The 285,283-nt window shown below is 44.3% G+C and overlaps 3 protein-coding genes and 1 pseudogene across 4 annotated transcripts; 1 reads left to right on the top strand and 3 right to left on the bottom strand.

Annotated features, from left to right (window-relative positions):
- Positions 1-133,018: 133,018 nt before the first annotated feature.
- LOC311223480 (alpha-protein kinase 3-like) lies at positions 133,019-175,753 on the bottom strand (the record flags this gene model as incomplete). The annotated part of the gene is made up of 15 exons (XM_084308266.1): positions 133,019-133,406; positions 134,186-134,234; positions 135,411-135,628; positions 135,963-136,051; positions 136,448-136,722; positions 138,061-138,096; positions 138,206-138,333; positions 139,240-139,387; positions 141,611-142,109; positions 143,727-143,849; positions 154,472-154,836; positions 157,369-158,033; positions 158,678-158,795; positions 159,122-159,243; positions 175,620-175,753. The coding sequence occupies 15 exons, from the start codon at positions 175,751-175,753 to the stop codon at positions 133,019-133,021; spliced, it is 3,357 nt and encodes a 1,118-aa protein (XP_084164392.1).
- A 22,937-nt stretch (positions 175,754-198,690) lies between these two features.
- psmb1 (proteasome 20S subunit beta 1) lies at positions 198,691-216,111 on the bottom strand. The gene is made up of 6 exons (XM_084307927.1): positions 215,918-216,111; positions 215,424-215,531; positions 211,098-211,179; positions 203,415-203,544; positions 202,680-202,786; positions 198,691-199,266 (listed from the first exon to the last, which is right to left on the bottom strand). Exons 1-6 carry the CDS (start codon positions 216,016-216,018, stop codon positions 199,081-199,083), a joined length of 714 nt encoding a protein of 237 aa, XP_084164053.1. The 5' UTR covers positions 216,019-216,111; the 3' UTR covers positions 198,691-199,080.
- LOC311248969 (large ribosomal subunit protein eL18-like) lies at positions 212,846-213,284 on the top strand (annotated as a pseudogene). Its single transcript has one exon. The product of its transcript is annotated as a large ribosomal subunit protein eL18-like (transcript).
- Positions 216,112-216,665: 554 nt separating the features above from the next.
- phf10 (PHD finger protein 10) lies at positions 216,666-260,642 on the bottom strand. Its single transcript, XM_084307704.1, has 12 exons — positions 260,523-260,642; positions 259,639-259,748; positions 245,200-245,336; positions 237,759-237,842; positions 237,450-237,574; positions 235,520-235,669; positions 234,360-234,469; positions 233,990-234,134; positions 231,442-231,576; positions 222,448-222,556; positions 219,824-220,012; positions 216,666-218,773 (listed from the first exon to the last, which is right to left on the bottom strand). Exons 1-12 carry the CDS (start codon positions 260,592-260,594, stop codon positions 218,673-218,675), a joined length of 1,467 nt encoding a protein of 488 aa, XP_084163830.1. The 5' UTR covers positions 260,595-260,642; the 3' UTR covers positions 216,666-218,672.
- Between the last annotated feature and the right edge of the window lie 24,641 nt (positions 260,643-285,283).

Genomic DNA, 285,283 nt, shown 5'->3' with positions numbered 1-285,283 from the left:
TGTCTCCTAAAAATTCCACCCGCTGACTGGGAAGAGAGAGACGCACTCTTTTTCCACCTCACAGTGAACCCCAGACACCGTGTTTTATCCATTTGGTGTGACGCATGACCATCTACTCCGACTGAGAAACAAAATATCGACCAGATAGAATAATATTCGTATTCCCAATAAATCCCTGGCGGTGCATTGGTTCTAAAGCTGCTTCCAAGCACATGGTGAAAGTACGAAGGGCTAGAGAATAACCGAAAGGCTTTCTCCAAGGCATTTTTTTCCCCCATTCCAATGCTATATGACATCATGTTGAAGAGCATGGCGTATATCTTGATTTGATTTGTAGTAGCAGGATAATTAGTCAACAACAATGTCTACATTAAATCTTCATACATTTTATAGGCCTACATGGTGCCAACCACAGAAAATGTCTGACCTCAAAATGAGGTCACCTACCATAAATGGTTGAGAATCCCTGGTCTAAATGTTGCAGTTTCATGTCAGGTTTATGTCTGGTGCTGAGCGGCACTCTATAGTCCTATTGTCATACTATGATTACCTACATCAGGGAAAGCGAGAAGGTTAGGACTACCAATTAGGCTGTGGATAAACAGATTTTTATTGTGTGCCAGGTCTAATATCCTGTAGAAAGTGTATTTGACGGAGAAACTAATCAGTGACCACACGCACAATGAACCTGCCAGAAACATGTGCGTGTTGACTTAGCATACAGTGATTGTTATTCACAGTGCACCTGTCACTCTCCTGTTAGACCATTATTACAGTAGTATATAGAGTCATAATTAATTCTGTTTGTATTTCCTTTCCTCTGACATATGGCGTCTGGGTTTGCACCATGTGCTTTGTTGTCCTACACTCATACAGTGTGTTGCTGCAATATGTTTGTCTCTCCTAGGCGACAACACTGGCACACAAGCCTCTCACATTTGCCACCAGGTTACATGTAGATCATCTCTACAGCATGCACACCACCCTGTTTAGGACAAATCTAATTTAGCCTGAGCTTCCTAAAACATGGAACTGATTTTATACAGACTGTTTTAGCTGTCTGTATAAAATTTAGCTGAATAGGTACAATACAGTACAGCTCAATACACACAATTGTTAAGGGGATGCAGACCAGAGAAAGACTTTCGTCTTGTTTACATCAGGGTCCCCCATTTTCAATTAATCATAACATATATGACATACATGACATACAGATAGACAGTACTCTTAAATTTAGACATTTATGACATACCAGATCTAGAAATATACAGTACTGTTTATGAGTACAAAAATAGTCTAAAAAGAGAGTATACATTTAATTAAAAAGGGAGAAGGGAAGGGGGTGGAAAGTCCTTTTATACTCCCCTCTTCTCTCTCTGTTTCCCTACCTCTCTTTCTGTAGGTGTTTTTTTCCCATCCTCTTTTTTTTTTTCAAACTCCATGCTCCATGTATTATGGCAACTGGGGTTAATATAAATACCACGGTAGTGACCAAGAATAATTTGTCTGGTATCTTGATAAAGCATGGTACTGTAGGTTGCCTGCACTGCAATAAGGATATACCATTTTCTTTTGTATTATTGTTGTTTGCTTAGCTATGGGTTGGCTTAGGTTAGCCAGAAAAAACCCTAGCTAGTTGGGCCAATTGCCCTGGGGACTATGCACTTCGAATGGGGTAGTGCTGGAGGGTGGGGGGTTAATGTGGGTTTTGTGTTAAATGTTGTATTTTTGCTTTTTCTGTCTTACCCTTTCACACCATCTATTAATACTAGTTTGAATTTTTTCTTTGTAGTTTGTATTTATCAAAGTCTCAGAGTCCACTTGAAATTACACTTGATAGGAGCCATGTTCCATCACCTACAGATGTTCCATCCGTTTAGCATAAACTCATTGGGCTGTTATGGCTAATTATACGGGGATAAGGTGTTTGACTAATTTTACTAACTGGAACGTGAAGGGACTGAACAACCCTATTAAACGCACTAGGGTACAGTAATGCTGGGGTCGGATGCTGCCCATATAAGGGTGTGGAAGCAGGAGGGAAGAACTGTTGTGCTTTTGGCTCATATAAAACACAACACTTTTCTCCACATTGGTCCGACCTCAACAATGGACGCCAAACATCAGCCAAGACACTGTTAGCTTTTCTATTCAGTAAAATGCGTCAAACCACACAGTGGTCTTTAATGGTGATACGTTTTATTGGGACACAGTGACACATGGCAGACGTCAAGTCATCCATTAGAAGGCGTGGCTAATTCCACTAATACATGATGGATTCCATGTTCTCATTATGATGCAAGTCTGTTATCCCGTGATGCAAACCAGTCTTTCCTGATAAGAGCTGTGTGTGTTTTAGAACAGTAGTAATTTCCCCATCCCAAGTGGTCAGCAGGCTAATGACGCAAGCTAAGCTATGTCCACAAAGGCCTTCGAACTAGGAGCAGCATACCCCTAAAGCCAAAGTCACACACATGCACGCACGCACACACGCACACACACACACACACACACACACACACACACACACACACACACACACACACACACACACACACACACACACACACACACACACACACACACACACACACACACACACACACACACACACACACTAGAGTTGTAGACATTCAAACATGAGAGATGTGGTCTTATACCTGTTGACCATAAGTTGGAGTGCCTATCCTCAAGGCTACCTGCCTGCACACATTATCTATTGGATCTTGTTGGATCTCTCTAGTTTCAATTGACTATACAAACACTATTTGGTTCCCAAAAGATTACCTTTTAATAATGTGCAATTATTATAGTCCAGACATTCTCACTTGCAATGCCTTATTTCCCCTGGGGCCATGAATGTACACTTCAAATTTGAAAAACTGTAAAACAACAGATCAGGGGATATGTTCATTTGAAAATATTGGCCTAATAGTGGTGGTAGAGGAAAGGTCATGGGGTCCTCTTTTTCAATTTCCTTTATGGTGACATGTTTAAGAAGGTATCCTTGCACAGACAAAGCACAAAGCACAAAGCACAATGTACAGACCACTAATGGGGTTACATAAATAATTTACCTCAAATGTCACGCATAAATTAATTAAAAATGTATTAACACCAAGCTCTGGAATTGTAATAAAGGAGTGTATTGCCGAAATTATTCCGGAGGATGTGACCAAAGGAAGGCTTTTTTTTTACATCCTTGAAGTGCATTAACATACAATTAAGACAGTATTTATATTATTCCAGCTGATTTAGCCTATCAGAATGCCATCATGTCCTAGTCAGCAAAAGTAGATTATACCGCGGCATTGATAGTCACCTCACCAATGGCGTGGAGACCAGTGGCCGCCTGCGACTTTTGGTGGGTCAGAGATAAAACTTTTTCCAAATGCCAGCTCCCCTGTGGCATTTAAGAATGTGTGATGCTTTTCATACGACCTCACTGCGGCCACCAACATTGTAATTGAGTATGTCACAGCCTGAAACACACTATTACACAGAGCTGCCTCTATGCCTGTACGTCACAGTCTGAAACACACTATTACACAGAGCTGCCAGTGCCTCTATGCCTGTACGTCACAGTCTGAAACACACTCCTCCACAGAGCTGCCTCTACGCCTGTACGTCACAGTCTGAAACACACTCCTCCACAGAGCTGCCTCTACGCCTGTACGTCACAGCCTGAAACACATTACTACACAGAGCTGCCTCTACGCCTGTACGTCACAGCCTGAAACACATTACTACAGAGCTGCCTCTATGCCTGTACGTCACAGCCTGAAACACACTACTACACAGAGCTGCCTCTATGCCTGTACGTAACAGTCTGCTAAATGCACTACTACACAGAGCTGCCTCTACGCCTGTATGTCACAGTCTGCAAAATGCACTACTACACACAGGGGTGTAGCTCCAGATTCTGGGCCCCATGAAAGAATGTACTTGTAGGCCCCCAGTGAATGCGATCGCGCGTCAGCGCGCGAGCGGAAATTTCTTTGGCCATTTTTTTATTGATGAAAACGCAGAATATGGTTTTTACCTATACATTCAGCACCTGCACTGTTGGTGGGTGAGCCTAGTAAAGGATGTCGCATTGCGTTCATCTTCAATGAATGGACCAATGCAATAGTCTACCAAAGCCCCCCCTCTCTCTCTATATATCTCACACACACACACACACACACACACACACACACACACACACACACACACACACACACACACACACACACACACACACACACACACACACACACACCCACACACACTTCAGAAACAAACATAGTATCAATGAGAGCATCAATAATACACCTGAGTGATGTCTAGTAAAAAAAAAAAAAAAGGGTTTTTGGGGCCCCCTTCCAGTGCTGGGCCCTTGGAATCATCCTCAGCTACGCCCCCTACACACCTGCCTCGCCCTCTTCACCTGTACGTCACAGCCTGCAAAACACATTACTACACAGAGCTGCCTCTACGCCTGTATGTCATAGCCTGCAAACCAGTGGAATGTTGTCCTACTCTACGTAGGATGATGTGAAGTCACACAATCAACCCAACCTACCCAGATGGATTTGTCCTTAGATATCACGCTTCAACAGTCTTTTACTTTCGTTTTTTCTTTTTTATTAGTATTGACAATATGATCTCTTGTTCCTATTTGCCTTCCCTAGTATAACCTATAGTTCTCACATAAAGACTTGCTAATAATTATGCCTTTTTTCAGCTATATTTCCTGATATATATATATATAATAAATATATTCCTGATATATACACTCTGACTGCAAGAATGAATTGGTGCAAAATGTTGCTTAATGTGCAGGAAGCCCTTCACATTAACTTGAATGTAGGTTATGTCTTATTTAAGAAGATGGGTAATTAGCCCTAAATGTACATGTAATATCTCTGTATTAAGCGACTCATTCCCTCATTCGTCTGTGCCTTGCCATGGGTCTTTATTCCCAGATTAGCCTAATAGAGTTGATCCAATGCCCTTTACTGCATCCCATCAGAAGCACTCAGTGTGCAGTGTGAGGAGCTATGCCAGTGCATAATGTTTTTATTCCGTTATTTCCTGCAGGAATCTAATTTAGGAATGTCTTATTTTCTGTGTGGGTAGTCTTTTCTGTAATTTAAGCAACATGATGACTGATGATAAAAACAAGGGGAAGATCACAATGTTCTAGATAACTAGTAATACAAATATTACTCTGGGTTAAAACCTCTACATGAACCCATGGACATCACCACATTGACTACTCTGCTTTGCTAACTGGACATATTTTGTTTCATTCATGACAAAATACAGCTTAAAGCTGCTGGTGCCTCTGGGAGTCTATGGCAAACCTTTGTTGCACATGCATAGCACACAGTGCTGGGTCACTCTTGCTCGTTTCTCTGAAATTGCCTACCCCACCTTTAATTTCCTGAAAGCTCCATTGTGCCTAAAGGACCACACTGGTGTAATTGTGATAAAAAAAATTCTCTCATCCCACAATATCTAATCATATCGAACAGCCCTACCTCTGTGTGTGTGTACCGTCTGTCCCTCTCTCTGTAGCCTATCTCTCTCCCCCTGTATCTCTTTATCTAACTAAAGCGTTATAGTGCTTTAGTAAGCTACACCATGAGTCTATACAGTTAGCATGATGCTAGCTCAAAACAGCTGGGGGATGCATTTTTTTCAAAATGGTAGGCTTGGGGTGATTTGTGCCAAAGGGCATGGGTTAAGTTGTGCCAGGTGTTCTGTTTGTTAAGTTGCCCCAACTTATAATTAACTATAATATATATTACTTTATTGTTATTGTACATTGTATTCTTACATTTGATAACTAAAACTATGTGATATTCTTAATTTTAGACCAAAATCCATCATGCCACGCAGATATACAAACGGAAGACAGACAGGGTTTCAACTCCTGAGAAGTTGGAAAGAGCAGTGAAAGAGGTGCAACAGGGGAAAACTATACGTCAGGTTGGAAAGGAGATGAAGATCTGCAGGATGCTTTTACCGCTTTTGAGATTAAAATGATCTGTTTTACGTAAAATTATCAATGGCACAATTTACCCCAGTGTATTCTCTCTAATGTCACAACTTACCCCGCACCGGGGGCAAGTTGTGCCACAAAACCACTTTGTTTTCTAAAGCTATATTTCTTAAACAGTTTATTTAAAATCCAAAGTGATTGTCCCCAGGGATGCACAACATCCTAAACTATATGTACATATTTTAGTTGGGGGGCATTACTGTAATCCCCTTGCTTTAAAGGCACTTTAAGTAAAGATTGGCACTACTCACCCCACTCTCCCCTACTCTCAGTTGTAGCCTGGCTATATTTATATTTTCATGCTTCATCTACTATCGCTCTAGTGTTTCTGATAATAAAAGAACACAATATTTGAGAAGAGCAACACCATCTCCGCCTCCTTCTTAGGGCTGTCGCGGTAACCGCATCACCGCAATCCTGCGGTGTGTCAAGTCATCCGCGGATGCAGAACAGACAACCGCATCAACCGTGTACCAAAAAAAAGGGGCGTCATCATTTTTAACTCAGTTAATTTAATGACGAGGCGTCCGTTTTCCAGTAGCATGAGCTAACTTCACGTTTCCATACAGTTTACAACTCACAGATGAAATCGGGATTTATTTTCATATCCCGGACTCGAGCCCCCAATGTATACCTTTTCCTGTATTAATCTGAACCGTCCGATTTTTTTGATGTCACTGTTGGGTGGGGGATTCATCTCAAACAAGCACGGGCATTAGTTGATTCAGGGGCAGCGGGTAATTTAATTCATGTGGGGTTAGCGCAGGAGTGGGGGGTCCCTCTAGAGACGTTGGAGGACCCCATTCCTGTTCAGTCCAATACTATCCACCTGCAGAACCCCAGAGCCCCGCAGGCTGAGGTCCCGCAGGCTGAGCTCCCGCAGGCTGAGGTCCCGGACGCTTCCATTGGCTGATTTGGGTCACGTGACCGTCCCACCCAATGGCTGAATTGGAGTGTTGCACTGCGGGCATTGGCTGATTTGGGTCATGTTGCACTGCGGGATTGATTGATTGATTGATTGATTGATTGAAAACTTTATTAACAGATTGCAGAATGGGTACAGTGACGTCACAGGCCCGGAATGATTGATTGAAAACTTTATTAACAGATTGCAGAATGCAGTACAGCTCAATACACACTATTGTTAAGGGGATGCAGACCATGCAGTACTGTTACATTTGTGACATACAGTAAATATATACAAGGGAGAGGGAACTGTACATTTATGATGAATTGAAAATGGAAGTCTTCTTTCTCTGGTCTGCATCCCCTTAACAATTGTGTGTATTGAGCTGTACTGCAGATATATTTCAATTGCCTTACTTATTTACATAAGTATTATAGGCCTACAGCAGTATTGTACAGACAGTAACTATAGAGAGTGTGCTGACCTACGGTGTGTCTGTGTGGTTCTCCAGCTGCACAAAGGCAGAGCAAGAGGCTCTACAGAGGGTGGTGAAGGCGGCAGGCAGGATCGTCGGGACTCCTCTACCAAACATCACCTCCGTCTTCACCTCCTGCTGCCTCCACCGCTCCAAGTGTATCATCAAGGACCAGTCTCACCCAGCACATCACCTCTTTCAGCTCCTTCCCCCAGGGAGGAGATACCGGTCCATACATGCCAAGAGTTCAAGATTTAAGAACAGCTTTTTCCCCCAAGCAGTCAGACTGTTAAACGCTCATTGACTGTCCCCTCACGTGCACCATGCACTTACCTGGACTTGATAATCACTGTTACCACTCATCATGCACTTTATTTAAAATATTCTGTTATGTACAGTGTTAAATGTGTTGTTCATGTATGTATATATTGTATTATATATAAAGTCACAGAAGATTACAGACTGTATTAAGCCCAAACTGAGTAAAAGATCACGTTCTGACATTGAAGATGCAGAGGAAGCTTCATTGGAGGAAGCGCTGACAATAAGAGAGGTTGACATGAATCTAACATTACAGGCCATCAATAAGAGACTTGATAAACTGGATATGTTGGACTTGATGATACAGGAAATTAAGAGCCTCAAAGAAAGCTTGGAGTTCAGTCAGAGACAAATTGATGAGCTGGTCAAGGATAATGCTGAGCTGAAAGGAAAGGTGGAATACATGGGAAACAAAGTAGACATAATTGAGATAGACAACAGGAAGTTGAAGGAATCTCTTCTGGATGTACAGTGTAGGTCTATGCAAGACAATCTGGTTTTTACAGGGATAGCAGAGAAGGAGAGCAAAGACTGTGAAACAGTCATAAGGGAGTTTATGTCAGACCAGCTAAGACTGCCTAGGGACACTGTTCAGAACATCACATTCTCTAGAGTACACAGAATGGGAAAACCCTCAGGGGACAGACCACGGGCAATAGTGGCTCGTTTTGAGCATCACCAGCAGAAGGAGCTTGTCAAGGGTAGGGGCAGGGAGTTAAAGAACACCACCTTTGGCATGAACAACCAATTTCCTCCCGAGATCAATGGAAGATGTAAGCTATTATATCCTATCATGAAAGAACATCGAAGCCTAAACAAACGTGTCGGTGGATAGACTATTATATCAACAACCAACTGTTTAGGGACTCCAGTATCACTCCCTGGTTATTCTGAAACCCATTGAGACTATTGCTTTATGGTCGGTAGGCCTACTGATACTTCCTGTATTAAGCTAGGCTTGCATAAAGGTTTGGTTATATAGCTCGTATCAATGTGTGTAGCCTGAGAAATAAGATACAATAACTTCCTTACAATAACCATATAATATATAAATAGCCAACTAATAGGAAATAGGAGTAATTCCAGATATTGATACATACATTGATGAATACAAAAACACATGATGTATTCTTAATCTTACTAATAGGCTACATAAAAGCCTAAGAACAGTTTAATAAACCAATCATATGGCGAATCGACATGGGTTTAATGCGTACACCCCCCTCCCCCCCAGTATCGCTGCAGCATACGATGAATCACGATGGTGTTTATTCTTTGAAAACAAAACAAAGTTTCATCCATTATTAGGGATGTCCGATATTATCGGCCGACCAATATTATCGGCCGATATCGGCAGTAAAATGTGATATCGGAAAATATCGGTATCGGTTTAAAAAAAGAAAAAAACAATAACAATATTTGTTATATATATCCAGTGAAATTATTATTTACCTGAAATTATTCAGTTTTTTGGGGGGGGGAAACCCTGCATATATCGGTATCGGTTGATATCGGTTGATATCGGTATCGGAAATTAAGAGTTGGACAATATCGGAATATCGGTATCTGTAACTGAGGGGTACAATTCCCTGACTGTATTGATAAGTATGGTATCATTAAACCACTACCGCTTTATGTACTTTAATTACTGGCCATACAGTACACGATATCTAAGTATGATGAACACTTTCCCACATATGAAATCAGGTCCACACAAAGGTAATAGTCAAATATTTAATATATAGCAAAGGGTACATATAATAGTTACTTATTACATTCATGATTTGAATGCACTTGTAAGGCAAATGAGTATTCGTAGGCAAATCAACACTGAATGTCCAATCTCTGGTTACACAGGAAGCAAGTATACAACCTGGCTCTTAAGGAATTATAACGATGGCACTTAATGATTATAGCGGGATATACTGTAAAGGGTCCTGCCGGTTGTAAGCCAGTAGGGGGGGTAGGAGAGCCGTCGGCTGTATCCCGTCTGGTCAACGATTTCTAGGGAGAATTCAGGTACAGAACACAGTGCCCGTAGAATCTTGATCCACAGATGAATACACTTGGGCTCTCTTGTAGACGATAGCTGTAGCTGTAGCTGTAGGTCCACAACGAAGAAGAAGCGAGGCGACCTCAGTCTGGTCTGAGCGCCGTCTCACCTTGGCTCCTCTCGGGGTAAATCCAACACTCACCGGTGTTGGCGATTATCCGCTCCACAAATCAAAGCACCAAAGCAAATAGATATTCCATGCCGTATAGGGCTCAGCAGTCGTCGGGGTAGGTAATCCAATGTGCAGGTCCACTCGGTCCTCGCCTAGAACTCCTCGGATGAAAGCACCACGTGTGGTCTGCCCAACCTGGTTAAGACTCTAGATAACACGAGGAAGCGATGGGGGTGCTGCTCACTTTAGAACTCTAACCGTACGATGCACCATACATAATAGACTATTATTACTTAATAGAAATACGGTGCCAAACTCTGGCAATTCAGCTATTAATTCGCACGAGGTCTCACTGCTATTCTAAGGCCAAACAGGCCGTACTACACCGCACGCGGTATCGTGGGGTGAGGCTTCACGTCTTGTTACTTAGTTGGGAGAAGGGTAAAGGACTAAGAGGAATTCTACATTTCTTGCGCCATATTTATATGCACGGTGGACAAATAGGGCCACTCTGCTTTCGGTAGCCGTATTCCTGCGCGGAGCCGGGACTAGTAAGGGCATGTCTCGTCGGTACCTTTGAACTTGAACGCCAGGGGCTGGTCCCTGGCGCCTGGTCCTTTTGTCCAATAAGAGAATGAACTATTATGGGCTGTAGTAGAATAAAGGGATATTCCGTGTATATGTACAAGGAATATACAAGGGATATCAAACGATATACAAATACTATTAAATATATATCCATAAATAAATATATATATTCGGTTTAATCTGATCCTTCACAACAGCCGCGCCCTAATTAGTCCCACCTAATTAGCTAAGCAGAGACAGATTAACCGCACTGTCCACTACTCAATGTCCGCTGTAAGGGTCAGTCAACTCACAAAGTCATAGGGTCATGGTCGTCATCAATAGTATCAGGGAGCCTTGGCAGTTCTATTAGCCTCGCCACGGGTCGGGTGTAGGTCCGCCCTTGGACGAGCACTTCAGCTGCTCGGACCTTTCCATCGGCACCGGTGATCACTTTGCTTACGCGGCCAGCCGGCCACATAGCTCGGGGTAGTGACTGGTCGATAATCATGACGACTGTTCCTTCTGTCAAATTGTCTCCCTCTTTTACCCACTTCTGGCGGGTCTGTAGAGACGGTAGGTAGTGGAGTAGGAAGCTGTTCCAAAACTTGTCAGCCAGTACTTGACTGTACCTCCACATTCTTCGGCCGTTCGCTTCTTCAGGCCTGTACATTGTCTGTGGTAGCGCGGGGTCCAGCCGCACCATCAAGAGGGTGTTGGGGGTGACTGGGTCGACATCTGCTACATCACTTGAAACGTAACCGAGGGGCTTTGAGTTCAATACTCCCTCGATCTCCGTGAGGACTGTCATTAGGACTTCTTCCGCCACAGTCTGGGCCCCAAGCACGGCGTACAGGGCTGTCTTTATGGAACGTACTTCTCGTTCCCAGGTTCCACCGAAGTGAGGTGCGTTCGGGGGATTAAACTGGAAGTCAATCTGGGATGGAGCGAGGTGGGTCTTAAGTTCTGGTCCCATAGCTTGGAAGCTCTCTCTCAGCTCTCTTTCTCCGCCTTTGAAGTTTGTCCCGTGATCAGACAACAATGTAGACGGTTTTCCTTTCCGTGATGTGAATCTTCGGAAGGCCATAAGGAATGAGTCTGTGCTCATGGTTGGGAGGAGTTCGATATGTATCGCTCTGGTGGTCATGCATTTGAATACAATACCCCACCGCTTCTCGGTTCCTCTTCCTCTCTTTATATACAGCGGGCCAAAACAGTCCATACCGGTGGAGTGAAAGGGCTTGTCGCCGAGTCGGAGGCGACAGGGAGGTAGGTCAGCCATCCGGGGTATACTGGGCTGCGCGCGCCACTTACGGCAGTCTAGACAGGTTCGCTGGAAGCGCCGCACTGCTTCTCTCCCTTGCAGTATCCAATAACGACGTCTGATCTCCGCAAAGACTCTCTCTGCCCCTGCGTGGTGCACATCCTCGTCGTATTTCTTTATGATCAGCTCCGTGACCTTGTGTCGGCTGTTCAAGACTATCGGGTACTTAACGTCATCCGGTAGGTCTGGGGCTCTCCGCAGACGACCACCCACTCTGATGAGATTATGGGCGTCGCTCTCGGGGGCTAGGTGGAGCAGTCTGCTGTCTGATGGGACGGGCTTTGCTCCCTGTAGACAGGCTAGCTCATCGGGGAACAAGTCTCTCTTGGCTCGTTGTAGTAGAAGGAGTTCTGCTTCTTCGTAGTCAGCTGCTGAAATGTCAGTTGTGGGCTGAACCTCTGGGTGGTGCCACAGAAATGTCTTTAGCTGCGCACTCTCTAGGGTGAGGCAATCGTCTAGAACCGGGTCTGTGGGGACGAGTGTGTGTGTCAACCCACAGAACATAGGTTTCTTGTTCTCTGCCTCCTCTTTACTCGCCTCCCGTGGGGTGGGTGTAGGCCACTCTTCTTCGGGGAGCTTGAGGAACTCTGGCCCGTCACTGTAGAGGTTGTGACGGGTGAGGTCATCCAGGGACATTCCCCGGGTGATGACGTCAGCTGGGTTGTGTTTGGTGTCCACATACCTCCAGCTGGTTACTTCTGTTAACTCTTGAATCTCGGTGACTCTGACTCCCACGAAGACCTTGTATCTGCACGAATCAGACCGGATCCATGTGAGTACGGTCGTGGAGTCTGACCACAAGATTGTTCTTTGCACCGGGATGGTGAGTTCACGTTGGATTAACGTGGCGAGCTGCGCTCCTGCTAGGGCTGCGCAGAGCTCTAGGCGCGGGATAGATTGTTGCTTGCGTGGGGCTATTCTTGAGCGAGCCAGGATGAAAGCAGTATGTATTTCTCCTCCCTCCTCTCGGGCACGCAAGTAAGCCACCGAACCGTAGGCTACTTCGGAGGCGTCGCTGAATACGTGCAGGTCGATCTTGCATGTCTCTGGCCTCACTGTGGGTGGGAAGTAGCTGCGGCGTATATTAACACCTGGGAGTGAGCGGAGTTCCGTCTCCCACTCTCTCCATGTGGATGCAAGGTGTTCGGGTATGGGATCGTCCCAGCCCTGGTCTTTGTCCCATAGCGCTCTTACAATCATCTTTGCCCTGGTGGTGTAAGGTAGAATACATCCCAACGGGTCATATTGTCTGTCATATTGTTCTGTATACACTCCGTCTGGTGGTCGGTATTGCCGTCGACCTTCCCTGCTCCTTGATCAGGGGTTTGTGTCTATAATGGAGCGAGTCTGTTTTGAAGCGCCAGACTAGTCCTAGTGTCATTTCTTGGGCTTCTCCTGGGATGGTCGCCATCCAGGTGTCGCTGCTCGCGGCCTTATCATCGGGGGAGAGGCTGCGCAGTACTTGCGGGTCGCTGCTGGCCCACTGCCTGAGATCAAAGCCGCCTTTGATCAGGGAGGCGCGGAGCTTGAGTAGGAGAGCCTCGGCTTCTTCTGGCGTCGAGACGCTTTGTAAACAGTTGTCCACGTAGAAACTATTTGTCACACTTTGTTGGACCTCTTCATCTGCTGCTGGGTCCTCTGCGACATGTTTTTGTAGTACTGGGGGGTCGCTGCTGGCCCGCTGCCGGAGATCAAAGCCGTCTTTGATCAGGGAGGCGCGGAGCAGCGCACGACGTCGCCAGTCAATTTTCTTTATGTGCCCCGCTGTGATTCGCTTGTTAATCTCAGCGCGGTACACAGCTTCTTGAGCGGGGTCTTTGGCTAGGCGCCGCTCTGTGTTCAATAGATACCGCTCCGTCGCCTCTTTTGTGGCGTGAAAGGTGGGCATTCCCTCCCGCCTCAGGAGTGGAGTTGCGTATCTCATCACTCCGTTGACGTTGACTCTCTTTGTCCCGTGCTCGAGGAGGGCTATAGCGTAGATATCTTCCTTAGAACGAATGTCTTTCTTTTCGTTCTTAAAGGGCATTGTCTCTAGTGTCCATAGCCTCTCGACATGCTGCAGGAGTGTGGTGTCTCCTTCTGTCGCTCTGGAGTGGAGGCAGCTAGTGGCTGCTGTTCGGTTAAGAGACTTGGCGAGGGGGCCTTGTAATGTCCATCCTAGGCGGGTCTCGACTGCTGCAGGACAACCTCTGGGTCCTGTATGGACCCGGTCTATCGGGACTATGAGGTCTGCATGGTCGGAGCCTATCAGCAGGGTCGGGGTGGCACCGTCTATGAGCGGGATGGGGAGTTGACGCAGGTGCACATATTTCTCCATCATCTTGGCGATGGGGTAGGTGTACTGCGATAGTCCTATTTCTTGGCTGGTGAAAGCATTGGTAATCCTGTACCGTCTCTCGGGCTGCCCGCTTGCTGCGATAGTGAAGGAGACATTCTCGCCCTTTATCGTCTTTAGATCTCGTCTTATTGTCCGAATAGTCATCTGGTTCTCGCTCCCCCGTAGCCCCAGCTGGGCCGCAGCGGACGCGAGGAGAAGGGTCTTCTCTGACCCGTCATCAAGGACGGCGTAAGTGTCCATGATCTTATCTTGGTAACTTAGTGTTACACGGACCACCTTTAAGAGCACCTGGGCGCCGCTGCTGCTAGCGGGGTCAATGTACATAACACTTGCCTTTGTGCTGCTGGATGGTGCAGGCTTTCTTTTGTTACTGTCGTGTAGGACATCCAGATGGGCTCCGTCACACCGACTACACCTCTTCTTTAGGCGGCACTCGGCTGCCATGTGACTGCGCGCACATCGGTAACAGCGCCTGTTGGACTTTATCCAGTGACTCACTTCTTCAGCGGTCATCTTCTTGAACTGGTCACATTGTGACAACCAGTGTTCCTTCTCGCAGTACGGGCACACCATCTTCCACTTCTCTTTCATCGAGGGGGTACTGTGGTTCTTGCTGCTCGGTACTGATTCTGATTGGTGCATGACAGTCACCGATCTTCGGCCATCGTTTACTCTCCTAGGTCCCTCTCTGGAGCTTGGTGTGCTCCGCACGAACGTATCCAGCCGTAGGCTGCTGACTTCTCTCGCCAGGAAGTCGGCTAAGTCTAGGAGGGATGGCTCGGGACCGTTAGGATCACGGTGGTCTCTTTGCCGCCTGAAGCGCTCCTGTCGGGCGGGCGGCAGCTTCTCTAAGATCCTCTCGACGTTCGAGTTTGCGTATAGTTCGTGCATACCCTTTTCTCGTTGCGCCCCCAGCATCCCTACCAGGGATTGTACTTTTATAGACAGGTTGTCTAGTGAGCGATTGTCTGTTGCTGGGGGTAGACGGTCAATATGCCTTATCTCCTGTATTACGTAATCCCATATACGTCCATATCTCTGGTCCAGCGCTGCTAGAGCCGCGGTGTATGGGGTCGTAGAGGTGGCATAGGCTAGCGCTATGTTGTGCGCTCGGGGCACCTTCAGGTGCTTCAATAATATTGCATACTTGTGGCGTTCATCAGCGACATCCACCATCATTGTCTCTAAGCACATCCGGAGCTCCGTGTACTGTGCTCGATTCTCATGGGTGAAGTCTGGAAACGTCGGTGTGCCAATGTATGACGCCATGGATGGCTGGCACATCGGTGAGCGTTGGAAGAGAGGCCTCCTGGGCGAGTCTCTTCTTACGCCTCTCGGTGGGCTGGTACTGGCAGGGTACCATGGCCCGCTGGTCCAGGTGCTATTCCTCGGGACTGGTCGTGCGTCATGCTCACCCGTGAATCGAGTCGGGGGTCTGTAGCACAGAGCCGCGGGGGTATAGCCTGGGCTGTACTGGACCTCCTGGTCCTGTGGAGTAATGTGCTGCTGTCGGGCTTGACTCTCCTCTTCTCCCTCTTCTTCTTCTGCCAGGTCATCTAGATCCTGTAGTCGTTTATTTAGCCTCTCCGCGGTGTCCGCCGTTCCTTCCTTGTAGCTGGGTCTCACTTGGACCGGTCGGGGAAGGAGTTCGGAGGGGGGTGTAGACTCTCTCTGGTGGTCGAGTTCAAGGTCGCCTGCTCGGTCAGGGGAGGGTGCCCTTGACACGTGTCTTGACGAGGCCCTGGAACCCCTTGTGGAGGGAGGGGGTGTTGCCCTGGTGATCAGCTGCTCCATTAGCTGCGCTTGTAGTCTGTCGCGCTCGGCTTGTAGTCTGTCGCGCTCGGCGTCGCGCTTGGTGAGATCTGCTTCTCTTTGGGCACCGGCAGCGGCACGCTGGGTGTCGGCCCGGTCTCTTGCCATATTCTCTTCCGTCTGAAGGCGTCTCAGCTCCAGACGTATGTGCTCTTCTTCGCTCCGTTGCTGCGCTTGGAGTTGTTCGCGCTCGCTAAGCGTCTGTGCTTGGAGTCGATCGCGTTCACCCTGAAGTCGATCGCGTTCACCCTGAAGTCGATCGCGTTCGGTAGAGGCTGTCAGGCTGGCGAAGAACGCCTGTGACAGCATCCTCTCCGCCTCGCTGGGGGAAGACGCTTGTAGAGGTGAGCCGCTCCTGGCTGTACTCGTTGGGGATGCGTTCCCCTGCGGGGAGTCCTGGAGCTCTATCTCCTCGGCGCTCTCCTCATCTTGTTCCGTGCAGAGTTCCATCTCTGGAGGGTTGTCTTCCTCCCGGAGCTCTGGGGGGACTACTTCTTCGGTCTTGGCGGGGGGTAAAGTCGTGTCAGTTCCCTCCTGGTCCCCACCGTGAGCTTGGTCAGTTACATTAGAACCCACTAGGGCCTCTGTGGTCGGGGTATCCTGGTTGATAGGGTCGGACATAATTTTACTTTCTACTTTTACCGCGTTTACCGTTTGTAGAAGACTAGGTAGTATACTGGCAGCGTAATCCTCTAAGTACTGAGGTGGCTGTCGTCTACGCTGCGGGCGTTCTACTTTAGGAGGACCGTTTCGTGGAGTGTTCATCATAGGCCATTTCAATATTAATACCACTATATTAATATTACACTAATTACCCTCCGGCTCAAGTTCAAGTTCAAGTTCTCAAGTTCTTTAATAGTTGTCATACAGAAGTACAGAATACTTTCATACAAAATGCTTCTTACTGTTACACTCCAGAGACTGTGCTAGACAAGATAGTATCAAATAACATAATAACATAATATAGCATGAATTTAGAAGAAGAAAATGAGGTCACAGTGTTCGGTATAGACATATGTACAATGTTCTGAGTTACCATATAATATACAATACACAATACTATGCAGTGTACTAATGTACAGTACTATCTAGTGCAAAGCAGAAATGGGATGAGGTACAATTTTAGGTACAATTTACAGTAAGGTGTACGAGTTGTAGTGCAATCCTTCATCCATAAATATAAAGTGTGGGGAGTGGGTGCTACAGTGTGTTTGTTTAAAGTGGGTGTGTGCTATAAGTGTGTGGAGTGGGTGCTACAGTGTGTTTGTTTAAAGTGAGTGTGTGCGTGTGGATGTGTGTGCTATGTGCGTTTGGTGGTTGTTGTTGTGTAGTGTTCATTCATTGTTCGTTTAGCAGCCTGATGGCCTGGGGATAGAAGCTTCTTCTGAGTCTTTCTGTGCTCGCCTTGAGACTCCTGTATCGCTTGCCTGACCGCAGCAGTTCAAAGAGGCAGTTGTTCGGGTGACTGGAGTCTTTAATGATTCTCTTAGCCTTGCCCTTGCAACGCTTGTAGTAAATGTTCTGGAGGGTGGGGAGCCCCCCTCCAATTGTGCGTTCGGCTGAACGTGTCACTCTTTGTAGTCTGCTTTGGTCTTGTGCAGTGCTATTCCCAAACCAGGAGGTGATGTTGCCGGTCAAGATGCTCTCTATTGTACATGAGTAGAAGTTCTTAAGGATCTTCTGGCTGACTTGGAACTTCCTTAGGCGCCTGAGGAAGTAGAGGCGTTGTCGTGCCTTCTTCACAACACTGTTAATGTGTGTGGTCCATGTCAAGTCCTCGGATATGTAGGCTCCGAGGTACTTAAAGCTGTTGACTCTCTCAACCGGTGCCCCGTCAATGCTGAGGGGGCTGTAGTCCTTGACCCCCGACCTCCTGAAGTCCACAATCATCTCCTTTGTTTTGCTGACGTTCAGGGAGAGGCTGTTTTGCTGGCACCATCCCGCCAGGACCTTGACCTCTTCCAGGTAGGCCCTCTCGTCGTTGGCAGAGATCAGGCCCACCACCACTGTGTCGTCAGCAAATTTGACGATTGTATTGCTACTCCGCTGAGCCACACAGTCGTGTGTGTACAGGGAGTAGAGGAGGGGACTCAGAACACAGCCCTGGGGGGCCCCTATGTTGAGGGTGATGGATGAGGAGGTGCAGTTGCCTGCTCTCACCACCTGGGGTCTGCCAGTCAGGAAGTCCAAGACCCACTGGCAGAGGTCATAGCCCAAGCCCAGGTCCCTGAGCTTGGCTATGAGTATGGAGGGGACTATGGTATTGAATGCCGAGCTGTAGTCGATGAATAGCATTCTCACATAGTTCCCCTGCCTCTTGTCCAGGTGTGATGCTGCTGTGTGCAGCACATGGGATATGGCGTCCTCCGTGGACCTGTTGGGGCGGTATGCAAATTGCAGAGGGTCCATGTTGATGGGGAGGGAGGAGCAGATGTAGCCCTTTACTAGCTTCTCGAAGCACTTCATGGCTATGGAGGTGAGAGCTACAGGGCGGTAGTCGTTGAGGCAAGCAGGCTTGGATTTTTTGGGTACAGGGATAATAGTGGACTTCTTCAGGCAGGTGGGGATGACAGCCTGTTCTAAGGACAGGTTAAATATGTCAGTGAATACTGGGGCCAGTTGGTCGGCACAGACTTTTAGGACGCGGCCGGGGATGCCGTCTGGACCTGCTGCCTTCCTGATATTCACTTTTTTAAAGGTCCGCCTCACCTCATGCTCTGTTACCCTGAACACTGCGCCTCCATCAGCAGCCGACCCCCCCCCCCCCCCCATTGCCGAGGCTTGTGAGCTGGTGTTGTTATTACCAGCATCAAACCTCGCATAGAAGGTATTGAGGTCATTTGCTAAGGAGATGTCACTGTTCAGTTTGAGGGAGGCGCCTTTGTAGTCTGTCATCGTTTTGAGCCCCTGCCACATAGCTCTAGAGTCAGCTTGTTCAAACTGGAGTTCAATTTTATCCCTGTAGCGTCGTTTGGCCTCTGACACTGTCCTCCTTACGTTGTATCGCGCCACCTTGTGGTCATTCATGTTGCCTGCCTCTAGGCCGTCGTTGTATTGTAACTGAGGGGTACAATTCCCTGACTGTATTGATAAGTATGGTATCATTAAACCACTACCGCTTTATGTACTTTAATTACTGGCCATACAGTACACGATATCTAAGTATGATGAACACTTTCCCACATATGAAATCAGGTCCACACAAAGGTAATAGTCAAATATTTAATATATAGCAAAGGGTACATATAATAGTTACTTATTACATTTATGATTTGAATGCACTTGTAAGGCAAATGAGTATTCGTAGGCAAATCAACACTGAATGTCCAATCTCTGGTTACACAGGAAGCAAGTATACAACCTGGCTCTTAAGGAATTATAACGATGGCACTTAATGATTATAGCGGGATATACTGTAAAGGGTCCTGCCGGTTGTAAGCCAGTAGGGGGGGTAGGAGAGCCGTCGGCTGTATCCCGTCTGGTCAACGATTTCTAGGGAGAATTCAGGTACAGAACACAGTGCCCGTAGAATCTTGATCCACAGATGAATACACTTGGGCTCTCTTGTAGACGATAGCTGTAGCTGTAGCTGTAGGTCCACAACGAAGAAGAAGCGAGGCGACCTCAGTCTGGTCTGAGCGCCGTCTCACCTTGGCTCCTCTCGGGGTAAATCCAACACTCACCGGTGTTGGCGATTATCCGCTCCACAAATCAAAGCACCAAAGCAAATAGATATTCCATGCCGTATAGGGCTCAGCAGTCGTCGGGGTAGGTAATCCAATGTGCAGGTCCACTCGGTCCTCGCCTAGAACTCCTCGGATGAAAGCACCACGTGTGGTCTGCCCAACCTGGTTAAGACTCTAGATAACACGAGGAAGCGATGGGGGTGCTGCTCACTTTAGAACTCTAACCGTACGATGCACCATACATAATAGACTATTATTACTTAATAGAAATACGGTGCCAAACTCTGGCAATTCAGCTATTAATTCGCACGAGGTCTCACTGCTATTCTAAGGCCAAACAGGCCGTACTACACCGCACGCGGTATCGTGGGGTGAGGCTTCACGTCTTGTTACTTAGTTGGGAGAAGGGTAAAGGACTAAGAGGAATTCTACATTTCTTGCGCCATATTTATATGCACGGTGGACAAATAGGGCCACTCTGCTTTCGGTAGCCGTATTCCTGCGCGGAGCCGGGACTAGTAAGGGCATGTCTCGTCGGTACCTTTGAACTTGAACGCCAGGGGCTGGTCCCTGGCGCCTGGTCCTTTTGTCCAATAAGAGAATGAACTATTATGGGCTGTAGTAGAATAAAGGGATATTCCGTGTATATGTACAAGGAATATACAAGGGATATCAAACGATATAGAAATACTATTAAATATATATCCATAAATAAATATATATATTCGGTTTAATCTGATCCTTCACAACAGTATCGGTAAAAAAGCCAATATCGAGCATCCCTATCCATTATTATTACACAGTAATTAAGATAAATAATTTAATCCAAGCGGCGTGTAATCCTCTTCCGTTCACATCGCACTTTCCCCTCGAAGAGGGCAGCAGGAGGTCACAGAGGTCAAGAGAGACGGATCGGTTCTCCGTCGCCGTGGTCCAGAGAGGAAGGGAAGGTGTGCGATGTGGACGGAGGGGTTCAGTCCTGCGTCAGAACAAGCAGCTGAGTGCGTGTAGAGTAGAGGACAGGGCCTGCAGTGCTACCAATTCAGTTTAGTAATATAGGCCATATTCCTGGTGTTCCTCTGTCCAGCGATGGCCTTCTTGGTCATCATCCCCCGATATTCCATCACACATCAGCTGTTCTCTCTGAAACCTTAAAGAGGAAAACAAAAAAAACATTTAGTTTGAAGGTAGAATCTGTAACGTCGCCAAACAGTGACCTCTTCAAGTTCAAGTTTCAAGTTTGTTTATTAGTTGTCATAGTAAAACACAGAATACTTTATCATGAAATGCTTTTTCCTGTATGAGCCCCTGGGAGTGTGCTAGATAAAAATAGATAAAAAGTATCAAATAGAAAAAGTCAAAAGTACATGAAATAAAGTGTTCAGTCAATATATACAATATACAATACAGAGTAAAAAGAGTAACAGTGAGGTACAATGCAGAAATGGGATGAGGTAAAACTTAGGGTAAGGTGCAATGAGGTATGAATTGTAGTGCAAATCTCTTTGTTAATAAATATAAATTAAATTGTGTTAAAGTGTCTAAAGTGGGTGTTAATGTTACAGGTACCAGGATATGGCACCTGATAGCAGATATATGTTTAACCTATGAAACAGGTTGTAGTTAATCATTTGACAAAGGAAGGTGCAGACACGATGTATTGACTCTGGTTCCTCCCGGTTGTCTATTTCAACAACGTTTATTCATTCAACAGAATAATCAATCAATCATCATCATCATTGTATCATCATTGTATCATCATTGTATAATCATTGTATCATCATTGTATAATCATCCAGTTCAATTAGTTACATTACTTTAATACATTCAATTATAATCCCATACTTGTTATTAATTCAAAAGCATATTCATCATTGCAACACACATTCTACCCTTTTAGGATACCCTGGTTCACTTCAATAGCATTTTCCTTTTAAATGTAGTTATCCAGTATTATATACTGTACATTGTGATTACTTATGTCTTTATACATATTTGGCGTCTTAAATATAAGCACGTGAGAAGAGAAACATTATCCTGTTAACCTCTGTCTAGACATGTCTAGGCATGTTGGAAGGGACCATCGTATGTCTTTTAACCAACACTGTCATTCTCATTGTCTGTCAAACAATTCCTTAAAATCACCAATAAGTGTTACCTTTATCATCAGTCACTTATCATCAGTCATATCCACTATTCTCTAGTATACCGAAATACCTCCACACCTCAGTGTTATCCATAGTTGTGTTCCGGTCTCAAGTTCTATTGAAACTCAAATGTGCACTGAAAGTACATTTATATATATATGTATCGGGCCGTTCTCAACCCTACTAGGAATTTGCTAAACCGTGACCATGGTATAACTCAAGGGAATAGATTTATATTTACATTTAACGGAGGGCGCAATAGAGAGAGAGAGAGAGAGAGAGAGAGAGAGAGAGAGAGAGAGAGAGAGAGAAGAGAGAGAGAGAGAGAGAGAGAGAGAGAGAGAGGGAGAGAGAGAGAGAGGAGAGAGAGAGAGAGAGAGAGAGAGAGAGAGAGAGAGAGGAGAGAGAGAGAGAGAGAGAGAGAGAGAGAGAGAGAGAGAGAGAGAGAGAGAGAGAGAGAGAGAGAGAGAGAGAGCATGTGGTACAGCTCCGGTGTTTAGCTACCTTCTAGGTAGGGTAAGCTAAAGTAATTTCCCTCTAACCATCTTGTACACAATATACACATTTACTACACAGCAATTCAACCCAACACAGTATGTATTTCAAAACATAAACCTTTATAATCCCCTTGGAGATACTTAACTTCGACACGTTAGTGCTTAAATGGACAATTGTGTTCCAACACTATTTAAATGTACCAACGAAACGTGGCGCCATCAATAGACGGTCTGCTTCTCAACCACGTTACTTGTCGTCTTAAACTTCTTAAACTTGACTCAAACATCGACAATAGTTACTTAATTTGAACCCTCGACATTGCATGTATCCTTGTTAACCTTTATGTGTGTTTTGTAGTATATTACCCACCTATGAAACAGGTTGTAGTTAATCATTTGACAAAGGAAGGTGCAGACACGATGTTATTGACTCTGGTTCCTCCCGGTTGTGAGGCTGAGATCGCCTCGTGCGTTCCTAAGCACACAGTACGGTTCCCTGGAAGGCGAAGCCACTAAACACCAGTCCTATACCGCCACCTATTGACCAGATTATGTTAATGTCTCCCATTACATATAAATGACTGTTCTAACTTGTTTCTGATGGAGGTAATCCTGTACCAATATGTTTACACTGTTTTGACACATAATCTAAAGATATTAACATGATACCACTTCTAGTGGGCATCACACACTCCCTGACCTTAAAAAAATGGCTCCTGACATTTCCGAAAATCACTAAATACACCCATCCAATATCACCCTCAGGCGTGAACCCCTAACAAACTCCCCATGGGTGGACCGTGGGTGACGGCTGGACGGTAAGCATACTGGCCATGTTGTGGAAGGCTGTAAAAAATTGAATGCAACCATGGCATTACGAAGGGTATCAATTGATGTGGTAGTGGACTGTGGTGTGGTGCGGGCACCATCGGTGGCCACTGTACTACTGAATTCACGGTCACCTTGTTCTGCACTGACGGTTCACCTAGCATATCATACGTGAGACATTGTTTAGGCCTTCTGTCACGGGCAGACCTCCTAACCTCTGACTGGACCTGTTCTACCGGCGAGAGTGGAGGGGTTCGGAGATTGAGCTGGGCTACGGGGGAGTGAGCTTGGGGTTGGGGTTGGGCTATTGGAGAGTGAGCCTGGAAGTGGGGTTGGGGTATTGGAGAGTGAGCTTGGGGATGGGGTTGGGGTATTGGAGAGTGAGCTCGGGGATGGGGTTGGGGTATTGGAGAGTGAGCTCGGGGGGTCTCCCTTTCTTCTTCTTCCCCTGATTCACTAACATCTCCCTCCGGTCTGGCAAAGACAGGCAAATTTCCATCCGTGTTTCCTCCCCTGTCGTCCTCACTCTCAGGGCGCAGGCCTGGCATGACTTCAGGTCATCGTTCACGGTGTCCAAGTGATCTTTCCTCTGTCCTTTCAACAGGTATCCTTAGCCAGTATCCTCTGTCACTGTCATCATCCGAATCACTGTCATTGCTGTCCCTTGTCTCTACTTGTCTTTGTGTGTCTGACATTCTTCCTTGTCTTGGTCTGTCATTCGTTTTCTTCGCAGGGACAGTTCTGGCTGGTGGTGGAGTCATTTCCACGGGCAAATCATTTACCAGCAGTAAGAGATTTCGGTGTAGTGTTCTGGTCTTTTTCTGGTCTCCATGTTCAGGGCAGACAATGTATACTGGACTCTCAGCGAGCTGGCTTTTGACCACGTAGATCGCCTTCTCCCAGTACGATCTCAACTTGCCTGGTCCTCCACGCTGATTGAGGTTTCTCACCAGAACTCTGTCTCCTGACTGCAGTACTACTCCTTTTGTTTTCTTGTCATAAGTTACTTTTCCTCTTGCACTGGACTTTTTGCTATGTTCGCAAGCAATCCGATAGGCTTCAGACATCTTCTCAGCCCATTGCTCCGCGTATCCTCTGGGTGAGTACGGTTCCTCTTTCTTCGTTAACCCAAACAACAGGTCAACGGGGAGGTGTGGATGACGACCGTAGAGGAGGAAAAAGGGTGAATAACCTGTTGATTCATGTTTGGTACAGTTGTACGCGTGTAACACATGCGGGAGGTGGTCCTTCCACCGCAATTTCTCATTTTCAGTCAATGTCCTCAACATCTGTAGTATGGTCCGATTGAGCCGCTCCGCTGGGTTGCTCTGTGGATGGTAGGGTGATGTTCTAGAGTGGCCGACCCCAGACAGCCGTTGCAGTGCTTGGAACAGTTTATTCTCAAATTCTCGACCCTGGTCGTGATGTAATTTCGAGGGATAACCGAATTTGGGTATAAAGTCATTAAAGATACGCTCTGCAGCTGTTTTCCCACTCTTGTTCTTGGTGGGGTATGCCTGGGCGAACCTAGTGAAATGGTCGATCACCACTAGGATATATTCATACCCTCCACGACAGATGTAGATAGTCGATACACACAAGTTCTAATGGGAAGTTGGAGGTAATGCTGCCCATGGGAGCTCGGACATGGGTGACCGGCTTCTTAGACTTGATACAAGGACATCTTCGGGTCACATATTCTTCAATCTCTCTGGACATGAAAGGCCAGTAGAATCTTTCTCTTGCGAGGTGGATCACTCTTTCTGTTCCAACATGACCCATCTCATTATGTAGATGTTTCAGGGCAAGTGTTCTATACTTTACAGGGAGGACCAACTGTTGGTATTGATTGGTCTTTCTGTAAAGGAGATCATTTTCAATATGTAATCTGCTCCATTCATGAAGTAGCTTTCGGGTTGCTGCGCTTACGGTTCTTCGTACGTCGTCTGACAATTTCGTGTTCGACTCTTTCAACTCCCTGATCGTGTTGATGGCTTGGTCCTCTTTTTGGGCCTTCACCAGTTCATCGTGACTGATTGTTTGTAGGTGTGGGTGAGACTGCTGGTTTGAGTCTGGGGACGCGATGTTGAGCGCCGCAACCCATGCCAAGTCTTTCCTTTCAGCTGCTTGGCTTCCTTCCCACGTTGCTCGTACTGCTTCATTAGAGAGCTCTTCTGTGCAGGTCCTTTCATATCTCTCCATATCCAGGGGAAGGCGGGAAAGTGTGTCTGCATCTATGTTGGACTTTCCGGGTCTGTATTTGATGTCAAACCGGAAGTCTGCCAGTTCTCCAACCCACCGATGACCGACTGCATTGAGCTTGGCAGTACTCATTACATAGGTCAACGGGTTGTTGTCGGTGTAGATAGTAAAGTGTGGGGCATAATACAGGTAGTCACGGAATTTCACACACACAGCCCATTTCAATGCAAGGAACTCCAGTTTCCCACTGTGCATATGGTAATTTCGTTCGGCTGGTGACAATGTTCTTGACCCGTACCCGATGACTCTCAGTTTTCCATCTTGATGTTGATACAGAACAGCTCCCAGGCCTTGGTCGGAGGCATCCGTGTGCAACCTGAAGGGTAGGTTGAAATCAGGATATGCCAAGACAGGGGGGTTTGTGAAAGGTCAATCAGTTGTTCAAGTGCTCTCTGCTGTTCCGTGGTCCACTCTATGGGCTCTCTGGAGGGCAACTGGGGGCGTTTGATGTTCTTACTCCGCGCTGGGGCTGGGGTCTTTCCTGGCTTGATTTGGAGTAGCTCGTAGATGGGTCTGGCAATTCGGGAAAAATCCTGAATGTATGAACGGAAATATCCCAGGAATCCTGTTATTTTCCTCACTTCGCCGACAGTTCTGGGTGTCTTACTTGACAGGGCTTTCACGGCTTCAATGTCTCGTGGGTCTATCTTGACCCCTTCTGCTGACACAAGGCGACCCACGTATCTGACTTCTTGCTTGAAGAGGTCACACTTCTCAGGTCTCAATTTCACTCCGTGACGTTGAAGGGCTTGGAGAACCTTGCGGAGGGTCTCTACATGTTCTTCAAATGTCTTTGCGTAACAGAGTACGTCGTCAAGATACGGGATACAGCATTCGTCCCTGAGGGGACCTAGCATCTCCTCCATGCTCCGTTGGAACGTTGCAGGGGCATTCGAGAGTCCAAATGGGATGCGCACCCACTCGTAAAGACCCCATGGAGTGATGAAGGCGGTGAAGGGTCGTGAACCCTCAGCGACGAAGCCCTGGTGGTAGGCTTTCCCTTGGTCTAGGATACTAAACCAGGTATAGCCTCCAAGCGTGTCAGTCAGGTCTTGTATTCTAGGTAGTGGATGACGATCGGGCACAGTCTTTTTGTTCAGGAGGCGGTAGTCGATGCATAGCCGTAGGCTGCCGTCCTTCTTTCTGACGCAGACTACTGGGGCAGAATATGGAGACTTTGACTTGACTATCCAACCTTTCCTTAACAGTTCCTGTATGTACTCTTTTACTTCTTTAAACAGTGGCTTTGGTACTGATGAGTACGTCTTCTGGACCGGGACAGTATCATGGAGAGCGATTGTCATCTGCAGGCTCGGGATGCACCCAATGTCACCACTGTCTTGTGCAAAGGACCCAGCCTCTTCACAAAGCATCCGGTTGACTATTGTCTGTTGTTCGTCGTCGAGGTGACTGAGATCGACGGGGGGTTTGAACAGGATGGAGCTGGGCACAGCCGACGTTGTAGCAGCACGGTTGGGGGGTACCGTAGGCTGGGAGATTTCAGGTGAGTAGGTTGGGATGGGGGTTTGCCGTGGGGAGTCTGTCGTGATGACTTTCCCAACACAATGGATGCTGCCCAGAGCTGTCTTCCTGGAGAGAGTGACGTTATGCCTTGTGTTGTTTCCCACAGGCACGGTGACATACGGCTTCCTGGGGTTTTGCGCTTGCAGCAGGCCTTCTCCAACATCCAGTTCTGCCAGCGCTAAACTGCTGTCATCTGGTTCGAACAGGAAGGTGGGGTCAGACAGGTCCACGTGGGGGGGGATTTGGCACTTGACCCAGGCCACTTGACCGGCGGGGATGACAGTGGCTTGTTTACCTGTTCGTAGGCGACCAACCTGGACAGGGGGTCTGTCAGTCTGGATATAACTCACCAGGAGTTCTGCCTTCTCGGCTGGTATCACCATGGCGTTACAGAGCAGGCTGGTGAGAGTTGGGATCAGTCTTCCAGGTTGTGCCTGTATCATCACTTCCAGCACATTAAAACCCAGTAGGGGTCTCTCAAGGACAAGGCTGCTTACAAGGAAAGGCACAGTGATTGACAGGTTAGGATCTTCATTCCCCTTTAAGTTCACTGTAAGGGCCACCCAACCATCAAATGGGAGGACCTCACCGTTTACCGCATAGACTTTCAACTCCTCTTCTTCTTCGATGATTTCGCTAAGGGGTCTGACTGGCATGTCAGGTAAGTATCTATTCTTCCAAGTTCTGTCAATCATGCTTACTTGGGCCCCTGTATCAAGCAGGGCTTGGACCGCTAAACCGTTTAGGTTACAATGGGTGAGAGCTCTTCTCCCTACGAGCTTGGCGAGGCATTCACTCCTAGTGTTTGGTAAATTAGGGGGGTCTGTGTGCTTCTGTATCTGGTTTACCGTCTTGGTTCCTGTTCTAGGTGCAGTCTTCTCCTCTCTTACTCTTTCCTTCTCAGGCTCACTAGTACGACGGTTGTCAGTTTGGGACAGTAAAGGGGAACCGGTCAATGGTTGTCCTCTTGCAGTGACCGGCCTCAGTTTCCCTGACGTGGTGGTCTCTTTTGGCAGCCTAACGCTCTATGGCCTTCTTCGCCACAATGGAAACAGTGAGGGCAATTAGGTAAATTCTGTGCTACACATTTGCTACAGCCATATGGCCTGTCCCTCTGCCTATTTATCCTCCCTGTTCTGACCTGGGGCTGTTGTTGCAGGAGATCCACTAGATTGGTAAGTTTCTCTACTTTCTCTGTTAACTGCTGGATCGGGTCTAGTTTAAGTTTCTTTCCTCTATTTTCTTCCCTAGTGGGGGGGGGACACTGTGCTCCCTTCACCTCAGCACCTGCACTATGTACATGGGGGGGTCTATTGCGATTGGTAGGCCCTAACCGTCGCTGTCTTTCACTCTCGTCGCTCATGACCTTTTTCATCTGTCTGAGAATGGCATCATCAGGTACTCTGTCTTCAAGTAAGGGTTTGAGTTCCCTACGAATGTCATCATGTTTGTGTCCTAAACCTTGATATACAGTGTGGAGAAAGACATCCTGAACGGTTCGTTCGTTGTACTTAACGTCAGTAGCAGCATATTTTGATGCTAGTAAAATCTTCTGCTTGAGTCCTATGACTCTATACAAAAACTGCTGTGGTGTTTCACTATCCTTTTGCTTTGTACACATGAGTTCTTGAAACAACTCGGTATTACTTTGTTCACCGAGGTGAGAATGGAGAAAACCCTTCAGCTCATCGATAGTCAAATCGTCTTTTACCATTAACATATCCTTAAAGCTGCCAGCTTTGATCACTCTCAAGACTGCTCTAACAACCTCTGCATCGCTGAATTGCTCCTTCAGACCTTCGTCCATCTGTTTGCAGACACTGTTGTAACTAATGTCTGATCCCTGGTCTCCTATCTGACCTCCCTGGAGCTTAAACTCCCTGCGGTGAAGGTACGACAGTTCTCTTAAAGATATTAGTTTATCTGGCGACACACCAGGGGTTTCCTGTTTACTTTCGGTGTCTGGTACACTCTTATTCAATGGCACAGCCTGAGCTGTGGGTGGTAGTACACTGGGCAGGCACTGTAAAACCTGGTTGCTTACTTTTGGAGTGGGCACACCCTCAATGGTTTCACTTACATCATAAAAGACGCTAATGGGGTCGACTGGTACTGCATCACTTTGACTGGTGGACCGTAGGCCCTCGGTTTTACCCTCTTCTAGACCCACCACCTCACTCTGCATAAGTCCATCAGTCACATCTTTTATCTGTAATAAATAAGACAACCCTGTATCCTCTAACTCCAGTAAAACCTTACTGTACAGGTAGTCGTTGATAAAGTTGAAGCACCCCTCCACGTCGTCTACGGTAAGGTGGGTTCGGTCAGACGTCTCCAGTCCTGGTATCAGTTCCAATGCCTCGGCAATGCGAAACAGTTCATCCGCAGGTAGAGTGAGCAGGCTCTTCTTGATGTCCCACACCAAGCTTTTCCTCTCGCTGTCTCCCATGGCTGCTTCCCGATTCCTCGCACTTGGCTCTCAGTTCAGGATCACTGTGACGACTTTCCGTGGTGGGTGGATCTCCTCTACACGACACCGGTCTTCCTTCTCGTCAGTTAGAGTAGTGGACGCAGCTCTCGTTGTCGTCTGGCATCAGATGAGGCACTTCACTGCTGTCGATACTGCGCAGATCAATCCCTCATTCGCCGACCTTTACACCGGGCGTTGCTTCCTGGTTCATCGGGTCGCGGTTGGTCCAGGTGTCAAGATCTCTGGATCAGCTCCCATCCAGCAGGTGGCGTAAATCCCGGACGAGCCCCCAATAAACTGTTACAGGTACCAGGATATGGCACCTGATAGCAGATATATGTTTAACCTATGAAACAGGTTGTAGTTAATCATTTGACAAAGGAAGGTGCAGACACGATGTTATTGACTCTGGTTCCTCCCGGTTGTCTATTTCAACAACGTTTATTCATTCAACAGAATAATCAATCAATCATCATCATCATTGTATCATCATTGTATCATCATTGTATAATCATTGTATCATCATTGTATAATCATCCAGTTCAATTAGTTACATTACTTTAATACATTCAATTATAATCCCATACTTGTTATTAATTCAAAAGCATATTCATCATTGCAACACACATTCTACCCTTTTAGGATACCCTGGTTCACTTCAATAGCATTTTCCTTTTAAATGTAGTTATCCAGTATTATATACTGTACATTGTGATTACTTATGTCTTTATACATATTTGGCGTCTTAAATATAAGCACGTGAGAAGAGAAACATTATCCTGTTAACCTCTGTCTAGACATGTCTAGGCATGTTGGAAGGGACCATTGTATGTCTTTTAACCAACACTGTCATTCTCATTGTCTGTCAAACAATTCCTTAAATCACCAATAAGTGTTACCTTTATCATCAGTCACTTATCATCAGTCATATCCACTATTCTCTAGTATACCGAAATACCTCCACACCTCAGTGTTATCCATAGTTGTGTTCCGGTCTCAAGTTCTATTGAAACTCAAATGTGCACTGAAAGTACATTTATATATATATGTGTATCGGGCCGTTCTCAACCCTACTAGGAATTTGCTAAACCGTGACCATGGTATAACTCAAGGGAATAGATTTATATTTACATTTAACGGAGGGCGCAATAGAGAGAGAGAGAGAGAGAGAGAGAGAGAGAGAGAGAGAGAGAGAGAGAGAGAGAGAGAGAGAGAGAGAGGAGAAGAGAGAGAGAGAGAGAGAGAGAGAGAGAGAGAGAGAGAGAGAGAGAGAGAGAGAGAGAGAGAGAGAGAGAGAGAGAGAGAGAGAGAGAGAGAGAGAGAGAGAGAGTGGTGTTTAGCTACCTTCTAGGTAGGGTAAGCTAAAGTAATTTCCCTCTAACCATCTTGTACACAATATACACATTTACTACACAGCAATTCAACCCAACACAGTATGTATTTCAAAACATAAACCTTTATAATCCCCTTGGAGATACTTAACTTCGACACGTTAGTGCTTAAATGGACAATTGTGTTCCAACACTATTTAAATGTACCAACGAAACGTGGCGCCATCAATAGACGGTCTGCTTCTCAACCACGTTACTTGTCGTCTTAAACTTCTTAAACTTGACTCAAACATCGACAATAGTTACTTAATTTGAACCCTCGACATTGCATGTATCCTTGTTAACCTTTATGTGTGTTTTGTAGTATATTACCGACCTATGAAACAGGTTGTAGTTAATCATTTGACAAAGGAAGGTGCAGACACGATGTTATTGACTCTGGTTCCTCCCGGTTGTGAGGCTGAGATCGCCTCGTGCGTTCCTAAGCACACAGTACGGTTCCCTGGAAAGCGAAGCCACTAAACACCAGTCCTATACCGCCACCTATTGACCAGATTATGTTAATGTCTCCCATTACATATAAATTACTGTTCTAACTTGTTTCTGATGGAGGTAATCCTGTACCAATATGTTCACACTGTTTTGACACATAATCTAAAGATATTAACATGATACCACTTCTAGTGGGCATCACATTAAGGTGAGTGTTTATTTAATTTTTTTTAATTATGTTTTTGGTAGGTTTTTATTTGTTTGTTCCACCGGGCAGTCCGGCAGAGGGAGAGAGAGAGGAAGAACGGGAGACAGAGCGGGGGGAAGACATTCGGCAAAGGACGCCGGGTCCGGGAATCGAACCCGGGTCGGCCGCTTCGCGACGCAGTGCGTTAGATGGGTTGCCACTTGGGTGCCCAAGGTGAGTGTTTATTTAAAGTGAGTGTGTGCATGTGGATGTGTGTGCTGTGAGTGTAGTCATGATGGGTTGTTAAAGAGTGTCATTGTCGTTGAGCATCCTGATGGCCTGGGGATAGAAGCTCCTTCTGAGTCTCTCTGTACTGGCCATGAGACTCCGGTAGCGCTTGCCTCTACTGTATCGTATTGCAAGGTGAATTTCTCCAGACCTCTCTTGGCAGAGCCTGAAGTGAGGCCAGCAATGGGAACCCCCCCCCCCCCCCCCCACCAGTCAACTCCAATCCACTCATACAGAACCAAGCATTTCACTGTAATGTACATGTCAGTGTTGTAGTCGAGTCACAAAATCTTGAGTCAGAGTCGAGAGTCCCCAGTGTTCGAGCACGAGTCCAAGTCCCGAGTCACCAAAGAAGAGCCCGAGTCGAGTTCGAGTCGAGTCCCCATTACCCTAGTCCGAGTCCGAGTCATCGAGGTTGAGTCCACTCCACTCTGGCAGTCAAAGAGCTGACATGCAAATAAAAAAAGGTCTACGTTAAACATAAATGACACAGCGGTCACCGTTTCAAAGGGAGTTTATTTACTTTGTGACACAATAGCCAAACAAAATGCACTAGCCATCAATATCTTATGGAAAATGATTAGGGCCTATTACAATAATTTTTTTAATATAAATAACTGTATTTATCAATTAACCAGTCAGAGTCCTCGTCTGCACCTTCCGAGTCCGAATGCAGTCGATGCTCGAGTCCAAGTCCATGTCTGAGTCATCAGTGCTCAAGTCGAGTCACGAGTCCTGAAAATCAGTCCAGTACTACAACACTGGTATGTACCTTATATATGTGTGACAAATCAAACAAAACTTGATTTCTGATTCCTGACCCCTGACCTGCATGCTGCTGTAGAGGACGAGACGTGCGGTGACCGGAAGCCCGCTCTTCGTCAGCGCGTCGTAGCCGCCCCCCTCCACAACCAGGAGTCTGAGGGGCGACACGCTCCTCTTCATCATCGCCACCACCTCCTCGAAGAACTCCCTCTCCACGTTGCGTCCGTTCACCTACACCACTTCTGGCCCGAGCCCGCTGGCACCACCTGGTGGACGGAACACAGAGCTGCACTCAGAGCTGATTGATTGATTGATTGATTGAAAATGTTATTAACAGGTTGCAGAATGGGTACAAATACAATACAGTACGGCTCAATACACACAATTGTTAAGGGGATGCAGACCAGAGAAAGACTTTCGCCTTGTTTACATCAGGGTCCCCCATTTTCAATTCATAGTGACATTTATGACATACACGACATACAGATATACAGGAGATATATATCATGACATACATGACATACAGGTATATAGTACTGTTACATTTGACACACAAGATATGCAAATATACAGTACTTTAAACAGAGATCCTAACAGAGAATATATACACCGCTCATTTACATTTAGTCATTTAGCTGAACGTTTTTATCCAAGTCAGCAGGAAGGAAGGGTACAACTCTTACAGCTGAGTAACAATGTTCATCAAACAGTGCTGAAACTTGGGTGCTGCAGTGTTGAGTGCATAGTAGTAAACGTAGCAGAAAAGACTCACACACATGCATCCCAAGTATAGTCACGGGTGCTCGACTCAAATAGATATGTAAAGTTGTGGAAAAAAAAGTCAGCACACCGTCTGCCGTGTTCCCAAGTTTAATATACTATAACACAACGTTTCGGCCTGTGGCCTTTGTCAAGTCAAATAATTGATGGCAATGAAAACCTGACTTGTGTACTGTAAAACCCAATACAAATATTGTTTAAAATAAAAAAAACAAGAGCAAGACGCTTAACCCCTAACTGCTCCCGATGAGCAGGTTGGCACCTTGCGTGGTCGCCTCTGCCGTCGGTGTGTGAATGTGGAGGAAGAAAAATTGTAAAGCGCTTTGGATAAAAGCTGCTATATAAATGCACCATTTACGATTTAATGTATATATTCATTATGACGTTAGATCATTCTTGGTATAAAAGTAGTGATGCACGATATATCGGCCGATATATCGTCGACACACTTCTTACATGTTTTGGCCTTAAATAGTTTCAAAATATCAGTCATTTCTGAAAATAAGTTACAAAAGTAAAAAAATTATGCGTTTTGGAAAATAGCTCTTTATTTGATTATCATAAAAAAGTGTTTTCTATACAGAGATATCGACATCGGTAAATATCGGTATCGGCCAGAACAGCTATATTAATATCGGTTATCGGTATCGGCCACAATTTTCACATCGGTGCATCACTATATAAAAGACATCCATTATAGATCCAGTATAACAGTATGGAGTAGGGATGCACCGATCCGATATTGATATCGGATATCGGCCCCGAAAATAGCTAGATCGGGTATCGGAGACACTTTAAATATATATATTTGTATTGTTTTTTATATGTTTATATTTAATTTAATAATAAATAACAATTCAGTACATTTATATCTATGTCAAGCCTGATGTTGCCTTGCACAAAAGAATGATCCCAGTCTCTTCCACACAGTGAGGCATACAGTTTATTAATTGAACAATGGGTATCGGATCGGTACTCGGTATCGGCCGATACCCAAAGCCCAGGTATATCGGTATCAGTATCGGGACTGAAAGAGTCGGATCGGTGCATCCCTATAGTATGGAGTACCTGGCTAATGAATGTCCCGGGCTCATCCTGAACACAGCCCAGGTGGAACCCGAACCCGGTCTCCTCTCAGTCCAGGACACAGAGTAGGGGACAGGGGAGGGAGACGTCCTCTCTGCCTCCGTGTCCGTTCTGGTCGTCCAGGCGGCGGGACACGGTCTTTACCCCGTCCTCTCTGCCTCCGTGTCCCTTCTGGTCGTCCAGGCGGTGGGACACGGTCTTTACCCCGTCCTCTCTGCCTCCGTGTCCCTTCTGGTCGTCCAGGCGGTGGGACACGGTCTTTACCCCGTCCTCTCTGCCCCGTCGTCCTTCTTTGGCAGGTAGACCTCATGGAACAACAGTGGAGATATGCCCAGCTATACAAGAGGAAGACAGGCGATCAGAGATGAGTTAGACATGTCCTGTTACTTAAACTACTACAGTAGGTAGAGATGTAATGTTATATAATATATTAGACATGTAATGTTATAATACTACAGTATGTTAGAGATGTAATGTTATACAATATATTAGAGATGTAATGTTATAAACGGGGCTACCGTGGACAGGGTGAGCAGCTTCAAGTACCTGGGGGTCCACATCTCAGAGGACCTGACATGGACAACACACATAGAGGATAGCGGCACGGTGGTGTAGTGGTTAACACTGTCGCCTCACAGCAAGAAGGTCCAGGGTTCGATTCCCGCTTGGGGACCAGGTTTCCATGATGCCAGTTACCCAGGTGGGGTATCTCCCGGGCCTTTCTGTGTGGAGTTTGCATGTTTGCATGTTTGCATGTGCTCGCAAGGGTTTCCCCCCCGATAAGATAAACCCAATGGAAAAACATGCACAACAACAGATCGCTAACGCTGTGGCGTCCTTGACGAAGACGGACAGGAGCACTTGGATTGGTCCCCTGGCGCGGCTCACGTTGACGCCCGTCTGCTCCCGGCTGCCCTTGGGGGGGAAGGACGATGGGATGGGTTAATCGCAGATACGAATTGCATGCATGCATCGCATGTGTGCCGATTGATGACCTCTGAGCAGGTCCTAAATTATTATTATTATTATTAGACTCAGTCGTAAAGAAGGTGAAGCAGCGCCTCTACCACCTGAGACAGTTAAGGAAGTATGTATGTATATACACTCTTTTTCTGGACACTTTTTGTAGCACAAACAGTACTGTATTTGCAAATCTGGTATGTCATAAATGTATAGATGTAGCAGTACTGTCTATCTGTATGTCGTGTATGTCATATATGTTATGATGAATTGAAAATGGGGGACCCTGATGTAAACAAGACGAAAGTGTATTGTTGAGCTGTACTGTACTGTACCCATTCTGCAATCTGTTAATAAACTTTTCAATCAATCAATCAATGGGTACAGTACAGTACAGCTCAATACACAATTGTTAAGGGGATGCAGCCCAGAGAAATACTTTCGTCTTGTTTACAGGGTCCCCCATTTTCAATTCATTCATCAGTCTTTCTCAGGTCTGCATCCTCTTAACAATTGTATGTATTGAGCTGTACTGTACTGTACCCATTCTGCAATCTGTTAATAAACTTTTCAATCAATCAATCAATCAATCAATCAATCAATCAATCAATCAATCTTGTACGAGGTGTTGCACCGCCACTCGGGACAATAAAACGGACCGGTCGCGAAGTCACTCCAGAAGTCTCCAATACAGCGCTTGCAGAAACGATGCTTGCACTTCAACGTGATCGGGTCCCGATATGCATAACTACACAAAGGACAAGCCGCAGGAGTGTCCAAAGATGCCCCCATTTTGCTTACGTCTGTTCAGTGTTTATTATTATTATTTTTTGGTTCCTTTCCGCCGCTCCAAATCACGTGACCCAAATCAGCCAATGGAAGCGAGCGTCCTCAGCCTGCGGGTCCCCTCAGCCATTGGGTGCAACACTCCAATTCAGCCATTGGGTGGGACGGTCACGTGACCCAAATCAGCCAATGGAAGCGTCCGGGACCTCAGCCTGCGGGAGCTCAGCCTGCGGGACCTCAGCCTGCGGGGTTCCGTGGTTCTGCAGGTGGAAGCATCTCGTTCAGTCTCTGAACGGTCAACCTCTGGGTGATGGGCTCATCACCCAGCGCACGGCGCTGCTGTGCCTCCAGGTGGCCGGGGGTGAGTGGGAATTGTTCCAATTCTATGTTGTTGTGTCCCCCCCATTCACCCATTGTTTTGGGCCATCCTTGGCTATCAGATAACAACCCCTGTATTAATTGGTCTACGGGTGAACTTTTGCTGGAGAGGGGCGTTAAGCCAGTATCCAGTGAGGGTTCACCCACTCTTTTTTTCTTCTTTTTTGTCTCCCTCCAGGATGGTGGTAGGAGTTGCAGACTCTATCCCATCTCCTAATCCCGATTTAGCAGGGGTCCCTGATATTTATTGGGACCTGGTGGAGGTTAGCAAGACTTGTGCTAAAGCACTACCACCTCATAGACCCTACGACTGCACCATAGATCTTCTACCTGGTACCTCTCCACCCCGCGGTCGTATGTTTTCTCTCTCTCGCCCCGAGACGCTGTCTATGAATACCTATATTCAGGAAGCACTGGCCGCGGGCCACATACGTCCTTCCACCTCCCCTGCAGGCACTTTTTTTTTTTTTTTTGCAGCGAAGATGGATGGTAGCCAGCATCCTTGCATTGATTATTGGCGGTTGAACGACGTTTCCATCAAAAACGTTACCCCCTGCCTCTCATGGACACCGCCTTTGAGTGTCTACAGGGGCCGCAGGTCTTTTCTAACCTTGATTTACGTAATGCCTACAACTTAATCAGGATTAGAGAGGGAGACGAGTGGAAGACTGCATTTAATACACCTAACGGGCATTATGAGTATTTGGTCATGCCTTTTGGCTTAGCTAATGCCCCATGCAGTCTTTCAAGCTCTAGTCAACGACGTGCTGCGGGATTTAATTGGAGTGTCAGTCTTCGTCTATTTAGATGACATTCTAATTTTTTCTCACGGGATTTAATTGGAGTGTCAGTCTTCGTCTATTTAGATGACATTCAAATTTTTTCTCGCGATATGGTGCAACACCAACAGCACGTTCTCCAGCGTCTCCTCCACCATCGGCTATTTGTTAAAGCAGAAAAGTGTGTGTTTCATACTGACACTGTTTCTTTCCTGGGGTTTGTATTGACTAGGGGCGATCTACGTATGGATCCGGCCAAGGTGAGTGCAGTACTAGACTGGCCACGCCCTTCGTTGCTCAAGGAATTGCAAAGTTTTTTGGGGTTTTGCAAATTGTTCCCGTTCAGGTCATTTGCATACAAAACAACGCCTCCAGAGCTCCTTATAAGGCAACTAGTGACGCAGCTGTGTGCAAATGGAATGGCGGAAGTGCTTTGCGAGTCTTGGGAGCCGCGTGATTACGAAACCTAGGGTCAGTCAGTGCCAATCAGAGAGCGTCTCCGAGAAATGCGGCTAGGTTTCGTAATCACGCTTGCGCGCCATCAAAACTAGATTAGATTAATGTATTGGCATCATATAAAGCTTGCGGTACACCTGCCGCAGCGCGCGCTCGCACACACACATGCACACACGCGTGCGCAGTACTGTATATGAATGAATTAATGAAATATAATATATATATAGCCTACGGCGGGCGTAATGAATGAACGCAGTGTAGAATGATCGTCTGGAGGCTATGACTTGGTGCAAGCTCGTTTATTGACAACTTCAGTATGTAGTAACAGACAGACTCCTTCACGTTCCGTGTAACAATATATATAACTCCAGATCAATGCGCATGCCTTAGAACTACCCCTGCATCTCTTATATACTTCCGTATATGACATCTCCCCTTTTCAGCATGTTATCTCTAACATCATAGGAACATTCCAAATGAAAAGTACTATAGGCTGAACATACCTTAACTTAAATCTGAGACATCATCACACATTCTGGTCTCTGTCTAAAACAATGAACTGTTTAAGCTTTCAAGTGTTATTATTATTAAATCACCAACCAACATTTCAACATCCAATACAACATTCCTTTCTTTTTTTTTTTTTTTTAACATTGTACCCAAAACTCTGCACAGTCCATTTTACCCGACCGATCTACAGGTCAAGTCTCTTGACTGGCTTACTCAGTCGTCCCGATCGGGTCACCGTTTGACCAGACAACGGGGTTGTAGGTGTAGCTGTAGCCACACTCTGACTGGCAGGAACAGTCTCTAACAAGGTGTGTCTGTCAGAGTGGGAGTCTGTCCCTGCGCACTCACCAGGTGTTGCTGGGGTTGGCTGCATCGCAGGCACTGGTTGGAGGTGGCGGCGGTTACGCCGCAGCTCTGTTCCTTGCTGTGTCTGGATGACGAAGGATCTCGGGGTGCTGCTCTCGCTGGAGATCACTGCTGGCAAGGACCACTTCTTGTCATGGTCCAGCTTGGAGAGTACAACGTCTCCTGGTCGCAGGGCGGGTAGGGCCCTGGCCCCATGACGGCGGTTGAAGTAGAAGGCCTGTTTAGCTTTTTCCTTCTGATCCTTCTCTCGCACAGCTGCCTTGCTGGGCCATTTTGGGGTGAGGTTTTTCTCAAGAGTGGGGAGGGTGGTTCTGAGTTTCCTCCCCATCAAGAGCTCCGCTGGGCTGTAGTCTGTGGAGGAGCACGGAGTAGACCTGTAGCTCAGTAGAGCCATAGCTGGGTCATCTTGCTTGAGGATTTTCTTTGCCGTCTGCACGGCTCTCTCTGCGTGCCCGTTGCCTTGCGGGTGATGAGGGCTGGACGTGTAGTGTTTGAAGTCCAGTTGCCTAGCCAGCTCCTTGAACTCCATACTTGCAAACTGGGGTCCATTGTCGCTCACCGCTTCCTCAGGAATTCCGAATCTCGCGAACACGGCCTTCAGCCTCTGAATGACTTGTGTACTGGTTGTGGAAGACAGGTGGAGTATCTCGATGAACCTAGAGTAATAATCTGATATTACTAGGTAGTTGTTGTGCTTGTACTCACAGAGGTCCATGGCGATCCTCTTCCAGGGTCGCTCTGGGAGTGGCGTGGAGAGGAGAGGCTCTTTTTGTTGAGTTCTTTTCAGTTCACAGCACACCTGGCACGACGCCACGAGCTGGCTTAACTCTGTGGAGAGACCAGGCCACCATACTGAGGAACTCGCTCTCTCCCTACATTTCACTAGGCCCTGGTGCCCTTCATGGATTCTCTGAAGGATCTCTACTCTCATCTGTCTCGGCATGACAATCCTGTTCCCTCTTAGGACAAGTCCATTTAGCTCTGACAGCTCTGATTTCACTGGGCCATAGGGTCTCGCCTCGATAGGCACCTCGGCCAGGTGTTCAGGCCATCCCTTTTTTATGAGTCTGGCGACTGACAACAGTTCGGCGTCAGCTGCTGTGGCCGCTCTGATCTCGTCCATCTTGCTTGTGGACGCTGGGATCCCCTCCATTACACTAGCCACATAGCATGCCACCTCACGCTGTGTGTCCAAGTCTGCATCTGTGTTGGCCATTGGGCTGCGTGACAGAGTATCTGCGACAACCAGAGTCTTTCCAGGAGCATACTCTGCCACCGCGTTGAACCTCATGAGCCTCATGAGGAGTCGCTGGCATCGGAGAGGCACATTGTCCAGGCTGCGAGTGTTAATGAGAGGTACAAGGGGCTTGTGGTCAGTTATTAGCTTGAACTGGCCCAGTCCACTGAGGTACCGGTCGAACCTCTCGCACGCCCACACGCCCGCCAGACCTTCTTTTTCAATCTGGGCGTAGCGCGTTTCTGCTTCGGTGAGGCGTCTTGAGCAGTACGCCACAGGTTTCCACTGTTCGCCATGAAGTTGAAGTAGCACGCCCCCTAACCCGTAACTGCTTGCGTCGGCAGACACGGCGGTGGGCTTGCTCACGTCGTAGAAGGCGAGTACTGGTGCTGTGGTCAACAGCTCTTTGATCCTCTGAAAAGCTGTTTGCTGGGCATGGTTCCATGTCCATGCATTCTTGTGCTTCAGGAGCTCATACAGCGGTTGTCCTACTGTTGAGAGGTCTGGGACGTACCTGCCGAGATAATTCACCATTCCCAGCACCCTCCTCAGCTCCTGCACATCTGTTGGCGGCGCCAGCTGCCGGATAGCCTCCACCTTTGCTGGGTCAGGCCGGATACCGGACTGGTCGATGATGTGCCCGAGAAACCGTAGCTGACTTTGCTTGATGGAGCACTTTTCTCTATTCAGCTTCAGGCCAGCCGTCTCTATGCGCTGCATCACCTTCTCCAGGCGACTGTCATGCTCTTTTTCTGTGGCCCCATAGACGAGAATGTTGTCCATGAAGATCTCGACGCCCTCTAACCCGTCCAGGGTCTCCATCATCTTCCTCTGGAAGATTTCCGGCGCGCTTGTGATCCCGCTTGAAGTTGAACCTGCCAAACGGCGTGATGAAGGTGGTGAGCTTACAGCTGTCTGGGTGCAACGGGATTTGGAAGAATCCACTGGCGGCATCGAGTGACGTGAAGACTGTGGCCCCGCTTAGCTTTGCTGTGATCTCGTCGGTAGTGGGCAGGGTGTACTGTTCTCTTTTAACAGCCTCGTTCAGCCTATTGAGATCCACACAGATGCGGGCTTTGCCTGTGCTCTTCAGGACCGGCACCATGGGTGCACACCAATCGGTAGGCTGTGTCACCTTCTCAATGATGCCATTCCTCTCCATCCTTTGGAGCTTCTCCTTGACCTTCTGCAGCATAGGGAGAGGTACACGTCGCGCTGTGTATACCGCGTACGGCTGGGCGCCATCTTTCAGCAGTATTCTTACTGGTTCAGTTTGTAATGTCCCATGCTCCCCGTATGCCTGCAAATGTTCATTTTTCCCGCTGCTGCTCACCGTTTCCTCCACTCTTCTCACTAAATTCATTTTCACTGACATTGGCCTGCTGAGTAGGTTGTTTACTGTAGGCCCCCGGATGACATAAGCTGTGAGTGGGTGTGTCTTACCCTTGTAGGTCACAGTGCTCTGGATCTGTCGTATGCAATGCAGCTCGCCACCTGGGCTGTCCAGTGGTATTTCCGCAGGCTCCAGCGGTCTGTTTGGCATGAGTGAGTGGTAGGTCTCCTTGCGAATGATGCTCACATCCGCCCCAGTGTCGATTTTAAACTCGACCGGTGTGGAGCCCATCAACACCTTGACGGCCCACCTCTTTGGCGACCCACCTGCTTTACTCACTTCCCCCATGTAGTACCCATCTTCTGACCCAGAGTCCTGCTGTTGTTGCTGCACTTCTTTTTGTTCTCTGACCTCACGTACTGCTTTCCTATTTCTACACACTTTACTCCAGTGCCCTACTTTGTCGCAGGTATTACATGTGGACTTTTTAGCTGGACAGTTCTCATCTCTACTGTGCCACGCTCTCCCACATTGTCTACATTGTCCTCTGTCGCCCCCTTGTGGCTTACCCTGGCGGCCATTTCCTTTGTAGCGCTTGTTGTGAGTCACCTCGTGTATCGCCCCGCCTCCGGCTGTCTCTCCTTGCATGCTGATCTGCACGGCAACCTCTTCAGACTGCCTGACAGTCTCTATGGTCAGCGCGAGTGTCAGGTCTCTCGTCATCTGCAACTTACGGGAGACTTCTTTGTCGAGGACTCCAACGACGATTCTGTCACGGATGTTCTCATCCTTGCTCGCGCCGAAATCACAATGCACAGCCAGTTCATACAAAGCCCTAATAAAAGTCTCTGCTTTTTCTCCTGCTCTCTGTACCCGTTGATGGAAACATGCCCGTTCGTGTATGACGTTCCGTCGCGGTACAAAGTAGTCATCGAACTTCACTAGCACTCTTCCAAAGTCATTTTGATGTGCTACTTCTTCAAATTCAAACGAACGGAATATATTCTCCGACTCGTTTCCCATAGCGTATATCAGACTGCTAACCTGCACGGCACCCTCTTCCTTATCCAACTTGGTAGCCGTTCTGAATCTCACAAAACGCTGCTTCCATTCGGGCCATTCTCCTGGTTTGTCGAAAGGAAAACTCGCCGGCGGTTGAAATTTTGCCATTTTTTGTCTACTTTGCTTCTGACACCATGTAGAATGATCGTCTGGAGGCTATGACTTGGTGCAAGCTCGTTTATTGACAACTTCAGTATGTAGTAACAGACAGACTCCTTCACGTTCCGTGTAACAATATATATAACTCCAGATCAATGCGCATGCCTTAGAACTACCCCTGCATCTCTTATATACTTCCGTATATGACACGCAGTATGGCTTATTATTCCATAATTAAGCCTATAGGCTACTGTTCATTCGTAGGCGCACACAAGACTTGTTATGGAATATTAATGCAGTCTATTTCCACCGATTAGCTTTAGTTCTTATTTATTTATCCACTGTCATTTCAGTGTTGGTGTATAGGCTATATAGTGTATTTCAATATAAGTTTAATTGATTAATGATATATTCGAAGGAATGCAGGTTTATAGCTATATCAACCCCTTCCAATGTACAGTAAATGACCAAGTATGGTTTTATCAATATTCCAATGTACAGTTTTGCTTGTACAGTGTCCCCCACCCACCCCTCCTACCCAACCTCCTCCAACAGTTTCTACGTCAAATGTACTCTCTTTTCTGGACAAACAGTACTGTATTTGCAAATCTGGTATGTCATAAATGTATAGATGTAGCAGTACTGTCTGTGTAATCTGAGTAATTAAAGTAATTATACATTTGTCCAAAATAGCTGGTTCAGATATGGTTAAGCAGCTGCCCTGTGATCAGATGAATCCATATTATTTATTTTTCCGACATCAAATGCGTAATTTCAAATGCGTAATTTCTTATCGTGCAAATATTGTCATATTTATTTAAATTATGATTAAGTAATTAATTCCAAGGAGGCCTGTAGCGTTGACGTGAAGGAATCACTATGAGAACACAGTCTGTCAAGTTATAATGACATTTTAAAGTAGTCAATCAATCATGAGATTTGATCGTGGCTGAGAGCAGATTTAAGAGTGCTGAGGAGCACTCTTAAATCTGCTCTCAGCCACGATCAAATCTGATCTCAGGAAAATTTGGGGACTCCCACTCCCAGCCACAATATGTCTTAAATGGGCCAAAATCTGGCTAAAACGAAATTTTTTGTCGTAACTTTGTTCGGGAATGAGACCCATTGATCTAAGTTAAAAGTTATTATCAAATGTTATTAGGTACAATCATTATCAATATAGAATATTGAGTATGAAGTCTGATGGCTAATACCTTTTGAGTACAGTTTATCGGTTCCGAGGAGGCTTAAGGGTCTATAACTACCGCACTCGGTGGGGTCTTTGTCTTTTTTAAGGAGGACTGTTATGAGTGCAATATTGTCGTTCTTATGGAAGTTCCCCTCCTTGACTGAGTATAAAATCATATTTAGTAATAAGGGTCCAATTATGTCCCAACAAGAGAGGTACATTTCTGGTGGGATACCGTCTCTTCCAGGAGCCTTACCACTTTGCATTTCGGATATGGCCTTCTTGAGTTCCTCTAGTGTGATCGGTGTTTCTAACTGTTTAGCGTCATCCTCTGAAAGTTTAGGGAGGTTAATTTGATTAAGATATGAGTCCATTTTGTTTTGATCAAAGGTCGTTTCTGATTTATACAAGTTGGAGTAGAATTCTTTGAATGTCGCGTTTATTTTTTTAGGGTCTGTAACAAGTCCTTGTTGTGCTTTAATGGTAGTTATATCTGCAGATTTTGCGTTAACTCTTAATCGCATAGGTGACTTGGTTTGGAACCTTGAGAGTACTGCTGTTGTCTTGCGCTACGTATTTGTATTTCAGATTGTTGTCTGTATATGGCGTTAATCTCTTTTTTTAGTACATTAACTTGAGTTTCCAGTCGAACCGAGTTGTTGTATTGTAAAGAATTAAATAACTAAGGTATTAGCCATCAGACTACAAAAGCATATGACGTCTTTAGTTCATCCGGACCAAACTGGCTTCATAAGAGGCCGCTTGATCACTGATAACATAAGACGATTACTACACGTACTAGATGCTAACAAGGACAACACCACACCTAAGGCGATGCTGTCCCTGGATGCAATGAAAGCTTTTGACAGGTTGGAATGGTCGTATCTATGGGCAGTATTAGAAAGGATGGGGTTAGGAAAAGGTTTCATTGATATGATTAAAGTATTATACAAAGACCCATCGGCCATGATTACAACAGGTATAATCACCTCTGGAATCTTTCCGGTATCACGCTCATCTAGACAGGGTTGCCCTCTTAGTCCCGGACTATTCAATCTATCATTAGAGCCTTTAGCACAATATATAAGACAATCCCAATCCATAGAACCAATCGTAATCAAGGGCACACAACATAAAATTAGTTTATATGCGGACGACGTAATACTGTTCATGCAAAACCCCAACACCACATTGCCTCATCTGCTCAAGTTGATTGAGGACTTTGGAGATTTATCGGGATTTAAGATAAATTGGCCGAAGTCGGCTTTCCTTCCTCTTAACGCCCCTGCAAAAAAAAAATATCCCTCCCAGAAGAGATACCTATGGTAAAACACTTTAGATGGTTGGGAGTTGAAATATTCCCTACCATAAGCCAAACGGTGAAGCACAATTATATAAAAATCCAAAACAAAATCAAAGACGACCTTGATAGGTGGTCAAAACTTAAAAACTCAGTACAGGCACGGGTATCAATAGTTAAGATGGACGTCCTACCTAGAATCAACTTCTTCAGCTCAATGCTACCGTTACCCCCTCCAGAGGGTTACTGGAAAAAATTACACTCCTACACATACAAATTTATTTGGAATAACAAACCACCACGTATAAAAAGATCCACCGCACAGAGAAACAAAGCAGACGGTGGTATGGCATTTCCAGATTTTTTCCACTATTTTAAGGCGTACACTTTAAGACCACTGACAACATGGTTCGATCCCCAAGCACTAGTATCCTGGAGAAATTTAGAAGAAAATATAGTAGCTCCACATAGACTGAAGGACATAGCATACACCAAATGATCAATTAAGCAATGCGAACGGAAATTTGGCCCCAATTACTCATGCGATCCGGATATGGCGTGAAACACAAAATACATATTCTAACCCACATAAATGGCATAATCATACTCCCTTATTCAATAACAATGCACTCTTGATTGGAAAACGACCTATAAGATTCCCTATATGGGAAAAGCAAGGCATACACTCATTAGGAGATGTTTTCAACAAACAGGGTTTTTGTAGTTATGATGAAATACGCAAAAAATGTAATCTTACCGATTCCACATATTATTTTTACGCACAGTTATTGTTATGTTTGAAGGCTCACGGTGTTCCATTAAGGATACCAATTGTACACCACAGATACCACAATTTTTTCTATGAAAGAGAGACATCGAGAGGTTTTGTTTCAGATTTTTATCATCAATTACTAATGTCCTCGTATGAAACCCTCCACCTAGACTCAGTCTGGAGGAGGGATATACCAGACCTGGAAAAAGATTTTGATTGGCAAGAAGCCTGGGCAAATGTTCGATTTACATCAAGGAACCCAGACCATCAACAAATCAATCTTAACTATATTCACAGGACATACTTGACTCCTATAAGACTGAACAGAATGGGTCTTAAATAAGACTCCAAATGCTCTTTATGTATAAATGGGGACGAGGGGACATTTATGCACATGTACTGGGACTGCCCACCAGTTAAGATATTCTGGAAATAAGTGACCCAGCAATTATCAAATCTCTTAACTCTGAATATACCTGTACACCCCTCTGTATTACTGCTGAATGATGTTTTTGAGTGTGCAGTATATCCACAGCTAAAGAGATTGGTTTTATCGGGTATCACAGTGGCTAAAAAGCTGATAGCATCACGATGGTTTCAACCGGAAAAAATGTGCCGGAAGCAGTGGCGGCTCTGCCACTAGGGGCGCAAGGGCGCCGCCCCCCCTTCAGGCCCTGCCTGGTTATATGAGAGTAGAACAAGAAAAAGTATCTTTTTGTTTTTTGTTTTATAGCCCTATAAATAATATAAACATGTTTAAAATGAATAATATTTACTCATTTTAAGTATGTTTGTATTTCCAATGCACAATATAACGTTATTATCTCAAATAAAAAAACACTCGTTTTCCTGAGCAGGAAGTGACATCACGTTTTTTTTATTTTTTTTATTTTTTCGTATTTCTCGGCCCGGGCTAGACACGATAGCGCTCTGAGTGCGCGTCACAGTTTGATCGCTGTATCCGTCACAGCCAATCAGTGCATAACGCGTTGTGCGTTGAAATATGACTATTATGTTGGAATCCGGGCGCGATTTGAAGCGGTCTAGCCAGTAGCGTCAAGAATGTCTGTAGCCGCATTTCGCGGAGACGCTCTCTGATTGGCCGACGCCAGTATTTTTTTCCGTAGCAGAATTTCACAGAGACGATCTCTGATTGGCCGAATCCAATTTCTAATGTTCCAATTCTAGCTTATTCCAATTCTAGCTTATTCCTAGGTTGGTGATGCAGGCAGCTGTTTGTCTTAGAGCGTGCCGTGCCCGTGACTGCAAGTTCTTTAGACTGTTAAGCTTAGGCACTCTTTCAAAGTTGGTTAAGGTTAGAGTTTGTCTTAGAGCATGGCGATAGAACGCCAGGTAGTTTGCAGGCTGTTCGAGCGGAAATGGACAAAGGAATGAAGTACTTGTGTTGTGTGGTGCTTCTGCTAACAAGCTAACACTTGGCTAACAAGCTATATGGCGGATGCAGTCTGGACACAGTGGACAGTGGTCTGGAATTAAACATCAACAGTGGATTATACACTTTATCAAGGCAAGCCCTGGACGTGTCAACTAAACAGTGAGTCTCTCTCTCTCTCGCTCTCTCGCTCTCTCTCTCTCTCTCTCTCTCTCTCTCTCTCTCTCTCTCTCTCTCTCTCTCTCTCTCTCTCTCTCTCTCTCTCTCTCTCTCTCTCTCTCTCTCTCTCTCTCTCTCTCTCTCTCTCTCTCTCTCTCTCTCTCTCTCTCTCTCTGTGGTTAACGTTAACGCTTGTAAATAGTTTTTTTTAGGAGCAGTACTGTTAGGCTACTGCTGGCCATTCATGAAGCGAGACATTGCTGATTGTTTATTTATTTTATAACACAAGACTATGACTACCAACTGCCTAGCCAGCCGTGTATCAATCTTGGATGCAATAATAACGTTACCACCACACTGACTGTGTCGATGGCTCATTGATTTAACTACTGCAGCTCTCTCGGATTGAAAATACGTGGATTATGGCTTGTTCAATATCGTCTATGTTTGAATGAATGAATGAATGAAAACTTTATTAACAGATTGCAGAATGGGTACAATACAGTACGGCTCAATACACACAATTGTTAAGGGGATGCAGACCAGAGAAAGACGTTTGTCTTGTTTACATCAGGGTCCAAGATTTTCGATTCATATCGATAGTTTAATAGCTAGCCTTGGCTCGTTTAACAATATGCAAAATATGTGTACAGCCCTGTACTCATACTGAAGTTATTCTTGGTATATAATAGGTCTGATTGTGTAACGAATCGATTCCACGTCGCGCTGTGTGTGAGAGAGATAAGGAGAGAGGGAGAGATCTGCCTGTGTTTGGAGACGGGCGAGTTTTGTTTCTAACTTTTCTATTTATATATTGTGTTTCAAGTTGTGAATTAGAGTCTAGACTATACTTTATTTGACTGGTTGTGTGTTGTTGTAGTAACAGCTGAGCGACTCGTTCATAAGAGCCGATTCATTGCCGTGAGCGCGAGTCGAATCGCTCACGTCTTGCCATGAGTCTGTTGCGTGGTACTGTACATATTTGCAAAATGTTTGGTATAGCGCCCCTAGTGGCGAAGCACCCACCGGCCGCCACTGGCCGGAAGGTCTGGATTCTTACATATCTCGATGTGATTTATCAAGAAATATCTACAGCAAGAATTTTGGGTCTCAATGAATCCAAAATGACAATGTGGTTAGAAGTGGTGGAGAGAATAAAAGCTAGCATATAATGGTAGTGTCTGGTTAGGAGCGAGGGATAATGGATGGATTATCCAAATGGGGGGTCCGGGGGGTACGAGCTAGAGCATAATATGTGTGTAGGGTATTAGATAGCAGGTATTAGGGGTATATCCTGTATAAGACATTTAACTAATTGGTGATTTCATTGGATGTGCACTGTTAATTAATGCTTGTATATCTTATCGTGTGTTGTCATGTTTGTTTATATGTTTGTTTAAAAAATAATAAAAAAATTAAATACAGAATATTGAGTATGAGTTATGACATTATGTAAGTTCATTCTCCCCTTAGTTCAGTGGTATATCTGTGTCAAAGCTGTACATTTGTACAGCTGTACCGGTTATCTCTGGGCCAGTGTTGGATTGGCCACCGACCACATACGCCTATGGACAGAGCAGAGCATATGAAGGAGGGCGATGGCATTAGCTCGCTCTCTCTTTCCGGTGTCCCCTTTCTGGTGGGACTCCACTCTCTTGATCTGGAATCACACGTCCTCTATCTGTTTTTCTGGACTTCTATCTTTAAATCTCTAATTTCTCCATCTATTCTCTTATTTCCTACTATACTTCTCTATCCCCTTCCTGGTTATTCTTTTGTCATATCTTCTGTCATGTCATTAATGTCTGTTCAAGTGTTCCATGGACCACCCTACTGTACCCAAATATGATGTCATTCTAATGATCATTTCAATAAAATACAAGACATATTGTTGAACTCATTGTCCTGTGTCTAATATTCTATATCCTTTTGTCCTGATTTGAGGAGCAAACAAATTGACCCACACTCCCCTGACGGCTCTCACTAAGCTCTCTCTCCCTGGTTTTGATTGGTCACCTCGGCAGAGTCAGCCTTTCGCGGCCTCAAACGTCGATTTACCTCCACCCCTGTACTGATCCGCCACGATTCGGAGGCTCCATTTATAGTGGAGGTGGATGCTTCCGATATCGCGGTGGGAGGGGTTGCTGTTGCTCTCTCAGAGATGCTTAAAGGACGGGAAGGTTCATCCTTGCACCTTTTTTTCCGCGTCGGCTGTCCTCGGCTTATTAGAAATCAAGCTCACACTGGAGGAGTGGAGACATTGGTTGGAGGGGGGTGCACATCCTTTCGTTGTTTGGACCGATCATAAGAACCTGGCTTACATCCAGAGAGAGAGAGAGAGAGAGGTATCTGTAAAGCATTCCTGGTAACTGGAGAAAGGTATTCCCGTAGCGGCGTAACCTATGGGTAACCGAGAATACCTTTAGGTACCAGGAATACCATGCCTAGGTATTCTTGGTTACCTAAATAGGTATTCCCGTAACCTGATAGGTATTCACGGTAACTTTAGATATTGATATGTATTCCGGTGACTTGTGAAAAGGAGAGGTTACCAGGAATACTATTACCATATAGGTATTCACGGTAACTTATATGTATTCCGGTAATTAATTAATTGAAGCTAACACATCATGGAGGCCCAGGCCGTTAGCTACAAGCTACAAGCTAACAACACTTCATGGAGGCCCAGGCCGTTAGCTACACGCTACAAGCTAACAACACAACATGGAGGCCCAGGCCGTTAGCTACAAGCTAACACATTAATTAAATGTATTAATATTATCAGGGGTAGGCTAGCATATATAATAGAATAGTGGCATGGTGGTGTAGACTGACTAGGGGCATGGTGGTGGTGGTGTAGACTGACTAGGAGCATGGTGGTGGTGTAGACTGACTAGGGGCATGGTGGTGGTGTAGACTGACTAGGGGCATGGTGGTGGTGTAGACTGACTAGGGGCAGGTTGGTGTAGACTTGACTAGGGGCATGGTGGTGGTGTAGACTTGACTAGGGGCATGGTGGTGGTGTAGACTGACTAGGGGCATGGTGGTGTATACTGACTAGGGGCATGGTGGTGTAGACTGACTAGGGGCATGGTGGTGTAGACTGACTAGGGGCATGGTGGTGTAGACTGACTAGGGGCATGGTGGTGTAGACTGACTAGGAGCATGGTGGTGGTGTAGACTGACTAGGGGCATGGTGGTGGTGTAGACTGACTAGGGGCATGGTGGTGGTGTAGACTGACTAGGGGCATGGTGGTGGTGTAGACTGACTAGGGGCATGGTGGTGGTGTAGACTGACTAGGGGCATGGTGGTGGTGTAGACTGACTAGGGGCATGGTGGTCATGTAGACTGACTAGGGGCATGGTGGTGGTGTAGACTGACTAGGGGCATGGTGGTGGTGTAGACTGACTAGGGGCATGGTGGTGGTGTAGACTGACTAGGGGCATGGTGGTGGTGTAGACTGACTAGGGGCATTGTGGTGGTGTAGACTGACTAGGGGCATGGTGGTGGTGTAGACTGACTAGGAGCATGGTGGTGGTGTAGACTGACTAGGGGCATGGTGGTGTAGACTGACTAGGGGCAGGTTGGTGTAGACTGACTAGGGGCATGGTGGTGTAGACTGACTAGGGGCATGGTGGTGTAGACTGACTAGGGGCATGGTGGTGTAGACTGACTAGGGGCATGGTGGTGGTGTAAACTGACTAGGGGCATGGTGGTGGTGTAGACTGACTAGGGGCATGGTGGTGGTGTAGACTGACTAGGGGCATGGTGATGGTGTAGACTGACTAGGAGCATGGTGGTGGTGTAGACTGACTAGGGGCATGGTGGTGGTGTGGACTGACTAGGGGCATGGTGGTGGTGTAGACTGACTAGGGGCATGGTGGTGGTGTAGACTGACTAGGGGCAGGTTGGTGTAGACTTGACTAGGGGCATGGTGGTGGTGTAGACTGACTAGGGGCATGGTGGTGTAGACTGACTAGGGGCATGGTGGTGTAGACTGACTAGGGGCATGGTGGTGTAGACTGACTAGGGGCATGGTGGTGTAGACTGACTAGGGAAATGGTGGTGGTGTAGACTGACTAGGGGCATGGTGGTGGTGTAGACTGACTAGGAGCATGGTGGTGGTGTAGACTGACTAGGGGCATGGTGGTGGTGTAGACTGACTAGGGGCATGGTGGTGGTGTAGACTGACTAGGGGCATGGTGGTGGTGTAGACTGACTAGGGGCATGGTGGTGGTGTAGACTGACTAGGGGCATGGTGGTGGTGTAGACTGACTAGGGGCATGGTGGTGATGTAGACTGACTAGGGGCATTGTGGTGGTGTAGACTGACTAGGGGCATGGTGGTGGTGTAGACTGACTAGGAGCATGGTGGTGGTGTAGACTGACTAGGGGCATGGTGGTGTAGACTGACTAGGGGCAGGTTGGTGTAGACTGACTAGGGGCATGGTGGTGGTGTAGACTGACTAGGGGCATGGTGGTGGTGTAGACTGACTAGGGGCATGGTGGTGGTGTATACTGACTAGGGGCATGGTGGTGGTGTAGACTGACTAGGGGCATGGTGGTGGTGTAGACTGACTAGGGGCATGGTGGTGGTGTAGACTGACTAGGGGCATGGTGGTGTATACTGACTAGGGGCATGGTGGTGGTGTAGACTGACTAGGGGCATGGTGGTGGTGTAGACTGACTAGGGGTATGGTGGTGGTGTAGACTGACTAGGGGCATGGTGGTGGTGTAGACTGACTAGGGGCATGGTGGTGGTGTAGACTGACTAGGGGCATGGTGGTGTAGACTGACTAGGGGCATGGTGGTGGTGTATACTGACTAGGGGCATGGTGGTGGTGTAGACTGACTAGGGGCATGGTGGTGGTGTAGACTGACTAGGGGCATGGTGGTGGTGTAGACTGACTAGGGGCATGGTGGTGGTGTAGACTGACTAGGGGCATGGTGGTGTAGACTGACTAGGGGTATGGTGGTGGTGTATACTGACTAGGGGCATGGTGGTGGTGTAGACTGACTAGGGGCATGGTGATGGTGTAGACTGACTAGGGGCATGGTGGTGGTGTAGACTGACTAGGGGCATGGTGGTGGTGTAGACTGACTAGGGGCATGGTGGTGGTGTAGACTGACTAGGGGCATGGTGGTGGTGTAGACTGACTAGGGGCATGGTGGTGGTGTAGACTGACTAGGGTCATGGTGGTGGTGTAGACTGACTAGGGGCATGGTGGTGGTGTAGACTGACTAGGGGCATGGTGGTGTAGACTGACTAGGGGCATGGTGGTGTAGACTGACTAGGGGCATGGTGGTGGTGTAGACTGACTAGGGGCATGGTGGTGTAGACTGACTAGGGGCATGGTGGTGTAGACTGACTAGGGGCATGGTGGTGTAGACTGACTAGGGGCATGGTGGTGTAGACTGACTAGGGGCATGGTGGTGTAGACTGACTAGGGGCATGGTGGTGGTGTAGACTGACTAAGAGCATGGTGGTGGTGTAGACTGACTAGGCGCAGGTTGGTGTAGACTGACTAGGGGCATGGTGGTGGTGTAGACTGACTAGGGGCATGGTGGTGGTGTAGACTGACTAGGGGCATGGTGGTGTAGACAGACTAGGGGCATGGTGGTGAACCCTAACTCAGGTGACCATGAATACCTGTTTTTTCCAAAATTCTGTTCAAATGCCATCTTGGAATAACAAAACAACAACTGTGTGCAGACAATTGAAAATGTTGGGTTCCTTTCCACTTTCTTGAATATAGAAAAAATTTAAATACTTGTTCTAGAACTGTATTTTTTGCACTTGTTTGTTAAGTTACTGGGAATACCCTTTCCTTGTTTTGGCTCATTTTAACAGACGAAACACAACACATTCTAGTAATTCTGGTTTACACCTAACCCTTATTATTGCTGTTATGATTTCCAAAAATAAAATCTCACCAATCTTTAGTAAAATAGGAGATTTAAGTGTTTATCTGGAATTGTGAGGATAGGTATTCGCGGTAACCTGGGATCAATATGTGAAACGTAATTATCTCCTAAAATAATTGGCCACAAAAGACGAAACTCATTTTGGTTGTTCATTGGGGTGCCAAGATCATGCCCAAAACATATCATGCATCTGCCATGAAAATTAAGCCTTTTATGTTTGTTATCAATTGAAGGCCATGAACTATGTTGACTCATATCCCATACCTGGATTTTTCCTTCAGATTCAGCTAAATTTGAATTCTCTTGAGATAACTCGGGGAGAACTATGGTATTATGTTACATGATGATGATATCCCTACAAAACAACCAAAACATTTGAATTCTCTCTTAAATTGGAGGAGATAGTGAATTGGTATTCCCGGTAACTTAGGTCAACTTTAGAGGTCCGCCATCCCTCATTACATGATGTTTTTTTTTAAAGGTGAATTATTTGGCATCTATAACAATCATTCTTGACATGAGAAAAGATTTTAATGTTGTTCGTATAACGTCCTGGGTTATATGGCTTAGAAATGGGGCAGGTTACCGGGAATACATGCGTTACCGAGAGAGAGAGAGAGAGAGAGAGAGAGAGAGAGAGAGAGAGAGAGAGAGAGAGAGAGAGAGAGAGAGAGAGAGAGAGAGAGGGGGGGGTTAAGTTGAAACGCACAGTGGTCCAGCAGGGCAGAAGGGCTTGATAAGTATATCCACTCCACAGACTGTGTTGATGTCCATTGTCCATGCATGTCCAGTTGTCCACACTGCATCCATATAGCTTGTTGTTAACCAACAAGTACTGTGAAGAGCTGTGTCTTTGCCCATTTCCTCGTCAAACAGCCTGCAAACTACCTGGCGTTCTATCGCCCTGCTCTAAGACAAACTCTAACCTTAACCAACTTTGAAAGAGTGCCTAAGCTTAACCGTCGAAAGAACTTGCCTTCACGCTCTAAGACAAATAGCTGCATCACAACAACACAGTCTACCAACCTAGGAACCAACCTAGAACCTAGAAACTGGCGCTGGCCAATCAGAGAGAGCGTCTCTGCGAAATGCGGCTACGGAAAAAAATGCTGCTACGGAAAAAAATTATAGACGCTGCTTAGACCGCTTCAAATCGCGCCCGGCTTCCATCATAAACATCATATTTCAACGCACAGCGCGTTACGCACTGATTGGCTGCGACGGATACAGCGATGAAACAGTGACGCGCACTCAGAGCGCTAGTGCGTCTAGCTCGGGCCGAGAAATATGGCTAGGAGAAATGCGGCAGGAGAAATGCGGCAGGAGTGAGTCACTTCCTGTTCAGGAAAACAAGTATTTTTTATTTTATATATTAACGTTATATTGTGCATTGGAAACACAAACATACTTAAAATGAGTAAATATTATTCATTTTAAACATGTTTATATTATTTATAGGGCTATAAAACAAACAAAAAATATTTCTTCTTCCTCTCTCTATTAACCAGGGTTAACCACAGGGGGGTCGGCGCCCGAGCGCCCCTAGTGGCCAGCCGCCACTGCGTTTCACATGTCTTTTTTGAAGCCCTTCCTCTCATCGCCCTTGTCCCCGCCACTCCCCGTGGTTCCTCCGCCCAGCATCCTAAACGGTCAGTGGTTCTCAACCTGTGGTAAGCGTACCACTAGTCGTACTTGGGCCCCCTGCTGGTGGTACTCGGAGGGATCCCTGGATTATCAATGTTTTTCAAAATGTTTATAAAACCAACTTTAAAATCAAAATACTAATACTACAATGAATGAAAATAAGCTTGAGATCATTGAAATTGGGGTTTAAAATAAGTTGTACATTTATTTGGTTGTTTTTAGATTTAGAAACAAAATAAATGTTTGTTTCCATGACGTTGTTTCTGATGGACACTACTACCTGTGGCGCAGGCACGATTAGCTAATGTTACAAGCAAGCTAGTGATGACTAGCCGAGGGATGTCGCAAAAGTGGCTCAAAACGGGAGATATTCAAAAGAGAATAGTGGAGGAGAATTCTTTTTAACCAGAAGTGACGTCCACAATTCAATCCTGCTGTACAACCACAGCCAAGCCTTGTATCGTGCCAGGTAAGTAACACTATACCGAGTGACTGAACACTCGTTTCTCAAAGCCTTCCGTCTCTTCCAGTGGCGGCTCTGCCACTAGGGGCGCAAGCCGCAAGGGCGCCGCCCCCCCTTCAGGCCCTGCCTGGTTATATGAGAGTAGAACAAGAAAAAGTATCTTTTTGTTTTTTGTTTTATAGCCCTATAAATAATATAAACATGTTTAAAATGAATAATATTTACTCATTTTAAGTATGTTTGTATTTCCAATGCACAATATAACGTTATTATCTCAAATAAAAAAACACTCGTTTTCCAGAGCAGGAAGTGACATTTTTTTTTTTTTTTTTTTTTTTTTTTTTCGTATTTCTCGGCCCGGGCTAGACACGATAGCGCTCTGAGTGCGCGTCACAGTTTGATCGCAGTATCCGTCACAGCCAATCAGTGCATAACGCGTTGTGCGTTGAAATATGACTATTATGTTGGAATCCGGGCGCGATTTGAAGTGGTCTAGCCAGTAGCGTCAAGAATGTCTGTAGCCGCATTTCGCGGAGACGCTCTCTGATTGGCCGACGCCAGTATTTTTTTCCGTAGCAGAATTTCACAGAGACGATCTCTGATTGGCCGAATCCAATTTCTAATGTTCCAATTCTAGCTTATTCCAATTCTAGCTTATTCCTAGGTTGGTGATGCAGGCAGCTGTTTGTCTTAGAGCGTGCCGTGCCCGTGACTGCAAGTTCTTTAGACTGTTAAGCTTAGGCACTCTTTCAAAGTTGGTTAAGGTTAGAGTTTGTCTTAGAGCATGGCGATAGAACGCCAGGTAGTTTGCAGTCTGTTCGAGCGGAAATGGACAAAGGAATGAAGTACTTGTGTTGTGTGGTGCTTCTGCTAACAAGCTAACACTTGGCTAACAAGCTATATGGCGGATGCAGTCTGGACACAGTGGACAGTGGTCTGGAATTAAACATCAACAGTGGATTATACACTTTATCAAGGCAAGCCCTGGACGTGTCAACTAAACAGTGAGTCTCTCTCTCTCTCTCTCTCTCTCTCTCTCTCTCTCTCTCTCTCTCTCTCTCTCTCTCTCTCTCTCTCTGTGGTTAACGTTAACGTTTGTAAATAGTTTTTTTTAGGAGCAGTACTGTTAGGCTACTGCTGGCCATTCATGAAGCGAGACATTGCTGATTGTTTATTTATTTTATAACACAAGACTATGACTACCAACTGCCTAGCCAGCCGTGTATCAATCTTGGATGCAATAATAACGTTACCACCACACTGACTGTGTCGATGGCTCATTGATTTAACTACTGCAGCTCTCTCGGATTGAAAATACGTGGATTATGGCTTGTTCAATATCGTCTATGTTTGAATGAATGAAAACTTTATTAACAGATTGCAGAATGGGTACAATACAGTACGGCTCAATACACACAATTGTTAAGGGGATGCAGACCAGAGAAAGACGTTTGTCTTGTTTACATCAGGGTTCCAGATTTTCGATTCATATCGATAGTTTAATAGCTAGCCTTGGCTCGTTTAACAATATGCAAAATATGTGTACAGCCCTGTACTCATACTGAAGTTATTCTTGGTATATAATAGGTCTGATTGTGTAACGAATCGATTCCACGTCGCGCTGTGTGTGAGAGAGAGAAGGAGAGAGGGAGAGATCTGCCTGTGTTTGGAGACGGGGCGAGTTTTGTTTCTAACTTTTCTATTTATATATTGTGTTTCAAGTTGTGAATTAGAGTCTAGACTATACTTTATTTGACTGGTTGTGTGTTGTTGTAGTAACAGCTGAGCGACTCGTTCATAAAAGCCGATTCATTGCCGTGAGCGTGAGTCGAATCGCTCACGTCTTGCCATGAGTCTGTTGCGTGGTACTGTACATATTTGCAAAATGTTTGGTATAGCGCCCCTAGTGGCCGCCACTGGTCTCTTCTAAAATGTAAAACTGTTTTGTTGATTTACATCCACATCACTATTCATTCATCATTATGCTGTTACTGTAGTCGGATTAGACTTTATTTGATTGGACTCGGGAAACAGTCGGGATTTGATGCAGGATATCGGCGATATTATGCTAAAATAAAAAAATTATTTGAACTAACCCAGCCGCAAATGAACCGCAAACAATAAAAATATTTTAGTTTGACTCGCGACTCTGGATCAGCCCACGCAAAACTAGTGTGTGTGTGTGTGTGTGTGTTTTCATTAGGGCTGTCAAAATGTATGCTTTAACTTTGGAGATTCATTTTAATTATTTAAAGCATTAAAATAAATTAATCTAGATTAATCTATGGAGTGAAAAATCTTCAATCTTAGCGCAGCGGTTATAAGAAAGAGGTCTAGCTGAATCAATGTTGATGGTTTTGTTGAACATTTGTATTTCACAGGAGAGAAACTGTATTCAAAGAAAGCTATTAAATTAGTCTTTGAATCTAAATTTACTTTCTTTGTGTTGATTTTACATTAATTCCATGATTTTACTCAAGTAAATATCTGTTACAAGCTTCGGTCTTAAGTAGAAAAATGCTATTTTTATTCTAGATTAATCTAGATTAATTACAGAAAATTGTGAGATTAATTAGTTCATTTTTTTAAATCTATTGACAGCACTAGTTTTCATGCTTTATCTACTATCGCTCTAGTGGTTCTTTTTTTTATCCACTTTTTCTCCCCATTTTTCTATTTTTCTCCCATCCCAATTTCGTATATCCAATTCTTCCCTCCCCTGTCTTGAACGTTGCTAGACTATGCCTCCCACAGGTCGGTTGTAGTGAGGACATAAGCCTTCCATCACGTGTCCCCTCCGGTACACAAAGAGGCAGCCTATCGCAGAGAGCAGCTCGAACTCTCAGTGGCGAGGAGTAACACGTGGGAGGCTCACGCTGCCCCCGTCACTTCCTGCTTCCGTTGCACCGGCGTCACCAAACCGACCTGTAGGAGTCGCTGTCCACAACGTCAAATCCCCACCCACCGGCTTTCCCACCCTCTATAACACTTGCGACTGGCCAGCCGGTAGTAACGTCGAGAGCTGGGCTCGAATCCAGCATCTCCTGCGTTAGAGGCGAGCGCCTTGACCACTGCGCCAATCAGCCGCCCTCGGTCTAGTGTTTCTGATAATAAAATAACACAATATTTGAGAACAGCAACACCATCTCCGCCTCCTTCCATTCTACAATTGGACTCAACATTCTTACCTTGTTTTTCTCCCCTCTCTCTGTCTCTCCCTCCTCCTATACTTCAATTTCTTTGCTCTGAACCAGTTGCTCTACGGCGACGCTTATATCGCGGGCACGATAGAATGACGTCAATTGTTTGACGTGGTCTGCCTGGGAATTGTAGTCTTTTTCCAGGTTTTTTTTTGACGTAGGAAGTTACTCTAGACCGGAAGTTACACGCTACTTTTTATTTGGTGTTGATAAAACAATAAATAACTGAACCAGGATAATTTCAATTCGATGCTAAATAAACGTTTACGCATGCGTAAAATGTGCCAGATAAAAACTGGACGGAAGTGCCGAGAGAGGCGGAAGTTGACTGCGAGAAAAGAAGAGTAGAAGAAGAAGGAAAGTGAGAGAGAATCCGTTCACAAGATAATTTCTGAGGAACACACGTTTTTCCAGCCAGCAAAACTTTAGCTTTAGTAGTTCGACTTATAACAGTAGTAGTAGCAGTCATAGACGACTGCGTAATGGAGCATTCGGAGCATCTGCTCTCCCACTATTGAACTTGGGGGAGCAAAGGTATGCTCTTGCTCCACCACTTTTTGATCATATGAAAAATATGATATATTCCCCCCCAATATATATTTCTAACCATATCTACGTAATTTCAATCAAATTAATAATACGCAATGACACTTAATAGCAAGTTTTTAAGTTTCCAAAGATTGCGACACCCCCCCCCTGCCCCCCCATATGGTTTGATCCAGTGCCTCTCCCACCCCCAGCAGAGCAGACAGTGGCGCACGGCGCTGGCGCTGCAGGTAGGCTGAGTGTAAATATCAAAGGCCACAGAAGTGTGTCATTTGGTGGCAGGCAGGATTTTCCAGTAAGTAGTTCAAAAAAAAGATTATTTATGTTAGACATGTCTTTACTATTGAGTGGTAGAACTTCTACCATGCAACAATAAAAGTGTTTCACGTCCTGAAATGCCATCTGGTCATACCGTAAATCCTCTAATAATAATAATAACAAAGTTTCCCTCTGGTTGGCGTTAGCTTTAGTGCTAGCCGCTAGCTAACGTTGTCATATTATCTAGATATGTGGTGTCAGCTGGATAACGTTGACTTCGTTTGCAAATTTTAACGTTCGCTATCTATAGGCAGACGAGCAGGGCCGGATTAACGACGGCCGCGGCCCGTGGGCCTGTAGTGACGAGGGCCCCCCAACATTTTTTTTTTTTTTTTTTTTTATAATAATAATAATGCAATAAAAGTGTGAAAATGAAGGGATTATGTCCATGAGTGTCATTTTTAGAAATTAAGGCCTGCCTCTTATATAAGCCTCTCTAATAAAGGCCTGGTGCTCTTTGCAGCTGAGGTAAATAGAAGACCCGTCCTATATTTGAGGATTTACGGTAAATCAAGATGTTCAATTATCTTAAGGTACAATACCTGAAATGAAAATGTGTGTGTGTGTGTCCAGCCAACCAGGTAACATGGCAGAAAAAAGAAAGAATACAGACATCAGAGCATTTTTCAGTACACCAAAACGCAAAGTAAGAACCCTAGTAGCCTAATAGCTCAAAGACTTAAAGGGCGGGCTCCACAAATAATGGATTGCACGGTGTTAATTGCACCCTTACTTATAATTCATTATGAATTGTAAATGAAGGACCCTGATGTAAACAAAACAAAAGTCTTTCTCTGGTCTGCATCCCCTTAACAATTGTGTGTATTGAGCCGTACTATATTGTACCCATTCTGCAATATGTTAATAACATTTTTAATCAATCAATAACAGATTGCAGAATGGGTACAGTACAGTACGGCTCAATACACACAATTGTTAAGGGGATGCAGACCAGAGAGAGACTTTCGTCTTGTTTACATCAGGGTCCCCCATTTTCAATTCATAATGAATTGTAAGGGTGCAATAGAAATGTTTCATAATGATGTTCAGTGTATTCATAAGTGTATTGCTCTCCTTAATGTAGAATGATATGGTGACTGTACAGACTCAGGAAGGAGAGAAAGAGACCCAAGAGTTACAGGTAATGGAAATATCAGACAGTCAGCTTAAAGTGTAGGATAACATAACAAATTAAGACACAAATACTTGGATTATATATCCCCCCTCTCTCCCTTTCTTTACAGAGTAGCATAAAGATTGTGTATTCAAACCGGTTCAGTGTATTCATAAGTGTATTGCTCTCCTTAATGTAGAATGATATGGTGACTATGCAGACTCAGGGAGGAGGCAGAGAAGGAGAGAAAGAGACCCAAGAGTTACAGGTAATGGAAATATCAGACAGCTTAAAGTGTAGGATAACATAACAAATTAAGACACAAAATAAGCTATATTTACAGCAGACCCTGTTATTGTTCCTTGTTGGTATTTTTTCTCTTTCTTATTAAAAACTTGGCCTATTTGAAAGGAGATTGATTTAATAAAAATAAAAGAGAGAAAAATCAATATACAGTATATATATATATATATATATATATATATATATATATATATATTATAGTAATTGGCTATCATACTGCAATATAAACTGAGTTTTATAGTGAAAAGAGCAGCTTTATTGGTCAAGATTGAAATAATAATAATAATAATAATAATAATAATAATAATAATAATAATAATAATAATAATAATAATAATAATAATAATAATAATAATAATAATAATAATAGATCAAATTTATATAGCGCCTTTCATAGAACCCCCTTTCATAGAACCCAAGGTTGCTTCACAATCAGGACAAAAAATAGGGCAAGGAAAATAGGGGGGGGGGGGGGGGAAGAGGGGATGAGGAAGGGATAATGGACCTAATTTAATCTAAACTAACTGATGAAATTGCACGTACAGGTTCTGTTGTAAATTCCCCACTATTTGTTATGCTGTGTATTGTTATTTCCATGCAGGCACTTCTTTGATGGCCCAGGGGCTCTATTATTTATAGTCGAGCATCTCTCTGGACAGCCCAGGGGTCCTAATGGGTTTAAATACAGCGGCCATCTTGCCGCCCATGTGTTCCATTTGTTGTCTGCTTTCCCATTGAGAGAGTGCGTTCATGAAATAAGTAAGTCACCAATAGCCTACAAATATAGTGCCTATGGTAATGATAGATACATGTCATATGTAGCCTGCCTTGTGTGTTGAGATGCTGTGACATGCATGTGTGACTATGATTTGGTTTGCTACGTTGTGTTGATTCATGCTGCTAAGTGAGCTATGCTAATGCTAATAATGCTATAGCATCTCTTCAGTTGTGTGTATTCTGGATGCCATTGCATTCTGCCAATTACTTGTGTTATGTTTGGTCCATGCGGCCAATGCTAATATGCTAGATAGCATCTTTAGTTGTGTGTGTTCAGGTTATGATTAGTAAGTATGTACCTCTGTTAATTATTGTATGTTCTGCTTATCTGTTGCAGAATACCACTCACTCAATCTTTCATTGTTCCATCCAGCCTTACGACCTGGATGGAAAGCACTCTTGAGATATCACTCAACAACAGAATCCTTAATAAAATACGAAAGGACTGTTCTCTGTGTCTGCGTCCGCTCTCTGACCGGGGTGTGCCGTTCTGGATGAAGTGGCTCCAGCAAACCTTGCAAACAAGTTCAAGTTCAAGTTTCAAGTTTCTTTAATAGTTGTCATACAGAAGTACAGAATACTTTCATACAAAATGCTTCTTACTGTTACGCTCCAGAGACTGTGCTAGACAAGATGGTATCAAATAACATAGTATAGCATGTAATTTAGAAGTAGAAAATGAGGTCACAGTGTTCAGTATAGACATATGTACAATGTTCGATGCAGAATAGACGTAACTGAGTTACCATATAATATACAATACTATGCAGTGTACTAATGTACAATACTATATAGTGCAAAGCAGAAATGGGATGAGGTACAATTTAGGTACAATTTACAGTAAGGTGTACGAGTTGCAGTGCAATCCTTCATCAATAAATATAAAGTGTGGGGAGTGGGTGCTACAGTGTGTTTGTTTAAAGTGAGTGTGTGCGTGTGGATGTGTGTGCTATGTGCGTTTTTTTGCACCCCCACTTTCAACTATAACTAGGCGGCCATGGTTAGCAGTAGCAGTAATAGTAGCAGTAGTAGTAGCAGTAGTAGCAGCAGTAGTAGTATTAGTAGTAGTTTTAGTAGTAGCTATCCGGTGCTAACATGAGGCGAGGTGAGCGTGTCTGCTCTGTGCCAATGTGGAGCTCTCTCTATGCTGGAGAAGAGGACATGAGAGAACTGCTAGCGGAGGATACATCATCTGAAGAATCTTCAGATGATTCAGATGTTGACGATCCATCTTTTGTAGATGACATCAACGAGAGGTAAAGACACTTATTTTGGACATTTATTGCTTTTGTTTAGTCAGTCACACTCTTACTGTACTTGTTGGGTTTGCAAAGAAAGGCTTGCACATGATAAGTGTACATGATGAATGCACATGATAAGTGTATTGATTGATTGAATTGATTGATTGATTGAAAAGTTTATTAACAGATTGCAGAATGGGTACAGTACAGTACAGCTCAATACATACAATTGTTAAGAGGATGCAGACCTGAGAAAGACTTTCGTCTTGTTTCCATCAGGGTCCCCCATTTTCAATTCATCATGACACACACGACATACAGAGACAGTACTGCTACATCTATACATTTATGACATCCCAGATTTGCAAATACAGTACTGTTTGTGATACTAAAAGGTAGGGGGGGGGCACTGTACATTGGAATACTGACATACTGACAAAGCCATGCTTGGTCTTTATTGTACAACTGGGTTAGGACATTTGTAGGGGCCAGTTTCGAATTGCAGTCTCCCGTAGGTGTTCTTTGAGAGTGTTTTTGAAGGTGGGTAGTGATTCACATTCCTTTACAGCTTTGGGTAGGGCGTTCCACATTGATGTGGCATAATTGCGAAACGTGTTTAGTCCCTTGTTTGAGCCGAATCTGGGTTTTACATGATTTGTGGAGCTCCCTCTGGTGTTGTGATCGTGGTATTCACTGACCTTTGGGAAGTATTTTGACATGTACATGGGTACCTTGGTCGTGTAGTGTATCTTGTAGACCAGGCCCATTGAAAGTTGCTGTACTCTGTCTTCTATTCTAAGCCATCCTAGGTTGGCAAAGTGTGCAGGGGTGAGGTGGGTTCTAGGAGTCGGGTCAAGCAGTAGTCTGACTAGTTTGTTTTGAGATGTTTGTAATTTGGTTTTTAGTGCCTTTGAGGTGCTTTGGTACCATGAGGTGCAAGCATAGTCGTAGTACCCTTGAATGAGTGCTCCTGCCAGCTGGTGCCACTTCTCGTGGGCGTTGAGTCCGATCCTTGAGCCGCACACCCGTCCACAGATGGCGCAAGGGAAGCCAGATACCTGGGGGATGCCAGCCGCCCGCTGGTGTCGTTGCGTGCGCCTCTCAGATCTTCGGTCTTGGTTCGTTTGGTGTATTTGGGAAACTGCAGTGGCACAAGTGACTTGCCAGGCTGATCTGTCGAGTGCCAGAGTTTCAAGCTGCATGATGTTTGCACACTTTAGGAGGTCCCTGGTGTAGTCCTTAAAGCATCTCTTTTGGCCTCCAGCAGCCCGCTTTGCTCCTCTCAGTTGGCCATAGAGGACTTGGCGGGGCAGGCGGTGGTCAGGCATACGTATGGTGTGCCCTATCCAACGAAGATGTTTTTTGGCCACAGCTGCGGCCATACAGATTGAGTTGGTGTTGTTGAGGATGTCTGTGTGCGGGACTCGATCTTCCCAGGTCAGGCCGAGGATCCTTTGGAGGCAACGGATGTAGAAAGCGTCCAGGTTGGTGATGTGCCGGCGGTATGGGGTCCAGGATTCTGCTCCATAGAGCAGAGTGGAGAGACATACTGCGTTGTAAACGGCAACCTTGCTGCTGATCTTTTTCAAAAACCCTGCTGCGTAGGCGTCCAAAGGATGATGCCGCTTTATTGATACGTGTGTGTATCTCCGCGTCAAGGGAGCAGCATGAGGACAGAGTGGAGCCGAGGTAGGTGAAATGATCCACTGTTTTGAGTGGAACACCGTTTATGTGAAAACTGGGAGGTGTAGAGGTTCGGGAAGTGAGTTGGGACATGACTTCAGTTTTTTGTATGTTGACACACACACACACACACACGTACGTACACACGTGTGTAGTGTATTTTAATTTTTTGGATCCGCCTCAGGCATCCTGCACTCTATATGACTGCACTCTAGTCATATGTGTACTGTATATATGTATATTGAATATCCCACTTTACTTATTTTTTACTTTTTTACTGTAAAACCCTTTTCTTTTACTTTTCTTTGTAAAAAACGTACTTTTACTGACTTTTTGTATAAAAAAAAGCATGCTGGTGATAATTTCCAGTTGAGAATCAAAATCGTCTGTTTATTACCTGTGTATGGAGAAAATAATGCTTTGTAAATTGAATTCTGTTCTGTTTTCTTTTGTTTATGTAAATATGCTACCTGAGGGTGCATTTCCACTGTTTTATATGCTTGATTGAATATGTTTGCATTGGTTCATAGTAAAAAGAACACTTTCTCTCCGATTTTGTGTTTTGTGTTGTACATTATGCAGTATACAGTATTATACAGTATGAAAACTAACTGTCAGGTCATATATGTGAGGCTGTGCTGAAAAAAAGTATACCAAACATACCATGGTAAAACATTTTAAAATGGGAATTGTACAATTTAAATCAAAATTTGCTAAAACATTGAAAATATCCCACAACTCCGAAGAGTTGTAAAAAAGCTTGTTTACATTGTCAGATGACAGGGTATGTTATGATTATTTGCAGCATATTTATTTGATGCTAAATGCAGTACCTTTGTTTTTCTGGACAATATTTGTCATTCTGATTCTTTATTTAATTTAATCAACATACATTTGCATAAAGCTAGCATATCTGTCCACTCCCATGTTGATAAGAGCATTAAACACTTGAAGGATATCCCTTTAACACATTGACTGCCAGCTATTAGCCTCATCCTGTAGTAGCTACCGCCACCACTGTAAACAATGGGAGTCGCTCACCTTGTTTGCAGGGCTATAACTATTTAAATATTATAGCTATGGATGCAATAATATGGCCCATCTGACATCAAGTATCTATCGTGTGAAAAAGGAATCTTTTTTCCATCCATACATCCCCGTTTTATACCGTGGTGAATATAAGTATGGTTTTAGAGCGGCTTAGGGTAATTCCTGGGAGGCTAGTATTAGGCCGAGATGCATATTATACTTAATCCATTGGCATTTCGTCCCTATACACGCTACAACAAAAAATTCAAATGCATATGATCAGTATATTATGTTCCATCATGCATGCATGAAAGGGGGGGGGGTCGTTTCTGATTAATTGATTGTCAATAACGGCATTCGTTAGTACAACAGCATACGCTGATCAGGGCGATGGCTATGAAAACAAGGCACAACCAAGCTGAAATTTACGTTAAATTGCTCTTACCTGAGGCCGATGAGATTCCAAAAAGAATATTCCAATTATTTGATTGCCATCTGCTAGATCGTATGTCCATTTGGGCCACGACATAACCCCCCACAGCATAATGAGTCGGGCGTCCCAAAAGCGATTCAATGTGATCGGGTAGACCCCTCGGTCCAGGCAACTAGAAAACTCCGCCCGGAGGAATTTCAATGACACTGTTACATATGGGTGTGTTTGTACCCTGATCAGGTGTTCCCCAGTGTGATGTGTAATGTCTGATTGTAGTCCCCTGTCCTTGTCTTGTAGTTCTTTTGTCGTTTCCCTCCTAGGTGTACCCATTTGTAATCAGCCCAGGTGTTTCTTGTCTCGTCATCCCCTTGTGCATATGTGCTCTGTTCTCCCCTATGTGTGAGGCTGATCCTGTCTGTGCAGTCCTGTCCTTTGTTTGTTACACTTTTTATGTTATTCCTTCACCTTCACCAAATGGTAAATATAATTAAACATATTTTTGTTACTTTGGCTACCGTTTCATATTATGTTTCATTGACAGGACAACGAGCACTTTAGAATAGTCAATGGTAATGTAATATGGGGGCTCGTGCCAAACAAATTTGAACAATTTGGTATTTACAACTGAGCGTAATGTGTGAATGATCTTGCAAATGCATCCAGTTTATTGTCACCTATATTATTCACTGATGACACAAATCTCTTTGTTTTGATTCAAATTTTTATTCCCTTATTGATAAAGCAAATGTTGGACTCATTCATTTTTCCTATTGGTTTCAGTTAAACAAGTTATCACTCAATGTCAAAAAATCTAACTTCATTATTTTTTGAAATAAGAACAAAAACATTTCAGACGGAACCAAGATTTGTATCAATAACAATGAACTTGCACAAGTTTCATCAGTGAAGTTCTTAGGTGTCAATATCGATGAGAAACTCTGCTTTAAGAATCATTGTAAAACTGTTTGCAAGAAGGTTTCAAAATCGTTGGCATTATAAAAGGGTTAAAAACCAATAAAAAAATAGCACATTACTAACTTTGTATTACAGTTTAATTTATCCTCACATCTCTTACTGCAATATAATTTGGGCCAGCACTTACACCATCTTACTTACAAACAATCCACAGAGCTCAGAAATCCTTTGTAAGAATTGCAACCAACTCTTCTTATTTAGCCCCAACCAAACCATTATTTATTTTAAACAACTGCAACTACTCACAATTTATGAGGTCAACAAGTACCAAACAGGGATTCTTATGTACAAAGTGATTGTTCTTCCTTTATCTTTGCCTAATTTTAGCCCATGTGTTAGACCCTTCTTGTTAAAAAGGTAGTCTCCAATATGGAGTGTTTCCAACCAGCGAGGGCAGCTGGGCTATTTTTTTATGGACCCTTCCTTCGCCCGGTAGGCACACCAGATGCTGGTCGGGGTGTTAGGAGACCCAGACTGAATAGGACCGAACGGAGGCACTCAACCATGGACTGAAGCCAGAAGCCAACAAGTGGATTTGCGGTTTTCACATTGCGAAGGAATTTTCAGTCGGCGGTGATTTGAGACTGGGAAAATACAGTTTTCTCAGTTTTCTTACATTTACATTTACATTTACATTTAGTCATTTAGCTGACGCTTTTATCCAAAGCGACTTACAAGTTCTGTGCGACAAGACAGCAAGAAGGGTATAACTCTATCAGCTGAGTAACAATGTTCATCAAAGTGTTGCGTGTTACAGTGTAGGTTAGTTTATTAGGACAAGTGCATGACATTAAGGTTAGTCGGGGTTAGATTTTTTTTTTTTTTTTTTTTTTTTTTATCATTTCAGATAATGGTTGAAGAAGTGAGTCTTTAGTCGACGGCGAAAGATTGGACGGGATTCGGCTGTCCTAACTGGGATGGGTAGTTCATTCCACCATTGTGGGGCAAGGACTGAGAATAGGCGGCTTCTCTTTGATGACCCTCCGGGAGCTTGGATAGGAGTAGATCTGAGGCGGCCAGAAGACGCAGAGCGTAGGGGTCTTGAGGGTGTGTAGTTAGAGACCATTGACCGGAGGTAGGCGGGAGCGGTTCCCTTTGCCGCACGGTATGCTAGGTCGAGGGCCTTGAAGCGGATACGTGCAGCAATGGGGAGCCAGTGCAGGTCCCTAAGAAGTGGGGTGACATGGGCTGACTTCGGTAGGTTTGAGATCAGGCGGGCCGCTGCATTTTGAATGAGTTGAAGAGGCTTGGTGGCAGTGGCCGGGAGGCCAGCTAGCAGTGCGTTGCAGTAGTCGAGGCGGGAGATGACTGTTGATTGGACGAGGAGTTGGGTGGCTTCTTTTGTCAGGAAGGGGCGTATCCTTCTGACGTTGCTCAGGAGGAATCTGCAGGTTCTGGTTGTCGCTGCGATGTGAGCAGAGAAGTTCAACTGGTCGTCGAGGACAACACCAAGGTTCTTGGCGGTCGGCGACGCGGTCACAGCTGCATTCTCGACTGTGATGGAGAGGTCGGTCAGGGGGGAGGATTTGGCCGGCAGGTGGAGCAATTCTGTTTTGCTTAGGTTCAGTTTGAGGTGGTTGGTCGTCATCCAGGCGGAGATGTCGGACAGACAGGCCGAGATCCGCTCAGAGACGTGGATATCTGAGGGAGGGAAGGAGAGGAAGAGTTGAGTATCATCGGCATAACAATGATATGAGAAGCCATGAGATGTGATAATGTTACCCAGTGATTTAGTGTAGAGGGAGAAGAGAAGGGGTCCTAGGACCGAGCCCTGGGGGACACCCGTCCGGAGGGGGCGGGTGGCCGACAGAGTCCCTCTCCATGACACTTGGTAGGAGCGGTCATTGAGGTATGATGTCAGCCATGTCAGCGCAGATCCAGCCACTCCCATTCCTGCGAGGGCCGCGAGGAGGATCTGATGGTTGACTGTGTCGAAGGCTGCAGATAGATCTAGGAGAATCAGGACAGAGGAGAGGCCTTTCGCTTTTGCTAAGTGAAGTGCCTCTGTGACCGCAATGAGGGCCGTTTCTGTGGAGTGGCCAGTCCGGAAGCCAGACTGATTGGGGTCTAGGAGGTCATTCTGTAAGAGATAAGCAGTAAGTTGGTTGGATACAGCACGTTCAAGTGTTTTAGAAAGGAAGGAGAGAAGAGAGACAGGGCGATAGTTGGCTATGACGGTGGGGTTCAGGGTTGGTTTTTTTATGAGGGGCGTGACTCTGGCTTGTTTTAGGGAGGTGGGGACCACCCCCGAGTTGAGTGAGGAGTTGATGGTTGCAGTTAGGAATGGGAGGATGTCCGGTGCTATGGTCTGGAGGAGTGGGGAGGGTAGCTGGTCCAGCTGGCATGTAGTCGGACGGTTCGACGTTACCAGTGTCAGGGTCTCGGCTTCTGTAATGGGAGAGAAAGATGACAGAGTGAAGGATGAGGTTCTCGATTCAGCGTTTGGAATGGGTGGGGGTTGGGAGAAGGAGCTGCGGATGTTCTCCACTTTTTCCTCAAAGAAGATCGCAAAGTCTTCGGCAGAAAAAGATGAGGGAGGAGGAGGTGGGGGGGGAGTGAGGAGGGAGGACATGGTAGCATGCAGTTTGCGAAGATTCTTGGCAGAGGCCTCGATCCTATGGTGAAAGAAAGAAGCTTTGGCATTAGTAATGGTTTTGGAGAATGTTAACAAGAGGTTGTGATATGTGTCGATGTCAGCAGTGAGGCGTGACTTTCTATACTTCCTCTCAGCCGCTCTCAGGACCTGTCTTTGTTCTCTCACTGCATCCGTCAGCCATGGACTGGGTGGGGAACGGCGGGCAGGTTTCTCAACGAGGGGACAGAGCTTGTCGAAGGAGGTTGCAAGGGCTGAGAGGAGGGTGGAGGTTGCCATCTCTGTGGGGAGAGCAGAGAAGGTGTCACTCAAAGGTAGAGCGGATATTATGTCAGAGGAGAGGGTGGAGGGGGATAGGGAGGGCAGGTTGCGTCTGAGTGAGACGGTTTGAGTTGGGGTGAAGACTTTTCGGTTAAGCATGAGAGTTAGTGAGAAGGATATGAAGGAATGGTCAGATACATGTAGGGGAGTTACCGTGGTGTTAATGATGCTGGAGTTACGGGAAAATATGAGATCCAAGGAGTTGCCTGCTTTGTGGGTGGGAGGCATGGCAGTGGGAGTCAGGTCAAATTGTTGTAGGAGGGAGACCACTGGGACCGACTGAGATGAGTCAGGCAGGTTGAAGTCGCCCAATAGAAGGAGCGGGGTACCATCTTCCGGTAAGGAGCTTAGAAGCATGTCCAGCTCATCTGTGAAGTGATCGAGGGGACCTGGAGGGCGATAGAGTGTAACAATGGTGAGATTGAAAGGATTAGAGACAGATACTGCATGATATTCGAGGGAGGAGAGTGACAGTTCTGGGAGTTGCGTTAGGTTTGTAGCCCATGAAGGAGATGTCATGAGGCCAGTGCCTCCACCCCGTCTGGAGGGTCGAGGTGTGTGAGTGAAGTTATAGTTTGTAGATAATGCTGCAGGTGTTGACGAGTTATTGGGGGTTATCCAGGTCTCAGTTAGAGCCAGGAGCTGCAGATTTAGACTATGGGCGTAGGCAGTAATGAAGTCAGCTTTCTTGACTGCTGATTGACAATTCCATAAGCCTCCCTGTACTGTGACAGGTGTATTAGTGGCTGTAGGAGGGTAGGAGAGATTAGCCGGGTTGCTAGCAAACTGGCGTGGATGGGTTGATTCTGTTCTTGAGGAGCAGATTGTGGATATAGGTATGAGGCACATTGTGGTGTCAAGAGTGGTAGGAGGAGGTTGAAGGGGCTAGGGAGGAAGCGAGATAGTAGGGAAATAGCAGAGTGGGACGGGAATATGGGATTATGGTGTACTTAGCACTGGGTGGATCGGTGGATCCCTCTGCGGTGAACTCCAGGAAAACTCCTCCTCTTTGTCCCTCTTCGTTTCTCGACGCTTCGCTGACGCTATGCCAGCAAGTCTTTAAATCACTATCACTAATTACTGATGAGTGACACCTGCAGCAAAAGGCCACACCTCCAGTTTCTGTCAGCTGGGTGAAACTAATTACAAACAATTTCCACAACACAATTTAGTCACACACTTCAAAATGATGTACACAGTATTCAGTTAAAAGAGCCTACCCTCTCTGCTGTTGTCCTCAGAATGAATCCAACAGAGAAAAAGCTGGTATTTAAGCAGAAAAACTGTCACAAGTGCCCACTTAACTACATGCACAAAGGCCACACCTCCAGTTTCTGTCAGCTGGGTGAAACTAATTACAAACAATTTCCACAACACAATTTAGTCACACACTTCAAAATGATGTACACAGTATTCAGTTAAAAGAGCCTACCCTCTCTGCTGTTGTCCTCAGAATGAATCCAACAGAGAAAAAGCTGGTATTTAAGCAGAAAAACTGTCACAAGTGCCCACTTAACTACATGCACAAAGGCCACACCTCCAGTTTCTGTCAGCTGGGTGAAACTAATTACAAACAATTTCCACAACACAATTTAGTCACACACTTCAAAATGATGTACACAGTATTCTTACCTTGTGTATGTGTAGTATTGACAGGAATATTTAGGAAAGTAGATTTAGGACCACTTCTGTAAAGAGAGACTTTGCAAATAAACCATTTGGATATCTTTACTTTACACTGGAGCGGCTGTGGACATTGCTTTTCTTTATCAACGGACGTGCTTTTCTTTATCAACGGACGTACTACTCACAAGTAAGTAATTTGACCAGTGGAGAGGATCGCCGGCCATCACAAGCAGGCTGTGCAGACGGTTATGGTGAAACTCATTATGATATGTGATATATGCCACGCTAGATCTCAGGTCAGATTGATAACCCCATAACTCATTGGTCTGCTCATCTTGACATCAAGCAGGGCCCTGCGATGTGTTTGACATTCAGAATCCAATGTGTCTACAAAATGTTGTCGTTACACCTGACCGACAGAGATAGCGAATGCACTTTCCGACCCCCTCCGTCATTGACCAGGTCAAGTGATAGAAGTTGCGAAATCTCTATTTTATTTGATCACAGGAAGGTTTTATCTGACCAGTATGACCCTGTCGTTAATCAGATGATATCCATTTCCCTAATCCGTCACACGGCAACTTGGAGAGAGTTACTCGACGAAGTCACAATGCAACGCTTACTATCTAGAGTCAAAATTCTATATCATTTGAATAAGCCTAGATTATCTACTTCTTTTTTAGGTCTCTGTAGTGAGAAGAAAGACATATGTGATCATTACCACTAGAGTTTTTACATCATAAATAATGTGTGGACGGGGCAGTGTTCCTGCCGATTCTCCTTTATCATGCAAAATGGGTAAGGTTACAAGTGCAACATATTTTAAAGCTTACCAGGATGGTTAGAAGGATTAACACAAAGTAGTTCCAAAAAGTTTGAATAAAAAAATACAAGAGTACAAAAGAATGCAAAATCAGGTCACAAAGTACCAAAAGTTCCTCTAAAACATGTCAAAGTCCAAAATTTAAATCTAAATCACTAGCATAGCAAAAACAACTCTCTGTCATTTTGAGCAAATGAGCAACTGAGCTAAAAAAACAAAGCTTTGTCATGTGGACTCCACTTTGAAAAAATAGACCGATTCCATTCCTTACCCCGGACAACGGTATCGGCCGCTAGAAGAAGGTGTCTGCAAGCAAAATCTGAAAATCTGACTCTCGAAGTTGGAGCAGCCATTTATATATCATGTCAAGACCTCTTTTCCATTGGTCCAAAAACAGTGATGTCTCAGTCAACTCATTCCACTAGCCAACCAACGTACAACACCTAACGCATTCCGCAAGGATGAACTCCTTTTGTCTCTCTGTGCTGGAAAGCACCCAGTTTCCTCTGCCACGGCCCTGTCTGCAGGCAGGACAGGCAAGGGTTAAAATGTGCCAACCTGCTCTTAACTTGAGCTGGAGTGGAATCTTTCAAGGCCCCATATAGAGAGAGCACATTCCTACCCCCTTCTAACAGAGACTGCATTATCAAAAAGGTTTCTGTTTCCATTCTGACTGTAACATAACATTAACATTTAACTGTAGTATAGTTTTAAAAGTGTATAAAGAATATACAGGTTATATAAGAATACAAGTGTGCACAAGTTACTAGTCCACAGTCCATAGTTCTCACAGTTTTACACAAGTGGGAGGAAGAATATACAGACATTCCTCATAATCATATATAATAAACATAAGAACAGGATGTCATTATACAAAGTGTCACTCGTTGACTTGTGGCACTTAACACCCCCTCTGTCATCTTGTTCTGTCATTTTCCACTGTCTTAATAGCGTCTGTACGGGGGGACGAGATGGCGATTGCAGGGTCATGTGGCTGTGACTCTCCACACCCCCTCTGTCATCTTGATACCTCAGTACCCTGGTAGCCGGCGGGAAGACTTGCATCTGTTGTTCCCTGGCTGGACGGCTCGATAGGATAGGGGCCACGTCGTTGCTTGGTATCCGGCGGGAAGACTTGCATCTGCTGTTCCCGGCCAATGCACCCCCAGTTGTTGTCGTCTGAAGAACACAATGTCATGGTTCTTATGGTCACCCCCTCTGACCTCTTGGATCTCTCCCGTAGTTTGAGGTAGGTCGAATTGTCACTTCTCAATAACTCAATAATTGTCAATAACGGCATTCGTTAGTACAACAGCATACGCTGATCAGGGCGATGGCTATGAAAACAAGGCACAACCAAGCTGAAATTTACGTTAAATTGCTCTTACCTGAGGCCGATGAGATTCCAAAAAGAATATTCCAATTATTTGATTGCCATCTGCTAGATCGTATGTCCATTTGGGCCACGACATAACCCCCCACAGCATAATGAGTCGGGCGTCCCAAAAGCGATTCAATGTGATCGGGTAGACCCCTCGGTCCAGGCAACTAGAAAACTCCGCCCGGAGGAATTTCAATGATACTGTTACATATGGGTGTGTTTGTACCCTGATCAGGTGTTCCCCAGTGTGATGTGTAATGTCTGATTGTAGTCCCCTGTCCTTGTCTTGTAGTTCTTTTGTCGTTTCCCTCCTAGGTGTACCCATTTGTAATCAGCCCAGGTGTTTCTTGTCTCGTCATCCCCTTGTGCATATGTGCTCTGTTCTCCCCTATGTGTGAGGCTGATCCTGTCTGTGCAGTCCTGTCCTTTGTTTGTTACACTTTTTATGTTATTCCTTCACCTTCACCAAATGGTAAATATAATTAAACATATTTTTGTTACTTTGGCTACCGTTTCATATTATGTTTCATTGACAGGACAACGAGCACTTTAGAATAGTCAATGGTAATGTAATATGGGGGCTCGTGCCAAACAAATTTGAACAATTTGGTATTTACAACTGAGCGTAATGTGTGAATGATCTTGCAAATGCATCCAGTTTATTGTCACCTATATTATTCACTGATGACACAAATCTCTTTGTTTTGATTCAAATTTTTATTCCCTTATTGATAAAGCAAATGTTGGACTCATTCATTTTTCCTATTGGTTTCAGTTAAACAAGTTATCACTCAATGTCAAAAAATCTAACTTCATTATTTTTTGAAATAAGAACAAAAACATTTCAGACGGAACCAAGATTTGTATCAATAACAATGAACTTGCACAAGTTTCATCAGTGAAGTTCTTAGGTGTCAATATCGATGAGAAACTCTGCTTTAAGAATCATTGTAAAACTGTTTGCAAGAAGGTTTCAAAATCGTTGGCATTATAAAAGGGTTAAAAACCAATAAAAAAATAGCACATTACTAACTTTGTATTACAGTTTAATTTATCCTCACATCTCTTACTGCAATATAATTTGGGCCAGCACTTACACCATCTTACTTACAAACAATCCACAGAGCTCAGAAATCCTTTGTAAGAATTGCAACCAACTCTTCTTATTTAGCCCCAACCAAACCATTATTTATTTTAAACAACTGCAACTACTCACAATTTATGAGGTCAACAAGTACCAAACAGGGATTCTTATGTACAAAGTGATTGTTCTTCCTTTATCTTTGCCTAATTTTAGCCCATGTGTTAGACCCTTCTTGTTAAAAAGGTAGTCTCCAATATGGAGTGTTTCCAACCAGCGAGGGCAGCTGGGCTATTTTTTTATGGACCCTTCCTTCGCCCGGTAGGCACACCAGATGCTGGTCGGGGTGTTAGGAGACCCAGACTGAATAGGACCGAACGGAGGCACTCAACCATGGACTGAAGCCAGAAGCCAACAAGTGGATTTGCGGTTTTCACATTGCGAAGGAATTTTCAGTCGGCGGTGATTTGAGACTGGGAAAATACAGTTTTCTCAGTTTTCTTACCTTGTGTATGTGTAGTATTGACAGGAATATTTAGGAAAGTAGATTTAGGACCACTTCTGTAAAGAGAGACTTTGCAAATAAACCATTTGGATATCTTTACTTTACACTGGAGCGGCTGTGGACATTGCTTTTCTTTATCAACGGACGTGCTTTTCTTTATCAACGGACGTACTACTCACAAGTAAGTAATTTGACCAGTGGAGAGGATCGCCGGCCATCACAAGCAGGCTGTGCAGACGGTTATGGTGAAACTCATTATGATATGTGATATATGCCACGCTAGATCTCAGGTCAGATTGATAACCCCATAACTCATTGGTCTGCTCATCTTGACATCAAGCAGGGCCCTGCGATGTGTTTGACATTCAGAATCCAATGTGTCTACAAAATGTTGTCGTTACACCTGACCGACAGAGATAGCGAATGCACTTTCCGACCCCCTCCGTCATTGACCAGGTCAAGTGATAGAAGTTGCGAAATCTCTATTTTATTTGATCACAGGAAGGTTTTATCTGACCAGTATGACCCTGTCGTTAATCAGATGATATCCATTTCCCTAATCCGTCACACGGCAACTTGGAGAGAGTTACTCGACGAAGTCACAATGCAACGCTTACTATCTAGAGTCAAAATTCTATATCATTTGAATAAGCCTAGATTATCTACTTCTTTTTTAGGTCTCTGTAGTGAGAAGAAAGACATATGTGATCATTACCACTAGAGTTTTTACATCATAAATAATGTGTGGACGGGGCAGTGTTCCTGCCGATTCTCCTTTATCATGCAAAATGGGTAAGGTTACAAGTGCAACATATTTTAAAGCTTACCAGGATGGTTAGAAGGATTAACACAAAGTAGTTCCAAAAAGTTTGAATAAAAAAATACAAGAGTACAAAAGAATGCAAAATCAGGTCACAAAGTACCAAAAGTTCCTCTAAAACATGTCAAAGTCCAAAATTTAAATCTAAATCACTAGCATAGCAAAAACAACTCTCTGTCATTTTGAGCAAATGAGCAACTGAGCTAAAAAAACAAAGCTTTGTCATGTGGACTCCACTTTGAAAAAATAGACCGATTCCATTCCTTACCCCGGACAACGGTATCGGCCGCTAGAAGAAGGTGTCTGCAAGCAAAATCTGAAAATCTGACTCTCGAAGTTGGAGCAGCCATTTATATATCATGTCAAGACCTCTTTTCCATTGGTCCAAAAACAGTGATGTCTCAGTCAACTCATTCCACTAGCCAACCAACGTACAACACCTAACGCATTCCGCAAGGATGAACTCCTTTTGTCTCTCTGTGCTGGAAAGCACCCAGTTTCCTCTGCCACGGCCCTGTCTGCAGGCAGGACAGGCAAGGGTTAAAATGTGCCAACCTGCTCTTAACTTGAGCTGGAGTGGAATCTTTCAAGGCCCCATATAGAGAGAGCACATTCCTACCCCCTTCTAACAGAGACTGCATTATCAAAAAGGTTTCTGTTTCCATTCTGACTGTAACATAACATTAACATTTAACTGTAGTATAGTTTTAAAAGTGTATAAAGAATATACAGGTTATATAAGAATACAAGTGTGCACAAGTTACTAGTCCACAGTCCATAGTTCTCACAGTTTTACACAAGTGGGAGGAAGAATATACAGACATTCCTCATAATCATATATAATAAACATAAGAACAGGATGTCATTATACAAAGTGTCACTCGTTGACTTGTGGCACTTAACACCCCCTCTGTCATCTTGTTCTGTCATTTTCCACTGTCTTAATAGCGTCTGTACGGGGGGACGAGATGGCGATTGCAGGGTCATGTGGCTGTGACTCTCCACACCCCCTCTGTCATCTTGATACCTCAGTACCCTGGTAGCCGGCGGGAAGACTTGCATCTGTTGTTCCCTGGCTGGACGGCTCGATAGGATAGGGGCCACGTCGTTGCTTGGTATCCGGCGGGAAGACTTGCATCTGCTGTTCCCGGCCAATGCACCCCCAGTTGTTGTCGTCTGAAGAACACAATGTCATGGTTCTTATGGTCACCCCCTCTGACCTCTTGGATCTCTCCCGTAGTTTGAGGTAGGTCGAATTGTCACTTCTCGGGCGACCCCACGGGTCCCCGAGAATTGTAGCAGCAGTCCTCTATCGAAGTGTGGTTGGCCTGGTCGTGTGACCCTGTCCGTAGGCCACGCAGGACATCACAGATATAGTCCACAGAGGACTCATTTCTTTTCTCTCTTTCAGGTCCATTCAGGGCTCTCGTCGCCCTGTAACCTGGGTCCAGGCCGATGTCTCTCTGTCTCCATGTCACAGGATATGCGGGCATAATATCCCCTGTTTCATCGCCTGCCCATTCTCCTCCAATCCTGAGCTCCAGGAGAGCTTTCAGAGAAGGCCCCTTGCTGATAGGTCTCAGTTTGGCCTGCTTAGCTCTCTTGTTCGGTCTAGGAGGTTCGTCCCTTGGGTACCGAACTCTCTCCCTAGATCTTGATCTAGATGAGGACCTTGAGGATGCTCTGGAGCTTGACCTATCCCGGTCTTCCTCCATATCTGAGTTCTGCTCTGGGTCAGTATATTCCTTTTTGCTATTCGCTGCGTCGTCCACTGACTCCGGGGGACAGCCCCCCCGTCTAAGAATGCTCCTGGCCCGAGATAGGGCAGGTTCTGATCCTTCCGGTCCAAACTATACTGTCGGTCTCCTTGGTGTATCCTTAAGGAGGGAGGTCGGTTCATCCCAGGATCGCAACATATTCTCCTTGATCATCTGATCCTTTATAGAGCGTACAGCTCTCTCTGCCACCTCGTTCGTATTGGGCTGGTAGGGTACAGAGTATTGGGCCATTACACCCGCTTCCTCCAGTAGTTTCAGTCCTGCTTTCAGATACTGCTATTCGTCCCGGTGGCACTGGTTCAGGTTTTGTCCCCCTTACCATCGCACATTGTTCACAGGCCTTTCGGACTGTTCTCGCTCTTTGTTTGGCTTTAGGTATGAGAATGTTGTTAGTTCTCAGGTATACCAACATCCTCTTACTTCCGACATGTCCAAGGTTATCATGTACCTGTCTGATCATGTGAGTAGCCTCGTCCTCCGGTACTCTCACCATGCCTTTGTCTTCCCAGGCCGTGGGCATGACTAAGGCCAGTCTTTTGAGGTGTAGCCCTCCGACCTTAAGTAGTTTTTGGGCCAGGGTATCCGCTTCCTTGTTTCCCTGGTAATGGACCCCGGTTTCCTCTGTATGGCTTTTTAGCCATTTCCAGGCTATTTTCATGCCTCTGAATTGTTCCACTATGAGGGCCCAGAGGTTACCATGGGCCATTGGCCAGCCTGTGCTGGTCTCAAACCCTTTGGCTTCCCAGTACTCCAGGTTTTCGTTTCTAGGGGGCACTTGGTTCCTGTTGTGATAAATCTCATTTTAGGATCCATCAACATCATTGACCAATGTCCCCATCGTGATGTCATGGCCCTTGAGCCCGTAATAGTCCCCTTAGAGGCACTCTGCAGGGCAGGGAACTCTGTGGTCACTATTATATCTTTGTCTTGAGCCAAGTAATAGCAATAGCGTTCAGCAGGGGCCTCTCCTGGGGATCTATATTGAGGGTTAACAGACCCTCTGTCACCCGGCCTTCTTCCCAGGCTCGAGTGTCATGTGTCACATCCCCAGGAGGTAAGGATTCTATTGTTTCTCCTTCCGGGATTTGGATTCCTCCCTTTTTGCTCTCATCTCTGCTTGCTGTTCTGGGGTTAATGCCCCACCAGCCGTCTGCAGAGAGGTATTCGATGCCGGAAGGATCCTTTTTCCTTGTTCTCTCCTTGGTTGTTTTCGGGAGGAACTCCTGGGAGACCCTCCTTTTGTCGTTTTTTGAGTAGGTAGGTGTGCAGCTTTACTCCCGCTGCTGGGGTGAAGGTATGGACAGGATGCCACTCAGTTGTAAAACGGTTTTAATTCTTTTCTCCAACAGGTTACAAACCTTGAAACAAAACACACATTCAATCAATAACTACCACAATAATACTATCATTCTTAAAACAAATCGCTTACACACATTCACTCACCAGTCCTCACTCGTTTCCCTTCGCTGCTGTCAAATTCCCCGCAACTTCTTGTTTACTGTTTCACTGACACCACGTGACGTATCTCGACCAATTACAGCCCACTCCTCGCTACGTCCCTGGATCACATGTGAATGAATACACCTCCATTCACAACTTTAACCAAGCATACAGTGCCTCCATACATCCGAAATGACAATATAATTATAACCATAGCTCAACTACCACTAATCAACGTTCACATAAACGCACAGCATAAAAAACAACACAAAAAAAACATTACTTATTTACAAACACAGACTAAAGTGCACCTAACCTCCACCACCACAATAGAAAGCTGCACACCTCCCACTTGGTATCCTGGTCTTTAGACCCAAGGAGACCACAACAGATAAACACTCTCCCTTGGTGGTGGACACAAGTCTGTTCAGAGTTGACTCAGGGAATGCTACTCCCTTTTTAGCTGCCAAACAAAGTTCTCGGAAGCGGCCCCAGGCTCCCATGCTTCGAGGACAGACCCTCTTTTTGAAGATGAAGAAATGCCCCTTCAAGGACAAAAATGTCACATTTATTTTGTTACAGCTTGAATTTGAGATGTAATGTCTTCCATTTATTCTGTGAAACTGAAATCTCAGTTCCATTGCTAACAGGCTGTTGTAGTTTCCAGCTGTTTCAGAGAGCTTCTGTGCTCATATTCCATTCTTCCCAACTGTGCTATTAGACCATTGTTCTCTTCAGCATGTTTCAGCCTTTCAATTGAGGCAGAATCCATGACATGGGCAATGGCTGCATCATTCTCCTTCAGCTGTTGACCGAGTCCAGCAAGTAATTCCTTTCTTTGACTTATTTGAACGTTGATGCAGTTGATTTGCTCATCTTTGGCTTGCAATTCATTGTGTAGACAATGATGTTTGTTAACTGCCTCTCTCACTTTATCTGACTCTTTATGGAACTGTACGTGGAGATGCTCCACTTTCCCCTTCAGGGCAGAGGCCCCTTCACACTCATCATGGTGGATCTTCTCTCTCTCCTCAAGACTGTACTCAGTCATTTGCAACTGTGCTGATACTTTATCCAATTCACTTTTTAAAGAATTAATCTCAGACTGATGACTTTCTTGTGACCGTTTCATCATAGTATGTAAAGAGGCCTTTTCTTCCTCTAATGCAACACATTTCTCAGCCATGGTTAGCGACAAAATTGACAAATCTTTATCAGCACACTCTTTGCTTGCATCAAGTTCTTGGCCTCCCACTCTGCTCTCTCTATGGCTCCACCTCGGATTCGCCACTTGTTCACCGCTCGGCGGACCCAGCTGATGGCCCCCCCACAGAGCTTGGCCAAGCTGCTGAACCTTACACACAGCCTCTCTGGCATTGGGCAACACCAGGGTTTCGAGCGCCAGACTCGAAACCTCACCAGATTGCTTGGGCTGACTTCTTTCACGCCTCCCACTTTGACCGGACTGAACCCATGGCTTGAGAGAGAAGCCTCCAGCGGGGAGGATCTCTTCCACTCCTCTCGTGACCTTGTCCAGTTTCTGAGCCCTTTTTCTTTTGGTGTTTACCAGCTTGCAGGAGATCTCCTCCACCGTGATCGCTTTTGCTCTCATAGAGTGTGCAAAATGAGTCTTAGAGTTGTGGATTGACATCTCCATCTCCTCAAACAGATCAGGGTGCGTTCCCCCCACAGTCTTCCCTAGCGGGCCGTCCCACAGCACCAGATCTCCCACTCTCTTCATCCGCTGTGGAGCAAGCCGACCCTCCCGGTGGCTGATCAAGAGCTCGATCTTCTCTGGCCGGACCAGCTCCTCCGTTTTGACTTCTGGGAAGAATCTTTTAAGCTGCTTCGGGCTGACGACTCTGCCTGCTCGGGCGGTTTCATCCAGGCCATAACAGACTATCTGGTGGGGACTCCATGTGTCCTCTGAAATACGCATCCTGACCTTGAGCAGGTACCTTTCTGTCTTGACTCTCACTTTCATCCCACCAACTCCATGCACAACCAACGTTATCTTCTCCCCTCTCAGTCTGAGTCTTTTGGCAGCTTGGTGGGTTATGTAGTTGGTGTCGGACGCAAGGTCTACTAGGGTCCCAATAGTTTGCCCTCCGTTTGTCATGACCTCCATGATCATCATAAGCACAGGATGCTCCCTCAGGCCATTTTTTCCACGGAGACTACCACCCTTACTGCTTGTGCTCATTGACACTGTTGTTTGGTTGGTGAATGCCCTTAAAATCTGGTCCGCTGCTTCGGGGGAGACGTTAGCAAGTGCCTTCTGTTGCTCTTCTGAGAGTGTTCCTGTGTTTACGCCGCTTGTTTCCACCCTTTGTCTTCCCATTCTCCTCTCCTCTCCTTTTTGTCCTCCTTCTGCAGAGCACATGAGGTAGTGGTGGTCGGAGGTCTCTCCCTTTTGGCAGCACTTCCTGCAAAGGAACCTGTCGCTGCATTCTCCATCCCTCTGATGGGATGTCAAACATCTCTGGCAGGCTTCATTCCTTTCGACGACGTCTCTCTTTTCAGCCAGACTGAGCGCTTTGAACCTTTTGCAGAAGAACATTTTGCCTCCGTGCTCCTCATCTCCACACGCTGCATTCTTCTCCAGTCGCAACCATTCCTGTTGCTCGTGTGAACGTCTTCCACTCTGGCTTGCTTGGCTTCTCGAACACTTCTGAGGGTCTTAGCTGCACCAACGCCTCAAGGACTACTTCTTCATTTTTTAAGAATTTTAGGAGAGCGTCAAAGTGGCCTTCAGGGGTGACATTGTTCACAGGTGCAGCTTTAAAGGTGAGCCAGCTCCTCAGCTCACATTCAGGCAGTTTGCTTTCAATAGCTTTGATAACAAGTGGATTCTTTATAGCTCCAATATTTCCTAAGTCTGTCAGGTCAGTAAGGGCCTTCTCAACAGCTTGGATGAGCTCTATTGTTTTTCTCGGCTGGTTACCTTTTGCCACCGGCAACTTCTCCAACTCTTCAATTATCTGAATGGCGATGGTGGTCTTATTCCCGAACCGGTTTTCAAGGACCCTAAACATATCATGAGCTGTGTCGTAGCTTGAGAGCCTAACGCCATTGATGATTCTCTCCTCCACACTGTCTAGGAGCTGGAATTTCTTTACTTCGGCTGACCCAGATGGATCTCCCTGTCGCTGGAGGTTTTCCCAGTCTCTTCGCCAACGGTGAAAGTCTCTCATGCAACCATTGAACTTTGGTAGCTGTATTGGGTGAAGGCGAACTCTCTGTATGGCTGCTGCTTGTGAGCCTCCCGCTTCCAGGCTTGCTATGCTAGCGCTGTGTGCTACCTCCCATGCTTTCCGCTGCGCCTTAGCCAGCTCGGCACGCTCTTCTGCGGCGGCCTCTGCCATTACCAACTGGATCTCAGCTGCCTTTTCTCTGGCATCTGCGGCCCTCTCCTCAGACCCAGCGCTAACTTCGGCTGCCTTTAGCCTGGTCTCGGCGGCTCTTCTTTCAGCCTCAGCGGCTCCTTTTTCAGCTTCTGCAATGTCGGAGGCGGCCTTTAGCCTGATTTCAATGGCTCTATCAGCCTGCTCTTTCTGGACCCTGCCGAATTCAACCACCCACCTTCGCCAGAGGTCAATTCTCTTGTCCTCCAGTACTTGCAGCTTTTTTCTAACCTCGCACGCAGCGCCTTCAGGGATCCACCCTTCCCAGACAGCTAGCAGACTTTCTGCCTTGGTGATGAGAGATTCCAAGAGTGTGACTTGTTCTTTACCATTTTCGTAGGTGATTGTTTCCAGGTTAACTTCTCCCGCACCTTCATAGCTTCTTTCTGCCCGTCCAATGGCTGCTTTTAGCTCGGTCTCTGCATATTTTGACCAAAGGTTGGAATGGATTGCCTGCTTCACCTCTTTTAATGTTGTATCACACTCTATGGTTACCCTCTCCAAGTCTGCTTTGGCTTTATCATCCACAGCCTCCATGTCGCCTGCTTCATCAATCAGACAGGCCTCACACACACAATTAGCTGCATGAAGCCTTTCTGCGTCCTCAGAAAGGGATTTCCACTCACTTTTCAATTCCTCTCGCAGCATAGTTGGCGCCATTCGCAAAATGCTGTTGGCCTTTCTTGTGAAAGCTGCCTTCACTTTGGCCCTCTCTTTCTTTAATTGATCCATTTTTATTTATTTTTATTTATTTATTATTTATTTGACCATAAAATAAATAATTGTAATAATAAATAACCTAATAAATAATAACCTAATTGAGCGTACCCGTAACTCCTTATCTACCTTGTGTCTTCCGCCCTCTCTAGCTGCCTAAACTAGCTCAGAAGCTACTTCCCTAACTATCCTAGCCTAACTAGTCTTCAGCGGCGTTACCAGGCTCACCAGAGGTCCCCCCAGGGATACCGCCCAAAAATGGAAAACAATACAAATAAACAAAGTGGAGTAGGTTTCACCTTCTCCCGCCGGCTTGCCACCCAGGTACACTCAAACTAAGCTAAAGGTCTTGAAATTAGAGGGCTACTAATCAGCATACATATAATATGATTGGCACCATCGCAGGGCTAGTAAACAAACTATAGCTTTTATCCTCAACTGGATGGGGGACCCTGATGTAAACAAGACGAAAGTCCTCTCTGGTCTACATCCCCCCAGCAACCGTGCGCACTGAGCTGCACTGTATTGCACCCACTCTCCAATCTGTTAATAAAATGCTCAAACAAACAATCAACTGCCTTCATTGTTTGTCCACGTTAGCTTTGGTATGCTATTTGATAGCCAGATTCAGTAGCTTGGCATTACTCCTGATCGCATTTGAAGTTGGCACTGACATCTGTCAAACCAAGTTTTCATTCATTCACTCATTCAGCTGCGTCAGCTTCCTTAGCTGTGTTAGATGCTTGTACCAGCATTTGAACCAGGTGAAAGTTCCTGCTCGCTGACCCGTATGGTCTGATGCGCGAGTTATTCCATTTACAACGACACAGGAGTATCTCATATCCCTCGGTTATTTTGTCCTTGTCTGACGGCGCGTTTCAGCCACTCTTCTGCCGCCGCCCGTGGTTTGTAACTGTGCAGCTTTACTCCCGCTGCTGGGGTGAAGGTATGGACAGGATGCCACTCAGTTGTAAAACGGTTTTAATTCTTTTCTCCAACAGGTTACAAACCTTGAAACAAAACACACATTCAATCAATAACTACCACAATAATACTATCATTCTTAAAACAAATCGCTTACACACATTCACTCACCAGTCCTCACTCGTTTCCCTTCGCTGCTGTCAAATTCCCCGCAACTTCTTGTTTACTGTTTCACTGACACCACGTGACGTATCTCGACCAATTACAGCCCACTCCTCGCTACGTCCCTGGATCACATGTGAATGAATACACCTCCATTCACAACTTTAACCAAGCATACAGTGCCTCCATACATCCGAAATGACAATATAATTATAACCATAGCTCAACTACCACTAATCAACATTCACATAAACGCACAGCATAAAAAACAACACAAAAAAAACATTACTTATTTACAAACACAGACTAAAGTGCACCTAACCTCCACCACCACAATAGAAAGCTGCACAGTAGGTCTAGCTTTAGCTGGTGGCTGTTGCCGGGTTTTGGGAGGCCGAAGGTGAGCCTTCTCATCTCGTGGCTCCTCCCCTTCCCTTTCCCCCCTGTTGTATTTTTGGTTATGCAGCATTTTGACTTGGTCATATAGCATACATTCGGTACGTAACTGGTCTCGGGACCGTGCTGCGCATTTGGCTGCCAGAAGCAGTTCAAGCAGTAAGCCTGATCCTCGCACAGGTCCTCCACGTATGACTGATTCTGCTGCAACAGTGAGAGACAAGCTCCCGTCTCTCACCTGTGGGATTAGTTTCTCCACCATGTTTTTCCCCTGGATCTTGACCGGGGGTTCTTATTTCTATTTCCATCATTTGGGCCATTGAAGCCCCTTCGGGGAGCTAGCGTCTCCTTGTGCTAGCTTCTCTTGAGCTATTACTCAAGATGTTGAGTAATCAGAACTGTGTTCAGTTTCAGAGGTACTTAGCTCCCCATCATGTTCAGGCTCAGACTTAGTTTCACCTGAAGGAGTCATCTGTGGCCTCGGGTTCTGATCCCTGATCTGAATGTCGCCATACTCCTCCTCTGGGCTAAAGATAATGGGATCATTCCGCTTCGATTCCAGCTCATCCCAGGTAGTGTGTCGAAGTGTTTTTGAGCAAGACACATAACCCCTGACTGCTCCCGTTAAGCAGGTTGGCACCTTGCATGGCTGCCTCCGCCGTCTGTGTTTCTTAAGCCCATGCTTTCTCTGGAAGCTCATGTAACACTGGTCACAGTAGTAAGGTTTCTCTCCTGTGTGTATCATGTGGTGTGGTTTAAGGTGAGTCTTCGTCTTGAAGCTCTTGTTACACTGGTCACAGCAGTAAGGTTTCTCTTCTGTGTGTACCCTGTGGTGACTTTTAAGTCCTGTCTTACTCTTGAAGCTCTTCCCACACTGGCCACAGCAGTAAGGTTTCCCTCCTGTGTGTACCATGTGGTGACTTTTAAGCTCTGGCTTCGTCTTGAAGCTCTTCCCACACTGGTCACAGCAGTAAGGTTTCCTCCCTGTGTGTACCATGTGGTGACTTTTAAGTCCTGACTTACTCTTGAAGCTCTTCCCACACTGGCCACAGCAGTAAGGTTTCTCTCCTGTGTGTACCATGTGGTGTCATTTAAGCTCTGCCTTTGTCTTGAAGCTCTTCCCACACTGATCGCAGCAGTAAGGTTTCTCTCCTGTGTGTATCATGTGGTGTATTTTAAGATCTGACTTTGTCTTAAAGCTCTTCCCACACTGGTCACAGTAGTAAGGTTTCTCTCCTGTTCCAGGTTTAGGGATTTCTTTGGGTGTGAATCCCCCCATTTCGTGTCCAGAGGGAACTCTCCTTGAGGGCGGAGCCCTCTTGTCCATATACATGGAAGTGGGAGCAGGCAGTGCTCGGCCAACTCCTGGGTCCTGACCATGTTCCTGTGTCATCCCCTCATGGGTGTGTCTTGCGCAGGTAGACTGGAGCTCAGGGCTTTCAGGGTTAGTGAAACCCCCTGAGCCTTCTTTCTCCGTGCTTGGAGGCAGAGTGTCTGGTGTTTCCTCATACATCCTCCCTGGTCCTGACGGGGGCCACGTAATTTGGGCCCTCTGTTCTGAGTGACTCACTTCCTGCGGTGTTCCCTGAGGACCAGACCATGTCTGGTTTCTGTATGCCAGCTCGTTCATGACCTGTGTGAGGTCTCCGACCATAGTGGGCTCAATTTCTTCGAACAGATTTCCCCAGCCATTACGGTAGTCTGGTGGCCATGCCTCCATTTGAGCTCTGCGCACTGTGTTTGCTTGGTATTTATCCGGGACTAGCAAGACCACTGCCATTGATGCAGCTGGTATTTCTTGGTAGGCTTCCAAGAAGCACCATATGCTCGTGTTGACATCATAGTGCCAAATCCCTGTTCCAAACAATGTCATGACTAGGCTTGTTATGCCTACTCCCTGGGCTTGTCTGAAAATATTCCTGTAATATGCCAGGAGTACTCGGGTTTGGCCTTCAAGGTCTGTTCCTGGCAGCACGTCCTGCATGGCAATTGTCAGTATCCCCTCGTAACCCTAATTTTTAAGTAGGTAGGGGACTCCTACCAGCACCGTGCCGTCCTTAAGGAGGTTATGAGGTTGTCTGGCCACTTCTCTTGCGCACCAGTCGGTGTAGCCGGGTCCTGCCATATTCTGTATGGTTTTTGCCATTCCTCCTCCATTACGTAGGCCTCGGTGGGCCGGGTTAACCACAAACATGTGGTTTCCTTTTGGTACAAAGTTTTGTAACCATATGGAGCAGACCCATAGGTGCTGTATATGCTTAGGGTTTCCTGGTTGAGTTCTTGGTTTAATAGTACAAGAGATTTCATTCAATTTTGACATGTCAGGTGGCATGGTCTGCTCCCCTCGCGGGGAGTTTGGTGTAGGGATTTGGGGCAGGGGGTTCCACTGTCCCTGAAGTCCCAGGCTGTCGGGCCAGTATGCGGGGGCCGTAGCTGCCGGGACCTTTCGTGTTCCAATTACTGCCTGCTGTACAGTGATTCGCTTGGTTCTGTGAATTCCTCACTTCCCGCAAACGTTTCAGGGGACTCTGGGTTTTCTCCCCGCTCTCCTAGGTAGTCTAGACCCAGGCCGGGTATGAAAACTCCCAATCCATCATCCGAGGGTAATTCCTCGTCCTCTGTGATGTGGGAATGATTGTGAGACATCGTGTTAGTACTGGCTCGTTAGCCGGCGCTGCTGTAGTCTTGGGCTAGGTAGCCTGCTATTAGCACCAGCTCGGTAGCCGGTGCTCCTGTAGACTAGGGCTATGTAGCCTCCTGTAGCCTCGGGCTAGGTAGCTTCCTGTTAGCACCAGTTCGGTAGCCGATGGTGAGCTAGTTAGCTCTCGTCTGGCTAGGGCCAGTTCACTTGTGTTAGCACTGGCTCATTAGCCGATGGTGAGCTAGTTAGCTCTCGTCTGGCTAGGGCCAGTTCATTTGTGTTAGCACTGGCTCGTTAGCCGATGGTGAGCTAGTTAGCTCTCGTCTGGCTAGGGCCAGTTCATTTCCAGTTAGCTCTGGCTTGGTAGCCAGCTGTTAGCTTCTGTTAGCTCTGGCTTGGTAGCCGGCTGTTAGCTCCTGTCTGGCTAGGGCCAGTTCACTTCCAGTTAGCTCTGGCTTGGTAGCCGGCTGTTAGCTTCTGTTAGCTCTGGCTTGGTAGCCGGCTGTTAGCTCCTGTCTGGCTAGGGCCAGTTCACTACCAGTTAGCTCTGGCTTGGTAGCCGGCTGTTAGCTTCTGTTAGCTCTGGCTTGGTAGCCGGCTGTTAGCTCCTGTCTGGCTAGGGCCAGTTCACTTCCAGTTAGCTCTGGCTTGGTAGCCGGCTGTTAGCTTCTGTCTGGCTAGGGCCAGTTCACTTCCAGTTAGCTCTGGCTTGGTAGCCGGCTGTTAGCTTCTGTTAGCTCTGGCTTGGTAGCCGGCTGTTAGCATTCAATTCACTTGTGGCTAGTTAGCCTGCATTCCAAGTGGGCTCCGTTTTGGTCGCCTCCAGTTAGCATTCAATTCACTTGTGGCTAGTTAGCCTGCATTCCAAGTGGGCTCCGTTTTGGTCGCCTCCAGTTAGTATTCAATTCACTTGTGGCTAGTTAGCCTGCATTCCAAGTGGGCTCCGTTTTGGTCGCCTCCAGTTAGCATTCAATTCACTTGTGGCTAGTTAGCCTGCATTCCAAGTGGGCTCCGTTTTGGTCGCCTCCTGTAGCCTCGGGCTAGGTAGCTTCCTGTTAGCACTGTTAGCTCGTAGATTTTTCTACTGGAGGTTTGATTCTAAGGCTTCCTCGGCCCTTGACTTTTAAGGCTCCCAAGGCCCGCTAGTCGCACGTAGTTTTCTACTTAAGTTTTGAATCTAAGTAAGCATTATGTTACTTTAAGTTCAAGTGACTTTTTTAAGGCTCCCTTGGCCCTTGACTTTTAAGGCTCCCAAGGCCCGCTAGTCGCACGTAGTTTTCTACTTAAGTTTTGAATCTAAGTAAGCATTATGTTACTTTAAGTTCAAGTGACTTTTTAAGGCTCCCTTGGCCCTTGAATTTAAAGCTCCCCAGGCCCGCTAGTCGCAGTAGTTTTCTACTTAAGTTTTGAATCTAAGTAAGCATTATGTTACTTTAAGTTCAAGTGACTTTTTAAGGCTCCCTTGGCCCTTGACTTTAAAGCTCCCCAGGCCCGCTAGTCGCAGTAGTTTTCTACTTAAGTTTTGAATCTAAGTAAGCATTATGTTACTTTAAGTTCAAGTGACTTTTTAAGGCTCCCTTGGCCCTTTACTTTTAAGCTCCCACGGCCTGCTATTCGCAAGTAGTTTTTCTACTTAAGTTTTGACTCTAAGTAAGCATTATGTTACTCCAAGTTCATATTCTTTTGGCTGTTATTACCTTTTCAATTAGTTATAAAAGCCCACCACTAGGGACGCCATGATATATGCCACGCTAGATCTCAGGTCAGATTGATAACCCCATAACTCATTGGTCTGCTCATCTTGACATCAAGCAGGGCCCTGCGATGTGTTTGACATTCAGAATCCAATGCGTCTACAATATGTTGTTGTTACACCTGACCGACAGAGATAGCGAATGCACGTTCCGATCCCCTCCGTCATTGACCAGGTCAAGTGATAGAAGTTGCGAAATCTCTATTTTATTTGATCACCGGGAAGGTTTTATCTGACCAGTATGACCCTGTCGTTAATCGGATGATATCCATTTCCCTAATCCGTCACACGGAAACTTGGAGAGAGTTACTCGACGAAGTCACAATGCAACGCTTACTATCTAGAGTCAAAATTCTATATCATTTGAATAAGCCTAGATTATCTACTTTTTTTTTAGGTCTCTGTAGTGAAAAGAAAGACATATGTGATCATTACCACTAGAGTTTTTACATCATAAATAATGTGTGGACGGGGCAGTGTTCCTGCCGATTCTCCTTTATCATGCAAAATGGGTAAAGTTACAAGTGCAACATATTTTAAAGCTTACCAGGATGGTTAGAAGGATTAACACGAAGTAGTTTCCAAAAAGTACAAAGAGTACAAAATAATGCAAAATCAGGTCACATAGTACCAAAAGTTCCTCTAAAACATGTCAAAGTCCAAAATCTAAATCTAAATCACTAGCATAGCAAATACAACTCTCTGTCATTTTGAGCAAATGGGCAACTGAGCTAAAACTAAAAGCTAAAAACAAAGCTTTGTCATGTGGACTCCACTTTGAAAAAATAGACCGATTCCATTCCTTACCCCGGACGGTATCGGCCGCTAGAAGAAGGTGTCTGCAAGCAAAATCTGAAAATCTGACTCTCGAAGTTGGAGCAGCCATTTATATATCATGTCAAGACCTCTTTTCCATTGGTCCAAAAACAGTGATGTCTCAGTCAACTCATTCCACTAGCCAATCAACGTACAACACCTAACGCATTCCGCAAGGATGAACTCCTTTTGTCTCTCTGTGCTGGAAAGCACCCAGTTTCCTCTGCCACGGCCCTGTCTGCAGGCAGGACAGGCAAGGGTTAAAATGTGCCAACCTGCTCTTAACTTGAGCTGGAGTGGAATCTTTCAAGGCCCCATATAGAGAGAGCACATTCCTACCCCCTTCTAACAGAGACTGCATTATCAAAAAGGTTTCTGTTTCCATTCTGACTGTAACATAACATTAACATTTAACTGTAGTATAGTTTTAAAAGTGTATAAAGAATATACAGGTTATATAAGAATACAAGTGTGCACAAGTTACTAGTCCACAGTCCATAGTTCTCACAGTTTTACACAAGTGGGAGGAAGAATATACAGACATTCCTCATAATCATATATAATAAACATAAGAACAGGATGTCATTATACAAAGTGTCACTCGTTGACTTGTGGCACTTAACAATATGTATTTTATTTTTGAGGTTGTTTATGAATATCTGATGTATATATTGTGTAGGCTGCTCTCTTATCAGCCAAGACATTTGAATAATTTGGAAAACACAATATCCAGATAGTTAATATATACGGTTGCTATTGAACTGGCTTTCAAACCAGCCCCGGTAAGCCACACTAAGCCATTTACAGAGTTCCTGGGGAAATCATTAGATTCTCTTGGCGTTAGGCATATCCAATTAACCACTTCTGACAGTATTGTGTAGCTAGGGAGTGTTCATAGCCCTGTCTGAGTGATGTCACTGTTCCCAGAGGAGGATGAGCACCTCCATTAACCTTCTCAAATCCAGAACATACATGTCCCATGTTGGGTAAGTTTATCGTAATTTGTTTCGTTTTTCTTTTCCCCTATTATCTGAGTTGTGCAACTATACTAGGACAATAATGCCTTTTAAATTAGAGAATTATTTGTATGTTCATTCCCCATTATATTTTGGGGTATGTACATACATTTGGGGGTGTTACGTGTGGGTGTGTTTGTACCCTGATCAGGTGTTCCCCAGTGTGATGTGTAATGTCTGATTGTAGTCCCCTGTCCTGGTCTTGTAGTTATTTTGTCGTTTCCATCTCCGCCCACTACAAACATGGGAACTCTCTAACCCCTGTCCCAACCCCCCCCCCCCCCCCGCCCCCCATCTCTCTGAGTGCTCGTCTCGTAGTGCTGACCAAGGTGGTGGATGTCTCGGGGTCTTGGCCAAGATTGCAGTGACTGTTCTACGTGCACCACCGAGGCCATGGATCAGCTTCTTACCGTCTTCTGTCCGTGGTCTGTCAAAGTGGTTTGTGGTCTGTCAACGTGGTTTCATTGCTGGGTTAAGTACTTCTATTCTATTCACTTAATATGCTTACTTCATATATCTATTCTATTCACATTTATGCTTACCACTTGTATCTATTGCTATGTCCGCCCATTACAATCACGTGAGCTGTCTAACGCCTGTCCCGTCTCCCCGTCTCCCTGTGAGTTGCTGTCCCGGAGTGATGACCGGAGTGTCGGACGTCCCGTGATGAAGACCGGGAGGATGCGACCCTCTCTGCGTGCCCTCCTGTCTCCCTGTCTCTGGCTGTCTCGTAGTGATGACCGGAGTGCTGGACGTCCCGCGATGATGACGGGGAGGTTGCGACCCTCTCTGCGCCGCCCCCCTGTCCCCATGTCTCCGGCTGTCTCGGAGTTATGACCGGAGTGTTGAACGTCCCGTGATTAAGACGGGGAGGACGCAACCCTCTTTGCACCGCCCCTGTGCCTCAAATAGATCCGCTATCAGCTCTATCTTTAATCTTTCAAAATGTTCAGTTGCTATTGCTATCAGCTCTATCTTAAATTTTTCTAAATGTTCAGTTGCTATTGCATGCACTCATCTGTGTTTCACTACACACATGAGTGCATGCTTACCAACTGTCCATCTGCAACACTACTATCACCGACATCTAAGAAGGGAGATCCCCCCTTGAATTGGCCCTTCTAAGGTTTCTCTCCTCCACATTGCCTGTGGTGCATTTTTTCCTATTGCTAGGTTTTAGTGAGTTTTTCCTTACCTTCGCATGGCGTATGTCTGGGAGTGTTCACATTGCATTCATTTATTTTGCATTTATTTTAAATTTGTTGGACCTTATGGTGTTCTTGTTTTGTTTCTTGACTTATTTCTTCTTGACTTGTTTAAAGAAGATGTGTCCGGCCCATGGGGACATTAACGTGTGTTGTCGGGCCTTACAAATAAATTTGATTTTGATTTGTTTAGGTGTACCCATTTGTAATCAGCCCAGGTGTTTCTTGTCTCGTCATCCCCTTGTGCATTGTTACGATTCAGGTATAAGTTAAACCCAAATGCAGGACAGAAGGAAGGTACGGAGACGGTAGTTGCTCTTCTCAACAGTGTTTCTTTTTAGTGTCGAAACATCAAGAGCGATAATAGGGTAATACTTAAACAAAGGAACTAAATAATAATAAACAATATTCAAAAATACGGCAGAGGCATCCTCTAGGCCAGGAGCGATACGGCTCTCCGTAGACAGCTACTCACAGTAACACTGTTGTTCTTGACAGAGGAAAGAGAACAACAGGTGAACATTAAGAAGGCCGGTTAAACATACACAGCAGGTGCCCATTAGCAATTAGGACAACCTAGAAGAGAGACAGGGTGAAATACAGGGTGGCGCTAGGACCTTTACTCCTAGAAGAGAGCAAAAGGCCCAAACGTTACAATACCCCCCCCCCCGACGAACGGCACCTGACGTTCATCTAGGGGCCTCGGGATGCAGTCGACGAAAGTCATCAATAAGACTGATCTATTCTAGGATATCCCTCTGAGGCACCCAGGATCGCTCTTCTACCCCGTACCCCTCCCAATCCACCAAAAACTGAAACCCCCTACCCCTCCGCCTGCAACCCACGATCCTCCGCACAGTGTAGACTGTCCATCAAGGATGCGGGGTGGAGGAACGGTGGGAAGCGGCGGGGACAAGGGCGAAGTGAGGAAGGGTTTTAAAAGAGAAACATGAAACATCGGGTGAACCCGCATGGAAGTTGGGAGAAACAGCCTGTAGGCCACGGTGTTAACCCGATGAACCACCTTAAAGGGACTCACAAAACTTGGGGCCAGTTTCCTGGACTCGACCCGGAGGGGAAGATCTCGAGTTGAAAGCCAAACCCTCTGTCCCGGATGGAAAACCGGGGCCGGACGGTGCTTACGGTTGGCTTGATGCTGAGCCCTAACAGAGGCTTTCCGCAGCTCCACCCGAACCCGGCTCCAGGTCCTGCGACACCGAGCCACGTGAGCCTGGACGGAGGGCACCTCTGCCTCCTGCTCGGGAAAAGGGGAGGTTGAAAGCCATATTGGCATTGGAAAGGTGACAACCCCGTAGTAGAAGAACAGAGAAGAGTGTTATGAGCATATTCTCTGGAAGCAAACGCTTTCCAGAACCTGGAGGCAAACTGAGGACCCTGGTCAGAGACGATATCTAAAGGAAGCCCGTGAACCCGAAAAACATGCTCAGGGGTGTAAAGTACTTGAGTAATTGTACTTCGTTACAATACTTAAGTACTGTTTTGGGGGATTTGTACTTTACTCGAGTATTATTAGGTTTGTATACTTTGTACTTTTACTCCATTACATTTCAGAGAAAAAAAACATAGTTTTTACTCCTTACATTTAAAATGCAGACCTACAAAGTACAAAGTACAAATCTCGCAGGTCCAACCATTTTAATTAATACTGTATATTTGAATTGTTACAAAGGATCAGATTAAACCGAATATATATATTTATTGATTGATATATATTGCATAGTATTTGTATATCGTTGATATCCCTTGTATATTCCTTGTACATATACACGGAATGTCCCTTTAGCCTAGTGCAGACCATGGTATTTCATTCTCCTATTGGACAGCGGTCCACAGGCGCCGGGGCCGTGCCTCCAGAGTCAGGTTCAAAGCCACCGTCAAGACATGTCTGTACATGCCCGGCCTTGCCCAGGGATACGAGACAGAAATGAGGTTGGCACTAGATTGTTCGCTGTGCATATAAATATGGCGCAGGTGAATACAGAAGTAGAGTTACCCAATAAGTTGAAGCCTCACCCACGATACTCCGTGCGGTGAAGTATGGCCTGTTTGGCCCCAAATAGAGCATTGAGACCGCGTGCGAATTAATAACTGAATTGTCAGAGTTTGGCGCTATACCGTCGAGTGCGACATATTTCTATTAAGTCAGTAATAGTCTATTTGTGTATAGTGTATCGTGCGGCTAAAGTTCTACAGTGACCAGCATCACCAACGCTTCCTCGTATCAGCTAGAGTGCTTATCCAGGCTGGGCTGCTTTCATGGCGCTTTCACCCGAGGAGACCTAGACGCGAACCGTGTGGACATGTACACTGGATTAATCTACCCGACAACTACATAGCCCTTTGCGGCTGGATTATATTTGTTTTGGTCCTGTGATTTATGGAGCGGAGAATCGCCGACGCCTACACGTGTTGGATTTACCCTGTGAGGAGACCAGTCGAGTCTGCGCCTCAGAGAGCCTGAGGCCGGCTAGCTTTCTTCACTGTGGAGCTACAGTCTACGGAGAACAGCTGTATTCGTCTGTGGATCAAGAGACTATTGCACCGTCTCCTGTACTTGGAGTCTCCTTAGTCATCGTTGACCAGACTCTCTACTACCGACAGATCCTCTACCCCTGCTGGCTTACAACCGGGGGGACCCTTCCAGTATCTCCCGCTATATATTACTAGTGTACCATAGATATAATTCCCTAAGATTCAGGTTGTATAATTACCTCCTGCGTAACCAGAGAATGGACATTCATTATTGATTTGCCTACGCACATTCCTTTGCCTTATAAGCGCATCCAAAGTAAAATACAGAGAAGTATATTATGTACCTTTTGCTGCAATAAATACTTAATTACCACTTGGTGTGGAACCGATTCATTGTGGGAAGTGTTCATCATATTTATATATCATGTACTGTATGGCCAGTAATTAAAGTACATAAAGCGGTAGTGGTTTAATGATACCATACTTATCAATACAGTCAGGGAATTGTACCCCTCAGTTACAATTGGTCCTTCGAGCCGGAGGGTAACTAGTGTAATATTAATATAGTGGTATTAATATTGACATGGCCTATGATGAACACTCCACAAAACGGTTCTCCTAAAGTAGATCGCCCGCAGCGTAGACGGCAGACACCTCAGTACTTAGAGGATTACGTTGCCAATATACTACCTAGCTTTCTACTGACGGTAAACACGGAAAAAGTAGATAGTAAAATTATGTCCGACCCTATCGACCAGGCTACCCCGCCAATAGAGGCCCTAGTGGGTTCTAACGTAACTGACCAAGCTCACGGTAGGGACCAGGAGGGACCTGACATGACTTTACCCCCCGCCAAGACCGAAGAAGTAGTCCCCGGAGAGCTCCAGGATAAAGACAGCTCTCCAGGGATGGAACTCTACCCGCTACAAGAAGAGGAGAGCACCCCGGAGATGGATCTCCAGGACTCGCCACAGGAGAACAGATCTCCAACGAGTACTGCCAGGAGCGGATCACCTCAACCAGCGTCTTCCCCCAGCGAGGCGGACAAGATGCTGGCACAGGCATTCCTCGCCAGCCTAGCAGCCTCAACAGAGCGCGATCGACTCCAAGCACAGACGCTTAGTGAGCGCGAACATTCTTCCATGGAAAGAGAACGCCTTCAGGCGCAGCAACGGAGCGACGAAGATCGTATACGTCTAGAGATTAGACGCCTTCAGACGGAAGAGAATATGGTAAGGGACCGGGCCGAAGCCCAGCGCGCCGCCGCCGAAGCCCAGCGCGCCGCCGCCGAAGCCCAGCGCGCCGCTGCCGGTGCCCAAAGAGAAGCAGAGCGCGACCTCGCTCTCACCAAGCGCGAAGCCGAGCGCGACCGATTACAAGCGCAGATAATGGAGCAGCTGATCACCAGGGCAACACCCCCTCCCTCTGCACGGGGTTCCAGGGCCTCGTCAAGACAAGGGTCAAGGGCACCCTCCCCTACCCGATCAAGCGACCCTGAGCCCGACCACCAGAGAGAGCCTATACCCCCCTCCGAACCCCTTCCCCGACCGGTCCAAGTGAGACCCAGCTACAAGGAAGAAACGGTCTACACCGCGGAGAGGCTAAATAGACGACTACAGGATCTAGAGGACCTGCCAGAGGAAGAAGAAGAGGGAGAGGAGGAGAATCAAGCCCGACAGCAGCACAGTACTCCACAGGACCAGGAGGTCCAGTACAGCCCAGGCTCTACCCCCGCGGCTCTGCGCTACAGACCCCCGACTCAATTCACGGGTGAGCTTGACGCACGACCAGCCCCGAGGAACAGCACCTGGATACGCGGGCCATGGTACCCAGCAGGTACCAGCCCACCAAGAGGCGTAAGAGGAGACTCGCCTAGGAGGCCTCTCTTCCAACGCTCACCGATGTGCCAGCCATCCATGGCATCATACATTGGCACACCGACGTTTCCGGACTTCACCCACGAGAACAGAGCACAGTACACGGAGCTACGAATGTGCTTAGAGACAATGATGTCCGATGTAGCTGATGAACCGTACAAGTATGCTATCCTACTGAAGCACCTCAAGGTGCCCCGAGCGCACAATATAGCGCTGGCCTATGCCACCTCTACTACCCCATACACAGCGGCTCTAGCAGCACTCGACCAAAGATATGGACGCATATGGGACTACGTAATACAAGAGATAAGGCATATTGACCGCCTACCCCCAGCCACAGACAATCGCTCACTAGATGACCTGTCTATCAAGGTACAATCCCTGGTAGGGATGCTGGGGGCGCAAAGAGAAAAGGGTATGCACGAACTGTACGCAAACTCTAATGTCGAGAGGATTTTAGAGAAGCTTCCGCCCGCCCGACAAGAACGCTTCAGGCGGCAAAGAGACCACCGTGATCCTAACGGTCCCGAGCCATCCCTCCTAGACCTAGCCGACTTCCTGGCGAGAGAAGTCAACAGCCTACGGTTGGATACGTTCATGCGGAGCACACCAAGCTCCAGAGAGGGACCTAGGAGAGCAAACGATGGCCGCAGATTGGTGACCGTCATGCACCAATCAGAATCAGTACCGAGCAGCAAGAACCACAGTACCCCCTCGATGAAAGAGAAGTGGAAGATGGTGTGCCCGTACTGCGAAAAGGAACACTGGTTGTCACAATGTGGCACGTTCAAGAAGATGACCGCCGACGAGGTGAGTCAATGGATAAAGTCCAACCGACGCTGTTACCGATGTGCGCGCAGTCACATGGCAGCCGATTGCCGCTTAAAGAAGAGGTGTAATCGGTGTGACGGAGCCCACCTAGATGTCCTACACGACAGTAACAGAAGAAAGCCTGCACCCTCAAGCAGCACAAAGGCAAGTGTTATGTACATTGACCCCGCCAGCAGCGGGGGCGCCCGGGTGCTCTTAAATGTGGTCCGCGTAACACTGAGTTACCAAGACAAGATCATGGACACTTACGCCGTCCTTGACGACGGGTCAGAGAAGACCCTTCTCCTCGCGTCCGCTGCGGCCCAGCTGGGGCTGCGGGGGAGCGAAAACCAGATGACGATTCGGACAATAAGAAGAGATCTAAAGACGATAAAGGGCGAGAATGTCTCCTTCACTATCGCAGCAAGCGGGCAGCCAGAGAGACGGTATAGGATTACTAACGCTTTCACCAGCCAAGAAATAGGCCTGTCGCAGTACACCTACCCCATCGCCAAGCTGATGGATAAATATGTGCACCTGCGTCAACTACCTATACCGCTCATAGACGGTGCCACCCCGACCCTGCTGATAGGCTCCGACCATGCAGACCTCATCGTCCCGATAGACCGGGTCCACACAGGGCCCAGAGGCTGTCCTGCAGCAGTCGAGACCCTCCTAGGATGGACATTACAAGGCCCCCTCGCTAAGTCTCTTAACCGAACAGCAGCCACTAACTGCCTCCACTCCAGAGTGATAGAAGAAGACACCACCCTCCTACAGCATGTCGAGAGGCTATGGACACTAGAGACAATGCCCTTTAAGAACGAAAAGAAAGACATTCGTTCCAAGGAAGACATTTACGCTATAGCCCTCCTCGAGCAGGGGACAAAGAGAGTCAAAGTCAACGGAGTGATGAGATACGCAACTCCACTCCTGAGGCGAGAGGGTATGCCTACCTTCCACGCCCCAAAAGAAGCGACGGAGCGGTATCTATTGAACACAGAGCGGCGCCTAGCCAGAGACCCCGCTCAAGAGACTGTGTACCGCGCTGAGATTAACAAGCTAATCACAGCGGGACACATAAAGAAAATTGACATTAAAGAGGCCGATCAGACGACCGAATCATGGTACGTGCCGCACCACAAAGTCCACCACAACGGCAAGGATCGTATTGTGTTCAACTGCAGCTACCAGATCGGATCACAAAATCTGAATAAAGAGCTCTTGCCCGGCCCAACACTCGGCCCCTCTCTACTAGGCGTGTTACTACGTTTCCGCCAAGACAAGGTGGCCATCAGCGGCGACATCAAAGGGATGTTCCTGCAGGTGAGACTAGTGGAGGAGGACAAGCCCCTGCTGCGGTTCCTATGGAGAGAGAGGATCGGGGATGAGCAACCAGCCATCTATCAATGGGAAGTCCTCCCTTTCGGAACCACATGCAGCCCATGCTGTGCTACGTTTGCACTGCAAAAACACGTCGCAGAGGACCCAGCAGCTGATGAAGAGGTCCGACAAAGTGTAGGAAATAGTTTCTACGTGGACAACTGTCTGCAAAGCGTCTCGACGCCAGAAGAAGCCGAGGCCCTTCTACTCAAGCTCCGCGCCTCCCTGATCAAAGGCGGCTTTGATCTCAGGCAGTGGGCCAGCAGCGACCCGCAAGTATTGCGCAGCCTCTCCCCCGAGGACAAGGCAGCAAGCAGCGAGACCTGGATGGCGACCATCCCAGGAGAAGCCCAAGAAATGACATTAGGACTAGTCTGGCGCTTCAAAACAGACTCGCTCCATTATAAACACACACCCCTAACCAAGGAGCAGGGAAGGTCGACTGCACTACCGACCACCAGACGGAGTGTATACAGAACACTCGCCAGACAATATGACCCGTTGGGATGTATTCTACCTTACACCACCAGGGCAAAGATGATTGTAAGAGCGTTATGGGACAAGGACCAGGGCTGGGACGACCCCATACCCGAACACCTTGCATCCACATGGAGAGAGTGGGAGACGGAACTCAGCTCACTCCCAGGTGTCAACATACGCCGCAGCTACTTCCCACCCACAGTGAGGCCGGAGACGTGCCAGATGGACCTGCACGTCTTCAGCGACGCCTCCGAAGTAGCCTACGGTTCGGTGGCCTACTTGCGTGCCCGAGAGGAGGGAGGAGAAATACATACTGCTTTCATCCTGGCTCGCTCAAGAATAGCCCCACGAAAGCAACAATCTATCCCGCGTCTAGAGCTCTGCGCAGCCCTAGCAGGAGCGCAACTCGCCACGTTAATCCAACGTGAACTCACCATTCCGGTGCAAAGAACAATCTTGTGGTCAGACTCCACGACAGTACTCACATGGATCCGGTCTGATTCGTGCAGATACAAGGTCTTCGTGGGAGTCAGAGTCACAGAGATTCAAGATTTAACAGAAGTAGCAAGCTGGAGGTATGTGGACACAAAACACAACCCAGCTGACGTCATCACCCGGGGAATGTCCCTGGATGACCTCACCCGTCACAACCTATACAGTGACGGGCCAGAGTTCCTCAAGCTCCCGGAAGAAGAGTGGCCTACACCCACCCCACGGGAAGCGAGTAAAGAGGAGGCCGAAAACAAGAAATCTATGTTCTGTGGATTGAACACACTCGTCTCCACAGACCCCGACATAGACGACTGCCTCACCCTAGAGAGTGCGCAGCTAAAGACATTCCTGTGGCACCACCCAGAGGTTCAGCTCACTACTGACATTACAGCAGCTGACTACGAAGAAGCAGAACTTCTTCTACTACAACGAGCCCAGAGAGACTCGTTCCCCGATGAGCTAGACTGTCTACAGCAGGGGTCTCAAACTCGCGGCCCGCGGGCCAATTGCGGCCCGCGGGATGATATTTTGCGGCCCCCTACTGGACGTCAACGTTTAGTGTTAGTGCGGCCCGCGCGCAACTGTTTGCCGAGTCGTTGCGCGAGAGTTGGAAGTTTTATTTATTTTATCACTTGTAGGCTACCATAGCGCAGGCTCATGACAGCAACGTTATGTTAGTGACTTGGTTGAAACGTGATTCCGGAGTGATATCAAGTAAAGTGGAAGCAAATGCATCCTCGCTCTCTCTCTCCTCTGCGAGCAGTGCTCTGCATGTCCCGCAGCACTGCCACTGTGTGTCTGTGTATGGGTCTGGTCCAATCACATACGCGTCCCGTCAGCGTTTTCCCCCCTCACCCACAGTCTGCGAATCAGATGCAGAGTAGGGGAGTAGGGCGGGTCTTCACGGACTGCATGTCGTCTCTCTCTTTCAGTTCAAATCGGAGCAGAGTTGACAGCGCATCTATTCTACAGTAAACTCGCTCCCAGTTTTATCTCTGTGAGATAAATGTAGCTATTAGCCTATTTTCGCCAGCAGGCAGGCAGCAGAAAAATATGGCATTTTCAAAGATGGTCAGTAAAAGAAATGTCGACTGCATTCAAAGGTGAATGGACGGGGAAATAATCCGTTCATGCTGAGTCCCACTCCCAGCACCAAACCAATTATGTGACTATATGCCAAGAAACGGTAGCTATTTGAAAATAATGTATGACTGAAGTGATGGAGACCATGTTTGAAGGCAAACGAAAGCAAATCCCCCTCAGATCGCACAGCAACCAGAATAACTGAAATACTGGCACAGTGCATTTCCATAGCTGTGGATAAGTCTACTGACACAGCTGTGGATAAGTCTACTGACACCACTAAGAAGCCTGAAGATAAGATTGAGAAGATTGGATCAGCTGTACTTTTTTTTGAATACTTGAAACCCTTTTTTTGTGGAATATTTGATGCGGCCCAGCCTCACCCAGACTCCACCTCCAGCGGCCCCCAGGTAAATTGAGTTTGAGACCCCTGGTCTACAGGGAGCAAGGCCCGTCCCATCAGACAGCAGACTGCTCCACCTAGCCCCCGAGAGCGACGCCCATGGTCTCATCAGAGTGGGTGGTCGTCTGCGGAGAGCTCCAGACTTACCGGATGACGTCAAGTACCCGATAGTCTTAAACAGCCGACACAAGGTCACAGAGCTGATCATAAAGAAATACGACGAGGATGTGCATCACGCCGGGGCAGAGAGAGTCTTCGCGGAGATCAGACGTCGTTATTGGATACTGCAAGGGAGAGAAGCAGTGTGGCGCTTCCAGCGAACCTGTCTAGACTGTCGTAAGTGGCGAGCGCAGCCCAGTATACCCCGGATGGCTGACCTACCTCCCTGTCGCCTCCGACTCGGCGACAAGCCTTTTCACTCCACCGGTATGGACTGTTTCGGCCCGCTGTATATAAAGAAAGGAAGAGGAACCGAGAAGCGGTGGGGTATTGTATTCAAATGCATGACCACCCGAGCGATGCATATAGAACTCCTTCCAACCATGAGCACAGACTCATTCCTTATGGCCTTCCGAAGATTCACATCGCGGAAAGGCAAACCGTCTATATTATTGTCTGATCACGGGACAAACTTCAAAGGCGGAGAAAGAGAGCTGAGAGAGAGCTTCCAAGCTATGGGCCCAGAACTTAAGACCCACCTCGCTCCATCCCAGATTGACTTCCAGTTTAATCCCCCGAACGCACCTCACTTCGGTGGAACTTGGGAACGAGAAGTACGTTCAATAAAGACAGCCCTGTACGCCGTGCTTGGGGCCCAGACCGTGGCGGAAGAAGTCCTAATGACAGTCCTCACGGAGATCGAGGGAGTATTGAACTCAAAGCCCCTCGGTTACGTCTCAAGTGATGTAGCAGATGTCGACCCAGTCACCCCCAACACACTCTTGATGGGGCGGCTGGACCCCGCGCTACCACAGACAATGTACAGGCCTGAAGAAGCGAACGGCCGAAGAATGTGGAGGTACAGTCAAGTATTGGCTGACAAGTTTTGGAACAGCTTCCTACTCCACTATCTACCGTCTCTACAGACCCGCCAGAAATGGGTGAAAGAGAGAGACAATTTGACAGAAGGAACAGTCGTCATGATTATCGACCAGTCACTACCCCGAGCTATGTGGCCGGCTGGCCGCGTAAGCAAAGTGATCACCGGTGCCGACGGAAAGGTCCGAGCAGCCGAAGTGCTCGTCCAAGGACGGATCTACACCCGACCCGTGGCGAGGCTAATAGAACTGCCAAGGCTCCCCGATACTATCGATGACGACCATGACCCCATGACTTTGTGAACTGCCCGACCCCTCACAACAGACATTGAGTAGTGGACAGTGCGGTTAATCTGTCTCTGCTTAGCTAATTAGGTGGGACTAATTAGGAGGCGGCTGTTACAAAGGATCAGATTAAACCGAATATATATATTTATTGATTGATATATATTGCATAGTATTTGTATATCGTTGATATCCCTTGTATATTCCTTGTACATATACACGGAATGTCCCTTTAGCCTAGTGCAGACCATGGTATTTCATTCTCCTATTGGACAGCGGTCCACAGGCGCCGGGGCCGTGCCTCCAGAGTCAGGTTCAAAGCCACCGTCAAGACATGTCTGTACATGCCCGGCCTTGCCCAGGGATACGAGACAGAAATGAGGTTGGCACTAGATTGTTCGCCGTGCATATAAATATGGCGCAGGTGAATACAGAAGTAGAGTTACCCAATAAGTTGAAGCCTCACCCACGATACTCCGTGCGGTGAAGTATGGCCTGTTTGGCCCCAAATAGAGCATTGAGACCGCGTGCGAATTAATAACTGAATTGTCAGAGTTTGGCGCTATACCGTCGAGTGCGACATATTTCTATTAAGTCAGTAATAGTCTATTTGTGTATAGTGTATCGTGCGGCTAAAGTTCTACAGTGACCAGCATCACCAACGCTTCCTCGTATCAGCTAGAGTGCTTATCCAGGCTGGGCTGCTTTCATGGCGCTTTCACCCGAGGAGACCTAGACGAGAACCGTGTGGACATGTACACTGGATTAATCTACCCGACGACTACATAGCCCTTTGCGGCTGGATTATATTTGTTTTGGTCCTGTGATTTATGGAGCGGAGAATCGCCGACGCCTACACGTGTTGGATTTACCCTGTGAGGAGACCAGTCGAGTCTGCGCCTCAGAGAGCCTGAGGCCGGCTAGCTTTCTTCACTGTGGAGCTACAGTCTACGGAGAACAGCTGTATTCGTCTGTGGATCAAGAGACTATTGCACCGTCTCCTGTACTTGGAGTCTCCTTAGTCATCGTTGACCAGACTCTCTACTACCGACAGATCCTCTACCCCTGCTGGCTTACAACCGGGGGGACCCTTCCAGTATCTCCCGCTATATATTACTAGTGTACCATAGATATAATTCCCTAAGATTCAGGTTGTATAATTACCTCCTGCGTAACCAGAGAATGGACATTCATTATTGATTTGCCTACGCACATTCCTTTGCCTTATAAGCGCATCCAAAGTAAAATACAGAGAAGTATATTATGTACCTTTTGCTGCAATAAATACTTAATTACCACTTGGTGTGGAACCGATTCATTGTGGGAAGTGTTCATCATATTTATATATCATGTACTGTATGGCCAGTAATTAAAGTACATAAAGCGGTAGTGGTTTAATGATACCATACTTATCAATACAGTCAGGGAATTGTACCCCTCAGTTACAGAATAGTTTATCTGGCCGAACTAACGTTAACGTTATTAATCCTGCGACCGCAGGTAAACAGCCAATCAAATCCCCATCAATGGAAAGTGAACCCGCCCATACCCATGCTCATTGGTCCTTGTGCAAGACTAGAAAGCGGGGATCTTTGATTAAACACCTGCTATCAGAAGAATATAGTCAGAGTGACAAGCCATAGAAGATGGCCACAATGAGTGATGAAGAGGACAAAACGGTCGACGACAGCGTGGATGGACAAGACGAGCATCCATGGCCCTATCTACATAAAAAATACATAGTTCAAGGACTCCAACCTTATAGTGTTGTTGAGTTGCCATCATTCAAAAACCTGATAAATGGTTTGCGACCAAGCACTAACGTCATTACAAGGCCCACTGTCCACTTGAAGATCAGCAAAGCTGCTCAAACCATGAAAGCACAAGCGGAGTGACCATCGGGACCACCGCAAGTTTTCCCGGTGGCCTGGCAGACTGGCATGGCCTGGCTGCCCTGGCAGACTGGCAAATGCTTTTTTTATTTTTAAATTTGTTTGTTTGTGCCCGCAGTCAGGCCACTGAACTCCGAAGCAGGCCAGGTCGGTATACATGTTTCTATTTGCGCATATATAAGTTCAGGCAAGCAGGCAGGAATGCTTGGTTTTTTTCCGTAGCTGCAGTTTTGCGAAGACGCTCTCTGATTGGCTAGCCCGCATACAGCGAAGACCCTCTCTGATTGGTTTAGCTCCGAAGGGCTCTTCCGCCTTGTACATAATATTCTCTGCTTCGAAGTGGTTATGCTTTGGCCTCTGCCGAAACCCGGGAGATATGAAAGTTTTGGATCGCTCTAGAATGGGTGAAGACGGACATCGGACTAAAATTGAAAGAAAGACGAAAGCGGGGCGCAATCAGAGGTGTTACTACACAAGTTTTAAATCAGATGGACATTGAAATTGACTTGGAAACTCCGAATGTTGATCACTTGAGCACTTTATTCGATGTACTGGGAGTTAAAGAAGACAGTTTGTTGGAACTTGACCGGGAAATAGAACAGCTATAAGTCTGATGGATGATTTGGATGCTGATATTGAAGCAGCAGAGATGTATAAGGAATGCGTCATTATGTTGAACTGACGGCAGCAGCGCGAGGGCGAGTGATACTATAATGAATCCATAGATCACAGAGAGCGCCAGTGAAGTAGAGAAATGTAATGTAACATGCACCGTTAAACTTCTATAAAGGACACTTTCGTATTATAACCCGACATTTGGACAATCCATTATTTGGAAAGTAGTTATTCTACACTTTGGTGTAGTGTATACAACTTGTATCGTCCGTTTTGTGACAGCGTCGCTGTCCACGGTGCTGAATGTCGCATTAATACTAGTGTATACAGCCTCTACAGTGCCACCACGTGATACAACGCAGCAAGATACAAAACACAGTTTTTTCCCGGGAGGGGGGGGGGGGGGGGGGGGGGGGGTTGTGGGTATGGGTCAAATTCCCGGTAGGAATTATGGTCCCAGTCCGCGACTGCATGAAAGAGAAAGTCACTGCTGCTATGAGTGAGGTTGAATGGATCGCGACAACAACAGATTGCTGGACAGCCCGACGAATAAGTTTCATTGGGGTAACCGCTCACTGGATCGACACTGAAAGCTTTGAAAGGTATTCTGCTGCAGAAGACTGAAGGGCTCCCATACTTTCACTGTTTTGGCCAGTGCCTTAAACGACATTCACTTGGAGTACAAAATCTGCATTATGCTGTGGTTAATATTGTGATATTATTCAGGGTATACTCCAGTATTCGGTGGTTAATATTGTGATATTATTCAGGGTATACTCCAGTATTCTGTCTTTAATATTGTGATATTATTCAGGGTATACTCCAGTATTCTGTCTTTAATATTGTATTATTATTCAGGGTATACTCCAGTATTCTGTGGTTAATATTGTGATATTATTTAGGGTACTCCAGTATTCTGTCTTTAATATTGTGATATTATTTAGGGTATACTCCAGTATTCAGCCTTTAATATTGTGATATTATTCAGGATAATCCAGTATGCTGTGGTTAATATTGTGATATTATTCAGGGTACTCCAGTATTATGTCTTTAATATTGTGATATTATTCAGGGTACTCCAGTATTCTGCCTTTAATATTGTGATATTATTCAGGGTATACTCCAGTATTCTGTGGTTAATATTGTGATATTATTCAGGGTACTCCAGTATTCTGTCTTTAATATTGTGATATTATTCAGGGTACTCCAGTATTCTGTCTTTAATATTGTGATATTATTCAGGATAATCCAGTATGCTGTGGTTAATATTGTGATATTATTCAGGGTACTCCAGTATTATGTCTTTAATATTGTGATATTATTCAGGGTACTCCAGTATTCTGCCTTTAATATTGTGATATTATTCAGGGTATACTCCAGTATTCTGTGGTTAATATTGTGATATTATTCAGGGTACTCCAGTATTCTGTCTTTAATATTGTGATATTATTCAGGGTACTCCAGTATTCTGTCTTTAATATTGTGATATTATTCAGGGTACTCCAGTATTCTGCCTTTAATATTGTGATATTATTCAGGATAATCCAGTATGCTGTGGTTAATATTGTGATATTATTCAGGATACAGTGTTCCCAAGTTTAAATGTACTTGAACACAACGTTTCGGCCTGTGGCCTGTTTCAAGTGACACTTGAAAAAGGCCACAGGCCGAAACGTTGTGTTCAAGTACATTTAAACTTGGGAACACTATAGACGGTGTGCAGACCTTTTTTCCACAAACATTACAGATCTATTTAGAGTCTAGCACCCGTGACTACACTTGGGATGTGCGTGAGTCTTTTCTACTACATTATTCAGGATACACCATTCTGTTTTTAATATTGTCATATTATTCAGGATACTACAGTATTCTGTCTTTAATATTGTGATATTATTCATGCTCTGATGTGAATGCCGTCCATGTTAGTTTACCTTCAATGGAGAAGTGCATTAAATAATTTTTATGCAAAAAAAGTGTCCTCTGTTCTTTCATTTCAGCATGGTCTATCACAAAACACATTCCATTGTGGGCAGAGTGTATGCTTGGTTTCATTCCAGCTTTGCCTAAACACCAGCTGATGATTTCACTAATTGGCTCACCTCTTCAACTAACTCACCTGGTGCAATGTATAGTTAAAATGAAAACTTGGCCGATGATGGAATGAGTTTGAGACCCCGGTCTATCCCTTTCCAAAAAAAAATTACTTTTACTTTTTTGTACTTAAAGGATAACTCCACTTTTTTTTTAAATTAGCTTATTTAACATCTTCCCTGGAGTTAGACAAGAAGATGCATACCTTTTTTGTCTCTGTGCGTGCATTTTAGCTTTGGGAATAGATGCTCCGTTAGCATAGCTTAGCTTCATCACTGGAAGTGAGGCAGGACAGTAGCCTTACAGTGCCTTACAGTGTATTGCAAGGTCTGACATTGACCAAACTTGATATGCATGACCTTGGTGGGCTCTAGGTCAACTCCTGAAAAGGGGGTCAATGTCAGACCTTGCAATCAAAAGTTAGGGGCGCACTGAAATTATGGCAAGGGTTATTAGCCCCCTAACTTTTGATTGCAAAGTCTGACATTGACCCCCTTTTCAGGAGTTGACCTAGAGCCCACCAAGGTCATGCATATCAAGTTTGGTCAATGTCAGACCTTGCAATACACTGTAAGGCACTGTAAGGCTACTGTCCTGCCTCACTTCCAGTGATGAAGCTAAGCTATGCTAACGGAGCGTCTATTCCCAAAGCTAAAATGCACGCACAGAGACAAAAAAGGTATGCATCTTCTTGTCTAACTCCAGGGAAGATGTTAAATAAGCTAATTTAAAAAAAAAGTGGAGTTATCCTTTAAGTACATTTAAAAGTAGGACTTTTTTACTTTTACTCAAGTGTGTTTTTAGCCAGATACTTTGACTTTTACTTTAGTCAGATTTTGAGACAGTACCCATACTTTCACTTAAGTATAATTTATGGGTACTTTTTACACCCCACTAGGTCAGCTGTCTCCCATGGGGAGTTTGGGGAGAGGAATGAAGTGAGCCGCTTTGGAGAAGCGGTCCACCACCACCAAAATGGTCGTAAAGCCATCAGAAGAAGGGAGACCAGAAATAAAGTCCAAGGATATGTGTGACCAGGGACGTTTGGGAATGGGAAGAGGACGGAGGAGACCCGCCAGGGAACGCCAAGAGGTCTTGCTGCACGCACACACTGGGCAGGCTGCCACAAAGGAACGCGTATCCCCCTCCGCTGTGGGCCACCAGAACCTCCTGCGGATGAAATCCAGGGTCCTGGCGGCCCCAGGGTGACCGGTAAGGAAGGAGGTATCCGCCCATTGCAACAGTCGTGAGCGCGCAGCCTTGGGCACATACAGCCGCCCGGGGGGGCCCCCCCAGGATCAGGTTCCCGTGCCAGTGCCGACCTTACCACCCTGTCTATGCCCCATGACACAGGAGCAAGAATAAGAGCCTGGGGAATAATGGGATGGGGTATCTCCTCTCTGTCCGTAGGATCGAACTGGCGAGAGAGTGCGTCAGGTTTGACGTTTTTTGACCCGGGCCGAAATGAGATGGAGAAGCGGAAGCGTGTGAAGAATAACGCCCACCCAGCTTGGCGAGCGTTAAGGCGTTTAGCCCCCTGGATATAAGCCAGTTTCTTGTGATGGGTCCACACAATATATGGGTGTGCAGCCCCCTCCAACCACTGTCTCCATTCCTCTAATGCTAGTTTAATGGCCAATAATTCCAGATTCCCCACGTCGTAATTGCGTTCGGCCGAGGACAGACGACGCGAAAAAAAAGCGCAAGGATGCACTTTCCCGTCCTTTAAGCATCTCTGAGTGAGAACCCCCCCCACCGTGACGTCGGAGGCATCCACTTCTACCAGAAACGGAACCTCCGGGTCGGGGTGAATCAATACAGGAGGTAAATCGACGTTTGAGGTCATAGAAAGCTGTCTCGGCTTGAGGCGACCAGTCAAAGCCTGGGAGAGGTGCTTTCATGAGAGCCGTTAAGGGAGCAGCCAAGGCACTAAAGTTACGAATAAATCGCCTATAGAAATGAGCAAACGCCAAAAAACGTTGCAACTGTTTGAGCGAAGAAGGATGAGGCCAGTCTAGGACCGCACTCACCTTGGCCGGATCCATACACAGATTGCCCCGGGTTAATACAAACCCCAGAAAGGACACAGTGTCTGGATGAAACACACATTTCTCGGCCTTAACAAACAGCTGATGCTGGAGGAGACGCTGGAGAACCTGTCGAACGTGCTGTTGATGCTGCGAAATATCACAAGAGAAAATAAGAATGTCATCTAGATAAACGAAGACCGACACTCCTATTAGGTCCCGCAGCACGTCGTTGACCAGCGCTTGAAAGACTGCAGGAGCATGGGCGGTTGGGTGGCACAGCGGATATTGCGCTCGTCACCAACGCAAGAGACACCGGTATCGAATCCGGCTGTCAGCGTTGCCTCCGGCTTGGGCCGGCCGTCATACTGACTCAATTGGCAGAGTTAGCGGGAGGGGAGTTGATGGGTGGTAATCTGGACGTTGTAAACAGCAACTCCTACAGGTCGGTCAGGGCGACTGCACAGCAAAGACAGGAAATATGGCGGGGGCAGTGTGAGCCTTCTACACGTTACTCCTTGCCAATGAGAGTCCGCGCTGGCAGGTGAAAAGAAGTGACTGGCTGCCTCCACATGTATCGGAGGGGACATGTGATGGGCTTCTATCCTCCCTACGACCGGCAAGTGGGGGGCACATGCGAGCAACGATCAAGACAGGGGAGGGGAGAATTGTCACGGCTAAATTGGGATGGGAGAAAAAATAGAAAAATGGAGGAGAAAAAATGGATAAAAAAAAAGACTGCAGGAGCATTAGCTAAGCCAAAGGGCATGACTAGGTACTTGTAATGCCCGTTGGGCGTGTTAAACGCAGTCTTCCATTCACCCCGCTCTCTAATCCTAATCAAGTTACCTTGATAACAACTGGACAAGAGGCAGGGGAACTATGTGAGAATGCTATTCATCGACTACAGCTCAGCATTCAATACCATAGTTCCCTCCAAACCCATAGCCAAGCTCAGGGACCTGCGCTTGAACTATGACCTCTACCAGTGGGTCTTGGACTTCCTGATGGGCAGACCCCAGGTGGTGAGAGCAGGCAACTGCACCTCCTCATCCATCACTCTCAACATAGGGGCCCCCCAGGGCTGTGTTCTGAGTCCCCTCTACTCCCTGTACACACATGACTGTGTGGCACGGCGGAACAACAACACAATCATCAAATTAGCTGACGACACAGTAGTGGTGGGCCTGATCTCTGCAAACGACGAGAGGGCCTACCTGGAAGAGGTAAAGGTTCTAGCGGGATGGTGTAAAGAGAACAGCCTCTCCCTGAACGTCAGCAAAACAAAGGAGATGATTGTGGACTTTAGGAGGTCGGGGGTCAGGGACTACAGCCCCCTCAGCATCGACGGAGCACCGGTTGAGAGAGTGAACAGTTTTAAGTACCTCGGAGTCCACATATCCAAGGACTTGACATGGACCACACACATTGACAGTGTTATCAAGAAGGCACGACAACGCCTCTACTTCCTACTTCCTTCCTTCTAAGGAAGTTCAAAGTGAGTCAGAAGATCTTTAAGAACTTCTACTCATGCACAATAGAGAGCATCCTGACTGGCAATATCACCTCCTGGTTTGGGAATAGCACTGCACAAGACTGTAGCAGACTACAGAGAGTGGCCCGTTCAGCTGAATGCACAATTGGAGGGGGGCTTCCCACTCTCCAAGACATTTACAACAAGCGCTGTATGGGTAAGGCTAAGAGAATAATCAAAGACCCCAGCCACCCAAACAACTGCCTCTTTGAACTGCTGCGGCAGGCAAGTGATACCAGAGTCTCATGGCAAGCACAGAGAGACTCAGTAGGAGCTTCTATCCCCAGGCCATGATGATGCTCAATTAACAATGAACAATAACAGAACATCAAATACACCCACAACACACACATCCACACACACACACTCACTTTAAATAAACAACACACTGTAGCACCCACTTTACCCACTTTAGACACTAACACACACTTTATATTTATTGCCATCAATCCCATGCACCTCATTGCACCTCACCACCACAAGGTGGCACCACAAGCTAAGCTATACCTCACCATTCTACACAGTACTGTATAGTAGCTGACTGTATAGACTGTACAGAAGTATAGACTGTACATATACTGTATATATGTATATTGAACATTCTTGTTTTGTTTACACTTGTTTACGTACTTGACTTTCTATTTTATACTAATATTATAATATTTTACACTATCTTGTTATTTTATCTAGCACACTCTCAGGAGCAAAACAGAACAGAAAGAAGCATTTCATGCAAAAGTATTCTGTATTTCTGTATGACAACTAATAAAGAAACTTGAACTTGAAGTTATAGGCATCACGTAAGTCAAGTTTGGAAAAACTTGCGCCCCCTGTAGTGACTCAAAGGCAGTGTCCATGAGAGGCAAGGGGTAACGGTTCTTAACACATTGAGTGCCACGCCCCTTTAACCATATATGGCCGTTCCGTGCCAGCGCTGAAGTCAATGGGAGGTCAGGGAAATTTGCGAAGGCTTAAACTATATCTTAAATTATGGCTATGGGTCTAAAACACCCCTTGCTTATCAATGACTTGCTTGCAGTCAACATGTACGAAACGGGTTGTTTTTTCATTGGTACTGTCATGTACAAAGGTCTGATGACCACACAGAATAGTAACTGGAGCCGGCTGCACATGAACAAAAAACAGCCTCTCTCAGTAAATGCTTTTTAAACCACAGTCCCGGGCAGGTAAGAAAGAAACAACACAAGACGTTTTCCAAATAGTAAAGTATATATTTTATGGTGGTAGGGATTTAAACCTCCTCCATAGTGCACAGGGAAAAAGGGTAGGGGAGAACAAACAAGGTATACATACAGACAAACAAACACTTAGCAAAATATCAACGTGTCCGTCATAGGACACCACAACCAGTACAGGATTAATCCACACCAGGTGGTAAATGGCACCAAGCCACACAGTATCGCTCCACAGCTACAGCTAGGCAAGAAGGGCAACCTCCTCACTCCACTCTGGAACGTGGCAGTGATTCAAATGAGGCATGCGCAGGTCGTGTGTGTGCTGTCAGGCATTTGTCCACCCGTCCCTCTCGAGGTGATTGCCATCAGCTGTCATTCATTAGGCAATCAGCACTCTTCAGTGTAGGGACGGGCGGCACCTGACAGGAAGAGAAAAAGAGACAGCATTAGCTATCATGCACACACACACACATCACATACAAAACATAACATATTTACATATACTAACCTGATGTTCAGATGGTGTCATAAATACAGTAATAATGGTAATGACCAACCCACGTACCCATGTACGTCACAGGTACATTTCCGTTTTATACCGTTTTGAATACGAGTATAGTTTTGGAGAGTTCTAGTAATTCCAGAGAAATTCCGCGATAATAGCTCTTTAGTGGAATACACAAAACACGTTGTAATTTTTCTGCTGATTTATGAATAGTTTTCAAATAAACGCTAGATTATCGATAGTATATGTGTACTTATGCACGCTAGAGAAGCGGGCTGAAAAATCTATTATCCATGACCTGGTCAGCGCTAATGTCATACACACACACACACACACAAACACACACACACACACACACACACACACACACACACACACACACACACACACACACACACACACACACACACACACACACACACACACACGCTGCGATGGCTGAGAAAAAAACATCTGATTAACCCAATACTGGTAAAATAGAGTCCTTACCTAACATCAGATGTTCTGCAAAAAGATTAATCCAATTCCTGATTGCCATTCCAAATATTGATCGCGTTTATTGATCCAACGTTATAGTCCGAAACACATAATCGACGCTGCTCTGAGGGTCCTCAGTCAATCTGGTAACACGATACTGCTTGCCCAAGATGGGAAAACCCCAGACCGGACTTTTCTTCTGATGCACAACCCCACCAATCCAATCCAATGATGTGCATTACCATCCGGGAGACGATAGGCGGCGGTATTTGCCCTTTTCGAGCTCAGACCCATTCACAATGATAACGTCAGGCTGGATGGATGGATGAAAAATGAATGGATATCGCTAATAAAAGAAATAGCGATTAAAAGATGAGAAAACTCGTCATTGGCACTCAATGTGTTAATAGAAACGTTGTTTAAACCAGGGGTTCCCAAAGTTTTCAGGCCGCGACCCCCAAAATAACGGTGTTTACAGGCTAGCACGTGTCAATGATTAGCAACAACACTGATTTTGATGGATTTTTAGTTTTTTTCAAGGGTTCCGCCTCCACCAATCACATGCGGCTCCCTTTGTGTGTGTGTGTGAGCAAGAGAGAGAGAGAGAGAGAGAGAGAAAGATAGTTCTCCAACTTGTGTGAGTTGCAGTGATCTCCTGGTTGTTCCCCACCTAGGTTATCTAACTATTGTGCTGCTGCAACTAGAAACACTGGCGTGGCCTGCTTCTAAGTTCAGTGGCCTGACTGCGAGAAAAAGAAAAAAAATGTATTATTAAAAATAAAAATTGGAAATCTTCCCCCACTTTGGGAACCACTGGTTTAAACCACAATAATCTATGCAAGGACGCTGGCCACCATCCTTTTTAGGTAAAAAAAAAAAAAAAAAACAGCGCCCAACAGTGAGGTGGAAAGACGACAGCCGGGGAACAGCGGCCAATGCCTCCTCAATATAGCAATTCATGGAAAGCATCTCAGGATGAGAGAGCGAGGACAAACTACCCCGAGGTGGAGAGGTACCGGGTAGAAGATCAATAGTGCAATCATATGGCCTATGAGGAGGAAGTGCTTTAGCACAGGTCTTGCTAAAAACCTCCGCTAGGTCCCAATAAATATCGGGGACCCCTGTTAAATCGGGATTAGGAGAGGATGTAGAATCTGCAGCGCCTACGGTCACCCTGGAGGGAGACAGAGAAGAAGACAAAGTGGATGAACCTTCGATGGAGACCGGCCCAGCACCTCTCTCCAGCGAAAGCTCACCCGTAGACCAGTTAATACAAAGGTTATTTGTACCAGCCAAGGATGACCCAAAACAATAGGAGAATGAGGTGAAACAATGATATAAAAATGCAATGATTCCCACTGACCCCCCGCTACCTGGAGACGCACCAGCGCCGTGCACTGAGTAATAAGGCCGTTACCCAGAGGTTGGCCATCAAGGGCCTGAACAGGAATAGGTACCTCTAAAGCCTCTAAAGGAACCCCCCACTCCCGAGCCAACCCCTTGTGCATGAAATTCCCCACTGCCCCTGAATCTACCAAAGCCTGTGCCTGTTTAAGATGAGAGCCCCACCCAATAGTGACATCAAAAAAATTTCGAGACTCGTTGGTGACAGAGGATAAATGCATTCCCGCTAATACCCCTCCCAAGCCTAGCGAGAGCTCCCGTTTCCCGAAATGCCAGGACAGGTGTTAAATCGGTGACCGGTGCGTCCACAGTGGAAGCAGCGCTTCTGTTCAATACCTCGCCGCCTCTCGATGTTGGACAGGTGCATAGCACCCAGCTGCATGGGTTCGTCACCCCAGTTCTCCCGTGGAAATTGGGCAGGTGTACCATAACCAAGAGTGAGTCGGGAGGGTACCTGTGGCAATGATTCCCTCTCCCGTCCTCGCTCTCGGCGACGGTTGTCCACACGAATGGCAAGGTTGATGATGTCCCTGGATGAAGAGAACGCACACTGTGCCTTCCTACCAACCCGTCTCTCGGGCCATGATGCGAAACTCAATCGCGTAGTCGGCCACCGAGCGGTTACCTTGTCGACAGGATGTGAGCCGTCCACCTGCCTCGTAGATGGAAATTACCCGGGAGGTGTCGAAGACCCTCCGTAACTCCTGGGTAAAGGTAGCGCTCTGGTGCAGACTGCCGAATCGCTCTCCCATTCTGCCGTGGCCCAGGAAAGGGCACGGCCGGTCAGCAGGGGATAATATACGCCACCGTGGAAAGCTCGTGGGAAAGGTGAGAGGCTGTAAGCTGAAAACGAGGGAACACTGCGGGACGAACTCTCTGCAGCCTGCAGAAGCTCCACCGTAGCGCTCTGGAGGAGGAAGACGCGGCTCTCGAACCTCCACTCGGATAGGAGGAGGTGGTACCTCCCCTGCTACGGCCGCAGACGCCACCTCAGCTGCTGTTACCGCTAACGCGGCCGCTGATGTAGCTGCGGCTGCCGCTGCTAATGCTGAAGTGGCTGTTACTGCTGCTGAAGCCTGGTTGTCAGTGGTGAGAGCCCCCAGGCGACAGAGCTCGGTTTCCACTTGCTGCTGGCGGCGGGTGACTATGTCCAGCTGAACCTCCAGCGCCTTCAGCTCCTTCCGGATTCCATCTGCTGGGTTCATGTTGGTCAGTTCTTCTGTTACCAGTTTCCTCTCTGTCCGTTCAGTAGAAAGCTATCTGGCTGCATGTTAGCCTAGCTTAGCACAATGAATGGAAGCGGACATGCCTAGGCTAACCGGCCATGTCCGCTTCCATTCATTGTGCTAAGCTAGGCTAACATGCAGATAGCTTTCTACTGAATGCACAGAGAGGAAACTGGTATCTATCTTCTTGTCTCTCTCTGGAGAAGACGGTAAGCTAATTTCCCAAAATGTTGGCGTGTTCCTTTAAATTATGTTTGATGTGTTACTTAGTATTACCGTGTCAGTTACAGTCAGTCTTCTTCATCCAAAACACGCTAAATTACCGCTAGGTTATCTTCCTGTCCGCTCCAGACCAGGCCGGCAAACCATATCGGTTTGTTTTCGTGTGTGTTGTTTCGAATGGATTTGTATTTTGAAAACGCACTGCATTTACCACCAGTCACCACACTTGCCAACATCAAATCAAATCAAGTAAAATGTATTTGTAAAGCCCAAAATCACAAGGTAATGCCCCCATGGGCTGTACAAGTCTTCTTTAAGTCAAGAAGAAACATCACAATAAATCAGGAACAAAAATCCACCATAAAATCCAAATATGCGACACTCCCAGACATACCCCAATGAAGATGAGGAAAAACTCACAAAAAATCTAGCAATAGGAACAGTGGCGTCCTTTCAGTAAAAGGCAAGGTATGGCGAGGGGGGGGGGTGATTTTTTTTGTCAAATCAGTTGTGCAATAGTCACTTTTGGTGAGTTGTTTCTATACAATTCAGTTATATGACATTTAGGTATGACACAGGACTACACAAGCATTTTTAGTATAGAAATGTGTCAACAGACTAAAGCAGGGAACCACAATATTTTGCATACGAATTATGCAGAATGTAATATCATAACTGTCTATTACTTTTCTTGCAATTGAGCCAATTTTCCTTAGGTACGGTTTTGAGGTGTGTGCAGAATGTAGTATCAAAAACACATTCACAAAAAGTATGGGTTACTGAATGCTGAACTGCACTATTATAATAATCACTAATAGCCTAGTGACAATGCCCCCAAAATGTTGAGATACCCCTACCGGAGGTAGAACAAAACACAACAATGTTTTTCCTCATCTCTAAGGTCTCCCATATGTGAAATGGATTCTTGTATAAAAATATTTTACTGCAAAAATGGTTAAATTGATAGATATTGTTATACACCCCCAAAGGAAAAAACAACCAAAATATAGCCTGGCCGTATGGGAGTTGAGACATATAAACTCATGTAGATTAATAATACAAGCTCCAAGAGCTTTCAAACTTGACATGCTAAGAGTCAGACAGTTGCTTAACCTGATAGAAAAACTTGGATGTGAATATATTTATGCATGTAGGAAATATATACCTATGTACACATACTTAAAATAAGCGGAAATGTAAAAAATGAATATCTATGCAGAATGTTCTCATTTACTTTGTAGTAGCTCTGCCATGGATTGTCATAGAAACACAGATGAGGGCTTTTTCGGAAAGGTGTGGTTGTGCTGAATCAAGCAATACCACATGTGTAAATATAGCATGCATGGTCAGGGAGTTATATCAGCAAATGTATGAGGTGTCCTAAATGAAAGAAAATGAAACATTGACATAATGAAGTCTTCAGTCCAAAACCCATTATCAGTGGTGAGAAGCATGTTGACAAATGCAATGTTACTGCAAAGTAAAGTCACTTGAGGTAATGTTCTGGTCTATATTGTTAATATATTTATGATACATTTAATAATTTATATATTTCATATGATACATTTTATGATACTTCATATGGAAACAAAGATCCAATTGAATCAGGTTGAAATTGAAATAGAACACCTTTATTTCAATCTACTGCGTTCTGAGCCCTCTGCTGTATTCACTGTACACACATTGTGTGGCCAGGTTCAGCTCCAACTCCATAGGGAAGTTTGCGGATGACACATGGTGGTGGGGCTCATCTCTAACAATGACGAGAAGGCCTTACCTGTGTCCCTGTATCACTTGTCTCTGCTGCCCTTTGATAAAAAAACGTCCCTATGTCCATTTTCCTTTTTTTTGGGGCATATTTCAGTTAGTCACAGCAAAAGTCACCTAGTAAAAGTGAGATAATTGACAATATCAAAACATGCTAGGGCTGTACCGAATAGTTCGAAGCTTCGTTCATAATGTTGACATTCGAATTCTAAATCAACATAAAAAATTGTAAAAAAAATAGAGTGCCATACCTTGCCATACCAAATGGACGCCCCTGAATAGGAACAAAAAAGCACCACAGGCGACGTGGAGGAGAGAACCCTCAGATGGGCTGTTGAGAGGGGGATCCCCCAACTTGGATGTCGGTGATAGTGTTGCTATGGATGATCGATGGGTGGCAAATAGTTGTAATGGTATGTATATACATACGTGTAATAAAATACAAATATGTACATGCAATAGCAACTAAGGTACATACGAACATTTTTGAAAAATTTAAATAGAATAGAGCTAAGAACAAGAAAAAAATTCATAATAATAGAAAAAGCATAGGGAAATGAGCGCTGGTATGGAAATAAGATAAAGGCTTTAATGCCAAGGCTTGGAGCTCAAAATATCAGAGTCATATTCCATTTGGATGAATGTATGAATGTATGTATTCCGATCTGATCCATTTGAAGTACGGGGGTGACAGAAGATCGCACCACCTTGGCCATCACCACGAGACATCCACTGACAGAGAGACAGGGAGACAGGGACAGGGGTTAGAGAGTTCCTGTGTTTGTAGTGGGCGGACATAGAACTAATAAATACATGCAATAAGCATATATATGAATAGAATAGAATATAAGTACTTAACCCAGCAATGAACTAGAACAGGCATGGTTTAGACCAGACCTGGGCATTGTACGGCCCGCGGTCCGTATCCGGCCCGCGGGATGATTCTGACCGGCCCGCGAAAGATTACATGATAATAAAAAAAAATAAAAATAAAAATAAAAAAAAAATTAATTTTTTTTTTTTTTTTTTTTTTACTTTTTTTTTTTCATGTCAACGTTCACACGCACAATATATGCTTAGGAGACATGCTCAGAAGATGTTGGTTCTCTTTGGATCCACCTACATATGTGAACAAACAGACATTCTCAGTCATGATGTTTACCAAGTCCAGGTACAGATCCTCTCTCACTGATGAACATCTGGCAGCTGTGCTTCGCATCTCCACCTCAGACATGCAACCTGACTTTGATGGACTTGTTAAAGCTCAACAGAGACTAGATTTCTCACACTGAATGAAAAAAAAAGAACTGAAGAACACTAAAATGTGGAAATATAACAAGTGAAATGGGACACTTGATATTTTTTTTCTTTTTTTTGCACAGTTCTGAAAACATTAAATGTTTAATATAGGCATGTAAAGTAAAAAAGGCTACAAAACTGGTACACTTTTCTTTACACAGTTCAGTGCCATGTCTTGTTTATTTTTGCTATAAGATGATGTGATGTCTTTAGAAAGCTAAGAAAATCCTTGTTTCAATAGTATATGAAACTCAAAATGCCCTTTGTTATTAATGTTTCACATTTTGTTTATCATTTTGGAAATAAATTCTATTTGAATAAATTATATTTTTGAAAGCTAACCTCACTTTTTAATTGCCAAATAATAACATACACTCTTAACAGGGGTCAAAACAATGCCATTTACTGCTTTTTATATAGAAATAAAATGTATATTATGCATAATTGAGTTTGGAATTTTAGCCCGGCCCCCCAACATATTTTCAGTTGCTCATTCGGCCCCCTGGGGAAAATAATTGCCCACCCCTGGTTTAGACGTTGTAGGTCGGACAGAAGACGGTATGAAGCTGATCCATGATCTCAGTGGTGATCATAACCAATATGGGGTAGATCAGTCACTGCAATCTTGGCCATCACCCCGAGACATCCACCACCTTGGTCAACACTACGAGACAGTGGGCGGAGTTGGAGCAATAAATACATGTAGTGGGCATATATATACATGGTGACAATAGAATCAAAGTATATAAGAGAATTGTGAAATTAAGTAATAGAGAACTAAGAACTACTGCAAGCGGATGTATACAGGATGAGATGCAAGACGATGGCTTATAGAATTAGAAAGATAAGCTCCAGAGCTGCTATCCCCCACACACACACACACACACACACACACACACACACACACACACACACACACACACACACACACACACACACACACACACACACACACACACACACACACACACACACACACACACACACACACACACACACACACACACACACACACACACACACACACACACACACACACACACACACACACACACACACACACACACACACACACACACACACACACACACACACACACACACACACACACACACACACACACACACACACACACACACACACACACACACACACACACACACACACACACACACACACACACACACACACACACACACACACACACACACACACACACACACACACACACACACACACACACACACACACACACACACACACACACACACACACACACACACACACACACACACACACACACACACACACACACACACACACACACACACACACACACACACACACACACACACACACACACACACACACACACACACACACACACACACACACACACACCTCAACTGCAATAGCCGACAGCTAAAAGGTGAGGACCAGAAGCAGGGAAACTCTTTTAACCACTTATTGAGTATAGGGTAGCGTGTCCCCGGTGTCTAGCAAAGCACCAGTTTTCACCCCATAGGGAGCTTGTGCTAATTAAAAACATCAGTGGAGGGTGTTATATAGAGGACGCACCTTTTGCTTTTCTCTCCTTCAGCCAGTGTGGCCTGCTGGGTGAAGTGACAGTAAGGGGCTGAGGTGTCATGTTCCTCCCGACCTGTCATCACTTCTGTCACGCTAACAGTGTGATTTCAAAAGGAAATACAAACACCTTATTCTTGAGAAGTATGCTGTGGATGGTTAACCAAGTGTATTATTATTATTTTTATTTTTTTTGGTTGATAACAAATATCAATAAGATAATGCACTAGGTTAGGGCATTTACAAGCTTGTAGCTTCAGCCCTAACCTTTTCGGCCAACTTGTAACTTGATTTGTGTATGTTTTTTTTGTACAATGCTAAATGGCTAGAAATAAACTTCATTCATGTATTCATTCATTCATCTCTCAGCATTGGCTTCTGGATGTTTACAAAGCAATATATTCTACTCCTCCACCTCAGACATTGACCGTATACCTACAGCTTTCTTCAAACGGGTGTTTAATAGTGTTTCAAGCCCTGTGCTAGATATCATAAACACTTCCCTTAGGACTGGTATTTTCCCAGATGCCTTTAAAACAGCAGTTGTAAAGCCATTACTAAAAAAACCTAACTTGGATAGTAATAAAATGGCAAATTATCATCCAATATCCAACCTACCATTCATTAGTAAAGTACTTGAAAAGATAGTTTCAGTTCAAATAAATTCCTTTCTTGAAGAAAACAACATCTTAGAAGAATTTCAGTCAGGATTCAGAAAATATCATAGCACTGAAACTGCCCTCACCAAAATAATCAGTGACCTCAGACTAAACTCTGACGAGAATAAGATCTCCATCCTTATCCTGTTAGATCTCACTTCTCAGTGCAGCATTTGATACAATCGATCACGATATTCTAATCGATCGTCTTGAAAACCATGTCGGTTTCTCAGAACATGTGCTGGGCTGGTTTAAAACATACATCAGAGGGAGGAAATTCTATGTTAAACTAGGAGATCACATGTCTGATATATACGACAACAACTATGGAGTTGCACAAGGGAGTTGCTTAGGTCCTTTACTCTTCTCCCTTTACATGTTACCGCTTACCGTTATCATCAGAGAACATAATGTAGATTTCCATAGCTATGCGGATGATACACAACTGTACATATCTGCTGAACCAAATGATACAGCGATTAGCTCCATTACAGACTGCTTACTGGCAATAAATAAATGGATGAGTAAGAACTTCCTGAAACTAAACCAGAACAAAACTGAAATTCTAATTATCGGCTCCAAAACTAAAAAAGAAACATTAATAAAGAACCTGGGGGGACTATAATAATTTAATTTAATAATAATTTAGGACCTGCTCAGAGGTCATTAATCGGCATGCATGCGATGCATGTATGCGATTCGTCTCTGCGATTAACCCATCCCGTCGTCCTTCCCCCCCCATGGGCAGCCGGGAGCAGACAGGCGCAACGTGAGCCGCGCCAGGGGACCAATCCAAGTGCGCCTGTCCGTCTTCGTCAAGGACGCCACAGCGTTAGCGATCTTGTTGTTGTGCATGTTTTTCCATTGGGTTTATCTTATCGGGGGGGGGAAACCCTTGCGAGCACGGGGAGAACATGCAAACTCCACACAGAAATGCCTGGGAGATACCCCACCTGGGTACCTGGCATCATGGAAACCTGGTCCCCAAGCGGGAATCGAACCCTGGACCTTCTTGCTGTGAGGCGACAGTGTTTAACCACTACACCACCGTGCTAACCCCTTGGATCAAATCTGAGGTCACTAGTCTTGGGGTTATCATAGATTCAGAACTGAACTTCAATTCTCATATTAGCAAAGTGACGAAAACATCGTTCTTCCATCTCAGAAATATAGCAAAAGTACGACCATTTATTAATCAGAACGATGCTGAGAAGCTAATTCATGCATTCATATCTAGCCGGTTAGACTACTGTAATGCACTTTTCACAGGTCTCCCTAAGAAAACCACAGAGAGGCTTCAGCTAATCCAAAACTCTGCAGCCCGACTGCTAACTAGAACCAAAAGGAGAGAGCACATTAGTCCAGTCTTAGCTGCTTTACACTGGCTTCCTGTAACATTTAGAATTGACTTTAAGGTCCTTCTCCTTACATACAAAGCTCTAAATGGACAGGGACCTAGCTACATCGCCAACACTCTAATAAATTACACACCAGCATGAACACTGCGATCATCAGCTGCTGGACTACTAGAGGCTCCCAGAAGCAGTCAAAAGAGGATCGGTAATGCAGCCTTTATCAACTATGCCCCAAAACTATGGAACAAACTACCCCAAAACATCAGGGAAGCCAACTCGCTAGACATCTTTAAAAGATAGCTTAAAACCTATCTCTTTGCTCAGGCATTTCACTGATAGATATCTGCTACCACCTAGTGGCAAGAATCAGGGATATCCTGACACAACTTGTATTTACCTGCACTATTCTTACCCTGCCTACTCTTATACACTGCCTATCAAATTCATGTGTCGGTTATTGCACTTTTTACTTCTTACTGAAACTGAATCATTTTAAACTATTTTTATTATTTGCTAGATCCAAATGTGAAACACTGATTATTTGTATTACTGAATAGAGAGCCTATTAGGATGCTAGATCCTAATGTGAAACACTGTGATTTACCATACCTTGCTATGCTCGCTCATGCCTGTATTTTTTATGTCCGTTCTATTTTATAATTTTTAGACCATTTTTAAACTGAATCATTTTTTTTTTTTTTTTTTTGGTCTTTTTCCCCCTCCATTTTCCTCCGATTTTCTCCCATCCCAATGTTAGTCGTATGCCAATTCCCAGTCCCTTCCTGGTCGCTGCGCACTTACCCCCCACAGTCAGATCATCTGGGAGAGTGGAGGCTACCACGTGCTTCCTCCGACACACGTCCAGCCAATCACCGCTTCTTTTCACCTGGCAGCGCGGATTCTCATTGAGAGGGCGTAGCGTGTGGGAGGACCACACTATCCCCCTCACGTCCAATCCGCGCTTAGCAGGCGCCCCGACCGAACTGTAGGAGTCGCTGTTTACAACGACCCGGACCCACCCCGCCAGCTTCTCCCACCCTCTGATACAGCCAATTGTATCAGTGCAGACGGCCAGCCAAGCTGGTGACAACCCCAGAGCTGTGAGCTGGATTCGAACAGGCAAATCCAGCTCAGCTCCGGGGCTGGTGTCGAACGCAATCTCCGCTCGGCCACCTAACCGCCCCTAAACTGAATCATTTTAAACTATTTTTATTATTTGTGTTACTGAAAACTGTAAGCGGAGAGCCTATTGGGATGCTAAATCCTAATGTGAAACACTGATTTGCCATACCTTGCTACCTGTCTATCTTTTTTATGCCCGCTTGTGCCTGTATTTTTTACTGTTGTGAAGCACTTTGAACTGCAACCTCTGTATGAAAAGTGCTATACAAATAAAGTTATTATTATTATAAAGTTATTACTCTGCTACCTTTGTAAGGATTCGTTGTTGGTGGTGTGGACCCAATCGCAATAACAGGAACGAGAGAGATAGATAGGCAGGACACAACAGGGTGTAGTTGGAAAAAGGCTTTACTTGGCTTCAACTACAACAACAAAATAATAAGTACCACAGCATAAGCTGGCAGATAAGGATAACAACGGATGTGTCAAGAAACGTTTACGAACCGACAGGGGAGTGACAGGAACAGACAGAATATATAGGGACACTAATGGGGACCCTGATGGAAACAGGGGGACCCTGATGGAAACAAGACAAACGTCTTTCTCAGGTCTGCATCCCCTTAACAATTGTATGTATTGAGCCGTACTGTATTGTACCCATTCTGCAATCTGTTAAATAAAGTTTTCATTCATTCATTCATTCATTCATTCATTCATTCATTCACTAACAAGACACACCTGGACAGAACAAACAATGACAACAATATGAAACATGACAGTAAGGAACAACAATGATACATACAAATACAACACTAAACCAGACCGGGGAACAGAGTGGGCAACACACACAGGAATACCATAATCATATTGAACATTGAGGTACACATTAGGGACATCAGGAGATTAAACATATGGAAACCGATTAACAGAGGTAGTAACACATTGAGTCCGCTAGAGGGAGCTGCAGGGCAGGCCTTCTGAGGCGGAGGGATTGTGTGGCCAGCCTGGGGAGGAATCGAACGAGGCTGGTAGCCTGGATCCTGACACCTTACATCTCTCACATAATGAGCGCAATGGTGCCAGATTGTACCACATAGTGGGGAAACAGAATGGGACAATCAAAAACCATGATTTTAATGCTGTGAAACTATTATATAAGTTGTATTACTCATAAACAGTTTTTGGATGCCGAGCAAATAGCATGTCATAACGATCATGCTTAGTCAAGACAGCAGAACAAACTGGCCAGCATCTTCTTGACTTGATTTAAAACCTACTGTATGTCACACCATGCAGCAGGCTGTAAGAGAGAGCGGTTGACATTGCTTCTGCATTCGGACTGTGTCTTCTCTCTCTCTCTCTCTCTCTCTCTCTCTCTCTCTCTCTCTCTCTCTCTCTCTCTCTCTCTCTCTCTCTCTCTCTCTCTCTCTCTCTCTCTCTCTCTCTCTCTCTCTCTCTCTCTCTCTCTTGTTGGGCAGCTATCAGATCAAACCTTCCATAATATCAACTTCCTCATTTATTCCTATACTCCACTGTGAGATGAGATGTGTGTCACAGAAGCCATGGAGTGTGATTAATGTGTTGCGTGTGTGTCTAATAGAAGCCTAAGCGGCTAAGCCATCAGACTGATAGACTGTTAGTCATCTCTCCTCGTGATGGCTCGTGAGTCGTGACCCTCTCTCTCTCGCTATCGGATGGCATCACAAGTGCCATAAAGTGAGCTTTCAGATAACCGTGCTTTTACAGTGCGGCGGGGTTCACACCTACATGTCACTGCTTTCATAATTGATGAGTCATAAACCGCTGGGGATCAGGCGATGGTTATCATGGCGAAGTCAAACATTTAACTGGAAACTCTCTAGAGGAAGCCCAAATGCTGTTCATGAATGAAACAATATGGTATTGCTATTGACCCATGAGGCGAGCAAATGATAATAATAATAATAATAATAATAATAATAATAATAATAATAATAATAATAATAATAATAATAATAATAATAATAATAATAATAATAATAATAATAATAATAATAATAATAATAATAATAATAATAATAATAATAATAATAATAATAATAATAATACATTTTATTTATATAGCGCTTTTCAAGAACCCAAAGACGCTGACCATAAGCAAAACAAATGAACAGAGAAACATAGAACCACAGGGAATAAGCAACAGTATGAATACACAAGACATAAAACCATGAGTAACATAACAGATACAAAATCCAGTAGGGGAACAATCAGGGAAGTAGGGAAAACCGAAGGGAGGGGGGGAAGGGGTAGGGAAAAGGAGGTGGTAGGTTGGAGGAGGGTGGTTATGGCTAGGGAAGGTTGTATGCTTGGGAGGACAGGTAGGTTTTGAGTCAGGATTTAAAGGTGGAGAGTGAGGGAGAGTCTCTGACAGTCTGGGGGAGGGTGTTCCAAATTTGGGGTGCAGCTCGTGAAAAGGCCTGTTCACCAAAACTTTTGAGTTTGGATGACGGGACAGTGAGGGAAGCAGTGGAAGAGGGCTGGAGGCCTGTATCAGTTCCGCAACCGTTTCCATTTCCGGGGTAGGCCTGATTGGCCGTGGCACGCCCCCGCGGCAGCAAGCGCGCTACTGCTGGAGTTCGCCTCGCCTTTCACATCGCTGCCGTTGGCGAAAGCAGGATGAGGCGAGAGCGTAGATTTCGCTGTGTATCATTTAATCATTTATCATTTAACATTTGAAAGGCATACATTGTTGTCATACAGAAGTACAGAATACTTTTATCCAAAAGATCGCAGCACGGAGGGTCGCGGACCAGCCTGGCAGCATAGCTATAAAGACATATTCATAATCCAACATATGTGTAAAGAAACAACATATTCCGATTGGAAGGACTCCCATCTCCTCCTCGTGTCTCACACAGGGCTGAGCTGTGCACGGCACTGCTCTCACTCGAGTGAGGAGGAGCGGAAGACCGCTGGTTCTCCAACATACAGCGGTGTGCTCTTCAGAATGTACCGGGAGAAACGTTTACTGTACCCCGCAGACATAATAAGCATATAAGCAGTGCTTACTAACGTTATTAGTTACGTTATTTCTGACCGAATTAGTCATTCATTTGTCTAGCACAGTCTCTAACAGTGTAACAGTAAGAAGCATTTTGGATAAAAGTATTCTGTACTTCTGTATGACAACAATGTATGTCTTTCAAATGTTAAATGATAAATGATTAAATGATACACAGCGAAATCTACGCTCTCGCCTCATCCTGCTTTCGCCAACGGCAGCGATGTGAAAGGCGAGGCGAACTCCAGCAGTAACGCGCTTGCTGCCGCGGGGGCGTGCCACGCGCGTCACGTGGCCGTCTCGGCCAATCAGGCCTACCCCGGAAATGGAAACGGTTGCGGAACTGATACAGGCGGACCGGAGGCGTGAATATTAAAGGCAACCAACTTGTGTTCAGCTTTTCTCTGATTGGCCACGACCCCACGCCGCTAGCCCGCCCCCTTTTGCCGCGAGCGCGGCAGGAACCTTCAAGTTCCCTGGTGCAAAATAAATCTGGTGGTTGGTTTATGACGTTAATTAATAATAAACACTGTTAGGACTCTTAATAATAAACACTGTTAGGACTATCTGACTCTTAATAATAAACACTGTTAGGACTATCTGACTCTTACTAATAAACACTGTTAGGACTATAAACACTGTTATAGGAGGGAATGGGTGGGGCGGTAAGGGAGAAGGAGGTCAGTCAGGTAGTGGGGGGGGGGCAGGCTATGGAGGGCTTTGAAGGTGAGGAGTAGTATTTTGAAGTTTATGACTCCAGCGAAGAGTTTTTGTGTGACACTGACATCTAGTGTACAGACTGCCTTCTTTCAAGTTGGAAGTACACAACCATGTACGTGCCTAACTGTCTCCACCATCAGCCAATGAACACCAAACAGCACATTCATTCAATCTCATACAAGTAGTGTTCATTCAGGAATTTTTAGTACAACTCTATGGCTCCAATAGAGGCCTTTCATGGAATGTTTAGAATGCCCGTTCCTTCATGTTGGAAGAAACAATGGTTGTATGTGTTGATTATGAGAAATATGTCAACAACATTTTTATGAATTGCAGTTTTATTACTGGATCTTGTAAACAAGTGACATGGAAACAGTACTATCATGCTTGTCCAGTGTTTTACCTACTCGACCACAGCACAGGAGTTAGGCAATGTATTTTGAAAGTGGTAACCAATGGTTACAGGCAGCCATGTTGGAAGAAAGAGAATTACACAAACATTCTATGCAAGGCCTCTATTAATGTACACTACAATAAGAAATGGATTCAGTGTGAGTGTGATTTATCTTACATTTTGACTATCTAGTTTTCTAGTGTGTACATACCTCAGCTATCTACATACATATACAATATAATGTTATTATTTTTCTCTATTCCTAGTGCCCCCAAGATTGCGGTCTTGCATGCTTTTGTATACATTTAGATGTGACTGGATTTGACTATGACAGTATACATATATAGCCAAATAGCGTTAAGGAAATAAGAGGGTAATCATGGAGGAATTTAATTTAATGTCCTCATTGAAAATCAACACCACCAAAGAAGTCATTAATGAAACTGTCATTATGTGGAGACCGTGATACTGTACATTTCCCCCACTGTGACACGTCCTACTCTGCCTCTGATTGGCTAGTGTCGTCTCTGAAACTACTAATACTAAGCTCTGCGTCGTTGTTCTGATATCCCAAAAAAGGTGTAGTGTGTAAACAATTGGAGTCCACCAGGAGCGAGAGTTATACTGAAAAGGAGATTTATTGGCTGACCACAAAATGGGACCCAATTCACTCTTAAAAAGTTGTATACTCTATAGATTAGGCGGATCCAGTCTACGCGTAAGCAAAGGTGCACTGGGGTCCACCTTTCTTAAATTATTGGTTACAAAGATTTTTAAACAAGCAAAGTCCAATCCTATATTCTAAAGTTCCTTTGTGATGCAGTAGATGGTCGTTATTTTCGCCTTCATCGATGAGGTCTCGCTTCGGCCTGGTGACGTCACCTCCGAGTGACGTCACCACGCTCATCCAATCATCGCTTACTGGGGTCAGATTCAAAATGGCGCCCGGCTCTAAACCCGCCTCTTGACTCAAAAGTGAGACTTTAATCCCAATTTAGTTTTAGGTCCAAATCAACTTAACTACTGACTTGATTTAATTCAAGATACATATTTCCTGATTGGATTCAATCAGACAAACACATAGATACTACTCTCAATCAGTTTCCACATTGTATCAGACCAAAAGTTACATTTTGTCATTAAATTCACTCCAATCATCTCCTAGACCTAGATGCATTCTTTAACCTGAAAGAATGTCCTTCTAAACAGTTATGTTATATTATACCAATTTAACTATTTGCAATTGTCTCAAACATATGGTTCTTACTTTAAATCTGTGAATTAGGCTATAAACCACTTCAAGTTTAATATCAACATCTCCCTCTAATGGAGTACATCATTTTAATGGCATTGAAAGTTAAGTTTGCACTATTTCTAATATAGAAAATCACATTCTAAAGATTGAAGAGTTTTCTTTAATATGACATTGTTAACTCCTCCTTGCCAACTATCCTGCCGGTCTCGGTTTCAAGGGAAGCTGATAAGTCACACCCTTGTGTGATCAAGCCTGTTCTATTGTACTGCAATTTAGTTTAAAGGTGCTTAATTCCAAAAACTCTGTGATTCTGATCGTAACCATCTCATTCTTAATATCATTGCATTTAGTAGAATTATCACATCATAACAGGAATACTTGCAGTTTAATTAAAGTTATATTTAGTATAGCAAAACACATTTTTTATGTGTACTCATTTCAATAATACTGAAAACTTAGTTCCTCCTCCGGCAGCTGTTGGATCATCTGTTTTCACAAGGGACGTTTAGCAGATAACAGGGACTTGAATAATTTTGTTTTTGCAATAATAATTGTTTTTGTATGTTTCTTTGTGTGTGTGGACCCCAGGAAGACTAGCTGGTTGCTATGGCACCACCAGCTAATGGGGATCCTTAATAAAAATAAAAATAAAATCACTCAGCAGTGTGGACTGTGGAGAAATGGGATAGCTCCACAGTGTTGGTCCATATTTATGGAAGCCGTTCAGCATTGCTGAGGCACGTTTTCAGATTTCTTGGTTTGTTTGAAAGTAAGGTTAACGTTAGCTAGTTCACTTGTATTCAGCTCTACATTTAGGCGTTAGGGTGGCCTAAACATATAATTTAATGAAAAGACTAATAAAAAGATACAAGTTCAGTATTTACCTTTCTTTAGGCTAATCACACGTCTGGTGCTACACACATACGTGGCATCCAATCACAAGGCAATGGCTAGCCAACCAGAGGCAGAGCAGTGTAGATGTTTGCAGAATGCGGATGGGAAAATAAATAATGGTGGAGACCTACAATCATCTGTAGAATAGCAATCAACTTAAATATCAGGAATGTCAATTTAAATAGTGTTAATAAAATAGGCCTCTTTACAAATTTGTATGTCAAAACTAGCCAAATAGTGTAGCATATCTACCCTCTTTGGTTGTGCATCATCATCATCAAAAGGCAAAATACATTAACAATATGCGCCCAACACAAAACCGAAAATGTAACCTTGAAAAAAGACATATTATATATATTTTCAACAATTTCATATGATCTCCTTGAATCTGAAACTAGTCTAAATATGTATTTTCTAGCACATCTTTCTTCCCTTCAACTGATGATGACGTTTTTGGTTGATGTAGCACTGCCTGGCTACCCCATGCCCAAGAAACCTTTACAAACTGAGCAGTACATTCGGTAGGCAGAAATAATATTTCATCCATACCAAAAGCAAGACCCCAAATGTTTCTAATGCGCAAACATTGCAAAGCTCTTACTCAAACAAATAAGCCTCATGTACTGTACTTTTCCTGATATAAGCAATTACATGATCCCACTCCATCTCTGTTTCAGGTTAGGGTGAGGTCTCCACTGAGGTTACGGTTATGGTTACGTTTATTAAAAAATGTGGTGAAAATTATGACGAAATCCAGCTTTGCTGAGGTAGGCATTGGCATAAAAAACACATATTCTCCATGAGTGGCCGACGGAAATGAACCTTGCACCGCAGCTAGCTTCATAAGATCACGTGATAATCCATCTTGTCAGGCTTCAAGTTATGTGCTTGTGACCAATCAGCATCCTTTAAAATGGTAGAAAGTGCCAGCCCTATTCCAGTTTCAAAGGATGACTTCCTAGATGGTACTTAGGTAGAGTAGCCGGCGAGAACCCAATTTACATTTACATACAAGTCAGTAGGAAGGGTACAACTCTATCAGCTGAGTAACAATGTTCATCAAAGTGTTCAGACTTGAGTGCTACAGTGTTGAGTGTATGTTAGTATATTAGGAAGAGTGCATGACAATAAGAAGGTTTTAATTATTATTATAATCTTTTTTCAGATATTGATTGAAGAAGTGTGTCTTTAGTCGACTGTGGTGGGAAGTTCATTCCACCATTGTGGGGCAAGGACAGAGAAAAGGCAGCTTCTCTTTGCTCTTGCTTCTTCCCATCTCTGGTAATACAGCGTTACAACTCACAGCCGCATCTCATAAACCTGTGATGTTTCTGGAGATGAAACCAAAATAAATAACCAAAATATTCTCACGGTAAAGAATTGGGTTATAATCAGTGGCAGGCTCCACTATAGCCACCCTATTCATAGCCACCACAGTGCTGTATGTCATGGCAACGCGATGACAGAATGCAATGTGACTTTGCCCTCTCAGATAACAAGAGGTCTCTCAGATAACGATGGCAATATTTACCACAATGTAGCTAGTTAGCTGGGAACCAACATACGTAGCCTATATGTATAGCCTATAGACAGGATGGAATGCTGTCGATTACAGTTGACACAGCCCACACCATATTTCCCTGACACATTGTACTGTAGGCCTATATATAGTTTGGTGACACTCAAAATGGCATTCAGAGTGACAGACACGATCCCTTAGTTGGAAGTAGCATTTCATATTCTGTGATAGCAGAAAGGTGATAGGGAAATAGACACGACTATCTTTTTATTTTACAGCCATCTGCATTCAAAAGAATGCTTTCTGAACATGACAAGTGAGGACATTTACAGTAGCAGCACCATTAGCCACTGTATACCAGTGTCATGTGAATAAATAAAACTTTAAGGAGAAAGAACCATATACATTATATATTGTTTGGACAGAATGTGTATTAACAGGTGTAAAGTCAATCCAAGTCATTTTGAGTATGAATGTGATACTTCAACCTTTATTTTTTTTAAAGGAACTTTTGGGGAAATTTGCTTATTTGCCGTGTCCTCCAAAGTCAGACAAGAAGATACAGTAAGTACCCTTCTCATCTCTGAAGTGGATACGGACCATTAGCCTTACCGTCAGAAGTAACGAAATACACTTTCCAACAACTCCAAAATGTATGTTGTGAGTGTATTTCCCACATAGATAGAACAGCCTCAGCCTCCCTTCTTGTCCGCTCCGCTTCCAGAACCTGTAGTTCCTCCTCTGTCATTTCTGGTTCAAAGAGATCTTGGTTTGGGCAGGACGGTGAATAAGCTAATTTCCCCCAAAAGTCGGCGTGTTCCTTTAACGATGAATGTTAGCAACACACGCAACTTACCATCGTTAGATAATTAGGTTTGAAAACAGAGTTATACGCTAAGGATTGAAATATGTTACCATTAGGCTTGATATATTCGTTCCTGAAAGGGTCAACAACAGACTTTGACTGGTGTACCTACATTATCTATCTGTATCTGCATCTAACTGGTGTATTTATTTTACATCAGGCATGTGATGTGATAACAGAAGTATCCTACAAGTGAGACAAAAACAATAAACTAATACCCTAATCAATTGTACAACTGGCATTGGACACAGTGTACATGCTGCTACTCTAGCCTGTGTTTGTTTACCAGTGGCATTCATGCAGCATAGACGATACCACTGACTGGAGTTGAACTTTGAGATTCCCAACTCGTGACCTGCAGTGCTACATGAATCGTTAATATAAAAACAGTGGACATAATAATGCATGTGGACAAAGCCATCATACAATTTCCACTGTCACTGCCACACTGCCACTCCAACCCCGAGAGGAATTTTGGAGTGTGAGGGGGGCGGGGGGGGCTAGGCAATAGCTATGTCTGGACACATACAGGTGATGAAAAGTGTCGAGAGATGTGGTGATGGCAAACAGTGAAGTCAGTCCATTTCCTTGATGTGCTAATGTTTTCCGCCTCCTAGATGCATTTGGTGCACTGTCATAATGACTTTCACGTAACTTTCATAATTTGGTGCATGTCACAGCTCATGGAAGGGGGGGGGGGGGGGGGGGTCACCAGCCACCGTGTCAAACTCACGCCCCCGCTCTCATCTGAGCCTGTGAATTAGGGTTACAGACGTATAATCATTATAGTGATTCCATTTGTGAGGTCGATGGTTCCATCATTGAGAAAAGCAGTGACGCACGACGACCACGAGAGAGTCGGTCCCCTCTGGCTCGTCTAATCGACTTTGGGAGTGTCTGCCACCGCCGTCGGCGTTGCGAGGGCCTTGCCACCGGCCGGCTCTGGTTCAGACTTCCGAGGCGACCTGGGGCTGCTGGCGGCCTTCCTGCCGGTCTGGGGGCTGGAGGAGCCGGAGGGCGTTTTACGGTGGAGTAAGGGGCTGCTGGCGGCCTTCCTGCCGGTCTGGGGGCTGGAGGAGCCGGAGGGCGTTTTACGGTGGAGTAAAGGGCTCCGGGAGCTCTTGGCCTTGGATGGCGTCTGCAGAGAGTCCATGGTCTTCAGAGACCTCAGGCTGAGCAGGCCGCAGTAGTAGTTGCACTGGTGCTGGGAGACAAACTGCTCAAAGAGCTTGGGGTTCCCTGCTGCAGCGGACAGACCTTGATACCTACAACAATTACACAAAGAAGAAGGTATAGAATTGTGCAGACTACTGTAACTTGTTTTGTTTGTAGGGGATTTTGTGATCGAACTCCCAACGATATAAATGTACATTTACTTTTTCTTTTTTTTTATCTACTTTTTCTCCCATTTTCTATTTTTCTCCCATCCCAATTTCGCATCGTCCAATTCTCCCCTCCCCTGTCTCGAACGTTGTTAAGCCATGCCTCCCACAAGCCGGCTGCAATGTGGACTAAGCCTTACATCACGTGTCTCCTCTCCGGTACTCGAGGAGGCAGCCGTCGCATCTTTTCACCTGCACAGCGCGATCTCTCAGCGTCGGGGGTCTGCGTTTGGAGGGCACGCCGCCCCTGTCGCTTCCTGATTCTGCTGCGCAGGCGCACCAACCGACCTGTAGGAGTCGCTGTCCACAACGTCCGATCCCCACCCATCAGCTTCCCACCCCCTAATACTGCCAATTGTATTAGTATGAACGACCAGCCAAGCTGATAGCAATGCGGAGAGCTGGGCTCGAACCCAGCGTCTCCTGCATTGGTGGTGAGCGCCTTGCCCACTGCACCACCTAGCCGCCCAGTACATTTACTTTCTATCGGGGAGCCGTTGTTAATATTTTCTGGTGATAATATATGATAATATTTTCCACAATTAAAAAATAAATCAATTCACACACACACACACACACACACACACACACACACACACACACACACACACACACACACCCACACACGCACACACACCCACACACATATACACAAGACCAACCCTGTTGATTTGATTGAAATTCCAACGTTGGTGATCTTAGTGTCAACACCTGTAAGATAATAACAAACAACAGTTAATTTTCTGTTGTTCAGACAAAAGAAAAGTTCAGTTATTAGACATACACTACAAAATGTCAAATGTATTTATCCCTATTATTAGGCTGTCATACTGTGACCCTTCCTGAAGCACCTGACCAATTGAATTGTCAACATCTGTCCACAAGCAACATTCATATCATGTTTCTTTTGAGGGGGGGGGGGGGTCTAATCTGGGGAGGGGGAGGGAATGAATAACGCTCTGCCCTCAACACCCCCTGTAGAAGTGCCCAAGTTTTAACAGTTATAACTTTTCATGCTTTTGTTAATATTCACATTTCCACCCAAATATACCGTTTTCTGTTCGCTTCAAACGCTGAATGAATTTCCTGCTGTATTTGCTCTTGCATTGTTTACATCCCATCCATGTTACAGTAAGTTTCACTTTCGGTTTTGGCAAAGTAATTGTTTGTAATTGTAAAAGTAATTTGTAATGAGTCGAACCTCCTTTGATTGACAGGCAGTTAGCTTGTTAACGTTTGAGAAAGATTGTATAGACCAACTACATCTATCCATGGGCCAGATTTTTTTGAAGCAGACTGTGGGGGCTGGACTTAAACAATATATAAATAAAAATAATGATAATACAATTATAATATATATATATGAATTAGCCCTTATTAGCCTATTTTTGTTTAAATATATATATATTAGCCTATATCAGTGTGAAAAGACTCCTAAACACCTATACTGCAGCAGCTCCCAGGGGGCGATAGATATTTTGGGGAGTTGTCATGTTGTCTATCCATTTTTTTTGGTACTATAATGCAGTGTCCTGATTGGTGGAATAACATATAAATTACAAATCATTTAATCTCGCGCCGAAAGACAGTGCTTTCTCACTCTAGCGCCAACCTCACATACTAAGAGAAAGAGAGAGAAGAGAAAAAAGAAAAGAAAAAAGTAAACAAAGTGAAAGCAGGGCTCTTTTGTCTAGAGGTCACTGTACAATAGAACATATTCTACCTTTAACTATTCATAATTTAACTATTCAATTAATTAATATATAATACATTTAAATAATAATGTAACTATTCTTCATTCTGGATCCCTCTCAAGGACCCTTCTGGGTAACGGGACCTCAGCTTGGGAATTAGGAGCCACTGTTCTGGAGAACCTCCAACATGTACCTTCTAGGCGAGTGAGCAGCAAATTTCCATTGGTCCACTGGTGGACCCAGTGTTGCAGGGCGCAGCACTTCTGTTCCACCTTGGAGCTGGTCCTCATGACCAGTCTGCCCGCGGCGTCTTGTAGACAGTACTTTAGATAGACTCCGTTCAGATCACCCTCCACCGTGGCGTGAGGGATAGTGCTGGCCGGCCGGTACATCATGTAGACCGGAATCACCCTGCATAAGGAAGATCGTTGCCATCTGAGTCCAGAAATCCATATAGACCAGGGATAACCCGAACCCTATATCGAGGTTGGCAAAATTCCTCTGACCTCAACATACAAGCTGCATGGCTTTCATAGTAACTTCGGTCCCAAGAAAGAAATGTTGGCTATATCATGGTAATAGTATATCACGGTAACATAGTGACCAAATATTATTAAAGTTAATTTAGTTTGATATGGGGATTTTTCAAGGGACCCTGATGTCACTTGGTAATCCAAAAGGCAAGGTTGGGAAAGCCGGGCATGGACAGTATTGAAGAGGAGGTTAGTAAACGGATCACACTCACTCCAGGGACTCTCCGAAGTTTTCAATCAGTCTGGCTTCAGCAGAAAAGACCTTGCAGTATTCCCGTGCCAAGTTCTGAAGTCTACATTCCTGTTTACAGAACAGAGAGGGAAAGGCATTTCAAATAAACACAATCGTATTCATATTGTCCAAGTTGTGGCAGGGCGGCACATTTGACTGTTGTGAGATATTGCATCATAGACAATAATAATGTGTGTGTGTGTGTGTGTGTGTGTGTGTGTGTGTGTGTGTGTGTGTGTGTGTGTGTGTGTGTGTGTGTGTGTGTGTGTGTGTGTGTGTGTGTGTGTGTGTGTGTGTGTGTGTGTGTGTGTGTGTGTGTGTGTGTGTGTGTGTGTGTGTGTGTGTGTGTGTGTGTGTGTGTGTGTGTGTGTGTGTGTGTGTGTGTGTGTGTGAGAGGCAGGCAGGGGGGGGGGGGCTGTGATTACACTCCCGAAATCTCCAAAGTCTCATTCTGGATTGCCTTGCCTGTTGGGTGATGATCAAGTTCCTCTCTACAAGGTTGCTCTCCTCCTTGCCCCCGTAGGCGATGGGGTTGCATACTTTAATGATGCAAGTGTTCCCAGACTCAAACACAGGCTCCAGGCCGTAGATGACCTTTGCCCTCCAGGCTTTGTGAGAAGAGCCTTCACCAACATGAGACTCCTTGATCATGACACGGCCAAAGAACTTGTTGCCCCAAACGCCAGAGTCAGCCAGACCCTTGTTGAACAGCAGGGGGGTCATTTCAATCTCCTCTCCAACTGTAGAGCAAAAAGAAAGTGTGAGAGAGTGCAAGTTTCAATCACTGTTACATACAACATAGTGTTAAATAGAGAGCGATCCTACATGCCATCTTAAAGGGGAATTCCACTCTGGGTCTCTCTTGTATTCATAGAAAAGTTGCTTTACTACTGAGTTAAATGAGCCCACAGCCAGCTCTGTACATACGATCAGGCCAGATACAGTATACAGCACTAAACATATGCTTTGTATATGCTTCAGTTTAGGACTACACTGAGGTGAAAAAGGACGTCAGTCAATGCCAGTCAACGGTTACCACTCCTCCCAAACACACAAGGAGAAGAGGGCTGAGCCTCTACTGCTGGTTAGTCTGTTACCTGGCGAGAGAGAGTGGGAAGCTAATCAAGAGACGGTCGAGGTATGTGGAAAAACTCCATTGTTGTAGTTCTTCAAAATCGAGTGAGGGTAGAGCTACAGTATGTGTCATTATGACATGTAGCTATACCAAATGATCACCTTCCACAGCTGAGATTGGTTTGGCCACATAGAGAGAACGAATCAGTTATGCCTCAATCTGGTACACAACTCTAATGTTGCTTTGTGGTGGAATTTCCCTTCAATAAAAACGTACTCGAACTTTTTAGTGGATACTAACGTAAACTACTAACGAGCCGTCTCAGTCAACCAGCACCTGCTAATGGGTCTGGTTAGTGTGGCTGCCTGTGGATCCTATGGTCCCAGGTTCAAATCCACCAGGCTACATTGGTGACAGCGGTGGGATCTCACTGCCCTGTGAATTATGTGTCCAGGCTCACATAGCAATGGGGGTGGGATCTCACTGCCTTAAAGGCTGCACGTTAGCCTAGCTTAGCACAATGAATATGGAAGCGGACAGTGCCGGTTAGCCTAGGTATTGTCCAACTAACACCTCTCCCAAAGGCTAACCGACACTGTCCACTTCCATTCATTGTGCTAAGCTAGGCTAACGTGCAGCTTTCTACTGAACGCACAGAGAGGAAACTGGTATCTATTTCGCATGGACGAAAGAACGTGCGAGGACGCACTTCTCTGGGGGAGGATAACTGTAAACTACTAATGGGTTGTCACAGTCAACTAGCACCTGCCAATGAGTCTGACCCTTTAGCTCAGCTGGTTAATGCAGCCGCCTTTGCATCCTATGGTCCCAGGTTCAAATCCACCCGGTTCCACCAACATTAATAAACATTTAGATCCCAAAAGATCTTCCTCCTGTCTAAAACCAAAATGACTGACAGCTCTGGCAACAGACAAAATAGTGTTGCAAAACATGAACCGAATAATCTTAAAAAAAAATTTATTAAATAGAAAATGCGTTATACCTTCAAGATCCTCACGCAGGAACATTCCAGAAAGTACTGCAAACACAAAGAGATGCTGAGAGAATAAGTCATGCTGACTGTAAAGATCAGTGATAATTTTTCTTGGCTTAAGTGGCAAACATTTTAAGATAAGTGAGTTACATACTATCCACGCTAAGTAAGATGTCTGTCGAATCTGTCCCATAGTCATTTGCGATTGTGCAGCCGTAAACACCACAGTCTCTGCTTGATGCCTGGACGATGGCTAGGGCTACCTGTGTCTCATCTCCTGCACTGGAAAACAAAAAGCAGTTAACATTTAATATATATATACACACACACACACATATAATTTTTTTTTATATTTATATTGTGGCAGACCGGCTCTCATGGTGCTAGAAGGCCGTTTTATCTTGGCCAAGGTACTGGGTCATATGCCCATATTAGGAAGTCCGGTGAGACTCAATACAGCGCACCTGTTTCAGACAGGTGAGCACAATCAGAGCACAATTAAGCGCCATAGAAAAGCAAGATAGAGTGAGAGAATAGAGGAAGTAGCTACGGTGAAACCTGGAAGAGGAAAAAGGAGAGATAAGTAAGTGAAGAGGAGAGATAAAGAGAAGAGGAGAAGATTGCTGTCTGTGTGACCCGATGCTGTGTATGACTGTTTTTGGAAGGAGATCCCTGCTGTGTGCCCGACCCTTCGACTGTCTGAGAACCTGCTTTGGTATCGACTCCTGCATTACATGATGCCTCTTCTCCTGGATCAGCCCCTGCCCGTATGAGAACCGATCTCTGTGTACCGACCCCCGCTATCGGACAACGACGATTCTCCTGGATTACGGATTGGCTGACGCTTACACTAACCTCTTCCTTCCCCCTAAACAGCAATAAAACGTCTGTTAAACTTGCTTCTACCTTGTGCTGTGTGTATTTTATTCATTCCAATCTGGTGACAGCTCAATACACCCCAGAGTCTGTCACATATAATAAAAGTAAAACATATGAGAGCATCATATAATAATAGAATAATTCACACACTAGAGTAAAACTGGGTTAAGAATGTTAAATTAAGTTATGTATTTTCCATCTACAGATCACACTCTTCAAGAATGTATACTTACATTGTACATTTTAAAAAGCATAGATCCTGGAATTTTTCCATTGCAATTGGAGACCTACTTTAAAAAAAGGACTTACCTTCTTATAACCTCTGCGATCTCCACCTCATCCCTGTACCATTTGATGGTGGAGTCGCTAAGCACGTTGAAGAACTGGCACCACAGCTTCAAGTGTCCCAAGGCATCTGAGAAGGGCTCACCCCTAATCTTACGGATAACCTGAGGAGCTGCAAGGAGAGTGAGACCCCCAGGAGAGAGGAGTAGGAGAAGATATACACATTCTTAAGTTTCAACTTCCCCCTATTAATATGTCTCATATGTAAGCCCATCCGGTTAATCTTTCCTAGCAAGTAGCCTTTCACAGCAGTGCCAAAGCAAATGAGCGGAGGGCAAATGGAGGCTCTAGGTAGCACTTCCCATTGACGCTCAGCCAAGGACAACTTGGCGCCAATGGCTCATTTAGATGAATGAAACCACTTCCTCAAAGCCTGCCAATAGATAAGTTAATAATTCCCTTTGTTGACAGTGTAGCCATAAGGCTTCTACAATAAAAGATACATTTTAAATGGAAATAATGTCACAGCTGGTCAGTGTTATGAATCCTGTAATTCTTGGAGGAGCACCACCCTGTGTACTTCAGCTGGTATGCCAAATGTATACTAATGCTTGACTGCATTAGGATGAAGTTCAGGAGAAGATAGTCTACCATAGGCCAATGGGCCATATGCCAAAAATGATTGCCAAACGGGTGTGACTCAATGTAGAGCTTTTAAAGTTACTTTGTTGGTTTTGTCATTACAAAATCTTTCTCACACAGACAAATTGAAATACTCACTTTTTGTAAAGGTTAATGTTTACAATCCCAGCAGTGTTTGCATATGACTTTTCCTCAAATGGAGCTATGTACTCTTAACACTTTCTGCGCCAACCCCGAGATTTCTCAGGTTATCTCGTCAGCAGTTGAGCGCCAAAACCCGATATTTCTCGGGTTTTCATAGTTTTTTCTTTTCGATTTTAATATTCTATACACTCTCACGGACCTCTGTGTTATCATTGGAACTCAGTCTGAGACCCCGAGAGTGCAATGCCGGCCAAATCCTGCTAGATGGCAGTATCGCCTACCCTTTGAAATCTTATTTCACACTGTGTGTTACATTTGATATGGTCCGGGCGGAGAATTTAGACCCAGGCAAGTGAAACGCTTCATTCGAGCAACTTGGAACGCGTGGAACACACTTGATGAATATTTTGTGCCATTTCATGTCAGGGACCCGATGGACATCAATACAGGAAATCGCAATCAGACAATTGGAATATTCTTTTTGGAATAACTCCTAGCAAAGGTAAGGACTATATGACATCCTACTTTGATTGTACAATGATTTCACATCGATCGCAACGATCACCGTATGTAGTATTCAAAACGTATGCCGTTGCTGACAATCAGAGCATCACAAAACGACCCCCCCCCCCCTTTGATGCCTTCATGATGAAACATAATACCTATTATATACCTTTGATTAGGAAATAATATCGTGTCCAGGCGAGCAACACAAACGACTTTCGCAAAATGCACATATCGCTCCATAACTCAGCTTCTAGGAATTAGCCCGGATCCCTCTAAAACTATACAATATTCACCACAGGATAACACGCAAACTTATACATGAAGAAATGTACTCTTTTGTACATGTTTGGATGAGAGATAGTGACTGTCAAATGAGCCATAGTATTGTCTCCATAGCTATAATATAGAATATAGATATAGCTCTGCAAACATCGTGACGCACAGTGAAAATGCCTATCTTTTAAAGCGTGGCCCATTGACTACAGGGATGAGGGTAATCGCTGGCGCTGAATGAGTTAAGGTAACTTAAATTAGGGAAACATTCAAATTATTTTGAAGTGGTAGGTCCCAGTAAGAGTCATGTGATAAAGTATGTAGTCTGAGGAAGAGCCATATGCAAACAGTACTAGCATTATAAACATTGCCCTATACAAATGATTGAGGGAATATTTGAACTTTGTGCCAATGAATGGGTTATGAAACTATTGTGGTTCGTGGTTCACACAGGCTATTTACCTTGAAGGCCTTCTAATATTGATTTATCTCTCTGCTAAGGCAGGGGATTTTGAATTTTGAAGTGGCAGTTTAAAAAGGAAGATTTGCATTTTTCTTTTTAGATCTACATTTACCTTTTGAATAGGTTTTTCCTCAGTTTTAGGGGTTTCCACTATACAGTACATTATATAGTACTATACAGTACAGTACAGTATACAGTACATTGCTTCGTACCAGTTTGGCATTTTATTACTGGCCTATGGTATTTCCTCCCAACCTTATCCTAATGCGGTTGAGTATTTGTTGCCTATAGGTTGGGTACCAGCTAATGTATTCTGAAAAGCGTCCTTTTTCTTTTCTTTTTTTACAATGATGGACAGACATTTACCTTTGAATGGGTCATGTTTGTCCTTTGCAGGTTTATCCTCAGTTTTAGGGGTTTCCTCGATCGCCTCAGGGGACTCCTGGCTTGGTGGTGGAGTCTCGAGGGCCACCTTCTTCCTGCTCAACAGAGGAGATCGCTTCTCCGCTGGAGGGGTTTGCTGCCCGCTGGGAGGCTGGAGCAGAGGCAACCGCCGTGACAGATTGGGAGATGCTGACGGGGTGCTGGGGCTCTGGGAGACTTTATTACTTGTTTTGGAGACTACTCCCTCTTCTCTTGGAGGCTGGGTATCAACCGGTGACGTGGTCTCACTGCTTTCTCCTGTGGGTTTGGGTATGAAGATCTTGCGCCGGGCGCCGGAAGCCAACTCTCGTGGAGTAGCTGCTGGGATGGAGGCCACAGCGCCGTTCCCTTTTCCCAACAAAGGGTTCGATTCGGCGTCCATAAGGGGAGTAAAAGAGTCACTGTTTAAATCGTCCTCAATCGTAGATGGAGAGTCTTCCCGCTGATTGAGAGGAGTATTAATCCCTTGTGTTTCAGGGCCAAGTGCACTCTCTGTGCCAAGCCTTTGCATAGTCTGTGCACCACCTATCATGGGTTTAGTATCCTTATGCTGATCCAAAAGTGCGGCGGAACCAGGTTGAGTGCAGCTTGCATGAGCTTCACTAATAAGCTGCATTTCTGGGTTTAAACATGGAGTAAATATCAGGTCTCCGCTTTGAACATGTTTCTCATTGCCATGGTCTATAACAGAAGAATCAATGCCCTGTTTAGTGCTGACCATTGCTTGTAGCGAGTGCCCTGAATCATTTTCTACAACTGTACTTGCCAGAGATTGATTTGGTTCTGGAGGGCTAGTCACAGGTGGGTTTGATGTTGGGGGAGCTGCACTGGTCGGTTCTTCCTTCTGCCTAATGGGAGACAACTCTATTTGGACATGTTCAGTCCCTGAGAGAGAAGCAGAAGTATTGTCTTTCAGAGGAACTGGGGGTGATGCTCCAGATTCCTGGCCAGTGTCCATTACGCTGTCATTATCCTTTACTGTGCTGCTAGAAATGGCTTTGGTCTCTAAAGGGTTACCCACATCTATGACAGAGATAGGAGGGATAACAAAAGGTTTTTGTAAGGCATCAATAATTGTGGTACCAACACAGAGAGACAGCATTGGTCTATGCTCTGCCGTAACAGTTACAGTACCAGCATTTGGGGAATGGACTAGTTTATGCTCTTTAGCTTCTATATTTGAGCGAGGACTTTCATAAACTCTTGCCTCCATTTCTCCACCAAGCGGTGGCTTCTCTGGATCCAGTCTACACTCTGGATGATCTGTTCTTATTTCTGGACTTTTCTCTGACGTCTGCTGTGCTTTAGTTGTAGCGGAACATGGGGCGCTGTCCACAGGGGTCTGTGATTTGGCTGTCAGTGGTTCAGCGCCAATAGCTTTAAGTTGTGACCTCATAATTTCAGCTATAGACATGATGTTGGATACAGGTGTTGGGATTTCCTTGAAGGTCTCTATTTGCTGCCCTGACATGTTTGTGTTTTTAGAGTTTGCTTTCTCTCGGTTCGTTGTTATGACTGGAACAACGGTCTCAGGTTCAGTAGGCTTCAGATGTTTTAGTGATTTGGGATGAGCTGAAATCTCCTCTGCTCTTTTTAACACTGGCACATTCTTCTCCATCTCATTATATGATACATCCATAACGGTCATGCCAATGACTTCTTTTTCTCCTGCATCTGTAGTCCGTTCTATTTCCACTTGTTCACTCCTATTCTGTGACTCAACTTGATTCTCCACCTCGTCTCTTCTTTCAGTACATGCCAAATTGTCTCTGTGCACTTTTAATCTACCTTCCTCAACTTTCTTGTCAACTTGTATTTCTGTCTCCTCTACAGTTTTTATAGCTATCTCAATGTGGCTCTGCTGGACCGCGGGTGAAACGCTACACCTCATGGTGTTCTTGCCATCACTCTGTCTTTCCAGGGGTGACTTTTGAAGGTCTCTAAAAAGGACAGCATGGCTATCATTTGATCCCCTGGAATGATCCCCTGTGCTCTGCGTCATTGCATCAGCAGCTGATTGGTTGGAATTGTGCAAAGTAGGAGTCTGGCCTCCATCTACCATGGCCTCTTTCCCTGACGGAGGCCTTCGTGGTGATTGTAAGTCCAGCTCACAGTGGGTGGGCGGTGGTTGGCGCTTGACAGGTGCATCATTCCTCTTGGCCTGTGTACAGGGCTGTGTAACCTTGAGGCACAAATAAGCAGAGGTTTCAAATGCTGTAAATACTTATCCTTTTATCCATGACTATGCAGGACATGGATAAACACATGTAGTTTAATAGGCAGCAACGGCATAACCAACACTGCAAACAACAGAGAACTGAGTGGATCCATTTTAAAGGGAAACCCCACCTTTAAAACAGGACTACCATATCGTATTCCTAAAAAGCCTTGACATTTTTAAACGGTTGGTCTGATCCACCCTTTTGGTTGGTCATAGATATAGCATGTGTTCCATAAAGCATTGCTTACTAGGCAACGGTTCTGTATTACTCTGCTGTAAATAACAGGTCAAAGCAAAAAGAAGAAATATTCTGGCCAAATCAACTTCTGCAAGGTCATCAAAATCAACGTCAACCTAGGTGCATAGAGGCCCACGGACTTGGAACTATGTCCAAGCGAATCACAGGGCTTTTTGTGCAATCTGAATGGAGGGATTAGCATTTGTATTCATCAATGTATCGTCTTTCTTTTAAGACCTGGAAAAGTACAGTGAAAAATATCACAATAATGGAAATCGCATATTTGATATAATATTGTGGGGGAAACTATCACAATAGCAGGCTGTATGTAAATTTGTCCACACCCCTACTTAGTGGGCTACCTGTCTACTGCTTCAGTTATCTCTGAAGCGATAATGCATACTTGTGGCACCTGCTGGCCGCGAGCGGTACTGCCTCTGTGCTAACAATACATTTCCCATAAGCGTCTTCACTCTGTCACATCTGTGAAGTCGTAAGGTAGTCGCCAACAGCATGAGAAACAAACCAGCCACAAAAGACTGAAGACACTTAATTGCTCCCAATAAGCAGGTTGGCATGGACGCCTCCGCCATCGGTGTGTGAATGTGTGAGTGAATGGGTGAATGTGAGGAACAAATATTGTAACGCGCTTTGGATAAAAGCACTATATAAATGCACCATTTACCATTTACCATTTTAAGTTCATTAGCATGTGTAGCATATATTGTTATAAAGTTAGAAATGTATACAATATACTAAGAGCGAATAAAGTTCCACGTTTCATTTAACCTCTTAAGCCAGAGCGGTCCGGTACCGGTACGAGATTGATATCACACCATAAATCGATCAATACAGAACGTATTAATGAATGTTGTGTTTCTTTTTCAAATGTAGCCAAGAGTAAAGACCCTAACCCTGTCAAAACAGTGTATATTCTCAGCACTACGTTTGTTTACCAAAGATTTTAAGTGTTATTAGTGAAATATGAGTTTATAGAAATCTCAGTGCATCAAGTCGGAAAAAGGCACTTATTGACGCGAGGACTTGGCGCAACCTGACTTGAGTGCAGTCTTTTTTTAGAGAAGAGACCCAGGGCTTTCGATGGGTTTTCTAATAATTAAAAAAAAATACACTTCCCAGCTCACGCCAGCCCCCGTCAATCATCTGACTTCTAGCGTGAAGCTTTTTTTTCTCTTTATTTTCAGGATCATATCTCACGGGTGGAACAAACCTGAACGTTATTACCATAAAATAGAACACAGTTAGTTTCTCTACCTCTCTGTGAACGTCTAGCAAAAACGGCGTTGTAATCTGATGAAAAATGGTGGAGCAATTTACATTATAAAAAAGTAACTGTACTTACAGTAGATTTTATTCACGGATTTTGCTGCCCTGTCAGGGGCGCCTGGTGGTACTAAATCCAGATTGAACTCTGCCATTGGAAAGGGGAGATTTGGCCCGATCCATATAAGTTGGCCATAATAACGTCATTTATAGGCCTGATATTCTATATTCTATAATCATATTTCAAATTGCATGGCAGCATTCACTGTATCAAGTACTGTATCTACAAAACCTCCTGTTAATCATCTGCCCTTTTTTTATTTGCTTAGATTTTTTGTCCACATGATTTCAAGAAGGTGCTGAATGAGCTCAGTGGCAATTTTTCATGTCTGGTCAATGGGCCTCATTGACGAAGCGATATAAGAACAGATTTCCTCTTGCATTTTTTCTTATTTTGTTCTTACCTGGGATTCAGCAATGTTTTCTTATTTTTGCTTTTCTCTTAGGCAAGACCAAATTCTTACCCAGATAAGAAACTCTTACCCAGAAGGAAAAGAAAAGAGCCTACCATTGGTCAATTGCCCCCAAATATGACTTAAAAACCCCCAGAACTTTTCAATAATAATAATAATTATTATTATTATTAATATTATTATAACTTATTGTGTGCGTTCTGCTTCTGAAATGGATTATATATTGCTGTTAGAACAGTTAGATGCTCTGGCCGCCCCAGGCCGTACGCATAGAACGCATATTTAGAGATGTTTATGCGGACCGCAAGATTGTTATCAAGAACATTTGTGGACCACCTCGTATGCAAACAGTAAAAATAAATAAATAACTGACTTTGACCCGTTCCCGAATGGATTTGGTAGAAAGAGAGAGAGAGAGAGAGAGCGAGAGCGAGAGAGAGAAAGGATGAGACAGCTTACATAACAACACACACAAGTGATGTGAGATGACCAAACATGTGATTATAAACACACGCCAGTAAAATCCTGGGCCTCCACACCTATGGGTTCTGAGCGTGTGTGTGTGTGTGTGTGTGTGTGTGTGTGTGTGTGTGTGTGTGTGTGTGTGTGTGTACGTGTGTGTACGTGTGTGCGTGTATGTGTGTGCGTGTGTGTGTGTGCGTGCACGTGTGTGTGGCATGCTGCAGTAGGTGGCCAGGAGCACGCAACTAGATGGTATAAATATGGAATAGTAATGCAGTCTATTCCACTATATAGCTCTAGGTGCTGTATGATGACAATTCATTTGAATCTGATCTAATTTTGATCCGTCGCAAAGCGCACCAGCGCTACCTGTTGAATACAGGGATCCGCTCATGCAATGCAGACCCAAGTTTTAGAATAGAATAGAATAGACTTTTAATTGTCATTGCACACATGTATTAAATGAAATTTCAGGGGAGCTCCCACATGACCGTAGTACAACCATACATGTAACACATAACATAACACTGTACATATAACAGAAATATTTTAAAGTGCATGATGAGCGGTAAACATAATAGATTATCAGTTATCAAGTCCAGGTAAGGTGCATGGTGCACGTGAGGGGACAGTCAATGAGAGTTTAGCAGTCTGACTGCTTGGGGGGAAAAGCTAAATCTTGAGCTCTTGGCATTTATGGACCGGTATCTCCTCCCTGAGGGAAGGAGCTGAAAGAGGTGATGTGCTGGGTGAGACTGGTCCTTGATGATACACTTGGAGCGGTAGAGGCAGCGGGAGGTGAAGACGGAGGTGATGTTTGCTAGAGGAGTCCTGACGATCCTGCCTGCCGCCTGTTAACACGGCTCTCGTATTATAATGAGCTTGCGAGGTGTGTCTGTATGCAAATTATTGAGCAAGAATGCGTAATTCAGTTTAGAATGAGTGGGATTCATCATTCAACACACCTGGGTAAGAACAGATTTGGACGTTAACTCATTCTGCGCCATTGCTTAAGTGCGCGAGAGGGCGCTAGAACGCCACCGCTTTAATCAATGGGGGAACTGCGAGATTTTCGAGTGCTTAAAATATATCTTAAATTATAGCTATGGGTCTAATACACCCGTCGATTATCAGTGAGTTGCTTCCAGTCAACATGTACAAAACGGATTGTTTTTTCATCGGTACATTTCCGTTTTATACCGCTTTGAATATGAATATAGTTTTGGTGATTCTTAGTAATTCCAGGAAAAGACGCGATAATAGCCCTTTAGTGGAATACACTACACACATTGTCATCTTTCGCCTGATTATCGAATCTTCCTGAAATCAACGCTAGCTCATCATTATTATCCTTCCTCGTGCAAGAATGAAAAGAGCCCTGGACCGCGGCGCCCCCCCCCCCCCCCCCCCCCCCCCCCCCCCACCTCCTGCACCCAACGGCACACAGCCACACACACACACAGAGACAGCGTCAATCGGGGTAGAAATAAATATCAGATCAACGATCAAATTTATATATAGTGTTCTTACCTTTTATCTGATGTAATGCAAAAGATATAATCCAATTATCTGATCGCCATTCCAAATACTGCTAGTGGAGGTCCGTACCACATTACCGACCGTTACACACTGACGGGCGGGCAGGGTTACTGTTCCATGCCATCGTTGTTGAGGCCTACCTCGCCGGAGTATTTAAACCCCGCCCGCACGGCTCGGATCGTCCCAGAAAAGAAACTTCACCATTCCCAATGAAGTGCAATACCAGCTGGAAGGCGTAGGCGGCGGTATTTGCCCTTTTGCGAGCTCAGACCCATTCCCAAAGAATGTATATTCTCCTTTGGTTCATTATAATTTACTCAAGCCTAGTAACAGACACAATATTTCTGACACTGGGAATACATTCCCTGAGATCCATAGATGTCCCTAGATACCATGAACATGGTAAATGGTGAAATTATTTATAACTGCCGTTTTATAAAAGCAGTAACCCACTCAGGTTAACAAGTTGATTAATTCCATGGTAATTTGCCAACAAAAGTAAAAGCATTCGCTAATTTTGGTGAAGGTTTTGCACTTTTCCATTGGTGTGTTTTCCTTCCCGGTTGTTAGTTTATCAAGTTGATAAGTCAGCTGAGCTTCGCCATAGTTGATAACGAGTATGCTTTGACAGCTGTGCTCTTTAATGTAGCTATGGTTACAGGTTGATTAGCGGATGAATTTAGAAGGATGAATAAACTTAAGCTGAACTACGTGTGCATTCAATAGTTTTAATGCACACCTGCCGGCCAATCAGAAAAGAGTATTCACCCAGACTATGGTATGAATGAAAATTATATCACAGCTAAGGTGGCTGTCCAGTTATGTCCCCCACTCATGGTTTATTGCATCTGACTGGTGGTCAAATAGACATTCCAGCTGTGCTGATAATGCCCATGTCTGCACGGCTAGCTGTGCTTAATATGATCACCATTGTTAAGTAAACTACTAATGGTAAGGCAAGAGTTCTGAAGGAGATAATGTACACATATCTCCTAAAAGTTACCTATGGCTCTATCACTGTGCATTATGCACGGTGCATAGCTACAGGGAGCAACTCATTCATTTTCAGCTTAGCGATGTGGAAAACTCTCATCCGATATTAAAAGAGTTGTCTAAGTTTGTCTCCCACAAAACGTTGAGCACGTCATCAGCCAGGCTGCGCTCTGTCAGTGTACGCACAAAGACCTTCTGCTTTTCATTGCCAATGGAGCAGCTGTCTGTCTCACTTGGCGGCTTTCTCGTGTCTATCTTTGGGAGAGACACTTATTGTTCTACATCTACACTACACATCCACACACCCCAGATCACCGGGAGACATACTGTACATACTGTATAATTTCAATTCTGTTTTAGGGTGGATATTTTAGTTTGTTCAACTCTTGCTTAACTTCATATTGAAATATACATCAACCAATATAGCAAACGTTAACAACAGGGGCAGATTTAGGATTGTAGGAGATCCGGGGCTTAGCCCAGATGGGCCCCCCCCCCCTTTTTTTTTTTTTTTTTAGATATTTTAAAATTTTTATTCTTTTTTTTTTGTATTTTTTTTTCGTTTTTGGGCAGGCAAGGGGTGGTTTGGAGGGGGTCCGGCACAACCCCCTCCACGACAGATTTTTTTTTGAATTTAATGAACCTGTACGTGCAATTTCCTGCAATATAGAGCCTTCAATCTTGACCAATAAAGCTGCTCTTTTCACTATAAAACTCAGTTAACCATAACATAGTTATGGTTAGATTTATATATTGGGGGGGGGATATATCATATTTTTCATATAATCAAAAAGTGGTGGAGCAAGATCATACCTTTGCTCCCCCAAGTTCAATAGTGGGAGAGCAGAGATGCTCCGAATGCTCTTATGGCCAGGCGTCTATGATTCACTGATACAAAGTAAAATAGTGCAGTGCAATAAAATAGTTAGTCAAATAGAATAAAATAATGCAATAGTGCATTGCAATAAAATAGTTATCATCGTATTTTTTCGGGAGGCCGGTAAGGAGTGCATTACAGTAGTCGAGTTGGCTTGAGATAAAGGCATGGATCTGGTTTTCAGCGTCCTTTTGATTTATAAATGGCCGTACTTTAGCTATGTTTCTAAGGTGGAAGAATTAAGTTTTTGTCAACTTGTTGATTGTGATTTAAAGCTTAGGTCTGAGTCTACCATAACACCAAGACTTAACTCACTCAAATACAGTTAGCAGCTGGATAGACCACAGATGGAAATTAGCTTCTGCTAAATCTGGTGCAAACATATTTTCATGTAACAATGATGAATTGAAAAAAAAACAAAAAAAAAAACATGTTTTTTTTTTTTTTTTTTTTTTTTTTTTTTTAAATAGATTCGGGGCTTTTCAGAATACATCCGGGGCTTGAGCCCAGGTAGCCACCCCCTAGCTCCGCCCCTGGTTAACAATGCAACAAATTGCTGATGATTCTGACATCCGAGGTAATAACCCGTTTTAATTGAGGAGTTGTTGACTAAAAACACACTTCTTCAATCAATATCTGAAATGAAAAATAAATAAATGAATAAAATACTAACCTTGTTCTGTCTTTCACTAGTATGCACTCTGCTACTAAGGAATCTATCTTGCCTATATTATTACCTACTATGCTATGCACTCAAGTCTGCAGCATTCAAGTTCAACACTGTTTGATGAACGATGTTACTTAACCTTAGCTGCCAGAGTTGTACCCTTCCTGCTGACTTGTTGTACAGAACTTGTAAGTCGCTTTGGATAAAAGTGTCAGCTAAATGACTAAATGTAAATGTAACACAGATATTTGTAAGGAAAAGGAACTGGTGTTTTCCATTAAAAATTGATGAACCTCAAAGACTAAATTCCTTTTTAGATACAGAGTAGGGGTGTGGGAAAATATTGATACAACATGATATTGTGATATTTCCCCCCACAATATGTACTGTACCTTGATTACACACGTAATTAGTATGTGATTTTGAGTATTGTGTTATTTTTCTATTTTTCCTGTTTTTTGAAAAACAGGCCTTTTGAGGTGATGAAATCACTGCGCCCAGGGCACCAAATCATAAAATGTCTAAGAATTTGAGTGCTTATAAGGGGACCCTGCTATTTTTATCATAAATCAATCAATATCAATACAGACCGTATTAATTAATGTTGTGTTTCTTTTTCAAATGTAGCCAAGAGTAAAGACACCTTGGCCCTCATTTATCAACGTTGGGTACGCACAGATATGTGCGTAACCCGTGCGTGACCCATAATTCATTATAGTTCATTGTAAAATAGCGACAGTAGTGTAATTATAACGTGCTCACGCGCGAACAAGAGGTTGGCCTGCTTGTTTGGCACGGGGGGGCAGACGCAGAACACCCACCTCCAAACGCGATTAAATATTGTTTCAAATAAAAAGCAAAATACTATTATTTTGTGTGTCATGTTTCCAAATAAGATTGGTCACAACGAAATGCTTTCTACTTCAATTTGTTGGTTAGAATAGATGACCTCCGTTGAAACTTCACTGAGACTAACAGTCTATTTGTGAGCTCCCACACAGACGTGATAATAATAATAATAACAATAATAATAATAATAGCTTCATTTTATATAGCGCCTTTCAAGAGACCCAAGGTCGCTTTACATAGATAGGGGGGGGAAATAACGAAGTAACAAACATAGTGGACAGACACAACATATAAATATGATGATGGAATTCATTCAAGTCCTCTCCACCCTCGGGTCTTTGCCACCGGCACGGTCCATCGTGATATTGGAGATGGATCGAGCAATAGACTGTTACTGTAGCTGTCAAAGCTCCATCACAAATGCAGTTATGTGAATAGAAAGGGATTCCACTCAGTCAATGTTGCGATGCGCATTTGCCTGATACATGACGTTGCTGCATGCCGGGAGGAAAGGCATGCTGCATGTTTTCAATTCATTAAATAAAACGGATACTTTTTGCAAGGGTTTACTGACTGTCATACAAATAATCAACCAACTACATACTGTAACTTTTCAGTGCACGTTCTTATTTACATTGTGACAACAGCCTTGTGAGCTCCCGCAGTGACCCGCACACAGACATGATGGAATTCAAGTTCAAGTTTGTATTGATCACATATAGGCAGGCTACACATGGCGTAGGCTACATGGCAGTGAGATTCATTGTTCTTGTATATGCTCTCGTATTATGGTTTATATAGGCTACCCAATACCGACATCAAAATAGATTGTATGCCTCTACAAATCATATGCAGGTAGAACATTTACGGAAAATCCGTCACGATTTGGAATAAAATTGAGGAGAACTTTAATCCCTGGGTATTAATCGAATGAAACAGAAAAAGGCAGTCATATTCCAGCATGGTCTTTATTAGTTAATATGGTCTTTAAGTTAATAGATATCATATGCGACATCACCGTACGTGTACATGTCAGCCTGTCACGTATTTCTCCCATAACACGCTTCGCTCGGCTTAGTCCATTTTTCCACATTTCATGGGGGTGTTCCATTACCGTATATGGTTAATTACGGGCGGTGCTATATGCAAATACTTAAAATCGTGCACGAGCGTGGAGTGTAGAACTTAATGGTATTTATCAACACGGAGTGTGCGTACGACCCATGTACGCACGTGTGATAAATCCCGATTTTTCTGTGCGTACACACATTCTAAATTCTGTGCTTAAGAACGGAAATAGAACACTTTCTAAGAATTGTTAATAAATGAGGGCCAAGTTAACCCTATCAAAACAGCAGTAAAAGTGTATATTTTAAGCACTACGTTTGTTTACCGATGTTTTTAAGATTGACCGAAAATACGAATTTATCGGAAAAATGCCTATCTCTCTTTTAACACTGCCATTGGAAAGAGGAGCTTTTTCCCTATCAATAGATGTATGATTTGGCCATAAATTAATAAGGTCATTGTTTTTAGTAATACTGTGCATGAGCATTACACTAGAGGTTCCAGTAGTGGGCAGCTTGAATTGCCAGGTCCTAAAACCAACGCTTTAAGGAGATCTTTTATTTTTACAGCATTAACTCTTTGGAATAACCTGCCTCAAAACCTCTTTTAGCCGCATTTAGAGTAGATTCACTTTTTAAAATAATCTTAAATTGTTTTTAACACTGTAAAGCTTTTTTTTTTTTTACACTGTAATGTAATTTTAGCTATCTTAATTGTTAGTTTCATTATGCGTGTGTGTACTGACTTTTAATAATTTTGTTTTTGTATGTTTTTTTTGTGTGTGGACCCCAGGAAGACTAGCTGCGGCACCAGCTAATGGGGATCCTTAATAAAATCAAAATCAAATAAAAAAGGTCAAGTTCAAGGTCAAATATGAATTTATAATTCAAATGGATTATAATTTATTACTGTATCTACAAATCCTTCTGTTTAATCATCTTCCCTTTATTCATTTGTTTAGATTTTTTTGTATAGTTGATCCCCAGAAGGTGGTGAATGAGCTCAGTGAGCGAAATCAGAAGAACCTTAATGTTTTCATGGTGTTATTCACTGGCAAAGATGCAAAAAAAATCATAATTTATATTCTCCTTTACTTCATCACAATTTACTCAAGCCTAGTAACAGACACAATATTTCTGACACTGGGAATACATAACCCCATGTCCCTAGATCTTCCTAGATACCAAGAACATGCCAATAGACCTTGTAGAAGTGGAGCAAACTTCCATTTACTTGGGCATGTACCTTTAGGCGGAATTTCTGAAAATAGGGCTAACTGTATTAATATGGGTCCTGTCTTTCCTAACAAAAAAAAGAATGAGAAATTAATAAAGTGTTATAAAATAATATGTATCTGTGTGTATGAGAGAGGGATAATGTGCATGTGTGTTTGTGCATAATGTGTATGGCAACAAGGAGGGGTGTGGGGGAGGGGAGTGGATTTTCTGTGTAGTTATTCTGCCGACGGCCAGCTGTCGTGTGGCAGTGAAAGGGTTAACCTTCTGTGTATTGTCGCAGTGAAAGGGTTAACCATTTGGTAGTGCGGCAGTGAAAGGGTTACAGATGTGTTTTTTTAATATAGGGGAGTACTGAGTATTTTAAGTCACTCAGACATGTTTGAATGGAAAAGGTGACTTTTAAACTGTGAGATTATACTAACATCATTTTAGATTATAAAAAAAAAGTTAATAACAGAGTACCCCAATAGTAACTCAGATGAATGATGTTACTGAGTTTGAGTATCCCTGTAGATGACATCACTCATGATGATTTGAAGCATTTGATAGCATTGTATTTTATTCTTATGACTTTTTATCATGTCTATTCTATTTTATTACTCTATTTTATTATTTGTATTTTTGCACAATCGTTCAAATCGTTCAGAAATGTTAATTTCACTACACTATTTGTATGCGACAAATACAACCTTTGAAATCTCTTGAAATCTTGAAGCAGTTCGTCAACAACCTGAGACAGAGAGATCCCATTATAAAGTCGCCTCCCCAACCTGCTTGTTACACAGCGGGACATACTTGTAAAGACTATGAATAGCCATGCGATGCCTATGTTACTGATCGGGCCTGTGTTGGCGATGCAAGGCACTCGTGAGCTCATGCGAACAGGGCCACTCACCTCGCCCAGCTGTGGCGGCTGAGACGCAGACGCATTCCTGGGGCTCGTTTCCTCCTCAGACTGCTGATGTCCAAACGGTTCACGCGGGCCGCCGGGTAAAGCATCCTGGATTATGCGCGGCGACTCCTCGGACATCGAGCCAATGACGCAAACAGGAGCTTCACGAATGGAGGTATTGGAGCTCTGTGGGCCAACGGTGGCCGAGTCCTCTGCAGTGTTACTCACAGCTTGACCTAGTAATGGCGTAGCGGTCTGACGTTGAGGCTCTGCTGCTGCTAAAGGCTTCTCGTCAACATCCATGACTGTTACATCCTCCTCTTGTTGCGTCTTTGAAACATCTTCCCTTACTGTGCTGTTTGAGGGATCTGCGGTTGTTACCACAGGACTCAACAGTAGTCGTGAGGAGACGATTGTAGGGTTTGGGCTTTGCACTTTGTGATTTTCCACTTTCTCGTTATGTCCAACGTTTAGGTCCTTGTGTACAGTAGAGGACTTAGGGACATGAGGTATTGGGACAGTAGACATCTCCTTATGTACAGTAGAGGATTTAGGGACATGGGTTATTGGGACAACAGGTGCCTCCTTGTGTACAGTAGAGGACTTAGGGACAGGAGGTATTAGGACAACAGGTGTCTCCATGTGTACAGTAGAGGACTTAGGGACAGGAGTTATTAGGACAACAGGTGTCTCCATGTGTACAGTAGAGGATTTAAGGACAGGAGGTATTGGGACAACAGGTGTCTCCTTGTGTACAGTAGAGCACGTAGCGACAGGAGTTATTGGGACAACAGACTGTTCCTTGTGTACAGTAGAGGATTTAGGGACAGGAGGTATTGGAACAGTAGACACCTCCTTGTGTACAGTAGAGAATTTAGGGACAGGAGGTATTGGAACAGTAGACACCTCCTTGTGTACAGTAGAGCACTTAGGGACAGGGGTTATTGGGACAACAGGTGTCTCCTTGTGTACAGTAGAGCACTTAGGGACAGGAGTTATTGGGACAACAGACTGTTCTTTGTGTACAGTAGAGCACTTAGGGACAGGAGTTATTGGGACAACAGAATGTTCTTTGTGTACAGTAGAGGACTTAGGGACAGGAGGTATTGGGACAGTAGACATCTCCTTGTGTACAGTAGAGCACTTAGGGACAGGGGTTATTGGGACAACAGACTGTTCTTTGTGTACAGTAGAGCACTTAGGGACAGGGGTTATTGGGACAACAGACTGTTCTTTGTGTACAGTAGAGCACTTAGGGACAGGAGTTATTGGGACAACAGGTGTCTCCGTGTGTACAGTAGGGGACTTAGGGACAGGAGTTATTGGGACAACAGACTGTTCTTTGTGTACAGTAGAGGACTTAGGGACAGGAGTTATTGGGACAACAGGTGTCTCCTTGTGTACAGTAGAGGACTTAGGGACAGGAGTTATTGGGACAACAGACTGTTCTTTGTGTACAGTAGAGGACTTAGGGACAGGAGTTATTGGGACAGTAGACATCTCCTTGTGTACAGTAGAGCACTTAGGGACAGGAGTTATTGGGACAGTAGACATCTCCTTGTGTACAGTAGAGGACTTAGGGACAGGAGTTATTGGGACAACAGACTGTTCTTTGTGTACAGTAGGGGACTTAGGGACAGGAGTTATTGGGACAACAGACTGTTCTTTGTGTACAGTAGAGGACTTAGGGACAGGAGTTATTGGGACAACAGGTGTCTCCTTGTGTACAGTAGAGGACTTAGGGACAGGAGTTATTGGGACAACAGGTGTCTCCTTGTGTACAGTAGAGGACTTAGGGACAGGAGTTATTGGGACAACAGGTGTCTCCTTGTGTACAGTAGAGGACTTAGGGACAGGAGTTATTGGGACAACAGGTGCCTCCTTGTGTACAGTAGAGGACTTAGGGACAGGAGTTATTGGGACAACAGGTGCCTCCTTGTGTACAGTAGAGGATTTAGGGACAGGAGTTATTGGGACAACAGACTGATCCTTGTGTACAGTAGAGGACTTAGGGACAGGAGGTATTGGGACAACAGGTGCCTCCTTGTGTACAGTAGAGGATTTAGGGACAGGAGTTATTGGAACAGTAGACACCTCCTTGTGTACAGTAGAGCACTTAGGGACAGGAGTTATTGGGACAACAGGTGTCTCCTTGTGTACAGTAGAGCACTTAGGGACAGGAGTTATTGGGACAACAGGTGTCTCCTTGTGTACAGTAGAGGATTTAGGGACAGGAGGTATTGGGACAACAGGTGTCTCCTTGTGTACAGTAGAGGATTTAGGGACAGGAGTTATTGGAACAGTAGACACCTCCTTGTGTACAGTAGAGCACTTAGGGACAGGAGTTATTGGGACAACAGGTGTCTCCTTGTGTACAGTAGAGGACTTAGGGACAGGAGGTATTGGGACAACAGACTGTTCCTTGTGTACAGTAGAGGACTTAGGGACAGGAGTTATTGGAACAGTAGACACCTCCTTGTGTACAGTAGAGCACTTAGGGACAGGAGTTATTGGGACAACAGGTGTCTCCTTGTGTACAGTAGAGGACTTAGGGACAGGAGGTATTGGGACAACAGACTGTTCCTTGTGTACAGTAGAGCACTTAGGGACAGGAGTTATTGGGACAACAGGTGTCTCCTTGTGTACAGTAGAGGACTTAGGGACAGGAGGTATTGGGACAACAGATGTCTCCTTGTGTACAGTAGAGGACTTAGGGACAGGAGCTATTGGGACAACAGGTGTCTCCTTGTGTACAGTAGAGGACTTAGGGACAGGAGGTATTTGGACAACAGACTGTTCCTTGTGTAAAGGGACTACTACATTCCCCTTCATGTGTGTCTTTTCCGTCGCTACAGCCATGTTTTTGACCAGCAAAGCTTTTTCTGTTACTGCCTTCTGACAGTTCTCTGCTACTTTTATGTGGTTTGATGGCACAGCTGATGGGTAAACAGTATTCTCTACCTCCATAACCTCCTCAGACTGTGTTGGAGCTGGTGCCCCTCTCTCCTCTGACACCATGCCTGCCAGGGTATCAGCATTCACACTCTCCACACCATTGGAGATCTTTATCTTCTTCTTGGCAAAGGGAGTTTTGGGTTGGTGCGCAATGAAGCTATTCTGTGTTGAGTCATATACATACAGTCCTTTGTTGCCATTTTCCGTCACGTCCTGACCATTAGTGATGGGGACCGGTTTCTCCTCTACTTGGCCCATAGCAGTCTCCTGTAGCCTGGCCTCGACCTCAGCAGCCAAGCCCTCACGGTTCTCCTCTGTGCCCTCGTCCTCCATGGAGCTGGAGGCACTGAAACTGGCCTCCATGGGGGAGCGGCGTTTCCTCTGGGAGCGATCTGGACTGATGGTTCTCAGCTGGTCCCCAGGCCCCTGGTTCACCTTTCCCTCCAGCTCCCTGCGTTTGTTCTCAGCCTTCTGTTTGATCTTGTCAAAATAGCGCTGGTGGATCTTGTACTCGCTCATGACGCCCACCTCTAGAACCCCGGAGCAGGACACGATGCCTTTGGTGTTAGCAGCTGATGCCTGGTAAATGGCAGCGTCATCCACAGTGCAACTGAAGAGAGAAGCCAGTCTTAGTACATAGTATAATTTCAAGATAGATTTGATTTGATTTTATTTTATTAGGGATCCCCATTAGCTGGTGCCATAGCAACCAGCTAGTCTTCCTGGGGTCCACACACAAAAAAAACATACAAAAACAATTATTATTGCAAAAACAAAATTATTAAAAGTCAGTACACACAATGCATAATGAAACTACTGTAACAATTAAGATAGCTAAAATTACATTGCAGTGTAAAACAAAAACAAAAAATTACTTTACAGTGTTAAAAACAATTTAAAAACAATTTAAACGTCAATCTACTGTAAATGCAGCAGAGGTTTTGAGGCAGGTTATTCCAAAAAGTTAATGCTCTAAAAATAAAAGATCTCCTTAAAGCGTTGGTTTTAGATGAGAGTACAAATCCCAGTATAACTTCAAGCTAGATGATAGTACATATCCAGTCTCCAAGCTAGATGATAGTACATATCCCAGTATAACTCCAAGCTAGATGATAGTACATATCCCAGTATAACTCCAAGCTAGATGATAGTACATATCCCAGTATAACTTCAAGCTAGATGAGGCTTGAAGTATATCTTGCTTATCTTGTACCTCTGTACAATGAGATAACGCATCAATGCAATCATACTTACTTGTAAATATGCAGGGAATGATTTTGTCCATTACGAAATATTTCATATTTAGGCAGTCCACAATATCTGTCTAGCTGCATATCATCTTTATACCATGTGATTTCGGGAGTGGGGTGACCTGAAGAAAACATACAAAACAGAAAATAGTGAGAAGCAATGACAAATTAATTAAATATCTATCTATCTATCTATCTATCTATCTATCTATCTATCTATCTATCTATCGATCTATCTATCTATCTATCTATCTATCTATCTATCTATCTATCTATCTATCTATCTATCTATCTATCTATCTATCTATCTATCTATCTATCTATCTATCTATCTATCTATCTATCTATCTATCTATCTATCTATCTATCTATCTATCTACTGTATCTATCTATCTATCTATCTATCTATCTATCTATCACATAAGCAGGTTCATAGAATAATATTTACCTGTAACCACACAGGTGAATTTCATATTGCAGGTCTCAGACACAGCTTTTGACTTCAGAGTGGTCTCAAACAACGGCTGGGTCTCCTCCGTTAACTGGGCCATAACACTACATAGTGTGCTCCTGCAAAACAGTTAAATAATAAACCAGATTAGAAAATAGTTTCTTCCAACCAGCTTGCAAAACACGTACTGTAGTGATGTTACTTTGCCACAGCTAGGTACATGCACAGATATACCCCAACCAGTGCTTGAGCATGTGCCCAACTGCCATCTCCAATAGAAGTGCCCTATTAAACTACTGGATACTGCAGACATGGCCATCTTTCAGATGTTAATGCTAGAACAAAGATACTAGAAGTAGAGCTCTTGAAGAAACTGTAGAAGCCATTTCAAGCTAGCTTAACAGTAAATAGGTGAAGTTTTGCTTAAAGTGCAGCTAAATACTTAATTGGTATGGTCATTGATGATAGTTAATAAAATTGGTATGGTCATTGATGTAGTTAATAACACTGGTATGGTTATTGAGGATAGTTAATACAATTGGTATGGTTATTGAGGATAGTTAATACAATTGGTATGGTTATTGAGGATAGATAATACAATTAATATGGTCATTGAGGATAGTTGGTATGGTCATTGATGATAGTTCATTAAATTGGTATGGTCATTGATGATAGTTCATTAAATTGGTATGGTCATTGATGGTAGTTAATTAAATTGGTATGGTCATTGATGGTAGTTAATTAAATTGGTATGGTCATTGATGGTAGTTAATTAAATTGGTATGGTCATTGATGGTAGTTAATTAAATTGGTATGGTCATTGATGGTAGTTAATTAAATTGGTATGGTCATTGATGGTAGTTAATTAAATTGGTATGGTCATTGATGGTAGTTAGTTAATTAAATTGGTATGGTCATTGATGGTAGTTAATTCAATTGGTATAGTCATTGATGATAGTTCATTCAATTGGTATAGTCATTGATGATAGTTCATTCAATTGGTATGGTCATTGATGGTAGTTAATTAAATTGGTATGGTCATTGATGGTAGTTAATTAAATTGGTATAGTCATTGATGATAGTTCATTCAATTGGTATGGTCATTGATGATGCCCTAGCCATATGCTCCACTTCTACAAGGGCTATTTGCATGTTCTTGGTATCTAGGGACATCTATGGATCTCAGGGAATGTATTCTCAGTGTCAGGAATATTGTGTCTGTTACTAGGCTTGAGTAAATTGTAATGAACCAAAGGAGAATATATATATTTTTTTTCTCCTTGACAGTGAACATGCTAACATTGACCAGATGTGAAAAGTGAAAAAGGTGTACAAAAGATCTGAGGAAATTAATAAAGGGCAGATGATTTACATGGGTTTTTGTAGATACAGTACTGAATTTTGCCATCTGGAGACATGCAATTTGAAATATGAATATAGAATATCAGGCCTATAAATTACCTTATTATGGCCAACTCACATCTATGGATCGGTCTAAATCTCCTCTTTCCGGTGGCAGAGTTCAATCTGGATTTAGTACCACCAGGCGCCCTGACAGGGCAGCAAAAACCGTAACGTAAAAGAAAAGATTTACAGCGGCTGGCATGAGCTGGGAAGTGTAGTTTTATGAAATTCGAAAGCCCATCGAAAGCCATGGGTCTCCTCGTTCATAGGACTACACACACTTATGACAGCTTCATTTATTTCCGCCTAAATCCTCCACTTTCCGATGCAATGTGCAGAGATTTGTATAAGCTCATATTTAATTAATAACACTTACAAATCATTGGTAAACAAACGTAGTGCTGAAAATATACACTAATTAATTAATGCAACATTGATTTATGGTGTGATATGAATCTCGGCCCTGTACTGGGCCCTAAGGGTTTAAATAGGTATGGTCATTGATGATAGTTCCTTTTTTTCTGTGTCTATTATATTCTTTCTTACTTGAGAACCTGCCCCTTTAGAAGTCTGTGGTGTGGCGTGGCAGCCAGCAGGTACACAATCTCACCTGGAATTTAAACATTTGGGCTCGTACCTGCAACCACTTTATCTTTCATAAAATAAAATAAAATAAAATAAGTCTGTGCATGGGCCTGGCCTTAGCCAGGCTGAATAAAATACTGTTGGATTGTAGGTTTGTGGCCAAAAACAGGGTGAATTCTGTTAGATTAATCTAAATAAAATCGGTTTCTTTTATTCCATTCCCAGAGCAAAGGTTTGAAAAGCATTGCTTTTAGATACCATGCTGACACCCAGTATAAAACCTCTTCAAATTACAGAATTTGATTTATTTGAACAATTTGATTTGGCCTGTTATTCCAAGTTAACACTGCATTGTAATCACGTTAATTCAGCCACACATTGTGCACTCACACTTTGGGTGAAAGTATTAGTTACTGTATGTATCTGCCAACAGATGTATTACCTCGGTGGCCTGTATTGAGAATACCTGTGACTTGAGGCTCTATATAGAAAAGAAGAAGATAGAGGCAGCTCATCAGGCACAATACATGGTGACTTGACATGACCGGACATATTCACATGGACAATGAGCTTGTTGTAAGTCAGGGTGAAGTCAAAATAAATGTGTTCCGAGTTTGTCACACCACAGAATTAACCACCCAGGCACATTTGAATGAAAATGTGAATAACTAATATATAACTAACTATACAACCCAGTCAGGGGCGTAGCTGGGGGGGGGGGGTAGCTTAGGATGATTCCAAGGGACAGAACAGAACAGAACAGAACAGAGAGGGAAAGGCATTTCAAATAAACACAATCGTATTCATATTGTCCAAGTTGTGGCAGGGCGGCACATTTGACTGTTGTGAGATATTGCATCATAGACAATACTAATGTGTGTGTGTGTGTGTGTGTGTGTGTGTGTGTGTGTGTGTGTGTGTGTGTGTGTGTGTGTGTGTGTGTGTGTGTGTGTGTGTGTGTGTGTGTGTGTGTGTGTGTGTGTGTGTGTGTGTGTGTGTGTGTGTGTGTGTGTGTGTGTGTGTGTGTGTGTGTGTGAGATATATATAGAGAGAGGGGGGGCTTTGGTAGACTATTCCCAAAGGTCAGTGAATACCACGATCACAACACCAGAGGGAGCTCCACAAATCATGTCAAACCCAGATTCGGCTCAAACAAAGGACTAAACACGTTTCGCAATTATGCCACATCAATGTGGAACGCCCTACCCAAAGCTGTAAAGGAATGTGAATCACTACCCACTTTCAAAACCACTCTCAAAGAACACCAGACTGCAATTCAAAACTGGCCCCTGTAAATGTCCTAACCCAACCCCCTCCAATGTACAGTAATTTACCTAGTATGGTTGTCAATATTCCAATGTACAGTTTTGCTTGTTTGTACAGTGTTCCCCCCCCCCCCCAACCCCCTCCAATGTACAGTAAATTACCTAGTATGGTTGTCAATATTCCAATGTACAGTTTTGCTTGTACAGTTGTACAGTGTTTCCCCCCCCAACCCAACCCCCCCCCCACCCAACCCCACCCAACCTCCTCCAATGTACAGTTTTTACGTGTATGTATATACTCCCTTTTCTGGACTATTTTTGTTCACAAACAGTACTGTATTTGCAAATCTGGTATGTCATAAATGTATAGATGTAGCAGTACTGTCTATCTGTATGTCATGTATGTCATATATGCCCTGATGAATTGAAAATGGGGGACCCTGATGTAAACAAGACGAAAGTCTTTCTCTGGTCTGCATCCCCTTAACAATTGTGTGTATTGAGCTGTACTGTATTGTACCCATTCTGCAATCTGTTAATAAAGTTTTCAATCAATCAATCAATCAATGTCATGTATGTCTAAATGATGAATTGAAAATGGGGGACCCTGATGTAAACCAGATGAAAGTCTTTCTCTGGTCTGCATCCCCTTAACAATTGTGTGTATTGAGCTGTACTGTATTGTACCCATTCTGCAATTAATAAAATGTTCAATCAATCAAGCTCAGACCATTGCTCATGATTGTGGGGTTGTGGTCAGATCACCATTGATTGACAGCTCCCTTTCAGCACTTAATTTTCCATTCAATCACTAAAACATTTAGCTATAAACTACCAAATCTATCAAATGTACCCTACTTGGTGAGAAGGCTTGACTAATCTACTAGCTAACAAACTAGGTTAGACTACCCAAATCTGTGTTTTTATTTAACTTTATCTCCCGGAATATGGCGCTAGTCGTTTTAGCCTTCTCCATTCACCTACATGAAATGGTTAGCATTAGCTTTGCTATATTTTTTTTAGCTATTTCAACTATGCTATATCTATTCTAGTGTTAGCATCACCAAGCCATGATTTCAGGCCCACCCAAAATGGTGAAAAAGAGTTTAACTCCACAATTCTACATAATTCAAGTCTTTTCATGTTTTCAGTAACTATCTTCTAACATGTATACTGTTTTTAGAAACAAATCTCTGAATTTGCTCTACCCCGACATTAAAGATGCCTGCTACCATGTTTGTCATTCAGTCTAATCTACCCCACAATGCAAAGCATCTTGCATCCACTTTTAGCCTTTTAACACTAGTGATAACATTATAGCTATCAAACAATGGAGCTAATGGCAGATGTTACAGCTAATGCTAAACTCAACACTAGCTAGCATTAAGGGGATCATCCCTATGTTCCCCAGGTCCTATGTTCCCCGGGTCCTATGTTCCCCGGGTTCTATGTTCCCCGCTTTGATTGATTAATAGATTGAACATTTTATAAATTTTTATTATTTTATTAATTATTAATGTCTGCCTTGTTTCGAACGGTTAAGCTTAGGCCCTCTTTCGAACTGGTTAAGGTTAGAGTTTGGAATCAGGGCTGGTGGTCTAAAATGTTCAATCAATCAATCAATCAAAGCGGGGAACATAGAACCCGGGGAACATAGGACCCGGGGAACATAGACATGCTCCCGCATTAAGTTGTAACATAGCTGACATAGCTCTAATGTTTGGGAGCTTATGTTAACATTAACACAAGCTAACAGTGGATGTTAGGACTGAATGGCATGGGGGCAGGTATCTTTAATATAGTTGCTCATTAAAAAGTCCTGAACTGAGTCAGTAATTGCGTTTACATTTACTTGTTTTATTAATCAAAGCAGTCGAATTTAACACAAACCAAGCTGATCAAGTAGCCTAAATGTCAAGGCTTAGACAGTGACCCAAGTTGGAATGAGTCCAACTCCATAAATATCCCAGTATAACTATCCCAACTCCATCACTTTGAATCCTACTTGAGACCTGTACCAATAGTGTGGAAATATTTCCATTTGTCTTGAAAATTATAATCAGCATTGCTTTTCCATAGAATATAACACATTATGTAGAAAGAACAATGGAGAATGAATCCAACACACAACATCTGGGATACAACCAGGACCCAAGACATGATAGACCACCAGAGAAGTATGGTTGTTCTTATCTAGCAGGCTGTCAATTTAAATGACAAGAGAGGTATTCCAAATGTAGCCTATAGTTTGTTTGAATAATAATAATAATAATAATAATAATTCATTTAATTTATATAGCGCTTCTCAATAACCCGAAGTCGCTGACAGTAGTCGGGAGCAGGGGTACAAACAAAGAGGCGAAAGCAAAGAAACAAAACAAAACAACAAAGAAACAAAAACAAAGGAACATGAGACCATGGGGGGAACGGGGGAGACAGCCTGATGGCACAAAAAAAAGACTAGAGACATATCGATCAGGTTGGAGGGGAGGGGGGGGTTTAGGGGTGGGGGGGGTTGAAGGCAAGGGAGAACAGGTGGGTTTTGAGGCGAGCTTTGAAGGTGGAGAGTGTGGGGGAGTCTCTGATGGACTGGGGGAGGGAGTTCCAGAGTCGGGGTGCAGTGCGAGAGAAGGCCCGATCTCCGAAGTTTTTGAGCTTGGATGTCGGGACAGTGAGGGAGGCAGTGGAGGAGGACCGGAGGGAACGGGTTGGGCGGTAGGGGAGAAGGAGATCAGTCAGGTAGGGGGGGGCCAGGCTGTGGAGGGCTTTGAAGGTGAGGAGTAGTGTTTTAAAGTTAATGCAGTGTTTGATGGGGAGCCAGTGGAGGGAGTGGAGGACAGGAGTGATGTGTTCGCGGGACCGGGTGTTAGTGAGGAGGCGGGCGGCTGAATTTTGGACCATTTGCAGTTTATGGAGGGAGCGGGAGGTGATACCAGTATTCTTAACATTCAAAATTAAAGCTACAGAAATAATTTTCTGACCACTAGAGGGCAGCAAGGGGCTTTTGTTTACATAGGACTCATGTAACTGTTTACATATGTAACATATCACTGTTTACATTGCACACATTTTCTAATTCTCCCAAAATGAATGCCTCATCTTGTGATCAATGTAATTATCTTACATAGAATAACACTGCCTTAACGGCACAATCTTGTTGTAACTAAGAGATTCATAGGAAGAAAAAAAAATGTGTGCATGGATGAGGGAGCATGTCTATGTTCCCCGGGTCCTATGTTCCCCGGGTTCTATGTTCCCCGCTTTGATTGATTGATTGATTGAACATTTTAGACCACCAGCCCTGATTCCAAACTCTAACCTTAACCAGTTCGAAAGAGGGCCTAAGCTTAACCGTTCGAAACAAGGCGGACATTAATAATTAATAAAATAATAAAAATTTATAAAATGTTCAATCTATTAATCAATCAAAGCGGGGAACATAGAACCCGGGGAACATAGGACCCGGGGAACATAGGGATGATCCCCATGGATAACTAGATCACCTTCAATAATACACCTTTCTCTTGGGCTTTTCTTGGTTATTAAACAAGGTAGGTAAACATTTCACCTACAAACATAATACTGTTCTGACACAAATGTGATGTAATTGAGATTAGCTGGAGAGAAAAAACATAAAGCATAGGTTTATGAATTAGCTCAAGCATGGGGCGGTTTTGTCAATGAAGCAACACAATGATGGAATAACAACAGCCTGGCCACTGGTAGTGCAGGGTTGATCAAGTAGGATGAGATCCTGTGATAAGACATTGTGAAAATGTGAAAAAAAATTGTCAGAAAATAATTATTGGAGCTTTAAACCCTCTTGCATTTTAAGTGACAGCCTGCTAGATGAATAGGCTACAATACAACCACTGTCTGAGCCAAGCTCTTAAAATGCAGTGTGAAGACCAAGATCGGACTAAAGTGCTACAGCCCTGCTGTTAATTGCTTACTGTATACAGGAGAAGCCCCTCAGTCCATATTACATTAACTTACAGTAATGAGACAGACACGCATGACTGTAAATGCAGTTTGCATATTGAATCATCAAGGCATGTGGACACGCAACCAAAAGCATATGAGATATGATTCATTGAATTAATTATTGTATGCATATTTATAAACACAGAACCCTTAACAGGGTGCCTTGTAAATTATGTTCACTTGATCTATGTTTGGTGTTGACAGGCATTTTAGTCACAGGGTCAGTGCACAGATACAGTAGGGTGGTATTTGAGGACACTGGTATTTGAGGTGGTAGATTTCAAACAAATACAGTCAGACAATAACACTAGAGGCAGGCATGCTTCCTAATATGATATTTGACAGTAACAGTAATGCAAACTACTTTGATAACTGTATTGTTGGATTGCAATCTTTACCATATAAATGTGAGTAAGAATGGAAAAGAATGGCCTGTCATTAATGACAGAATGGGAGGGGTTACAGATGGCTATAAAATATACAACTTTGGAGCTAACAATCAGAATCGTAGTATTTTTGGAGACAACTGTTCTTGCATGTACAGACCTGAAGCTTTTTGTAATAAACCTGAAGTAACCTGAGAAAGTCGCCAGAAATCCCTTCTTTTCTCCAACCAAGTTCTTTGTCAACATTTTTTATCTGATGACCTTTTCTTCAAAAGTAACCTCACGGTTTCATAAACATTCTAAATGGACCCAAGTTTATTTCCTGTTGCAATGTTTGCTAATGCAATAACTGAGAGAAAATACACTTGGGTCCAAACTGTTCCCTAGCAACAGAATTCCAGTGAAACCGCTATAGGCGGTTTCACTGGAATTCTGTTGCTAACAGTCTCAACCTTTTTTGTGACAAGGACCCACAAATTGATAGGCCAACACATTAGTCTGTGGACCCCCATTTGATTTTGTCTCAGGGACCCTCATCTGAGAAGATTTTGGTTGATTGGGCCAAAATCCCATTGCTGTCTGTACTGTAGTTGAGGGGATTACAGTGGAGAGAGTGAAACCTATGATTACAATAGTCACTCTTTTCACTTTAGTGAATGAAATTGTGAAATTAAACTATTGTCCATTTTTCTGGGGAACGTCATGAACACCATCAAGGAGCCCTGAGGGTCCCCGGACCCCATGTTGAAAACCACTGGCCTATGTTATCCACATTTGTCCCACTTGCCATGTTCCATTCCTGGTGAGGTCAATATTGAGTTTCACCAGAACTGGACTCGAAAAGTAAGCTAATAGCTTTGCATCGACGACATTACTGGCAAGTATTTTATACAACTTAGTGTACAAAAAGCTGAACTAACCCCGCAAATAACTTTTTTCATTTGCTCCCATCCCCCAATTTAATCAAAATGACAATTCCCTTCCTGGTCGTTGCACTGCCCTACTGTCGGGTGAAGTGGCTATTATTAAAATCATTCAAATGTTCCCATTCCTAACTGCAATAATCAATTCCTCAGTCCTCCCTCAACTCAGGGGTGGTTCCCACCTCCCTAAAACAAGACAGAGTCACACTGCTCATAAAAAAAAAACATGAACCCCACCATCATAGATAACTATCGCCCTGTCTCTCTTCTCTCTTAACTCTTCTTCCTTTCTAAATCACTTGAAGGTGCTGTAATCAACCAACTTACTGATTGTCTATTACAAAATAACCTCCTAGACCCTAATCAGTCAGGCTCATAGCAGTCACAGAGGCTCTTCACTTAGCAAGAGCAAAAGGCCTCTCCTCTGTCCTGATTCTCCTGGACCTGTCGGCAGCCTTCGACACAGTCAACCATCAGATCCTTCTCGCATCCCTCGCATGAATGGGATTCAAACGGTCCCCCAGGGTTTGCCCCCCTCCTCTTCTCCCTCTACAACAAATCTCTGGGTAACATTATCACGTCTCATGCCTTCTGGTATCACTGCTATGCCGATGATACTCAACTCTTCCTCTCCTTTCCTCCCTCAGATATCCATGTCTCTGAGCGGATCTCAGCCTGTCTGTCCGGCATCTCCTCCTCGATGATGACCAACCACCTCAAACTGAACCTAAGCAAAACAGAGTTGCTTCTCCTGCCGGCCAATCCTCCCTGCTGACCGACCTTTCCATCACAGTGGAAAATGTAGCCGTGGCTTCGTCCCAGACCGCCAGGAACCTAGGTGTAGTCCTTGATGACCGGCTGAACTGCTCCGTTCACATCGCCACAAGCCCACAACAACCAGAACCTGCCGATTCCTCCTGAGCAACGCCAGAAAGATCCGCCCCTTCCTGACAAAAGATGCCACTCAACTCCTTGTGCAATCAACTGTCATCTCTTGCCTCGACTACTGCAATCATCTCTTGCCACTATATTGCATGCTGGTCTACCGACCACCGCCACCAAGCCACTTCAACTCATTCAGAACGCCCATGTTACCCCACTTCTTAGAGAGCTGCACTGGCTCCCCATCGCCGCACGAACACGCTTCAAAGTCATCGACATGCCATATCACTCCCGCCTACCTCCAGTCAATGGTCTCTAACTACACAAGACCCCTTCCGCTCTACATCTTCTGGCTGCCTCAGACCCACTCCTAGCGTAGCTCCAGGAGGGTCATCAAAGAGAAGCCGACTATTCTCGGTCCTTGGTCCACAATGGTGGAACGAACTTCCCACCACAGTTAGGACAGCCGAAACCGAACCAATCTTTTGCCGTAGACTAAAAACACAGTTATTCGATTAACTCAATCTGCGCCGTCCACGTATATATACGCGTTTGCTCGACGTTATTTGGTCCGTTTTCCTTTTTTTCTATTTTAATATTCTATTCAATGTCACGGACCTGTATGTTGCCGTTAAAAGGCATACTGGGACCCGAGGGTGCAGTACCAGCCAGATCCTGGTAGGTGGCAGTATCGAGAGTGCGGTAAACCCTGTTCCAGACCGTGTCTTACATTTAAATCCCACCGGGCGGAGAATGTTGATTGATTGATTGATTGAAAAGTTTATTAACAGATTGCAGAATGGGTACAGTACAGTACAGCTCAATACATACAATTGTTAAGGGGATGCAGACCAGAGAAAGACTTTCGTCTTGTTTACATCAGGGTCCCCCATTTTCAATTCATAACATATATGACATACATGGCATACAGATAGACAGTACTGCTACATCTATACATTTATGACATATCAGATTTCCAAATACAGTACTGTTTGTGATACAAAAGTGTCCAGAAAAAGAGTGTATATACATTTGGCGTAGAAACTGTACATTGGAGGTGGGGGGGGGAGGGGGTTGGGTAGGGGACACACACACATTTTACACTGTACATTGGAATACTGACAAAGCCTTACTTGGTCATTTACTGTACAACTAGGTTAGGACATTTGTAGGGGCCAGTTTCGAATTGCAGTCTCACGTAGGTGTTTTTTGAGAGTGTTTTTGAAAGTGGGTAGTGATTCACATTCCTTTACAGCTTTAGGTAGGGCGTTCCACATTGATGTGGCATAATTGCGAAACGTGTTTAGTCCCTTGTTTGAGCCGAATCTGGGTTTTACATGATTTGTGGAGCTCCCTCTGGTGTTGTTATCGTGGTATTCACTGACCTTTGGGAAGTATTTTGACATGTACGATGGGTACCTTGGTCGCGTAGTGTATCTTGTAGACCAGGCCCATTGCAAGTTGCTGTACTTTGTCGTCTACTCTAAGCCATCCTAGGTTGTCAAAGTGGGCAGGGGTGAGGTGGGTTCTAGGAGTCAGGTCAAGCAGTAGTCTGACTAGCTTGTTTTGAGATGTTTGTAATTTATTTTTTAGTGCCTTTGAGGTGCTTTGGTACCATGAGGTGCAAGCATAGTCGTAGTACCCTTGAATGAGTGCTCCTGTACCCTGAGTCTTCAGGGTATTCTTGTTTACCAGGGAGGAGATCCGGTACAAGAATCGCGTTCGTTGGTTGACTTTTTTTATTACATTGGATGCCATTTTGTCACAGGAAAGATTAGCCTCTAGGATGGAACCCAGGTAGGTAATTTCATCTTTCCTTGTGATAATATTGTCACCCACTGTAACCGAGAAGCCGCCGGTCTTGCTGAGTTTGTTATTTGAACCGACGAGAATGGACTCTGTTTTGCCCATGTGTAATGATAGTTTGTTGTCGGCGAGCCATATGCAGATTTTGCCTAGTTCCGAGCTGAGGGCTTTTTCAACCTGTAACTTGTTCTTGTCAGAGACCAGCAGGGCTGAGTCGTCCGCAAACAGGAACAAGTTGCAGTCACAAGCTGACGACATGTCATTTGCATAAATTAGGAATAGTAGCGGTCCTAGTATGCTTCCTTGTGGAACACCACAGCTCACTGTGAGGGGGGGGGATAGGGTACCGTTTACCTCCACCATCTGTTCCCTCCCCTCCAGGTAGGATTGTATCCAGCTCACTGATAAACTAGTACAGGGAAGCCTAGAGGTTCACTCGATCACATTGAAAAGTGTCCGGGACACTCAATGCATGTGTTGTGCCGGATTATGTTGTGGACCAGATGGACATCAGATGGACCAAATGGCGATCAAACAATTGGAATATTCTTTTTGGAATAGCCCCGATCAAAGGTAAGGACTATCTGACGTCAATTCCAGCTTGATCCTGCAATGTTTTCATATCGATCCAGCTGATCAGCGTGTGTAATGTTCAAAACGAATGCCGTTACTGGCAATCAAAGCATCAGAAACGACCCCCCCCCCCCCCCTTTCATGCATTCATGATGAAACATAATACCTATTATATACATTTGATTTGGAAATAGTAGCGTGTCCAGGGATGAAACGCCAATGCATTTAGTAGAATTCACGTAGCGCCCTTTAACTCAGCTTTCCAGGAATTAGGAATAAATTTTTTGGATGTTCGACGGAAGTCAAATTACCATAGTATTGCCTCCATAGCTATAATATAGAATATAGATATAGCTCTACAAACAAGGTGATGCACCCCTATCTTTAAAGCATGGCCTAGCTAGAACAAGATGAGGAAAATCCCCGGTGCTGAATGAGTTAATATCGGAATATTATTATTATTATTATCTTTTTTTTAACCTTCATACTGTCTTCTACTATCATGCACTTTTCCACTAAATAATCGTCCTTGCCTACTGTATATTACTACCTACTATACTAATATGTCTCTACTACTATGCAAAGTTGTGGAAAAAATTTGAGCTTCACTCTGGAGGCCAGCTCCAGCAGCATCAGTTTCTTGGATGTTTTGGTCATCAAGGAGGGGAACACTATACATACTGATTTATTTCGCAAGCCTACTGACAGAAACACTTTACAGTTTCCATCCCACCCACCTCATTAAGAGCCTCCCGGTCAGCCAGTTTCACCGAGCCAGGAGAATCTGCAACCTTGATAGTTTATATCAAGAGACAGTCCACATACCTGAGCAGGAGATTCCAGGAGAGAGGGTATCCTACAGAATGGATAGATAAAGCTGCTAACCGCTTTGATGTGGCCACACAGGACGAATGCCTGCAACCTAGCATTAGACCCACTAAGGACCAGTCCCTGCTGTGCTGCACTACATATTCTCCTGTAGGTTTTGAATTCACAAAGATCCTACATAAACACTGGCACATCATCAACTCTGATCCCAAACTCCAATCTGTCTTCAAGGAACCTCCCACCGTAGTTTACAAACGCCCCCCCCAACCTGAGAAACCAACTAGTGAGATCCTACAGCCCACCCACTGCTCACAGACCCACGTGCCTAGATAACACCTCGGATGGGAACTACAAGTGTGGTAACTGTGCACAGTGTGGGTATACTATTAAGAGCAAGACCTACACACACATCCACTTAATGGTAAAACCCTCAGAGTCCGTGGCTTCATCACCTGTAGCTCCACTCATGTCATCTACCTAATAAAATGTCCATGTGGCCTGAGCTATGTAGGCAAAACCAACCGGCAACTCAAAACACGCATCAGTGAACACCGCAGCAACATCAGATGTGGTGATGAACATAACCCGGTTGCAGTACACTTTAGACAGGCAGGACACAATATCAGCACATTAAGATACACTGGCATTGAAAAGGTAGAGAGACCAGCGAGAGGCGGAGACCATGGCAAACTACTTTTGCAGAGAGAGACCTACCATATACACACCCTTCAGACTATGGCCCCTCTTGGACTGAATGAAGAGTTTGACATTAAACCCTTCCTGTAAATACACACATTCTGTCTGGTTCTGTTTTTTAATTTGTCTGTTTTTTAAGTTTTCTTATTATATATTTTTTTCTCTATTTTGCATGTGAAGGTGTGTTACATCTAACTAATAACTACCGTACTACTGTTATTGTAACTATGTACCGTATGTTCTGGCACTTGAGCTGCAGTATGTTTTGTAAATTTGTAGCCTATAGGCTAATTGATTTGAACCGTGACCTGGTTCAACCTTGACCTCTAATATGTATATACCCCACCCCTTTTCACATGTTGGTGACACTTGAAAAAGGCCACAGGCCGAAACGTTGTGTTAAATTATATTAAACTTGGGAACACTGCAGACGGTGTGCTGACTTTTTTTCAACAACTTTACATATCTATTTGAGTCAAGCACCCGTGACTATACTTTGGATGTGCGTGAGTCTTTTCTACTACGTCTACTACTATGCACTCAACACTGCAGCACCCCAAGCACCAAGTTTCAACAGTTTGATGAACATTGTTACTCAGCGTACCCTTCCTGCTGACTTGTCATGCAGAACTTGTAAGTCGCTTTGGATAAAAGTGTCAGCTAAATGTTCAGTTCTCACAATTCTAATCACAGCAGGGTGATTGTATACCCCAAGGGATTTTAGGAGAATACAGCAGGGGACACACACGCCGTTGTGGATAAACGGGGCTATCGTGGACAGGGTGAGCAGTTTCAAGTACAGATTCTGTGGTGAAAAAGGCGAAACAGCGCCTCTATCACCTGAGACAGCTAAGGAAGTTCAGAGTATCGGGGAAGATACTCCACTCCTTCTACTCGGGGCTGTAGAGAGCATTCTGACTGGAAACATCACTGCCTGGCTTGGAAACAGCACAGCACAGGACAGGAAGGCACTCCAGAGAGTGGTGCGCTCAGCTGAGCATACTACGGGTATTGCACTACCACCCCTGCAGGACTTATATAACAGGAGGTGCAAATCCAGAGCCTGCAGAATTATGAAAGACCCTCACCACCCCAACAACAGCCTGTTTAAGCTTCTGCGGTCAGGCAAGCGCCTACGGTCACACGCTGCAAGAACGACTCAGCTTCTTCTCCCAGGCCATCAGAACACTGAACACTGAACTCTCCACTCACAAATACACATGAGCACACACAGACACACACAGACACACACACACACACACACACACACACACACACACACACACACACACACACACACACACACAAACACACACACCACTCATGCGGCAACCGCTAAAACAATCACTTTAAACAAAATGTCACTTTAAAAAATAGAATCTTTAGAAACACTTTAAAAGAAGGAGGTACTGTATAGTTTAGATACATTAAGAGTTAACATTGTAAATTGTATATTGCATAGTAGTGTATATAAGAACCAGTTTCTCAGGAACCTAGCATGTCTTTTATTTTTATTTTTTACCATGCATATCTTGTGTCTTATCTATTTAATTTTTTCTATGTCTATTTTATTATATTTTATTATTGTATTTTGCCCAATCAATGCGGGCATGACCACCCGTATTTCACTGTATGCCCTGGTATGTATGTGACAAATAAACCTCTTGATTCTTGATTCTTAGGGTTAAAGTTTTAATGATGTCACATTTGCAGCTAAAATAGCTTTCATTGCTTATATTGGGCTGGCTGGGTGGCCTGTTGTTTAGAGAGAACGTCCTGTAACCAGAAGAAGTCTGATCCTTCGTGATAGCAAATGTTCTCATAACTTCCTAAGTATACTTGAGGCGAGGCACGGAATCCCTACATGCTTTAGGGGTGCAGGACGTGACTGAGCCTGCACTCTGACCCCTCTGGTGAAATGTCTACATGTGTGTCTCAGGGGGATATGCCAAGATAGTAAGCTATCTGGCTGCACGTTAGCCTAGCTTAGCACAATGAATGGAAGCGGACAGTGCCGGTTAGCCTAGGCATTGTCCAACTAACACCTCTCCCGAAGGCTAACCGGCACTGTAGGTTTCCATTAATTGTGCTAAGCTAGGCTAACGTTACCATGTAATATGCTAATAGGGGTGCTCTAAATCGAAAAATATTTAGGGGGAAAAAGCCATACAGAAGCAGTTGTTACAATATGTATTGTTGATAAATGTTTATATAGTTGATGTGTTTCTCCCAGTCAGCAGGGTATTCTAACAACTGCAGTAACCATGGAAGCTACTTCTACATATAGAAAATGTAGTGCATTGGGGTTAATGGAAATAAACATAAGCCTTAGTTTAAGACACAGATACTGGTATCGGATATCAAGCCAATAACCATGGGCTAAAATAAGGTATGAAAGAATTTCCTTGATAATAAAAGCTGAGAGCCATGGTTCATGTTTGCATGTCAGAAATCAAAGAAGACCAACCTGATTGTCTCCTATTCTACCACAAGGAACAATGTTACAACTGTCTCATGGAGAGAAAAAAGGATTACATCCATCCATACCCCAAACAAGACGAATGGATAAGATCGGCATTCTGTATCATCGGACACCGAGGTCAGTTAGATTAGTTCTCAGAATGGATATGGGCAGGGATTTCATCATCTCTGCCTCCCTATTTTCAGAATACAACGTCAACTTTACTGTAAACCAACTTGATTTTCTGTTGTTTTTTGTACACAAAGAATGATGTTAGATCTCTCCTATGAAGACACCATGATTAGATTGCTGTAATTGTTTGTGATATAACCCCAAACAATTGATTCTAGTCTATGGTTAAAGTAATGGATCAGATTGGCACTCTGTAGGCTATAAGCTTCTACCTGCTTCCTTTTAATTACCAGGCATTACACAAAGTTACTGGTGATGATTTTTTTTTTACCTGCACATAATTTACGAATTACTTAATTACTGTCCTTGCTGTGTCGTTAATAGCCTGTGAAGTCAAACGTTTACCATGGTTACTTCCTAGAATCTGTACATTATTTCTTTATCAGTGGTATCCCTACTGTGACCTCACATGCTGTAATGAGTAGAGGTAAGCCCCTTGTGACACACGGGAGGTTCTCAACAGAGAACACCACGGCACACCGCACTATAGTCAGGACCGGGAATGTCTACCTGTTTTCCGGCCTCACGTTGGAGAGGTAGCTACGGCCACCGGGCCGGCTAGTCCCATTGGCCTCATCCCCATTGTTAGAGCTGGATCTCCCCTCGCCCGAATTGGAGCGTGTCATCAGCCTTCTGGAACTCATTTTCCAAGAGATAGAGTTACACACGGAGGAGGAGGGGTCAGAGTGTCAGAGAGAAACTCCCCAGAGGAGCCAAGCTGTTGTCCTGGTGCACAAAGAAAAGAGGGGGAAAATACTTTTCTTTGTCACTTGAGTTTGATTTAATCCCAGAGAGGCGGTAGCTGAAAAAGAGAGGAGTTTGACAGTGTTAGCCTTCTAAAACAGAAAAAAAAAAGGATCCCTTAATTATTCAGGACAGCTGAAAGTTTTTAGAAGCTGTATTATAAGAGAAATATGCCTGTATGTTTGTAGTTTAACTTTTTTTATTTATTTTTTTCATATGTAATGTAATGTTGTATCAAACATCATCAAGCATAATCAAACATCATCAAGCATAATAAAACATCATCAAACATAAAGAGATGTTTTGTAGAAACAAGTTATTCCCCCTGGTCGACACATCTATGATTATTACATCACAACAGACGATGCCCAATGAAAACAAACTATTTTCCCATAAGATCTCGGCGTCGACTCACCATTAGCACGTTTCTCTTTGTCCCTCTGACAGAGATTTCCACAGCTCTGACTCTCAAGGCAGTGCAATTTCCAATCAAACGCGAGCATGCGTCGGCCCCCCACCGCACTATTTATAGCCAGCCCACAAATAGGCACAAGAGCACTTCACATTTTCCAAAACTATAGTCTTCGGGCCCTTTTATCAAGAACAATACACCAGTGTGGAAACGTCGGGGGAGTATTCTGTCTCCAGAAGTTTGAAGAGATCCTTCTGAAGAATCCACACTAAGCTCCATGTCAAATGCAAGGTCATCTCAGATTTGGTAGCCCTCCAAATAAGAGGAGAGGGTTTAGAAAGGAAGGCAGTGGCACCGGCGTTCCTTTTCTTTTCTTTTTTCTTTACTTGGTTTACAATTGGATTGCGTTCCAGCGCTGAGAAGAAGGGTGCGTTTGGTGCGGCGCGGTCAAGTGATTGGCTCCAATTTGTTCCAAACTGCTTAGCTGTGGATAAGACAGCAGCAGTAAAATATCATATGAGCCTGTCAATCAGATGGATAATAACACCACCCTTAAAAGTCCATTAATATGAGCGTCCATTCGCCCCGGCCAGGCATCCAGTCGCACAGCTTTACTTTCCCCACATATAACAGTGTTCAGTTACACGGCTGACCTTCCGAGAGGCCGTGGGAGCTTGGTTATGAATGTATGAAGAAGTTTTCAGAAACAACATTTATAAGGACATTAGGCAAGAGATCCAAACACTTCCATCAGTGTTGGGGGGGGGGGGGGGGTTTCATCATCAAATTGTCAACAGAGGATGTCTACAGACCTGCATTGTAATGGACAATGTTCCATTGGACCCCCCCAAAGGAAAAGCAATAGGAATAGAACAGCCTTATATAGGCTGGGTACTTGTGGCTATTCAACAGCTACGGTCACCCCACTGGCATTGTCGCTCACCACACGCACGTCATGATTAGGGGGAAAGGAACTCACAGGTACAGTGTAGTAGATACCATCAAAGTCATCTTCCATAATGTTATACGTTTCACCTTTTAATGTACACTCTTTCCTGCATACCAACAGCTCAACAGCCTAGTCCGAGTTGTCCAAGTGATGGTAACTTGTCTGTAAAGTGATGGTAACTTGTCCGGTAACTTGCACTACTACAACTAAATTCCAACGTCTTGAGCGTGCCGCCTAAATCAAGTTCAAAGACACCAAGCCTAATTCCACTTGCATTACACCACACAGACTCCTCAAATTGCATTAGGACTGCATTCTCTACATAGCTTAGTTTACATACTTAGTTACAGCTTTTATCTTTTATATCTTTGATCATTACTATCAGTCATGTCTCTCAGTAACTTCTGCCTCCTTTTTTTCCCTGCCAGGACGGTTGACGTAATGGTGTGTCTCTGCTTATTCCCCCGGCGCACCCTCCCTCCCTCCCGTGTTCTGGCCCTGGCGATGGAGAAGCTGAAGGGCCTGACGTAGCAGCTGCCCGGTGGGGGGCTACAAAGATGACGGCCACTTGGCACGGTCTCTGGACGTTCTGCAACGCTGTGGTGGGAAATGTGGCACAACAAGATGTTAAGAGGGAAGAGGGCAAAAACAAACGGGGGGGGCGATGTTTTCCTCACTGAAAACACCACGTCATTGATGAATCTGTCATGTGCGCACATATACAGTTGTCTATGGAATAGCGATCAGCTGCTTATATGCTTAAAGGAATGTCAATTTCAAAATCGCTAGCCTGGCTGACCCTTGTTGTCTGTATGATGTCACAAAGGTGAAATACATCATCAATATCCAAAATATAACAACAACAAAAGATCAGCTGAATGACATTCTGAGTAGGCACCCAGAAAAGTGGCATTTTTTTTTACTTGAACTTGAGGACAGCATTTTTTTCTTTGCAAAGCTTATCTTTATACTTTATACTTATAGCACATGCATGAGCCTGGTCTTTTTTTAAAGATAACATTCTGAAGTTACTAATGCAAAAAAGGAAAATCACTTTTAGTGCTAATGAAATAGAGTAACAGAGGTCTGAACTTGAATTGAACTTGAACTTGTGTACTCACATTTTTCTGTAGTGGTTGCAATATCCGGAAAAAAACCGATATAAGCTGGAAAACACTGAAGTCTTATACAGGTCCAAATAAAAAAAAGGGCAAGTCATACCATATCTCCCATTTCCATGAAACCATGAATGTTGGTGACACAAACCGTTTTCTGACATTATGATTATCTTACTCCTAGTCTGAATCAGATGGGGATGAGAGGCCTGGTAGTACAGCATAAAGTCTGACAGATTTATAGTGGGGCTATAGGGCCAGTCATCGTGTTGGCCGATCCATTTTTCGCCCATAATATTTATTGTATTTTGATGTGCCAGGTTGGGGGGGTTTGGAGGGCAGGCTACGGGGCATGTGACTGATTGGGCCACTGTAACTCCCTCTCAATTTCCCCACAGCAATAATTTACTTTCCATGGACATCAAAGAAGAGCGTGACCTGTCACTCACCGTATTGCGCTTCTCTGTTACAAGGTTGTTTGCACAAGAACTCAGTTTAGTCGACATGTAAGAGATGGGATGTGTTGCTTATATTTTTGTGTGTCAACAAACAACCTCACTGATCTCTGTGTTTAGAGGCACCAGCAGACCTCTTCCAACATCAAGCAATACATTTGCTTTAGTTACGATGCTTTAAGGAGCCAGGAACAGGTCAGATGTACTGCCTACCTAATGTACTTTGTAGAGGGTTTTTACTCTTTTCTTTTTTTTAATACAAGGGAAAGAGGTGCTGAACCCAATTCACGTGCGTGCGTGCGTGTGTGTGCATGTGTATAATACACTTAGACAAGCTGCCCGGGAATCGTTATTAGCTCTATTCTATTTAGATCTTTCCAAAATTTACTCCAGTTGCTATTGCATGTACATATTTGTGTTTTATCAAACGTCTCTTTATTCTTTATTCTAAGGTTTCTCTCCTCCACATTGCCTGTGGTGCTTTTTTCCTATTGCTAGGTTTTTTGTGAGTTTTTCCTTACCTTCGCTGGGGTATGACTGGGAGTGTTGCATTTATTTATTTTACATTTATTTTGGATTTCATGGTGTTTTTTTTTGTTCTTGATTTATTGTGATGTTTCTTATTGACTTGTTTAAAGAAGACTTGTCCGGCCCATGGGGACATTAACTTGTGATTGCGGTTCTTTCAATACATTTGATTTGATAGGCACACCCTGGCCAGTGGCAGGGACACAACATCGGGGAGATCTATTGGGGAAGTGGACTAAACTATGCAGGGGGCCCATCGCCACCGGTATGTGTGCCGCGCGCGGTCAAGTGCGGTATTGTGAAGGGTGTGTCGGCCCTGTGGGACCAGCGACCACGTCACCAAGTGGGTATTTATTGGGGGCCTGATACCTGTGGGCCTCCTCTTCCTTTCTGGCTTCTGCCTGCCACCGACTATGGTGTCACCCCACCACCCAACTTCAGCTGCGTATGCGTGTGTCCTTGCTCTCCATCGCCTGCCTTGCTTTCTCGTGTTGAGTTTATTCCACTCCTCGTTCACATCTTGGTGACGTATATCCATGGCGGACACATACATGGCAACATACACAGTCATCTTTTTATAGAAGATAACATTAGTCAAAAATATATATAATTTTTAAGTTTGTTTTATATACTTTAGCAGTAAATTTTTTTTTTTTTTACTCTGCCTCTGCCAAGAACCTTCGCAAACTGTATGCTACCATGTCCTCCCTCCTCACTCCCCTTCCACCCCTCCCCCCTCATCTCTCTCTGCCGAAGAATTTGCGATCATCTTTGAGGAACAAGTGGAGAACATCCGCAGCTCATTCTGAATCGAGAACCTCATCCTTCATTCTGTCATCTTTCTCTCCCATTACAGACGCCGAGACCCTGAAACTGGTAACATCGAACCGTCCGACTACATGCCAGCTGGATCAGTTACCCTCCACACTCCTCCAGACCACAGCACCAGACATCATCCCATTCCTAACTGCAACCATCAACCCCTCCCTCAACTCGGGGGTGGTCCCCACCTCCCTAAAACAAGCCAGAGTCACACCGCTCATAAAAAAAAAAAAAAACATGAACCCCACCGTCATATAGGCAACTATCGTCCTGTATCTCTTCTCTCCTTCCTTTCTAAACACTTGAACGTGCTGTATCCAACCAACTCACTGATTATCTCTTACGGAATGACCTCCTAGACCCTAATCAGTCAGGCTTCAGGACTGGTCACTTCACAGAAACAGCCCTCATTGCGGTCACAGAGGCACTTCACTTAGCAAAAGCGAAAGGCCTCTCCTCTGTCCTGATTCTCCTAGACCTATCTGCAGCCATCGACACAGTCAACCATCAGATCCTTTTGTTTGTACATTTGTAATAGATTTCTGTCATTAAAACCTATGAAAAAAAGAAATTTTAATTAAAGAAATATATATTGAAATATAAATGAATTACAGTAATGTCATTTAAATCTCTCTCTCTCTAATATATATAAAAGACTATTAGCAGGTTTCTGACTAAATAAAAGCAATGCATTAAGTGCAGACATGGAATAAGTAGACAGAATAGACAGAATAAGAGCAGTGCAATACAATAGACATACGTTAGCATAAGATAGATAGGTGTATTATAATAATAATAATAATAATAATAATAATACATGTGATTTATATAGTGCTTTTCTTGAACAAAAAATTGCTTATAGGTGGAATTGTTATGGTTTGTAACCGACCTCAAACGCAACGGCACAGAGAGGAAGTTCAGAGTTAGCCAAAGCAAGGGCGTATTTATTTACAGAGTCACAAGATGGAATGAAGTACAGCAATCGAACAAACGGGGAATCTGGCATGTGAAGATGTTGCGGCTCTGCAGATACTCCCAGTAGGTAGTGGTGAGGAATTGGCTAGTGACGTTGAAGCGGCTCTGCAGATACTCCCAGCTTTCACTCCCGGTGGAAACGGAGAGAGAGAGAAATCAGAGTTAGCCCAACGCACACACAGAGGCAGAGAGGGTGACTGATCCAGTATAAATCCAAGTGACTTGATCTTCGGTGTACCACACACAAGTTAGCAGAGTCCAGAGAAAAAAACAATACGGTATCTTCAGTGTTAAACTAACACAAAAATTAGGTGAGTCCAGTACAAACAAAAACGGGATCTCTTCGGTGTTCACCAAACACACAAAAAACTGATAATCCAAAAGACAGTTTCCAAAAACTCACCAGAGCGCAACGCGAGAAGCGGGCAGATTACGAGGCGTAGCTCCGAACGGGGAACCAGGTTCTCCACAGCAGTTCTCCACAAAAGATCCTGGATAGCAAAAAACAGCGACGGGGAAGGCAGGTATATGCAGGTGTAATTCAGAACCACCCAACGTCGATAGAAAGGGGGTCTGAGCATATAAAGCCTTCAGAGGCGCTAATTACAAGCTGTGACAGCTGCGGGATGAGATTGATACTTGCTCCAAAAGCGTGTGGCGGGGAAAGCACCAATCAAACACGGCACCTTAAAGGAACGGAGCGCGTGGCGGGGAATGCATTAATCACATAGTACCTTAAAGGAACGGAGCGTGTGGCAGGGAGCGGACCAAAACCTCACAAGAATGCCCCTTTAAAGGGATATTTCACATTATTATAACTTGTCAAAAAGCATCAGTCTTACCTCTATGTAAAGTAATGTACAAGTAAGCCAGTGACCACTGCTATCCCTGTCATCCGCTGTCAACACCACCATTCCTCCCACCATTCCACCCATTCCATTCATTTTGAGGACCAAGTCGAAATATAATACTTCTGATATATTATAAACAAATAATACAGCAATATCATTCTGTGCAATATATTTTTCAAATGTCAAAGGTACTCGTTTTTCTAAACTAGGTCCCCCAAATGAATGGAAGTGAGCCTGACACCTGGGAGGAATGGTAGTGTTGACAGCAAGTCAAGTGTTTCTTTATTAATCCCCTTGGGGGAAATTCAAGTGTCATAGCTGAATGGGGTGGGGGGTACAGGTAGGATAGGTACATACTGTAGGTAATAGAACATAGAACAAAGTGCAAGTAATAATGACAATAATACCAGTAGTGAACAGTAGTGCGTGGCAGGAGTCAATCAGACAGTAGTAATAGTGATGATGGCACATATACAGACAACCAGGACAGCCGTGGTAACTCGTTTACGTGTAGATGACTTTAGATGAGGTAAGATTGATTCTTTTTTACTAGTTCTACTAAAGTGAAATATCCCTTTAAGATCTGAATAAGCCTATGTTGCCTACTACTGTATGTTGCATGTGAAAGCGGCACAGAATAGCACCTGCATTTGAACACACTGTTCTAAACCAGTTGGGACATTATTTACAACTAAGAAATCCAAGATGGGTTGGGGTGACGAGGTGTCGTCATGACCTGTGTACCGCCGACAGACAGGGTATCAGGCAGCCTGCTTTCCAATACAGGGCCAAGTACCGGTAGGCTTTGCCAAGACCAGCTCTTATCATGTAGGGATCCACCAGAAACCGGCCCGCAAACCATGTTGGGTCTCAACCCATAGTTTACGAAACGCTGCTGTTATCACGAACAAAGCTAAATCTGAACGAAGCTAAATCTGAAATAATTATATTCGGCGCCCCAAATTCCACCCACCCCTTCCTTTCTGAACATGGCACCTTGGCCTCTAATGGCTCACGCTCAGCCCGCAACCTGGACGTATTCTTTGACCCAGACATATCCTTCAACACCCAAGTTACTAAAGTAGTCCAGTCCTGCTACTACCAGATCAGGAACATCGCCAAAATAAAATAATTGTTGTCCTCTGCAGACCTTGAAACGGTCATACATGCTTTTATTTCTTCGATTAGATTACTGTAACTCCCTCTATTCAGGCATCAACAAAAAAGCCATATCACGTCTCCAGATGGTGCAGAACTACTCACCAACACAAGGAAACGTGTCCATATAACACCCATCCTGGCTGCTCTACACTGGCTGCCTGTGAGCTGTAGAATTGATTTTAAGATTTTATTGATTACTTTTAAAGCCCTACATGGACTGGCCCCCAGCTACATTGTGGACTTGTTGGAACCCCATGTTCCAGATCGCTGCCTCAGATCCGTGGGTAAGGCCCTCCTGGTTCCTTATAAAACTAGCCTGGTCACCCGGCGGGACCGGGCTTTTGCGGCCCGGGCACCCATGCTCTGGATCTTAGGCTAGCAGAGTCAGTGTCCTCTTTTAAAGACACGTCTGTTTTTTAAATGTTTTTCCTAATGTTATGGGTCTAGGTCAGCTCTGATTGCATAAGCTGTTTTATCAATCTGCCTACAAATCCAGTTTGAAAGGTTTTTTGTCTCTTTTTCTCTTGTTTTATTTTCTATTCTATTTTTGATTTTTTTCGCCTTTCCTGTTTGCTGTTTTTAACATTTGTTTTAACATTTGTTTTTAAAGTTTGTAACTTTGTTTGGAAAAGCGATATACAAATAAAACTCATTCAAAATTCATTCATCACAACCACCACAGGTAGCCTGATGTCTATAGGGAGGTGTAGTCACTGACGTCACTTTAGTTTCCCGCACGGTCCACCCGTATAGGGATTTATCATTGGGAAAATTTATTATCAGCTATTGTAATAATTCTGCCTCATGAACATTGACAAGCTTTCCATTTTTGCACAAAATGAGTTCCCTTCTAGCACTAACATTATTGTTTAAACATTTTTGGTTGAAATAAAATTATAAGTAATTATTGTACGATTAATTGCGAATTTTTTCATGTTGAGCTATTGTGGATGAATACACACAGAAAGGTACACCATGCCAATGTTCATGCTTTATTTGTTTTTAATTAAACGAGACGATTTAGAAATGTGTCCATTGGAAATACATTGCAATTTCAAGCGAGGTGGACCGGCCGGAAAACAACGATGACGTAACCACTACACCTCCCTATACTCATCTTAGAAACCCCCAACCACCATACCCCTAAACCCGCTGACCCTTAAAGGAACACACCAACATTTTGGGAAATTAGCTTACCGTCTTCTCCAGAGAGAGACAAGCGGACAGTGACGGGTAGCCTTCGGGGGAGAGGTGTTAGTTGGACAATGTCTAGGCTACCCGTCACTGTCCGCTTCCATTCATTGTGCTAAGCTAGGCTAACATGCAGCCAGATAGCTTTGTACTGAACGCACAGAGAGGAAACTGGTATCCATCTTCTTGTCTCTCTCTGGAGTAGCTAGCTCAATCTAGCTAATTTCCCAAAATATTGGCGTGTTCCTTTAACACACACACACTCCACAAAAAGGATGGCAGGTTGTTTTGATGTTTGACAGGTCTCTGTGGAAACAGAACTTTGGGACGGCTGCCCGGGGCTGCTGAGGCTGTGACATCATACTTGGATATTCACGGCAGTGTCGGCTCCGAGGAAGCAGAAAGGGGAGACGACTTGACCTCCAAGGACAGCTGTATGCCACCCCATATAAAAACACACACATGCGCGCACACACGCGCACACACACACACACGCACACACACACACACATACACATTCAAGTCTCATGGAAGAAAGCTCATGCAAACGTGTTCTGTTCTCCCACGCATGCATCCATACACACACACACACACACTTTGCTAATAAGAACCAAACAACTCCGCCATCGCATGCAAAGGTCATACAACACATATCAGTGTTGGTCTGTGATGACTAATAAATCTGTAGGGTATTTTTCTTTACATTAGGAGAAATGGTTGATGGATGTTACTTTGCGTTGGATGATGAAATACATTTGTGTGAATCTAGAACCCAAATAGATTAGCAGTAATAATACCAGATACAGATTAAGATATATACTCACTAAAGATGGCCACCCTGATAGAAATTCCATTTGAATGTCATTTGAATGTCATATACTTTTACTTAAAGTGCATTCGATATAATACGTTATACTTTCACTCAAGTAGAATTTTTAATGGAGGACTTTTACTTTTCATTGGTGTATTTCCACTTTTATTTAAAGGTAGAATCTGTAATGCTGTCAAACAGTGATCTCTAGGCAAAAGAGTCCTGCTTGGTATTTATTGCACTTTGTTTATGTAAATGTAAACTAAGTGCAATGCCGAGCTGGGCTCTTTTGCCTAGAGGTCGCTGTTTGGCAGCATTACAGATTCTACCTTTAAGTAAAGGATTTATGTACTTTTTCCACTACTGAGGCTAACAAAAACCATTTGATAATTACTTTCTACATATGGTTGAATGTAGTCGAGAACATGTCTGTGTGTACTACCAGCTTCTCCGGCCAAGTTATAGTTTTGGTCCATTTGACATACTATATTTTATTGCAAAAGGTGGAAAGAAAGCTGAATTAGTTGTTACTTCTGTGATATTTCACACCTCTTAACGAAGGTTATCCTATAACCCTAGTTATATGAGTAATAGTGAGCGCTCTGCCTTATTGGAAGTATCCCTTTAAATAATCATATTCTATCATGAAAACCTTTCACCACGTGTACGCACCTGCCCACCTGCTTGACCTCTCCCACATCTGCTCCCTATATAAGCGGGGTCATGGCCATACTATCAGCTCCTTCCCCAGTCTTTCACAGCCGAAACGGAAGACGGCGTGGGGTCCTCAGTGAGTCAGAGCAGAGCGCTCGCTATTACTCATATAACTATTGTTATGGGATAACCTTCGTTATATTTCGTATATAGCTTACGCTCTGCTCTATTGGAACACAAGAGCTGAGCAGAGTGGAAGCCCGACAGATGTACCCGCTGAGGTCCCCTACAACCATCAGAATACCGGGGAGGATCCGGGCCCCCCCGCCCCCCCCCCCTTGGGAGGGAGATCGGACCCGACTGTGCTAAGAGGGTTTAGCACCTCAAACGCACAGGGTGAGCAGACCGTGGGACTTACCTTTGTTTAGAAGGGCCCGCGACCACTCGGACGCGCATCCCACACGCCACCAGGGAACGGACGTGAAGGGGGAAAAAAACGTCACAGCCCCCAACATCGCGGCAAGACCGTAGCAGCGGGGCGCGGAGGAGGTCCCAGCCTCAGGCCACCTCGGGTATAGGACCCCCTGAAAAAGGGGCCTGGTGAGGTCCATGAGGCTGCGGCGTCGAGACCCCACCAGACGGTCAGTGGTGACACCACCCCCCACATCGCCAGCGTATCGGACAGGGCCTAAACCAGGTGAAGGCCCTTCTCCCCTTGGCACGCCGCTCCGAAGCGCTCCCAAGGAGGCTTCCCCCCTACAATGTTTTGGGGCCAGCTGGCATGCCGGGGAGACAACCCTCCAAGGAGGTTGATCCCTCAATCCAGGTCGACAGGTCTTAAGAGCAGAACTCGACCTGCGCCCGGAGCACTGCGGACTAGACAGGCGCCTAAGGGGCTTACTGTAAGAACAGTATCCCGGCGGAAAGGGTGTTCGGTATGTCGTGCACCATGTCACAATCTCATGGGGCCACGAACCTCGCGGAGTTGGAGCTAGCCAACTCCGCCAGTGAACAGATTCCACCACGAACCCTGACCCCGCCAATTTATTAATCCCGCGGGGTCGAGGTTCATGAAAGATGCGGGGGCATACTCTCAGGCATCCGGGGTCAGACCCGGGCTCAACCTGAGAGGCGACTCTGCTACCAACACACCGGGGAGACAACCACCCCCCTATGTTTACTTTAACAGGAGGCGGTTGCTCCCTTAACCCACTAAGAAACCCCAGAAACATAACTGCGCGTATACACAGGCTATACAATGCAGTTCAAGCGTTTCAGGTTTAAAAAAGGGTTAACCCAGGCCAACAGGTCATTGAGGGCAAGGCACCAAACGCACATAGCACACACATCCACACGCACACACTCACTTTAAACAAACACACTGTAGCACCCACTCCACACACTTTATAGCACACACCCACTTTAAACAAACACACTGTAGCACCCACTCCCCACACTTTATATTTATGGATGAAGGATTGCACTACAACTCGTACACCTTACTGTAAATTGTACCTAAAATTGTACCTCATCCCATTTCTGCTTTGCACTAGATAGTACTGTACATTAGTACACTGCATAGTATTGTGTATTGTATATTATATGGTAACTCAGAACATTGTACATATGTCTATACCGAACACTGTGACCTCATTTTCTTCTTCTAAATTCATGCTATATTATGTTATTATGTTATTTGATACTATCTTGTCTAGCACAGTCTCTGGAGCGTAACAGTAAGAAGCATTTTGTATGAAAGTATTCTGTACTTCTGTATGACAACTATTAAAGAACTAAAGAACTAAAACTAAAGAACTACACAGGGATGCATAGAGGAGTTGACAGAAGCAGCCTCCCCGACAGCCCCCTCCCATCCCCGGTTTAGCAGGGAGGGGAGGGGTGAAAACAAATGGAGAAGGACCAACCCCCTAACATCGTGCAAAAGGTACAACACAGTATGGACCAATACACGCCACTGTTAAGGGCAACTCGTGGTGGCATCTATATGACACACACATTCATGACATCAACCCCTGTGACGTCCCTGAGGAGGAGGCTCTGACCCAATATACACTACTGGTAGGGAGCAGAGCAGAAGAACAAATAGTCTCTACTGCATTGCATCACCTATCCTTTACAATGACAGTGGTCTGCAGCACAGGCCCTGTAACTCACGGACATGTCTCTTGGCCAATAAGAAAACACGCTTGTGCTTCAATGGCCTCTCGAGCCTGGGAATAAAAACACATCAATTATGTTCTTTATGTAAGAGGAGAAGACAGCGATTCTCCCAGAGAGACCACAACGTGAGTAAAACAATTGAAAACGGTTCATGTAACAATTGGACTAAGACTCTCTGAGGAGGAGGCTCTGAAACTCTGAGGAGGCTCTCTCACTGAGAGGGAGGTTCCGAAACTCAGGAGGCTCTGAAACTCCCTGAGGAGGAGGCTCTGACCCAATATACACTACTGGTAGGGAGCAGAGTAGAAGACAAATTGTCTCTACTGCATTGCATCACCTATCCTTTACAATGACAGCGGTCTGTAGTACAGGCCCTGTAACTCACGGACATGTCTCTTGGCCAGCAAGAAAAAGTGCCTGTGACGTTTTCAAATGGCCGGGGGAATCCCGTGTCCCACCTATCCTGATTTGGTGTGGGAGACAGGACAATCCGACAGGGAGACTGATAGGTAGAAAGGCACAACCTCTCGGCCAATCAGTTTCGTAAAGGATATAACTATATCCGGGGGGGGGGGGTATTTTATCCACCCCCTCATCACCTCACCCCTGATACGACGCCATAAGAAAGCAGAGCCGTGACACCAGTTGCATGGCACGCCAGATGAAAGCACGTATACTTACCTGTAGAGTAAAAGCTTTACATCATGTACGCCAGCCACAGCCGATAACCCTGTTTGTGAAAAAAACTGGCTTTATCCACAGCTCTGGCTTATGTGTGAAAAACTTGCCACCCGTTATTTTTATCATTACCCTTAAGCAAAGACAAAATATCAAGCTAAAGAGAGGGACTCAAGGCCCTTGGTCATATGCCACTATGTACAACTCTGTAGGCTAACACCCAGACCAGTTGTGGACTTAATGCTACGTTTACCTAAACGTTACATGAAACACACACACAACAAGTTCACTTTTACTCACATAAGAAAGAACGCTGTCTTTAAGCAGAGAGAAGGACATAAGCCTTGGCCAAGTGCTAGAACTACAAGCCTTGCTAAGCTATACACAATAGCGACCAACACAATTTTTTTTTTAAACTGCACAAACACTCCAAGCAAGAATCGCAACCCCAGCATTTGTAGCTGTGAGTTCACATAGCACACGTCGTAACCCTCCAAAATGCAGTGAAGTAACCACACGTTTTGTTAAACAAAAACATTGTTATTAACCAAAAACATTCGGGGGGGGGGGAAGGAAGAGTGAGGCATAGTGTAATGTCCTACCTGACCCTCGGACGCAGGATGAATGGCCGCAACAAATGGCTGGTCCACCATGTTGACGAGGCCTCTAGCTGGCGGGGCCAGAAGTGGCGACGACTGGAGCCTCACTCCGGCGCTTCGCCCACATCCTGCGGCCGGTCATGGTACAGGCCGACGAAATCTTCTGCCAGAGATGACGCCGAGTCAGAGTGTTCAGGGCCCCTACCTCCCCACGGCTAATGCCAACGGTTAGCCTAACAGCTAACTCCAGGCTGACGGTTAGCACCAACCTAACAGCTAGCCTCTTCACAGGCCCACCGTCGGCTCCGACCAACGGCCAGCTGTCGGCTAACAGCTAGCTCTTAACGGCCTATCGATAGCCACCAGCTAACGCAGCAGCAAGCTAACGATTAGCTCTGACAGGCCCACTGTTAGCTAGCGGCTACTACTGAAGCTGTGTAACGTGAGGAATAGCGAAGCAGGCCTGATCACTTCAGACAGCCGACTGCCTCTTCTTTATCCCAAAGAAAAAAGGAGAGGCAACACCTGTCCCTATCACAGAACGGTGTTACCAGAGATACAGTGGCATCGGCAGCAAAGCTCCGTTTTATGCGGGCTGCTGCCGTCTTGAGCTCGGGGATATTCTCCAGAGCATCCCTCTTCAGAGACCCGGGACTCAAACCCCTAGACTCGGAATCGGGGCACCAGGAAAACAAAGAGGAGGAGCACTGTGTTATCGTGGGCATCAAACAAGAATCCCCTCCATACCGCTATGGAGAGGCAACAAAGGGATTTTTGCTCGGAGCCGGCTGTTGTGCGGGGACGCAAGCTGCGCAGATGCCCCTGCACAACTGACACACCTGAGGCTCGCGTCGCAAAACACCACCCGCCCTAGAGACCATCAGCTCTCCCACAGCCGACCGCCTCTCGCGGCATAGTATCCAGCTGCATAGCCGGAGCACAACGCCGGCGGGGGAACTGCTCAGTGACGCATGCCCCAAATGCGGTGGAGGTCAGAATAGATCATCATCCTCTAGACTCTCCGGTGGTGACGACATTATCCTTTCTTTCTCCCATAAATTAGTGAGAGAGGGCGAAACAAAAGACAATGCCAACACAGCTCCTATAACTAACGAACTACTTTAAGCACTAAACTTGAAGCAGTGCTTTACATGGACTTCACGTGGTGAAAGTAGGGAAGGAGCTGATAGTATGGCCATGACCCCGCTTATATAGGGAGCGGATGTGGGAGTGGTCAGGCAGGTGGGCAGGTGCCTACACGTGGTGAAAAGTTTTCATGATAGAATATGATTAAAGGGATACTTCCAATAGAGCAGAGCGTAAGCTATATACGAAATATAACGTTGGGTTATGACTATAACCAAGTTCTGTTAGTGGTGGTGACGCTCGGCATCACTCATGCACTGTCCTCGCACGTGCACGCGCACTGAATAAAAGACCACAATGTACCTTTATATCCCAATATTTGTCTGACCACACCCCTATCAGCTTACCCATATAAGCAGGGGTGGGGCCACCCCCTCGCCTCCTTCCCATGCTTCCACCACAAGGCGAGATCAAGGGCTGCAGCGGCGTCGGACGCCGAGCGTCACCACCACTAACAGAACTTGGTTATAGTCATAACCCAACGTTCTGTATCGTATGGCTCTCGCTCGGCGTCACTCATGCACAAGGGAGGCCGAGCGAGAGCCATCGGCCGACAAATACACCCCGCTGAAGGCCCCCCACAACCATCAGATCAGGGAGGACCGAGCCCCCCCGACCCCCCCTAATGGAGGGCACCCCCCCTATTGGAGGTTCCCGGGAGGGCGACGGACCCGACCGTGCGAAGAGGCACTCAAGCAACTCAACGCACAGGGTGAGCAGACCATGGCCTGACCCCACGACTACACACACGCACAACCCGCATGCCACCCGGGAACGAACGGAAGGAACAACCTCGTTACTGCCCCCAGAATCACGGGGTCAAGGGCAAACCCAACCCGTGGCAAGGCCGTAGCAGCGGAGCGCGAAGGAAGACCCAGACCCACTGAAGGGACTGGATCCCCTGGAAAACGGGGGCCCGGAGAGGTCAATGACGCCAGGCATCAGGACCCCACCAGGCGGTCACTTAGTGACACCGCCCCCCACATCGCCAGCGTATTCGGATAAGGCCCCTCTTCTCCAAGAGCGGGCCCTTTCCCCCCAATAGCACACCGCCTGGCACACTGACCCTGCAGAACAGGCAGTCAGCATGGCCGTAAGCACACAAAAAAAAGGTTAACCAACGGAAGCAGGCAGCGCACCGGGGAAAACCAGGCAACAGGCTGTAACCTGAGCCTGGAGCACTGCGGACGAGACAGGCGCCAAAGGAGTCAGTTGAGAACAGCCCCCCCGGCGGAAGGGGCGTATGCTGGCGTTGTTGCATGACCAAGCCTCCATTTAAAAAAAACCCACCCAGAGGGGTTGAGGCAGAGAAGGCTGACATGATTGGCAGATGTCATGAACGTGCAGGGGCACCCTCAACCGGGTAACCCGGGAGTTGACACTGCTCCAACACACCAGGGAATCAACCACCTTGTCGTTACCCAATGCGGTGGTTGTTCCTATAACCCCTCAAGAAAAAACTCCAAAACACACCTGCGGGTATACACTGGCTATACCGCAGTACAAGTGTTTCAGTTTTCAAAAAGGGGTTATCCCAGGCCTACGGGTCGACGAAACATTACTTCGGACCGGGCCTGGCGATACGGGAAGCACAGGGTCACCAGAGGAGGTCAAAGACCACCCCAACAGGCCCCTCTTCGCCATGCGTGAGAGAGGAGCGAAAAGAATGGAGAACCAGCCCGAAGCACACCGTACTTGGTATTCCCAGGCGGTCTCCCAACCAAGTACTAACCAGGACCAACCTGCGTAGCGGCCGAGATCTGACGAGATCGAGCGTGTACAGGTTGGCATGGCCGTAAGCCATTACGACAGTGCAGAGTACAAAATGTACCCAACCAGGGTCTCCATAGCACTTAACCCTGTGACACCCGGACCGACCTGGCATTTTTCCCCCTGAAAAAAGCCCAAGTCCCTCAGGGTACCAGAACAGCAGATCTGCATCCCCGGCGGACAACGGGTTTAACTGATCTGGACCAGCGTGACCAGAACCAGTCCCGTGCCCTAACCACGCCGACATGCCTACTCCAGGAGAAGGGGCAGATAAGCGTGTTGATCTTAAACATGAAAAAAAGGCGCCACCCAGACGTTCGGTGCGAACCGCGCCCGGTGGCCCACCCCCAGGGCGTGAGACCCCTCTACATATGTTCAGATCCATTCCGTCATCATCCCCCAGATATGAACGAGAATCCGTCGACAACCAAAACAGGTCGTCGGAAGAGGAAAAACCTCCATCCCAGTTGCTTTATAAAAACGCTGTTTTAACCTCAAGCAACCAAGGCGTGCCAGTCATTCGCCTGATCTTTAACAGAACACCCCGAGCTAGCACTATGCGTGCGTCGGGACACAACCACATCAATGAACAGGCTATTTAGACCTGTCATTGAATCCCCAAGGCGCCCAGGGGAACGACAAGAGGGGTGCGATGCTTCCTAACTCCAACCCTTTTTAATAGAAAAGAAGGAAGCACCAACAGCATGTATCCCAGTCTACACAGCCGGGGGTAAAAATTGTTTAAATTTTTACATTCCACCACCCTCCCATAGAGAGGAGACGGAAAGAGACTTCCCACGCGAGCTGTACAGATTGAAAAGAATATATTGCACCTTGAGCCATGTAAAAGTTTGGTTTTAGGGCTCTACGGGGAGGAGGCACTGAACCCATACACACTCAATAATCGAATTGAATCAAATACACACACAATAGAGTAGGACTCCTTCTTGAGGTTCCACTCACCTTGACAATCTGAGGAGGAGGCTCTGTACTCTGAGGAGGCTCCCTCACATGGAAGGAGAGTCCTAACTCACAGAAGGCCCGAATAGAAGCTTCGTGAGGAGGAGCCCTGACCACCCCCCGAAACAGATCCATCATATGGACCCGAACAGCACACGGAAGTCCTACCAACAGAGACGCGCACAGTGACATACTCTATGGCGGGGGAATTTCTGCGGTGCACACGCCCAATATTCCAGGGCGTGGGACCAGGAAACTCCCTCCCCCCCCCCCCCCTCTTACACTGTAACGTGCCGAACAGCAACGTGACAGGAACCTTGAAGGACAGGAGGTTTTAACCCCTGCCCATCAAAGAAGGGGAGAAAAGGATTACCAGTTCACCCCTTTACGACTCCACACCCATGATACGATGTAATGACAAAAAAGAGTATGACGCAGTCATAGTCAGCTCCATGAAGCGTCTAACAGCTTCACACAGCGCATGTGCTAACCTGCCATCTAATTTTTACTAAGGAAAAAACACAGAATAGAGAGGGCCCTCTCAAGAGCCCCAGTACCAGACTTACACATGTGCTTCTGTGGCCAACCCAACCCAGTTGTAGGTCGCACGACACACACAACCCTTTATCACCTACAAAAAATGGCAAAAACACTCTACAGAGGAACGCCGTTTTTCATAATGAGAGCTCGATTAGTATCGGCCACAGGCTCTCTCCTACTAACAACCTCGTCAGTGGGGATCTACCGAGGCACTTCCTTGTGGTTGAAGCGAAGAAGGAGGCGAGGGGGTGGCCCCACCCCTGCTTATATGGGTAAGCTGATAGGGGTGTGGTCAGACAAATATTGGGATATAAAGGTACATTGTGGTCTTTTATTCAGTGCGCGTGCACGTGCGAGGACAGTGCATGAGTGACGCCGAGCGAGAGCCATACGATACAGAACAGGCGCCCCCAAAATTTGCCATTTTAGTTTTCGTTTTTGAGGACTGCATACTTTTTTTTTTTTTATAGCACATGCATGAGCCTGGTCTCGTTTGAAAGATGACATTCTGAAGTTTCTGATACAATAAAGAAAACTCACTTTTAGTGCTAATGAAATAGAGTAACATAGGTCTGAACTTGAGTTGTAGAAAAACTTGTTACTTATGGCTGGGTCCATAGCCTGAAGTCTTTTGTAGTACATGTCCAAATTTCATAAAGATCCGTTAAGAAATGAGTGATTACAAGCTGTTTTGGTAAAAAGGTGAGAGGGCTCAGAAAACGATTTAGTCATAGACTTCAATGCACTTCTCTTCCTGTTTTGGCTCGTGACTTTTCACCTAGATCCCTGATACGCTCATTCCCACGTGGGGTACCATTGGAAAGCCCTACTCATTGGTTACAACCCTGTCCAATCATTCTTGAGATCGCCAAATGATTGACTGAGGTAGAGGCTCGAGAGTGGTATTTGTACAATACCGTGTACTTCGGCGCACGCCTCACATATCGACATGTAACTTGAGAACCGCTGAACGGATCTTGTCACCTGAAATGGCTATTCGACAGGCAACGAATAGGGCTTTAATGCGATATATATATTGTATTATTGTACCCTTTAACTTTTTACAAATGTTAAATGCTTACCAGAGTATTATTATATTATTTGTTTATTTATTATTATTATTGTATAATTATTTATATTTGTATTATTATCCCCTATGGTGCTATGACACCTGAATTTCCCCAAGGGGATTAATAAAGGAACACTTAATTGACGGAATACTGTGCAGCTATTTCGTCATCAAGTATAAGTTCCGTTTCTTCAGTCAAATGTTTACATAAAGTTGGAATATGAGTAGGCTACTTGTCTCTGAAATTGCTCAAATGAAACTAGTGTAGCAAACGTTGTGCATGGTCTGAAATTCTCCCTCCAAAAGTATATGAATACACTTATGATGGACCGTTATCAGCTCAAATGTTATGATGGACAGTTATCAACTCAAATGTTATGATGGACAGTTATCAGCTCAAATGTTATGATGGACAGTTATCAACTCAAATGTTATGATGGACAGTTATCAGCTCAAATGTTATGATGGACCGTTATCAGCTCAAATGTTATGATGGACCGTTATCAGCTCAAATGTTATGATGGACCGTTATCAGCTCAAATGTTATGATGGACCGTAACCCCTACAATGAAGGGCTCCTGATCAAGTCCAAACCCCTACAATGACGGGTCCTTGAATGATGTGAGTGAGTGAACAAACCACTAAGACAGTGGTTCTCAATGTGGGGTCTAGGGAAACCCAGAGGTCGTTGAAGTTTCTGGGGGTCCCCAGGAAAACGGAACAGTTTAATTTCTCTATTTCATTCACCAGAGGCCCAGTGAGAGAATATACTGAATAACACTACAGACTATTTCATTCACCAGAGACTCAGTGAGAGAATATACTGAAGAACAGTACAGATTATTTCATTCACCAGAGAATGAACAGTACAGACTATTTTGATCGGTTTCACTACTACTGTTACCTCCTCAGCTACAGTAAACAGATGTGGTATTCTTCTCAGAAGAGGGTCCCTGAAAGAAAGTCTTATAAAATAGGGGCCTGCGGCCTAATGTGTATCAATCTGGGGGTCCTAATGTGTATCAATCTGGGGATTCCAATGTGTATCAATCTGGGGGTCATAATGTGTACCAATCTGGGGGTCATAATGTGTATCAATCTGGGGGTCATTATGTGTATCAATCTGGCCATAATGTGTATCAATCTGGGGGTCATAATGTGTATCAATCTGGGGGTCATAATGTGTATCAATCTGGGGGTCATAATGTGTATCAATCTGGGGGTTCCAATGTGTATCAATCTGGGGGTCATAATGTGTATCAATCTGGGGGTCATAATGTGTATCAATCTGGGGGTTCCAATGTGTATCAATCTGGGGGTCATAATGTGTATCAATCTGGGGGTCATAATGTGTATCAATCTGGGGGTCATAATGTGTATCAATCTGGGGGTCATAATGTGTATCAATCTGGGGATTCCAATGTGTATCAATCTGGGGGTCATAATGTGTATCAATCTGGGGGTCATAATGTGTATCAATCTGGGGGTCCTAATGTGTATCAATCTGGGGGTCATAATGTGTATCAATCTGGTCATAATGTGTATCAATCTGGGGGTCCTAATGTGTATCAATCTGGGGGTCCTAATGTGTATCAATCTGGGGTCATGTGTATCAATCTGGCCATAATGTGTATCAATCTGGGGGTCCTAATGTGTATCAATCTGGGGGTCCTAATGTGTATCAATCTGGGGGTCATAATGTGTATCAATCTGGGGGTCATAATGTGTATCAATCTGGGGGTCATAATGTGTATCAATCTGGGGGTCCTCGACGTGGAAAAAAGGTTGAGAACAAACACTTAGAGAAGCTCTCTTCTGGAAGTAAAACCAGAGCGACCTCTAGTGGCAATGTTGGTATTGTGAACTCTCCGACAGTGTGGAGCAGACTGGCCACTTGACCATGAACCATGAAGGATTGTGAATACCAATAATGGCTAAGCATGTTAAAACATACTTAAATCCATTTGCAATAATGTCTTGCGTTATGAGGTAACATACAAATCACATTGGCATTGGTTCAGAAATGTTACATATTTCTGCGAGTTTGTTTTACTAATACAAATCATTCTGTAGCTTCTCTCAGGGGCTTAAATACAGCAGTAAGGCAGTTTATTTATATACTATATTATTTGTTTATATACACAGTGGTGCAGTGGTTAACAGTGTCGCCTCACAGAAAGAATGTCATGGGTTTGATTGCCGCTTCGGGACCAGGTTGCTGGTACCCAGGTGTGATATCTCCCGGGCCTTTCTGTGTGTGGAGTTTGCATGTTCTCCCTGTGCTCGCAAGGGTTTCCCCTCCAGAAAGAGATAAACCCAAATGGAAAAACATGCAGAACAGATGACGAAGACGGATAGCAGCACTTGGATTGGTCCCCCGGGCACGGCCCACGTCTGCTCCCGGGGGGGAAGGACGACGGGATAATAGCAATACCATGTCATATAGGGACTGTTACCTTATCATTTAATTGAGCTGCAATTACCACAATAAAATGATTCAATGTCCCCAATATCACTGGGCGGGCCATATTCAAACTAATTTACTCTCAATATAACTGTCCAAATAAATGAATGAGTGCAAAATGTATGAGTTTTTGGATGTGTGAGATTATGTGCAAAATAAACCAGCAGTTTTTGGTGAAGTGACCCTTTAAGTATTTAGTTACTTTTTTTTTGTATCTCTTTCTCCGATTTTCCAGTTTTTCTCCCAGTCCCAATTTAGTCGTTGTGCCAATTCCCCCCTCCCCTACCTGGTTGTTGTGCGCATGTTCTCCTACTGGTCGGAACAAGGGAACCCTGAAGTATCCGCACGCTTCCTCCGACACGTGCCAGTGGCTCTCTTCTCACCCGGCAGCGAGGGCTCTCATTGGTCAAGTGTAACGCGTGGGAGGTCACGCTGCCTTCCTCAAGTCCTGCCTCCGCTGAGCAAGCGCCCAGACCTGACCTGGAGGCGTCGTCGCTGTCCACAAGTTACTTTTAAACACAAATTATAAAAATGATGTGCATTCTTCAATAACGCCCCCCCCCCCCCCCCCCCCCCCAAATAAACAGGTGTATTCCATCTGGCAGTCTTCACTAATATTTGTCAATACAAGTCCAAGGTTTGGGGAAAGTCCTTATAATCAAAAAGGCTTTAGTCAGTTATATCCAGAATTACTGTGTTTTAAATCTCATCTTGTGACCAAAAATAAAACGTCCAAGTAAAAGAATAAGTACATGCTTAATAATTTACTCGAGTAGAAGTACAAGTGCAGACTTTTAAAGATGATCAGAAAATAGTTTTTCATAAAAGAATCTACTGAATTACAGAACGTAGAGCTACCGAAGTGCTTTCTTGGGGAGACTTAAATAGTTACATTACATAATATAATAGTCTAGTGGGAGGGGCCAAGGTGCCCATAGGAAGAGGAAGGAACCAGAGGAGAAACCCTGATCAGTAATCACAGATATTATTGAAGGAAAAACCATTTAGGCATAAAGCATTAAAGGAACACGCCAACATTTAACTAGAGGTGTTAGTTAGACAATGCCTAGGCTACCCGGCACTGTGCCACTTCCATTCATTGTGCTAAGCTAGGCTAACGTGCAGACAGATAGCTTTCTACTGAACGCACAGAGGAAACTGGTATGCATCTTCTTGTCTCTCTCTGGAGAAGACGGTAAGCTAATTTCCCAGAATGTTGGCGTGTTCCTTTATGAACTACTTGGAAAAGAAAACCTGATAACCCTTCGCTACAATCTGATGTAAATTAAGAGACAACGCTTCACTACAATCTGATTGTAATCTGTCAGTGTCAATTAGGAGTTGCATTTCATACAATGAAATTTGTACAATTTCATACATTATGTTCAGTTACATAAGGGGTGTGTATGAATTATTAAAATCAGACTTCTGTCATTTTCTTTTCACTTTGCATAAGATATCTTGCATAGCAGACAGAGAAAAAAAAAGAAAAAAAACATCTTCAACCAACTTTTTTTTTCTTTAATAAGAATGTAAAAAGACTTTCAGGAGATGAGTTCTCCTTCCAAAAATAATGAAAATCCAAACAGAGGCAGAAGCTAGACAAGGCCAGGAGAGGAGGGGAATGCGGGACAGACCTGGGCAAGAAACGTCTGAAAATATTAGCAGAATATCAAGTAATTAAATGCGTTTCATCATTTGAGAGAAAACTTCAACCAAGTGCTCGTTTCATTAAACATATTAAACATCTTCAGCTACTTGTTGCCCAGGGTCCATATATGCATTATACATTACATAACAGGACTACTGCTCCAAGATCACTTGTCAGGGAGCCATGTTCTGTATATGGACCCATGTCTGGGAGTAACAGGTTAAGGAGGAGAGCAGAGGAGGGAATCAGTCCTTCCTCAGGGGGACGGTCTCCTCCTTGATGCCATCCTTGGTGACAATGCAGATGCGGAGGGCGTCGCCGGTGTAGACGTCCCTCTCCGCGGCCGAGATGAAGACGTCCTTGACGAGCTGGGTGGCCTTTTCCAGGGTCAGAGGAACCTGCGGCACATCACCCATGTTCTTGAAGCCGATCTGAGGGGAGTGAGGAAGGGGAGAGAGAGAGATAAGAAGAACATGAGGTCTCATATGACCAGGAGTGGAAAGGTATCATTCATGAGAAAGAGTGATTATCAGTAGAGTGTAAGGAAGCACCACGTCGACCATGAAATGTCCTCGATTAGCATATTCATGACCGACGCATCACTACTTATCTGAAGTGGAAATGGCAGACTTTCAAAGTCATACGCAACATGTCATCTAACTAGTGTGCAATTAATTAACTAATCACGTTTGAAATGCAAAGCCTCACCTTCCATCCTCTTTCTACCTTTTTACCCTACCCTCCAATCTCCCCCAATCCCATTCAATCTTGTTTGCTGCAGCTCAAATGCAGGAATTAAAGCAAAAAAAAATCTCCTGACTGAACCTTTTTTTTTTTAGGCCAAGTCATATTCTTATTTTAACCTCCACTATATATTTTTATTTAATAGTGTTAGCGTTTTAAGGGAACTAGATCATTTTTGAACACCTTTCCATTGCCAGTTTGCTTTTACGTAATATCAATGCTGTTTTCAATTCATTAAATGAAACTGATTGCAAGGGTTGACTGACTTTGTCATACAAATAAATAAATCTACATACTGTAACTTTTCAGTATTGTGTCTAGTTCAAATTCAGTATTGTGTATAGTTACCATTTTAAGCGTTACCTTTACCATTACCTTTTTTGTCAGTTCCCATACACATTAGTAATTTCTTAAGATGTTATGTAAATTATGTAAAAAAAAAAAAAAAAAAAAAAAATTATTTTGTATATAGCGCTTTTCAAAGACCCAAAGTAATAACATTGTATTACAGTTAGCTCACAAAGTCCAATCCTTCACTTTTTTATGTCTATTTTAACACATTCAACTCAGCTCCAGTTAGAGCTGTCCCGAAGCCTGTTTTTGGGATTCGAACATTCGCCAGGGTTTTTCAAACGGATGTTTGAACCATCGTTTTTAATCATGCAAACAATTTGCTCCTAAATAGGGAGGTGTAGTCTGACGTCACTTTGTGTACAATCTCCTAATGTACAGTCTCCTCCCCATCATATGTATATATTCTCTGTTAGGATCTATGGGTAACAGTACTGTATATTTGCATATCGTATATGTCACAAATGTAACAGTACTATATACCTGTATGTCATGCATGTCCCTATGCCATAAATGTCATGATGTCATGTATGTTGTGTACTGTATGTCATAAATGTCACTGAATTGAAAATGGGGGACCCGGATATAAACAAGACAAACGTCTTTCTCTGGTCTGCATCCCCTTAACAATTGTGTGTATTGAGCCGTACTGTATTGTACTCATTCTGCAATCAGGTAAATAAAGTTCTCATTCATTCACCCCCCTCTGGTATTTTAAGGCCACTTCCGTCTGCGCCTCACTCCAGCATACTTGACTTACTCTCAGGTTTTTTCTAGTTCAGTACTGTGTAGAGTCTTGACTTTAGGCACATAGCGATTGAATGAAGACTTTATTTAACAGATTGCAGAATGGGTACAATACAGTACGGCTCAATACACACAATTGTTAAGGAGAGGCAGACCAGAGAAAGACGTTTGTCTTGTTTACATCAGGGTCCCCCATTTTCATAGCCCCTTTCGTGACTGTGATGCACGCCAACAAGGTTTGGCCAAATGGTTGAGTAGTAGTACCTACTTAGTGGTCACGGGAGGCTTCAATAACGTTTGAATGATAATCCATTTTGTGAATACATTTGTTGAAACAACTTTGTTGGCCGACGGGCCGGCTCCTGCTACCTTAACGTTAGCTGCGTTAACGTGCATGACACATACCTGTAATGTTAAGCAGCTTGTGTTCCGCTGGGAAAGCATCACTGCATACACTTTGTTTAATCCAAACGTCCATTCGGAAACGTTGTATTATGAAACCAGTATGAGACGATGTGCTTACTCCTTCCATTTAACGCTATTAAGCTAACATTAGCTAATCGGTATAGCAGGCGTGCGTAACGTTACAGTGCAAGCAGGTACATAAGCAGGTGGTGGATGTGACGTCGGTAAACAAGGAGATATTCGCGCAAGGCTGCAAAAAAAGGAGACTGTCGTAAAACCAAAACACACGCCGTTTAATTATTTTACATGACTATTTTGTTACCCGCCATGTGGCGGACAGACCTCTCAGACCTCGCAAATGTCACTCGCCAAACCTAAAACCTGCCCGCCATTGGCGCTTGGCGGGTGCTTATGTTGTTCTGTCTACAAATCATATTAATCCGTCACGACTCCGAATCAAATTGACGGAAATCCGTCTGAAGACGGAACACTTTAATGCCTGCAAATGTATTCCCTTGCCCCACTTTGCCTTTTATGTCTCTGTCTGTGTTTTGTGTATTTGTATGTTTGTTTTTGTTTTGCTGCCATTTTGGCCAAGTCTTGCTCGAAAAAGAGATCATTGATCTCAAGCCTGGTAAAATAAAGGTTTAAAAAAAAATATATATATATAAATAACTTCTTAAACCACTTTATTCTGCCTAAAGCCAGGATGTATCTCACTCTCTCTCTCTGAAGCTTTATCACAAACGGTTCCAAAGATATTGAATGTTTTGCAAAACATGTCTAGTGCCGCATGGGTGCGACAGGCGACTTTAGAGGGTTGAGACTCGCCCTGCTTGCAAGAGCCAACACCAATCAGGGAGCAGATGTGCTGTGAACAACATCTGTAATGAGTTGTGTTGAATTGAACTTAAGAGCCACACCCAGTTAACGTTTTTAAAAATCACGAAATTAGCAAACACAAGTGAATAATTTCAATGAGACATTGGACTTAACAAGACAGCAAAGGCATCATAGCGCAGGCTAGTGTGTGTGTACCTGGTTGTCCAACAGTGGCTGCAGCATAGCGCAGGCTAGTGTGTGTGTACCTGGTTGTCCAACAGTGGCTGCAGCATAGCGCAGGCTAGTGTGTGTGTACCTGGTTGTCCAACAGTGGCTGCAGCATAGCGCAGGCTAGTGTGTGTGTACCTGGTTGTCCAACAGTGGCTGCAGCATAGCGCAGGCTAGTGTGTGTGTACCTGGTTGTCCAACAGTGGCTGCAGCATAGCGCAGGCTAGTGTGTGTGTACCTGGTTGTCCAACAGTGGCTGCAGCATAGCGCAGGCTAGTGTGTGTGTACCTGGTTGTCCAACAGTGGCTGCAGCATAGCGCTGGCTAGTGTGTGTGTACCTGGTTGTCCAACAGTGGCTGCAGTATAGCGCTTCTAGTGCGTGTGTGTACCTGGTTGTCCAACAGTGGCTGCAGCATAGCACTGGCTAGTGTGCGTGTGTACCTGGTTGTCCAACAGTGGCTGCAGTATAGCGCTTCTAGTGCGTGTGTGTACCTGGTTGTCCAACAGTAGCAGCTGTAGTATAGCGCTGGCTAGTGTGTGTGTGTACCTGGTTGTCCAACAGTGGCTGCAGCATAGCGCTGGCCGATCCGCCGGCCTTGTAAGTGTCCCTCTGGTAGGAGCCCACTGGGTCAAAGCTGTACACTGCTCCCTTACCTGGACAGAATTATGACAACAGTATTAATATTAACACAACATAACAACAAAACAGAGTCACTGTGTCTGGAGAGCTCAGCCACATTGCCTGCCTGCCTGCCCCCCCCCCCCAAATAAACTCCACTGGATGACATCACCCAGAGGAGAGCAGACTATTTATCTCAAATATGTTCAAGTGTAGTAGGCCCAACTCAAGGAAAACTGAAGAAATAAAGGGAACGATGTCTCCAGTTCAGTGAAGGTCTGCTCTCCTCCAGTCATCGTAATGCTGCCTCAGTTTAAGCATGTCTTCTTCACTTGCTCAACCCAGTTGTCGTCGTTAACTTGATAAAACAGCCCAATTTAAAAAAGGTATTCAAAATGATCTTCAATTCAATAAGTTACCAGTTTAAAAACAAATATCCATGAAAACAAAGATAGACCTACCGTATATATATTAACAAATAGGAAATCTGAATTAAAATATGGAAAACTTTTTGTTTGATGATTTGTAGTTTTCTAGCCTCCATTCCAGTCACAGTTGCATAGAACAACCACAGCATGTGTGTAGAATCACCCTTGTGATTTGAATCATAGCTTTGGTTTAACACCCCCTTCCCATGTTCCCAGGGATGAAGGAAGTTCTTACCCTCTTCATCCAGACCTCCGATGATGTTGTAGACGTAGTAAGGGAAGAAGCGCCTGCCGTACAGGATGGTGGACAGCATGGCTGCTATGGCCCCGCTGCTCATCGTTTTGTTGTTGGAGTGCTTGTACATCTAGGACACGAGGGAGGGTAAGAGATAAACTACCAGACCTGAACATAATTACATCTGAATAGAATGTTTTTAAAAGGTTCTTAAAGGGGGAAATCCACCCTCAAATAGAATGCATGTTATTATTATAATGTTGTACAGCTTAGTTTCAATTTGTGAATATGAACAAGTCTCTCCTTAACCCATTTAGACCTAAAACGCCTTCTAAAAATGCACTATATAGCCTGCATATACACACAAATGTGTTTCCCGGTTTCAATGTTGCTGAACACCAGAGACAAGACTCTTGAGGTAAATAGACTAGATCCTGGAGCTGCTTCATAGACGATAAATAATTAAACGACTCCTAGGACACTATGACAGAACTAGGGGTGGGGGGGGGAATCGATACGTAGTAGTATCGCAATACTTTGCGTGGCGATACTGTATCGATACAGGGACGCCAAGTATCGATATTTAATTATTCATAAAAGAAAAGAAAAAATTTGTATAAGGAGGTGCATTGTTCATTTCAATACCTGTAATAGTACAGTAGTCCACACACATGTGCATTCAGTTAAGTTGGAATATGACTGTATTACAAACAGTTCAGTTCGTCAGGTACATGCAACACAGATTACAGTGTTTAATCGGTCTGCTTGAGAAAATACCATGTTCTGCAATAAAGATTATTGAAGTGAGATGAACAGACTGAACTTTATTTTATTAGATAAAACATGTTGACAGTTTTACTTTGCAGTTGAAAAGGGTAATAAATTAAATTTGAAAAAAAAAAAGAAACTATCGCAATATTAACACTTTCAGTGGCAGCAGGGGACGCACGATTTAGTGCTTGAATGCCCACCATCCACTTCAATGTTAGCGTTAATAACGCCTAATCCATCTTTAAAATTATGGCTATGTGTCTAATCTGCCCGTCGCTTATCAATGACTCGTTTTCCAGTCAACATTGTGGAAGCGGATTGTTTTTTTATCGGTTCATTTTCGTTTTATAGCATTTTGAAAAGCCCTCGTTTTCAAAGGAAATAAAAAAGATTCCATGATAAACGCCGTTTACTGGAATATTCTAGAACGGTCATTTTTCGGCCTATTTATGAATCATTTTCAAATAAACGCTAGATTATCGATAGTATATGTGTACGTATGCACGCTATATAGGCGATCTGAAAAATCTATTCTCCTCAAAGCACACACATAGGGCGAACGCTGAGAGCTCAGCAAATACAACTCCCAAGACTTGTAAAATAGATTCCTTACCTCAGATCTTCTCCAAAAAGATCATTTCAATTCCTGATCGCCATTCCAAAAATCGATCGCTTTTATTGATCCAACGCTACATACTGTAAACACATATTCCACGCTGCTCTGATGGTCCACAATGAATCCGATCGGCTCGGGTTACATGCCTGAGAAGTAAAATGTGGATTCCGGATTTTTCTTTTCTCATCCAATTTCATTGAGTCCATTCCAAAAGGGTGCATTACCATCTGGGAGAGACGATAGGGGGCGCTTTTTTCACATCTGAGCTCCTGATGGGGCTAGTTTACCAACGGGAGACTCGGTTGATGAAATATGAATTCAGATCGCTAATAAAAAAATAACACGCTAATTGTCGTGGTGGGCATTCAGGGGGCGGGCTGATAACACGTGTCATCACGTGGTGGGCGCTGAAAGTGTTAATATGATATATTTAGTATCGCAATACTATCGTATCGTAGGGCTGGGCGATAAAACGATAACTATCGCGATAAATTATTTCCTCGAAATAAACATGAAACGTGGTCGCAAAGTTTCGATATATCGATTTTCCAAGCTTGGATATGAGCACGCACTAACAACCAATCAGTGAAGGAGATGGCCGAGAGCGAAGGAGACCCGGAAGGAGACCCAGAGGTAGGACTCCCTCAACAACAAGGCTTGCTAGGCTAATTAGCTTGCACGGCGCTGTTTTATATATTTACGTGCCGAGTATGTGTGTGGCGTGAATTCTGAGGCCACGTTTATAGTAGTGTGGGGTATACAGTGGACGTCGTTTCAATATATTGTGGCAGAAGAGAGTATTTTAGTGTCATATTTATTACATTGTCTCATGAGATACTCCGCTTGTCGGCTAACTGCTAACGTGCGCGGACTGATGACGACATCAACTCGACTCGAGACATTCGCTTAGAAACAACAGGCTGGCTAGGATAACTAGCTTGCACTGTGCTGTTTTATATATTTACGTGCCGAGTATGTGTGTGGCGTGAATTGTGTGTGGCGTGAATTCTGAGGCCATGTTTATAGTAGTGTGGGGTATACAGTGGACGTCGTTTCAATATATTGTGGCGGAAGAGAGTATTTTAGTGTCATATTTATTACATTGTCTCATGAGATACTCCGCTTGTCGGCTAACTGCTAACGTGCGCGGACTGATGACGACATCAACTCGACTCGAGACATTCGCTTAGAAACAACAGGCTGGCTAGGATAACTAGCTTGCACTGCGCTGTTTTATATATTTACGTGCCGAGTATGTGTGTGGCGTGAATTCTGAGGCCATGTTTATAGTAGTGTGGGGTATACAGTGGACGTCGTTTCAATATATTGTGGCGGAAGAGAGTATTTTAGTGTCATATTTATTACATTGTCTCATGAGATACTCCGCTTGTCGGCTAACTGCTAACGTGCGCGGACTGATGACGACATCAACTCGACTCGAGACATTCGCAGCAGCATAAGAAGTTAATTAAACTTGACAGACATTATATCGACGATAATTATCGATATCGAATTATATGCCAGTATTCACCGACATATTTAACCTGTCCTTAGAACAGGCCGTCATCCCCACCTGCCTGAAGAAGTCCACTATTATCCCTGTACCCAAAAAATCCAAGCCTGCTTGCCTCAACGACTACCGCCCTGTAGCTCTCACCTCCATAGCCATGAAGTGCTTTGAGAAGCTAGTAAAGGGCTACATCTGCTCCTCCCTCCCAATCAACATGGACCCCCTGCAATTTGCATACCGCCCCAACAGGTCCACGGAGGACGCCATATCCCATGTGCTGCACACAGCAGCATCACACCTGGACAAGAGGCAGGGGAACTATGTGAGAATGCTATTCATCGACTACAGCTCGGCATTCAATACCATAGTCCCCTCCATACTCATAGCCAAGCTCAGGGACCTGGGCTTGGGCTATGACCTCTGCCAGTGGGTCTTGGACTTCCTGACTGGCAGACCCCAGGTGGTGAGAGCAGGCAACTGCACCTCCTCATCCATCACCCTCAACATAGGGGCCCCCCAGGGCTGTGTTCTGAGTCCCCTCCTCTACTCCCTGTACACACACGACTGTGTGGCTCAGCGGAGTAGCAATACAATCGTCAAATTTGCTGACGACACAGTGGTGGTGGGCCTGATCTCTGCCAACGACGAGAGGGCCTACCTGGAAGAGGTCAAGGTCCTGGCGGGATGGTGCCAGGAAAACAGCCTCTCCCTGAACGTCAGCAAAACAAAGGAGATGATTGTGGACTTCAGGAGGTCGGGGGTCAAGGACTACAGCCCCCTCAGCATCGACGGGGCACCGGTTGAGAGAGTCAACAGCTTCAAGTACCTCGGAGCCTACATATACGAGGACTTGACATGGACCACACACATTGACAGTGTTGTGAAGAAGGCACGACAACGCCTCTACTTCCTCAGGCGCCTAAGGAAGTTCCAAGTCAGCCAGAAGATCCTTAAGAACTTCTACTCATGTACAATAGAGAGCATCTTGACCGGCAACATCACCTCCTGGTTTGGGAATAGCACTGCACAAGACCGAAGCAGACTACAAAGAGTGACACGTTCAGCCGAACGCACAATTGGAGGGGGGCTCCCCACCCTCCAGAACATTTACTACAAGCGTTGCAAGGGCAAGGCTAAGAGAATCATTAAAGACTCCAGTCACCCGAACAACTGCCTCTTTGAACTGCTGCGGTCAGGCAAGCGATACCGGAGTCTCAAGGCGAGCACAGAAAGACTCAGAAGAAGCTTCTATCCCCAGGCCATCAGGCTGCTAAACGAACAATGAATGAACACTACACAACAACAACCACCAAACGCACATAGCACACACATCCACACGCACACACCCACTTTAAACAAACACACTGTAGCACCCACTCCACACACTTTATAGCACACACCCACTTTAAACAAACACACTGTAGCACCCACTCCCCACACTTTATATTTATGGATGAAGGATTGCACTACAACTCGTACACCTTACTGTAAATTGTACCTAAAATTGTACCTCATCCCATTTCTGCTTTGCACTAGATAGTACTGTACATTAGTACACTGCATAGTATTGTGTATTGTATATTATATGGTAACTCAGAACATTGTACATATGTCTATACCGAACACTGTGACCTCATTTTCTTCTTCTAAATTCATGCTATATTATGTTATTATGTTATTTGATACTATCTTGTCTAGCACAGTCTCTGGAGCGTAACAGTAAGAAGCATTTTGTATGAAAGTATTCTGTACTTCTGTATGACAACTATTAAAGAACTTGAACTATATGAAAATAATTTTATAATTTTATCGCGATAACGTTTTTGGTCATATCGCCCAGCCCTATCGTATCGCAAGTATCGCGATAGTAGCGTATCGTGAGGTCTCTGGCGATTCCCATCCCTAGACAGAACCCATGGTGATTTTACTGAGATATGAGGACACCGACAGTACCCATGGTGATTTTACTGAGATATGAGGACACTATGACAGAACCCATGGTGATTTTACTGAGATATGAGGACACTACGACATAACCCATGGTGATTTAACTGAGATATATGGGTACATTTTCTGATCCAGAGCTGTAAGCCCAACATTTAGATACAACTTGTTTGGATGCAACAGTTAAAACTAAATTTGTATGTGCCGACAAAGTAATTTCCAATGGACCAAATTCAAGTCTGATTTCCAGCTTATGGGAATAGCTGTCTAGGTGTCTGTTTATAGCAGGGGTGGGCAATTATTTTTCCCAGGGGGCCGAATGAGCAACTGAAAATATGTTGGAGGGCTGGGCCAAAATTCCAAACTCAATTATGCATAATATACATTTAATTTCTATATAAAAAGCAGTAAATGGCATTGTTTTGACCCCTGGTAAGAGTGTATGTTATTATTTGGCAATTAAAAGGTGAGGTTAGCTTTCAAAAATATCATTTATTCAAATAGAATTTATTTCCAAAATGATAACAAAATGTGAAACATTAATAACAAAGGGCATTTTGAGTTTCATATACTATTGAAACAAGGATTTTCTTAGCTTTCTAAAGACATCACATCATCTTATAGCAAAAATAAACAAGACATGTCACTGAACTGTGTAAAGAAAAGTGTCCCAGTTTTGTAGCCTTTTTTACTTTGCATGCCTATATTAAACATTTAATGTTTTCAGAACTGTGCAAAAAAAAGAAAAAAAAATATCAAGTGTCCCATTTCACTTGTTATATTTCCGCATTTTAGTGTTCTTCAGTTCTTTTTTTTTTTTTTTTCATTCAGTGTGAGAAATCCAGTCTCTGTTGAGCTTTAACAAGTCCATCAAAGTCAGGTTGCATGTCTGAGGTGGAGATGCGAAGCACAGCTGCCAGATGTTCATCCGTGAGAGAGGATCTGTACCTGGACTTTGTAAACGGCATGACTGAGAATTGTGAATGTAGGTGGATCCAAAGAGAACCAACATCTTCTGAGCATGTCTCCTCACGTTTGGAAAGTTCCTCCTTGAGAGCAGAGTAGAACTCTAGCAGTGATGCTGACTTAAAGTGCTCTTTCAGTAGTGAATCAGACTGCAGGTCAATGAGTTCAAGCTGAACAGCTATCAACACTGCAGGTAAAGGGAGAGGAAACCAGCTGCATTTCATCCTCAACCTTTTTGAAATCTTGAAAACGCCTTGACTTCTTTCAGGGTTTTCATGTGTTTGAGATTGTTGCTGCCTAGTTGCCTTGAAATTAATTGCAACTTTGTCATGAAGGCTTTCACATGGCTATGCATTTCATGAGCAAAAATGCCCTTGCCCTGCAGTTGTGTGTTCAGTAGGGATGGGTTCAAGTTCAAGTTCAAGTTCTTTAATAGTTGTCATACAGAAGTACAGAATACTTTCATACAAAATGCTTCTTACTGTTACGCTCCAGAGACTGTGCTAGACAAGATAGTATCAAATAACATAATAACATAATATAGCATGAATTTAGAAGAAGAAAATGAGGTCACAGTGTTCGGTATAGACATATGTACAATGTTCTGAGTTACCATATAATATACAATACACAATACTATGCAGTGTACTAATGTACAGTACTATCTAGTGCAAAGCAGAAATGGGATGAGGTACAATTTTAGGTACAATTTACAGTAAGGTGTACGAGTTGTAGTGCAATCCTTCATCCATAAATATAAAGTGTGGGGAGTGGGTGCTACAGTGTGTTTGTTTAAAGTGGGTGTGTGCTATAAGTGTGTGGAGTGGGTGCTACAGTGTGTTTGTTTAAAGTGAGTGTGTGCGTGTGGATGTGTGTGCTATGTGCGTTTGGTGGTTGTTGTTGTGTAGTGTTCATTCATTGTTCGTTTAGCAGCCTGATGGCCTGGGGATAGAAGCTTCTTCTGAGTCTTTCTGTGCTCGCCTTGAGACTCCTGTATCGCTTGCCTGACCGCAGCAGTTCAAAGAGGCAGTTGTTCGGGTGACTGGAGTCTTTAATGATTCTCTTAGCCTTGCCCTTGCAACGCTTGTAGTAAATGTTCTGGAGGGTGGGGAGCCCCCCTCCAATTGTGCGTTCGGCTGAACGTGTCACTCTTTGTAGTCTGCTTTGGTCTTGTGCAGTGCTATTCCCAAACCAGGAGGTGATGTTGCCGGTCAAGATGCTCTCTATTGTACATGAGTAGAAGTTCTTAAGGATCTTCTGGCTGACTTGGAACTTCCTTAGGCGCCTGAGGAAGTAGAGGCGTTGTCGTGCCTTCTTCACAACACTGTTAATGTGTGTGGTCCATGTCAAGTCCTCGGATATGTAGGCTCCGAGGTACTTAAAGCTGTTGACTCTCTCAACCGGTGCCCCGTCGATGCTGAGGGGGCTGTAGTCCTTGACCCCCGACCTCCTGAAGTCCACAATCATCTCCTTTGTTTTGCTGACGTTGTGAATGTAGGTGGTACCGTTCACATTTGAACCGATACGGTACCGGTACCTATGAATCAATACCTTTTTTCTGTACTTTAGTCTCTAAAAATTGAATCTACCTACCTCAGTTGTGAAAAAAAAAATACAAACTTTCGACCGTTTTCGGCTTGCCCCAACTGCTTTGTTGTTGAATCAAGTCAAATCCTAGGTAAGCGTATATTGTGTGTGTGAACGTTGACATGGAAGAAGAAAAAAAAAAAAAAAAAAAAAAAAAAAAAAAAAAATCATCATCATGTAGTCTTTCGCAGGCCGGTCAGAATCATCCCGCGGGCCGTACAATGCCCAGGTCTGGTTTATAGATAATGACCTAATTGTCCAAAACCAGTGTCAAGTCAGGTGAGCTCACCTTTAGTCTGGCATCAATGATTTTGGTCAGAGTCAGACAGTCGCCATGGAAACCACTGCAGCCAATCACTGTCGTGTCTGTCCTGTGAAAGAACAGTTAGAAAGACATAGTCAAACCTTGCGGTGGCTTAACAAGTTAACACACAGGACATGTTCATGTGACTACACAGGTTCAAGTTCCAGCCCATTCTCTAGTGAGACATCTTTTTCACTGATGAAATACTGTTATCTTCATTTTTTTTTTTTTTTTTTTTATAAACACACATAAACAAACATGACAACACACGATAAGATACACAAGCATTAATATACAGTGTATATCCAACGAAATTACCATTTATACCAATGTCTTATACAGGATATACCCCTAATACCTGTTATCTAAAAACCTACACACATATGCTCCAGCTCGAACCCCCCCCTCCCGGACCCCTCTTTGGATAGTACCTCCATTATCCCTCGCTCCTAACCAGACACTACCATTATAAGCTAGCTTTTTGCATATTTCTCCATAACTACAAAAACCCTGTTTGTTAAAAACATCCCCTAATGAGTGTATGCCTTGCTCTTCCCATATAGGGAATCTTATAGGTCGTTTTTCAATTAAGAGTGCATTGTTATTGAATAAGGGGAAATACTGTTATCTGTGATCACATTTCATGACGATTACTGTCTAACAAATAAATGTGATTAACGGTTCATCTAAAAAATATATATAGTCCTTTTTTTTTACCCCCAAAGGGGGTAGGCAGTCCACTCCTTTAAACAGTCCACTCCTTAGTATGTTTCCTTATTATTTAACCTCTTAAGCCAGAGCCATCTTTTCAGAAAATTTGCCTAAGGCTGTGTCCACTCAAAGCGGACCGCTTTGAAAAAAGAAGAAAAAAAAAGCTCCGAGCGTTTTTCTGAGGCTCGCGCCAGCTAGTTTCAACTTTATGAGCCGGGAGCGCTCCGACCAAAAACGCTGCCGCAGAGAGCTCATAAAACGTGAGGCGCGGCTCTGGGAAGAGCAGCGCAACGGTCGCTTCTCCAGCATAGAAATTAATGACAGAAAGGAGCGGACAACTCATAAAACGTCGGCTATGGACACAAGCCCTAAAAGTACTTTTTAACTCAGATGTATTTGCTTTTAATACAAGGACTGCAAGTATCCGACAGATAGTTGTATACTTTGAATGTGTAAATGGTTTGTTCCCATTCATAATGTCTGTAACGTTAGAGAGAATGGCCCTTTATCCTGAGATATGGAGTATGAAAACTACAAAGAAATTATCTTCAGTTTGGGTAACACAAGAGGAGGATTTGACATCACGAAGGTTCCAGAACTTTCTATCATGACGTCATACTGTGGGTCTAGAATGTTTTACGTTCTAGAAAGTGCTACTTATGACCACCCCAACGGCCGTACTGTTTTATGTTCTAGCAAGATCTATTCCGACATCACCACAAACATTCTAGAAGGTTCTATGTTCTGTCTTTTTGCATCTTCGACCAGGCTGAAGGGACCGAACGGATGGACTCACCCATGGACTGAAGCCAGAAGCCAACGAAGGAATTTTCATGTGTAGAGTCGGCTGTGATTTGAGACTGGGAAAATACAGTTTTCTTACCTTGTAGTAGTAGTAGTACTTGTGGCCTGTATTAGTACTTGTAGCTGGTAGGAGCCACTTGTATTAGTATTTGTAGGAGTGACAGGAATATTTAGGAAAGTAGATTTAGGACCACTTCTGTAAAGAGACTTTGCGCCCTGAGTCCAAGATGGGAGTCGACATCAGACACAACAAGGACCGCAAGGTGCACAGGAAAGAGCCAAAGAGCCAGGACATCTACCTGAGGCTCCTGGTCAAGCTGTACAGGTTCCTGGCCCGTCGCTCCACTGCTCCCTTCAACAAGGTGGTCCTTAGAAGGCTCTTCATGAGCAGGACCCACAGGCCTCCCCTCTCCATCTCTCGCTTGATTCGCAAGATGAAACTGGCTGGTCGTGAGAACAGAACCGCCGTGATCGTGGGAACTGTCACTGATGATGTTAGGATTCAGGACAGCCCCTGGAACCCCCCACAGCCACACCAAGCCCTACATGCGCTCCAAGGGCAGGAAATTCGAAATGGCTCGTGGTCGCAGGGCCAGCCGTGGTTACAAGAACTAGTGTCTGTCTTTTCCCCCCATGCAATCAGATGGAAATAAAGATTGGCTGTAAAAAAATAAAAATAAACTTGTAGTAGTACTTGTGGCCTGTATTAGTACTTGTAGCTGGTAGGAGCCACTTGTATTAGTATTTGTACGAGTGACAGGAATATTTAGGAAAGTAGATTTAGGACCACTTCTGTAAAGAGAGACTTTGCAAATAAACCATTTGGATATCTTTACTTTGCACTGGAGCGGCTGTGGACATTGCTTTTCTTCATCAACGAACGTACTACTCACGAGTAAGTAATTTGACCAGTGGAGTGGATCGTCGGCCCTCACAATCCGATGTCCGATGTCTCCTTCTTGTACCTTGCTTCCTCATAGGCAGCTTGGTTATTAATATGTAGAACTGTAGGGTGGGTAAGCTGGCAGACTCGGCAGCCAAGCTTCCGTTAGAGCAGAGAAAGCGGTGGAGAAGCAAGGTCCAGGCGCTTCTAAGGAAAGAGCGGCGCAGCGCCAAGTTCAGCGACCGTGCCGAATTTGTCAACCTACAAGGCCAGGAAGCCCTACACCCGCTCGTTGGCAACCTCACAGATGGAAACAGGAGCCAAACTAAGGCTCACAAAGATGAGGACCTCCAAAAATAGCGGCGCTCGGGGTCCGTGGTGCGTTTTGGGAGAAGATTGGAATATATTGAGTGCCTCCAGGCGGGTCGTTGTCGTATTTTTTGTGAACTAGTTACCCGTCTCTGTAATGTATACAGCTATCTTGTATGTCATAAATGTCTGGATGTAACAGTACTGTATACCTGTATGTCGTTGTGTATGTCATAAATGTTATGAATTGAAAATGGGGGACCCTAATGTAAACAAGTAACAAGTCTTTCTCTAGTCTGCATCCTCTTAACCCTTTTTTCGCCAATGACTGATTAAGCCGTCATTCCTCGCCATGCTTAATCTGCCAATGACGGATTACGCCGTCATCGAGATCAATATTTCAAATTTCTGTCATGGTATTCATATTTCACCGACGGATCCTTGACGGGTGCTGTGGATCTCCACTCAACTCTCCAATGGTTCAATATCGCCACCTGGTGGCCGATCGGCCAAACCGGACGTGGGGAAGTGGGGCCGAAAGTGCTTGGTGTCCCCCTATTCTGTCCTCCACTCTCTATCGCTCCCGGGGCTCCATCTCGACACACTGGATAATCGATCGGTTGCCATAACTCAATAAACAACGTTATTTGGACATATAGTATTATACAACCCGGAAATGGTTCATCTAGATCAGTGGTGCCCACAGGTAGATTGCGGGCTGATTTCAAGTAGATCTCGATTCATAAAATTAGATTATATATATATAAAAAAAAAAAATCTTTTTCCAAAATCAACTCTGCCTCTCCTTGTTAACTACAACAAGCAATGCCGTTTGTTATTTAAGGTGAGGTCGGACTCGGCACTGACAGATTTGTGTTCATTATGCTGCTTTTATAAAGCCTCAAATGACAGATTACAATATACAATTTTGGCTGGTAGCTCTCAGCTAGGTGGTAAATTAAAAAGTAGATCTTGGTTCAAAAAAGGTTGGGGACCCCTGATCTAGATCAACATCCCATAATAGCGATCTTTTTGCTCCACGCTGATCACCCAAAGGTAAGAGGAAGCTGCTGTGAGTTTCAGCGTTTTTGATTATTATTAACCATACAAACTGCTCTAATCTATATATCACCCATACAACATGAATCATTTAACGTCAGTCATTGCATTATAAACGACCCCCCCCCCCCCTCCGGTCACCAGCAGATGATGAGTCATGACGTATAGGACCTTGTACAATTGAATTTTTTTATGCATTTGCATAAATGGCTATATCTCACGTTCTATGAAATACAGCAGAAAACGATAAAAACATATTTATACTCTGGATGGTATTTTAGTATGAATGAAAAAGTAAAACCTTCCTACATCCTGAGCTAATCGATGTTGAATGGGCCATAGTAATGTCAATTTAGCAATACAATTTAAAAAGTTATAGCCCTGCAAAGTAGATAAACATCTCCATAGACAAATAGAGCTGGCAGAGAATGGATTAGGACGAATCAAAGTGGTGGCGGAGAATGAGTTAACAATTGTGTGTATTGAGCTGTACTGTATTGTACCCTTCTGCAATCTGTTAATAAAGTTTTCAATCAATCACTTACAACTTGTAGCATTTCGGCGAGTCGCGGGTGTGAATTGAATATCCTTCGCTGAGGCGGGTGTCTGAGGCTACGATGGCAAAGTCCTCTCCGGCAACAGCAAGTACAGTCCTGAGAACCAGATTAAAACGAGCACATTAATTTATTAAAGAACATCGGGCAGGAGGGGGTAATTTAGTAGCTGCTACCAGCACTGCTGTCTCATGAGCTAACGTTAGCTAGTTTTAGTTATATAGCTACCCCCTTGGCTAGAGTTAGCTAGCAGAACTGAAGAGAAATGGGATGGCAGATCCATTATATTTCTAATCTGGCTAAACACCGATTTACTAACTGTTAACTATTAACTGAAGAGAAACGTTTGGTCATTAATCTGACAGTGAAACTCGGCTGTTTTGTCTCTACAAACGTGACGTTAGCGACCCATTGATTAACCGGCGAGCCAACAGTACAACACGGCTAACGTTAGCTCGTCTGCTTGCCAGTGTTGTCATATTTACCCTCCATTGAACGAATATGGCGAAAACCGGTGCTCCACTGGGCCAGTGTAATGATAGTCTTTCATTTTCCCATTGTCTCCATACACTTGTGCAGAAAGCATTGTTTCTCTTGTTACAGTCAGAGTCCACAATATGCTGGATGTTGTCAGAATGATAAACTCGCTGTCTCACTGCAATATGGCGACCAGCACTTCTTCTCTCACTAGTGTGACAACATCCGCACCGAGTTGTCCCTGGGAACAGAGCGCCACCCACAGGTCAGTTTGGGGACTGGAGAGGGTTCCCACCAAAATAGGGAATATTAATTAATTTAATTTCACTAATATATTAATTAATTTCACAGATTTTTCACTAGAAGTTAGTACAGTGAGTGTATAAGAATGACTAGTCTGCTATCTCCCCTGTTATCTCTCCACCTAACTTACAGTATAGAATATAGATGGTTACAAAGTGCAATAAACAATACCATGCTTGCTGACGCAATAGTTGATCGGAAATACATGTGGATCCAAACTGTTCCCTAGCAACATAATTCCAGTGAAACAGTCTATTTATGTAATTCTGGATTAAACCACATGTGACATCAAATATCTTGTCAGTGGGGGTCCCTGTGACATCTTATCCAATGGGGATCATCAATTTGGGGTCCTTGACGTGAAAAAGTTTGAGAACCACTGAACTATGTGAACACACATTCGATGCAACCAAGAATTGCCCTGATTTCATGACACCATTGCAGAGAAGAACATCTTTTGAAAAAGCTTTTATTGAAAAAAAATCTGAATTCAGTGACAATGACATTATTAGTGGCATATATTCCATATATACAGTACATGATCAAAACAATTAATTGTAATACAATAAAAAAACATAAAAAACGAATTAACACTTCAAAAATGCCAAAATACTCATTGAAGTGACTGAAGAAACACCAGCTGAAGAGTTGGGGCATAGTTGTGTTGCCAAAGGCATTCGTTTCTTTTATCTCACATCTTGCACAGTCTCCAAGACTAAAGATGATCCATTGACATTTGATGGTCATAACTCTTTATTCATCAATAAACTAAATATGCAAAGTGAGACACTCTCTTGATGTAGTAGTCTTGACTTTAAGCCAGCAAGAATAACAGTGAACTGCTGTAGCTAGGAAGCCTGGATAGCAAGCCTCTAGTTTGTCACTAGCCCCATTCAACAACATAGCCTAATAAGACTTGCCAGGATCAAGTAATCATTTTCATAATACAGGAACAAAAGCACCATTTGTCTATCTGAAATAATAGTTTGTTTAAATAAGAATGTACATTTGACAGATCAAGTTAAAGGTATCCAATGCCATGGAGTTTTGGATCACTAGTTGATAAAAATGGCGCTATAGTGCACAGTAGGAGAAAAGGTGTCCCCTAAACTTGTGTATCATGTGTTCTTCAGGATGCCACGAGCATGACGTAGAACACAAAAAACATGCCCTGTGCTTCAATTGGATTGGTCTACACAATCTCCCTAGGAATTCGCCAAAAATACAACTTTTCCAAAACCGAAACTGACATTTCAAGAACAAAGAAAATTAGGAAATATGAGGTAGGCAATTTTCTTCAGCTTGTAGACTATAGAACAACATAAGATGATCTATTTAGATGGAAATGTAAATACAAACAAAAGCAAGCCGTTTACAAAAAAACACTCTGTTGGATACCTTTAAAGGAATAGTTTTGATTTTTGGACATTTAAGTGGTATGGAAACTTGTAGGGTCAACTCATTACGTTCATTACTCATCATCACAAGCACCATTTGAGTTGTTTTCAAGGAAATTAGGCGACTGGCATGAATGAGTCATCTCTGGTTGGTCTTATTCGGCTCTGAAGGGTGGATATCTCACAAGATGTCTTAAAAAGGAGCACTCTAGCAGCATAACGTTTTTCCTGCTCTCATCATGGTCATCTTACATAAACGACTGTTGTTCACCATTTCAGCCTGTTTATTTGTCAGTATTTTAGGTCTAAGCTGCCCTGTCGTCATGGCGCCAGTTAACCGCAACACAAGTTCAAATGTGCAGCTTAATCCGAAACTAAATTCCATGATAGGAATACTTTAGCTGTTGATGTTTGCATTGTGGCAATTTAATTTAGTTCAGGAAAGGAAGTGGCAGTTACCAAAGCGTGGTTACCAGCAATTAAGCCTGATTTAGGATTGGCTTCTACCGTCATGCAACAAAGATTTTATCATAAGCATTTTAGAGTTTCTCTAAATTATGTTTTCTGAAATGAATTCCAAGCCAGTATTCTACATATATGAGATCTAACTATGAGCATGATTGTCACTGTGATAGATGACATGTAAGAATGGAAAAATAAAGTCTCCGGGACGTTTTTTAGATGAATTTTCAAAATACTGGGAGCTGTTAAGTATATTTAAATAAAGGATTTTTGGATACAGCAGGGTAAGTTACCAGGGGTAGGTAAAATGTTTTTGTTAGTCCACTGGGGATAAACAAACAAAAAGAAAACATTGATGACACCAGTACTATCCCTTAAAATAACAAAGCACCAGTACAGTCCTGAAAACCACAAGTTGCCTTCGTAACCATTTTCAAGGGAGGCTTTCTCCAAGAAAGTCTCTGAGAATATGAGGTTCAATGTTCCACCCACTCATACAAATGTAGCCATGTGTAGTTTATGAGATACTAGGATAGACAATAATAGCAGTGGGGGGATGGATGGGGGGTCTAGCAGAAACCAAGAGTCAGTTGATGTTGGGTCATTTCTGGGCTGATCTGGGCTTCTTGGGGGTTCTGGCTCCTCCTTTCTTCTTAGGCGTCGTGCTGAAGTCTTTATCACACACCTCACAGACCCAGATACCTGGAGAGACATGGACACAAAGCAAGGGTTGAGGCTGTCTGTCTGTCCATTCACCCTGTGGAATGGAGTTCACTTCATAAAAGGATATGTGGAAGACTCAGGTAAGTGTAGGTAGGTGTGTGTGTGTATGGGCCAAATTACTTGTGAGGCCATTTTTGGTTGCAAGACCATTTTGCACCAAAGCTTATTTCATGAGTTAGAATTAGAATTAGGTGGTTCAATATATCCATGTAGCATTTATGGTTAGGGTAAAGGGTCAGTTCTGGTCGGGCGAGTGGATGGTCGGGCGAGTTACACTCACCTACAGGATATGGGGGCTGTGCATCGATTAAATTCAGCCGGCCGTCAGATATACCTAGTTGCATGACTTCCGACAGACACAATGTACATAATGGATTGCTTTCTAAATGTAATAATCGATATGATTTCGGCGCTTATTGCGACATACAAACCGGAAATGGACCTAGGCGATCGGCGTCGTATACCTGGGATCTTTCACCGCCAGTCTCTTTGACGCACGGTAAGAGGACACTAATGTTGTTTTCAACCCAATTGTGAGTTTCCTTGTTTGCAAACCATCTGATCAATATATCCACCCATACTACATAAAGCATTTACTGATGATCTGGGAATTATAAACGACACCCCCCCCCCCCCTTCCTCCACGCATGATGAAGCATAACGTATACCGATCATATACAGTTTAATTTTTTAATATAGCGTGTATAGGGGGGAAACGGCAATCGATAATCTATATATGCGTTTAGGCCTATAACTCACGTTCTAGGAATTACTGCAGAAAACGATAAAAACATATTTATATTCTAGAAGGTATTTTTGTATGAATGTATGAATGAAAAAGTATAACGTTCCCACATCCTGAACGATAGATAATCGATGTTGAATGGGCCATAGTAATGTCAATATAGCAATACAATTTAAAAAGTTATAGCCCTGCAAAGAAGGTGAGCCACTCCATAGACTTATAGCGTTGGCAGAGGGGCATTAGATGGGTACAATGCCCGGCGGGCGATGTGTTAATCCACGCACCCATGGGGATGGAGTCCACGCCGACGCAGAACGTGTGGTAGCCACGGTCGCACTTGTCACAGAACATCATCTCGTCCTCGTGGTGTGGCTGCTGGCACACGGTGCACGTCTTGCACTCCATACACTGCCAGCGGTACGTGTGGATCACACACACCAGCTCCTCACTAATTTTCAGGCACGACGGGTGACCTGGGTTGGTCGGACAGACATACAGAGAGGTACCGGTAAATGTAGACACACACACAGACAGACAGACAGACAGACAGACAGACAGACAGACAGACAGACAGACAGACAGACAGACAGACAGACAGACAGACAGACAGACAGACAGACAGACAGACAGACAGACAGACAGACAGACAGACAGACAGACAGACAGACAGAAGAGGACGCGGATATGTCGGTAGATGCGGACATACACAAACAGTAGGGTCGGGTACCGTACTCTACTTTTAAGGGTACCGACCTAATTACATCGGTACTACCGATTGCCGATTCACGTTAGATCAATCGGTACCTAATTTCGGTACCTTTACGTGTTTAGTATAAGAGTGTATTATGCTCGACAAGAGGGAGCCTTTTCTTGGGTCTTTGGAAAGACCAGACAAGGTGATAATATTTACTGAGGATGGCCAGATAATGTTGATATTTAAACATTTAAAAACATTATTATACATGATCATGCAATTTATTTTGTGTGGTGTGTTACAACACACTTGTTTTCTTTTAATATATATAATATATATACCGTATATATTCTTTTTTACAATTTTTTTTTGTTATTACAGAGAGAGTTAAGTACTGGAAAAAGGTATCGTTGGGTACCGATACAGAATTCCAGGAACTGGTACCGGTTTAAATGTGAATGGTACCCAACCCTAATGAACAGGAAGGTGGACAAAACACAAACACACACACAGAAGAAAATGTAGACATAAATGGAAGAAATGGGTCGACATCGTACAGATTCAGACACACATGCAACATGGACACATATATGCACAGGTTGGTACATAGAGACGTACATTGATGCAGACACAATAACGGTAATGGACAGGAAGTCAAAACGCATGCACATATATACACACACTCGCACGCACACACAAACAAACAAAGGCAGATGCACATAAGCAAGGAGGTGCAGACACATATGCAGTCAGGCCGACACGCACACAGAGAGGTAAGACAGATACTTCACACATAACAGACACAAGAAATGGGAAGAGACATCACTCTTGTTTCAGAACAACTTCAATCGAATCCTACTGTTAGTTTGACATATAAAACACTTTCCATTGGCCTACTATGGGATAGGTATTATCCACTGATAAACTGGTATGAAAATGTTCCGTCTGTTTACAGATGTGTTTATCATAGTATAGAATCAAGCTATATGCTGGAGATTTTCACCCAGTGGTAAAAAGTTATCTACTGCAACTTTAAAGGGGACATATTATGGAATTTGCCTGGTTTCTGTAAGGATTTGGACGTCTGAAATTATATTTAGACACTGGAGAAAGGAATTTACTCCTCACCATTTGTCCAGGGTTGGACGTCTTATTAGATTTGATTAACAAGCCTAGACAAGCTCTTCAGAATTATTGCCATTTTGGTTATGTTACAAGGGGGACACAAGAGATGCATTAGCTTTGATTGCAAAGAATTTAAAGAAGTGCTATACAATTGTTGAAAAGATATGTCCCAGCCTTATGGTTTGTACTGTTGTGGTTGCACAGTCAGTCCAAATACTGAAAGTGTGACCAAATGTTATAGTCTACATTATCAGAAAGTACACAACCTCTGCCACTTCAACCATGAACATAAACATCACTAGCTCACACAGTAATGAGATCTTAAAAATGTTAGGCCTGCTCGTCTGAGACATAAAGTGCACTTGTAAGGTTCTAAGGTTGTAAGGTGTTCCAGTTTACTTAAGACACAATGAAATAAACATTGATTATCCCGTCATTAAAAGGATCATTCCTGGACCTGTTTTTTTTTTTATTAAAAATTTTCTTCATGTAATATTCAGATGGTTATTTGGCCTAATAGTTGACAAACCACAATGTGAAATGTTAAGACATTGTGAGGATCTCTAGTAATCACCACACAAGCATCACAAAAACATAGCCTGTTGTAGGCATATTGTAGGAATTAACTGGTGTAATAAAAACATTTTGGTCAACATAGTCTACGAAAAGACCAAAACCAACAATGAATTTCTTCTATTTACAAGTTTGGTCCATCCAGCCAACACCACATTATAGCTCATATCCACAAGTCATAGAACTCCATTGTCACAGAGTTGGACAGTTTGCTTTGGTCAGCCAAATTCATCACAGTAATGAACACAGGTACCTTTTCCTGGAACTACTTTATGAAGTGACAGTAATTGCTTCGGAAGTAGTTCCGGTTCAGGCAGAGTCAAAGCAAGATCGCTGTCACTTCATAACGTAGTTCTAGGAAAAGGTACAATGCCCGTGTTCTTCACAATGATGAATTAATACTGACCAAAAGCAACAGTACGGCTCTGTGACTGGTTTTAACTTTCAGGCCAAATAACCTTCTAATTATCACATTAGAAAGCAGGAATTATCCTTTACATCAGTGTTTGAACTTACCACTGTTATCGCATTGGGAGCAGTGAATGAGAGCCTCTGGCTTGCCTTTCTTGTTGGCCTCTTTGCCCTTCTGGCAAATGCCACATATAGCGTTGGGAATGACCTTAGGCTGCAAGGGCAGAACATCACTATAAAAGCCACTCAGAGCCAAGTGTCCTGTGTAGACTTGGGCAAAACAATAGTTGAATACATTTTGGGCACTTGATTTATAAGATCTTTCTTGCAAAGGATGTGTCCTTTTGGAACAGTAAAGTATCTGGCATGATGGATCCAAACACCCTCAAATAGTTAAAGTCCGACTAAAATAAAAGCTGGAAAGATGTTCTTATTCAAACGGCAATCAACAATTATGTTATACTGGAGGATCATCAAATTAGATCCTACATTTACAAATATTTGTAAAAAAGACGGCGGGAAAACAAAGTGTGGAAACTGTATCCAGTGATGTATCCAGTGATGGAATAGCATAAAAAAAGAACTATCAACAGTGAAAGTCCAAATCAAATCACTGTTATTCCTTCTCAACTATATTCTGGAATATTAATTTACGAGTTAAACATTCCCATTTAAACAAAGGGGTCCTTAAAGAAAATATGTTGACATAAATTATAAACCTTTCTTCAATATGTATATGTTAGTAAAACATGTTCATGGGTTCATCTAAACTTAATTTCAGTCGGACTTTAAAGTGTTCAATACTATGTCCAAATCTAATTTTGCCCAGGTCTGGGTAATATGCATAGCGGCATGATTCTTCCCAGGTGCTGGCAACTGTAAGGGAAAGACTGAGGAGAAATGAGCAGAGTTTGGTTTGGAGCACACTAAGGAGTGTCAAATCAACGTTGGCATGAAGATGGCCTGAATTTGCTGTGATCAAAGACCGTCTGATTTTGGTGTAAATTACGCCAATCAGAAGCTTTTTAGTGTACACACCAAACACTCTTTATAGCTGTAAAAACCATTGGCAAATAGGGTAGAGAGCACCAGTGGTTATGCAGCATATTTTCAACAATCAATTCACATAATAATAGAGTGCCTAAGTTAGCCACACTCCCTCGCCTATTAGTTGGACCAGGGGTTTCCATGTTGCATAGTCAAATCATTGTGTAATTATTATCTTAGTTTTCACCAGATACTGTGGCCATTGAGAAAACCTTCCTGGATGCAGAGCCACTGTGGAGCACCTGCTTACGGTATCTCAATAAACTATCTTTAAGAAAAGTATTGTTATTATAGTATAAAAAAAAACATTTAAAAGATTAAACATGATCTTAACATACACAAGGATGTGTGGCTAACCTAGGCACTCAATATGTCATGGACTAATAAGCAAGGGTCATTGACGGCAAGATAATCAAACAATTAAGACAACAAAATCAAACAACATGTCTGTGGGCTAGAATCACCACATCTGTCTGTACTATGGTTTTGACACTTTATTTCAACTCTTTGAACTGTGGCGTCTAAATATGGACATATCAAAGGTTCCTTCCTACAGAACATACCATCAGGGCTGAACAGAGCAGGGGTCAGAGAGAGGAGACGGAGGAGGTTCGAGGAGATTAAGATCAGGAAGAATCATAGCATGTCAGAACAGGGGAAATATTCTATAACAGTATCACTTAAAACTATGGGTTATGTGACATGTTGTGACTCATCCTTCATTTAATATTCCCTGACCAGGAGGTGAGCAGAGTTGACAAGTCTTTGTAGCTGAACAGGTAAGGGTTAATAAAAGCACAAGGTTGAGTCAGAAAAACAAGGAAGACTAGAGGGAAGACATACAAGTATGTAGCTAAAGTAAGAGAAAGAGAGGAGAGGGGACACAAAAAACAGGGCTGGGGCCAACTAGGCTACTTCCATTCATACTAATATCAGAAAATAGGCATTTCACAAAAGAAAGGGGGAAAAAGCTTTGCTTAGATGTACATTGGTATTCAAAATGTATCCCCCCATGTTTGACGTCATTAACTTTTCACAGCCTTCCCAGAGTCCAAAGCGTGTAACACAACCACAACAATAACTGCTTTTACTATTAGCTACTAAATATTTGAGCTAATGCTAATACTAGCAATACTAGCTATGCTCTCAAATATCGTAATGTTACAATGCATTAGACCTAACCTCATCTAATGCCAATGGTAGAGCCCAACCCAATACTGGATGTTTGGGGAAGATGTGGATACCAATATTTGGAGTAAAGAAATCTGATATCAATATATCAGCCAATCTCCGTTAACAACACTTATACGTTACCCAATGTTAGCATAATTAGCAAGCATAGCGTAGCTTGACCAATGTACTTAATACGTGTTGCTTTGGTGGGAAAGACCATTAATCACGGCTTCTGTTTAATCCAAAAGTCTGTTCGGAAGCTATGTATAATGATGATGTTAGCCATTCAGGGGATCTCTGGCGGGGTCAAAAAGGGTAATGTAATTAAATGCGTTCATTTTATTGACATAATTTTTGGTTTAAAAATGAACATGTTAATATTGACAGCCCTAATATATATATATATATATGTGTGTGTGTGTGTGTGTGTGTGTGTGTGTGTGTGTGTGTAAATTGGTATGGCTGTAAAGAAGAGTGGTTCCAAAATTTGACATGAATTTGGATAAATATCTACTCTCTTTGCTGCCGGTGAGCTAGCATGATATGGCGGGTATCTATGGATTCTCATTGCGCTAGCTCAAATAATTAGTCCACTAGAGCCCCTAAAAGCTAATCAACCAGTAACAAGGACACAACGTATAAAAGTGTCATAGATGCAAAGCTAGTGGCAGAACTGCTGAGTGAGTGAGTGAGTGAGTGAGTGAGTGAGTGAGTGAGTGAGTGAGTGAGTGAGTGAGTGAGTGAATTACTGTATGAGTGAGTTAGTGACATAGAGATGAAAAATATCTGGTCAATATCGGTTGCATACACACTGATACTGATAGATCAGTGATGAGTCAATATTGGGCTCTAAGTCAATGATAGTAACAGTTTTATGTGTAAAACGTGATAGCTCTGGTATTTTCACTTGTTTCTAACTAGACTGGAAACTGTGTCCCATTGCAATGTGGGATAAACCACAAAGATTGAATGCACTGTGGAATAGACCAGGAGGACTGATGGATAATGGTGTCAAACGCAGGGGAAGACCTCACCTGCCCCCAACCCTGTGAAACCTGATGATAACCAGTGTCCTTAAATCCAACATGTCTTAACACAGAAAATACAAAACATTCTCAGCTTGCTAAGAATCAACAGAACCTGGGGATCAAACCAACACCACATATTCCAACTCTTGCATTAATGGAAATGGGAGTGGTAGCAATATTAGCATCAATTTGCTATGATATTGAGCTCATCATTTCAAAATTGACAGCCAATACATCCATCTAATTAATGTAATAATATATATTTGCATACACATAAAATGGGTAGGAAAGTGTAATGATTTTAGGCTTCAGAATGCTCTCTACAAATAATTTATTTTGGCTACTTTCAGATTGAAAAGGGATGCTAGCACACAAAGTCCACTTATCATTATTTGTAACTTAAAAAGGTATCCAACAGAGTTTTCTTGTAAACAGACAGATTTTTTCACATTTCTGTTCACCTGACAGTTTTCTATTGTTGTTCTATAGTCTACAAGCTGAATACATGTCCTACCTCATGTAAACTTTGCAAAGTGCATTTCCGCCATTTTCAGTTTCACTTTTGATGTTGGCGAGGTTGTAATGAGTATGACCTCCTTTGATTGACAGACAGTTAGCTTGTTAGATTTCAAGGAAGACCAATCAAATCGAAGCACAAAGGCAATGTTTACACATCTCCAGTGCACTCTTTTTTGTTCTACCTCAGCTCTGTCCTCATGGCGTGCTGGAAGAACACGCAATACACAATCTTTGCGGACCCTTTTCCTTCTACTGTGCTCTATAGTGCCAATTCCATCAACTAGTGGTCAAAACCTCCATTGGATACCTTTAAGAGCTCTTCAAACACAGAAGATATGATCTATTTTTATTAGAGAACAGTTACAGGTCCACTTGTGCCATGCTACAGATATTCTCACTTGTTTCTGACGATCCTAAGCTACAGATAATTATTCTCACTTGTTTCTGACCATCCACTTGATTGCAACTGCCAAAATGCCATGAAAGCATTGCTCCAAGGGCAAATTCTCAACAGGCTCAGAACCAAGATTATTATAGTTACTGAAAAATAAGACTAGAATGAACTCAAGGCACTGAATAACATTTTCCTTAACATAACTTGATCAAAAAAAACTGTGCAGGTTAAAGGTGCTATTAGATAACATTCAACCACTAGATGTCGCACTAGAGCACCAGCATGTCATTTATCCAAACAGGTGCATTCCAAGTGGGGAAGTGGGAAATAAGGAGATACAAACAACATTCATTTTGGACACGCCCAAATTCATAAATCTATTATTTTGGGGGGTGGGGGAGCAATACTTTTATTACACACCTTTCTAAATGCTCTGTTGATTTACTATATTTTTTTAATGATTATTATACATCAAATTTTTATCTATAGCACCTTTAACACTTTGGTTGCCACTTGTTAACATGGTAAAACCCTGTTGAATGCCAGCACCCACTTCAATGATAGCGTTGTGAACGCATAATCTCTGTCTTAAATGATGGCTATGTGTCTAATCTGCCCGTCGCTTATCAATGACTTGTTTGCAGTCAACAATGTCGAAACGGATTTTTTTTTTTTTTTTTTTGTTTAATAATCGGTTCATTTCCGTTTCATAGCATTTTGAAAAGCCCTCATTTTTCAGGAAAATATATAGATTCCGTTTTACATTTACTGGAATATTCTGGAATACACAAAAACGTTGTAATTTTTCGGCCTATTTATGAATAGTTTTCAAATAAACACTAGATTATCGATAGTATATGTGTACTTATGCACGCTAGAGAAGCGATCTGAAAAATATATTCTCTCATTTCCTGATCGCACACACACACACACATGGGGCACACGCTGATATCTCTGTGAAAATAGATCCGATTACCCCAAGAGACTGGTAAAATAAATTGCTTAGCTCAGATCAGATGTTCTCCAAAAAGATTATTCCAATTCCTGATCACCATTCCAAATATCGATCGCGTTTTCAGCGCTGGGTACTGTAAATGTATTGCACATGTTTTCCGGCTCAGCGATCACTTGGGTCTCTTCAGATGCCTCGCCGGAGAAGTAAAATGAGGAGGCTGGACCCCCCCCCATCAGTCTAATCCAATGGGGTGCAGTTACACAGGGAGAGACGATAGGGGGCAGTATTTTCCCAATGGAGCTCAGAGAGAGGTTTCTGCACTAGCGTGAGGCTCGATTGATATATATGAAATATGAATTCAAATCGCTAATAAAAAAAATACGACAAACAAACGCTATTATAGCGTTGGTGGCATTCAACAGTCGGCATGAACTAACGACAAAACGCGTCGTGGCACTCAAAGTGTTAAGTGCATAATAAAAAAGTTAATCTCAATAAATAAATAAATAAAAATCTAATATAAATCAGGATGAATTACTTTCAGTTTTAGCCTTTTGATCAATGCTGTAATGAAAATGAAATGGGGCGAGTGTCTCAGGTCAACTATCAATGCATTGATGAATTCTATAACCACTCAATGGCAATGTATACACAAAGCAGATACTACCAACACATACCTCACAGACACCACTGTTGCAGAAAACTAGAATCAATCATTTCTAAATATGAACTTCACTAAATCCAGGAGACCCGGTTTGAAAACAGAAATTTAAACCGAACAAAAAATAACTAAACTATAATAACCCTGGCCAGAGCCTGTATGCTAGCTGTAGTTAGGCATACCTATCTCAGTATTTTGGCTGTAGTTAGCCAAACCTCTCAGTATTTTAGCTGTAGTTAGCCAAACCTATCTCAGTATTTTAGCTGTAGTTAGCCAAACCTATCTCAGTATTTTAGCTGTATTTAGCCAAACCTATCTCAGTATTTTAGCTGTATTTAGCCAAACCTATCTCAGTATTTTAGCTGTAGTTAGCCAAACCTCTCTCAGTATTTTAGCTGTATTTAGCCAAACCTCTCTCAGTATTTTAGCTGTAGTTAGCCAAACCTCTCTCAGTATTTTAGCTGTATTTAGCCAAACCTCTCTCAGTATTTTAGCTGTAATTAGCCAAACCTCTCTCAGTATTTTAGCTGTATTTAGCCAAACCTCTCAGTATTTTAGCTGTATTTAGCCAAACCTCTCTCAGTATTTTAGCTGTAGTTAGCCAAACCTCTCTCAGTATTTTAGCTGTAGTTAGGCAAACATATCTCAGTATTTTAGTTGTAGTTAGCCAAACCTATCTCAGCATTTTAGCTGTAGTTAGCTAAACAGTAAACATATCTCAGCAGTAAACTAATCAGCTTAGTACATATATCTATCCTTTTGCTTGATATCACAGCTGCCGACTGTGGCCATTTTGTGTTGGCATTTTGCGTCCCTTCTGGTTCAGTGTTCAATTAAATTAAATTTGGGACTCCACATGGTGTAAGTGAAAGGGAAGCAGAACTACAGGGCAGGCTGGATCCCCACGTACAGGCCCTCCTCTGTACAGAACAGACTGAGAGGAAGCCAAAACAAACTCAAGTGACAAATCCTTTCCACATACCCTGGAACAGAACCCTATTCAACACCACATAGCAAGCTGGGCTGAACCAAGCCAGGCTGGGCTGCATCGTAGTTTGGTTACAGAATGAGAGGGGTGCTGTGGTGAAAAGAGTCACATAAACAGAAAAGTAAGCTAAGCCAGACCAGCACAGTTGAAGAGCAAATAGAAATTAATTTGCAGTAGCACCTCGTTTTACCAAAACCCAGTCTTTCGAATGGCCATAATGAGTGAAATATGCACCAATACAAAAAGCACATGTTCAGGACCAGAAGATAAATACCAGACAAAATATCATAGTGTGGTTATTTTAGCACAGTGGTTCTCAAACTACGGGTCGCGACCCAAATTGGGGTCACGGGTAGGTGACAGTGGAAAGTAAAAAAAGAAAATAATAATAATTTAAAAAGAAAATTATAATATTTTTTTTTGGCAACATATTTAGGCTAAATATGCCTTGTTTTATAAATGTGTATTGATAACATAGGGATGTAATTACATTTTCTAATAAATATGCATGATCAAGTTCAACAACTTGTGCTTTTATTTAGATATTCCTTAAATGCACGTTGAAATTACACGATACACTTAAGTGTGGGGTCCCCAAAAAACATCCTAAATGAAATTGGGTCACGGTATGAAAAAGTTTGAGAACCCCTGTTTTAGCACATACTGCATTTTTGCAATATACGGTAACTTAAAGATAGAATCTGTTACGCCGTCAAACAGTGGTCTCTCTGAATTTCTCCAGACCTCTATTGGCAGATCCTGAGGTGTGGCTAGCAATAGCAACCCCTCTATACCCACTCACCTCCAACTCACTCAGATCAAAACAAAACATGTAAAAATATGGCACAAAGGGCAATACCAAGCGGGGCTCTTTTGCCTAAAGGTCGACAGCATTACAGATTCTACCTTTAAGTTTAGAATCAACATTTACTTTTCATTAAATATCTTTCTGTTTTTACATTCACCACCTGTGCAAGTGTGACCCCATGGCATTATGCCACCTCCTATTCCCCAGTGACGACCAGTCTCCTTGTGGATCTAGACTTTCTGAATGCAAGTGAAGCACATTTTGCAGACAAATTTCAAGCTCACGTCGTCTCATCTATTATTATATATAAAGTTATTTAAGAACACCCATGAAGCAGTATTTGCGGGTAATGCATTCTTTCATATTGCAATATTAATATGAATCCAAAAATATCATTCAACTCTAATTTGAGTTGATAACACAAAATAATTTAGAGGCATTTCGACTGCTAACGAGACGGCGCACAGGGCACGTTTTAGAATACCTGTGGAGGCATGTTCATATTCTAAACAACGTTTGGCCCAGTATTTCACTCCATTCGAAACATCCGTACAGACAGTTAACCAGTTCATCCAGAGTCTGAATGGCGAGGAGGTAGTGCTGTAGAGTCGCTGGAGCTTCAGCTTGGTTCAGCTCAGCAAAACGCTAGTGTGAATAGGGTCAACGTGTCCAATAGCAGCCGGTAAAAGGCCCATAATATCATATCAAAACAACTGCCTGATAGGTAGAAACAAGAGTAACAGTACAATACCGGAGTAATAAAAACACAAAGAGTATATATATATATATATATATGCTAGTATACCCATGAACAAAAGAGCATAGACACTCACACTTAGACTAACGTCAGTTATATAAACTATCAGACTCTCTAGTGTTACAAGCTACTATTGTCTTCTGAGCTGCCGCAAGATGGAAGGAGCTCACAATCTTTATATCAGAATAATAAAAGGGGAGAAGAGGAAAAGAAAAACTAAATCCAAAACTATCCGCTCACTTGACCTCGAGAGGTGTCTTTTGGACAAGTGGGGGCAGACGAGAGGTATATTAAGACATTCAGGAGAATAAAAAAAAAAAAGCATTTTAAAAAGAGGAGAAATGCAAAACAACTAACGTCTTCTTGGCGAACCGAAAAGGTGTGGCAAAAGAGAAAGGAGGGGGAGTGAACTGTTCCTTTAAAATGTTCTTATTGCTCGCTGTCTGATATGAGGACAAACCCCCGCCAACACACACACACACAAAAAAGTGCGGTGCCGTAGCCATGACGACATTGTCTGGAGATAGGACCCAGAGTCTGTGTGTGTGTGAGTACTAGGGGGGGTTTGGAAGAAGGGGGTGAGGGGGGGATGTGTAAAGGAGGAGTCTCCCAGTTGAAAGTGCTGGAGAAGCTGGAGAAGGGAGTGGTGGAGAGAGAGGGAAGGATGGAGGGAGGGACGGGGCAGTGGTAGTAGGTGGAGGAGGAGAGGGTAGAAAAGTGCTGTTGTTGTTGGAGAGGAGAGGAGAGTTCAGGTGCTTGTTTCCTCTACCTTGTACCCCTGGGCTGAGGCTGCTCTGTGGGAGGGGGTCTTGCTGCCCGGCCGCTCCCGGCCCTTGGCTTTGTGGCCCTGCGCCCCTGCACCTTCCTGGCTCTCCACATCCGACGTGTTCCCAGAAGAACTGTCCTGGTGACGCACAAATGTTTCAGAGATCGAGCACTACGGTTTCTTTTCCTAGGAGTTAGCCAGCATAATTTAGTATAATGTTAAAGTTTGTGATTCCTCTGCTCAGCAGACACTTGTATAACCATCTTTGTGATTCCTCTGCTCAGCAGACACTTATATAACACCATTTGAGACACTTGTATAACACATTTTGTGAGTCCTCTGCTCAGCAGACACTTATATAACACCATTTGAGACACTTGTATAACAACGTGTGATTCCTCTGCTCAGCAGACACTTACTTATATGACAATGTTTGTGATTCACTTATATAACGTTTGTGATTCCTCTGCTCAGCACACTTATATAACAATGTTTGTGATTCCTCTGCTCAGCACACTTATATAACAACGTTTGTGATTCACTTATATAACAACATTTGTGATTCCTCTGCTCAGCACACACTTATATAACGTTTGTGATTCCTCTGCTCATCAGAACAGACTATAAGAGTAGCCTATAGAAAATGTAAATACATCTTTGTTGGCAGATGGCTCCTGCTATCTTAACGTTAGCAAGCTGTGCACCATTAAGTAACTTGTGTTCCACCGGGAAAGACCGCTCATCACTGCATACAACTTGGTTTAATCCAAACGTCCATTCAGATGCTCAGTCGACACTGTTGACACGCCCACTACGCTCTCTAAGCATGCGCTCTCTCTCACACACACACACACACTGCTCCGGTCACGGATCCACTCAACTAATAGAAAATACAGCATCAGGCTATTATTCTAAAAGTATCAATACTAATAAAATGTAGTATTGAACCGTTTTTAACAGCCGAGTATTGCAATACTTTTCTAGTATCCGTGTATTGTGCAACACTACTCCGCACAAACACTTACTTCTAAAATCAGACTTATAGTAAAGTCTGCTATACGCATATAATTTCCCCTCATGTGTGTGCATTTTTTATAGGCTACTCTTTTTGACACAAACTAGGCTAATTAGCTTCAACAATCCTGATTCCTGAGCCTATTTTATTTAAAAGGAAGATATTGATTTACAAATTTTTTTACACAATTTGCTGATGACACAGTAGTGGTGGGCCTGATCTCTGCCAACGACGAAAGGGCCTACCTGGAAGAGGTAGAGAACCTGTCACAGTGGTGTCAGGAGAACTGCCTCTCCCTGAACGTCAGCTAAACAAAAGAGATGATTGTGGACTTCAGGAGGTCGGGGGTCAAGGACTACAGCCCCCTCAGCATCGACGGGGCACCGGTTGAGAGAGTGAACAGTTTCAAGTACCTCGGAGCCCACATATCCGAGGACTTGACATGGACCACACACATTGACAGTGTTGTGAAGAAGGCACGACAACGCCTCTACTTCCTCAGGCGCCTAAGGAAGTTCCAAGTCAGTCAGAAGATCCTTAGGAACTTCTACTCATGTACAATAGAGAGCATCCTGACCGGCAACATCACCTCCTGGTTTGGGAATAGCACTGCACAAGACCGTAGCAGACTACAAAGAGTGACACGTTCAGCCGAACGCACAATTGGAGGGGGGCTTCCCACCCTCCAGAACATTTACAACAAGCGGTGCAAGGGGAAGGCTAACAGAATTATTAAGGACTCGAGCCACCCGAACAACTGCCTCTTTGAACTGCTGCGGTCAGGCAAGCGATACCGGAGTCTTAAGGCGAGCACAGAAAGACTCAGAAGAAGCTTCTATCCCCAGGCCATCAGGCTGCTAAACGAACAATAATCGCTAAACGAACAATAATCACTATGCAACAACCATCAAATGCACACAGCACACACACCCACACGCACACACTCACTCAAACAAACAACACACTGCAGCACCCACTCTCCACACTTTAGATCCTTTATTGATAAAGGATTTGCACTACAACTCGTACACCTACTGTGAATTGTACCTAAATTGCACCTCGTCCCATTTCTCCATTTCTGCCTTGCACTATATAGTATTGTATATTAGTACACTGCACAGTATTGTATATTGTATGGTAACTACGTCTATTCTGCATCGAACATTGTACATATGTCTAAACTGAACACTGTGACCTATTTTTTTTCTTTTTTACTTCTAATTTTACTATGTTTTTATTTCATACTTATCTTGTCTTGCACAGTCTCTGGAGCGCAACAGTAAGAAGCATTTTGTACAAAAGTATTCTGTACTTCTGTATGACAACTATTAAAGAAACTTGAAACTTGAACTTGAAACATGTATATCATCTTTTTTTTCTTTCTTATCTGCTGTGCTGGAAAGCAGAGCCCAACCAATACTGGATTTTGAGATACCCAACCGTATACAAAATACTCTATAGCCTTGCATCCCCCAACAACCACTGCTAATAAAAGTCTACATGAAATACTGAAGTGTATGATATATTAAGTCTTACAGATGAGTTCTTCTTTTTGTCATCCTTGCCATCCTCTGCATCGTCCGAGTCAGGTTCCGAGTCCAATGCGGGGAGCTCTGGGTCCAGAGGAGGCTCAAACAATGCCGTGTTCAGAGGCAGGTAGCGAAGCTCGTTGGGAGAATACCTACAGCACCAGATAGTTACACAACACAGCTGAACACTACAGACAGGCTGAAGGAAATTAAAGAAGAATCATTTCATTTCAGAAGCAGTAAGATTGTTAAAAATGCTCTAAGAACATTGTTGCACCGGTATGGAGGTATATGATCATAAGTTCATATCGTACAGGAAATGAAGACCTGAATCTAGAAATATGAGGGCGATGTTCAAGGAGATGATTATGCTGTACCTTTTATAGTAGTCCTGGAACTGTCCTGGTATGAGGGCCACAGGGTATGGCCCTGCCTTGGTCAGCTCTGGGGCCAGTACACTGAACCTCCCCTGGGGCACCTGGATGATCTGAGACAAACAAAACAAACACACCCAATCTCAAGGCTAATCAGAGGGAGGATACTCATGTCATTTGGTCAAGCGGAACCAATCCCACAGTGCAAATTGTACCCATCTAAACTACCTGGTCTTCAGTTTGTGAGTGCGCTGCTGGACCTACATCAGGGTTTCCGTTGTCCGGTAATTACCGGTTTTTGACCGGCAAAATCTGTTGAAGTCCGACATATTTAAATCTCTCCGGTCATAATGTCAGGTGAAGATAATTCCCTCTAAGCACAATTTGAATTGTATTAAAATAGTTACATTTGTTTCATTGTTGCTTCACCAAGCAGGTCTAATAATGACAACGATGTGTGTTCTATTATGATATGTGTGTAGTGTTCTGATAACGACTATTGGTGAAGCGATGTCGAGATTCATTTGGTTTGGCAGCGGGAGCTAGATTTGCGAGAAGCATGCAACTGCAGAGCCACAGAGCTGACAGTTGTGCTGGGTGGGTGGCGCTGCTGAGCGGTCCCCAGACCGGACCTGAGAGCGCCGCTGGCTCTGCGGCTCTGCAGTTGCATACTATTGGTATGTTCTTCGTTGGGACTGGGAGGCGGAGATATAATTGTCATCACGCAACGTTTATATTTCACGATAATGTTGCCGTCTCTCTCTGCCAAATGTCTCAGTTATTCGCTTGATATAATTAATACAAATGTCCAATATAACGGAATTCGTTAACTCATAAAAATGTGATTATAACACACTGCTGTATTTAATGTCGGGCCGACTGCCCAGAGACACCTATTTGATTTAAAGTCAGCAGCAGCACGGAGTCTCTGGACTTATTTGATTTGGAATATAATGACTGTATACGCAAAAGTAGCCTAGTTTTAAGTTAAAATATTATAAATCTACATGCCTTGAGGATGTCATTCTTTATATAGCCTGCCTATCAATTGTTTTTAAGCTCAATAAACTCTGACCGGAATTGATCCCATTTGTCCGGTAGATTGAAATCTTGCAGGACACAGAGACCGGCAACAATTTTTTCTAACGGAAACCCTGACCTACATGTGTCTGGAGGTCGAAGTAAGCTCTCCTCTCCTCCATGCGTTCCCTGTTGAAGTTGCTGTTGAACTCGGCAGCCTTCTTGGCTGCCTTCTTGATGTACTCTGGCACCTTACTGGCCTCCACCTTCTGAGGGTTCTGCTGCTGCATTTGCTGAGAGGAGACAAGACCACAACACTCAACCTCCTCAATCACAACACTCAATCACTTCCAGGACATTATTGAGCCTCCTACTAGTAGTAATGGTCAATCACTTCCAGGACATTATGAGCCTACTACTAGTAGTAATGGTCAATCACTTCCAGGACATTATGAGCCTACTACTAGCAGTAATGGTCAATCACTTCCAGGACATTATTGAGCGTAGAGAGCATCTTGACCGGAAACATCTCTGCCTGGTATGGAAACAGCACAGCACAGGACAAGAAGGCCCTACAGAGAGTGGTGCGCTCAGCCGAGCGTACCACGGGTATTGCACTACCTCCCCTGCAGGTTCTATACAACAAGAGGTGCAAATCCAGAGCCTGCAGAATAATGAAAGACCCCCACCACCCCAATAACAGCCTGTTTCAGCTGCTGAGGTCAGGCAGACGCCTGCGAACCCCAGCTACTAGGACAGAGAGGCTTAGGCTTAGCTTCTTCCCCCAGGCCACCAGAGTCCTGAACAATGAACATTGAGTACCACAGAACACTGAACTATACACACATAAGCACACATGAGCACACACACGACACACGCTGTGCACGCTCACACACTAGCAGCCACTTTAACACTTTAACATGAGCGGGCACACACTCATGCCGCACACACGCACACTTATGGCCACTTTAAATTAGTATAACAGGAACAGTGTATTGCACTACCAAAGCTACCTAGCATGTCCTATATGCTCTGTAAATAACTATGTACAGATACCGAGATGTCACACCATGTTACCCGTTACCTGTTTATTGCACAATGTTTTTTTTTTTTTTTTTTATTATTAGATTTTATTATATGTTGTACCACTGTATTGCACATCGTTGCAGGCAAGACCACCCGCATTTCATTGTATACTTGTATGCCGTGACAATTAAAACTCTTGACTTGACTTGACTTGAGCCTCCTACTAGTAGTAATGGTCAATCACTTCCAGGACATTATTGAGCCTCCTACTAGTAGTAATGGTCAATCACTTCCAGGACATTATGAGCCTACTAGTAGTAATGGTCAATCACTTCCAGGACATTATTGAGCCTCCTACTAGTAGTAATGGTCAATCACTTCCAGGACATTATGAGCCTACTAGTAGTAATGGTCAATCACTTCCAGGACATTATTGAGCCTACTAGTAGTAATGGTCAATCACTTCCAGGACATTATTGAGCCTCCTACTATTAATGGTTAATCACTTCCTTCCAAACTATGTAATTAGCTTTATTCACCAGTTGTCCATCTTAAATCTTAATTCAAGTTTAACCAAAGTGAACAGGTTATTTCACTTTAGTAGGATAGTAGCATCATTCCAATAGTGTATTATGTCTGTGTTTAGACTATTTTGGTTTCATAATGGTGTCCTCCCAGCGCTGCAGTGTTCGCTTGTGACAGGTCGTCAAATGCAATTAACCCTTTCCTGGACAGATGTAAGACTTTTGCATTAAGTACACAGTCTTGTACCCATGACTTTTTACTAGTTTTTCTTCAAATGTAAAAACGCAGATCTGTCATAAACCCACTACCTTGAAAAAACCCTCTATGGTAAAAGACTGTAGTCCGGAACCAGTCCAGTCTTAAAACGATCACGTGACTCCCCAGGTCTATAGGATTGACAGCATACTCCCTCAAGTAAAGAGAACACCCATACTGAAGACTGAGCAGTTTTCACATAATTCAAGAATCGAACAGGTTAGCGTTAGCCCATTTCTCCACCAGGAACCCCCCCAAAGTACTTACCGAATACTCTTTAGCTATCCTTTGTCTCTCTCTCTCCTGCAGTATGACAGAGTACTCTGAGTGTTTGGTGGGATACTCCTTCATCATCAGATCTATGACCTCGTCACTCCGCACAGCCGTCAGACCTGGCGACAGACACCCATGACATATACACAGATACACGGGGTGCAAGTTAATCAGTGATCTCTTGATTTCACTACGTGGCATCATGGCTCTAATTTGGACAACATTGCAAGCTCTGGCAAATACTGTGCAGCTTGGTTGATTCCACAGTGATTCTTGCAATCTCAAAATAGCAATGTTTCTTACCCAGGGTGCACTGTGTCTCAGTGATGACGTTCTGCTCCCGGAGGTAGAGCTTCTCCTTGTGAGACAGATCTCTCCTCTCCAGGTCTACAGAAAGGAAGACGCAACACTTCAATACCTTTGTAAAGACGGGACAATTTCTGGTGATTGGTTAGCAAAACACTAGCAGCGTTTATTCATTTGCCATGAAATGGTTAGCCAGCTTAGCAGCGGGTTGGGTCCCCATATCTTTTGGGTAGTAAATAGTGAATACAATTCTATGTGTGAAATTGCAGTTTGTGACTGAGCTAAAAAAGATACAAAATTCAATTGTATAGACCAACAGTATCAACATCTTTATATTCAAGGCCATTAATAAAGATTTATCAACTGATGTTTTTGGAAAAGAGCAGTTGGAAGTCTGAATTTTTATTTGAGGCCAATTGACTTATGGCTCTGTGAGTATGTGTCTTACCAGTGTATTTCATCTTAAAAGGAGGTGAACCCCTGGTCTTACAAGGGTATTTCATCTTAAAGGAGGTGACTCCCAAGCAGGGTTTCTGCTCAAAGAAAATTTGGCCGGTCAACATGGCCGACAAGATTCTAACTTAGCGGCCAAATGTAGAATTGAATAGCCATATCATGGAATGTGGTGAGGTCACTTCCAGAGGTTCCTCCTGTCTGAACCTTTCTGTCCATCAAAACACAAATCTGAGATGGACACAGCGTTAACCCTGTTCAACAAATGGATCCTCCTCACTGATAATTAATTAAAATGTTACGTAGACAGACAGACACAACGGATCAATGTAACGTGAGCTGCAGCCTAATAGGGGAAGTAACGTAAAATAATAATAAGTACTTATTGGTCACAGGCAGGAGTCTTCAATAACGTATGAATGGTGATCCATTTTGTGAATAAATCCATTCCCTGATGTAACAATACCTTTGGACAATCTCACATTACCTAACATTAACATAAATAGTAGCGTAGCTCATCCTGTGTACTTCATATTTGTTGCCTTAGAGAAATATCTGTTTGTTTTCAGTCTTCTTTAGCCGTTACTGGTGCCTCAACGTTGTCCACATGATCCCTCTTCATCGTTAACATAGTAGTGGGTAGGGTTGGGTACCATAACATTTGAATCGATGGTACCTTTTTTCTGTACTTTACTCTCTCTCTGTAATAACACCATTTTTATTTCAGTTGTAAAACTAAACTAAAGTCTAAACTTCTCAATTTCAACATTGTTATCACACCACACAAACTTCCTACAACTTTTTTTGGTTATATGATCATGTATAAATTTATTATGCCCCACAGTACATGTCCTCAAATGTGGACATGGTAAGAAATAAACACCACCGTAACACAAGAGCCAGCATTATGTCCTGCTGTGTTCCTGGTGTAAAGAGTAAGACGGCCAGAAATTCATTCTTTTACACTGGTATCTCCATATGGAACAGCCTGCCTATGCACATCAAGAAAAGCCAGACTAAATGGTTTTTTTTTTTAAACAAAAGTAAAGGCGCTTCTTTGGGAAGAAGTGTACGGTAGGTTTGAGATTTAAAAATGTTTCCATCTTCTCTTAGTGTAGTGCAGGGTACGAAACGTATTTTATGTGATGTTTTATTGTGTTTGTTTTTATTGTATTTTGTTTTTATTGGTATTGTGTTTTTCTATTGTGTTTTTTTTTATGTTTTTCATCAAGGACCACCTTGGAAATAAGTGTTTTAAGTTAAGTAATGCTTTTAAGTGAAATCCTCTGGAATGCAGGGTCATCATGATACTTCAATGTTGTGTATGATACTGTGGTTTTCCTAATAAAATCAAATTAAATCTAAATATAATTTGTAAAGTTTAAATATCAACATCATCTGGCCATCCTCAGTAAATACTATCAAACTCCTCCACACACTTTATATGAATTGAAAATGGGGGACCCTGATGGAAACAAGACAAACGTCTTTCTCAGGTCTGCATCCCCTTAACAATTGTATGTATTGAGCCGTACTGTATTGTACCCATTCTGCAATCTGTTAAATAAAGTTTTCATTCATTCATTCATTCATTCATTCACACACACACACGCACACAAAGAAAGAATGGCTCCCTTTCCTCACCATTGGATATCTGCGAAAACTGAGCTTAGCTTAGTTAATGTTAGCAGCTAACGTTAGTTTAGGTTTTTACCACGACGTGGAAATACAGGAACGGCAAGGATACAAAGCATGTTAGATGCATTGGACCCGTTGCTCGCAGAGTTTTCACTGCATAGAAACAGCGCAACTTGCGAGAGGAGCTGTCACAGGGCTGAAGAGCTAATGTCATAGTGTGGTGTCACATTATGGGAGTCTTTCACGCCAGAGTTGACGCGTCACAGGGGAGGGGATATAGGGGAGTAGTAGGTGTGTGTACGTGGTTGATTCTGTGAATGAATAAAGTAGGAAGTCACTGAAGGACCTGTCACGCGCGTTATTGATTCGCCTCTTCCTTCAACTTCCCACATTGGTGACCTTGATCGTTGGATTATTATTGTTATTGTTATTATTATTATGAGTGATAACGAAGAAAACGCTGTTCGGCCCGCTGCGGTGGCGGCTGCGGTGTCTGTCAAGTTGCCCGAGTTTTGGCAGCACGACCCGGACCCATGGTTCCAACATGTCGAGGCTCAATTCCATCTGCGAGGTGTCACAGTGGACGACACGAAATACTATCATGTCGTCGCTGCATTGGATGCACAGACCACCCGTCGCGTCATGGGATTTTTACGAGAGCCGCCGGCCATGGGGAAATACGCCGCTCTCAAACAACAGCTGTTACGGCTGTTTCAGCTGTCAGATACGGAGCGGGCGGAGCGCCTGTTGTCACTGAACGGTTTAGGTGACAGTAAACCAACCGAGCTCATGGAGAACATGTTGGCGTTGCTCGGCTCAGGTGACGCATCATTTTTGTTTATACAGTTATTTCTGCGTCAGCTCCCACCTCCAGTACGCACTGCCTTGGCCAGCTCGCCGCTCGTGAGAGCCAAGGATTATCGGGGGATGGCAGAAGAGGCTGACAGGATATTGCTGGCAACCCGCCACTACAGCGTTAACGTTAACGCTGCGCTGCCGGCGGGGGAGATGACGGGAGCTGCGGTATCGGATCGCCGGAGGGAGAATGAACTTTGTTTTTTTCATCGGCGTTATGGTGCCAAAGCCAGGCGATGTGAGCAGCCTTGCTCTTTTTCCGGCCAGGGAAATGCCAGAGCCGGCGCTCATTAGCAGCTGTGAGTGCTGGCGATACGACGAGGCTGCTGTTCATTGAGGACACGTTGTCCAGTAGGCGCTTGCTGGTGGATTCGGGGGCCCAGCGGAGTATCCTGCCAGCTTCAGCTGCGGACGGCTTGAGTGGCAGTCACGGCCCCCCGCTGGACGCCGCCAATGGAACTCCGATTCGCACCTTCTGCACCAGGTCAGTGACTGTTTGTTTCAATGGACATGCTTTTAATTGGGATTTTGTGATCGCTTCTGTGTCAATGCCTATACTAGGCGCGGATTTTTTATGTGCTCATAGACTTTTGGTGGATGTGGCGAACCGTCGCTTAATTGACGCAGTGTCATTTGCCACTTACCCCTGCACTCTGGGGGGGGGGGGCCGGCTCGCCCTCGCCAACATCCTCGCCACGGGGGACGTGTACCAGCGGCTTCTCGCTGATTTCCCCGCTCTGACTGTGCCCACGTTTTCTGCTATGGTCGCAAAACATGGGGTGGAGCATTATATCCCCACGGCCGGTCCGCCAGTTTTCGCGCGCGCACGCCGCCTTGACGCCGCTAAACTGGCCATCGCTAAAGGGGAGTTTGACACAATGGAGCAGCTCGGCATTGTGCGGCGCTCCGACAGCCCGTGGGCCTCGCCTTTGCATATGGTTCCGAAGGCTGATGGGAAGTGGCGCCCGTGTGGAGATTTCCGGCGCCTCAATAGTGCCACGGATCATGACCGCTACCCTGTCCCGCACATCCAGGACTTTTCTGTTCACCTGGCCGGGACCACCATTTTCTCCAAGGTGGATTTGGTGCGGGGCTACCACCAGGTGCCAGTCCATCCCAGAGACGTGCCCAAGACCGCCGTTATTACCCCGTTTGGACTTTTCGAGTTTTTAAGGATGCCTTTTGGACTCAAGGGGGCAGCGCAGACCTTCCAGCGGTTGATGGACTCTGTGCTGCGAGGGTTGTCGTTTTTGTTTGTGTATTTAGACGACATCCTGGTGGCCAGCACATCTGCTGAGGAGCATTGTTTGCACCTCCGACAGCTGTTTCAGCGGCTGAATGAACATGGGCTGATTGTTAACCCAGCCAAGTGTCAGTTCGGCCGGCCAGACATAGACTTCCTGGGCCATCACATCTCTTCACAGGGAGCTGTGCCTCTGCCCACCAAGGTGGAGGCGATCACTGCCTTCCCACGTCCTCGCACCATCAAGCCCCTACAGGAGTTCCTCGGTATGGTCAATTTTTATAACCGATTCATACCAGGAGCGGCTCTCTTGATGCACCCCCTGTACGAGGCACTAAGGGGCAAGAAGGACAATCAGGAGGTGGACTGGTCCCCTGAGAGGGTCCAGGCGTTTGATAGTGCTAAGGCTGCTCTCGCTAACGCTACTATGCTGGCACACCCGTACCCGGCCGCTCCAATAGCCCTCACGACCGATGCCTCGGACTATGCTGTGGGGGCGGTGTGTGATCAGTGGGTGGCTGGCGCCTGGCAGCCTCTGGCCTTTTTCAGCAGGACACTGCGGGACAATGAGAGGAAATACAGCACGTTTGACAGGGAGCTGCTGGCCCTTTTCCTCGCCACGCGTCATTTTAGGTTCCTGTTGGAGGGCCGGGAGTTCACCGCTTTCGTGGACCACAAGCCTCTGACCTTTGCCATGGCTAAGACCACGGAACCATGGTCGGCACGGCAGCAGCGCCAACTGTCCGCCATTTCGGAATTTACCACGGACCTGCAGCATGTGGCGGGCAAGGACAACCTGGTGGCTGACTGCCTCTCCAGAGTGCGGGTCAACACTGTGCACCTGGGTGTGGACTACGCAGCCATGGCAGTTGACCAGTGCACGGACATGGACATCCAGGCATTCAGGACAGCCGCGACAGGACTGAGACTGGAGGATGTGGTGTTCCAGGACAGTAAGGCCACGCTCCTCTGCGATGTCTCCACAGGCCGACCTCGCCCGATGGTCCCCGCTGGCTGGCGCCGCCGCATTTACGATGCTATACATGCTTTGTCGCACCCGGGGGTGAAGGCATCAGTTAAGCTGGTGGGGGCTAGGTTCGTCTGGCCGGGCCTCAGGAAGGACGTCAAGGGGTGGGCTGCCTCTTGTGTAGCGTGCCAGCGCGCCAAGGTGCATCGGCACACTAAGGCCCCGCTGGGGCCATTTCTCATCCCGGAGAGACGGTTCGATCATGTTAACGTGGACCTGGTGGGCCCGCTGCCCCCCTCCCAGGGGTTCACTCACCTGCTGACCATGGTGGACAGGACCACCAGGTGGCCGGAGGCTGTGCCCCTGTCATCCACTACATCGGCGGACGTGGCTCGGGCGTTCATCTCCACCTGGGTGGCCCGTTTCGGTACCCCTGCGGATCTAACTTCGGACAGAGGGCCCCAGTTCACGTCAGAGTTGTGGAGCGCCGTGGCGGAGAGTTTGGGGGTGAAACTCCACCGCACCGTGGCATACAACCCGCAGGCAAATGGTCTCTGTGAGCGTTTCCACCGCACTATGAAGGCTGCTCTCCGGGCGGCTCTTACGGACAGTAATTGGGTTGACCGTTTGCCGTGGGTCATGCTAGGCCTGCGCTCGGCCCCAAAGGAGGATCTGCAGTCTTCTTCGGCTGAGCTTGTGTTGGGTCAGCCGCTGAGAGTCCCTGGGGAGTTCCTCCCAGGTGCCACAGCCCCCTGGTCAGCTGCGACTCATCGCTTGGCCATCCGAGACGCCGCCAGCACTTTCGCTCCCGTGCCCGCACATCACTGTCTTCCCCTGTCCTACATCCCCAAGGACTTGATGTCAGCCCCGTACGTGTTCATCCGCCGCGATGCCCACCGATCTCCACTCCAGGCTCCATACGATGGGCCCTTCCGGGTCCTGGACGCGGGACCCAAGAGCTTTATGGTGGACAGAGGGGGGCTTCAGGAGCGGATATCGGTGGACCGTTTGAAGCCTGCACACGTGGACCCGGTCGGGCCGGTGGAGCTGGCTCAGCCCCGACGGCGCGGCCGTCCACCCAACCCCACTCCTGCCGCAAGTTTGCGGCCCATGTCTGCCTCTACCCCGGCAGCAGACCCGGACTCTCCCCCAGTCCAGCCTCGCCGCCGGCGCGGACGGCCGCCGGCTCGTGCCCTTCCCCCTTCCCCCCTGACTGTTAAGCGCAGTCGTTATGGTCGGGTAGTCAGGCCTCCTACGAGGGGCTGAGTACTTTGGGGTTTTTTTTTTTGGTATGGGTTGGGGTTGCAGGGTATGTCTACTCTGGGTGTTCGGGGGGGGCCTGTGTGGTGTCACATTATGGGAGTCTTTCACGCCAGAGTTGACGCGTCACAGGGGAGGGGATATAGGGGAGTAGTAGGTGTGTGTACGTGGTTGATTCTGTGAATGAATAAAGTAGGAAGTCACTGAAGGACCTGTCACGCGCGTTATTGATTCGCCTCTTCCTTCAACTTCCCACAATAGCTTCTTAAATTTTTAAGTCCACGCTGGTCTGTGTCTATTATGAGATGACAATTGCGCATCATTGAAGGTCTGTGCTGGTCTGTGTCTATTATGAAATGACAATTGCGTATCATTGAAGGTCTGCGCTGGTCTGTGTCTATTATGAAATGACAATTAGGCGTCATTGAAGGTCTGCGCTGGTCTGTGTCTATTAGGAAATGACAATTGCGTGTCATTGAAGGCCGCACTGGTCTGTGTCCATTATGAAATGACAATTGCGTGTCATTGGAATTCGGATTATTTTCCAACTGGGGGGGGGTCTTACATACCGAAATGTGGCACCGATTGATCTAATGTGAATCGGTACTCGGTAGCACCGAGGTAATTCGGTCGGTACCCGTAAAAGTACAGAGTTCGGTACCCAATCCTAGTAGTGGGGGGGATTTTGTGTAAAGTCTACTGTAGTCTACCACAAGCATAGAACTATATAAAACCAGACCACAACATTGTGTTTTGTGATTGTTGTTGAGCTGGTGAATGTGTGTCTTGTGTGTTGCCAGAAGGTGATGTCACTGCCAGGACATGAACTCTGCCTCTCTCTTGTCGCAGGACAGGGCAGTAGTCAACTATGCATTCAGCACGTTTTTTTTTTACCGCCCACGATGGCTGTCAATGTTTATATTTGCCAGCCAATTGAAATTGTAGAAGCCCATTGGCCGGTATTTACCGGCTAACGGAATCCCTGCTCCCAGGTATGTATGGATCTGTGAGTATTTGCTTACCAGGGTATTTCCTCTTGAAGGAGGTGACTCCCAGGTACTCGCTGACCTGCTCCTGTAGCATGTAGTACTCCTGTACGCCGGTGTCATCTGCGGGCCACTTGTACTCAGTCAGGTTCTCTGCTGGGAAATAAGTGGGGCTGGAGGAGACAGAGGTTGACAATCAGAATCAAAAACACTTAATGGTTATTACTAGGGATGTCCGATATTATCGGCCTATCGGAAAATATCAGGTTTTCAAAACAATTTTTTTTTCTTTTTTTTTTTTACATTTCTATAACCTTTATTTACCCAGGCAAGCAAGTAAGAACAAATTCTGATTTGATTTATTGTCAAAAGTATGCATAATGTTGTGTTAATTCCACAACAAGAGATATGTAATGTTAATTACCTGAAATTATTCAGTTTTTTGGGGGGGGGGGGACCCTGCATATATCGGTATCGGTTGATATCGGTATCGGAAATTAAGAGTTGGACAATATCGGTATAGGTAAAAAAGCCAATATCGAGCATCCCTAGTTATTACTCAAAACACTGCATGCTACAAACATCCAATCTGGCACAATGGTACAGGATGATACTTGACAGATTCCTGTGCAATATCATGACCCCAATTGGCCATGTATATAGGCACTAGTGGCAAAGGTAAATATTTAAACATTTTATGTTCAATAGAAATGCACACCATCATGGGTCGTATCGCTAGAGATATGGTGTCAATATCTATCCTTGCTCGACAAATATGACACTGGGATCATGAAGATGTCATTGTTAGATTAGATTCAAATGTATTGTCATTATACAGCACAAGTGCAACAAAAAGAAGTTTGGCATCCAACCAGAGTGCAAATGTAACAGTAGTGGAATAGTAATATACAATGTACAGGTGATTAAACTGGGTACAAAATATACAAATGATGAGTACTACCGAGTGTAGTGCTGATCAGATTTGTAGTATAAATATGTAGTGATACAGGTATAAAGACAGTATAGTAGTAGTCATACTGGCCAGTAGGCTTGGGCAGTATAATTTTTTTCATACCGTCATACCATGATTACCTAATACCCCGGTATACGGTATATGCCGGTATGACTTTCATTTTCATCGGGGGGGGGGGGGGGGGGGGGCAACCCGTGTTACCAAGTAAACAAATCACGGAGATGGCCAGTTCGCCCGCAGCATCCTAGTGCTAACGTTAGCTCTCAGAATGGTAGCAGTTCGCCCGCAGCATCCTAGTGCTAACGTTAGCTCTCAGAATGGTAGCAGTTCGCCCGCAGCATCCTAGTGCTAACGTTAGCTCTCAGAATGGTAGCAGTTCGCCCGCAGCATCCTAGTGCTAACGTTAGCTCTCAGAATGGTAGCAGTTTGCCCGCAGCATCCTAGTGCTAACGTTAGCTCTCAGAATGGTAGCAGTTCGCCCACAGCATCCTAGTGCTAACGTTAGCTCTCAGAATGGTAGCAGTTCGCCCGCAGCATCCTAGTCAGGGGAGGAAATTAGGCCACTTTACTCGCCAAATGCGAGTATTTTTTACGTTTGGCGAGTAATTCATGAAGAGCACTCGCCAGTCTGGCGAGTACTAGTAATTACAAAACAAAACAAAAAAATCATTCTGCAATCTGCTGATTCGCTCACTGGCACAAGCCGAACTCTGACTCCCCCCTTGATTCCTCCCATTTCCGCCTCATAATAATCCAACCATAACCAATGAACATCATCGTTGTACAGATGCGCTCTAAGCTCCTCCAATGAACACTCATTTTCTAGAAGATGCCGCCCATCTAGGGGAAGTGGACAGATCACTGCGCGCGGACCTACAGACTCCTGCCACCGGCTTGACAACGTAGACAAACTTAGACAAAAACACATCAGTGGATGAAAATAATTGCATGTAGAGTCGTCGCTTTCGGATATCAGTGCGGTCTGACATGGGGGCGAACAACAGCACGCGACCAGTCTCCTTCGAGTCGGATGAGAATGACAAGTGGGCGTGAGGCTAACGATTCCACTCAAGTCAACCAGCATTAGCCGGCTAGCTACCTAGCATGTAACAAGCTACCATAACGCGCGTTCAACATAGTGGACTATACTGAGCGGCTTTGCTTAAATGCAGCCGAGTGACATTTTATTATTACCGGGTTTCCCCCCATATCACCACTCGCCCATATGCCCTTCACAACGGTGATGTTGTCATACTTGGCATTCAGAATACACCTGCTGAACCCCTAGCGTTGTCGATTCGGTTCCAATGTATTGTCATCTTACAGCACAAGTACAGTACAACCAGAATACATTTGGCATACAACCAGAGTGCAAATGTAACAAGTCAAGTTGTTTTATTTAGCTATTACATTACAGTGAAATGCTTGGTTCTTTCACTGCCCAACTCAGTCCAACCTAGACCAGCCCAACCCAGTCCAACCTAGTCCAGCCCAGCCCAGCATCTTTCACTGCCTAGTTCAGCCCAACCCAGTCCAGAATAGTTCCCCCTTTCATGTTAATATGTGATATCCTAATATTTTGAAGAGTAGAGACAGTGTGATTAATACATGTTGTATGCTAATATTGTGAAGAGTAGAGACTGTTATTAATGTTTTATGCTAATAAATATTTTAAAGAGTAGAGACACGGTGTGATTTTTACTATGATTGAAAATCAATTTAGACGAAGACATACAAAGAAGTTTGTCTGGTAAAAAAAATCAGATACTCGCCAGTTGGCTGGTAAGCCAAAAAGTTAGTTTCCTCCCCTGATCCTAGTGCTAACGTTAGCTCTCAGAATGGTAGCAGTTCGCCCGCAGCATCCTACACACAACAACACACACTCTCGTTACCACAACGCTTTACGGTATTTAAACATTACCGTAAAGCGTGAACACCGTTGTGATCATACACAACAGTTAGCTCTCAGAATAGCCAGTTAGCCAGCAGCACCAGCAACGGTAAGTGTGTCTCATTTAATTTCCACCACTGAAGCGGGGTTTCCCCTCCTCCTGTGTGTAGACAACCAGCTCTGCGTGGCTCGCTCCACTAGTGAGGACTGGTCTCGCCCTCTGCTGGCGCGTGTGTGCACAACAAAACTCCGTTTTGACGGTATTGATTTTCAATACCGTCGGGATTTCTAAATACCCTGGTATACCGTAATACAGTCATACCGCCCAAGCCTACTGGCCAGCAGCGTAACTAGAGTAGGAGTAGGATATGTACAGATATATGTTAGATCCTAATATGAAAAAGTATATGATTGAATGTTCTGCTGTCTATTTTATGCTCATTTAAGTCTGCACTTTATGCATTGCTCTTGACCTGCCAATTTTTTGCTCATTTTATGCGTATTTGTTACTGCTGTGAAGCACTTTGAGCTTCAATATTTGTATGAAAGGTGCTATACAAATAAAGTTTATTATTATATATATATATATATATATATATATATATATATATATATATATATATATATATATATATATATATAGTATAGGCTGTCACCGACTAAGGATTTGGATAGTCGACTTTGGCCGAAATTTGCCGGTAGTAGACTACCCCCACTAATGCAAAAAAATGTATCATTCCATTTGGGCTGTGGGGGTGCTTAATGTCTGAAGGAGTCGACTAAAGGCTTCTTGTCCTCTGCAAAAGCATGCAATTGGTCCACTGATGGATACATCTTGAACAATCCCTTTTTGTGTACGAGAGCCTGTTTTGTGTTTTTATTATTGACCATCAGACTGTATTATGACCATTCTCTTGCCTATTGAACTGAATTATGCCCTTATTCAATAAATATTTGAAACGTGGCGAGTCTGAAACCCACCAGGCTCGTCACAATATATCTTTTTTTGCATTCGACTAAGAGGTTGGCAGTCGACTACGACTCCTTTCAATCGTTTAGTAGACTATTCAACTAATCGGGGTCAGCCCTATAGTATACAGCATTATTGTACATGCTATAATACAGAACTATGGGTTAATGCAGGTATATTCAGACAAATATGGGGAAATATTATGCTGTAAATATAAAAATGTAAATATGTGGTATATACAGTACTGTTGTAAATTATATCATACAGAGTATATGGGTAGGCTATAGTATGAGGTGGGTAGTAGTTAAGATTATAATGATTACTGTAACTGAGGGGTACAATTCCCTGACTGTATTGATAAGTATGGTATCATTAAACCACTACCGCTTTATGTACTTTAATTACTGGCCATACAGTACATGATATATAAATATGATGAACACTTCCCACAATGAATCGGTTCCACACAAAGTTGTAATTAAGTATTTATTGCAGCAAAAGGTACATAATATACTTCTCTATTTTACTTTGGATGCGCTTATAAGGCAAAGGAATGTGCGTAGGCAAATCAATAATGAATGTCCATTCTCTGGTTACGCAGGAGGTAATTATACAACCTGAATCTTAGGGAATTATATCTATGGTACACTAGTAATATATAGCGGGAGATACTGGAAGGGTCCCCCCGGTTGTAAGCCAGCAGGGGTAGAGGATCTGTCGGTAGTAGAGAGTCTGGTCAACGATGACTAAGGAGACTCCAAGTACAGGAGACGGTGCAATAGTCTCTTGATCCACAGACGAATACAGCTGTTCTCCGTAGACTGTAGCTCCACAGTGAAGAAAGCTAGCCGGCCTCAGGCTCTCTGAGGCGCAGACTCGACGTGGCTCCTCACAGGGTAAATCCCACACGTGTAGGCGTCGGCGATTCTCCGCTCCATAAATCACAGGACCAAAACAAATATAATCCAGCCGCAAAGGGCTATGTAGTCGTCGGGTAGATTAATCCAGTGTACATGTCCACACGGTTCTCGTCTAGGTCTCCTCGGGTGAAAGCGCCATGAAAGCAGCCCAGCCTGGATAAGCACTCTAGCTGGTACGAGGAAGCGTTGGTGATGCTGGTCACTGTAGAACTTTAGCCGCACGATACACTATACACAAATAGACTATTACTGACTTAATAGAAATATGTCGCACTCGACGGTATAGCGCCAAACTCGGACAATTCAGTTATTAATTCGCATGCGGTCTCAATGCTCTTATTTGGGGCCAAACAGGCCATACTTCACCGCACGGAGTATCGTGGGTGAGGCTTCAACTTATTGGGTAACTCTACTTCTGTATTCACCTGCGCCATATTTATATGCACGGCGAACAATCTAGTGCCAACCTCATTTCTGTCTCGTATTCCTGGGCAAGGCCGGGCATGTACAGACATGTCTTGACGGTAGCCTTGAACCTGACTCTGGAGGCATGGCCCTGGCGCCTGTGGACCGCTGTCCAATAGGAGAACGAAACATCATGGTCCGTACTAGGCTAAAGGGATATTCCGTGTATATGTACAAGGAATATACAAGGGATATCAAACGATATACAAATACTATGCAATATATATCAATCAATAAATATATATATTCGGTTTAATCTGATCCTTTGTAACAGCCGCCTCCTAATTAGTCCCACCGAATTAGCTAAGCAGAGACAGATTAACCGCACTGTCCACTACTCAATGTCTGTTGTGAGGGGTCGGGCAGTTCACAAAGTCATGGGGTCATGGTCGTCATCGATAGTATCGGGGAGCCTTGGCAGTTCTATTAGCCTCGCCACGGGTCGGGTGTAGATCCGTCCTTGGACGAGCACTTCGGCTGCTCGGACCTTTCCGTCGGCACCGGTGATCACTTTGCTTACGCGGCCAGCCGGCCACATAGCTCGGGGTAGTGACTGGTCGATAATCATGACGACTGTTCCTTCTGTCAAATTGTCTCTCTCTTTCACCCATTTCTGGCGGGTCTGTAGAGACGGTAGATAGTGGAGTAGGAAGCTGTTCCAAAACTTGTCAGCCAATACTTGACTGTACCTCCACATTCTTCGGCCGTTCGCTTCTTCAGGCCTGTACATTGTCTGTGGTAGCGCGGGGTCCAGCCGCCCCATCAAGAGTGTGTTGGGGGTGACTGGGTCGACATCTGCTACATCACTTGAGACGTAACCGAGGGGCTTTGAGTTCAATACTCCCTCGATCTCCGTGAGGACTGTCATTAGGACTTCTTCCGCCACGGTCTGGGCCCCAAGCACGGCGTACAGGGCTGTCTTTATTGAACGTACTTCTCGTTCCCAAGTTCCACCAAAGTGAGGTGCGTTCGGGGGATTAAACTGGAAGTCAATCTGGGATGGAGCGAGGTGGGTCTTAAGTTCTGGGCCCATAGCTTGGAAGCTCTCTCTCAGCTCTCTTTCTCCGCCTTTGAAGTTTGTCCCGTGATCAGACAATAATATAGACGGTTTGCCTTTCCGCGATGTGAATCTTCGGAAGGCCATAAGGAATGAGTCTGTGCTCATGGTTGGAAGGAGTTCTATATGCATCGCTCGGGTGGTCATGCATTTGAATACAATACCCCACCGCTTCTCGGTTCCTCTTCCTTTCTTTATGTACAGCGGGCCGAAACAGTCCATACCGGTGGAGTGAAAAGGCTTGTCGCCGAGTCGGAGGCGACAGGGAGGTAGGTCAGCCATCCGGGGTATACTGGGCTGCGCTCGCCACTTACGACAGTCTAGACAGGTTCGCTGGAAGCACCGCACTGCTTCTCTCCCTTGCAGTATCCAATAACGACGTCTGATCTCCGCGAAGACTCTCTCTGCCCCGGCGTGATGCACATCCTCGTCGTATTTCTTTATGATCAGCTCTGTGACCTTGTGTCGGCTGTTTAAGACTATCAGGTACTTGACGTCATCCGGTAAGTCTGGAGCTCTCCGCAGACGACCACCCACTCTGATGAGACCATGGGCGTCGCTCTCGGGGGCTAGGTGGAGCAGTCTGCTGTCTGATGGGACGGGCTTTGCTCCCTGTAGACAGTCTAGCTCATCGGGGAACGAGTCTCTCTGGGCTCGTTGTAGTAGAAGAAGTTCTGCTTCTTCGTAGTCAGCTGCTGTAATGTCAGTAGTGAGCTGAACCTCTGGGTGGTGCCACAGGAATGTCTTTAGCTGCGCACTCTCTAGGGTGAGGCAATCGTCTATGTCGGGGTCTGTGGAGACGAGTGTGTTCAATCCACAGAACATAGATTTCTTGTTTTCGGCCTCCTCTTTACTCGCTTCCCGTGGGGTGGGTGTAGGCCACTCTTCTTCCGGGAGCTTGAGGAACTCTGGCCCGTCACTGTATAGGTTGTGACGGGTGAGGTCATCCAGGGACATTCCCCGGGTGATGACGTCAGCTGGGTTGTGTTTTGTGTCCACATACCTCCAGCTTGCTACTTCTGTTAAATCTTGAATCTCTGTGACTCTGACTCCCACGAAGACCTTGTATCTGCACGAATCAGACCGGATCCATGTGAGTACTGTCGTGGAGTCTGACCACAAGATTGTTCTTTGCACCGGAATGGTGAGTTCACGTTGGATTAACGTGGCGAGTTGCGCTCCTGCTAGGGCTGCGCAGAGCTCTAGACGCGGGATAGATTGTTGCTTTCGTGGGGCTATTCTTGAGCGAGCCAGGATGAAAGCAGTATGTATTTCTCCTCCCTCCTCTCGGGCACGCAAGTAGGCCACCGAACCGTAGGCTACTTCGGAGGCGTCGCTGAAGACGTGCAGGTCCATCTGGCACGTCTCCGACCTCACTGTGGGTGGGAAGTAGCTGCGGCGTATGTTGACACCTGGGAGTGAGCTGAGTTCCGTCTCCCACTCTCTCCATGTGGATGCAAGGTGTTCGGGTATGGGGTCGTCCCAGCCCTGGTCCTTGTCCCATAACGCTCTTACAATCATCTTTGCCCTGGTGGTGTAAGGTAGAATACATCCCAACGGGTCATATTGTCTGGCGAGTGTTCTGTATACACTCCGTCTGGTGGTCGGTAGTGCAGTCGACCTTCCCTGCTCCTTGGTCAGGGGTGTGTGTTTATAATGGAGCGAGTCTGTTTTGAAGCGCCAGACTAGTCCTAATGTCATTTCTTGGGCTTCTCCTGGGATGGTCGCCATCCAGGTCTCGCTGCTTGCTGCCTTGTCCTCGGGGGAGAGGCTGCGCAATACTTGCGGGTCGCTGCTGGCCCACTGCCTGAGATCAAAGCCGCCTTTGATCAGGGAGGCGCGGAGCTTGAGTAGAAGGGCCTCGGCTTCTTCTGGCGTCGAGACGCTTTGCAGACAGTTGTCCACGTAGAAACTATTTCCTACACTTTGTCGGACCTCTTCATCAGCTGCTGGGTCCTCTGCGACGTGCTTTTGCAGTGCAAACGTAGCACAGCATGGGCTGCATGTGGTTCCGAAAGGGAGGACTTCCCATTGATAGATGGCCTGTTGCTCATCCCCGATCCTCTCTCTCCATAGGAACCGCAGCAGGGGCTTGTCCTCCTCCACTAGTCTCACCTGCAGGAACATCCCTTTGATGTCGCCGCTGATGGCCACCTTGTCTTGGCGGAAACGTAGTAACACGCCTAGTAGAGAGGGGCCGAGTGTTGGGCCGGGCAAGAGCTCTTTATTCAGATTTTGTGATCCGATCTGGTAGCTGCAGTTGAACACAATACGATCCTTGCCGTTGTGGTGGACTTTGTGGTGCGGCACGTACCATGATTCGGTCGTCTGATCGGCCTCTTTAATGTCAATTTTCTTTATGTGTCCCGCTGTGATTAGCTTGTTAATCTCAGCGCGGTACACCGTCTCTTGAGCGGGGTCTCTGGCTAGGCGCCGCTCTGTGTTCAATAGATACCGCTCCGTCGCTTCTTTTGGGGCGTGGAAGGTAGGCATACCCTCTCGCCTCAGGAGTGGAGTTGCGTATCTCATCACTCCGTTGACTTTGACTCTCTTTGTCCCCTGCTCGAGGAGGGCTATAGCGTAAATGTCTTCCTTGGAACGAATGTCTTTCTTTTCGTTCTTAAAGGGCATTGTCTCTAGTGTCCATAGCCTCTCGACATGCTGTAGGAGGGTGGTGTCTTCTTCTGTCACTCTGGAGTGGAGGCAGTTAGTGGCTGCTGTTCGGTTAAGAGACTTAGCGAGGGGGCCTTGTAATGTCCATCCTAGGCGGGTCTCGACTGCTGCAGGACAGCCTCTGGGCCCTGTGTGGACCCGGTCAATCGGGACGATGAGGTCTGCATGGTCGGAGCCTATCAGCAGGGTCGGGGTGGCACCGTCTATGAGCGGTATAGGTAGTTGACGCAGGTGCACATATTTATCCATCAGCTTGGCGATGGGGTAGGTGTACTGCGACAGGCCTATTTCTTGGCTGGTGAAAGCGTTAGTAATCCTATACCGTCTCTCTGGCTGCCCGCTTGCTGCGATAGTGAAGGAGACATTCTCGCCCTTTATCGTCTTTAGATCTCTTCTTATTGTCCGAATCGTCATCTGGTTTTCGCTCCCCCGCAGCCCCAGCTGGGCCGCAGCGGACGCGAGGAGAAGGGTCTTCTCTGACCCGTCGTCAAGGACGGCGTAAGTGTCCATGACCTTATCTTGGTAACTCAGTGTTACGCGGACCACCTTTAAGAGCACCCGGGCGCCCCCGCTGCTGGCGGGGTCAATGTACATAACACTTGCCTTTGTGCTGCTTGAGGGTGCAGGCTTTCTTCTGTTACTGTCGTGTAGGACATCTAGGTGGGCTCCGTCACACCGACTACACCTCTTCTTTAAGCGGCAATCGGCTGCCATGTGACTGCGCGCACATCGGTAACAGCGTCGGTTGGACTTTATCCATTGACTCACCTCGTCGGCGGTCATCTTCTTGAACGTGTCACATTGTGACAACCAGTGTTCCTTTTTGCAGTACGGGCACACCATCTTCCACTTCTCTTTCATCGAGGGGGTACTGTGGTTCTTGCTGCTCGGTACTGATTCTGATTGGTGCATGACGGTCACCAATCTGCGGCCATCGTTTGCTCTCCTAGGTCCCTCTCTGGAGCTTGGTGTGCTCCGCATGAACGTATCCAACCGTAGGCTGTTGACTTCTCTCGCCAGGAAGTCGGCTAGGTCTAGGAGGGATGGCTCGGGACCGTTAGGATCACGGTGGTCTCTTTGCCGCCTGAAGCGCTCTTGTCGGGCGGGCGGAAGCTTCTCTAAAATCCTCTCGACATTAGAGTTTGCGTACAGTTCGTGCATACCCTTTTCTCTTTGCGCCCCCAGCATCCCTACCAGGGATTGTACCTTGATAGACAGGTCATCTAGTGAGCGATTGTCTGTGGCTGGGGGTAGGCGGTCAATATGCCTTATCTCTTGTATTACGTAGTCCCATATGCGTCCATATCTTTGGTCGAGTGCTGCTAGAGCCGCTGTGTATGGGGTAGTAGAGGTGGCATAGGCCAGCGCTATATTGTGCGCTCGGGGCACCTTGAGGTGCTTCAGTAGGATAGCATACTTGTACGGTTCATCAGCTACATCGGACATCATTGTCTCTAAGCACATTCGTAGCTCTGTGTACTGTGCTCTGTTCTCGTGGGTGAAGTCCGGAAACGTCGGTGTGCCAATGTATGATGCCATGGATGACTGGCACATCGGTGAGCGTTGGAAGAGAGGCCTCCTAGGCGAGTCTCCTCTTACGCCTCTTGGTGGGCTGGTACCTGCTGGGTACCATGGCCCGCGTATCCAGGTGCTGTTCCTCGGGGCTGGTCGTGCGTCAAGCTCACCCGTGAATTGAGTCGGGGGTCTGTAGCGCAGAGCCGCGGGGGTAGAGCCTGGGCTGTACTGGACCTCCTGGTCCTGTGGAGTACTGTGCTGCTGTCGGGCTTGACTCTCCTCCTCTCCCTCTTCTTCTTCCTCTGGCAGGTCCTCTAGATCCTGTAGTCGTCTATTTAGCCTCTCCGCGGTGTAGACCGTTTCTTCCTTGTAGCTGGGTCTCACTTGGACCGGTCGGGGAAGGGGTTCGGAGGGGGGTATAGGCTCTCTCTGGTGGTCGGGCTCAGGGTCGCTTGATCGGGTAGGGGAGGGTGCCCTTGACCCTTGTCTTGACGAGGCCCTGGAACCCCGTGCGGAGGGAGGGGGTGTTGCCCTGGTGATCAGCTGCTCCATTATCTGCGCTTGTAATCGGTCGCGCTCGGCTTCGCGCTTGGTGAGAGCGAGGTTGCGCTCTGCTTCTCTTTGGGCACCGGCAGCGGCGCGCTGGGCTTCGGCGGCGGCGCGCTGGGCTTCGGCCCGGTCCCTTACCATATTCTCTTCCGTCTGAAGGCGTCTAATCTCTAGACGTATACGATCTTCGTCGCTCCGTTGCTGCGCCTGAATGCGTTCTCTTTCCATGGAAGAATGTTCGCGCTCACTAAGCGTCTGTGCTTGGAGTCGATCGCGCTCTGTTGAGGCTGCTAGGCTGGCGAGGAATGCCTGTGCCAGCATCTTGTCCGCCTCGCTGGGGGAAGACGCTGGTTGAGGTGATCCGCTCCTGGCAGTACTCGTTGGAGATCTGTTCTCCTGTGGCGAGTCCTGGAGATCCATCTCCGGGGTGCTCTCCTCTTCTTGTAGCGGGTAGAGTTCCATCCCTGGAGAGCTGTCTTTATCCTGGAGCTCTCCGGGGACTACTTCTTCGGTCTTGGCGGGGGGTAAAGTCATGTCGGGTCCCTCCTGGTCCCTACCGTGAGCTTGGTCAGTTACGTTAGAACCCACTAGGGCCTCTATTGGCGGGGTAGCCTGGTCGATAGGGTCGGACATAATTTTACTATCTACTTTTTCCGTGTTTACCGTCTGTAGAAAGCTAGGTAGTATATTGGCAACGTAATCCTCTAAGTACTGAGGTGTCTGCCGTCTACGCTGCGGGCGATCTACTTTAGGAGAACCGTTTTGTGGAGTGGTCATCATAGGCCATGTCAATATTAATACCACTATATTAATATTACACTAGTTACCCTCCGGCTCGAAGGACCAATTGTAACTGAGGGGTACAATTCCCTGACTGTATTGATAAGTATGGTATCATTAAACCACTACAGCTTTATGTACTTTAATTACTGGCCATACAGTACATGATATATAAATATGATGAACACTTCCCACAATGAATCGGTTCCACACAAAGTTGTAATTAAGTATTTATTGCAGCAAAAGGTACATAATATACTTCTCTATTTTACTTTGGATGCGCTTATAAGGCAAAGGAATGTGCGTAGGCAAATCAATAATGAATGTCCATTCTCTGGTTACGCAGGAGGTAATTATACAACCTGAATCTTAGGGAATTATATCTATGGTACACTAGTAATATATAGCGGGAGATACTGGAAGGGTCCCCCCGGTTGTAAGCCAGCAGGGGTAGAGGATCTGTCGGTAGTAGAGAGTCTGGTCAACGATGACTAAGGAGACTCCAAGTACAGGAGACGGTGCAATAGTCTCTTGATCCACAGACGAATACAGCTGTTCTCCGTAGACTGTAGCTCCACAGTGAAGAAAGCTAGCCGGCCTCAGGCTCTCTGAGGCGCAGACTCGACGTGGCTCCTCACAGGGTAAATCCCACACGTGTAGGCGTCGGCGATTCTCCGCTCCATAAATCACAGGACCAAAACAAATATAATCCAGCCGCAAAGGGCTATGTAGTCGTCGGGTAGATTAATCCAGTGTACATGTCCACACGGTTCTCGTCTAGGTCTCCTCGGGTGAAAGCGCCATGAAAGCAGCCCAGCCTGGATAAGCACTCTAGCTGGTACGAGGAAGCGTTGGTGATGCTGGTCACTGTAGAACTTTAGCCGCACGATACACTATACACAAATAGACTATTACTGACTTAATAGAAATATGTCGCACTCGACGGTATAGCGCCAAACTCTGACAATTCAGTTATTAATTCGCACGCGGTCTCAATGCTCTTATTTGGGGCCAAACAGGCCATACTTCACCGCACGGAGTATCGTGGGTGAGGCTTCAACTTATTGGGTAACTCTACTTCTGTATTCACCTGCGCCATATTTATATGCACGGCGAACAATCTAGTGCCAACCTCATTTCTGTCTCGTATTCCTGGGCAAGGCCGGGCATGTACAGACATGTCTTGACGGTAGCCTTGAACCTGACTCTGGAGGCATGGCCCTGGCGCCTGTGGACCGCTGTCCAATAGGAGAACGAAACATCATGGTCCGTACTAGGCTAAAGGGATATTCCGTGTATATGTACAAGGAATATACAAGGGATATCAAACGATATACAAATACTATGCAATATATATCAATCAATAAATATATATATTCGGTTTAATCTGATCCTTTGTAACAATTACAGTGTAGGGCAGTTGTAGACAGTGAAAGTAGGTACCGGTAGGTATAAATTAAGTATGGGCAAGCGTTCAGAGTCATACAGTATGGGTAACAGAGTTCAGAGTCGTACAGTATGGGTAGCAGAGCCGGCCCTAGGGTATAGGCAATGGAGTCAGAGTTCAGAGTTCATATGGGGGGGGGGGGGGGGGCTGTCAACGTGGCACGAGAGTTCAGAGAGGTGACATCTGAGGGGAATAAGCTGTTCCGGAATCTGCTTGATCAAAGATTATAATCAAATATTTGGTGGCCGGCTCAATCTTTTATTCAATCATTTGAAACTGTACTGTCAATACTTTCCCCTTGATCTCTCATCGACAACAGTGGTTCTAATCCTGGGGATTAGGACCCTCAAGGGGGTAGCAAGATGATTTGGGGGGTTCAGGAGAAGATATATAAACATATATTATCATGTTTATAATTTGTTATTATAGTATATATATATATATATATATATATATATATATATATATACAGTACCAGTCAAAGGTTTAGACACACCTTCTCATTCAGTTCAATGACAAGGTGAAATTAACCCTCCACCAACCATTAATCAGGCAAGTATCATGAAAAGGTTAAGTCTCTTTAACACAAATAATAGAAAATCTAATCAAATCGTGACCTCATAATCTAAATGCATATTGACTCTGAAAATGTGTCCAACTGTCCATCATTGCACCCATATTATTGACCCTTTTTTAATCTGCATCTTGGTCTGATGGCCCCCAAATTTGCACCATGGCATTTGTGGATGAAATGACAACACAACGACATAAACCAACCCAACTGGACAAACAATGTGGCCTGGCCTCTATGGACTGCACGTATATAAATGTACTATATATATATATATATATATATATATATATATATATATATAGCACTTTTATCCAAAGTGCTTTACAACTTATGCCTCAGATTCACCCATACTCTTACACATTCATACACCGATGGTGGATACAAGGTGGCAACCTGCTCATCTGGAGCAGTTAGGGATTAAGCGTCTTGCTCAAGGACACTCTGACACACTGGCTGGGGGAGCCGGAATCTAACCGGGAACCTTCCGTTTACCAGACGACTGCTCTACCTCCTGAGCCACTATCGAGGTACTCATGAACTCGGAGGAGTTGAAAGCCTCTTAAGAAATGAGTCATAATTACCCAGCAGTCTGTCCAGTAAACTAAACTGTCTCCTGCTAGCTCTCACCAGCACAACACTAGAGGACATTGAGTCAACCCACCAAGGCTCTTGGCTGGAAGTGTCACAGCTACGGGAGCTGTCCCCTGAGCCCATCCTCCTCCTCTTGGGAGGCTGACTGCCATCGTTGGACACCTCCTCTATTACATCCTCCTGTAAAAGACAAGAAAAGGGAGATGGAAAGTACAAAAACGACCATCTTCAGGGCCCAGGAGTTCAAAACTTGTAATCCCTATTGATTGATTGGACATTTGTATTAAAAGATTGCAGAATGGGTACAGTACAGTACAGCTCAATACACACAATTGTTAAGGGGATGCAGACCAGAGAAAGACTTTCGTCTTGTTTACATCAGGGTCCCCCATTTTCAATTCATAGTGACATTTGATTTATACAGGTGTATGTATATATACAGATTTATATACATACAGGTATATAGTACTGTTACATTTGTGACATATATGATATGCAAATATACAGCACTGTTACCCATAGATCCTGACAGAGAGTATACATATGATGGAGAGGAGACTATACATTAGGCGGGGGTGGGTGGGAGAGAAATATACATATACGTTATATACAATATAGCGTAGAAGACGTTCAAATATGTTAATAATATGGGTGTATTCCCCTTCAACGCTAGCTTAAGTGCGCCCTGCCACAGACATGGCATAACAATAACAAGCTAACGTGCGTGTCAGAATTCACAATAATAACAGCACAACATAAGTGACGTTACTTGTTGTTTATAAACACTGCGGGCACGTAGTGAGCTAACAGCTAACGCTAACTAGCTTGCGACATGACAGGAAACAAAGGGGCGATGCTAATGTAGCTAGCAGGCAGTAAAACAAATACACAGCTTCACATGATAAACAGAGCGAACGTTAGCTAATTACTTTTGTTTCTGTGCAAAGTAGCTACCTTCATGGATTGTGCCCCCGGAGTTGGAGGATTGCTGTCGCAAGGCGGTCTGACTGGGAGGACAGTAGCCATGTTTAGCTAACGGTGGACGGTGCTTCAGCCGGAAGATCACCGACTCCCCTCAGTGGAACACTCGGGTTAGCAGCGCCCTCTAGCGGGGTGGTCCGTGTACGTGTTGATAGCATAGTATGGTTGATAGTTTCAAACTATTAGTTTGTTTATTGGTTTAAACGTTAGAGTTAGACCAAAAAGGATAAAAACGGAAATACCATTTTTTTTGTATTTTCGTTTTAAACCTAAATCGAAAAAAACTGAAATACGGAGCCGTTTTTCGTATTTTATTGTCAGAATCAAAAGAAGAAAAAGAGAAAAGCACATGGGCCATTTTTGGTTTTTGCCCATTCCTTATTTCATTATTCCTTTTTGATTTGAAGAATGAAGAACGGACCAAGTAGGTCCGTGTACACCCAAGTAAATAGATCAAAGTAAAAGCCAAGATGGCTGGTAAATGGCTTCTTTTTTATAGCGCTTTAAGTTTTATCCAAAGCGCTTTACAATTTATTCCTCACATTTGACCCATTCACTCACACATTCACACACCGACGGCAGAGGCAACCATGGTTAAGTGCAGGGGTGTAGTGTCTGCTCATGGGACGCGGTAGCACGGCGTTCCACCTCCTTTCTGAGCAGAAGCATGCATGCGCATGCACACAAAAATGCTTTCCACAACTTTCACTCGACTCGTCGTGCCGTGCGCCAAGTACCTGGCTACTTGTCTTTGCATAACAATAGCAAAACAATAGCATAACAAAGAACGAGAAGAGCAAAACCAAAATACAAGCCCTGTCCCTGTACCAATTGGTGGGGGTTTGCTTGAGCTGTGGAACCTCTCACAGAGGTTGAAAAGGTGCTGGAATGGTGCCACCAGTTGTCCAGCGCACGCCTTGAGCATCCTGGGGTTGGTGTTGTATGGTCCTCTGGCTTTGTTCATGCTGATTTTGGAGAAGTGGAGTCGTAATATCAGAAGTGCCTGTACTCTGTTTAAATAACGCCACATGCACGCGCGCTCCCGCCGTAGCAGGATGTAGCCTTCAATATATAAAGAAATTATATTGTCAACAGATATGGTTGAAAAACAAACAATGTTTTAAATGTAATTGTAGATACAATATTGTAGTTACAATTTCTTTAATTGAATTAACTTAAACTAGAAAAGTAAATACAAACTAAATTAACTAATGTAACAAGGAAGAAGGACAGTTTCCTTCTGAAGCACAACTTAATGCCTCATCCTTCCAGTCGGGACCATTAAGTCACATAGTGAGAGCTCCACAGCTCAAGCAAACCCCCACAGGGCTTGTATTTTGGTTTTGCACTTCTCGTTCTTTGGTATTGTGGGGTAAAATCAATTTATTTATGTCCCTAAATACATTTATTCATATCTTCCTATTATCAGGTCTCAGCCTGTATTTATTTGAGCATGTCTGTGGCCTGACTGAGGTGTCACAATCTATTTGTTACCGGAAGGGTCACTGCAGCTGTTGGTAAAAAGCCCCACAGCCCCAGAGGCCCAAGAACTGATGAGGTGACGGTTTTGGCTGACCACTGACAGGGAGCATTGTCAGGATCTAGAATAATGTATAATACCTATGAATCAATCCATTTATCAATTATAAAAACCATAAGATATCTACAAATGTGTGTACCATTAAAATGTGTTATTATGATATGGTATTCTAGACCCTTGTCATTTCAACTGTTTACCTTATATAGACATTGTTTAAAGTCCAGAACCTTTCTTCATGCTAATTTGGAAGAAAGGCACCTCATTCGCTCAGAACACCAACCAGCTGACTATAAAAATGACAATCTGATTCAGACCAGGAGACTTCTGCTCGGCCTTCACCAAAGCTAAGTTGGAACTCTCCACTCTCAGCTGTTTGTGTAAATACTCTGTAATATTGAATATTCACTCTGTAATAAATATTTGATTGCTAACACCCTCTCCTCATCTTTCAAGGTCAATAAAAGAATATGCCTTATCAGATGGTGACCCTGACATGATTGACCTTGACGTTAAGGACGGACGAAAGGCAACTGGCGAACACTCGTAGAAACGGATCCATATAAAAACGGTGAGCCAGAGCCTGTTTAAACTCAAAATCTGCATAGATTAACTATTGTACATTATAATCTACGAGTGTTGGTCAGAGGCCCTGTCCGTGGGGTGATTTCTATAATTGGCTTAAGCAAAATGGACATATCAGCAAAGGAGTGAATAGACAATATTACAAACCCCGGGTTTTCTTATTTTCTATTTTTAAGTCCTGTCGAAGGCCTGCAGCAGTACAATTAAGAAATCTCTCCAGAGGTCTATAGGAAAAGACCATAGTGTAACCCGGTAACCCAAGACCTCACGGAGGCCTGGCTCTATACAGGGACTAGAACCCTGGTAGGAGGAGACCATAGTCAGTGTAAACCATAGTGTAAACCGGTAACCCAAAGACCCTCAGGGCCTGGCTGTAATACAGGGACTTGAATCCTGCCAGAGTTATTAGTAGACGAAAAATAGGATTGCTGTTCTGGAATGCGTTGGAATTACGAGCAGATTACGAGCGAGCGATTGATCTGCCTCGCTTAGTCCTGTATTAGTCTCTAAATTGCGTCAGCCAACTGCATCCTAGTCTGCAAAATAAGCTTAGTTCGATTAAAAAGGTTAGTGATAATCTTGATAATCTTAACTGCATGACTTGTAAACAGAGAGTAATTGGGTAGGTATTATTATATGTTCTGATGGTGTGAGCAATGGCTCAGAAGCAGTGGTTTTTAAACCTAACAGTGTCTATGCCTTGAAAACTCATGGAGTTCTCAAGATCAGGTTACATTGCAGTGATTAGGGAAGGGTGGGTTAAAAGACGAATCTCAACAAGAAAGACTGGATGAAATAGACATTCTTGATGTATTTGATTCTATCAAATATTAATAGAATTGAAGTCAAAAGCATTCAGAGGTTTCAAGATTTACACAGGGGAAAGGGGGAAATAGCATATAGGCTTGACTGGCGAATTGGCAGAAGTTGGCATAAGTTGTTGTCTTTTCTAACAAGCAAGCACACACACACACACACACACACACACACACACACACACACACACACACACACACACACACACACACACACACACACACACACACACACACACACACACACACACACACACACACACCGGGCATTATTGCCCTTAGCGCCTATAGTGCAAACGGATTACATATAGGAACACACATCTATAGCATGACAGTGAGATTTATGTATGAGTCTGGAATACATGATGGGGGAATGCATGGTGGGTGTGAATAAATGTTGTTGGGTGTGAATAAATGTGGAATTTGTTTTTTGTCTAGCCTATGTTTGAATAGAAGATCCCGGGAACAATTAGTCGTGAATAAATGTCAAAAAGCTCCTTAGTTAATTGAATAGCCACTAATCACACCTTGTTTTATTAGTTATTTTGAGCATGGCTCAGTGCAGTAAGTCAGTGTGTATACACTGTAAGCATGAAAAGCAGTTATTTGCGCCACAAGTAATACGATCTCATAACAGGTCACTCACCTCAGACACCTCACACCTCCCCTGTATTCTTCAAAATCACCCTTTCACAATCGGTGTAAGCAATGTTAATATGGACTTCTGTTATGTGTGAGTCAATGATCACACCCGGGTTGTACCAAAACGTACATACATGTCCAAAACACTCGCTTGTTAAGAGTCCACACAACTGTTCGCTTGCGTATATACAACAACAACATAACTTCCGGTGCCCGTCGTAACTTTTCACGCTGTCACACTTTATTCTTCAAACGTACTTCCACTCTGACACAAGGCAGCCAAACCGGAGTTTAGCCTTGCTAAATTGAGCACACAGCAAGCTTCCGGTTTAACAAAGTAAAAGTCCCATAGATCATTACACCGTATAACTAAAACATTGGAAATCTAAGTTCCTTTATAAAATTATAATTAGGAAACTAAATTGGATCCTTTACAGTCTGTAAATAACATTGGTCCCATCACTCAAAACATTTATTTCCGTCGTTTTCCAATCGCCCCCCTCGCAACAGGAGGTGGTGGTGGGGGCTAGATCCATTATTGTTTTTTGGTTGTATTTGTGGACGTCAGGCGCAGCTGTCGTCAGGCCACAGCACCTCTAGCTAAAACAGACCAGAATAACACACTAACACTGCCTCTCGCAACTACAATTAAAAATGTATTTGGCCTTTTAAATGTTAAATAACCTCCTTTTCCGCGGCGCTACGATAAGCGATGTGTGGCTAAATCTTTCATTATCAAGAACTTCCTAGAAATCTGTGACAGATGCGCACCGAAATACTGCATGTGTGGATTTTAGAATGCCCTGAATGTAACCAGCGTGCAAGTGTGTGAAGTGAATGGTTCGGTCACGTGTGAGGAGCAAGTTGTGGGTTCTAAACAGGAGGACATCAGCTCTCCTAACCAAATGGATGAAACCTTATTATTATTTATATAACAAAATAATAGCTCTTTTCAGGTCATACTGGACAAAATAAAGAACTGAAATAATATGAATACCTTTTCTGTATTAGAATCCAGCTTTAGAATATATATTTGTGTCCAATGTAATATGAATGGTAAATTATTATATCATAAGCATCTTATGTCACCATAAATCAAGCCAAACCATATGTTTTAGGAATAAAATTGTTTAAAGTTATTTCAACACTGCAATCAAAATGCTCGCCATACACAGCTTTATTAGACAGAAATATATGGCCAAGCTTTGCACGGTTGCACTGCACCTCCCATTCGTAAGTATATTTGCAATTGCAGTTTAATCTATGTTGTGAGCTAAATCAACATGGCTGCAGTGACCAGAATCAAATCGGTCCGCCTCCTCTGGTGATGGGGGAGCCACACACAACGCAGTCTTTCAGGGGGAGCCACACACAGAGTACCGTAGTATTCTGTGAGATGCACCAGTCAATTTGAGTACAATTATGGTCCTGCTAAAACTAAAATGAGATTAGATTAGATTATACTTTATTTGTCATTATATATTGTCATTATATATGCATAAAAAATTCTGACTCAAACTTAAGGTGCAGTAATAAAATCACACAAAATAGGACATTAGTCATGCTATGCTGAATAAACTCGATAACCCTTAGTTAATTTAATAGACTTTTAAGGCTGTTTGTTCATCACTTATCACAATAAAATACATGTACTTTACGGTAAAATGCTTGCCCCGGAGAGTGTTTTTACAGTATAGAAAACAGTGAATAGAAAAGAAATGCCGTAAATCCTCTAATAGTGGAGAGGACGGGCCTCTTTGATAAATGCAGACAAAATAAATATAGGCCGGCTTCCAATACAAGGTTGCATGATCATGCCATGATACAGAATGAGATAAACTCTTGGGAAATGCAGGTTAAGCACTGTCTCTCTCTACCGTTCCCACACTCTGACCACATTAACGGGTTTCCCTACTCTCCAACTTCAGTGGGTGAATTACGTTAATCAATATTTAAATAATGTTAGTCTAAATAAATGAAATTAAGGCCTGCCTCTTATATAGGCCTCTAAAGGCCTGGTGCTCTTTGGAGCTGAGGTAAATACAAGACCCGTCCAATATTAGAGAAGATACGGTATATTATACAATACAACATGCAATCTGAAGTATGACTTAAAATCTAAATACAGTGAGGTACAATGCAGACAATACAAAACTTTAAGGTAAGGTGCAAATGAGGTATGAATATAGTACAAATCTCTTCAATAATAGATAAATAGAATGTAGTGTTAAAGTGCCTAAAGTTAGTGTTAAGGTGAGCGTTTGTTTAAAAGATGGCCTGGGAAATTAATAGAAGTTTAAAGGACAAAAGATAGACGTGTAGAATAACTACTTCCCAAAAAATAATAGATTATCCAAACGTCAAGTTCCAATACACTATCCTCGGAGGGGTGTGGTCTGCGTGCACAAGCGCCTGTGTGTCTCTCTAGCTCTGAGCAGACAAATAGACGCAAGGCATTCTGGAACTTGTATTTCTACCAACTAATGTGACGATGGACGTAAATAATAGTATCTCTTGGCTTTAATGTAATGTAAATGTAAACAATAATCGATATTAACATATAAAATATAATTCATTAATCTGGCCTATTAAGTTACAACCAATAGAAGCACAACTTTGATGGGTGGATTGATTGATTGAGTATTGACTGCTGACTTGATGAATGGGGTGTCTGATTGATAAATGGATGAGTGGTTGACAATTGAGTGACAGAAAGTAATTGAGTATATTTTTAGATCAACTGTGAGTAAGTAGTGCATTGCGGATAAGTGATTTACATCATAATTTATATATTGACGGCTGCTTCCTGTTGTACTGATTAGATGCTGTCATTCTTGGCATAGTTAAATCTCATTATGAAGTGTTCAACCTGGTTGACACGGAATTACAGCTCTGGGGGACTATTGATAAGGGATGTATTAATATGATGGACTACAATGGAAGTAGTCAATTGTTGTCCTGCCTCTCTCTCGCTCTTGCCCTGCGTGTTCAAACCATGTCAGGGATGGACGCGTTATGTTGTCAGACGGTACCGCTTTGGTTCAACATTTTCTTTCTACCAAAAAACGAATGTCCTTTCAAGGGAACAATTATCAAGACGTTTTGTCTGGACGAGTCCAAAAATTCAACGCAATGACTACAGTGGAGCTAGGATTTTCTGGTGAAAAGATGGCCGCCGGCAACCAAATTCAAGTTAAAGGGGCGTGTTTAGCCTCTATTCTGGCCGGAAAAGATCCAAACTAACCTACCTGTACTGGTTCATCAAAAACTCTCCTACCTATACTGGCCCATCCTAACTTACCTATACTGGTCCAATTGTTCATTAAAACAGGGTAAAAGAGGGGTTCTGATTAGGGGGTAAATACGGTAGGCTGGTTGACAACAGCAGCTGACCAGTGTCCAGGGACCTGGTCTCCTTTAGATTAGACCATTCTGGTAGTCATGGCACGATCGATGTCACTCTCTTTTTGGGAAAAGGTATACTGCAGTTGAATTTAGGTTTTTCATGGATCGGGTAATCAATCAAAAAGTGCATCCTATCATCCTGTCCTATAATTCCATATCTTAAGACTTGGTTCCGATACAAATTAGAAGACAGATAAAATAATTGATATTACCTAATTTTGGCCAAAATTAAGTTATTTTAATTAAAACTGGTATTGCGATGCTTGGAAAGACAATACATTTAAAATAGGATAAAACCACAGGGATAATTTGGAATGAATAAATAGCTTAAGTATCTTTCATTTACTAGGTTTAAATAATAAGGTCATCACGAAAGGGGGGTAAACCCTGAATTACCTTATTGTGCTCTGTTTGTCTGTCTGTTTGTTTCTTTAAGTGAGTCATTAATAAGTGTTTCAATGTGTATCTGTTTTGTTCCTTCTGCTTTTGAAAAATTGAGGAAGCTTGGAAGTAAAGAGTGTGAGGAGAGTATTGTAGGAATATAGAAACCTTTGTAGCACCTTTTTACATTTGTTTATAGGTTCAATTTGATTACATCATTGGAAAAAGAGATGGAATGTAGGAGAGCGATTAGAATAATATTAACAATAATAATTTGACATGGTTGTTCCGTTACCGCGCAGTTTAGATTAAATTCTCGGGTTACTGTTTTCAGTGGGAGTAAATTTAAGGTAAATTTAAAGGGGGGGGGGGGGGATTCCAGGGACAGATACTAAATTAGATTAATTTAGAAAATTAAGAATATATAGACAGAGAATGCCACAATAGGAGACTTTATGGGAAATAGTTCCTAATTAATGGTGGCTATACTTCACTATATTTACTAGACTTATAGGTTGGTTTAGTACTCAACAAAATAATGAACAAGTTCAGAGGTCAATCCTGAATGGTTCTAGAATATAATCAAATTAGCTGAGGAGCCACTACCTGCCCAGAGGAAAAGGACCAAGAAACGTTTGGTTGCTCCATTGCTAGTGTCATCACACATCTAGAACATTTGGCTCACCGGAGGGAGAAGAATCCGATACATGTTACAGCCACAGCCAGGCTCTCTCCCTCTCTCTCTCCCCTGTCTGGCAGCAGTCTCCACGCCCTTATATGGGCAGCTTCCTGTCCCTCCTTCTCCACGCCATCTACCTGGTCAACCTACACACCTGAGGCTCATCAGATCATCACCGAGGCTGGATATGAGGCCTGTGCCCCTGCCACTCCCCATCCGAGGGAGGCTTCACCACCGTGGATCACACAAACCGCGGACTACTCTTCACTCGTGGACGTCTCCAGCCTGGACACAGCCCGGTGTCACATGGAGCGACCTCCTTGCTATACATTCAGCACGAAGCAGCGGAGAATACATGAAGGGGGAAAATATGTTGTCTCCCACAGATTGCAGACTTGGGAAAGGAGTATGGTATGAGTAAGAGCGGCCACAACACATGCTAGACTGTGAAAAGAACAATGTTGATCACTTTTGATATAGACAATTCATCACCAGTGACCCTTGGACCCTTCATCACCAGTAACCCTTGGACCCTCAACTACATTGCAGGAGTTACATACAGTATATATGTTATCAACAGCAGAAGACTATACTATAACAAGGAGATCATAGGATTTATTTCATTTATAAAAATGTCTCTGCCCCTGGAATCCGATATAAGGTTTGATATGTTATATGAATTAAACTGACGCAACCAGTTATGATATGAGTTATATACATTATATTATCAGTACATAGGTAAGCAGATGTAGTCTATTTATGCCTTTTCATTTAAATTTGGAAACAGATATCACTGTTGCATACAAAGGTTTACATCGATTGAAAGTAAGTATGAAAAGTATGAAAGTGAACCAGATGGGAAGTCAATAAAGACTCCGGAACATTTTTCCACCCCAGGCTTGCCCTACTGGTAAAATGAAAGACATTTTTGAGTGAATGAAAGTTCTCCTCATATTGATTGTCATTGCTATATTTTGATTCACCACGCAAAAGGGGGGTGGTATTTTATTTCAATACATAACTATGAGGGTCCCCGTTTTTCCATTCCCTTTTCCTTGATGATTTATAGAGCCAGTGTTTATTTCCTTGTATTATGGATGTGTTATACAACTGTACTATTGATGCTCTTATTGTGTACTATTGATGCTCTTATTGTTCAGTTTTATGCCTTATGTTCTACTGCTTATGCAGTCTCACCCTTTGTGTATTCTGAGGAATACGATCGCTAAGGCCAGTGGGATGGTGAGTAAGAGTTTCCCCTGCAAAAGTAACGACTGGTCGCAGGGGTTTTCGCGCTCATACAAAGGGTTGGAGGTTTTTTCCATATCATTATGGTTGGTGTTCTGAGAGTTTTGGTCATTTTGTTTTATATCTTTAGGTTGTTCACATCATTAATGATGTGAAAGGGGGGATTGTGGGGTAAAATCTATTTATTTATGTCCCTAAATACATTTATTCATATCTTCCTATTATCAGGTCTCAGCCTGTATTTATTTGAGCATGTCTGTGGCCTGACTGAGGTGTCACAATCTATTTGTTACCGGAAGGGTCACTGCAGCTGTTGGTAAAAAGCCCCACAGCCCCAGAGGCCCAAGAACTGATGAGGTGACGGTTTTGGCTGACCACTGACAGGGAGCATTGTCAGGATCTAGAATAATGTATAATACCTATGAATCAATCCATTTATCAATTATAAAAACCATAAGATATCTACAAATGTGTGTACCATTAAAATGTGTTATTATGATATGGTATTAAAACAGGCCTATGTGTCACCATGACCCCAGCTGTCTGAAACTACCAGGAGACAGATGTAATTCTAGACCCTTGTCATTTCAACTGTTTACCTTATATAGACATTGTTTAAAGTCCAGAACCTTTCTTCATGCTAATTTGGAAGAAAGGCACCTCATTCGCTCAGAACACCAACCAGCTGACTATAAAAATGACAATCTGATTCAGACCAGGAGACTTCTGCTCGGCCTTCACCAAAGCTAAGTTGGAACTCTCCACTCTCAGCTGTTTGTGTAAATACTCTGTAATATTGAATATTCACTCTGTAATAAATATTTGATTGCTAACACCCTCTCCTCATCTTTCAAGGTCAATAAAAGAATATGCCTTATCAGTATGCTATTGGTATCCTATTATTATGCAAAGACTATGTGATAGATAAGTGCCGGTACTTGGCGCATGGCGCGACGAGTCGAGTGAAACTTGTGAACACATCCGTGCGCGTACTTCTGCTCAGAAAAGTGCTGGGACGGCGTGGTACCGTGTGGGACCACCACTGCCCCACTGGAGGTGGGCGGGGGTGGGGTGGTGGGTCTGTCGTTGCTGGTAACGATCGCAGCTTCGTAAAACGACCCCCCCCTTGATGACTTTGTGAAGACACATCTATATGGTATATACTGTACCTTTGATTTGGAAATAATATAGGTTTCAGGCGAGCAACCCGAACGATTTGCGCATATGCATATAACACGTCATATCTCACAACCTAGAAAACGAGTATGGATTATTTTGAAACTGTTAGGGTTTGAAACCGACCTCAAACGCACGGCACAGACAGGTAGTTCAGAGTTAGCCAAATACTAGGGCGTATTTATTTACAGAGTCAAAAAGGAGTCAAGTAACAATTTCGAAACAACAAAAAAGGAGACTGCCTTCGGCAGAGTTATCTGCGGCTCTGCAGATCCTCTTGGCGTTAGAGGTGGGGAATCGGCGTTGCCGCCGTAGCGGCTCTGCAGATACTCCCAGCTTCAACTCGAGGTGGAAACGGAGAGAAAGAGAGAGATCAATAACAGTACACAGAGGCAGTGCAGTTCCCTCCTCCCTTAGCTGAGTCCAGAACAAACAAAAACGATAATCTTCAGTGTTCTCCACAACACACAATTTAGCTGAGTCCAGTGCAAACAAAAACGATACTCTTCAGTGTCTCTTTTAAACACACAATTTAGCGGAGTCCAGTGCAAACAAAAAACGATACTCTTCAGTGTCTCCTTTAAACACACAATTTAGCGGAGTCCAGTGCAAACAAAAAATGATACTCTTCAGTGTTCTTCAAACACACAAAACAGATAATCCAAAAAGGGTTTGGTTCCAACTCACCAAAGCGCAAATGCGTAAAGCGGGCAACGAGGCGCAGCTCCAAACGGGGGAACAAGGTATTCACCAGCGGCTATCCAAGGATGTCCTGGAGGGAAAGTAGACGAAGCACAGCAACGGGGGGAAAGCAGGCAGAAGCAGAAGTATTCAAAGCAGTAATACTCAAAACGACCCGACAACGATTGAAAGGAGGTCCCAGTATATGAAGCCTCTGGAGCGCTGATTAGAACACACATCAGGTGCGTGATGGTAATTGATACTTGACCTAGAAGTGTGCGTTCGGCAACGGGCCAATCCTCACAGTACCCCCCCCTCCACGGGAGCCACCCGGCGACCCACTCGGCCCCGGCCTGCCCGGATGGGACCGAAGGAAGCCGGTGATCAGGGGCACTGGAGAGGGGGACAGAGACAGAGGCCCGGAGAGGGGGACCGGAGACGGGGACAGAGGACCGGTGAGGGAGGCTGGAGACGGGGACAGGGACCCGGTGAGGGGGGCCGGAGAAAGGGACAGGGAACCGGCGAGGGAGGCCGGAGACGGAGACAGAGGCCCGGAGAGGGGGCTAGAGACAGGGACACAAGGGGAACCCCGGGGTGAAGGACTGGACGGCACCTGAAGACACTGGGCATGACAGGAGGGGCTCCACCCCCTGATGGTGCCGGAGGACCAGGCGATGTGGGGCTCATGCAGCGCGAGCCAGGGCCGACCCAGGACTACCGGGACAAAAGGGGATCTGGTAATGAAAAACTGGAGTCTCTCAACGTGGTTACCAGCCTGAAGACACTGGGCATGACAGGAGGGGCTCCACCCCCTGATGGTGCCGGAGGACCAGGCGATGTGGGGCTCATGCAGCGCGAGCCAGGGCCGACCCAGGACTACCGGGACAAAAGGGGATCTGGTAATGAAAAACTGGAGTCTCTCAACGTGGTTACCAGCCACGGTGAGGAGGACAGGACAGGTGCGTTGAGTGATGTCAGCCAGGCGGCGATGATCAGCGTGAAGACCTCCAAGGGCCTCTCGAGGTCCTCAAGCGGAATTTTGGCCCGGGTGGCAAAATCAACGTCCAGGAAACTCCCATCAGCACCAGAGTCAATGAGTGCACCCACCGTCGCCCGCTGGTCCGCCCAGGCTAGGGTGACGCTCGTCAGACGGTTAGGTGGTGCACGGGTGGGGGAACAGGAAAAACGGCTCACCAGGATCTCCCGGGGTCCCGGCGAGCCTGGTCTTCTTGGCCGGGTAGGGCAATTGGAGACACGTGTCCCTCCCGGCCGCAGTAGAGGCAAAGGCCGGACCTGAGCCTGGACTCCCGTTCGGCCGGACTAAGGCGGGTGCGTCCCAGCTGCATGGGTTCCTCCTCGGTCACAGCTCGGGAGGGAAAAAACCCACCAGTCACGGAGGGGGCAGGACGGTCAGCAGAACGGTCCCGAGGACGGGGGGTCTGGGGAACGTCTGGGGGTCCTAGTCGTGCTCGCTCACGCCTTCTCTCCCGGAGGCGTCCGTCGATGCGGATAGCGAGGCTGATCAGGCCCTCGAGAGAATCGGGCTCCTCTTGGGTCGCGAGCTGGTCCCTTACTGCGTCGTTGAGCCCCCTCAGGAAGGTGAGACGAAGCGCTTGATCGTTCCAACCGCTCTCCGTTGCGGCCAGTCTGAACTCCAGCGCGTAGTCCCTGACACTGCCCTGCCGGAAGGTGCCCAACCGAGCTCCTGGGTCCTGGCCACGAGCTGGGTGGTGGAAAACCCTTCGGAGCTCTGCCACGAAGTCTGGGTAGGAGAAACAAAAATCGGCCCTCACAGACCAGGAAGCAGTGACCCACTGTGCTGCTCGGCCCGTGAGCAGGTTAGTCATGTAGGCCACTCGGGCTCCCTCTGACGAAAATCGGCTGGGTTGATGAAGGAAAACCAACTCACACTGCATGATGAATGTGGCACAATCCTCGAAGTTACCCTCGAACAGACATGGTTCGGAGAGACGGGGCTCCCGAGGTGCGAGGTCTGCCGCGGCTGCGGGTGGTGATCTGGCTGAGACTCCTGGGACAGGTGGGGTTAAAAGCAGAGTGTTTAATGCTGTAGTTCATAGTTAAAAAGAGGCTCCTAAACGACAAAGCTGAATCAAAGTTCATTGATCTTATCAGACTACATGAACCTGCACACAATCATGACAGCTCTCTAAATGAAATGGTAGAAAATCTCAATGATGCAATGTCATCTATATTAAATTCTGTCGCCCCATTAAAAACGAAAAAGAAGAAAACTAGAGCCTCGCCCTGGTTAAACTATAATACGGTCAACGAAGAAAAAAGGAAATGTCGTGCAGCGGAGCGAAAATGGAGAAAAACAAAAACCACCATATGCTGTGATATATACAAAGATGCTTTAACTGCTTATAATAAAACCATCCGCTTAGCAAGGAAAGATTACTTCTCTAAAATCATTACAGAAAATGCTGGAAACTCCAGAATCCTCTTTTCCACTATTAATGTACTACTCAACACTGCCCCTACACCTCCTCAGTCATCAACGGTTAAGTGTGAAGAACTTGCACTATTCTTTAACAACAAAATAACCTTGATCAGGGCCAGCATTACTCATGATGGAAATAAAGTTGATTGCGGCAAACCGTGCAATGTAACCATGAGAAGTTTCACATGCATCACATTAGATGTACTCTGCAAAACTGTCTCAGAATGTAACTCCTCCACCTCAGACATTGACCCTATACCTACAGCTTTCTTCAAACGGGTATTTAATAGTGTTTCAAGCCCTGTGCTAGATATCATAAACACTTCCCTTAGGACTGGTATTTTCCCGGATGCCTTTAAAACAGCAGTTGTAAAGCCATTACTAAAAAAACCTAACTTGGATAGTAATGAAATGGCAAATTATCGTCCAATATCCAACCTACCATTCATTAGTAAAGTACTTGAAAAGATAGTTTCAGTTCAAATAAATTCCTTTCTTGAAGAAAACAACATCTTAGAAGAATTTCAGTCAGGATTCAGAAAATATCATAGCACTGAAACTGCCCTCACCAAAATAATCAGTGACCTCAGACTAAACTCTGACGAGAATAAGATCTCCATCCTTATCCTGTTAGATCTCAGTGCAGCATTTGATACAATCGATCACGATATTCTAATCGATCGTCTTGAAAACCATGTCGGTTTCTCAGACCATGTGCTAGGCTGGTTTAAAACATACATCAGAGGGAGGAAATTCTATGTTAAACTAGGAGATCACATGTCTGATATATACGACAACAACTATGGAGTTGCACAAGGGAGTTGCTTAGGTCCTTTACTCTTCTCCCTTTACATGTTACCGCTGGGTGATATCATCAGAGAACATAATGTAGATTTCCATAGCTATGCGGATGATACACAACTGTACATATCTGCTGAACCAAATGATACAGCGATTAGCTCCATTACAGACTGCTTACTGGCAATAAATAAATGGATGAGTAAGAACTTCCTGAAACTAAACGAGAACAAAACTGAAATTCTAATTATCGGCTCCAAAACTAAAAAAGAAACATTAATAAAGAACCTGGGGGGACTAACCCCTTGGATCAAATCTGAGGTCACTAGTCTTGGGGTTGTCATAGATTCAGAACTGAATTTCAATTCTCATATTAGCAAAGTGACGAAAACATCGTTCTTCCATCTCAGAAATATAGCAAAAGTACGACCATTTATTAATCAGAACGATGCTGAGAAGCTAATTCATGCATTCATATCTAGCCGGTTAGACTACTGTAATGCACTTTTCACAGGTCTCCCTAAGAAAACCACAGAGAGGCTTCAGCTAATCCAAAACTCTGCAGCCCGACTGCTAACTAGAACCAAAAGGAGAGAGCACATTAGTCCAGTCTTAGCCGCTTTACACTGGCTTCCTGTAACATTTAGAATTGACTTTAAGGTCCTTCTCCTTACATCCAAAGCTCTAAATGGACAGGGACCTAGCTACATCGCCAACACTCTAATAAATTACACACCAGCAAGAACACTGCGATCATCAGCTGCTGGACTACTAGAGGCTCCCAGAAGCAGTCAAAAGAGGATCGGTAATGCAGCCTTTATCAACTATGCCCCAAAACTATGGAACAAACTACCCCAAAACATCAGGGAAGCCAACTCGCTAGACATCTTTAAAAGACAGCTTAAAACCTATCTCTTTGCTCAGGCATTTCACTGATAGATATCTGCTACCACCTAGTGGCAAGAGGAAACATCAGGGATATCCTGACACAACTTGTATTTATTCTTACCCTGCCTACTCTTTTACACTGCCTATCAAATTCATGTGTCGGTTATTGCACTTTTTACTTCTTACTGATGACTATTTTTAAACTGAATCATTTTAAACTATTCTTATTATTTGCTATGCTCGCTCATGCCTGTATTTTTTATGTCCGTCGGTTATTGCACTTTTTAATTACTGAATAGAGAGCCTATTAGGATGCTAGATCCTAATGTGAAACACTATGCTTATGGCAGATCAATCAGCATGGATTGTCTGTAAACTTTAATACATGGCAGTTTGGTTTGTTAGAACAGACTGTAATCTTATGCTTATGGCAGATCAATCAGCATGGATTGTCTGTAAACTTTAATACATGGCAGTTTGGTTTGTTAGAACAGACTGTAATCTTCACTTGCTTATGGCTGATCAATCAGCATGGATTGTCTGTAAACTTTCACTTGCTTATGGCAGATCAATCAGCATGGATTGTCTGTAAACTTTATGCATTGTTGTCACTTGCCATATCTTACTATGCTCGCTCATGCCTGTATTTTCTTATGTCCGTTCTATTTTATAATTTTTATTTTATTTTTATTTTACTATTTTTAAACTGAATCATTTTAAACTATTTTTACTATTTGTGTTACTGAAAACTGTAAGCGGAGAGCCTATTGGGATGCTAGATCCTAATGTGAAACACTGTGATTCTACCTGTCTATCTTTTTATGCTCGCTTATGCCTGTATTTTTTACTGTTGTGAAGCACTTTGAACTGCAACCTCTGTATGAAAAGTGCTATACAAATAAAGTTATTATTATTATTATTATTATTATTACTGAGAGCCTGTAGCTGGTGCAGGATAACAGCCTGCTGATACCCCTGGGTAGTCTGCTGGGTGGCCAGAGTGTCAAGGGCAGCCAGGATAAGCTGGACCTCGGCCCGGAGGTCCTGTAAAGCAGCCGCAGCCGCACCCAACTGTTGGGTGTGGTCGTTGACCAACTCGATCTGGACCGCCAACGCTGCCCTGACCCTGTCTGTGTCGGCTGAGGTCGTCATGGTCGGGTCGTAATGTTAGGGTTTGAAACCGACCTCAAACGCACGGCACAGACAGGTAGTTCAGAGTTAGCCAAATACTAGGGCGTATTTATTTACAGAGTCAAAAAGGAGTCAAGTAACAATTTCGAAACAACAAAAAAGGAGACTGCCTTCGGCAGAGTTATCTGCGGCTCTGCAGATCCTCTTGGCGTTAGAGGTGGGGAATCGGCGTTGACGCCGTAGCGGCTCTGCAGATACTCCCAGCTTCAACTCGAGGTGGAAACGGAGAGAGAGAGAGAGATCAATAACAGTCCAACAGTACACAGAGGCAGTGCAGTTCCCTCCTCCCTTAGCTGAGTCCAGAACAAACAAAAACGATAATCTTCAGTGTTCTCCACAACACACAATTTAGCTGAGTCCAGTGCAAACAAAAACGATACTCTTCAGTGTCTCTTTTAAACACACAATTTAGCGGAGTCCAGTGCAAACAAAAAACGATACTCTTCAGTGTCTCCTTTAAACACACAATTTAGCGGAGTCCAGTGCAAACAAAAAATGATACTCTTCAGTGTTCTTCAAACACACAAAACAGATAATCCAAAAAGGGTTTTGTTCCAACTCACCAAAGCGCAAACGTGTAAAGCGGGCAACGAGGCGCAGCTCCAAACGGGGGAACAAGGTATTCACCAGCGGCTATCCAAGGATGTCCTGGAGGGAAAGTAGACGAAGCACAGCAACGGGGGGAAAGCAGGCAGAAGCAGAAGTATTCAAAGCAGTAATACTCAAAACGACCCGACAACGATTGAAAGGAGGTCCCAGTATATGAAGCCTCTGGAGCGCTGATTAGAACACACATCAGGTGCGTGATGGTAATTGATACTTGACCTAGAAGTGTGCATTCGGCAACGGGCCAATCCTCACAGAAACAGGGCGATGTTTAGCGTGGAATAGCTCACAAACGAAAGTATGTAGAAATTAACTGGTTTGTCAGTGTTGGACTATAAATAATGCCTGTCAAATGAGCCGTACTATTGTCTCCATAGCTATAATATAGAATATACCATGGGTCCGCAAACATCGTGAAAATGGTCAATAAAGTAAAGATGGGAAAACAGCGTGGCAGTCAATGAGTTAACCTCTTAACTGGCGCCCCCAAAAGTGGCCACTTGAACTTGAGGACTGCATACCTTTTTGCAAACCAAAATACTATACTTTATTCTTATAGCACATGCATGAGCCTGGCCTCTTTTGAAAGATAACATTCTGAAGTTTCCGATACAATAAGAAAATTCACTTTTAGTGCTAAAGAATAGGTCATAGGTATGAACTTGAGTTGTAGAAAAACTTGTTACTCACGTTTTTCTGTAGTAGTTGCAATATCCGAAAGTATATTTCCAAAAAAATTGGTACGGCTGAAAAAACACACTGGGTCCATAGCCTGAAGTCTTGTGTAGTACATGTCCAAATTTCCGTTCAGAAATGAGTGATATAGAGAGATTTTGGTCAAATATAAGGGAAAAAAAAGGTCTGCAGGTTTCCATTTTCTCATAGACTCCAATGCATTCTGCGCATTTTTTACTTCCTGTTTTTGCTTGTGACGTTTCACCTAGATCCCTGATTCGCTCATCCCCACATGTGGGAGCATTGAAAAGCCACACTCATTGGTTACAACCCTGTCCAATAATTTTCGAGATCGCCAAATGATTGATGGAGGTAGAGCCTTGGGAGTCGGGAGTGCTATTCGAAAAAAATTTAAAGTCTGCTAAAGACTTTGGCGCACGCCTCACATATCGGCATGTAACTCGAGAACCGCAGAACGGATCTTGTCGCCTGAGACAACAAATAGGGCTTTATTTCGATCTATATATTGTATTAAAAAATATGCACTCCCGAGCCACTAGAGGTTGCCAAAGTGGCGCCGGCGGGCAAATCGTCCTTAACACATTCACGGCCATTTGAATGTGGCTGGAACGACAGCTTTCCATTACACACTTTCACTGTGCGTCACGTTGTTTGTAGAGCTAAATCTATATTTAATATTATAGCTATGGATACAATATCATGGTCATTTGACAGTAAGAACCTTCCGTTCAAGATACAAAAAAGAAATACATTTTCCATCCATACGTTCCCGTTTTATACCGTGGTGAATATGAGTGTTATTTCGGAATGATCAGGGCTAATTCCTGTGAGGCTATTTATAAGCCGCATTGTGTATTATACCAAATCCATTGGCGTTTTGTCCCTACACACGCTACAGTTAAAAAATCAAATGCATATGAATGATAGGTATTATGTTTCATCATGAATGCATGAAAGGGGGGGGGTCATTTCTGATTAATTGATTGCCAATAACGGCATTTGTTATTACCACAACATACGCTGATCAGGGGCATGGCTATTAAATCCTTGCACGATCAAGCTGAAATTGATGTTAAATTGTCCTTACCTGTGGCCAGTGGGATTCCAAAAAGAATATTCCAATTATTTGATTGCCATCTGGTAGATCATATGTCCATTTGGCCCACGATATAACCCACCACAGCATAATGAATCGGGGGTCCCAAAAACTATTCAATGCGATCGGGTGAAGCCATAGGTTCACCTTAGTAGAAAAATCCACCCGGAGCGTTTTCAGTGTGGCACCCGGTCGCCTGAATACTTTCGACAACAAATGTTTGTTTCCACGTCTCTGATTGGCCACACGCGTTTCTGGTCATGTGACATGTGCGCCAATCGTGGGACCGCAAGTTTCTACACTGGTTAAGCTTAGGCGCTCTTTCGAAGTTGGTTAAGGTTAGAGTTTGTCTTAGAGCATGGCGATAGAATGCCTGCCCTGATTCCAAACTCTAACCTTAAACACATAGCCATAATTTAAGATATAGTTTATGCATTCGCAAATATGGGAGCTCTGTCATTGAAGTGGGTGGTGGCGCGCAACAGCGTTCACCCTGATGTAAACAAAACAAGTCATTGATAAGCGACGGCCATATTAGACACATAGCCATAATTTAAGATATAGTTTATGCATTCGCAAATATGGGAGCTCTGTCATTGAAGGCGCTTGTCGCGGCTCATGCGCATGCGTGGGCGGACGCGATAACTGGCGGCGATAAGGGGGGCGTGCTAGCGTAGGGTCACGTGGGCTTTGTGGCCAATCAGAGGAACCCGGAAACCGAACAGCGTTGTAGAAGGCATAGACGCCTCCCTGACATTGAATAGGGTATTAAAATCAAATAAAAGAAAAAAACGAGTCAAACCGCTGGCTCCCAATAATGTATATATACGTGGTTGGCCAGGAATGTGTTAAAACGTCCCGGGGCCGGGTCGGTGCCACCGGTTTGATCTGAATCCATACTGGCTATCGGTAAGTAAATTATGTTTATCAATGAATTTATCATATTTACTATTTTCATATCTATTTCATTACTGTCAGTGGATGTTTTGTTTTTACATTTATTAACAGTTCCTATAATTTAATTTTCTTCTACCGCTTTTAGAAACATTGAATTAGGATTTCTTTCAATATAATTGTCATTTATTTCTTCAGGAGTCACTGGATCGGGGATTTTCCCCACTAATTCTGGTCCAATACTTACAAAAAAGTATTAAAGTATGGACCACATCACCCATATTACTAATAGTTTGATCATTTTCAATAACATACTGAGGTTAACTTACTTGTCTCGAGCCATTCCTAATAATACCATTCAATATATTCCAAACACCTGTTAAGCCTTAAGGTCCCCCTATAGGGGGACCCTGCTTTTCTTTATCATAAATCGATCAATAGAGACCGTATTAAATCCCCAATTATCATATGATGGGGTATCATTGGAAAGCCACACTCATTGGCTACAACCCTGTGCAAAGATTTTCGAGATCGCCAAATGATTGAGCCCCGGGAGTCGGGGGTGGTAATGTGTACTTTTGCGTACTTTGGGGCACACCTCACATATCGGCATGTAACTCGAGAACCGCTGAACGGATTTTGTCACCTGAAAGGGCAATCGACAGGCAACAAATAGGGCTTTAATTCCATATATATAATGTATTAAAGTAAATGCACACCCGAGCCACTAGAGGTCGGCAAAGAATCGTCCACATGTGGGCCCTTGGATGTTAAGAGGTTAATGTTTTAAAATAAAAAATAAAAAAAAATTGTAGCCAAGAGTAAAGACCATAACCCTATCAAAAACAGTAGTCAAAGTGTATATTTTCATTTTTACCGATGTTTTATACGATTTATCGGAAATACGAATGTATCTGAAAATGCTAATTATCGTAAAAAACCGCAAGGAAATGACTAAATCCAGATTCAACCCTGCCATTGGAAAGAGGAGCATTTTCCCTATCCATAGATGTATGATTTGGCCATAATAAGGTCAAGTTCAAGGTCAAATATGAATTTATAATTAAAGTCGATTATCATTAATTACTGTATCTACAAATCCTTCTGTTTAATCATCTTCCTGCGGTTCATTTGCTTAGATTTGTTGTACACATGATCTCAATAAGGTGGTGAATGAGCTCAGTGACCATTTTCTCATGCCCCGCATACATTTTTGATCATCATCATCAAAATCATAAATCATAATTAATCATAATTAATTTATTCATTACAATTTACTCAGCCTAGTAACAGACACAATATTTCTGACACTGGAAATACATACCCCCAGTTCCCTAGATGTTCCTAGATACCAAGAACATGCAAATTGACCTTGCAGAAGTGGAGCAATCTTCCATTTACTTAGGCATGTACCTTTAGGCGAAAACGGTCTACAGATTAAAAGGTTACATAAGAATGTTTCATTATGCTTTATCAGTGTCGTCCTCTTTATACTATCTCCCAATTTTGTAGTAACAAATCATTTTTGAAATCGTTTATTGATTCTTCTGTCCTCACCCGTTTAAATTGTAGTTTGTTGTTTTTTTGAATGAATGAATGAATGAATGAATGAATGAATGAATGAATGAATGAATGAAACGTTTATTTTTTGGACATGTTATTCTTCTTATTTCTTCAAACAACTCACAGTGTCTTGATCCGTCAGACCAAACAATCATAACAACAAATTAAAAAAATCCTTAAAGAAAAAAAACATTAAAAAAAAAAAAAAAAAAAAACAGGAATTATAAACAAAAGAGCAATGTGTTTGGTTGGCAGTCATGTCCAAAAAAAGGAGTAGAGGGAAGGTTATAGCTTATTGATCCCTACCCCCTTACATTTGTATTTGTTCTTCCATTAATATTACTAGAATTTACATAATTTAGAATAGAATATTATTTTTACTTATATTAAAAGTTTACAATAAAAAACATGATTCACTTGACAGCAGTGAATATAGTACATCACTACATACACAATATAACATAATTTTGTTTATCCTCACTACTCATTTCTGTATTTTTCTAATGTGTATTTTTTTAACTGCTTTTTAAATTGTGCCACATGTTTACTCAGTTTGATGTAATCGGGTAAATTATTCCACAACTTCACTCCACACACACCGATATGCACATCGCTGCTGTCGGGACAAAACCTCATTTTTTTTTATTTTTTTTTATTATATAAATCAACTCCGTAGATCATCCTCCATATGTGTGTGTGGGTTTTACAAAGTTTAAACAATGGGAAAGCATTAAACCGATCATCTGTCTAAACCTCCTAACTCTATTCACCCTCAAATCTGTGTTAGTTTTTTTCATCTGCTGAAAAGTTGGGTTTTTGGAGTTATGAGGTTTTGTCCCGACAGCAGCGACATGCTTTTCAGCGTGGTGTGTACCATTGGTTGTTTGAGATTCCCTCTCCCTCTTAAATTATATTCACCTTCCCTGTCTCTGAACCATTTTTGAATGCTGCCTGGGATTAGCTTGTATCTGGCTTTGTATACAATGAGGGCAGTTTTGTAATCCACTAGGTCCATACATTTCAATGCTTGTAGCTTTATAAATAAGTTATTGGTGTGTTCATAATATCCTACATTGTTGATTATTCTTATTGCTTTTTTTTGCATGGTGCATATTGGCTGTAGAGTGCTTTTGTAGGTATTACCCCACACCTCCGCACAGTAGCTCATATATGGTAGGAAGAGTGTACAGTACAGTGTATACAGTGTTTTTTGGTTCAGAATGTCTTATCTTGCATAAAACACCAACACTCCGTGCCAATTTAGTCCTGACATATTTGATATGAGGTTTCCAGTTGAGTTTGTGGTCTATTATCACACCCAGAAATGTATTCTCAAATACCCTCGCCAGTTTAATACTATCAATCCTTAGTTCAACCGGTGTATTTACTTGTATATCACGTTTACCAAATATCATGAATTTGGTTTTTTTTAATATTTAATGATAATTTATTTACATCAAACCACACTTTCAGCTTGGTTAGCTCAGCTGCGACATCCTTTAAAAGCATTTGGAGGTTCTCTCCCTCACAGAAGACATTTGTATCGTCAGCAAAAATTAAAATTTTCAATATTTTAGACGCATTACCTATATCATTTATGTACAGTATGAATAGTTTCGGGCCCAGAATTGACCCTTGCGGCACACCACAGATTATGTTTGACTGAGTGGACCTGTACTCCCCCAACTGCACAAACTGTTGTCTTTGTTCTAAGTAACTCTTTAACCATTTGAGCCCTACTCCTCTGATCCCGTATACCTTTCCAATTTTAGTAGCAGAATATCATGATTTATAGTGTCAAACGCCTTCTTCAGATCTATGAAGACCCCTATTGCAAACTTCTTATTATCAATTATGCTTGTCAGTTCTTCTACTAGGTCCATTAGTGCCAATGACGTTGAATGATTCGATCTAAATCCATATTGACTGTCTATAAGTAATGCGTGTTTATCAATGAAACTGTCCAATTGTGCAGCAAATACCGTTTCCATTATCTTTGAGAACTGGGAAAGGAAAGAAACCGGCCTATAGTTGGTGAATAGATTTTTCTCACCGGCTTTGAAGATCGGTATCACTTTTGCAGTTTTCATTTTGGTTGGGAAGGCACCCAGTTTGAATGAGAGGTTACAAATATGCACTAAAGGGTCTGCTATGGCTATTATTACATGCTTAAGATTTAAGACAATGCAAATTAATGAACATCATTTACATGAGTGTATGCATAACATCACAGCATGATAAGGACGTAAATATGCCGGGAATAGACCCGTAGTCCTAACATAAAACAAACACAAAACGGACCATACAACGTTCATTCATAAAAACTGACATCACTGACATGACCACACTAACATGACATTCAGTCAGTACAACATCACTAACATCCCTAATGAGTGCATATTTGGCTGTCTAACAGCCATTTCCTGAGTTGGCCCCTAAAGGTGGACAGGGTGGTACATTCCCTTAAGGCAGTGCTTCTCAAACTTTTTCTGTCAGGCCCCCCTTTGGCGGACCAAAATATTTTGGGCCCCCCCCCCCCTCGCCCCAACAAAATAGTCATGAAATGGGCCATGTTTAAATTTATTGAAATAACACCAATATCGTGACCTTTCAAATTGGCCCTATATTTTGTTTTCAGAGCTGTCATGGATGAAAAGCCAGCTTCACACAGATACTGTATGTGGTGCTGAATGGTATCAACACCTTAACTGCTGCATCATGAGATACTTGGTGGGCCATGAGATGAGATACTTGGTACTCAGCACCACACTCTGAAACTAGCTCTCTAGGTGGTATCAGATGAGATTTCAAAGAGTTCTTCCAAGAGTTTGGATGGAGATGTGTCAGGAAGCTTTGTCTCAATGTTGTCTGTAAAGGTTTTTTTTATCCAGAGTAACTTGGTGATCCTTTTCTTGTTTTATTAAATAATGATTTTCAGATTTTGAGAAATGGTATTTTCATGGAGAACAGTGCAGCTGCAACAGATAGCACTTTAGTGATCATTTTATGGAATAAAAAAAAAAAAAATAAAAAAAAAAAAGAAAAAAATCTCAAGGTCCCCCCTGTCATGCCTCTGCGCCCCCCCCTGGGGGGCGCGCCCCCCACTTTGAGAAACACTGCCTTAAGGGGACCGGAAGGCTGTTCCTGCATGTTCCACTTCCCTTTATCGATAGAACATTTTTGCTGAAGGCGGTCTTTCTAAAATGGACCTCACAATCCCCTCTGGTGTTTGACCTAGTTAGTGGCTAATCCAGTGTTCCTTTTCTCGTGAATAAACTCCTTGAGAGGGGGAGGGGCTAATCTGTGCAGGCATTTATATACAAAGCAGGAACTTTTATAATGTCTGAGGTTTTCAAAATTTAAAATTTGATGCTTATCCAGGATTTTACAGT

The sequence above is a fragment of the Notolepis coatsorum genome (genome assembly GCF_963971535.1).
Source record: "Notolepis coatsorum genome assembly, chromosome: 2".
Lineage (NCBI taxonomy): Eukaryota > Metazoa > Chordata > Actinopteri > Aulopiformes > Paralepididae > Notolepis > Notolepis coatsorum.
Note: the sequence above shows the minus strand (reverse complement) of the source record. Positions and strands in the feature narration are given on the sequence as shown.

Excerpts from the sequence above, each read along its gene's own strand:
- psmb1 (XM_084307927.1), bottom strand. The coding sequence starts at position 216,018 with ATGCTTTCTGCACAAGTGTATGGAGACAATGGGAAAATGAAAGACTAT. Across the intron at positions 211,180-215,423 it reads TCGCCGAAATGCTACAAGTT|GACAGACACGACAGTGATTG; the intron begins GTAAGTGATTGA and ends GTTCTTTCACAG. Across the intron at positions 199,267-202,679 it reads AGCCACTGTTGGACAACCAG|ATCGGCTTCAAGAACATGGG; the intron begins GTACACACACAC and ends CACTCCCCTCAG.
- phf10 (XM_084307704.1), bottom strand. The coding sequence starts at position 260,594 with ATGGCTACTGTCCTCCCAGTCAGACCGCCTTGCGACAGCAATCCTCCA. Across the intron at positions 237,575-237,758 it reads TGAGACACAGTGCACCCTGG|GTCTGACGGCTGTGCGGAGT; the intron begins GTAAGAAACATT and ends GTCTGTCGCCAG. Across the intron at positions 218,774-219,823 it reads CGTGGACTCCATCCCCATGG|GTATCTGGGTCTGTGAGGTG; the intron begins GTGCGTGGATTA and ends ATGTCTCTCCAG.